The sequence below is a fragment of the Urocitellus parryii genome, chromosome 2 (assembly GCF_045843805.1).
Source record: "Urocitellus parryii isolate mUroPar1 chromosome 2, mUroPar1.hap1, whole genome shotgun sequence".
In the NCBI taxonomy this organism is placed as follows: Eukaryota; Metazoa; Chordata; class Mammalia; order Rodentia; family Sciuridae; genus Urocitellus; species Urocitellus parryii.
In genome coordinates this window covers 218997889-219253011 of record NC_135532.1, presented here as the reverse complement: position 1 = coordinate 219253011, position 255123 = coordinate 218997889, and the positions used below count along the sequence as shown (strand labels likewise).

The 255123-nt window shown below is 46.9% G+C and overlaps 2 protein-coding genes across 9 annotated transcripts; one reads left to right on the top strand and one right to left on the bottom strand.

Annotated features, from left to right (window-relative positions):
• The first annotated feature begins 11771 nt into the window (after positions 1-11771).
• On the top strand, positions 11772-204310 carry Hlcs (holocarboxylase synthetase). Of its 8 annotated transcripts, none has more exons than XM_077795399.1 (12): positions 11772-11818; positions 38939-39070; positions 46797-46978; positions 50624-50786; positions 51863-52830; positions 57690-57872; positions 86110-86381; positions 191481-191548; positions 192887-193047; positions 196730-196844; positions 199207-199420; positions 200895-204310. In XM_077795399.1, the coding sequence occupies exons 4-12, from the start codon at positions 50735-50737 to the stop codon at positions 201064-201066; spliced, it is 2205 nt and encodes a 734-aa protein (XP_077651525.1). In that variant the 5' UTR covers positions 11772-11818; positions 38939-39070; positions 46797-46978; positions 50624-50734; the 3' UTR covers positions 201067-204310. The 8 variants fall into 8 exon arrangements, with proteins under 8 accessions (XP_077651525.1, XP_077651529.1, XP_077651526.1 ...); XM_077795400.1 differs by lacking the exon at positions 11772-11818 and adding an exon at positions 21543-21697; XM_077795398.1 differs by lacking the exon at positions 11772-11818 and adding an exon at positions 21828-22003.
• A 1719-nt stretch (positions 204311-206029) lies between these two features.
• On the bottom strand, positions 206030-252928 carry Sim2 (SIM bHLH transcription factor 2). Its single transcript, XM_077795395.1, has 11 exons — positions 252119-252928; positions 243233-243315; positions 240274-240363; positions 232391-232499; positions 229239-229324; positions 226709-226908; positions 222357-222463; positions 212274-212421; positions 210749-210917; positions 209674-210082; positions 206030-207781 (listed from the first exon to the last, which is right to left on the bottom strand). The coding sequence occupies exons 1-11, from the start codon at positions 252291-252293 to the stop codon at positions 207339-207341; spliced, it is 2019 nt and encodes a 672-aa protein (XP_077651521.1). The 5' UTR covers positions 252294-252928; the 3' UTR covers positions 206030-207338.
• Between the last annotated feature and the right edge of the window lie 2195 nt (positions 252929-255123).

Here is a 255123-nt window from a genome sequence, read left to right as displayed (position 1 = left end):
CGGGAAGCCGGGAGAGGGAGGGCAAGGCTAACGTTTCCTCTGGGCGCACCCCCTCCGGGACTGGGGATGATAGGCGCTTGCCGGGCTGGGGGTTCCCTCCAGGTACGAGAAGAGAAGGGTCCCTGCTTCGCCTTTCAGGGGTCCCCAGAGACCCTCGGGTTCTGACCCGCGAGCATCTAGCCCCTAGATTTCCGGAGAATCTCAGTTCCACCCTTTGAAGGCGGCGGCGGGGTTGGGGGACAGCTGTAGAACCTGGGGACCCGCGTGAACCTGCCCTGTCCTCAGTGCTGAATCGTGGATGTCTAGGACGCCCAGACGTGGGTGCTCGAACCTGCGGCCAAGGGAGGGCGCGCCACGCTCCCAGGTGACCGAGAGCCGCAGAGGAGACCCCGCAAGATGAGGATGTCCCATCAGAGCAGCCTTCCTAACGTTGGGAGCCTTGGAAAATAAAGTGGCTTTCCTATGGGACTTGTTGGGGAGGTCGGTGGGATTTTTCTCCGGTGAGCCCCGGGCTGGGCCCACAGGTGCCTCCGCGTGCGGACACATCGCCAGCTCGGGACCCCAGGGAGCGAACCTGGGGACATTCCCAGGGGCGCGCGCGCGCCGCAGTGACAGCCACCGCGGCCCGCGCAGGGTGAAGGTTGGAGGACCGCTCCGCGAAGTGCCTTGCCACTCCACACTGTCGGCGCGGGAGAGCGCGAGCGCGGGACTCCCGGGTTCCTTGCTGCACCGGGAACCGCTCTGCAGTGCGCCCGCGAGGTTGCGTGGGAGAACTGGAACCTAGTTGGCATAATTTAAATTTATGGATTAAAAAAGTCTCCTTAAGGGATTAAAATGTTTCCACATTTTTTCTTTAAGATTTCGACAATGATGATCCTAAAGGCAAACAGTAATGGGGGGGGGGTGTTGACGAGTAATTTCATACAAATGATTAAAAAGACCTCGAAGGGTAGAAGAAGGCAAAGAACCTTAAGCCACATTGCACTGAAGCGGCTGTTTTAACCGGACAGCTAGGTCTTGCAGGCAGCTGGGGATAGGGTAAACAGCTTTCTGAGAAAGTTTGATAACATTTTGTGTGTCTTACAAATGTCCACCTATGTCCAATGTCAATACTAAAATTGTATTTTGAAATAGGAATGAGATGGATCTAATCACAATGAAAAAATAGGGAGAATAGACAAATTTTCTCAGGAAGAGTTCCAAATAATTTCTGTAGATAATCTGTTCTCAAGGATGTAGAATGTAACTACAGAAGTCATAATTAAAATCTAAAATTATGTTTTAATGAAAAAAATAAATTTACTGTAAGATAAAATGAGTTTTTTAGAAAGTTTTACTGCAGGTAGAGGAATTAAAATACAATAAAAGGCAGCTGGGGGTGGGGGTTAGCTGGGTGGTAGAGTGCTTGCCCTGGGTTGCATTTCTAGCACCACAAAGCAAACAAGAAATGAATAAAATACAGTAATAGAAAGAAAAGGTTGTTGAGATGGTTGACTTTGTATCACCAAATAGAATTACTGTTTTGAATCCATGGCACATCTTTAGAATAGAGGAATGATTTGGGGGAAGGGATAGACATGTTAAGAAACTTCATTAAGCCCCTGATTTATAAGCTGGGAAACAGGCAGAACTTGCAGTGAATCTCTGCCTGGGCAGTGATGAGGAAATAATTAAATGGAGATTCTATCTCTTGCTGAACTGTCTTTAATTGAAAATCCTTTTTCATATGCTGACTTTCAGTGGCAGTTTAGAAACAAAGAATAGAGAGTTAACCCTGAGGGTTTCCGGTGGCCTAGGAGGAGGATACCAAAAGTCAAAACATCTAAGAGGGCAGAATATTTTTACATAAACAGTGTTGAAGACAAGCAGGGAAATGAGAATTTCCTTTCCTTCTGTTTAGTGAGGCTGTATTTCCTGTTATCCGCTCCAAGGAGTGTTGTGTGGCTCTGGAAAGGGGTTTGGAAGCTACAAGATGTTATTATTGCTCTTGATGTTGTTACTTTCTAAAAGATTTTGTGGTGCTGGGGATTTAAACCAGGGCCTAATGTGTGTGAGGCAAATATTCTACCATTGAACTATATCACTGGCCCAAGATTCTTTAAGAATATAAAAAAAGTATGTTCCATGGGCAAAAGAGGTACGTTTGTTTTGATGTTTAATTTTTATTTACATATTTTCATTTCTGAAAATTGTGAAAAAAATATAGTTTAAAATTTACTATCCTAACCAATATGAGTGTACAGTTCAGTGGCACTGGACACATTCACATTGTACAACCAACAGTAACCTCCATCCCTCGCACGCTTCATCTAAAACCCAAACTCCTAAACAACGCCTTGGCATCTCCCCTTCCCACCAAGCCCCACAGCCACCTTTCTTTCTGTGTCTCTGCTTCAGTTGACTCTGGGTCTAAGTGCATCGCTCATGTAGGTGGAATCACGTGTGTTTTTCTTTTTGTGGCTAACTTATTTCACCTAGCATGCTGTTCTTGAAATCCATCCACACTGCAACATGTTAGAATTCTTTTCCTTTTTAAGGCTGAGTACTATGCGATTGTAGGTGCATCATGAAATCTACATTTTGTTTACCCAGTTCTCTGTAGATGGACACTTGGATGACTTCGCCTTTTGGAGACTGAGTAATCCTGCTATAGGTACACAAAAGGTGGTACCTGTCCTCATCCATCATAAAAATCACAGCCAATGGTCCTTCAAAAAGACACCTATCAAGAGAAAAGCATAGCAGATTTATTTAATCAGAGTTTTATATGACACAGGAGGCTTCCGAAACAATGACCTGAGGACCCAAGGAGATGGGCCAGTCTTTATGCTTAGGCTGGATGAAGTGTGGACAGCTGCATAGAAGGGCAACTGGTCTAGACTGAGGGGGAACCCAGCAAGGCCTGTCTGTTCAGATTCTTTGTGACTGCTCTGGCCAGCTTCCTTCCTCCCACGTATGGGGCAGTGTCCCTCTGGAAGGAGGGTCTTGGGACCTACCATCAGACGAGGTAGGCAGAGAATGTCTTTATGGCCAGCTCTTTGAGGAATGGAGGGGAGCAGGAGGAAGGAGGGCAGAAGGTCAGAGAAACACTTTGTCCCCCAGGCTGCCTCTGGACCTCCCTGTCTCTTTTAGGTCAAAGTACTCAGTGTGCCAAAGTGCCATGGTTGGGGGTACCGTTGACTGAGCCCCAGCACTGCTCTGAACAGTATTTATACAATTACCTGCTTTCAGTTCTTGTGAGTATATACTCAGAAGTAGTATTGTTGAATGAAATATATTTGGTTTTAAATTTTTATGTTAAGGCTTGAGTTGGCTTTTGAAAAAAAATAGCATGAAATTCATATTCACGTTGCAAAGGGAAACTGTGAAGGTTTCTATTCCATCTTTTCCCTTTGAGTACAGATGTCCTAGCTCACCAGATGACTGGAAGCTGGAACCATCTTCAGATACTCTGAGTTAAAGTCAGGACCATAGCCCTGGCTGCCGGACCCTCCTCATGTCCCCTCCACTCTGTCCTTTACCTCTCCAATCTCACCTCGCACTCTGCCTGCCTCCCCTTGAGTCCCTGGGCCAGGAGCACCAGGCACACTTGGCGTGGGGCCTCTGCCTGAAGCCCTCCAGACACTCCAGTCTTATCTCCTCATCTTCTTTGTCTTTACTCAAATGCCCTCTGGGGATGACACCTTCCATGTTCCATGACATGCGTTAAAGCATCTTCACCTCTACACACACGTGCCCACGCACGCACACACACACACACACACACACACACTCCTCAGCATGCCTTGCCTTCCTTTCCTGCTTTTTTTCTTCATCTTATTTATTTTTGGTACCAGGAATTGGACTCAGCTTAACCACTGAGCCACAGCCACAGCTCTTTTTTATATTTCGAGAGAGGGCCTCCCTAAGTTGCTTAGGGCTTTGCTATGTGTTTGAGGCTGGCTTTGAATTCAAGAACCCCCTGCCTCAGCTTCCTGAGCCGCTAGGTTTACAGGTGTGCGCCATCACGCCTCCCTCTTCATCAAATTTAACAAACTGTATTTTCCACATCTGAAACTATCACATTTAACGTACTCTTTCTTACCTGATCACTTATATTTTATACCTTTATTTATTTATTTATTTTAAGTGGTGCTCAGGATTGAACTCAGTGCCTAGCACATGCTAGGTGAATGCTCTACCGCTGAGCCACAACCCCCGCCCATTTCATTTATTTTCTGTCTCTCCCAGTAAGATGTCAACTCCACAAGGTCAGAGCTTTGTCTGCTTCCTTTGTGGCTATGTCCTGAGCTGGAACTGCCTCTGACATATAGTGTGTGTTAGAGAGGGTATAGATGTGACCATAGCTTCAGAATAAAATGAAGAAGTATTTTGCAGTTGTCCAATTTAATGATACACTGTCAGCTAACAACCAATGTGAGAGAGTATGGAAAGCAGAAAGTTTTACCCCAGGTGGCACTTGGTTAGTAACATCTCACATCAGGATGTTCTGAAGGCACATGGGATGGCATTCCACCTGCAGTGAGTTGAACAGTGGCCTCCAAAAGATATGCCCAAGTCCTAGCCATTGGAACCTGTGAATGTGACTTTATCCAGAAAAAGGGCCTTTGCAGATGCAGTTCATTTAGGGATCTCAAGAGGAGAGCATTCTGGATTTAGGGTGTGTTATGGTTTGAAAGTTTTGTCCCCTCCAAAATCCACATGGAAATTTCATTGCCAGTGAAATGGTATTGGAGGTGGGTCCTGTAGGAAGTAGGTAGGCCATGAAGGCTCCACTCTCATAGTGGGTTTAATGCCTTCCTGGAGTGGGTGACTTGTCCTTTTCTCTTCCATTTTTCTGACTTATGGGGAATAGTGTTCCTTTCCCTGGAGAATGAAGCAAAAACCCTCCCTCTTGGAAGTGGAGAGTAGGCCCTTACCAGATGCCAAACCTGTCTCAGGCTCCCCAGACACTAGAACTAGGCAGCCTCAGGTCTTCTGTTACAGAAGCACAAAGTGGATGAAGACAGGGTGGATCCTAAATCCAGTGACAAGTGTCCACGTAAGAGAAAGGCCACAGGAGATGCAAAACACAGAGACACGTGGAGAAGAGGCAATGGGAAGACAGAGGCAGAGGCTGGAGTGAGCCCGGGAGCCTGGAGGATCGCCAGAGACCACCAGAAGCTAGGAGCAGCTGGTGCTGATTCTCCCTATCTTCAGAAGATAGCACCCTGCAGATGCCTTGATTTTGGACTTCAAATTTCCTGAACTGTGAGAGATTAGAGTTCTGTTGATTTAAGTCACCAATTTTTTTCTAATTTGTAATAGCAGCCATAGGACACCAAAACAGCACCCACAGTTGTGTCTAAGATGGTTCCCGAGTTTATCACTACAATGAGATCACTCTTCTGATTGGGCCTACAGGAAAATGGAAGAAACTCCTATTAGTAACCTAGTGTCTGATCATATACAGTGTTGTGTGAAAGAAAAATGGACCAAGTGATATCAGAAAAACCAGAAATCATAGCCAGAGGAGATCTCCTCCAACCCCATGGTCAGGAGATCTTGAATTTTGTTCTTAGTTCATTTTATTTTATAGATCAGATAATGGGAGACAGTGAATAACTTGCCTATTGCACCAATAATAGCTATTCTAATAACAATAACTTTAACATTTACGGAACATTTATTTATTGTGTGCCAGGGACTGTGGTTTAGGGATATTAATTCACTCAGTCCTCACAATAAACAGAAAGAAGGGAGACAGTAGTATTACCCATGTATTACAGGCAAGAAAATCTATTTGAAAAGTTAAATCTTTATTTCAAGGTTACCCAGAAAAATCAGGGTGGGCAATAAACCCAGGCAGGATTACTCCAGAGTCTGGGACTGAGCAAGTATGTGCCATAGACTTCCCTTCCAGCTGGGCCTTGGGGTGCATTCCTATAATTCTAGCAACTCAGGAAGCTAAGGCAGGAGAATCACAAGTTCAAAGCCAGCCTCAGCAATTTAAGGAGGCTCTAAGTAACCCTGACTCAAAATAAAAATAAAAAGGGCTGGGGATGTAGCTCAGTGGTTAAGCACCCCTGGGTTCAATCCCCAGTACCAAAACAAACACACAAACAAACAAAAATCCTTCACTCCCTCTGTTTTCCTGTTAAAGAGTTGATCTCATGTCATAGTCATGCTGGCTTTCAAGGAGCGCCCATGTGAAAGGTGAGTTGGAGATGGCTGACCAACATGTTGGAGCTGGCCACTGGTTGCCCCTCTGGAGATTGCACGTTCATAGTTAAAAAGCCAAACCTGGGCTGGGGTTGTAACTCAGTGGTAGAGCACACACCTTGCATGAGTGAGGCGCTGGGTTCAATCCTCAGCACCACATAGAAATAAATAAAGGCATTGTGTCTATCTACAACTAAATATTAAAAAAAAAAAAAAGCCAAACCTATGGTAGTTTCTGGGCTGCCTCCTTGTTCTTATCATTGGGAACAGGTAATGAGCAAGACCTCTATCCCATTCTGATCCTCCCTAAATGAAAACTAAGGCTCTGGGCCATGCTGAAATTCAAGTTCTAATAATTCAACTCTGATAAGTTGAATTCAGATTCTCTGTTTCCTCTGCCTTCCTGGGGTTTTTTAGGATTGAAAGGGAAAATAAGTCAATGTACAGTTGATCCTCCCTCTGTATCTTCAGGTTCCATACCTGCAGATTCAACCAAAGTCAGGTGGAAGATATTTGAAAGAAATTATGCCTGGACTGAACATGTACAGACTTTTTTCTTGCCATTATTTCCTACACAATTCAGTACAACAACTATTTACATAACACTTACATTGTGTTAGATGGTACAAGTAATCTAAAGATGATTTAAAGTAGATTGGGCATAGTCATGTGTTTTATGGAAATGTATATCATTTTTACTGTGTGTGTGTGTGTGTGTGTGTGTGTGTGTGTGTGTGTGTGTGTGTAGTGCTAGGGATGGAACCCAGGACCTCACACATGCTAAGCATACACTCTACCACCAAGCTACACCCCCAACCCAGTACCAGACCATGTTCTATGAGTGATTTGAGTGTCTGTGGACTTGGGTATCAAAGAGGAGTGGGGTGAGGGGCCGGTCCTGGAATCAATCCCTCGTGGATGCAGAGGGACGACTATATACATATTTTAAAAGCCCTTGAGACGCACAGAGCACATGAGGAGGAAAAAGCAGTGATGCCTTAGGCCTCTGTGGCTCCTAGAAAGGTACAGAGATTTTTTTTCTAAACTTTGAAATAAAGGCTAGTCAACTTGCGCAGCCCACTGCCCATTCCCTATTGGAGAATTCTAGCCCATGGCCTTATGCCACTCTGAGCTGTAACAGTCTAGGATTTCCACAATCACTTGCTAGTCAATATGTCCAACTTGCCCCCATTACAGAAACCTGTTTTCTCCACGTTCTCCTTCTTCATTTTTTAGTTTCATTTTACTGGTAGATTATGTGCTTATAAAAAGCAATGCAGGGCTGGGGATGTGGCTCAAGCGGTAGCGCGCTCGCCTGGCATGCGTGCGGCCCAGGTTCGATCCTCAGCACCACATACCAACAAAGATGTTGTGTCCGCCGAGAACTAAAAAATAAATATTAAATATTCTCTCTCTCTCTCTCCTCTCTCACTCTCTCTTTAAAAAAAAAAAAAAAAAGCAATGCAGTGAAAAGTTCCCTTTTCTCCCCTGCTTCCACGCACCCCATTCCTCAAAGTATCCCTATTCTTAAAAGCTTCAGGTGGGCTGGGGTGTGGCTCAGTGAAGAGTACTTGCCTAGCACGGTGTGAGGCCCTGGGTTTGATCCTCAACACCACGTAAAAATAAAAAAATAAAACAAAGCTATTGTGTCCATCTACAACTAAAAATAAAAAAATTTAAAAAGCTTCATGTGACACTTTAAATTATTAATTAAAACATATTAATATTTTAATTATTAATTAAAATATTAATACATTTGCTTGTGTAAATACAAGCAAATGTATTAATATTTTGTTATCAGCCTTCTTGCCTACTTTTTTAAATCCGCCCCCCCCCCCCAGTGCTGGGGACTGAACCCAGTGTCTTAGGAGAAGAGCTTGACCACTGGGCTCCACTCCCAGCCCAGCCTCCATCCCTTTTACACCAAGGGGGGCCTGTCATAGTCCACACAATTTCACACAGCTTCCTTATTTTCTTCTTGTTCCCCCTCCTTTTTAAGAGCTGTAGTGTTCTAGTGCATGTAGCACCACCATTTATTTACTGTCCCTACCTGAAATCCAGGTAGTTTCCAGTTTTCTGTGTTACAAACTAGGCCTCACTGAATCACCTTAAATGTACATGCACCATCCAGGTAGTTTCCAGTTTTCTGTGTTACAAACTAGGCCTCACTGAATCACCTTAAATGTACATGGCACATGGGTTGCTGTCTATGTGGGCGTGTTCCTAGAAGGGGTGCCTAAGTTTTTTGCCACTTGGCTAGGTCCCCCATGCTTTGGTACCATCTACAGACCTAGGCCTTCTTCTCAGGGACCTGTCACATTCCCTGGGTCCCTTGGAGAGATTTACTTCACAGCAGTTAAAGTAACTGGTGTATCGTATGCATAACTCACACTACACAGTGAACACAACTTTATCTTTTATATTCTCTTTAAAATTCATCCCGTAGAGCTAGACACGAAGGTGCACACCTGTGATCCCAGTAGCTGAGGAGGCTGAAGCAGGAGGATCGCAAGTTCAAAGCCAGCCTTAGTAACTTAGTGAGACCCTGTCTCAAAATCAAATATTGAAAAAGAGCTAGGGTGTGGCTCAGTGGTTAAGTGCCCCTGGGTTCAATCCCAAGTACCCACCCCCCAAAAAAAATCCAGTTAAAAGTATCTTCATTTGCACAGAGGAAAACTACTACCCTGTGTTAGCCTCCCAGGGCTTCTGTAACAAAGTACCAGAAACTGGGGGGGGGGGGGGCACAACAGATCTTAATTGTTTCTCAGATCTGGAGGCCAGAAGTTTGAAATCTCAGTGTTGGTGGGGGCATCCTCCTTCTGAAGCCTGGAGGGAATCAACCTCGCATCTTCCTAGGCTTGGTGGCCTTCCAGCTCTGCATCATCGGGTGGCTTTCTCCATCTGTCTCCATCCTCACACAACTAGCTTCTCATAAAAACACCAGTCTATTGGATCAGCACGACCTCGTCTTAATTAACTGCATCCCCAGTGACCCTCTTTCTAAATAAGGCCACACTTTCTGAGGTGCTCAAGGTTAGGATTTTTACATCTCTTTTTCAGGGACACACAATTCAACTCCTCAGAGACCCAAAACTTTCCTGCTGGCTTTAGGGAGGGGACAACTTCAGGATCACTTCTAGAAATTAGTCCCTGCAGTCACAGATATTTATCAGTCCTCCAGGGCCTTCCCAAGGGCAGCTAGGTCAGGGTTTGGGGCTGCCTGCCTGCAGGAAGGGGTGAGGTCCAGGGTTTCCACTAGCTCTCTTGCTGATCTCCTTAGAGCCCAGATGTTTCGCTCCCACCAGGGGAGGGGTGGAGGGAGTGGAGGAGGCTGGGAAGCTCTGAGCTTCCGGGGCCTGCTATTGCTGTCCTTTCTTCTCCTGAGTATTTTTGAAATTTCTCTGGAGATTTTTACCCTGATCTCCTTATTCCAGTGAATGCCACTCAATTTAGGGAAGTAACTTATAACTTCTTTAGCTCATAGAAACCTAGCATCCTTCCCTCTGTGTCCTAAGCAGACCTTTTGGACATAACCCTAAATGATCCAATGTCAGCTTCCCTTCTCCTCCCCCATCTGATCCACCTCTGCTTCAAGGACTCCTACAAGGAGCACAGGCTGATCAGAAGGCTGCAGCACACTCCTAGCTCCTGGTCTTGCTACCAGAGCAGCTGTCAGCCCAACTCATGCTTGGATTTCCTAGGTGATGTCACATGCTCATCCACAGGGTCCCCCAATTGCAAAGACATACACTATCAAGCTCTCCAAGTGGCCTTCTGCTCTCTGGATTTTTCCTGGGGAATGGAGAGACCAGGAGATGAAACCCCAGAGCAAGAAGAGGGTTCTCTCCAAAGAAATCTCACCCCAATCCTCTCCTCACTCTAACCCCCTCATAGTTCCTGACTCTGGCTGAGGAGCTGAGGACTGGCGAGTGGGGACTTCTCTGGCATTCCTTTTGCATCTGCTAGGCACCTTATCATTACCCATACTTCACAGGAGGTTCCTGTTCTAGCATTCTCTTCCGTGGTGCCAGGATACTGAACTGAAGTACAACAGCAGAGTGGTTATGCATGAAATGACTTCCTCTGCCTTTCAAAGAAGGTGAGTCCTCAAAATTGAAAGGTCTTTTAAATTCAAGAAAAAAATAAACTTTGTTAAAAATAGTTTGGGATTTATAGAAAACTTACAAGGGAGTTTCCATAAACCAGTTTCCCATTATTTACACGTATTGCACAGTATCTGTTATACTTAAGAGTCCAATACTGGTATCTTACATTATTGATACATATTTTGTATTATTGGCATATACCTCATTCAGATTTTCTCATTTTTCTTTCAGCGTCCTTTTTCTCTTCCAGAATCCATGTAGGACACCACCGTACATTTGACCATGAGGCCTCCTTAGGCTCTTTTTGATTTTAACAGTTCTTCAGATTCTTCTTGTTTTCCATGACCTGGACAGTTCTTAGGTAGTTGGGCTATTTTATAGAATGTTCTTCTATTGGGATATGTCTGATGTATTTCTCACAATTAGAGCAGGTTGTGATTTTTAAGAAGCATGGTATAATAAAAAATACATTTGGTCATTGACCCCAGTTCCTTGCACAGAGCTCCTTAAGCCCTTGGAATTTCCTGAGTGACAAGAGTGCCTGCTTTGCTATCATAAGGCGCACCTTTCAATTATACCTGGGTTTATGCTATTAAGGTGATACTGCTGGGTTCCTGGATGGATTCAGGATGGAGGCTGGTGACCACAGAATAAGGACGTTTAGTTCAGTCGTAAATGGCCAATATTTAATAAAAAGTGCCTAAGTAATAAAACCCCAATTAAAAAAAAAAAAACCCTTAAACAACAGGGTTGAGACCTTCCTAACTTGTGAACATACTGAATTACCAGGAAGATGAAACTCCCAGAGAGAATACGGAAATTCCAAGGGACTTCCCCCATATTTGCCCTAAGCATCTCTGCCATTTGGCTGTTCCCGAATTGTATCTTAATAATCTGGTAATTCCAATTAACGAACTCTCATGAGTTCTGAACCTGGGGTATAGGGATCCTGGGAATCCCCGGAATCCAGTGGGCAGGCAGAAATGCGAGTAGCCTGAGCACCCCCCTAACGGCTAACGTCTGATGCGGGGCCCTTAACCTGGGGGTCCCGCTAACCCTGGGGCTGGAGTCAGCCTTGAATTGCTGGACACCCAGTGGAAGTCGGAGGATTGGGGAATCGATGGCTGGTGTTGGAAACGACATCTCAGTGTTTGGTGTCACGAAGGAGACACTATCAGGGCGGAAGCCCAAGGAGCCGAGGGCCCCCTCTTTGCTGAGATGCGACACCAGGCTGCAGGAGGGAGGGATGCAAGGAGTGTGAAAAGGGGCAGCGAGGGAGAGAGGACGCTGAAATTCCAAGGGACTTGCCCCATATTTGCCCTGAGAGGTCGAGGCCGAGCTGTCCGTGTCCCCTAGAGCAAGGGCCTGCAGCAAGGGCTGGAGGTGGGTAGCGCAGCACGGCGCTGAGCGGCCTTCCCGCTGGCTGACGCCGCTGGACGCTAGAGGGCGCAGCGCGGAGGGAGTCGCCCGCGACCACCAGGGGAGGAAACGGCACCACCTCGCGCGCAGAAGTAGGTGGGCGCGTCGCGAGACCGGGCGGGTGTGGGGCATCGCCGCGGGGCTGGGCCCGAGCGGGGCTCGGGTGGCCCAGCAAGGCTGCCGCAGTAGGCGGACCGCGCCCTCAGTCAGTCAGGGCCGCAGTACTGCAGGGAGGACGGCCGGGTGACCACGCCACTCGCCTGGAAGGGGCGGGGCTTCCGGTAGAACTGCAGCAGGAACCTCAAGGCTCGCGGCTGCGGGTCGCTGCTCGCGCTCCTCCCCACCGTCCCCCCTTTGCTGCGCCGGCTGGTCAGTGCGCACGCGCGGCGCGGCCCCAGGGCTTTCTTTCCAGGGCCCCGCCCTCTGTGATAACGTGGAAAAAACCGAAACTGTAGCGAAAAGGAAAAAAAAAAAGACAAACTGCGAAAAGATTTTTGCAACATATATCACAGATAAAGTGTTAATATTCCCAGTATGTAAATGACAGAGATCCAAAATCCAATTTAAAAGTAGTCAAAAAGACATGAACGGACCATCTGTACAAAAATGCCATAAAGTTGGGTGTTAAATGAAAAGATGAACAGTTCCTCTCCTGAGGAGAGAAATTGCACAGTACCCTGAAATATCACTTCTAATATATTCAATTTTCAAAAAGGCAGAAGTAGCAAGAGGCTGTGGGGAGGCAGGCTCTCTCATGCATTGCTGCTGGGAATGCAAGATGGCAAACTCGGGCAGCACGGGAATTTGGCAACGTCTGCCATCTAAGCATTTACCATTCGCCCATTTACCTTGAGAGTTTGCCCTGAAGGAACACCTACACCAGTGATCGTGTATATATATATGTACAAGGTTATTCATTGCAGCATCATTTGCAGTGATAAAATCTTGGGAACAATCTCAATGCTAAAACACGGGGGAAATTGATTCATTAAACTCCAGTGCATCCACACAATGCAGTACTATGCGGTTGTGAAAGAGAGGGAGATTTCTTAAAAGGATATGGAGCGATTTCTAGATATACTGATAAGTTTTAAAAAGCTAAATACAAGAATACTATATTGTGTTATTTTTAAAAAATGCTTTTTTAGTTGTAGATAGACATAATATCTTTATTTTATTTGTGTATTTTTTTTTATGTGGTCCAGTGCCTCACACATGCTAGGCAAGCGCTCTATCACTGAGCCATAACCCCGGCTCTATATTGTATTATTTTTTTGTGTAAAAAAGGGGGAATTAGTAAAATATTCAACTATCATTTTATTTTATTTTTTAAAAAAAGGAAAAGTAAGCCAGGAAAAATTGATCAGATTACTGGGTTGGTGGAAATGTGGTGGAAGTTTAGGAGGAAATGATGTTTCTCCAAAAATGCTTTTTTTGGGGGTAGTTTTGACTTTTAGAAATGTGAATATTTCAATACTTTAAAAATAAAGTTAAATCAACAAAGATGAGGGGGGAAACCCTTAAAATTGAACACAAACATAAATGAAATAATCTACATAGTAAATGAACCACAGAAAAGTAAATCCAAATAACTCTGAAGAGCTCTCTTTGGCTGTAAACCTTCTGTGTGTAAACAGGCTAACACAAATACAAAGCAGTTTTGAATTTCACTTAGTTGGTAGTGACATGGTGTAGCAATTCTGAAAGTATTTTTTTTCCTGAGTTGTAGGTTTAAGCAAATCAGTAAATATATTGTTGGGAGCCAGGATTCTCACTGTGGGAAAAAAGGTAAACTCATATGGAGTGAGGGAAGGCAAGGAAGAGTTTTGTGGATTGGAATGAGAGGCTTTTTGTTTTAAGAATCCATTTCTTAGATAGGTCCCTCAAAGAGCCTGGGAACAGGCCACTTGAATAGCAATGAGCATTCCTCGTGCCCAGTCTTGGTTTCTAAATGCTACTGTCCATTAAAAGAAGCAGAGGTCCCTGGAGAGATGGCTCAGTCAGGGAGAGTGAAAGATGAGCCAGGAATAGCTTGTGCCAAAAAACAAGGAGATGCTCAAAGAATGATGGAGATAGATCAGAGGGACACAAGGGCTTCCAGTTGCCAAACCTGGAACGACTGGAACATCAAAATGATAAGTGACAATAGTGAATGATCACAATGAATAAAAAAAAAAAAATCCATGAGTCCAGAGTAATACTAAGAAGCAAATAAACTTACAAACAAATAAATATAGGTAGTAGGGACAGCTATTCTTTACAGTAGAATAAATGCTGCCAACAAGCAAATGCTAAAGGAACAGTAGTTAGAAAAGTTGTCATATTGCAAATATCATGGTAATCACGGATTCAGGTGGCAATAGATAACGGACACTAAGCCTGATGGATGAAAAATCTTACTGGGGAATAAAATATTACAATCTCAAAGTATCACTCCACAAATTATGTATTACTTACAAAGGCAAAAAAGGAAACTTTATAGTGAATAAATCTAGTAGGTACCACCTGGACCATGTCATCAAGGTCAGCATCACCAGTAAGGGATGAACTGACATCATGCCAAGAATGCATCACCTGCCTTAGATTATGAGAAGGCATCAGGTAAACTCATATTGAGGGACCAGCCATCAAATACTGGCTCTGACTTAATGTCAAGGTCATGAAAGACTAGACAACTAATGATATTTGTGTCCTTGAACTGGAAAAAATATTGCTAGGAAGGGTGTATAAGTCTAATATCTGCTGCTATAACAGAAAACTATAGACTGGGAAATATATAAAAAAAGAGTTTTTAGCCAGGCGGGTGGTGCACTCCTGTAATCCCAGTGACTCCAGAAGCTAAGGCAGGAGGATCACAAGTTCAAGGCCAGCCCGGGCAACCTGGTGTGACCCTGTCTCAAAACAAAAAATGAAAATGGTTGGGGATGTAGCTCAGTGGTAAAGCACCCAGGATTCAATCCCTGATGAGAGAGAGAGAGAGAGAGAGAGACAGAGAGAGAGAGAGAGAGAGAGAGAGAGAGAGAGAATTATATAGCTAATTTTTCTGGGAAGTCCTGTCTGGTCTGGTAAGGGCCTTTGTGCTCTGTAAGAACATGTTAGAGGGCAACACCTGGTGAGAAGGAGGGAGAGTCTGCCTTATAGCAACCAAACCACTCCCAAGAGAATGGCCTTAATCCATTCCTGAAGGTGGAGCCCTCTTGACCTAAACATTAGGTCCCACCTCCCATTAGGTTCCACCTCCTTGCACTGCAGGATTGGGAATTAAGGTTCCAACAAAAGGACTTTTGGGGACACATTCAAACCATATTGGATATTACTGGGGAAATATTTGTAGTTGGCAAAATGTGAATATGGGCTGTATGGTAGATGTTAGCATTGGATCAGTGTAAAATTTCTGACTTCAATCATTGCAATGTGGTTAAGTAAGAGAAATGTTCTTGTTCTTACCCTGGAGTACTTAGATGTGAAGGGCCATGATTTCTGCAGCTTAATCTCAAATGATTCTGGAAACAAACAACAACAACAACAAAAATCTGTGTCATACCTTGTACCCCAGAGTGGATATGCCACAATTTTCTCTCTACATTCTCTGTTATTCAACATTTAAAAGTTTCCAATTAAAAAAAAATCACTCTTATAAACAGCATTGCTATGAATAGCTTTACAAACATAATTTCTTTCTTTTGTTATCATTTTTTTGGGTAAATCCCAGAATGACAAATAGCAAATCAAAGTGTGTTGAATATTTTTATGGTCTTTAGTTTTATGGTGTCTGGCTGATTTAAATTAAAGGTCCTAATCATGGGTGGTGAGGGCAGAGCTACAAATAGTAGCGGATTCTGAAGGCAGCTGCTGGAGCTTTGTGTGGAGGGTTCTTGTGTTACTAGGAAGATACCACATGCATCAGACTTTTCAGATTAGCAACACCCCTGCCATTGTCCTTGGACCCAGGAGTCCTCAGCAAGTCACCTGGACCTCATCTTAGAGTTTGGGTAATAGGGTGTTACTAATGAGCAGGCTTACGGCCAGCCTCCCAGAGATTTCCCTAAGAACCACAATGTGCAGTTTGTGTGCAAGGACCTCATAATTCTCTCGGGCTGTTGAGAAGAGTGAAAATCAGCATAAGTCTACAATCTAGAAGAAAAGGGATTTGACCTAAAATATACTGAGTTGAAAAGAAATACAAATCACTAGTTATGGTGTTGCAGGGACAAACGAGGCAGGGCACCGAAGATAGCAGGAAACAGTTTTATTTGGCTGTAGCCAGGTTCAGAGGGCACAGCTTTTGCTGTAATCAATCAGTCCCCCTGAACCCTGAGTTCAGGGAGTTTCAGAATCTTATACCCCGTGTGTAAGGGGCTCAGAAGTTCACAGTCTGCAGAAGTTCACATAAAAGCAGCTTTTTCTTTCACTGTTTTGGGCACGTTAACCCTTCAAGGACAACACCTGAGAAGGGGAGAGCTTCTTTTTCCCTTTCTTTCCTCCCCCTGCCAGCTGTTACCATGGAGCCCAATTGTAACTTATCTTAAAAATGTAGACATCTCTGTGAAGCCCAGCTCAAGGCCAGAGGCCTCGTTTGCACATTTCTTCAAAGTACTATACTGGATACGTTTGTGAAAACTAGTAAGGGGGTGTCCAGCACCTGGAGTGCTGGTATCTTCCCTGCCAGTGGCCAAGTAAACAGGGCAACATGAAAATAAGAAGTTTATCTACATTGGACTCTTTTTCAGAGACTCTTTTGCTGACAGTCCTAAAATCAGCCATGGTGAAGAGGGCTTTTCTGAGAGAAAGGGGGTGCCACTTCAATGGGAGTGTAAATTGGTGTAGCTACTTTGGGAAAACAGTTTAGCATTATCTTTTAATACTAAACATTAGCTTGGCCAGCGTTTGACAGTCTTTCCTCTTGTAGGTATGCAACTAGAGAAATGCTTGCTTTTGGCTCCAGGGGACAATTAAATGGATGTCCAGAGCAGCACTGTTTGTCAAAGCAAACTGGGAATGACAAGTATGAAGTCGACATAAAATATGATATAGCAGTGAAAGTGAATCAACTGCAGTTATGCACAACCGTGTGTGTGAATCGTAGAAACATCAAGGGGAAAGAATGCAAGGCTTGGAAGTTACTTATTTGGATAATATTATTTTTATAAGGCAAAAATCCCCGCATCCTTGACAACATTTACTGGATACATTCATTTGCATTTAAGAGTTATTTTTTTAAAAAAATATTTTTATTTTTATTTTTATTTTTTTAATTTTTATTGTTGGTTGTTCAAAACATTACATTGTTCTTGACATATCATATTTCACACTTTGATTCAAGTGGGTTATGAACTCCCATTTTTACCCCGTATACAGATTGCAGAATCACATTGGTTACACATCCACTGTTTTACATATTGCTATACTAGTGTCTGTTGTATTCTGCTGCCTTTCCTATCCTCTACTATCCCCCCTCCCCTCCCCTCCCCTCCCCTCTTCTCTCTCTACCCCATCTACTGTAATTCATTTCTCCCCCTTGTTTTTTTTTTTTCTGCTTTCCCCTCACTTCCTCTTGTGTGTAATTTTGTATAACCCTGAGGGTCTCCTTCCATTTCCATGCAATTTCCTTTCTCTCTCCCTTTCCCTCCCACCTCTCATCCCTGTTTAATGTTAATCTTCTTCTCATGCTCTTCCTCCCTACTCTGTTCTTAGTTACTCTCCTTATATCAAAGAAGACATTTGGCATTTGTTTTTTAGGGATTGGCTAGCTTCACTTAGCGTAATCTGCTCTAATGCCATCCATTTCCCTGCAAATTCCATGATTTTGTCATTTTTTAATGCAGAGTAATACTCCATTGTGTATAAATGCCACATTTTTTTTATCCATTCGTCTATTGAAGGGCATCTAGGTTGGTTCCACAGTCTAGCTATTGTGAATTGTGCTGCTATGAACATCGATGTAGCAGTGTCCCTGTAGTATGCTCTTTTTAGGTCTTTAGGGAATAGACCAAGAAGGGGAATAGCTGGGTCAAATGGTGGTTCCATTCCCAGCTTTCCAAGAAATCTCCATACTGCTTTCCAAATTGGCCGCACCAATTTGCAGTCCCACCAGCAATGTACAAGTGTACCCTTTTCCCCACATCCTCGCCAGCACTTGTTGTTGTTTGACTTCATAATGGCTGCCAATCTTACTGGAGTGAGATAGTATCTTAGGGTGGTTTTGATTTGCATTTCTCTGACTGCTAGCGATGGTGAGCATTTTTTCATGTACTTGTTGACTGATTTTATGTCCTCCTCTGAGAAGTGTCTGTTCAGGTCCTTGGCCCATTTGTTGATTGGGTTATTTGTTTTCTTATTGTTTAATTTTTTGAGTTCTTTTTATACTCTGGATATTAGGGCTCTATCTGAAGTGTGAGGAATAAAAAAATATTTTTAGTTGTAGACAGACACAATGCCTTTATTTTATTCATTTATTTATTTATGTGGTGCTGAGGATTGAACCAGTACCTCTCCTGTGCTAGGTAGGCACTCTACCACTGAGCTACAACCCCAGCCTCTTAAGAGTTATTTTTTTAAGTGTTTATTTTTTTTAGTTGTAGTTGGCCGCAATATATTTATTTTTATGTGGTGCAGAGGATCGAACTCAGGGCCTCGCACATGCTAGGTGAGCACTCTACCATTGAGCCACAATCCCAACCCTATTTTTTTTAAATATATTTTTTTAGTTGTATGTGGACACAATACGTTTATTTTATTCACTTATTTTTTTGTGATTTTTTTGTGGCTGAGGATCCAACTCAGTGCCTCACACGTGCTAGGCAAGCGCTCTGCCACTGAGCTACAACCCCAGCCCAAGCGTTATTTTTTTAAAGCAAGAGGATGATAAATGTAAAATCCCAGTCAGAGGACTGTGATAAAAAATAAGTAGAGAGCCACTGGTAATAGTCTTAAATTGGGGTAGGTATATGGTATTCATTTTTGTTTTCAGACTTTGTACCCTATCATCTAGGTTAGTGAAGTTCTATAGGATGTATTAAATAGTATATTACATTAAAAAAAAAAAAACATTGGTAACCCCATTTCTCCAAGGCATCTACTGTTTGTGTAAATTGCATTAGTAAATAATGTAGAGAAAATCAGAAAAATCATGAAATTATAGGATTATAAGAGGCCTTCAAGCAGCTGGGGTTTTGGCTCAGTGGTAAAGCACTTGCCTATCGAATATGAGGCACTCAGTTCAATTGTCAGTACTGCATATAAATAAAATAAAGGTCCATCAACAACTAAAAAAAATTTTTTTTAAAAGAGGCCTTCAAGATGGTCATCTAGTCTGAAATGTAACCATTTAAAATTATAAATACTAGTACATATTTATAGTTCAAGAAATGGGAGAGGACTTTTTAAAATTTTGTTCTTTTTAGATATACATGACAGTAGGATGTATTTTGACATATTATACAGACACAGAGTACATCTTATTCTGATTAGAATCCCAGTCTTGTGGTTGTACATAATGTGGAATTTCACTTGGTGGTGTAGTAATATATGAACATAGGAAAGTTATGTCTGATTCATTCTACTGTCTTTTCTATTTCCATTCCCACCTTCCTTTCATTCCCTTTGGCTAATCCACTGAACTGCTATTCTTCCCTCTCCCCCTTACTCTGGGTTAGCAACTGCATATCAGAGAGAACATTTGGCCTTTGGTTTGTTGGGACTGGCTTATTTCACTTAGCATGTTAAGTCTCCTGCTCCATCCATTTATTGGCAAAAGTCATTCCTTTTACTGCTAAGTAACATTCCATTGTGTAGATAAACTATATTTTCTTTATCCATTGTCTGTTGAAGGGCACCAGGTGGCTCCATAGTTTAGCTTTTGTGAATTGAGCTGCTATAAACATTGCTGTGGCTGCATCACTGTAGTATGATGATTTTTAGTCCTTTGGGGATAACTGGGTCAGCTGGTGGTTCCATTCTAAGTTTTCTGAGGACTCTCCATACTGCTTTCCATAGTGGTTGCACCAATTTGCAGTGCCACCAGCAATGTATGAGTGTACCCCTTTCCCCACATCCTCGCCAACATCTATTGTTAACTTTTACTCGTGATAATTGCCATTCTGACTGGACTGAATATCAGTGTAGTTTTAATTTGCATTTCTCTAATTGCTAGAGGATGTTGAACATTTTTTCGTATATTTGTTGACCGATTGTATTTCTTTTTCTGTAAAGAGCCTGTTCAGTTCCTTTGTCATTTATTGATTGGTTATTTTTTCTTTTTTGGTGTTAAGTTTTTTGAGTTCTTTATATATCCTGGAGATTAATGCTCTATCTGATGTGCTGATGGCAAAGATTTTATCCCATTCTTTAGCTCTCTCGTCATGCTCTTGATTGTTTCCTTTGCTGTGAAGAAGCTTTTTAATTTGATACCATGAGAGAGGACTTTTTACAAGAAATCAATGGAAAAATTCATGAAAGAAAAAATTGAGAGGTTTGACTTAATTAAAATTTAAAGTGGTATATCTAATCATCGTGACTAAAATTTTAAAAAAGCTAATGATAAACCACGATAAAAGTATGCCACATATATGGCAATATAAAGATATTTTTAATATAGAAAGAACCTGTGCAAATCAAAATGAAAAAATGCTAATATCAAAATCCATATTAATTCATAGAAGAAATGCACATAACCAGAAAAACAATTTAAAAAAAAACCCAGTTCTTCCAGTAATTCAAAAAGAAGAAAACCTGATCTTTTAAAGAGAGATCCCAGGGGCTGGGGATCTAGTTCACAGGTAGACCACTTGCCTAATATGCACAAAGCTCTGAGTTCAAACTTTCCAATGGCAGAGGGTGGGCAGGGGGAGAGCTAGAGAAAGAAAAAGTGGGTGTGTTCCATTTTTCATTAACTAAAGAAGAAAAGACTTTAAAACATGTGCTAAAATAAACCATCAGTCTTCTATTAGGAGGTGAAATTATATATGCATTCAAGGTAAGAGATTTGACCATGTTGGTTAAACGGTCTTAGCAAGTTTCATACTCTTTAACCCAGTAATCTCATTCGTAGGAACATAGGGATATATCCTAAACAGTGACCAGAAAGGTAGCCAAAAGGTTTTGTACAGGTCTTTCACTTCGGGATGAGAGCAAGCCCTTGAGGCCTGGGCATGGTCCAGCACCTGAGGAATGGACCATCCATGGGACACTCAAACATGGGATGTTTTGTAACCATCAAAATCATGTAATTGAGGACACTGATTCTGATCACCCCGAGTTTCTTTCAGCTTTCCTGTTTACCAGGGACCTCAGTGGTGACAGAATGTCTCATGGAGATTTTCTTGAGGACATGGGGTCATGTGTCGACCCTCCATAAACGCTTTCCTGAGGGTCAGACATGATTCCTTTCCCAACTTCTTTCTTTCTTCCTCCTTTGGGGGAATTTTCTAAGCCACATCAGGAGTCAGTCTGTGTCCCACCACAGAAGAAAGAATTCTCCCTAGAATTCCTGGAACCCAAGGGGACACTCAAGTCCTCAAGTGAAATCTCTGTGCTGAAAGTGAAGGGTTGAGTTCTGGGGTGGGAATCAAGACCCCATCCTTAGGGGCAGAAGGAGATGTGACAGAGTAAGAGTTATGCTTCCGCCTAAGGAAGGCAGAGTAAACTGGGGAAAGAATCCCCCGGGCCCTAATCCCGGCCCCCTCTGGGCACCTTCAGCAGACGTGCTCTCCGGAGAGCCCGCTGGCCGTCTGTGCCCTCACTTGCTCGCTCGTTCATTCAAAGCCTCCTGCCAAACGCTTTGTGTGCTGGGAAGCAGACCCAGCTCCTGCCGGGAAGGGTGCCAGTGCCCGGGGACCGCGGAGCCACTGGTGCAAACACGGAATTTCAAAGTGGGGAGGCGGGGCAGGGGTCGTGGACGCGGCCCCGCTAGCCCAGGCCAGGCCTGCCTGGGGAGGAGGTATTTTGACTTTTAAGGCCAGCCTGAAGGACAGGTAAGTGAGGGCAGCGGGTGGCGCACGCCGGAGGAGCCAGAAGTCCTGGCCCTCGTGGCCCTGGTGGCCACCGCACTGCCCAGCCGGGCTGGGGCGTGGTCAGGGTTTAGGGCTGCGCCGAGGGGGATCCCGATCCGGCCCTTTCCCACGGTCCGTGCCGCCTCCGCGCCTCCGCTGCCACCTGCGCTGTCCTTGCGCTCGCCCCCTCCGCGTGCGTTTCGGCACCGCTGCGCTGTGGACCAGAGCCGGCCGAAGCGGGCCGCCGACCCCACGAGGAACAGCGGCCCCCGGGGCTGGGCCCTGCAGGTGCGTGCAGCGCCGGCCATTCCCAGGAACCCGTGGTGGCAGGCGCCGGGGCGGGGGCGCCCACGGGGACACGCAGGTTAGTGGGCTCTGCAGGAACCCGCCGGCTCGCCAGGCTCGGGTGTCCTGCCTTTGATCTTGCTGTGTATCGCCCTAGGGACAGTTATTTATAGACAGGGATAGTTTCTTGGCCGCAGGGCTCTTGTGACTTTGCTGGTTTCTATTAGAGATGCTGTTTGGGGGCTGGATGCCGGCATCGTCCAGGCTGAAATCGTGAGGAAAGGGCTGCCTAACGCAAGTTCCAATTCAGCTGCATCATCCTCTGTTGGCTTCGGGAGCGGGCTGCTTTTTGTAAGGGCCCTTTCCCAAGGTCTGTCCAGGCTCACAGGCCTCCTCCGCTGCCAACTGCTGTTTTATAAACAGGTGACAGCCCTGTGGGGATTGCTTTTTCCTACTGATATTTTATTATAAGCCACTTCCAATGAGTTTGGGCTAAAAAGTGGAGTTTGCATAAACTCTTTTAAGCATCTCAAGTTGACATGGAAAGCAAGGGACATCAAGGGAGGGGCATGCAGATTCCCTGAACCTATAGAGGAGACTCCATACTGGATGCCTCTGTAGAAAGATAAATTCAGTGAATTTATGTTCTGATGGCAGGGGAATGTGGAGGGATTATCGGTGCTCCTGTCCTCCCATCAGTCTTTCCACCAAACGTGTCCTTCCAGCCCCATGACCTGTCCAGTATGAAAGGTTTATAATAGGTACCATTTCCCCCTTTTAAAGCAGTGATTGGCTCTCCCTAAGTATGGAAGTCTCAAAGAAAATGTTCAGGCTGGCTGAGGGAAAAAAGAAAATTCAGTGATTATGTGACTCATCCATTCCTTCTCACCACTCTCTCAGCCACAGGTGAGGATGCATCTGCACTAGGTGTCTCACAGTATCTATTAATCTTCATCTGTGCTTTGCCTGGTGACACACACACTCCCAGGGGCCTTGAGGGCTTTATTTTAGGCCTTGACCCTCAATCCTTACACTTTCCCCCTTATCCCCTCCCCAGCAAGTCTTTGAGGTCAGAATGCTCCATCAAGACCCCACACAGTGGTTACCAAGCTGCAGTTTGTATCAGAAACCTCTGCCCTTCCTCCTACAGTCTGAGGCCCTACTCTTAAGTTCATGTGATCACAAAAGCAGCATGTCAGTACTTGAAGCCAGCTTCAGTTCACCTCTCACTGATTTGAAAGATAAAATGATGCAACCTGCAGAAGTTCAAATGGTAGGCACTGTGATTGACCTCAGGAGGACAATTTTCAGGCAGGCAGGCTTTTCCATGCCTGAGACAGGTATGCAACTTCTGGGAATGAGACCTCCACCTGCTTTGTGTAGACTATCAGAGCCTGAGTTTCCTGCTCTGTTCAAAAGAGGTACAGTACTAATATGTTTACAAAAAACATTTATGAGGAACAACTGAAGACAGCTTGCCCTCCTGTTCCCTTCCAGTGACTGACTGACTGGGTTGTTATACTCAGCCCTGTGAACCTGTCTCATTAGCAGCCCCAATTCCCGTATTAGAGGGACACATGCCAAAGTCTCAGGGCTACCAAATGTGTTCATGTATATGTTGGTGGGTCAGAAGCAAACTCTAAATTCAGGATGCCTAACCATGGCCTCTATTGCTTCACTGTACAAATTGCAGCTCACACAGGCTGAGTCTCGGGCTGCCTGGAAGGCTAATGCTTTCTTTCATATTGCTTATAAATGTTTTAGTCAATTTCCACATTCATTCATTTGTCCTCCTAAATCTGCTCCTCCCAAACCCTTTAAAGTGAAATTTATTCAAGAAATGGGACAGGATCCTTAGGAAGACAACGATGCACTGGGAGCAGGGTCACAATCTGCCGTTCAAACTCTCATCTATTGAGGTGGCTTAGACTTTGGAAGGTGCTGAGGACTTGGGAGAGGGTCAGAGGTAGCACTGTGGACCATCTGGATGCATATGGTATTAATCACCCACCTGGAGGTCCTGTCTGATGGCTGGCAGGTAGTGACAACCCTCTTCTGCCAGGGGCTGATTTTTACTTGTCTGGGATATAGAGGACCCTCCTCTCTGCTGAATGAAGATAAGTTGCTTTCAATGGAGAAAACTTTCTGAGCACTTTGCTCTCTAATGGCCAACTGAGTAAAAGAGAGACCTGTTCTACCTCAATGAACCATTGGCGATATGAGCCAGTTTATTCCAACAGCCTGTACGGAGCACCTACTTTGTGTAGGCACAGTGCTAAATATCAGAATGTGAAGGCACTAAGAGGCCACCTCAAATCACACTTTTGGAAATTGAATCATGCTGCAAGTGTATTAGAAAACCCAGGATATTCCTTGGAGCTTGACAATCCAGTTGTGGCCCTCCTTTTTTTTTTTTTTTTTTTTTTTCTTTTTTTCCCATAGTTGAGAAACTGGGACCCAGAGGGATGAAACGTTTAGGTCAGGACCACATGACCATTTAGGAACAAAGAGAAAAAAAAGGAGTGCTAATGAAATTAAGTGCAAGGTCATTCTCTTATTTTTTATACTTTTTTTATTTTAAAATAACTTTAGGCTTAAAATAGTGTTGCAAAAATAGTACAGAGAGTTCCTTATACCCTTCACTCAGATTCCTCCAATGTTAACATCTTATGCAACCATAGATTTATTAAGAAGAACACATGAACATTGGGGCAATACTTAACTAAACTGCTGACTTAAGATTTCACCAGTTTCCCTGCTAATATTCTTTTTTTTTCTGGTCCAGTATGCAATCAGGACACCTTTACTTTTTAACTTTGAATTTTGCTCTACTTGAAGTTCCTTTAAAACGGTGATGCATCACGGACATTCAGCTACTGCACAGAAAGTGCATCCCACATCTTTTCTGACTTGCAGGGTGCAGGGCATTTTCAGGGTATTATCTTCCCTGGCATTTTATACATCCCACCTGCAGCTTTTTGGTGTGTGCAAGTTAGGCACCGTCACAGTCATCCATCTGATCTGGATTCAAATGACTATCCTCAGGGCTGGCAGGGTGCACCTGAACTTTTTGCCACTCTTGGATCTTGAGTCCTATTTCTTTTCTTTTTGGTACCAGGGATTGAGCCTAGGGGCATTCAATCACTGAGCCACATCCCTTGTCCTTTTTTATTTTTTTAAATTTTATTAGAGACAAGGTCTCACTAAGCTGCTGAGGGCCTCACTAAATTGCTGAGGCTGGCTTTGAACTTGCGATCCTCCTACCTTAGCCTCCCGAGCTGCTGGGATTACAGGCATGTGCCACCATGATAGCCCTGCTTTGAGTCCTGTTTCTATTTATTATTATTGTGTATACTCATTCTCTGCTCTCAGTTGTTTTGTTTATTCAGTGAAGGACTTTGGAGCCAGAAAAACCCAAATTCAAACCTCAGCCTCCCTACCAAGTTATGGGACCTTGAGCAGGTTACTCAACTGCTTTTAAAATTCAGTGTCCTCCTCTACAAGATGGGGACAATAATAGCTACCTTGCATGGCATATTAGTCTGTTTTATGTTCTTATAACAAAATAACCAGAGGTTGAATAATTAGTATAAAGAAAAGAGGTTTATTAAGCTCACATTTTTGGAGGCTAAAAGTCCAAGGTTGGGCAACTTGTTTGGCCCCAGATGAGGGCAACTGTGGCTGTATCACATGGCAGGCAGGAAAAGCAGGAGAAGCAGGAAGGAAAGCAGCTGTGTGCAGAAGCGGGCAGGCTCATGTATTAACCTAATTTTATAAGAACCCACTCTTAGGAGAACTGACCTGGGCTCTGTGAGAGCTACATTAATGCCCTTTGAGCAGCATAATGACCTAACCACCTTCTCCTAAGCCCTACCTCTTAAAGGTGCCACCACCGCATAGTACCACCACATTAGGACCAAGCCTCTCTGGGGGCAGAGCACATCCGATTCATAGCACAAGGTTACAGAGGGCGGATGTCCACAGTGATTAGCACAGGGCCTCGTGAGAGGAATGGGAGCCGGTGGATGAAGGGGAGGCCGGGCTATTTGGGTACAGTGGAATGTCCTGTATGCCAGGCAAGAGCCCCTAAAGGTCCCCGTCGGAGGGACAGGCACTGCAGTATAAAAAAAAAGAGGATCCCTTGAGAAAGGGACCAGTGGGATCAGAGCTGCACTTTCCAGAGTCAAACTAGAGTGTGCTGAAGAGCAGTGCGGATCAGTCCGGAGGCCTCCGTGCTGGTTCCCATGGGAACAGGCACTGGAGAGGGGTCCCGTCAGCTGCTGCAGAAGATGTGGGGCAAGGGAAGGTCCTGGCTCCAGAACAACTAAGTTCTGGGTCCCTGTGATGGTCCCCTGGTCATGAACAGAGATGACAATACAGAATAAAGAGGTCATCTGTGGGAGAAAAAGGCTCTTGGTTTGTTCCTGCTGCCGTGGAGATACCACTCTCAGTCTGTCTCTCTGACTTCCTTGAACTGGAACATGAGTGACTCTGCCCACGAGTAAAGCAGCTCTCCATCACTGTGACAAAGGAGGGAAGGTGTATTTGGGCTCATGGTTTCAAAGGCTTCAGTCCATGGTCAGCTGGCTTTGTTGTCTGGGCCTGTGGTGAGGTCGAACCCCACGGGGAAGGGTGTGGTGAAGCAAAGCTGCTGTCTCACGTAGGTCGAGAAGCAGAGGCACAAGCATGACCTTCATGGCACACCCCCAAGGCCCTGTGTTCTCCAACTCAGCCGGCCTCCTGCAGATTCACCACCTGGCCGTGGCCCGGGACGCGCCAGTGCCCTCACGGCTCAGTCATCTCCCAGAGGCCCATCTCTGAACACTCCTTCACTGAGGACCAAGCTTTCAATACATGAGCTTTCGGGGAACATTTCAGATCCAAGCCATAACACTCCAACCTCTGGCCCTATCCATGTTCTCTTTCTTGGGGATCCTCTGAGTTTCAGCAGCACCCCTGGGCCCTCAGTGTGCTCTGGCCCCTCCCAGGCTCCTCTGCCACATTCATCACCCCGCACATCTCCATGTGGACACCCAACTAAGGCCCAGCTCCTGTAGGCTGTTTGCTGTCCCCTGGGCTGCACACTGCCCCATGCCTGGTGTTTCAGCACCGTCATCATCCTGAGGCCAGTCCTCTATACGAAACCCCTTTGTTTAAATATCTGAGTTTCTGTTGACTGGTGGAAACACCATGGCCAGGAAAGCCAGGGCTCAGAAAGGGGAGGGAAGTAAATGGAAAAGGCTGGTCTTTAAGCCCTGGGGGCGGAAGCCCGATGCTGGGGTTTAAGGAGGGGAGCTCTGCCAACCCCACGACCCAGTTCTCATGGGGTTTAGTTTGTAGTGGCTGTGAGACTGAGCACTCTCTGTTTTCAGCCATCTGGGCTTACTGTTTTTGAAGCGCTTATTCATCCTAGACTCCTCCCCCTTTTTGTTTTTTTGACTTTGTCTCATGTATTCTAGATATTTGTGCTTTCTTGGTTACTTGTGTTACAAATACCTATTCTCATTGCAGGGCTTGCCTTTCTTTCTTTCTTTCTTTTTTTTTTTAATGTATCTTTCAGTAAGTGGAGTTCTTAGTTTTTAATTTTTTTGGTTTTAGTTGTAGTTGGACACAATACCATTATTTTATGTTTATGTGGTGCTGAGAATTGAAGTCAGCACCCCGCACGTGCTAGGCGAGCACTCCACTGCTGAGCCACAGCCCCAGCGAGGTTCTTAGACTTAAACGTAGCATCCTTTTCCTTTATAATTAATGTTCTTGGCACCTTGATTGACTTATCTTCTCTATTTTGAGGTCAGAAAGATATTCTGTATTCTGAAAACTTTATAGATTTGCTTTCCATATAGAGATTTCTTTAAATTATAAGATTTTTTTAAAAAAGTAAGGGGCATGAATTCAACTAAAGTTAAGGAGCAAAGCAGACTGGAGATGTGGCTCAGTGATAGAGTGTTTGCCCAACACGCACGAGTCCCAGGTTTGATCCCAGCATTGAAAAAAATAATAAGCAAAATAAAAAAGCAAACCAAAACCAATTCCTGTACTCTCTTCACTCTCTTCCCCATCTGTTTCTTTTTTAAAAACTTTTCTTCCTTCTAAAGTGCTTTTAAAAGATAGTGATTTTAACTATCTTTCAAGATTTATGATTTATTTCTAAAAACATCTTTTTTTGGGTTCCCAACATGAAAATACTTTGGCCAGGCATACAGCTCTAGGCTGCTATTCCCCTGGGTCTTTAAAACATGTTTTGCTGTCTTCTGACAGCTGACTTTGGAAATGGTCTGTTTTCTTCCTCAGGTTGCTTTGGAGACCACCCCTTTCCTGGATTGCCTTCAGTTCCTCTTTACTGTGTCTGGGTCTTTTTGGCGGGGCAGGGGGTATTGGGGCTCAAAGGCAGGGGCACTTGGCCACTGAGCCACATCCCCAGCCCGATTTTGTATTTTATTTAGAGATAGGGTCTTCCTGAGTTGCTTAGCACCTCACTTTTGCTGAGGCTGGCTTTGGACTTGTGATCCTCCTGCCTCAGCCTCCCGAGCCCCTGGGATTACAGGCGTGTACACTGCACCCAGCCTGTGTTTGGGTTTTGACTTGTACTTATTTTCATTTTGTTACTGGAGATTGAGCCCAGGGGAACTCTACGTTTTTATTTTTTAATAAATTTTTTAGTTCTCGATAGACACAATGCCTTTATTTATTTTTATGTGGTGCTGAGGATTGAATCCAGTGCCTCACACATGCTAGGTGAGCGCCCTACCCTTGAGCCGCAACCCCAGCCCCCATTTTTTAAAATTTTTGAGACAGGGTCTCCTCTTCCAGTTGCCCAGGTTGGCCTTGAATTTGTGAGGCTCCTGCCTCAGTCTCCTGAGTTGCTGGGAGTCACCATGCCACTTGTCCTTATTATTTTGGTATCTGGGGTTATTGTGAAATTAAATCACACATCTGACTTGAAAGTGAGAACGGCACTGTAGGAGGGAGGTAGGTCTTGTAGGCATCCCCTTGTTCTTGGTCCCTGCCTGCAGTGTGACAAAGCCCGCCCTCTCCCACAGGAGCCTGGTGACCAGCAGGGAAGCAGAAGCCTTGTGGGGTGGGTAAACAGGGAACAGAAGTCCCGATGCCCAGGAGGGGAGGGGAAGGTGGCCCCATGGTTATGAGACTTCAAAAGGCTATTTGAAAGGGGTCACAGTGTTTGCTAAGAAAACATTAGGCTCTTTATTTTGTAGAGAATTCTTTTTCCACCTAGTACTGTCTTAAGTGGAAGGCTGGCTTTCTTTTCCCTCCTTGGTGGACACACCGTTCACATGTAGGTTGGAATATTCATGGATTACAACTGTTCACTTCCATTAGAAGAGATCCTTGAGGGAGATGTGCAGACCCGAGTCATACACTTTCTTTTTAGGTATTTCAATTGCCTGATTATACAATTCTTATAAATCTAGCAGATTTGATTTCTCAGTATGGCAAAACTACCATTCTCTTAGATGTTTCAATACTGTTTATCAATTTAGTATGACTTCAGTTTAAAAGTCCCCATTTCAAATTAAGAGTTAAAAGGCTATTCCTACAAGAGCGGCATTTTCTATCACATTTCAAGTGTATATAATAGCAGATATGCATAGATGCCTTATTAATCCATAAGTGTAAGTTTATGGTTTTATTTCTTCAAGCCTTTTAAAAAGTCTTGTTGGATTAGAAGGTGAAAGCTCTTTAAGAAAACACTATTTTCCCTGGTAACTGAGATAATTTACCATCAGAGATTTTACAATTTTTTCCTGAGTCTTTAATGAGACAAACCTACTGCTTCTCTGTAATCTTGAGTGTGATCACTTAGTCCCTTCTCTGGATTCAAGTCATAACATTATAGTGGTCCTTTGTTTTCTAAAGGGAATTCATTCTAAGACCCCTAGGAATGCCTGATACTGCAGATTTTTCTCCCATACATACATAACTATGATAAAATTTAACTTATAAATTTATAAGGCACAGCAGGAGATTCATAACAGTAATTTAACAGATTATAACAATTTTCTGTAATCAGATTGCTAGCATCACTACTCCTGTACTTTGGAGTAATAAGGGTCACCTGAACACAAGCATGGTGACACTTCAACAGCTGATCTAATAATTGAGATGGCAAAGTGTCTAATGGGCAGGTAGCATATACAGTGTGAATTACACTGAACAAAAGGATGATTTTATTCATCCTTTTGGGATGGAGCTGGATGCATGAGATTTCATCATGCTACCCAGAATAATGTACAATCTTAAAGTTAGGAATTGCTTATTATCTAGAATTTTCCATTTAATAGTTTTGGTTTGCAGCTGGCTGTGGGTAACTGAAACTGGGAAATGTGAAGGCTGGGATGTGCATAGCTGCTGTACTTCTGCTTGTTCACAGAAGCCTGCAGCTCCCACAAAGGCTGAAGAGTTCTCAGATGGATTTAATTTTTATATCATTGGACCTAATGAAATCTTGTACCATGTCATATTTTTAGGACCATCTAACTTTTAAGGAGCCTTAAAACCAGATCTGATTAAAATTTTGGCTATTTCCTGCATTTCTCTCTGCTTGGAATCACAGCTTTATGGGGTCTTTGTATTGATGTCCTGGTGGGTCAGAAACTCCCTTCTAAGAGACGTATTTGCAATTTACCAATGTCCATTAATACAATAAATCATCAGTATTACAAACATAACCAAATAGTAAGACTTGACAGTAACATCTTTTAGCCTACATTCTCTCAGAATATCTGAACTTTTGTGAGGATCATCATGGACTCATGGCTCTTCATACATATTTGAATTTGATACTGAATTGGCCTAATTTCTGTAGGGGAGCACTTTGGGGTTGTTTCCTGAATGCTTTGGCCCCATTTTTATTTGAACCTTTGCTGCTTTCCTTCACATAATATCCTTCCTTGTTTATTTCTAAACACGGAAATCATCATCCCCTTCTTCAAGAATCTCTAGTTCCTTTATATATATATACACACACACACAGACAGACACTATATATATATATATATATATATTTTAGTTGTTGATGGACCTTTATTTTATTTGTTTATATGCAATCTGAGAATAGAACCCAGTGTGTCACACATGCAAGGTAAGCGCTCCACCACTAAGCCACAACCCCAGTCCATATAATTCCTTTTTAAAGAAAACACTTAATTTTTAGTTGTAGGTGGACACAATAGCTTTATTTATTCTTATGTAGTGCTGAGGATCTAACCCAGTGCCTCACGCATGCTAGGCCAGCACTCTAACCCTCAGTCACAACTCCAGCCCCTGTAGTTCCTTTTAATGGGAAAAACTAGAGATATCCCAGGATCTGAGCACCAGGGTGCACTTTGGAGTAATGTTGCTCTGAGGCCATCTCAATGGACAGAGCTAGAAAAGAGAATTATTTATTTGATACTAGAGATTGAACCCAGGAGTACTTTACCACTGAATCACATCTCCAGTCCTTTTTGAGACAGGATCTCACTAAGTTGCTTAGGGCCTTGCTAAACTTTTTTTTTTTTTTTTTTTTTGGTACCAGGGATTGAACTCAGGGGCACTTGGCTACACAGCCACATCCCCAGCCCTATTTTGTATTTTATTTAAAGACAGGGTCTCACTTAGTTGCTTAGCGCCTCACAGTTGCTGAGGCTGGTTTTGAACTTGCGATCCTCCTGTCTCAGCCTCCAACGCCGCCACTGGGATTACAGGCGTGTGCTACTGCATCTGGCGGGATCAATATTTTTTGCCTACCTTCTTTGGTACACAGAAAATATTTCAGTGAGGAACATAGTAATTCATCTCTTGTTCAGTGTGGCTTTTCAAATATTCATGTGATGGACAGTCTGGTTCTACTGTCCACTTTGCTTTCATCTCGAGGGTCCTGGAATTCTAATAGCTGGTATCTTTAAGTCCTTAGAAGGTGTAGCTCTGTCTACAATATCCTAAGTTTCACCTTAAACCATCCTGTTCATCTATTTTCACTTAACATAGTTATAAGATTCACGTATTTGTGATCTTTATCCAAACATGCCAATTCCGCCTCCTACCATATAATTTCTTATATCTTTACACTACTGGTAAATATGCTTTTACTCAATCCTGTTTTGGTCTTAAAACTTTTAAATTTTACTTAATTTTTTTCTGAACAAATGTTACACATACTGTAACACTTAAGATCCTATAAGATCATCTTTTAAAAACAGGTGACATTCCCTTATCAATTAAATATCATGTTACATATTGTTCTATCAAGACTTAAAGTGAATAAATTCAAATGATTCTCCCAGTTAGCATTACCTTGAGGTTGCACCAGGAGATGTCTTTTCTTTAACTAAAGGGAAATCAAGAAGGTAATCACTATTTTGGATTTCTCTATGATTAAGAAAGAATAGCACACTAAAGATAGGATCTTAAGGTTTTATGTGAAAGCATCTTTTTATTTTTAATGTTCTCATCAGTGCATTATAGTTATACAAAATGGGGTGAAATTATCTTTTTTAATTCACATCTTGCTTTCTCTTTTACTATTATCATTGTGTTACCTAGAAACAACTCTAGTGTAGAACTCAAGAGTTCTTTGGATAAATATCAAACTTCTAAGAGCAATAAACAACATTAGAAAAGTAGCCAAAATGTAATAAAATACAATTAATCAATACACTTCTTAGCTTCATTATATAATTATAATGGATCATTTATGAAAGTTTAAGGGGCGTTTAATAAAAATTTTTCCTATTTGGAAAAATACTCAAATTTCAAAGAAAGACTCTTCATGTTGTATAGCTTTTTTTTGGCCAACAAAAGCCTCATGATTTCAGTTTACTTACTTAGTTAAATTATTTTGTTTTGGAGGACGCTTTTTCAAAGAGATGGTTATTCTGATCCCCTGTGATCTCTGAATATCATTTTAAGCTGTTTTGAGCACTCCATCATGGTGATGGAAGCAATGGATTCTTTCATCTACAGACAGACTGTAACTGCTAAGAATGAAATATTCAGTTACCGATATTGAAATTTCAGCATCTACCCAGCACTTCCTACTGGACTGGGATTTTAATTTCTCAACTCTGGCCATTTGTTGAGAGTACTGAGTACTTTGCAAGCTCAGAGGGGTACTGATTAATGTCTCCTGGGGAGGAACTGGCATCTCCTGGGGGGGGGGGACACAGCTGGAAAGCTCCCTCTGGTGGTGACATCCTTTTGGCTGGCACTTTGCCTTATACTCAATTATTATTTCTAGGGCATGCCTTCCTGAGGGCCGACTAGCTCTTCCCAGGAAAGCCAGTCATTCTGGTGGGTTACTGAGGTGTGCTTCCATGACACTTGTATTCTGACAAACCATAAAGGCTTGCTTTTAAACTCCTAGTCTGTAGTCTTCTACAACAGTTTGGAAATGTCCAGATAGGGTATAATGGAGGTGGATTTAACAGTGTTTCTCAAACTTATTGTGTTTGTGTCACCTGGGGATTTTGTTAAAATGCAGATGTTGATTTTCGGTCTAGTGAGGCCTAGGATCCTGCATTTCTAGTGAGCTCCCAGGTGGTGCTGATGCTGCTGGTCTAAGGGCTGCACTTTGAGTCCCAAGGGCCTGTAGGATGAGGATCAGGTACATCCACTCCAGGTCTTAGTTTTGCACCTTTCCCTTCTCCTTTGAAGATGATGAAGCTAAACTGTACCTTGACCCTCTGAAACATCAACCAAAGTCATTGTAGGTAGGGATCCTGAACAGAGGAGCTTGCTGTGTGATCGTTTAACCTCTCTTACTGTCCTGCTATATCTTCCTTCCTCTATTGCTTCCCTAGGCGTGAGTAATATCAGTGCTCTTCAAGCCTTGTACAGTGGTGCATGCCTGCAATCCCAGCAACTTGGGAGACTGAGGCAGAAGGATGTCAAGTTTGAGATCTGCCTCAGCAACTTAGCAAGATCATCTCAAAAAATATAAAGGGCTGGGGGGTGTTTTTCATTGGTAAAGTGACCCAAGTGCTATTTCTAGTACAAAAAAAATAAAGAAAGAAGAAAAAATTAGTGCTCTTCAAATCACATGTTAGAAAGGGGGCTCACCTACTTCTTAATCATGTTGAACCATGATAGTCCCCATTCCTTATAACCTAGAATTGATATATAGGATTGACTCCAAAATGTTATTTTCCCATGTTCTGAGACCATGACATCTCGAAACATCTGCAGGTAGAGCTGGACAGCTTCCATAAGTCTGTGGGAAGCTGAGGTTGCAAGACCCTTAAAGTACTTGGAAAGACTGGGGATGTTGGTGACATTCAGGAGTAGATAACCTATCCATCTCTAGGAGGGTGAGGAGGTGCCTCTTTCCCACTGTAATCCAGCAAACTTTAAGGAAGCTTCTGAAAGTGAAACATTTAGGGTTTATAAGTCTGGTAAACCCCTTTTTACCAATAATTTCTGACTTACAGCCTGGTTATCATGAAGGGGCTGAGTCTCTCCTTGAGGTACTCATTCATTTCCTTCTCCAGTGATGACCCATAGGGAGGTGCAGGATATGCTTCAGTCCTCTGCTCATCACTCTGACTTCTATTTCTGGTCCACAGCAATGCTTATTTTGTTTTTGAGCCCAGCTATTTCTTTCTGGACTCTGTTTTTAAACCTATTATTGCTATGTGCAATGGAGAGAACTACTACATCATGTGACCAGAAGTCTGGGGTTCTGAGAGTGGGTATTCTACACTGCTGTGTTAAAGTAGATGGACAAATGGTCAGGGTACTTTAAAAACCCACCCTTAGTTAAGTAAAGATTTAGGAGTGGGTGGACATAATTGTTTTCACTGCATTATGCCACCTTCTGAGGGCCAAGATAGCAAACAACTCAAGATCTTTGCTGTACTTCAAAAGAGTTCCAGGATACTGGTGACAGACTGCCTTTGAGGAAGTGAGGTTCCACAGGAGATACCTGTCAGTAATAGTAATAATTATGATTCCTCGTGGGACAAGAACACTGTGAATCATAAGTGATATTTCCTCTTTCTGCTGGTCATACATTGGTGACCCACATGTGGCAAGAGCACCTTGTACAGCCTTTTTGGTGCTGACTGGTCTTCAACTTCTGTTCTCTGCCTTTATTTTAAAAAGAGAAAATTATTACATTATGTCAGTTCGTGTAATCTACCCCATATCCCTTTTTGCATGCATGAAGGATTAACATCATCTAATAAAAACTGCCTCACTCATTTCCCTAGCTGGATTGGGTGGAGGTTGTGTTAGCTCTTTGATTCCTGGTATGGTACCGATTAGCAAATTTTGGCTATTTGTGAGCAATATGTGTTGAGCACCTTCCTTATCTATCTCCACCCCTAAGGGAGACTGGCCTTTGCTTCATAGCATCCACTGGGAATATAACAACCCCCCAACCATCCTAGCTGTCACACTCCCCCTCCCCAGAACACCTCCCTTTTCTATTACTCCAACCTCCAGGGCCTCTACCTGGCCCTTCCATTGCGTTGTCCCTCCACCGACGGTATGGCCTCCACCACCTCCTGGATCCCTCCACGGGTGCAGCTTCAGCCTCCCAGAAGCCTGTCATCCCACCTCGTTGGAGCAGCCTCCTTTCCACCCCACCTTCTGCTCTGGCCAGCCCTCCCCAATTCCCAGACCCCTTCCGGCTGCAGTTTCTTTACCCCAACACCCTCCGGGTCCTGACCCCCCCGACCCCTGCACACCTCCCACGTGGGGGCTTCTCCCTGCATCACTGCACTCAGGGACCCGCCCCAGAGGCCTCCGCGGCCTCGCTCGCCCCGCGCGGTGTCCCTTCCCGGTGCCCGCGCTCCCCCGCCCGCGCAGCCTGTCTGCGGCGCGCCTCTTCCGGCCGGCCGGCGGGGCGGAGCGCGGCGGGCGAGCCTCCGGGGCCGCGGGCGCCGGCCATGCTCATCACGCTGTGCTACCTGTACCTGTGGGCGCGCTGGGGGCGCCGGCCGGCCGCGCTCGTGCGCACCACGGTGCGGCGGCTGCGCGCCTCGCGCTGCTCCTTCACCTTCTGCGGCGCGGCGGCGCGGCCCGGCGGCGCGCGCGTGTGCCTGAGCCGCGGCGGCCGCGTCTTCTGCGTCGGCGAGAGCCAGGTGGGCGGGCGGGGGGCGCGAGGCGGGGCCGGAAGCGCCGTCGGCTGCGCGCGAGCCCCCGCCGAGCCTGGCGGGGCGGGGCGGGGCGGGGCGGGGCGGGGCGCGCGGGCCCGGGACCCCGACCTCCCGCAGTGCCGCGCGCGGAAGCCGTCCCGCGGTGGGCGGCCTCTGGGGGACCTGAGCGCGGCAGGAGGCTCGTCCCTGCCGGGGGCCGGACGTGTCCTGTGCGCTCTGCATCTTCTCGGCAGCCCGCTCTGCATCTTCAGCGCTTCGCTCGGTCTTTGTTTCCGGGCCCGGTACTTGGGATGGTGGCCACTGTCCAGCTGGCCCAGTCACCTACAGTGGCGTGGGCCTGCCGTGTCCTCGCTGTAAAAAACGCGCCCTTGCTGTGACAAGGGACAGTGGTTCTTTCCAGGCAGCTGTTTTGGGAAGTGGACTTCACAGTGCATTTCTAAGCAAACGGCCATGGGCATCGCGGTACCGCTTTCACTAAAGCTGAGAAGAGTTTTGCTTTTAGTTTTTGCTTTTTCCTCTTCCGTCTGGAAAGTTGGCTCACTTTCAGCATTAAAATGAGATTTAAAAAAATTATTTAAACGTAGGTGAAATCACAACACCCATGAGAGAATCAAAATCGTGTCTCAGTGTTGAACATTCTGTTGTGCCTGTGCTTAGGTGTGGAATGAAATTGTACCGGTAGCGAATAAAGGACACCTTAAGTTAAAAAATATAGTGTACACACTGAACGGGTTCTCTCAGTTCTTCCTAGGAATGTACACAACGAGTACCACCCAAGTACCACCTGGACCCAAGGGGGGAAGTTCATTCATTACATCCAGTGGCCACCTTAGGAAACCGGGTTGAGAAAAATAAAATGAAGAATAATTACAGAGTGGATTTTACGACTGCAGCAGCTTCTAGACTTGATTTATTAAAAATATATTCTTTACAGTTTAGCTTAGAGTAAAATTTTCAACATACACCAAATTTAGGATGTAAATGTTTTAATTTTTTAGGCAGTTTTACTTTGGAACATTTTCATGATGTTATTGGGCCTCTGTTAACTAAACTAATTTTTCTGCTCTTGCCTACCCCTTGAGCCCCAGGCGGGAGTGATCTGATGCTTTCAGGGATTCTGTAACATGCTGTGCGTTTTACACTGTTAGTTTTGCTGAGATATGGCTCCTCTGTTGGGGATTGGAGCCTTTTTGTGGCTGGTGGTGGTGATGGTGATAAGGCTTCCTCCAGAAGCCTTGGATTTTCCTCCCCCCTCCCCATATGTGTCTTGTTTTTGGTAGGCTAAAAGAACCTTTTAAAAAGTTTTTTTTTTTTTTAAATGCTTCCTAAAGAACAGCGGATTAATTTAAAAAGGCATTAGCCCACCAAAAACAAGGCACCAAAATCCAGAGATTCTCAAGTCCCTTATATAAAGGGATGTGGTATTTGCATACTATGCAAAAAATCTTCCTTATATTCAATTTAATTAATTAATTTACTTTTTGGTGGTATTGGGGATTGAACCCAGGACCTTATGCATGCTAGGCAAGTACTCTACCCCTGAGCACATTCTCGGCCCCCAAATCAATATATATATAATACCTAATATAGTGTAAGTGGTTGTTACTATATTCTTGTTATTACCTAAACTGCATTGTTTAGCTAATAATGACCAAAAAAAGGTCTGTTCTTGTTTAGTACAGATTTAATTATTTTTAATTTTTTTCTTTTTTTTTTTTTTTTTGTTTTGAATCCAGGATGTAGAACCTGATAAGGAGGGCCCAGTGGGACCATATCTGATCTGCTGACCAATGTTGACTATAATCTCCTTTTAAGAAAGCTAAATTAGGGCTGGGGATGTAGCTCAGTGGTAGAGCACTTGCCTTACACACATGAGGCACTGGGTTTGGACCTTAGCATCACATAAAAATAAATAAATAAAGATCGTGTCCATCTACAACTAAAAAGATAATTTTATTTTTTTAAAAAGCTAAATTAAAATCACTCTTGAATTTACATTTTCTCTAAAATATGTTTGAGGGGCTGGGGATGTGACTCAATTGGTAACACGGTAGCGCGTTCCCCTGGCATGGGTGTGGCCCGGGTTGGATCCTCAGCACCACATACAAACAAAGATGTTGTTTCTGCCGAAAACTAAAATGTAAATAAAATATTAAAAAATAAATAAATAAAATGTTTGATGGCTTTTTTGCATATGGTAAGGGTCTTCCCCAGAAATATCCTAACTTATCTCTGTATTTGTTTTATTTTATTTTTTGCAATGCTGGGTTTCAATCTCAGGGCCTCATGCCTGTTAGGCAAGTGCTGTACCACTGAGCTACACCCTCAGCCCTGGGTTTGACTGTTTTGTAAGTTTCAGAAAGTTTATGCACTTCCCAGGTCTCAGGGGAAAGAACAGTTTACTTCAGTAGGAGTAATGCAAGGACAAAGGACAGCTGCCTTGTGCTGCCAGGCCTGGTGCCCGTGGGAATGAAGGACCAGGTCTTAAGGCTGCAGTAGCCAGGCAGGCTCTTCCAGACCTCCTCATTCTTAAATGTGCCTCAAATGTGATTTGGAAAACTATGTGCTAATCTGTAAGCAATGGTGGTCAGAATTAATTGTGTGAAAACAAATATCCAGAGACTTTAAAGCTGTCAAGAGTCTCAGAGGGCTTTGGGGCTGTTTGAACAGTCACGGTTAAACAAGAAGCACAGGGTTAATGTCTGCAGAAGAGCATCAGATAACCTTAGGTAGATCTTACCTGGAATTGCAGAAGGGCGGGTATGTCAGGCATGCTGAGATAAGTGGCAGTTGTGGTTTGAAGTGACACTGAATCCTCTGTTTCTCTTCCTCTGTGCAGTCCATTGATGACTTGAACAAATGGGCCCTGTTTCTTGTCTCTCCCTTTATACTTGAAGCAGAACACATAGCATTTGTGACAGAGAGCATTTGGGTACAAGGTGACAGTTTACAGAGACCATCTTCTGAAACAGTGAGTACTATGTTTTTTTTTTTTTTTCTTGTGTGTCATTTAGTTCTATATGTGTCTTAATCCTAACCAAGTTTGTTTTTTTTATGAGTGATCTTCCCTAGCTTTTGTAGGTGACTTGCTCTCTTTTTGGATATTTTGGATTGTATCAAATGTATTGGTGTAATTTCTTTCACCTCTTTATTCTTATTTTTTTAATGTGACTATTAGAAAATTTCAAACCATGTGTATGACTTTTTTTGTGGCTTACATTCTGTTCAGCATTGCTCCATTCTCTCTTCCTGGCCAGTTGGTTTCTCCCTACATCTTCTCACTCCTGCAGACAGCCTGAATGGCTGGGTTACATCTGTAGACATCCCACCCTGAGGATTCTGAAAATATGTCAAACTCAAACAAGTCACATGTCCAAACTTGTTTATGTTCTGTTTTAAAAAAAAAGTCCCCAATTAACACCCGAATGTACTCTTCCTCTTACCTGCTCCTAACTTTCACTGAGTTCCAAGTTCCACTGATGTCACTCCCCAGAGGTCACGGCTTTGCACCTTCATTACAGCTGCTCCTGAGTTCACTGTCATCTTCAGTGTCTTCTCTTTACGCTGTGAAGATGTCTTCCTCTCCTTGGGTTTCCTCTCGATGGCCAGAGTCACCGTCCCAGACACACTTCCAGCTGGGACCCTCTTGCGGAAGCTCTGGGTGCTGGTCTGCTTCCCCTGTGTCTCTGATGAGTCACTCTTGTCTTTCTGCCTTCACCCACATGCAAGGCAGGCACTCTACCACTGAGCTACCATGGGCAGGTTGTCCAGCAGGCATTCTGCTGACGACTGCTGTGTTGTTGGATTCTTGTCCTAAACATTGTCCTTAAGACACTGTATTGGGATGAGAGGAAAGGAAAGAGAATGGGGAGTAAGAAAAGAAATAATTCGCTAGAACTCAAGATTGACCAAAAGATGAGCTGCCTGAGGGAACTGGAGATAGTAAATGAGGGAAGGAGACTAGCTGAGACTCAGAAGACTGGGAGGATTTGACAAGTGACCCAACGGCAGGCCAGTGTGTGCTCTCTCTGGACCGTCCATAAAGTCTTGTTTAGCATTACATATACTTATGGTAATAATGATGCCATTTATTGAGCCCCTGATAGGTATTTTGCATACATGAGCTCTAATGCTTACACCTCTGCAAAGTATTATTGTTGTCATTTTAAAGATAAGAAAATGAGGTTGTAAGATTTAAAGACGTGTCTAAAGCCACCAACTGCTCAGGGTAGACTAAGTTTTAGCCAATGTTCATGCCCTTCTAGTAGCTAGAGGACCAAATGGATGGTTTTGAAGCGATGTGGGGCATTGAGGTTCGAGAGTAGCGAAGCTTTTGTTGACCCAAAGACAGTCAAGCAGGACCCACAGTTGTTTTCCTGCATTAGGCAGAAAGAGATCAGTGGTTGAAGTAAAGTGTTTTGGTGAGCTAAGGTATAATTTTTGGTGTGCAGAAAAGACTATGAACTTTTTTAGAGAATGATTTCCAACTTAAATAACAAATGATCAATTAGATAGATTTGAATTAAATTGCTGATATTTGACTTTTTTTTTTTTTTTTAAACTTTGGAAGAGTCCACGTTTCTCTCTCGCTCGCTCTCTCTTTTTGATACCAAGGATTGAACTCAGGAGTGCTTAACCACAGCCACATCCCTAGCCCTTTTAATTTTTTATTAGAGACAGGATAGGATCTCACTAGGTTGCTTAGGGCTTTGCTAAATTGCTGAGGCTGGCTTTGAACTTGTGGTCCTCCTGCCTTAGCCTCCCCAGTTACTGGGATTATAGGCAGGATGTGTGCTACCTAGCCCAGCTAGTCCATGTCTCATGATAACCTGTTCTTTGAGCTTTTAAATCCAGCTTATAATTTTTATAAGTTCAGCAAAAATTTTGTCATCACTTTTTAAAAAAAGAAATATCTTTATTTTTGTGTGATGCTGAGGATCGAACCCAGTGTCTCACACATGCAAGACAGGCGCTCTACCACTGAGCTACAGCCCCAGCCCTTGTCATCACTTTTAAAGGGATTTTTGAATAATATTTATTCTCTTTACAGACTCAAGTGTTTTGAAGTATTTTTAAACTCTACTGCAGAGAATTTGCTTGATTATAATCCTGTGAAGAATGTGACCTCCTACTTGGTTTATGTGTGGTCCTCATCCACTCATGAATTTGAAGTAATATAAATTCCCTTGAACCCATCCCTTAATATAGAAGCTGGAATATGTACCTGTGTGGGTCCTGCATGGAGTCCACCTACCTGCTCCCTCCCGTGGCTTCACCTTCCCTTCCCTCAGCTTCTTTTTAGATATGTAAGTTTTCTGGATGAGTAAACACCACCTTTCTGAACACTTACTTAACTCTTATGTGTTATTAAGTGTATAAATATGGTAAGTTTTTCTAATATATTTTAATATATTAGAAAAATAATATAATATATTTTAATATTACTTATCAATCTTACTAGATTTTAATTTAAAACCAAAGCTAGGATTTCCAATATATTATAATTACATATAATATCAAATATGGACAGATTCTTCTTAACACAAAAATATATATAACTGCTGTTATTTTTTGTTTGTTTGTTTTTGATTTTGGTGCTGGGGATTGAACCTAGGGCCTTGAGCATGCTGAGCACATGCTGTACCATTGAGCTATGCCCCCCAGCCCCTAACTGCTATATTTTAATTTTTTAATTTTTAATTACTTATGGGGTAAAGTGACATGCAATATCTTAAGAAACAAAGTTACCATATTATGTGGGGTTCAGGCTAAGGTGTTATAACAAAGAAATCCAAAACTATAGTGGCTCAAGCAAACTAGAAGTTAATTTCTCTCTTGAAGTGGTTCTGCTCTGAATGTTGATCCAAGGGCTGGGTTTCGTTTGCCTTGTTGCTCTGCTGTCCTGGTGATTGATAGACAGCTTCTTGAGGTGGAGGCTGGCTCCTGCCCTCTCCTGCTACTCCACAAGTGTCTGCAGAATAGGGGAAGAGAGAAAGTGGAAGACAACCAACTTCCTCTTTGAAATTGTTATCCAGAAATTTCTCATGCCACTTCTGTTCCCACCAGATTGCCTAGAACTTAGTCATAGGGTGCCCTTGGGCACTTAGCTGCAGGGGAGGATAGCAAATGCATTCCCTCAGGGACACACACAGGTCTGTTACCACCAGGCAGGGAGAAGGGAAGACTAGGTGTTGGGACGTAGTTAGCATCTCTGCCCAGTTATCATCTCCCTTCACCTACTTTCTGAGTTGGTTCCCTGACTCTTAACTTTCTGGGGTGAAAGACGTCTGTGCACTGAGGCAGACTGCCGCTTTTCAGTTCACTTGTTTTACTTATGGCTGGAGAGTTTGGTGGGTCTTGCACGAAGGTGCTAGAGACACCTACAGCCTTTCTTTTGACAACCCTGGCTGTGGTGTGGAGCTTCCTTTTATAAGCTGGGCTTAATAACTTGAAGAAGGGTTGACCTCGTAGCTCACTGTCTTCTCATCAAGCCTGCAGCTCCTATTCAGGTTGATTGCTCGATGGGATTTTGCCTTTTGGGGGGCTCTTATGAACCTATGCATGTATATTTCACACAATTCTGAACTCATTTGACTTTCACAGGGTCCTAAGATATTAAATAGAAAATAGGAAGAATATACCTAAGAAATATAACTAAGAAAAGCTTTTGAATCTGATGGGATCTTACTTCTCTCACATTTATGATGATATCTTTTTAAATTCTGCATATCTCAAATGGTTTTGATTTGCAGTCCTTCTATAGACCTCCAGCCAAAGAATTCAGCTTTAAAAATGTAGCATTCACGTATTCATATTTTCACTTATTTGTTCATTAACAAATCTAGTTATTTTGCCAGGTGCAGTAATAAATACCAAAGGTGATGGCAGATTCAGCTCCATTCTCAATTATGTTAGCAGTCCCCTTTTGTAAGAATTGATGACACAGAGTACTTACACAAACCTTTTTATTTTTAATATATATTTTTTAAATTTTAGGTAGACACAATATCTTCATTTTATCTTTATGTGGTGCTGAGTATTGAACCCAGTGCCTCATGCATGCTAGGCGAACACTCTACCACTGAGCCATGACCCCAGCCCACTTACACACAACTTTTGTTTCAACATATTCCCTTGGGTCATGTGTCCAGCCGAGGCCTCATCCATTAGTTCAAGATTTATTGAATACCTCCTATATATCAGATGGTGTGCCTGGGCTGGAGGTCCATGTCATATAGAAATGACATAGATGCATTCAGAGATGACATCCCTGTCCTTAAGGAGCTCCTGGTGTGGGAGGGCAGAGAGCCCAGCAAAGGGACAGGTGCTTGGAGCTGTGGAAGGCAGACACAGGGAGTGTCTGGAGGCTATTTTGGTGAGGGGAGGTCAGGAAGGACTTCCCAGGGGGAAATGGTAGCTGAGTTTCAGGGGGAAGTCAGGTTGTAGGTGAAGAAGGGAAGGGCTTTCTAGATGGAGCAGCACCTGGGCCCAGGGCTCAGTAGGGTTGGAATCTGTTGATCTGAGATTGGGAGTTGCCCAAGGGGGGGCCAGGGGCAAAAGGTAGGGCTGGAGTGTTATGTGGGAAAGTACCTTGATGCACTGATAGCTTCCAAGGACAGGGCCAGGTAGGCTCTCCCTGCCACCACCCAATAAGAGAGGCTGCAGACTAAGTTCAGATGCTCCAACCATAGTTTACTAAGAAAATTCAAAACATGCAGCAAGAAACAGAGAGGGCTAGGGCTGTGGCTCCGTGGGTAGAGTTCTTGCCTAGCATGTGTGAGGCACTGGTTCCATCCTCAGCACCACATAAATATATATAAATAAAATAAAGGTATTGTGTTCATTTACAACTAAAAAAAATTTAAAAAAGAAAAGAAACAGAGGAGAGATCTTGGGTCAGTTAACACTTTGCATTGGATGCCTCTGGGTGGAAGGAACACATACTCGAAGCCTGGGCTGGGGGATCTTCACGGGTCCTGCTGTCCTCCTGCTGCGTCACCATTTCTTGCCAACTGTGTTGTCACCAGGACCAGAGGTTATGTTAAAGAAGGGGCTCAGCAGATTGACAGTGTCTGTAGGTGACATCTGTAGAGACTTGGGCATGTGTGCCTGTAGTAGCTGTGGCTTACCAGTGATCTGCTGAGAACTGTGTTTTCTATGTTTTTTTTTTTTTAAATATATATTTTTAGTTGTAGATGGACACAATACCTTTATTTTATATATTTATTTTTATGTGATGCTGAGGATTGAAACCAGGCCTTGCACATGTGAGGCAAGGCAAGTGTTCTACCACTGAGCTACAACCTCAGCCCCCTTTCTGTGTTTTTAGGCAGAATGTGCATGGGCTGAGATGGTTGGCCCACGTAAGAATGACGTGAAGGCCAATTTGGAAGTGGCACAATTTGTGTCTTCCTAATATTTCAGAATTACACCTGGTCCTTCCATGCCTACAAGTAATACTCCCTTTTGTCCTGTCCTTTTTATCTATGTCCAACACACATACATTTCCACTGATTTTGTGTGTCTTTAGCAGGTCATGCAAGTTTCTGACAATGTCCTAATGGATGCTACAAGTTTCACTCACCTATTTGTTTTACTAGTTTTCTGGGGCAGAATTGAATATTCTTAAATGATAGGGTGAATACACATAATTCACATATCAAAAAGGTCATATATGTATTAATTAGGAATTTGGGTCCTATCCTAGGTTCAGTAGGCTAAAACCATTTTTTAAAAAGCGTAATGATCATATTTGTATTTTAGAAGGATCACAATTTAGGCAGGTTAGAGAATGGAGCAAACCTATAACAGTTGTCCCCATGGGAAACATAATGGCCTGGAAGAGGGACTGGTGAGATGGAGAGAGATGCACCAGCTGTTGAGGACTCGATGGCTTGTGGGTGGATGGTGGGTCGTTTGTCGAGACTGGAAGTGCAGCAGGAAGGACTGCTAGAGTGGTTGTTGTAGGGAATGCAGTTTGCACTTTGTATTGGTCAGCTTTGCTGCCATAACCCATAGCCTTAGGATCCCAGTCTCTCCTGACAGAAGCCCTCGTTTCTTAGCCATGTTACACCCAGGCTCGGCAGGTTCACTGCTGGGTGTTTCCAGAGGTGACTTTGTTGTGGGCTCTGCTATTCGTCTTTCTCGTGCAGGGATCCAGGCTGAGGGAGCATGTCGTTTAGGGACATGCCATTCTCACACAGAGGCAAATACTGAGAGCCGGCAGAAACTTGGTGTAGTAGATGGAAGATGGCTGCCAATTCTTTCCTTCTGTATCCCCCTTCCCCGAATCTGGACTGACTTCAGTTTCCTTTGTCCCATGAGATATGGCAGAAGTGATGTTTCTGGGACTTTCCAGGCTAGATCATTAAGAATCTTCAGCTTCTCCCTGAATTCTTAGAATAGTCTGTCATGGAACCCAGCTCCCATGCCATGAGGAAGCTCAAGCTGCCCTGTGGCTAGACCCATATCCAGAAGAAACAAGGTCCTCAGAGGACAGCGCTGGCTGAGCTTCACCTGACAGGAGGCCCCGACTGGCCAGCTCTGCAGGAGCCGTCCTGGAGGTGATCATTTGTACCCAGTTGAGCCACCCTACCTGATGCCACGTGGAGCAGGGTTGAGCTGTCCCTGCCTGATCCTGTCCCAGTTGAGACTCATGAGCAATATAAATGATTCATTTTAAGCCACTAAATTTTGGGCTGGTTTGTTACCCAGCAACAGATAACCAGACCACTTGGGATCTCTCTTAAAACTTGGATCTTCCTCAGCTCCCACCAGTGGGATGGGGATGTGAAGGGGGGAGAGCCTCACTGAATGCTAACACAGCACACCTGGATGGTGGGCCTCTAGGGCCTGTAGGACCAGAGAACACACTACCGAAAGGTGTGTGACCACAAGGGTATTTCTATGATTTTTGTATTAACTCTCAGTTCTTGAGAAAATCAGAAGAGCCAGACCAGCCTTTTCCTTGAGTGCCTGGTCAGTCCTGGCTTTGCAGTTCCACTTTCACATTCCCCCTGGGTCAGTTCATCGTTTCAGCTCTTGCTTGCTGTGGAGCGTGATAACCCTTTTGCTGGTACTTGATTTTCTAGTACCTTTTTCTTAAAAGCTCCATAGGGTGTATTTTTTTTTTTAACTCAATGAAACTGGAAATGAATTTTGGTAGCACTCTTATCCCTTTGCCAAACCTGAGAGCCTGAGACAGCCTCCTCCTTGGTGTCATGACTTCAAGTCCTTCGCCTCCCTCTGTCCTGCCCTCCTTTCCTCTAATCAATCACTAGAACTTTTGGCCAAATAACATGCATTTAAAATGATTCTTAAGTGGAGAAATAACAGAGAAGTTAGCAGCATCCCTTATCTGGCTCTGAGCAGTGCAGTGAATTTTCTGTTCCTGCAGCAGCTGGACTTCAGCTGGCCAACTGCAGCTGGGAAGGGCCACACCTGCTGATTTAACCTCTGTCTTCCTGGGCATCTTGGACAGGAGTTTTGAGTTGAGTGGAGCAGGTGCTCAGGTGTGCAGTCATATGTTGTAACGTCAAGTCCAGGGCTCTGGTCGTGGAACAGATTTCTGCATGCTCCTTGTAAGAGGAAACCCCTTGATTTAGGGGCAGCCAGGGCTTCCTTAGCTTTGATCTTTGGGAGTAAGCTTCTGCTTGACGACTTCTTTCTTTCTCTACCCCTTTGTCTCTGTCTCATAGAGCAAATTTGAAGTGTCCTGTTTGCTTTTAACCGCTGGAAAGCAGACCCCCCCACCACCCCCCGGACGAAGTATCAGTGACAGTGCGGCTTCACTTTGATCAGAGCACCCAGCGCTACCTGAAGGAGTTCGCATGGTCTGTGGCTCAGGGACTGCGTTCCTAGAGACAGGAAGCGCACTTAGGTGAGGTCACAGTTGCAGGTTGAGAAACTTGATCAGGGATGTGTGTGGATGTTGCTCTTTGGCCTCTTTCTGCCCTTCCTTCCTTTGTTTGTCTCAGCATCTCTCCTCCTTCTGAGGTGTGTGAGAATTTAATCCTTGGCTCCTGCCTCAGCAGGGTGCTGACTCAGTGTTTGAATCACTGACTCTGGCTGGCTTCCTGTTGGCTCACGCTCCCGTGCTCCCTCTCCATAGCTGTGGCTATAAGAGCTTCCCCCCCTCACATATTCCCCATTCAGCCTCTTCTGAAAAGCCTGCCCTGGCCAGGCGACAGCTTGTCTTCCCTTCCTCCTCAATCCAAGTCCTTTCCCTACTCCCACAGCTGGAGATCAACGCAGACTTTTTTCCAAGTAGCAAACTCCAACTCTCACCCTGCATCTAGGATGTCAGTTTTGAAAACGTAGATTCTGCCCAAAGGCTGGTGGCCAGCCTGGCCCCGCTCCCCAATCCTACCAGCTGCACTGGCTCTGGGTCAGGAGGTGGCAGGAGAGGGGATAAGGTGCAGGGAAGATATGAATACAGCTGAAAAAAAAAATCCTGGGTTTCTTTCTCCAAGTAATTTAGACCATTATTAGGTTGTGCATCAGGGCCTACATTTATTATTTCTTATCTTAAGCCAGTGTTTCCCAACCTCCCCCCCATTATTGTTCCTCTAAGGAGAAAAATTAAATTTCACTTCTAAAGAGAGAGACAAAGGACCAAGGAACAAGATTTTGTGGGGCAGGGTTGAGCTTTGGTAGTGCCCTGAACCACTGCAGTAGCTAAGATTTTTTCCACTCCTTCTCCCAAGAACCAGCTTTTGTCCACTGACAAACTTGCTCATGTTTTGGAATAAGAGAACCTCCTTTTGAACCAGGCATCTCACCGGATGGTTTATTCCATTTGGTTCTCCCAGTAACCTTCCCAGGTCAGTTCTTCTCACCTCCATCACACAGACAGGCGGTCGAAGCTCAGAGGAGTTGAGTGACTTGCTCAGGCCACCTGACTAACATTAACCAGAGGAGCCAGGATTCAAGTCTGGGTGTGGAAACGAGTGCACTGCCTTGACTCTTGTCTTTAGATGTAATTTATACACTGTGAAGTCCTCCCTTCTAAAGGATACATACAGTTCATTTAGTTCAGTAGTTTTGGGTATACTCACAAGGTTGTGCAACTATCACCAATATCTAATTTCAGAACATTTTCATTACCACCCCTCCGCCCAAAAAATCATGTGCCCATCAGCAGTCAGTCCCTGCCCCTGCAACCACTCACCTGCTTTCTAACTATAGATTTGCCTGTTTAAATGTTCTGTGTAAGCAGACTCCTATGTGACCTCTAGTTACGGGCTTCTTGGCGTGGTATACTCCAGGTGCTTTCCTGCTGTCGAGGTGTGAGGGCTTCATTCTTTCCATGGCTGCCTGATACTCCATAGCATGTTTTGTGCATTTGGTTTATCTCTTCACCTGTGGAAGGACCTTTGGATTGCTTCTGCTTTTGCTATTAGAGATAATGTAGCTGAGAACATCTATGCACAAGTGTTTTTGTCTGGGCATGTTTTTTAATCTCTTAGATATACACTTGGGGGGTGGAATGGCTGGATCTTGTAGTCACTCTGCATCTAACCTTTTCAGGAACTCACACCCTTCCCAAGTGCTGCACCACTTGACATTTCCACTAGCAGTGGGTCAGAGTTCCCGCTTCTCATCCTCGGCACTTCTTATGGTTTATGTGATTTTTTCTTATATTCACACTGGTGGTTTGAAGGTGATATCTCATTGTGGTTTTGGTTTGCATTTCCTTAATGACACTGGAGCATCTTTTCATGTGCTTATTGGCATTTGTGTACTTGCTTTGGAGAAATGTCAGTTGAAGTCCTTTGCCATTTTAAAATGAGATTGTCTTTTTATTGTTGGGTTGTAGGAATTCTTAGGCGACTCACAAATATTTTTTCCTATTTTTGTATGTTTTTCACTTTTTTGATAATGTCCTTTGAAGGACAAAAATGATTGAAGTTCATTTAATTTTTTTATTTTGTTGCTTGGACTTTGGGGGTCATATCAAATAAACCATTGTCTGTCAAAGGTTCTGATGATTCCTGCATGTTTTTTTTTTCCTGAGAATTTTGTAGTTTTAGCTCCTAAATTGAGGTCTTTGATCTGGTTTATTAGTTTTCCATCCATGGTGTGAGATAGGCCCATCTTCGTTCCTCTACAGTTGGATATCCTGTTGTACCAGCAGCTTTGTTACTTCTTTTCCCACGGAATCATCTTGGTGCCCTTGTCTAAAATCAGCTGTCACCCGTAGGTGATTTTATTTCTGTGCTCTCAGTTCTGTCCCGCGGCTCTCTGCGCCTTTCCTCATGCCAGCTGGGCCTCGACTTTTGGAGCCCAAGTTTCCTGGGTAGTAGGTCCTCTCAGGGCAGACGGGGCTTGACTTGTGGGAGTCCCTCTCATTTCTGGAGGTTGGAATTTATCCTAGCGCTTGGTCTGGCATTATCTGGACAGTCCTTCAGTACTTTTAAGGTGATATTTTATTCATTTAATCCAGCATTTTTTTCTAGTTTTCATTAGGAGTTCTGAAATCATAGCCCACTCACCTTAAAAAATCGAACTCACAATGATCCGTCTCTGGTTATGAATTTGGGGCAGTATATCCCTGACAAGATGATTTTGGAGAGTAGGGGATCGTTCATGGCATCTTAGAAGTAGACTAGGATGCTCACTAGGGCCTTTGGAGCCAGGTGATCACTAACAGAAGCAGCCAGCGTTCATTGACTGAGCACTTCCCTCAGCCCCAAGCTTGGAGGCCTTGTGTATGCTGGTTAATCTCAGGAACACTAGAAGCCTATGAGATGGTAGGTATTGATGTTGTTTTACAAAGGAGGGGGGTGGGAAGTGCTGAGGCTTGTCTCCGGGCAGGTGGGCGGGGTTTGACTCAGGGCCGGCCCCTCCCTCCAACAGGCGCCCTCTTCACTGGAAACCCTCAGAGAGATTGTAGGTATTCCATGGCCCAGTGCCAGATTCTTTTGGAAACACTTGTGTTGGGAATGTGAACTGTCTGTGGAGGGCCTGATGGTCATTCCCATGTGTATATGCTGCAGGAATCATGGGGTGGCCTATTGAACAATCCTGATTGTTGAGCGTCAACTCCCGAGTCTAAAGTAGGTAGGGAGCCTTGGTCAGGAACTGGAGGTTCTGGCATGTTCCCAGGTAGGTGTATTGCACTTGGCCTTGGGCCACACTTGGAGAAGAGCCGGTCGACAGGTTGCATGTTAAACCGCTGGGTGCTGTGGACTGGCTGTTATCACCTATGCCCAGTCACTAAAGGACAGTTTTTTCATACTCTGGGGAATGGTCCTTCCCCTTCAGTTCCCGAAAGCAGCTGAGACCTCAGTTACTTTTAAAGGAGAAAGCTATATTCATGTTTTGTAAGCACTGTTGTCTGGTAGAAATGAGAATATTTGCAAAACGTTGATGTTAATAAAATGCAATGTCCAGTAATTTGCTAAACCTGACTGTAATTTAGTGGTGAGGAGCCTAAAGGGAAGAATGTGGTGTCTGGTCATTTTAGAAATGAAAAAGCTCAACTTCTCTTTTCCATCCTCCCGCCTCACCTGCTTCCTCCCAGATCGTGAAGTGGTCTGACTGCTGCTTGCCGTTAGCCTGCAGACCTGGGGATCCCTACCAGCTAATTGCTGAAGCAAGTGTGGACAACTTCAGCAAGCTGGGAGTGGCGTTCATGGAAGACAGACTCCAGATGGATAATGGACTGGTGCCCCAAAAGATCGTCTGTACGTAACTTTAGGAAATGTTTCCATCCTGTGCGGAACGTCCTAGGTTGTCAGCTTATAGACTCTGGGGTGCTGCTGTTGGTGTAACTTAGCGCAGTGCTTGGTTTCAGTTTGATTCAGAAAACTGATTTGATTTAACGAGGAAAGTATATGATTCACACAAGTGTTGAGGTTTTTTGGGGTCAGGGAGATGTGTCTTTAGTGCTTAATTAAAAACCAGGGTTTTTCATAATTGCAATGTCTGTGACATAGCATCCATATTGGATGACTTAGAGTGTTTATTTTACATAACATAACACAATATAATGGTTCTCGCCTATAGTTCTGACTGAAAGGGAATAATAGCCAGTTGTACCATGAAGGTCTAAATCTAAAGGCTTTTTATTTAAATATGCATTTCACAGTTTTGGACAGGTAGCACATGACCTGCTTTCCTTAGGCTTGTGTGTGTGCTTGCTGTCTGTGACGCTTTCATTTGTTTCAGGGGGAAGTAAGTGCCATTTATTGGCTCTGGGAATCTGATTTACCATGCACACATGCCTAATATTGTGTCCCATGTGCAGAAAGCACTCAATGCCTGTTTTTTGGATCAGTTATTGTAAGCTTATGTTGCACTGGATAGACCATTTCGCCGATCCTCTGAAGTGTCCTGTGCATGACTCCTCCTGGGGCATGCTTGGGTAGGGCCCATGAATGTGTCCTTTTTATTCCTCAGTTTCAGTGTCAGGTAGGAGAATCACAGCCTAGCCTAGCTGAATCTCTAATAGGCAAAATCTCCCCTCTTAATCTCACCTTCTTCACCAGTCAAGAAGATGATCTGGGGTTCTGATTTGAGTAGGAAGGATGTGGAAATCAGGAATTTCCCTGGGGGTCTTCCGGAGCACCCTTCCAGCTGGTGGCAGTGATTGTGTGGCTCCCAGGGATGCCCAGAGTTGAGGTGGGGATGTGAGTGGGAGCTGTGCAGGTGGCTCTGCTGGACTGTGGGTGGCAGAATGTGGAGAGCTGGTGAGGCTCTTTTGCCAGCTGCATGACAAAGAAGTGCTGATGAGCCCTCTGTGATCTTTCCTGTACTCCAGCTGTGCACTTGCAAGACTCTGCTCTGAAGGAACTCAAGGATCAGGCTGCACACAAGCAAGCCCAAGTCCTACAGCCAAACCCTGAGCCCTCCCTGGAGACCGAGCCTGCGAGGGACTTTATGGAACACCCTGGCAAGGATGACCCAAAGGCTCTTCCAGAAGGTTCTTCTCTTCTAGAAGGTTCTTCCAAGCCGAGGAGGGGCAGTGCCTCTGGGAGTGAGCCTCCTGGGGACAGTGAGCAGGGAGCGGGCCCCCTGGAGCATTTTCACCTCCACCTGTCTAGTTGCCACGAATGCTTAGAACTTGAGAATAGCACCATTGAGTCGGTCAAGTTTGCATCTGCAGAGAACATTCCAGACCTTCCCTATGATCATGGCTGCAGTTTGGAGGGTGTTGCCGATGAGATCTGCCCTAAAGAAGAAGGGAGGAGAGTCAACATCACGGGAAAGGCGCCCAACATCCTTCTGTACGTAGGCCCCGACTCCCAGGAGGCCCTCGGGCGGCTCCAGCAGGTGCGGGCCATCCTGGCTGACTGTGTGGACACCGACAGCTATGTTCTGTACCACCTGCAGGAGGAAAGTGTGCTCAGGGACCCATGGCCAGACAACTGTCTGTTGTTGGTCATTGCCACCAGGGAGCCCATCCCTGAAGACCTGTACCAGAAGTTCCTAGCCTATCTTTCTCAGGGAGGGAAGGTACTGGGCCTGTCTTCATCCTTCACGTTTGATGGCTTGCAGGTGACAAGCAAGGGTGTGCTGCAGAAGACAGTCCAGAGCCTGGTTTTCTCCAAGGCTGACCAGAGCGAGGTGAAGCTCAGCGTTCTGAGCAGTGGCTGTGTTTATGAGGAGGGCCCCGGGAAGCAGCTCAGCCCTGGGAAGCTCCAGGGCCACCTGGACAATGAGGACAAGGACAGGATGATCATGCAAGTGCCTTTTGGAACCTGCGGAGGGGAAGCCATTCTTTGCCAGGTACTGAGTTGGTGTGATGCTGTTGGGTGTCTTTGGGAAGGAGAATGCTCTTGAAGGCTGTATGGGTATAGGTCTCAATGCCGTGTGCCGTGGTGCTGGGGACAGAGGCCAGGGCCTCACGTGAGCTGGGCAAGTGCTCCTTGGCTGAGCCTGCCTGGCCCACTGGGCACTTTTGACTCCAGCTGAGAGTTGTTCTGAGGTGAGGGGAAGTTTAGTTTGGTCCAGGGCTTTTGTGAAAACCCTGATGAGCCACACGTTGTGAAGGAGGCAGGAGGCAGGAGGGCTGCTGGCTAAGCAAGCGTTAGCCCGGAAGTTCTTTCTTGTTCCCATCTTTACTGGTTGCAGTCTTTCTAAAACACATTAGTCTAAAACACATTGCCTTCAAGTACACTCTGGGTAATATCAGGAGCCTTTATTTAATGTGGGAAGCTGGAAGACTCAGGGGTGGTGATTCCAGACATCAGTGACTGATCCTCTTGTTAAAATATTGCAGTCAGTCGTGGAGGGAGTTAGGGTTAGAAACACCCTCCAATCCTCAGTTCCTTTCTGTCACTCTTAAAACTAAGCGTTGAGGAAAACTTCCTAGTAAGAGAATGTGGAGCCGGGCCTGGTGGCGCATGCCCAGAGGCTCAGGAAGCTGAGGCAGGAGGATCACAAGTTCAAAGTTAGCTTCAGCAACTTAGTGAGGCCCTAAGCAACTCCCTGAGACCCTGTCTCAAAATAATATATAAAAAGGGCTGGGGATGTCACTCAGTGGTGCCACTGGGTTTAATCCCCACTACCAATCAATCAATCAATAAATAAATAAGGTGGAAGTTGCGTAGATTTATAATGGCATACTCATACAGAGGTAAGAAGAAAACGGAAGAAGGACAAGAGAAATGCAGATTTCCTTCCCAAGCTTAGGGAGTCCTTGGACTCTTCTGCGGTTTCCCCTTTGGCTTTTTGTTGTTGGGGGCAAAGTCACAGACGAGATCAGCATCATTCATCATCTACTGCAAATCCTGCACACTGAGTGCACAAGTTTCTAGAGGAATGCTCCCTCCTCAAGGCACCAGGATCTAATGAGCTGAGGAGATGAAGGTGTTTTGCCCAGAAGGCTCCCAATGGTGGCCGTCCTGGATTTGGTTTTATTTATTGGGTTTGAGAATCATTCATTTCCTCTGTTTCGTTTTCCTTTTGTAGGTCTTGTCTCTTTCCTGTCCCTCTGGAAGCTCCAATCCCCTGAGTTTTCTGAGCCGGTGCCCTTCCGGTGGATCAAGTTGGTTTCTGTGCTATCCTAGAGCCCGCCCATCTGTTCTGATGAGAACTCGGACAGAGATGCTTAAGATTAAGAAATCTGGACATTGGTCCAGACGAATGTGTGCAATCTAAATAGGTTTCCTGTAGGGCTGCAAGCCACCTGGGTTGGTTTTTGGAGTTCTAATAAATGTACCTCTTATCTTCTCTGCAAATATGGTCACTATAGTAACTGTGCATTCTCAAAAAATCCACCTAAACACCCGACTTCCGAGAGCCATATTTCAGTTCTGAAGAGCGAATTTTACTGCCTCTGCGTGCAGATTTGTAGTAGGAAATCGATTCGGCACTGTTGCGATCCACTTCTTCTAGTTACACGGCCAATCTCTTGGCTGCACCATTTAAATTGACCCCATCGCTGTCGTAAAACTTGATACTGCAGTGCGTAGCCCGAGGACAAAAGGCAACATGATGCCGCTCCACACATCAGATTCTGAGGATTAGGATGCCATTTTTGATTTTAGATGACTTCCAGTCTTCTGTGTGACACGGTCGTGTTTCTTCCTCAGGCTGTGTTGCTGTGACCCCTCGGCGGGATCAACCAGTAAATGTTATAGTCTGGTCAGTTTCTTTTCACTGTTCAGTTCCATCGTCTTCATCTCTGAGATTAATGTGGTGATGAGGAGGAGAAGTACTGCCGGCGACACACAGCTGTGCCGGCTGAGGCACCCCAGCAGGCAGGCTGCCTGTTAGATGCCCGCTCGCTTTCAGTGATGCAGGAAAAAAGGACACATTTGGATGCTCCGGGTGCTGACCAAGTTTGCAGGGAAAATCTAAGGCCTGGATTAAAGCTGTTATTTGATTATCAAATGTATCAAGAGTTTGGCATGAAGTTGTTCAGATAAAGCTCAAAAATGGATCTAGAAAGGTTTTGTTTTGGTACCAGGGATTGAACCCAGGGATTCTTAACCACTGAGCCACATCCCCAGCCCTTTTTAAAAAGGTATTTTATTTAGAAACAGGGTCTTGCTCAGTTGCTTAGGGCCTTGCTAAATTGCTGAGGCGGACTTTGAACTTGTGATCCTCCTGCCTCAGCACCGAGCTGCTGGGGTTACAGGCGTGGGCCACTGTGCCCAGCTAAGATTTTTGTGTTTTCTTATTGAGCTTTAACTCAGGGCAGGATTGGTTCTGCTTTTATAGCAGAGTTCCCAACCATGGCCCCATCAACATTTGGGGCCTAATAACTCTTTGTGGGGAGGGATGGTCCTTGTGCATGTTAGGATGGTTGGCAGGATCCCTCGGCTCTGCCTGCTAGAGGCCTTTAACCCCATTTGTAGCCGGAGATGTTCTAACTTTCAGTCCAGTTAAAAAGCCTGAAGTTTAGAAGCTGAGTTATGGAGATGGGCCTGTCTCTGTGGTAGTAGTTTTATAAGCAGAGGGTGAGACTGAGGTTTGACACCGTGGAGAACCAGTTACACACCTGACACATACCCATGGTGCTGTTCTGTCCCTTATTAACAGCACAGAGCCAGATGCAGCCTCTTTTCTCATGGCACCTAAACCTTTTCCTGTGGTGCTAGGGATTGAACCCAGGACCTGGTGCATGCCAGGAGGTGTCCTACCACTGATCTACACCCCGGTCCAGCATCTAGCATTTTTTTGTTTCTTTTTAAATTTTATTTTTGGTACCAGGGATTGAACCCAGGAGTGCTTACCACTGAGCTACAACTTCAGCCCTTTTTATTTATTGAGACAGGGTCTTTAACTCAGGGTAGGATTGGTTCTGCTTTTATAGCAGAGTACCCAACCATGGCCCCCCATCAGCACATTGCTTAGGGCCTTGCTAAGTTGCTGAGGCTGGCCTCGAACTTGTGATCCTCCTTCCTCAGCCTCCAGAGTTGCTGAGATGACAGGCATGTGCCACACTGTACCAGGCCCAGCACCTAAAATCTTGAAACCGTAAGATAGTGAGTAGAAGTGTTTTCCCCATTCAGTGGCTTGTCTCCTGGAACTCAGAGGCCTAATGGTGGCTCAGTGGATGGAGTCCCCCTCGGTGTCCTTCTCGTGTGAGGATGAGTTCAGCACATTTCACTGCCCCAGCTTCTAGAATATTCTGTGTATTCACCCCATCCAGTGGATTCATGTGTGTTCACTCAGTGCCTCCCTCTCTCCCTGAGCTCTGGCGGGAACAGAACTGGGCTTGTTTTATTTCTCCTTCATTTTAACTCCTGGCATGTTAACCCCCAGGATGGCCACCTGCCCACTTGAAGGAAGTGTGTCCACTGTGGTGCGGCTTGTCCACCAGCCTGGCTATGTCCACTTGAGAGCAGAGGCCCATCTTGGGGCAAGGAGACAGTACACAGATCCCACCCATGCTTCCGCTTTCTGCCTCCTCCCTGCCCAGGGCTGTCTGGAGGACAGGCGGGACCCTGCTGCCCACGGACAGGCGTGCTCAGTCTGTGGGGAAGCCCCAGCCACTGATGCCTGACTGGAGCGTGGGGACCATGTTGGACAGTGTTCCGCAGACCTTTTCAGATGTGGCATCTGGACCATTGTAGACAATATATTGGGACAGAGTCTTTGGCCTGGTCAGAGCTCAGGTGGGAATCGAGAGTTGTGCAGGTACCCGAAGGCTGGAACCTTGCTTTTTATTTTCCTAATCTTCAGGTCAGAAGGTCTCCATACAGTGGACAAAAACCAAGTAAAGCAAACTAGTTCTGGTCACTTTGCTGGTATCCTGGAAGCTCTAGGCTTTAAAACACAACTAAAATCTGATCTCAGGGGAGCTGGAAGTTCCAGTGTGCGAGACAGAGGCTGGTGGTAGAGCTGATTTGATTTTCACTGAACAGCAGGTCTGGGTAAGCACGTGAGGCTCTGAGTCTTAGAATTGCACCGGTCGAGGAGGGCAGTGGGGGAGGTCCCCTGTGTTTCAGTTCCTACAGATGCTCCCCATGCTGTCCTCCAGGGGTTGCTTCCCAGTTTGGACTGACGGACGGGGTGGAAGTTCTCAGCTTGGCCCTCTGCCTCCCTGTGTGAGCTCAGTAGCACCTCATTTAGGCTCTCAGCACAAGGTTACTGCAGGTGACTTAGGCTTACAGCCAACTTAAAGTGACTTGCCCAAGGTCACACAGCTGGTGATAAAAATCAACCTGTAAAGAGTTTGATAACCCCTCAGGGTTGACTCTACCCAAGGTCTCAGCCTGGTAGCAACAAGTGCAAGAGGCCCTCCAGGGCCCGGTGTGGTAGCACACACCTGTGATCTCAGCAACTCAGGAGGCTGAGGCAGGAGGATCACAAGTTCATGGCCAGCCTGGGCAACTCAGGATGTTAACCCCCAGGATGGCCACCAAAATAAAAATTGAAGATGCCTGGGGAAGTAGCTCCGTGGTGGAGCACCCCTGGGTTCAGTCCCTAGTAACACCACCACCACCACCAACAACAACAATGAAAGGGTCCTTTTGAATATTTTTGTTTTTATTGCCATTACTTTTCAGATATTCAGGTCCCAAGTTTATATTGCTGTTGGTGAGGAGAGGGATTCACACTTTTAGAAAACCCGTTGAAGAAGCTCTCTGAGACTGTAAGTGCCTTGATTTAACAAGTGTTGTCTTTTTGTCCAGGTGCACTTAGAACTACCTCCCAGCTCCTTCACGGTGCAGACCCAAGAAGACTTCGATCTGCTGAAATCCAGCAACATGAGAAGATACGAAGTCCTCCAGGAGATCCTCTTGGCCCTGGGTGTCAGCTGTGACCTGCGAGAAGCTCCTGCCTTAACGCCCCTGTACCTGCTGTTGGCTTCGGAGGTAAGCACCTCATACTCCGCTCTGTGGCTGTTCCCATTGGCTTTGGTGTTGATTTTTATCATGATTTTCCATTTCTGCGTTGACTTTGAGTTTAGGAACCCTCTTACTGATGTGCGGGTGTCTCTGACTTGTTTTGGTGTGCGTAGGTCAGGGAGGTGGAGAAGACTGGAATTCAGGAGGTGTCAGGTCTGTAAGTTATGACCCTTTTTAGGGGGAGGATCCCTGTTGTGTGTGTCGAGAGTGAACAGTGCCCCTCCACATCTGTGGGCTCTGCGTCTGAGGGTGTAGCCAGCCAACTGCAAAAGATAGTGGAGACATTAATTGTCTCTACTGAGCACGTGCAGGCTTCTCTCCTGTCCTCACTCCCTAGACAACACAGTGTGATACTACTCACACAGCACTCACGTTGTGGGAGGTGTGCAGGTCATCTGGAGATAATTTAGGGGATTCAGAGGATGTGTGTAGGTTAACTGCAAATGCTCTGCCCTTTGCTATGAGGGACCTGGGCACCTGTGGACCTCAGTGTGCATTGGAAGGCAGTGCTGGACCCAGTCCCCCATGGATCCCGAGGGATGGCTGCATTTGGGAACCATAATTGTTAGGGATCAAAACGAGTTATTTTGTTCCGCGTATCTTTGGATGAGGAAGTCCCAGCTTCCCTGTGTTGTGCAGACGTCTGCCATCTTGTGGCAGAAGTGCTCTGGATCTCCATCCCTGTCACTTGTGTCTAGAAGGAAAATGCCCTGAGCTGGGGATGTGTTTGGGGATTCTCTGGCCTCGGGTCTGCATTTGCTCCCTGTTGTTGAAACCGGGTTTCGGGCAGGCCACCAAATTCTACAGGTGTGTGTTCCTGCTAATCCCCTCACGTGGCCCTGCCTGTCAGTTTCTTATTCCTAGTGACAATCTGATTATCTTAGGGGTGTCTCTCCATGGTCTCCCCTTAACAGGGGGATCTGAGTTTAGTGATGTGACCATATAGCTTCAGAAAATACCCTGCTGCCCAGGTGACGTACACACCGGGTTCACCTGCCCTCCCTTGAGAGGAACAAAACATATCCTTCGCCCCAACAGAGGGGCTAGAGAGGGCACTGTCTTCCTGACCGCTCGGGTCCTTGGCAAGCTGAGTTTACAGAGGGATGCCATCTGCTCCTTGGAGAAGACAGATGTCAAACCCGAGAGCTGCCTCGCAGGATTCCCTGAGGACAGAGTGAAATAATATCTGTGTGAATTATTATTAAATAACAGCTTATTATAATAATAAAATATCATAATAACAATTTATTTTAATAAAATATAATTATGTACTATATGATTGTATATAATATACATTACCTATGATAGAAAGAATTATTATTTAAATAACAATGTAATAATGATTATTATAGGTCTTTGGGAGGTTGAATGAGTTAAAGTTTAGAATGTGCTTGACCAGTGCCTGGCACCTAGTCTAGAAAAACCAAAGGTAATGTGTTTAATTTTAAAAATTAATAGTACAGCAATGAGGGCTGGGGTTGTGGCTCAGTGGAGGAGCGCTTGTCTGCATATGTGAGGCCCTGGGTTCAGTTCTCAGCACTGCATATAAATAAATAAGGGTCCATTGACAACTAAAATAATATTTTTTAAAATGCAGCAATGGATTGTTTCTTGTTTAAGAAACATGCTCTTGCTGTGTTTTCCTCACCCAGCTCCTGACAGCTTGCCCTGCTCCTGATGCATGCTCTGGGGAGTTATGATGGGGCTTTTGTTTGTACCTTCATCTCAGGAACTCAGAATTCCCTGTCTTTCATCTGTTTCATGCATTCAGATTCATTCGTACAGAAACACCACAATAAAGCCATCTGCGGCATTTCAGGTCCTGTAGACAAGCCCCTTGGAGGAGGGGCGGGGCCCTGTGGGTGAGGACTGGGGGTCCTGGGGGAGTGTGACGTCACGGTCTGAAGCTTTTCCCTCCTTTCCTGAGCTGGACTGGACTGGGAGGGAGTGCCTGTCTGCTCCAGGGCTCCCCCCACGTGGACCAGACTGGCCCTTCGTAGTGCTGCCTCACCTTTCCTGGGAGCTCTGACCATGGTGGACTCGGGACTGGGACCCTGGGACTCTTGGACTGAGAACAGAGAGGAAAGAGTGGCCTGTGAGCAGACTTTTGGAACACTGGTCTTTTCTGGTATATTCTTTTTTTTTTTTTAAGTTGTATGTGGACACAATACCTTTATTTTATTTTTATGTGGTGCTGAGGATTAAACCCGGTGCCCCACGCATGCTAGGCAAGTTCTATCTTTGAGCCACAACCTCAGCCCATTCTGGTATATTCTTTAGGGTGGGCATAACGGAAATACCCAAGCTAAAACTTTGTGTTATGCGTCTACTTACCTTAAAACATATTTTTGTCCTTCCAGTTATTTAAACTGTCTGGGGCAGCAGGTGTGGGAGAAAGTTTTCCCCTATTATTGATCAATTGGGGGAATATTAATTCACCCTTCATAAACTAGGCGAGGCTGGTTAAAGCAAGCGTTTGCTCTGTGGACACACAAATGCTCCCTACCAGCCCCACCTTACATACCAGCCTCAGAAATGTTGGGTCCTGTTTGGTCTTCTTGGGTGTCTCTGCTGTGGACTGCTTTTTCCTATTTGCTCATTTCTGGCTGTACTGTGTGTGTGTGTGTGTGTGTGTGTGTGTATACGCATGTCTGCACACACTTGTACATATTTTTATTTTTGCTGTACTGGGATTGAACCCAGGGCCTCATGCATGCTAGGCAAGTGCTCTTCCCTTGAACTAAGCCCCGAGACTATATCCATTCCTTAATATTTATCAACTCCTCTTAAAAGACCTTGAATCTACTAAGAAGGACATTGTCAGAAGGTTAATATTATTATTTTCCAATGAATTTGAAAATAGATAAACTGAGATGGCCTTTCTGGAGGTGGCCAGATGGTTGCTCTTGCTGTGGTTGTCCTGATGTCACTGAGGCTGAGACAGACACATCTGAGTACCTAGTCATCGTGCTGCTGGATTCATATTTACAGACACAGACCCAAGAGTTGGGAATACAAGTGGGTTGTCCTTTAGCTTTCTTTACTGTGGCCTTAATAGATCACATTGACGCCTGTGAGATTACGTTACATAAAAGGACCTTGGCACTGCCAACTGCTGGAATCACCTGTCCTAGAACTTGGATGTCTCAGGGTTTTATTTCCTACTTCCTGGAAAATACTCTGCTGCTGTAAGCCAAGCTTCCACCACAAGGTGTCGCTGCTGAGCTAGGCTGCCTGCATATGGGCCCCTAGAACCACAAAGTAGTTCTTGAGAAATTTGTTTTTTTTCTCTCTTTATCAATGTCACCTAGTATAATTTAGAAGTTTTGCATTATTTTGGTGGTACTTTCTTTTAGGCCTGTAGAAATTATTTAAGTGTCATAGCTCATAATGACTTTGAGTTAGCATTTACCGTATACTAGGTCCTATTATAGTAAAGAATATGAAAACAAAATGCATGCCTGAGTTACTTGAATAGTTTTACTGATCCCCAGCCAGTTGATACAGTTTGGTGCCCTAACCCTGCTCTTGATAGCGAGTGGCACAGAAGATCTATGAAGCCCCTGTGTGCTTCTATGTTACTGTGATTCAATGGAGAAGAATGGGAGAGTTCCACACAGGAGAAGCCCACCTGGCGGACATTGACCCACGTGATAGGGGTGTGTTCTGAGGCTCCACGACACCCAGACCCCACAGCAAGTGTGAGACTCCTACTGGAACATCCCGCCACGTAGCGTAGGCAAGGCTGTGCCGGGTGCGCCTCTGGGTGGCCAGCTGGGCTTCCCCTCTGACCAGAACCCCTCTTGTAACTCAGCCTCCCAGGGGCAGGGTCAAAATCTGGGCTTCAGCAGAGTTCTAGTATGTTAAACCATGAAGCCCACACCTCTGTCCACAGAATCAAGACTGGAAGGAAATGTAGTACACTCATGTCTGTCTGTCTGTCTCTGTATTTCCCTGTCTACGTGTGTGTGTGTGTGTGTGTGTCCATGTATATATGTGTGGAGTAAATTCTGATGGTGGGCTTGTGAGTGATTTTAATAGTCTTTTAAACTTTCTATTTTCCAAATTAGTACAATGGATGGATATTACTTTTTATAATGAGCAAACCAGTTATTAAAAACTAAAAAAACAAATTAGTGTATGTCATTGAACTTGGGAGTTGCCCCATATATGGATAAAACTTGAACGTTAAAAGGTCAAGTGTCTTGCGTAGATATTGATACTTAGTGGATATTTGGCATCTGTTTAGTTATTTAAAAGGCTCAGCTTTGCTAGTAAATCACTCGACTCTGGTAAGTGGTGTGACCGATCAGGAGCTCTCTAGTTGGCGTGCGGTGCCTCGGGGAAGGTGCTTCTGGTGTTAGCTCCCAGTTTCAGTGCTAGCCCTGCTTGGCTGTCCCGTTTCTTGGGAGGGCTCTCTGGACGTGACATGCTGCCTGCGGCTTTCTTTCTGCAGGACTGGGAGACTGAGGCTGTGCTGCTTGATGTGGGTGTTGTGAAGTGACCTTGCGTGGCGGCCTCCATGCGGGTGGGGACTTTGCTGTGAGGAAGCGTGGTCGTGTTTATGGGAAACACTGATTTTGTAGAAAAAACCCACAATTCTTTGATGTGTCATAGGATGATTTTAATAGATTTATTTTGTATAAAATTTGATTTTATAGATAATACAATTCTTCCCCATTTTAGAATCTAGCTGTCTTTTTTCTGGTCTCTGGTTCCATTTCCAATTAATCTCTGCCAGAGTCAGGACAAAGGGGAAGAGGTCCTTCTACCCACAGGGTTCCTATGGCAAGGCCAAGCGACGGGGACCTGTGGGACCCTGAACCCTTGCATGGGGACAGAGCCAGACCCCCCCCTCCACTCCTGCAGCGTCACCGGCCAGTCCCTTTCCCTCTCCCATTGAGGCTGGAGGATGCAGCAGAGGGTGGGGAGAAGGTGGGCGGCTGCGGCTGTGGCTCGGGGCCGTTTGCAGAGCTCCCTGAGCTTCCTGCTCAGCAACTGGGGAGCACAGATTTTTTTCCCCCTAAAATGGAAACTCTTGGAATTTCTTTTGGGCACTCATGGTGGCTAGGAACATAGGTGACCTGAGAAATGGAAGCCAGCCGGGGTCCTGTGAAGGGGTGTCCTGTTACTTCACCCTTGGGATCAAGATGTAACCGTAACAAGAAGTGACAGCTGAGTTTGTTATGGAAGTAACTGGGCAAAATCACCGTGGTGTGTATGTGTGTTGTTTTGGTGGTGTGGGATTGTGGAAGGGATAACACGTGCTTAGGAACAAAAATGAGTTTCATTTTAACTCAACCCCAAATTATTTACTCTGAAACTTCCTCCCTTTAAAAAACAGGTATTGTTGGCAAGAATATTTTGATATTTATCAATATAAAAAAACTTGAGAAACTCCTACTAGAGCCCCTTCTACCCAAAGAGTTCCTTTTTTAAAAAAAAACAAAATTATCTTTTATTGTCAGGGCTTAGGTGTCCAACGTGTGTTTTGATTTACTCGTCTGTAGTGAAGTGGCAATGACTTGGCTAATGGTGTCTTTGGGAAGAAGCTCAGACTAAGTCACATCACGCAGTCCTCACCCCTCCCCGTCTAATAGACCACTTTATTCAGCAGACATTTGAGTGCCTACCGAGTGTAAGCCCCTTGCCGTGGGGGCTTCTGTGAGAGCATATTTCTGATCTTCGCAGCACGCTCTGGAGCGACACAGGCACCCAGGCTCAGTATCAGTAACCCTGACTGGTGGGTGAGGCCGAGCAGAGCTCTTCAGCCTTAGGAGTCGGGGTTTTGTTTATTTGTTTAATATTTGGCCGTGCTGGGGATCGAGCCCAGGTCCTTGCCCGTGTCAGGCAAAAGCTCTGCCACCGAGCTTCACCCTCAGCCCAGAGACTGGGTTTCAACACAGAAGAGCGTGGTGTAGTTTTCTAATGAATTAATTAGAATTCCCCTTTCAAACGAAGAACCAAAAACTTTGCCTGCAACTTTGACTTGTAGCATTTGGCCTGGAATCCTGCCTCTGCTGCCTTTAGCCCTCGTTCTGAACCTGGCCGGCACAGAGGTGGCCAGCACTGCTCTGCAGTGCGGCTGATATGCTCCTTTTTTGGAGACACAAATAGGAGAGAAAAGCCAGAATCCCAGGTGCAGCCTGAATCGCTGCAGCCGCGGCTGCGGGGTGGCCGGGGGTGGCCGGCTGTTTTACTGTACCGCAGCCGAGGCAGCTGGAGGATTAAGGCAAACATTCTAGAGCTTTTATAGCCAGGAGTGTTTTTAAGGGTCTTTCATGTACCTCTCTCCTTTCTTCCTTCGCTCTTCACTGAAACTAGACATTTTCTGTTCCTTTTGACGGGCTTCCTGTTGTCACACGTAGTGCCTGGGGCAAAAGGCCTGATGCCACTTGGTGTCAAAAGGCAGAAGAAATCGTAGGTGGCATGTTCCCCTTAGTTCATTCTCAGAAGTCTGCTTTTGTGAGAAGGCTTTCCGGCTCCTGGGTGACCTCTTTGCTGGGATCTAGTTTCCACTGCCATGTCTCTAGCCTCCTGCGGAGTCCTTACTCCAGGGTAAAAATCGAGAGCGCAAATTGGGGCGACAGAGAAACACACTTGGTTGTTTTCCACTTTTCCTGAGTTCTGGGGTGATTTGGCTTTCTCTGGGTTGTGATTTTGCTGTGGGGTCTGGGAAGGGAAGGTGGGCTCTGGGCTGGAGGGGCATGCTGCCTAGCCGTTACCTTCTCCGGATGGCACCATGTCAACGAAGGGCGGCTTTCTTTCCTCAGACTATTTATATCCACCATTTATACAGTCACAAACTCGTGGATGGGAAACAGGCTCTTTCGGAATAAAAAATTCTCCAAGACCAAATGCTTTTTGTCTTCTCCACCAGCTCCTAATCGCTGCCATGTGTGAGCGGGTATGGATTATGGCCCTACCTCCCGGGAAGTCGATTGAAGCTGTCTTTAGGAAATCTTGGAGCATTCTTAACAGCAGATTTTTGTCTCCCAGGTCTAAAAAACACATCCCAGGGAACAAGTCCACACTGGCACCAGGTTAGAGGGCACGGTCAAAGGTCCTGCGATCAGGTGCAGAAGCAAGGTTGGGTTAGAGGGGGAGGGTGCGCAGTCCCATGCGTGGCATCGGAATGGCCCTTGGAGGAGGCTGTCCCCGACCGCAGAGCCTGCGTGTCAGTTCAGGAATGCTGGGGTCTGAGACCCGAGTGCTGTTTGATAAATGTTCTCCTTCAGCTCTTGGGGTGTGAATCGGAGTTTCCAGTCATGCTAATAGTTTGAGAATGTTCCTCCAAGTATGGTGCTGACCGTCTGGGAAAGCGCTGGCGGGTTTTGGGGGGTTCAGACCTGACAGGCAGTTTGTGGGTGGAACGGTGTTGAATCCGGCCTTGCTCCTGCCTGAGTGGGAGGGTGCAGGCAGCCTCTCCATCTCAGGGTGCTGGAGTACCTCTGTCCTGGCCGCAGCTCAGCGGGGACACCAGGGCATGCAAGTACATTTCTCTGGCTTCTTTAGGAAAGCAGGACACACAGCCAAGGTTAGTTCGTCCATCTGTCCGTCTGTCCATTGGGCTCTTTCTCCTGCAGATAGAAGAGTGCTCATTTCTTCTCAGCTGTCTTCTCCATGGTCAGTTTGCTGCCTTGGCCCCACGGCCACCTGTGAGCAGGTGCGCGTGTCTTTCCAGGCACCGCAGGGCTGAGCTGGGCCGCACGCAGTGTCTAGGACTGCGTGTTTTAGCACCAGTCCGTGCACTCCTGTTACTTGGGGCATGAGCATTTTTGTTTCTTAAAATGTTTTTGGTCTTTGTTGTAAAAATATCTGTGGAAGAAATGCTGGAGTCAGCAAATACATTTATCGAAACATGTTGCACACAATGAATAGGTACAATTTTTGCAAATCAAAATAGATTTATTTTAGAAAGGAGAAATGTTGGAGTTGATCATAATTTCAGTTCTTAGTGGGAGACAGTATTCCTCATAAAAAGTTGTACAGTTTAAACTCCAAATCTTGTTTTTTTTTTTTTAAAGTTTATTCTATTTTTTTATGTGGTGCTAAGGATCGAACCCAATGCCTCCCACACATGCTAGGCAAGTGCTCTACGCCTGAGCCGTAACCCCAGCCCTAAATTCCGTTTCATCAACTGAGGAACATGATTTTAAATAAGTACAACTTAGCCTTTAGAATATTTGTTTTATTTGATTCTTGTTAGTGGTGTTTCATCTTTTTCAATTTTAAGCATGTATGTTAGTGGATGGATGTGTAGAAATACACACATATGTACATTTATTTAAACTCACATTTATTTAAATAAATATGTATTTAACCCCATAGTCCACTTTAATCAAAGCTGCAGGAGAAAATAAGATCACTGAACTAGAACCTGACCTTGTGGTTGCAGTCTTTTCCCCGTTGATCCTGGGGATGCCAAGGCCTGGGCTGGAACGTCTGGACATTTCTGCTGAGGGGAGATTCACCGTGGAAGGTGTGTGGCTACATGATTCGGGCTAAGGGTGAAGAGAGGGCTTGCTTTAGCCCTGGACAGTTTTGCTTCCAGACTGAAATTCAGATTCGGAGGTGGGAAGGCACTATCCGTTAGCAGTCCGCAAGGATACCTGCGTCCTCCGACTGTTGGGGTCACAGACCACAGTCTTTCCCGAGGACTGAGCTGCAGAAACTTGTGCTTTAAAGCCAATTTGCCTTCTGCATGCAAGGATCTGCTTTTCAGAGCCTTAGAAAAGCATCTGGCAAGTGATTTTCTTCTCTTTGAACAAAAGTGAATCCTACACACAGCTGTTACTGGAGAGCAGTTGAGTGATGGCATTCATTAGTTTCCCTTCCCGTTTTTAAAAGCTGATACATAAAAATATAAAAATCAAACACATTTGTGGGGTACAATATGACGCTTTGATACACATGTACTTGGTGTAGTGTTTAAATCCATTACCCCTTCCCATTTTAAATCTCTGTTAATAAAGATGTTTATCTTTTAAAAGAATCATCAAGCAGTGGTTTCATAAATTTAAAAAAGATGGCCAATTTTTGGAGAGTCGGGCCCATCCAGACCCTGGCTCTCTGGAATGCCCAGGTTATTACCCGGCGGTATCACTTTCCACTGGTGGCCCTGATACACTGACGGTTTGTTTTTCTGCAGCTTTTTGGTCCATAAAAATGCAATGGAGGTCAAAAGTCTGTAATTTCAAATTCTCCCATTTGGGTGTATTTTCCTTCCGTGATGTTGGGTTGGGTGTGGTATCTCAGATTGGCTAAATGAGCTCGTCAGAGGAGATGGCCTTTTAAAGGCCGGTAAAGGCCGGTCACCAAAGTCTCATTGCAAAACAGTTTTGTCAGGAGGCAGGAGGACAAGACAGCCTTTCTGATCCTTTCCAGGCTTTGCGGTGTTCGCGCTGGTCTTGGCAAAGCTGTCAGACTACAAAATAATTTGATAAAGCAATTAGACTGAAAAACAAATTTTAAAAAGACTTTTTACGAGGTTCACATCAGTGTATCCTTTACTAAGAATTTGTGATGATTGCCATGTTCATTATTATACTGGGACAACTTAGAATTGTCGATAGGTGCAGCTTCACAGTTGAGTACAATGAAAGAGTATTTCACTTTCTGCTTACTTTTATTTACTTCAGGCTCTTTCTCGGATTAACTTTACTTTCAGTTTGAGAATCATGATTGCAGCGTGTAGGAGCCGCACATTTACAGAAGCTGCATTTTCCAAGTGTGTGTGCTGTGTTGTCTGTTTAAAATCTCGCTCTCCATGTGGCCCTTGGGTTTCCCTGTCAGCTCACATATTCTCTTGCTCCATAGTGCAATTAAACCATAAGATACTGTCTTTGATGCAACTTTATATTTGTCACAAAGTAATTTAAATGTTGCTTTATGTAATGTGTGTGGAGTGGGATCCACCTGTCTCATCCTGCCAGGTGAGTGCTCTGCCCCTCTCTCCATTCCAGCCCTTGCTGGTTGCTGTCCTGGGGAACCTTAGAGCACCGTGTCTGTGTCGGAGTCTGGCAGGATGGACCGCAGGCCCAACAGGAAGCCATGGACCGTCCCTTTCTGCTTCTCCAGTTTTTTGTTAGAATATACCAGCCCTGTCTCAGACATGGCTCAGAACGCAGTGACGCCTGGTGACAACTGCATTGTGTGTCTGCGTGTGTACTTGTGGCCAGTTAGTACATTTGTTTTGGTTAATTCTCATATTTAAGGAAAGCTTTTTTTCTTTTGAAGTAGTTGTTGAACTGTGAAGATAAGCAAAAGAAAACATTTTGCAGAAAATTTCAGATATACAGAAGTCAGTGGAGGAACCCGGTGAGCTCCCGCGTCCCCCTCAGTCCCCTCTGCCGTTACCGACATTTGGCCAGTCTTATTTCCTTCATTCCTGCCGCTCCTTCTGCTGAACTGTTTTGAACCAAATCCCAGATATTGTATTTCTCATCTGTGAAAATTTAAGTATGTGTCTCTAAAAGGTAAAAACTTTTTAATATTTTATCTTCTTTCTTGATCACAAGACCTGTCACCCCTCAGGTAAAGCAGTTCCTTCCCATGATCAGATCTAGTTGGACTTTCTGTTTCCAGGTGGCCTATGTGAAGACGGGCCCTTTGTAAAACACACGGAGGAGGAAGAAACTAAGATGAGCCATGGTGATTTTTAGGGGGAAGGGATCTGGGAAGCTGATTTCTGCATCTCTTTGAATGCAATATTTAGCCCCTTTTCATAAGGCCATTCTGAAAACAGCAGCAGTTGTGGTAACATGCAGAACAGCCCTGCAGGCTGAAGTGCGTGGACTTTGTTCTGGGCCTTTCAGAGCTAGGCAGGAGCTTCTCACCCTTCCTTTTCTGCATGCTAAGTCGGGGTTTCCTTAGAGGGACGGTATTGATTTTTGCTCGTATGCTTTCGGTTCGGGTTGACGTTTAGCCTTTGACCCAGCCACTTTCTTACAATAAACAGTTTGTTGATGAGAGCAGCTGCCCAGCAGATTGTTTCCAGATTGTTCTCTCGTGGCTGAGGACGGAGTGCACCTTACCAAGAAGTCGGGCGGCTTGAAGCTGACGGCTTCCACTTCTTGTGCTGCCTGCCTTTGAAGCCAGCTGTCAGCCTGTGATCATTCTTCTATTTATATCGGGAGAGATGGTGTGAATCTGGGCCACTAGAAATCAGGCCTCACAATCCTGAGCGTTCTCTTATTCTCTGAATGGCAGCAACATTTTCTAGAAGTTTCTGCCATAAGGAGCGTTTCCTTATATTCCAGTAAGAACTCCCAGCGTTCAGCATGTTTGGTGCTGTGTAGATAAGCATCAGAGGCTGCTTTATTTTATACAGGACTCTGCACTCCTGAAATATTTAAGGTTTTCTACACAATTAAGAATGACAGTACAGTCCAAGTGATATCTGCCTGTGGCTTGAGCCTTTATAATAGATCCTCTTCTCTTTCTTCCCTAGAGAGTGTGTGTGTGTGTGTGTGTGTGTGTGTGTGTGTGTGTGGTGGGGGTGGTGCTGGGGTGGGAACCACACACACGCCAAGCACTCTGCCCACTGCCCCTTTTCCACTTCTGACAGCGAGGACATCATTTTTACTTTGAGTGTAAGAGGCAGGTCATCTAATGACGTGGTAACTTACATGGCCCAAAGGCACACCTTAGTTTGGGGTTTTGTGCTTCCCTCCTGACCCCCAGCTGTTTCCTAGAATGGCCTGCTTGCTCTAGCGACCTTCGTTAAGAAGGGAAGGTCGGAGCCTTTGGCATCAGAGCCAACACTTTTTAGGGAACTGGCCACCAGGGGCTGCTGTCAGCATGGCGAGGCTGAGCTCACCTCCCTCGAGGCAAGTTTACTTTCTCTACAACCAGTAAATTTTGTTAAGCTACCAACCCTGGTTTCAGAACTCAGGTCTCACTACACAGCCTGCAGTCACCGAGCCCACTTAGGGCCCAGTCCTTGCAGCCAGCTATTACGTAGAACCTGGCCAGGATTCAAGACTGAAGATTAAGACCTGTGTGTTTTTCATTCAGTGCCAGTAAGCTGTTATTAACACACTGATCCCACGTAGACCGAAAAGCTTCATGAGACGCACTGGTTTTTGTACTTGGAAAAGTACGTCTTGCGTTTGGACCATTTCAGACCCGGGCTCCAGAGGGACGGCTCTGTGCAGATGGAATTCTGTGGTTTTGGGGAAGGGATCTTGTCCCCGTGTGGCCTCAGCAGCCCTGCCCCAGCACAGACAGCACTAGGGCTCCTGAGTCCAGCTTGAACGTGAACCTCCCCAAGGTGTCCTGCTTTGCTGTCCTGATTTTTTCACAGAGACTGCTCCTTTGATGATTCCAGAGTCAGCAACCCACTTTGGAGCTGGCTGGGGGTCTTGAGGTTCTGAAGTCAGTCCCTTCATTTTTGTTCCAGTTTTTTATTAAAAAAAATTAAGAAACAGAAAAAGGTAAAGGGACAGAATGCAAACCCCCCATAGCCTTCACTGGGATTTTCTACTGGGTGATACTTTGCCATATTTTTCTGATAGAGATGGTTTTTATGTTTTGTTTTAAAAGGTGGATGCATACGTTACTGCTTTTAAGTAAAAGCGCAGAACTTACCAGGAGTTATTTACAAGGGCTGGACGCCTTGATGTTTTTCTTCCTGGGTGCCTCGTGGGAAGGGTACCAGCAGCTTCCTTTTGCCTGGGTGGGTTTGTTTTGAAGCTGTGAAGGAAACCGGAGGCCCTTGGTGTGTAAGGGTTTCCTGTGACTCAACCTCAGGAGGGGCATGTCCATCCTCAGGTGAATCAGCAGAGATAAAGTCTATGTGTGTGAAGTTCTTACAACAGTAGATATTTTAATAGTCTTAAATCATAGAACAGTAAAAAAACTTATGACCAGATGCTCTGAGGATGAAGGTTTGCTCTTTTATGCCCCCAAAACGGATTCTGTCCCCTGTCTAGGGAAATTCCGAAGACCATGTAACATATATATTTTTTCTTTAAATTTCTTAAACCAGGTATTATGACTTGTGGTCAAAAATTATTTAAATACTGTGCAAATGCTGTTATATTATTTGCAGATATCTGTTCCACTAACTGTAATGCGAGACCTTTGAAGACTAGGACCGTGTGCTGTTGATCTTTGTGTGGTGTTTCCAGGTTGTTGCTTATTGCGAGTGTTTAGCAAGCGCATGTGTGAGACTCACAAAGCACTTGGGGGTTTCCTGCTAACGTATTGTGGGACACCCTCTTGGCTTCCAAGCCCACAACTGACCCACCTCTGGACAGGCCTGGAGGGACAGCCCGCCCTGCCTGGGATGGCCGCCTGGCCCAGTCGCTCTGTCACCCTGTATTCAGATGGAGCAGAGCATTTGCAGCAGCTGTGTGGGAGAGTTCGCCAGAGTTGGCTACGGATGTGTTGGGGAAAACCGGCAAGACGGAGCCAGGAAGAAGCTGGGAGCGTGTTACCTGTTACTAAAGATGCGTCCAGTCATCTTTATGTCCGGTACTGCCCGTCAGCGAGCTGCCCCTTCCTGTCCAGAGTGCATGGTGTCTCAGACCACGTCCTCTTAAAACTGAAGAGGTTCTTGCGTGTAGAGCTGCCTGCTGTTTGCTCACGTTGGACTCCTGCTCTCCCCTCCAGGCCCTGCATGGGTTGTTCCCTGGATTCTCTGAATTTTCCAGAGTGTGACAGGGACAGCCAGCTGAAGAAACGAACCTCTGCTAAGACAGCCTGGAGGAGGACGGGCTCGCCCTTCTCCCGGCCACTCCTTCCTAGCTACTTCTCTCCTTTCAGGTGACATCTATTTTAATACTGGAATCCTGGAAACAATATTAACATTTTAGTGGAGAATCAAACAATGGAGACAAGACTTGAAGCTCCATTTTGATAGAAAGGGGTGTTCTAGTTTTCTCTTTTTAAAAATGAAGAAACTGTTTGGGTATGGTAGCACGTGTCTGTAATCCCAGTAACTTGGGAGGCTGAGGCAGGAGGATTACAACTTAGAAGCCAGCCTCAGCAATTTTTTTTTTTTAAATATTTATTTATTTTTAGTTCTTGGCGGACACAACATCTTTGTTGGTATGTGGTGCTGAGGATCGAACCCGGGCCGCACGCATGCCAGGCGAGCGCGCTACCGCTTGAGCCACATCCCCAGCCCAGCCTCAGCAATTTAACAAGGTCCTAAGCAATTTAATGAGAACATGTCTCAGAATAAAATATAAAAAGGGTTAGAGATTGGCTCAGAGGCTATACACCCCTGGGTTCAATCCCCAGTATCCCACCCCTCCCCATAAAAAAAAAAAAAAAAAAAAAGATGACGATGATGAGGTCCGCAGTGCCTTGCAGGTCTCACTGCTGGCTGGTGGTGGCGCTGTTGGCCTGGTCCCATGCCCTGTCTCACAAGCAGTGCTCCAGAGGAGTCCAGCCCAGTCGACCAGTGACAGGCACACAGCAGACAGTAGTAGCAGGGCCTGGGACACACTCAGGTTTGAGAAGAGATGAAGTGTCTTAGTTTTTTATTGCTCGAACAAAATACCTGAGACCAGATAATTTATTTATTTTTAAATTTTCATGTTTTCATACTACAGGTTGAACATGGCGGGGTGGGGGGCTTTACCAACTGAGATACATCCCCAGCCCTTTTTATTTTTTTTATTTTGAGACAGGGTCTCACTAAGTTGCTGAGGCTGGCCTTGAACTTTCAACCTTCCTGCCTTTGCCTTCAGAGTCTCTGGGATTCCGGGTGTGCATCATTGCACCTGGTAGACTGGATAACTTTTTTGTTTAATTTTTTTGGTACTGGGGATTGAACACGGGTGCTTCACCATTGTGCTACATCCCCACCATATTATTATTTTGAGACAGGTTCTCACTAAGTTGCTTAGGGCCTTGCTAGGTTGCAGAGGCTGGCCTTGAACTTGTGATTTTCTTGTGGTTTTCCTGCCTCACCCTCTCTCTGGGATTATAGACCCACTGGACCACTGCACCTGGAAGACAGTCAATTTATAAAGGAAAATATGACTTAAAGTCGGAACCAAGAAGTTCAGCCGGAGGCTGGAAAGTTCAGGACTGGGCAGTAGCATCACCAGTGAGGGTGGTGGGGTGGCCGTGCTCCCTCAGCTCATGGCGGAAAGCAGAAGAGCAAGCAGGTGATGGTAGAAGAGCTGGAGCACAAGGGTGGGCTTGCTTTATGACAGCTGCCCTTATGGTAGCTAATGCAGACTCACAGAGTGATCGAGACTCGTCCCTGGAGAGAGGCTTTGAGCCCTGCACAGGGGTTCCACCCATGTGACTCAAAGGTCTCCCACGAGGTCCCATCGGGCAGCACTGCTGCACAGAGGAATTGAGATCCCAGCCTGTGAACTTGTAGGGGACACACTCAGACCGTGGCAGGAAGTGCTCACAGTCACTTTCAAGTGCATGTTGCCAGGCTGGTCCACTCTCGGCCAGTGGGCAGGCATTTCCCACCAGCACCCTGGGTGCAGTGTTCTTGGCTTTGCACCCCCACTCTCCCCGCTCTGTCAGAAGCCTGTTTGTGTTGGACTCAGACAAATGGCTGGCATAGGCAGGCTTAATGAGGGCCCTGGAGACGTCTGCGGATGTGGTGCCCCCACCGAGCCCCAGGTGGAAGTGTGCACCTCCTGTCCTAGTAGCACGGTGGAGCCTCGCAAAGCGGCCCTTTGTCTCCGCGCCCTCCGTGGCTTCCTCTTTGGTCTCCACAGTTGCAGAAGAGATCTCGCCTCTGACATGAGCCCACTTGGCCCAGAGGAGGTGTGAGGCCTGTAAAACGGCCTCGTTAGAAACGACTTATTCATTCCCCCCTTTACTGTTCCCCTCAAGCCCTTTGTGGTCTTCGCTAGTTGGCACGTAACAGAAAAATGCAGTAAATCCAGGGCCTTTCAGCCACCGAGCCTGAGCTATCACTTTACGTGATAAAAGGAAGATGGCTTAGCAGACATTTATTGAATGCCCACATGGACCGGGCGTTGGTGGGATCTGGAAATGACCAGGCCCGGTTCAGCCGTTGAGCAATTCCTAGGATTCGGATCGTGGGACCCTCCGTGGGAGATCCTTCAGAGCCGCAGAATTGCCATGGTAGATTTGGTCTAGGCACTGGGGAAAGATCTGGATGTGCGGAAGCTCATCCAGCACCCCGGGGCCAGCCAGTGCGAGGGTTAAGTGGTTAACCAGGGGTCCACACCGCCAGCCCTGAGCAATGTGGTGTTCCCTCCTGGAGGGTGTTGGCCACGACAGTCTACCCTGCTCTCTGTGCTGTTGGCTCTTCTCTGGGTGCCCTTCCTCTTAGTTCTGGTTGATTCTATTACTGGGATGCACTGGCTGGACTGATGGACAGAGTCCAGATCCGTGTCCCTACCTCTCCTCCTCCTGGCTAGCAGCTCCTGTTAGTGGCTCTGTCGTCCCCGCTGCTGGCCCTGGTGCCTCTCCGCCCCTCGTGCTTTGCTCCTTCGCAGGCAGTCCTTTGTTGAACTCTTCTCAAAGTGCCATCTCTTCTGCCAAAACCGGATTGTGGGGAGGTCAGCCATAACTCACTCACGTGGTAAAATGTGAAAATGTCCTCTTGGATCTTTGTCTAAGTAGCTGCAGTTAGTGGGTGGTGGATCCAAGCTTCAAATTCCCTCCACCCCACTGCCCAGCTCCCTCCACCCCACTGCCCAGCTCCAAGCCCTACCCATGTTTATCACTGCCTCATGCTTGCAGACCATGTGAGTGTATGTTTCTTTGTGATGCCATCAGCATTTTGGTGGCAGTAGATAGGCATTTCCTCTGTTGCTTTGTGTTGGGTCCCGTGGGTCTCCTGGCTGAGGCTTGTGGGAGAAGAATTAGGGCAAGGATTTAGGGGCCGGCAGATTTTATTTCATGGGTTCAAATTCCAGCGCCGTGACTTAACTGCCTGTGTGGTTTGGGCATGCCGTTAATGCTGCCTGAGGCTCCATTCGTCACCTGTGGGTGGTGCCAGTAATGCAGCGGTGTGGCTTGGGGAGGAGTGGGGACCCAGGTCCAGGGTGCCCAGCACAGTGCTCGGCAGGGAGCAAGTGTGCAACAGGTGTGGCATTCATACTGTTGGCAAGAGAGGCTGCTGGTCGCTTCTCGGTCCGGGTGGAAAGTCATTCTGGAAGAGACTTTTGTTCTGAGAAGTCCCTGAGTGGCTAAGGTGCCGGCTGGCCCAGGAGTGGCAGGTGACCTCACCGAGATCAGGGAGCTTCTTGGGAATAAAGGAATCGAGGCCTCCTCCCCCTTTTTCTCTCCTGATCCAGTATCTGTAAAGTAAGACTGCCACGTCAGCCATCTCTAGGGGTACAGTTCAGTGGTGTGAATCCCATTCACAGAGTTGTTCAGCCACCTATACTGTTTCCCAAACTTTTTTTTTATCACCCCAAATCGAAACTCTCCATTAATCAATTACTTCCTATTTCTCTTCCAACTTCCAGTTCTTGATAACTTCTGTTCTGCTTTCTGCCTCTATGAATTTGTCTATTCTAGGTATTTCATAGGAGTGGAATCAGTTATTTGTCTTTTGGTGACTGACTTATGTTACTTAGCATAATATTTTCAGGGTGCGTCCATGTTGTAATATGTATCAAAACTTCATTCTTTTTAAATTTATTTATTTATTTATTAAAGATGGGGGGGGGAGAGAGAGAGAGAGAGAGAGAGAGAGAGAGAGAGAGAGAGAGAGAATTTTTTAATATTTATTTTCTAGTTTTCGGTGAACACAACATCTTTGTTTGTATGTGGTGCTGGGGATTGAACCAGGGCCGCACACATGCCAGGCGAGTGCGCTACCGCTTGAGCCACATCCCCAGCCCTTCATTTTTTTTTTTTAAGCTGGATAATATTAAATTAAATATTATATCTCATGCCTGCCCCGCCCCCTTTGCATCTTGTTTATCCAGTCATCCGTTGATGGACACAGTTCATTTCCTCCTTGGCTGGTGGACGCTGCTTCTCTGAGCAGCGGCATACAGTATCTGAGTCCCTGCTTGAGCTCTTTTGGGTGACTGGGTGGAGCATAACTGCTGGGTCATATGTGAATTCTCTGTTTAAGTTTTTAAGAAAAAATTATAGGCCCTTTCTGTTTCGAGGGTCCGTGTTGCTAGACTCACTCTGATGAACTAGCATGTACCTAACTAGAAAAGTGTCATCACGGGCCCCAGGGGAGAATTTGCTGGATCGGGGCCAGATGAGTGGCCTCCACCAGATACCTGTGGAGGAAGGGCAGACGGTGCAGCTGGCCAGCTGGGGGACATGCAGGTCCAGTTGGAGAGTGTGTCCCACTTGGCCCCAGCCAGTGACTGCCATGTGGGAAGAGTTGCTGTGTCTTCAGGAGAGGCAGAAGAGGCGCTGTGAAATAGCCTCATTCTAAATGTTAGCCCTGGTTCGAAATGGGTGGACCAAACAAACCACATCTCCAGGTTCATCTTGGCTCCTGGGTGTCTCTTGTCGATGGTGGCCCTGAAGTCTGTGAGGGGACAGATTTCAGCACAGTGTCACTGAGGTCAGAAGCCCCTCTGGGCCCATCCACTGTGGCATGATGGTACTTGGGGTCAACAGATGAGCACTTGAGGAGTAGGAGCCCAGCCTTGGGAACCCAGGCTGGGAAGCCACCGTCCAACCAGGAGTCTGGCCAGCCAGGCAAGGGCAGCAGACCACAGAGGGGCTGGTGTGGCTGGGACAGGAGCGCCTGGCTTGGGGCAGTCAGGCCAGGAGGTGCACCTGTGGCCTTTATCCCACGACCTGCCTGATACCTGTTTGGCTGGATCCTGGTGCTGGGAATCACAGTCCACCTGAGAGCTGCCCAGTGAGCGAGCACCCCTGCCTTTAAGGAGGCCAGGACCCGGAGCAGGACTGCTGTATCCACAGTGCCATCTTCTGATGATGAAGTCACCTGTGCCGTGTGCCTTCATCCCTGAGTGTGACAGTGCCTGTGAATATTTTGTGTGTAAGATACACTGGTAAGAGCTGGGTTGTTTCTTTACGTTGACTAGTCTAGAAAACCAACAGAACTTGCTGTTGACTCCAGCTGCCCGTTTACATGGAGTCCCTGCAGGTCAGCAGGAGGGAGTCTGCAGCCTCCACTCTGAGCGCCTGGTGTGGCACCCCTCCTGACGCCGCCTTCCCTTGTACCCTCTGCTCTTCCCTCTCCGTTCATTTCTGTCGTGCTCCCTGATTGGGCTGGGGGCAGGGCTGAAGGGAGCTTTGGTGCACAGTGACAGGCAGTAGGACTTCCCACACTGCCCTGTCTCCTGCGCTCCCCACCCTCCTCACCATGGTTAGGTTACCTCTCTGTCTTTTCCTGGGGTTGCCATAGAAACGCCTTTTGTTTTCCTGAATTTGGGATGTGCTGGATTCTAGGAAGGGGCAACACAAAATCTGCTTTCCCGTTCCTGGGAAGTTCTTCCTCTCCCTTCTCCCAGTTCACCAGGCTCCTGTGGCACGAGGACACATCGGGATCCTGTGACCACGCATGAGCTTGCCTGCCTCCTGTTAGGTCAGGGGTTCCTCAGGGCAGGGTCACACTAAAGTCTTGTTGAATAAAGGAAAACCCAGTTTATCTTCTTACAAGCATAGATCTAGTTGCAGGGTGAAAGTAGAAGAAATTGAATTTAAAGGTCAACTTTTTTTGAAGATCTGAGGCATGTGATGAAGAAAGATCTACGTTAAGATCAAGCCTTCTTTTCAAGAACCATGTTAGGAAGATGGGATGAGTGCTTTATAACACTTTTAAAAGAAGGAAGTGGTTGGGGAGGAAATGTTGAGGTTTTGTGTTTCCTCAAAGATAAGTTGAGTAACAGTTTTTAACATACCACCTTTTGGGATCTCTGCTATTCATAATCTTTGTCATCCTTTACCAAAAAATGAGTTGTACAGTGTCTTACTTGTACCATCCACTTTTATTTATTTATTTAAATATGTATTTTTTTTTTTAGTTGTAGTTGGACACAATACCTTTATTTACTTATTTTTATGTGGTGCTGAGGATCGAACCCATCGCACATGCTAGGTGAGCGCTCTACCACTGAGCCACAACCCCAACCCCATGTACCATCCACTTTAAAAAAAAAAATTTTTTTTTTTTTTTTAGTTGTAGATGGACACAATGTCTTTATTTTTTTAAATTTATCTTTCTGTGGTGTTGAGAGCCACAGCCGAAGGGGCCCCAGCAAACTTCCAGCTGCCAGCTGATGATTGGCTCACAGCGGCCCCAGCAAACTTCTAGCTGCCAGCTGATTGGCTCCTCTGCGGTGATGCTCACTGGGCTGTTTCCCTGCCCTTTCAGACCCCGGAGCTGCTCATTGGGGGACTTTTTTTGGCTCTGCCCATGCCACCCAGCCAATCGGCCTCAAGAGTAGGAGGGGTGGGGGAGGTGGAGAGGCTTGTGGGAAGCTGGTGGTGGCAGTTGGGCTCTGAGGGTTTTTCCTGAGGAGCTGTGTGGTATGGTGTGTGTGTTCTAAAAATAAAGTTCGTTTCTTTTGACAAGTGGCTCCTGAATTGTGCCTAGCCAGACTGCAGCACTGTGGTACTGAGGATGGAACCTGGGGCCTCACGCGTGTGAGTTAAGTGCTCTACCACTGTTACAACCCCAGCCTGTGTACCATCCATTTTTTAAAAAAATTTATAACAATTTTATTTTTATACCAAATTATTAATTTCTTCAAATAGTGTAATTTAAAATATTTTCTTTCTGGGGCACCAAGGATTGAACCCAGGGGCGTTTAACCATTTAACCAGACCGACAGCCCTTTAAAATTTTCTTTTTATTTAGAGACAGGGTCTTGCTGAATTGCTTAGGGCCTTACTAAGTTGCCAAGGCTGGGTTTGAACTTGTGATCCTCCTGCCTCAGCCTCTTGAGCTGCTGGGATGACAAGTGTGCGCCCTGCATCTGGCCTCCGTAGTGAAACATTGAACAATTAGGCCGTGCAGAATGCATGTATCAATGTCACATTACACACGTACACTGTGTAGATGAGTGGGAACATGTAAGGGGCAGAACCCAAGTGGGCCTGTCATCTAATGCCAGTGTTTCTATCTGTGTGGCTTTTCCTTGACTTTCATTTAGTTGTTTTCCCTCATTATTTTTTTCCTGATTTTTAAAATTAGAGCTTGATAGTTTTACATAGTAGTTGGCTTCTTCCCAACAAACTCATACGTGCCTGGAGTCAATGTTGGTTCACGATCCTCCCCTTTTCCTCTCTTCTTCCTGCTCTCCCTACCCTCTCCTGTTCTCCTTCCTCTACTCTACTAGACTTCCTTTCACTTATCTATTAATTTTTATTTGATTGATTTTTTATGATATCCTATCCTCTCCCCTTTTCTGTTATTTTACTCTGGCTTCTACATAGGAGAGAAAACATTTGGCCTTTGAGTTTCTGAGGTTGGCTTTTTTCACTTAGCACGATAGCCTCCATTTCCTTCGTTTACTAGCAAATGCCGTAATTTTTCATGGCTGTGTAGAACTCCATTGTATGTATATACACCACAATTTCTTAATCCTTTCATCTACTGACAGGCATCTGGGTTGATTCCATAATTTAGCTACTGTGAATTGTGCTGCTATAAACATTGATGTGACTGTGTCTCTGTAGTATGCTGATTTTAGATTTCTTAGAAAATACCCAGGAGTGTGAGAGCTGGGTCGTATGGTGGTTCCATCCCTGGTTTTTTGAGGACTTTCCATTCTGCTTTCCAGAGTGCCTGTACTAGTCTGCAGTCCCATCAATAAGCTGCCAGCGTATCTTTTCCCCTGCAACCTCTCCAGCATTTATTGTTTTCTGTATTCTTGACCATTGCCATTCTCATTAGAGTGAGATGGAATCTTAGTGTAGCTTTTTGAAAGTTACCCTGATATTTTGACCCTTATTTTATTCCTATGCAGTGCTGAGAATCGAACCCAGTGCCTCACACATGCTAAGCAAGTGCTCTACCACTGAGCCACAGCTCTTGCCCCCTTAGTGTAGTTTCAATTTGCATTTCCCTGACTGCTAGAGAAGTTGAACATTTTAAAAATGTATTTGTTGGCCATTTGTGTTTCTTCTTTTGAGAAGTTTCTTTGAGTTTCTTTGCTCACTTATTGATTGGGTTATTTATTTTTGTGGTATTTAGTTTCTGACTTCTTTGTGTCTTCTGGATACATATCCAGCCCCCTACTGGAAGAGTAGCTGGCCAAGATCTCCCATTGGAGGCTTTCTTCACATTCTTGTTTCCTTTGCTGTGCAGAAGCTTCTTAGTTTGGTGGCATCCTGTTTTTTGATTCTTGGTTTTTTTTTTTTTTTTTTTTTTTGACGCTTTAGGGGTCTTGTTAAGGAAGTCAGTGCCAGCACCTATGATGGAGTGTTGGCCCACCTTTCCTTCCAGCAGTTGTGAGGTTTCTGGTCTATTTCCTAAGTCTCATTTTGATTTGAGTTTTGTGAAGGGTGAGATTGGGGGGGGGGGTCTAGTTTCATTTTTTTACATAAAACGATCCAGTTTTCCCAATACCATTTATTTAAAAGGCTGCCTTTTCTTTAAGATATATTTTTGGCACCCGTCAAATAGCAAATGGCTGTAGGTATGTGGATTTGCCTCTGTGCTATTTATTTTTTTATTTCTAGGGATTGAACCCAGGGGAGTTTAACCACTGAGCCACATCCCCAGCCCTTTTTATTTATTTATTTCTTATTTTGAGACAGGTTCTCACTAAGTTGCTTAGGGCCTTGCTAAGTTGCTGAGGCTGGCTTTGAACTTGCCATCTCCTGCCTCAGCCTCCTGAATTACTGGGATTGCTGAATTACTGAATTACTGCTTTGCTTTTCTTGCTTAGTATTGCTTTTTATTCTTCCAGATGAATTTAAAAAATTTTTCCCCTAATTTTGTGAAGAATGTCATTGGTATTTTGAAGGGGATTGCAATGAATCTGTACATTGCTTTTTTTTTAGTATGGCCATTTTGACAATATTGCTTCTGATTTATTAATTTATTTTTGCAGTGCTGGGGATCAAACGCAGGGCCTCCCATACCGCGACACACGTGCTGTACCACTGAGCCACACCTCCAGTCCCAACAAGGTTTACTGAGCACTCAGATACCAAGCGACGCAGTGTACGCTGATGATACTGACCCCTACTGGGCAAGGCGGGTCAATATCATCAGCGTAAAATGGGATGTTTTTCCATCATCCAAGTCTGATCTTTTTCAATTTCCTTCTTCAGTGTTCTATAATTTTCATTACAGAGCTCGTTTCCTCCTTGGTCAGGTTAGTTCCCAGGTATGTGATTGTTCTGAGGCTATTGTGAATGGGATGGCTTTCCTGATTCCCTCCTCCTCTGAATCACTGTTGGCATGTAGGACGCTGTTTACTTATGGGTTTGGATCTTGTATCCTGCTACTTCGCTAAGCTCACTTGTAAGCTCTGGAAGTCTTCTGGGGAGGATTTGGTATTGGGGTATAGGATCATATCATAGAACAGAGAGAGTTCGACTTTTCCTGTTTGTTCTTCTTTGGTTTCCTTTTCTCACCTGGTTGTTCCGGCTAATTTTTTGAGGGCTTTATTTAATAGGAGTGAGGAGGGTGGACGGCTTTGCCTTGTTCCTCATTTTACAGGAAGTGCTTTTAGTTTTTCTCCATTTGTTATGATGTTGGCTTTGGCTTTGGGTTTGCTGTAAATGTCCTTGACGGTGCACCATCCACTCCTAATGTGAGAGGGGAGAGAAGGTTCCTTAGAGAGGAGAGGTTGACTGAGACACTGGGTGACAAGGGTTTGCACATCAAGGGCGTCTGGTCTGGGCCCTTGCTGCCCCTCTTTGTCAGCTGTCCCCAATTAGTGCTGCATTCCTCAGTGTCTTCAGGATACTTGGTTTAAGGAGGCTGCTATTAAAATGTAGCTTCCTCAGGAAGATGTTATTCTGCAACACTTGAACAATCAGTGGACTTTATAGGACCTGGACATTTTGTGTTTGCCTTTTCATTAGATTAGGATTTTTTTCAGGGCAGGGTCACCTCTTTTTTTTTTTTTTTCCTTCTTCTGGTAGAACCAGGGATCAAACCCAGGGCCTTACACATGCTAAGTAAGCACTTTACCTCTGAGCTACACCCAGTTCTTTTGGAGATGGGGCTTGGCTGACTTGCCCTGGCTGGCCTCAAACTTTTGACCCTCTTGGCTCAGCCTCCAGAATAGCTGGATCACAGGTGTGCACCGCCTTGCCCAGCAGGGGTCAGTATCATCAGCGTACACTGCGTCGCTTGGTATCTGAGTGCTCAGTAAACCTTGTTGGGACTGGAGGTGTGGCTCAGTGGTACAGCACGTGTGTCGCGGTATGGGAGGCCCTGCGTTTGATCCCCAGCACTGCAAAAATAAATTAATAAATCTTAAAAATGACAATTTTTTGAATAGATTAAAAAAAAAGAGTTGGGTCATTTCACGTACTCACATTCCATGAGAGTAGACATGTATTTTCTCCTGTTTCCTTGAAAGTGTTTAAGAATGAGACACCCATAAAAGGCTTGCGTGCCGTGTCTATGATGATTCATTTTCTGATTTATCGCTCTGGTTGCCTAGCAACTTACAATGTTATGACCGAAGCAGGATTAATCTAATTATTTACAATGGGCCAAATGTGTCTGAGATAGAAAGCCTTTATAGGTTAAGGTTGGTTATTCTTTGTTTCTTGGCAAAGGAGCTCCAATACACAACAGATTCTATAATAAATATTGTGAATGTAATGTGACTTAGGCGAGTAACTGAGCGGATAAGACCACAAATGGCTGGAACAGCTCTGGAGTGACAGGGCAGTGCGATGGGGCAGCGAGCTGTGTGTGCCCCATCTTAGCCGCAGGCAGAATAGTGTTTACACCCCCACGGAGGCACTTGTGTGCACTGTCTCTGGAGGCACATGTTCATGTTCTGGACCTCAGTGAATGTCATCTCATGGGTGTTATTATTTTTGGTGTTGCACAGTCTTTTTTGAGGTTTGCTTTTTTAAAAAAACCTCTATTTAGGTATGATTCACATTTAAGAGAACGTACCATTTCTGTGTACTGCTTGATAAATGTGGAGAGTTCGTTTTAATATTCTGACTGCAAGTCCTCTTCCTGACATATATATTGCCAATAATTTTCCCTAGTTAGTTGCATGTCTTTTTGATTTTCTTGATTTTACGTCTTCTTTTTCTCTCTGCTATGGTGCTGGAGCGGAACCCAGGGCCTGCACATGCTGGGCAAGGCCTGGGCTAGGGTTGGAGTGTACAGAGGAGCTGCCCCCAGCCCCTTGACGCTATCTCTGGGAAGCACAGTATCACTGATCTTACTCTCCTTGGAGGTCTAGAGTATCATTTTTTCCCTTTTATGGTTCGTGCTGCTTCTGCTGTGGATTCTCCTTGCAGCAGAGCCCTGTCTCCAGTGACTGTTTCACCTACACCCTTGGCTCGGCCTTTGTGCCTCACCCTCTGGCTGTGCGGCTGCGTGAGGCGGGACAGAAGCCCCTGGTGTGGGCTGGGGATGTGGCTCAAGCGGTAGTGCGCTTGCCTGGCATGCGTGCGGCCCGGGTTCGATCCTCAGCATCGCATACAAACAAAGATGTTGTGTCTGCCGAAAACTAAAAAATAAATATTAAAAAGTTCTAAGAAAAAAAAAAAAAGAAGCTCCTGGTGCGAGGCTCCCTGGCCTTGGATGGCCCTGTGCTTCCAGCTGCTGCCGTGTCCCCCCACTACATTGTTTTCTCCCTGCTCGGACCCCCACCCCCTGCTTCCTCTTCTTCTCGCTTGGCTGATGCTCTTGCTTCCTCCTATGGAGAGAATGAGTAGGTGGCTAATATGTTTTAGCTGGACCCACTGTTTTCCCAGTAGCTGTTATGGATTGGATATGAGGTGCCCCCCAAAGCCATGTGGGAGCCGATGCAGGAATGTACAGAGGTGAAGTGATCAGATTGTGAGAGCTGTAACCTGATGAACCCACTCGCTGGCTTAACAATCTGAAAGGACTCCTGTACTGGGTGGAAGGAACCTTAGGCAGGTGGGGTGTGGCTGCTGGAAGAAGGTCCCCTGTGGTGTGCCTTTGGGTTGATTTTTTTGTCCTTGGGCTTTGCCTGTTTCACTGCTTTCTGGGAGCCATGAGTGGAGCAGCTGTCCTCCGCTGCCCTTCTGCCTTGATTTTCTGCCTCACCTCCATCCCAGATCGAGGGAGCTGGCCAGTCCTGGACGGAACCTCGGAAACTGGGAGCCAGAATAAATTTTTCCTCTCTAAGATGCCCTGGTCAGGTATTTTGATCACAGTGATGAAAAGCTCACTAAGCCAGTAGCTCGTGTTCATGTCACCACTCTGAGAGCTCCTTTTAGTTATGTCCATCCTCAAACACGGAGAGAGGGAGAAATGGTGAGACAGGTACGCCACGCGCCCTTCACCTGTCTCAGCAGTGACTCACACTGGCCTCACTGGCTTCTTCTGTTTGGCAGTCAGTCATCGATATTACGACATACACACATTTAAAAAAAATGAAGGGTGTCTTCTTTTGCCACAGTAGTACCCTTGTCACACCTGTTAAACGGACAGGAGTGAATTCTGTCCATATTCAGGACCCCAGATCATCTCACGGAGCCTTTTCCAGCTAGTTGGTTGGAACCAGAATCCATCAGGAACCACTCCTTGCATTTCCTCCTGTCTTTCCTGTCCCTTCTGATCTAGATGGGACGCCCCCTGTGCTTCTGCACCACACGGCCTTTCCCTCCTGACATGGTTGGAGAGTCCAGCCAGCTGACCTGTACTATCTCACTTCCTGGGTTTCTTCTGATGGCTTCCTTTTGAAATCATTTCTGCGGTTCCCTCTCTCTTCTGTGTTTCTGGCAAATAGGAAATAAGTTTTAAACATTGATTAACGGGGGCTGGCAATCCTGGATTTGATCCCAGCACCGAAGGGGGGAACATCAGTTGAATTTGTTTAAATTAAATTTCATCTTCAAAGCTGCTTCTCGATGACCATGTGGAATTTGGGGCACACTCTTGATGTTAATGGGAAGGTTGCTTTTTTTTCCTTTTGAAATACCTGGTATTGGCGAGAGGATGCCATAAGAGCCTGCATCTGTTTCGTGCCAGCCTCTAGGGATGAAGACTCCCCTGAAGCCCCAGTTCCTGATGACCTCTGAGGTTTGGAGTAGAGTGGGGGAGCCTCCTCCCAGCTCCATTATGATTTCGGACATAGAATAGAGAGCCCTGTGTCTGGGTTAGATGGTGTCTTTTCTGGGTCCTGGCTTCCTCCCTCTCTTTGGATTTGTACCTGGTCCCCTTATTTTCTCTGTGTGGAAATTTGTTTCTTACCTGTTGGTGGCCAGTGCTCCTCTGGTTCACAAGAGGAAGCAGCGGTCCTCCAGGGCCTGAGATTGGTGGTCTCGTGTCTTAGTGCTTTGCATTCTGTGACTTCCTCTCCCTAGGGGTTTGTTTGTTTGCTTCCAAACAGGATAATGAATTTCCTGTGGGGCAAAAGATACACGTATTTTATAGATGCACAGAAGACTAGGGAGTTACTTGTGAATGCTAGGCGTGAAAGTGACTTCTGAAGTGTAACAGGTTGGGAAGTATGCTGACCTGATTTCCTTGGATCCTGGTTTCTGAAATTTATTTTTATGATATAATCATACTTAGTATCTTAGTCTATTTTCTGTTGCTATAACTGAATACCCAAGACTGAGTAATTTATAAGGAAAAGAAATTGATTTCTTACAGTTCTGGAAGCTGGGAAGTCTTTTTGAGGGGCCACATCTAGGGGCCTTTGCACTGGTGGGAGTACTCTGCAGTTAGAGGCCGTGCAGGGCTTCACATGGTGAGGGGACTTGCAAAAGGTGGCTATACTGCTTTTATAACAAACCCACTCCCGTGGTAACTAAACCTCTCCCTCAATAACTCACCTATTAATGGATTAATCCATTCATGAGGGCAGAGCTCCCATGACCCAGTCACCTCCCAAAGGTCTCACCTCCAAATGCCATTAATATATGAATTTGGGTATTAAATTTCCAATATATGAATTCTGGGGGATGAAAATTCAAACACAGCACTTAATGTATATTTTTATCATATGGTATAGTAGTTTAGATGTACAGAATATGTTAACCTAGTTCTTATTGGTCATGAATCAGGAAGTACTTATATTACCCAAATGGCATTTTTAGGAAAAACTCCATCATCTTATGAAATACCAAATTACAACATTTTCATTCCTTTTTTTTTTTTTTAATGACACAGGAAATCCGGGATCCGATTATGCAGTGGCTTGGGAGACATGTTGATCCTGAAGGAGTAATAAAATCCAGCAAGCTGTCCCTCAAATTTGTTTCATCTTACACATCTGAAATAGGAATCACTCCCTCTTCGCTACCTGTGATCACCGAGGCAGAGGTCTTCTCGTCAGAGCATTTTAACTTAGAGATCTATCGACAAAATCTGCAGACCAAGCAGCTTGGAAAAGTAATTCTGTTTGCTGAAGTGACCCCCACCACCATGAACCTCCTGGATGGGTGAGTCCTGCCCGGGCGCCCTGGCACCCGCTCCGGGGAAGCCTCTTGTGTTGATGGTTTTCTGTGACCCCAGCAAAGGAGCGGGGGGTGTGGTTGCACATGAGACATTTGAACAAACCTGTTAGCAAGGTAGATGTTCCTGTCTGAGGAGAGCTAAATGTAGGAATAGGAGTTTAATAAAATTGCTGGATCAGAGTTCTGTGTTTTATGGAGTAGGGGGAGGGTGGGGGAGGTTGTGATCTGTGCCTTGTGTCTTGCTTCCTTTAATCAAGACTTTCAGAATGTCCTTGGAGAAAAGAACATTATTGAAAAACAAAGCATTTAACAGGTGGCGTTATTACTCAGGTTACCATTTAACTTCTGTGCGGTTATAATCAGTGTCGAACATTTAATTTAGGATTTTTTCAGGAGCATTAGGATAGCAAATTTGAGTGACACCTAAGCTGGGTTAAATCGAAATAATTTGGAGCTTTGTATTTTGAAAATGGCTCTGGTCTGTTCTCATCCAGTGCATTTTTCAAGCACTCCGTAATCCCACTTGGATGTTTGAAGTTTACTTTATTGCAAGGTTTTCTTTTTATTTCTTCTGTCCTGTGGACTTTGATTCAAGATTAAAACATGGAAATCAGCTAAAAGGACTTTTTAAAAAACTCCCCACTGGCCAGTGTTCATTAACACTATTTTAGTTTAACAGTTGGGCTGTAGGGAGGGAATAAGAAAAGTATCTTCCCCCAGTGCACGAACAAAATTCAAGGACTGTAAGTTTCCCAGAACAACTGGGTTCACAGTTTCTGGGCCTTCACCGGGGGCCTGCATGATTAGACAGATATGTAATCAACATAGGGAAATATTTTCGCCTTTGTTCTGAACAGTAATTTCTGGAATGTAATGGCATGCCAGCAGAAGTGCCGTTTTTTCTGTGTGGAAAGGATGTGGGAGGATTGGCAGGCGGGTGCAGCAGGCAGGGCGGTGTGAGCCATGTGAAGTTCTTGTTGGCTAGTTAATTTGTGTTATAAAACTATCTTTTCCGTGTCCCTGGTCCCCCCGCTGTGCCCACATGCCACTTTCCCACTGCGGAAGGAAGAACCGTGTTCCCTCGGATGAACACACCCTGGGAGAATTCTCTGCTGCTCAATGAAGGCCATTCTCTCCAGAGGGGCCGCCCGTGACAATTAGGTTTCTAAATAAAAAAGCATGCGTATTGCTAAGCAAAAGATTTTGGGAGATGAAGTTCAGAAAGAAAACTATGGAGGTCGAGCTTCTTTACCTGCTGTCCACACTGTGTTTTAGGAAAAGACGTGAATACAGCCACGTGAATACAGCTCTCAGTAAGTTCTTTTCGGTATTGAACTTTAAAAAAACATTCTGCCCAGTACCCCTCCCGGGGCCTGAATTAGATGTGTTCCATGATTGCATAATTATGTCAAAATGGATCCTACTGTCATGTATAACTAAAGAGAACCAATAAAAAAAATTCTGCCCCAACAACATGGGTTTGTAAGAGTGTGTGACGGACATGAAGCTGCATAGTTGAGCTTTTCAGTACTAAAATGGAACTTTCCGAGGGATTATGAGTTTTCATCTTTACAAAAGAGGAAAGTCTTTTAGCTTTGCCCAGGGCATTTGGGAATCTGTTTTTCTTCTTGTCTGGTCTCTGCAGAGTATGGAGAGTGAAATGGCTTTGATTCTTAGCTTTTAGTCCCTCTGCTTGCCGCAGGGCAGATGCTAAGTAGTTGTTACCGGCCTTAGCTCTTATAGCTGTCCTTCACCCACTGTCCATGTGGGCTTCTTCCTGACGTCCCCGGGGAAAGTTACTCACAGACGCCTGTGAAGTCTGCGAGCTGGTAAGAGGTTCCTGGGGGCCTGCAACTGTGTTAGGAGCAGCTATCTGAGGAGGTCCCCCGGGCACCCAAAGGACCTGGAATTGTCCACTACAGGACCATGAGAGAAATAAATGAAATAGTCCTGTGCCAAGAAGGCAACGCTGGTGCTGTGTTCAGTCGCACTAGAGGAGACGACAGCGCATGGCTGGAGTGTGTCGGAAGCTGTTGCTTCTGCATTTGCTTTTATGTGCCTCCCGTCTGTCGGCTGATCTCAGACATGTTCATTGGATAGAGTCAAAGGCCACTGTCACAGCAGTGCACAGATACAATGCTGGGTAGCAGAATTTGCTGCACGTGGAATTGTTACTGCTTCTGAATGTTTATAAAAATGGGTGGTGCTTTTTGTATCATATGGGACATTTTCATGGGTCAAGAAGATGGCGGGAAGAATTTTCAAAACTGTAGACTGGGTTCCTTCAGTGCTTATTTCTGTACATGTATCACTTCTGTGACTGTTGAACAGCTTTTTCCCAAAAGGCTAGAAATTAAGTTAAGTGAAATTAGATATATGTCTTTTTTAAAAAAAATATTTTTTAGTTGTCAATGAACCTTTATTTTATTTATTTATATGTGGTGCTGAGAATCGAACCCAGTGCCTTACACATGCTAGGCAAGCGCTTTACCACTGAGTCAGAACCCCAGCCCTAGACATATGCCTTTATTATAAAGTTCTTAAAATCTTTTTTCTTTTTTGACCCTCCCTCCACCTCAGAACATGTATTAGCTAAAATTCTGAGTTCTCTTCCGGGAAGAAGGAATGAATACATAGTGGGAACCACCAATAATCTATCTCTGTTATAGTCCCAGATAGCCATGTGTCTCTTCTTCTTCCTCCTCCACAGAAACCTCCGGGAAGACACTTCCTCTTGGTCAGATTCAGGATATAGATATATAGCCTCTCCTCTCAGCTGGGTGTGGCTTACCGAGGCGTGGCACTCTGTTAGTTAAAGAGGCGAGCTTAGCGCGGAGTTGTAGCTCAGTGGTCTGGCACTTGGCTGGCTGCAGGAGGTCCTGAGTTCAACCTCCAGCACCACAAGCAACATCAGCAACAACTCAGACAAACTCCGTGCCCCAACACACCCAAGGACCATGCTGCCATGGTGGAAATAGGGCCCACTGGTCTCCAGGGCCTCCTGCACTGAGGCCCTACTGTGGCCTGCCCTCCAGAACAGCTCTCTTATCTGCTGTCCTTTGGGGTGGTGGCCTTGTCTTCTGCGGGGGTCATCCCTGTGCTACATCTGAAATGGATGCTAGAGAGGATGGGCTTCTGACAGCCACTTCCTGGGAGGGTTGGGGTCTGGGAATCCTTCTGAGCACTGAAGAATCACCATTCTGTAGACCCGCCTCCTGGGTCTGGGGAGATGTGTCTTCAGGGCTTCTGCAGGTCTCTAGCTGGTTTGCTTCTCACTGGTTCCATGTAAGTAGCCATCAAAGTTGTTGTCAGCAGACAGGTTTTCAGCTGAGTAACTCAGGTTTCTTAAAGGCCTCCGCACTCTGCTCTCCCCTCCTCTCCCTATTTAATGGCAGCTTCCTTGGGCTTGGGCGAGAGGCCAGCTCTGAATCGCATCCTGGGCACAGGCTCCTGGGCTCTCTGTGCTGAAGTATCAGTCCTCCCTCCTGCTGGATCGTAGTAGAGATGTGGAGGCTCCAACATAGATTGCAGGTTGCAGACAGAGATCTCCTTCCCCGTCAAACCCACAGTTTTTTTTCCACATTCTTGAGACTGGTTAAATCTAGTTGGAAGTCATTTCTCTTTTCAAACTTTACAGTGTCAGAAGATTTTTCAGAGCTATTTCTTGCAGTAACCCTACTGCTAACAGACTCCTGGTCTACCTCCTGAGATGCAGAGGCCAGGGCTTACTCAGAAGCTTCGCTGATGCATGACAGCAGTGCCCAATGGTAAACCTGCTCAGCCTGCCCAGACACCCCTGCCCAGCTCCTTCATGTCAGGCTGCATTTTTAGGCCTGTTCCGTGGCATGCACAAGGTCCAGGACTTGGGGCATCCTGTTCAGGTACCATCTTCTAGGAGTAGGTACCTGTCAGTTAGGATTAGGTTCAGCTGTATGAGACAGAGATCCTAAAATAAAAGTGGCTTCAACATGAAGTTTGTTTCTCTCCTGTAAATGAGGTAGGCTGAGATGGGCAGCCCAGGGGTATGAGTTGATCCATGACACCAGGGACCCCATGAGTCACTCTGCGCCCCCAGTGCGTGGTCCAGGATGGTGTCCCACCACTGACATTCTCACTGCAGCCAGTGAGTGGGAGGACAGAAGGCTGGGTGCCCATCCTTTATGGACTCTCCCAGAAACTCTACATGACCTTTTCGCTCATATGCCAGGACCTAGTCATCTGACCTACGTAATGGTTAATTTGAATTGTCAATTTGATTGGATCAAGAGATGCTGATGATTAAGAGGCTTGACGGTGTGTCTAGGAATGATTGTCGTGTGGGATAGTGAACTAAAGTGGAGACCCTCCCTAAGCATGGGTAGCACTGGCCAATAGGATGATGGCTTGGATGGAATAAATGGTGGAAGAACAAGGAAGCAGCTGCAGGTGCAACTCGATTCTTCTTGAACAGGTTCTTTTTAAAAAAAATTTTTTTTTGTTCTCAATGGACTTTTATTTTAATTGTTTATATGTGGTGCTGAGAATCGAACCCCGTGCCTCCCACATACTAGGCAAGTGCTCTACCACTGAGCCCCAACCCTAGCCCCTTGAATGGGTGCTTGATTGCTGCTGTGATCCTCTTGATACTTCACTCTCCCAAAGGGAACTCCACCAGTGATTCTCCAGGGAGTTTTCCAGAAGCCTTCGGTCTTGTGCTAGGGTAGCACTGTTGATCCTTCTTGTTCTGGGGCTTCTGCCTCTTGGACTTTGCAGCTCTGGTTCCTCCAGCTCTCCAGCCTGCAGACGGCCACTGTGGACTGTCCAGCTTTTGGTTGGGCGAACTGATCTGATAAATACCCTTCTTATAATTATACTTCCTGTTGATTCTGTTCCTCTAGGGAACCCTAATACAACATACTTATAAAAAAGACCAGGAAACAAATGTAGTCTGTGTAGGAGATGTCCATGAGTCCAGCTAACTTCAGCCTTCTACGGCCAAAGAGGAGTGAGGAGGGCACCACGGGACAGGTAGAAGTCTTTGTCAGAGGCATGTACTTTGAGTTCTAAGAGGAGGAGGTGGAGGCCTGGAACATCTGCAGGGTCTTCAGATGCACCATCATAGGTGAAGATAATTATTTGATGTGTAATACCAGCTTTGTTTCACTGCTTACTTAGGTCATTAGAGGCATCTTTCTTACATTATCATAAATCCAGGAGCATTTGGAAATTTCTTATCTGACAAATATTTGGTGAACATCACATTTTCTTCTTTGATTACAAATCCAGCTCAACGACTGTGGTGCTGCAGTAGACGTTGCCGATTTGCATTTGTTCCCTGGGTATAATGGCAGACTCATCTTGAGGCACTGAGCCACAGCCACCAACACCTCTGCCTCTACCCCCTAAACTTGGGACCATGTTGGTGATTCAGGGGAGGGAGTGGCAGGGAGAAATTCAGAAGTTGCTCGCTGATAAATAAATCCAGGCCATCAGAGGGTCTGTGGCTCCCCCGTCCAGAAGTAAAAGACAAAACCCAGGCTAGTGAGTGCTGTTCCCCCAGCGGCCTGCAGTGGCCGTGCTCCCCAGCTCCCGGGCTTAGAAGGGACCATTTTATGCTTTATCCCTGCCCCCAGCCATCTTCCCTGGCGTATCTTCCTGGCCACGAAACGCTTCTCCCACTCTGTGGTCAGGGCAAAATCTTAGGGACCCCATGCTCTGTGGGTTGCTAGCTTTGTTTGACTTGAGAGACTTTTATTTTTCTTCCTGTACTGTTTCCTGGTAGACTTCTCCGGGTCCAGTTAGCTCAGCTGGTTGGATACAGTCTCAAGGGCCTGGGCTCAGAACTGTCTGGGCAAGTGAGCTGCCCTGTGTTCCCCGGTCCCATCCTGCAAATGTCAGCGCTTGGTGGTGGGGGGGTCTAGGTGGGGGAGGGGGGTGTAGGGAAGTCCTCTGCAAATTCACCGCCACAGTTAGAAGGGCAGCGCCCCACGCTCACTCTGCCTACTGTGGGGGCCACCTGGCGTAGTCTGTGGTGGGTGATGATGGACCCTCTGCCATGGAGACAGCACAAGCCAGACCGTGGAGCATTCGAATGAGGGGTAACTGAGTCATTGTTGTTTTTGGAATCGTCTTTTACTTGACTTGTGGGATCTTTTTTGAGTGACTTACATCACGTCTCTGTCAGATAGCGAGACAGCTTGCATGAGAAGCCAAGTGTGTGACAAGCCAGGTGTATGCAGACTGACTTCTATTAATGTCCTCTGCAAACCTGGGCATGGTACATGCACTGGCCAGGGGTTGGCTATTTTTGTTTGTTAAAAATAGTTTAGATTTTCTTCTCAAGTTTTTGTCATCCTTCAAGACCCTTGGTTGTCCAGGCTTTGGCCTGCCTTCAGCTCTGCCGAGCGTAGCCAGGCACTGTCCAGGCGCTGGAGAGGTTAGGGTGGATTAGGTGTCGTCCTCGCCTTGTGAGACATTTGCAGTGGCACATCCTGGTGCATGGCACAGTTCCTTGGGTTGTGTACCCCATTCTTTGTCTGGAAGTGGGCACAGTGGGCACCTGCGGGGAGAGTGGCAGACGGGCCAGGCAGTCCTTGTGTGGTTCCTGTGTGTTGGCCGTTACTCCTGACAGCCTAAGGCTCACAGTCTATTGGAAAAGGCTGGAACCGAGATTTATCTTTAGCCCCTGACCTTGGCTGTGTCCCCTCCCTGGGCCTTGCGGTCCTTAGCTGGGAGGTCAGGGACATGGAACAGTAGATGGTTTCCATGCACCTGCAACTCGACACCTCTGACCCTGAGTTGCCATCACCAGCTTGCTATCTGCAGTGACCTCCGGTGCTCTCAGAGGACTGAAAAAGTTTGGGGCTCCGCCTGTGTTAGTTGAGGAAATATCATACGGGAGGCAGTTGACAAAGAGCAAAGAGAAAGGAGAGGAAAACAGTGGGATGGCCTGGCACAGTTTTCTGAGGAGGAACCTCCCTGGGGAGAATGGCTGCCATCAGAAGAAGTTTGAGTTCAGAGTTCAGGCCAGCCCTGCTCTTGAGCCCCGTGCTAGTGCATCTACTCTGTCCCGAGCGAGCATCTCCCCGTTCTCTGACTCTGCTCCATGAACTCCCTCCACTCCACACCCTCCTCCCCTGGAGTCCGAGCCTGAGAGGACAGAAATTGTGCTGGAACTAATTTAATGGCTGAGTGACCTCACAGTAGAGAAACAGCCGGATCCTAATAGGGGTCTTTGTCTACATTTCCACCCTGGCTGGTAGCATGCCAGTCAAGAGTCAGGCCCGAGACACAGGTGGAAGCGATTAGAGCTGTCATAAAGTTTGAAAAATTGATTCTGGAGGCGAAGTGAATAGATTGGACTTGACAGTGTTGTCCTAAAGATACTAAGGGAAAATTCTGTAGTTTAATTTGAAATCCCTTGATTATTCATTAGCTTTCCAGATGGCTTTTGTTGATGTTTTACATATTAATGCCTGTATTGTTTTATCGGGGTACTCTTAATGTGCACACAGGTAACGAGAAAAGAGTAAATACCTTGGTAAGTGTCCCAAATTAATGGGGTATTAGTGTAATTGTGAAATAAAGGTTTTTTAAGAAGTTGATTGCTTTGGAATAATTAGCATGAGTTTTTTTTATGGGCCAATTTAATACTTTAAAAGTGAAAAATGATCGGAGAGTTTTCCTTTATTTTAATGTTTACTTCTAAATTAAAGCTAGAATGTAATTCCAGCCTTTGACTTTGGAAGCGGTCATGACTGAAGGGTTATTCTGGTAAGTTCGCCATCAAATTTATTTTGTTGTTCCAATTCAACACCTGAATAAGTTAACCTTTCACATGCCAGACCCCCGAAGCTGAGTTATTTGGTGGTCTATTGTAGGTTATAGATGCCTACACATTCATTTTTAGTGTTCTAAAACAGCTTAATTTTACATTTGCAACTGAGTTTTTAAAGTGGGGCAAAGCTTCTTAGCTGTTCACCACCTGTGAAAGTTACAGTGGGTTCTATTTAGATGACATTTTCATCAGAACCGAGCCTTGGGGTTTCTCTCCAAACATCAACGTCTTAGTTCCTATTGCTGGAGTAAAGTGTCATCTACCAAGCAACTGATAACAGAGGTGATTCCTCACAGTTCTGGGGCTGAGTTGGAGATCAGGGTCCTGGTGCAGACCCTCTTCCGGGTCCACAGACTATGACTTCTGGGAGTTGTGGAAAGGAGGTGAGAGTGCTCTTTGGAGTCCCTTTTATAAGGGCATAATGCCCTTATGAGGGCTTCTCCCTCATGACCTGACCTCTTCCCCAGGGCCTCACCTTCTTGTGCCATTGTGCCGGGGGCAGGGATGGCACATCTGAATGGGAGTGGCGTACATTCAGCCCACTTCAGTGGACCACAGTTTAACTAAAGGACATCCTGAGACAGCCCAGGCTGTATTGTACAGAGAAGTGCAAGTAAGTGTGGCCAAGAGGGCAGTGGGCATGGTCTCCTGCAGGTGAGGCAAGCCGCCCAGCTGTGGCAGGACTCAGCATGCTCGAACACAGTTGAAATCTGCTGTGGTGATGCTGTGATCGCAGCGACTCTAGAGCCTGAGTCAGGAGGATTGCAAGGTTGAGGCCTGCCTCACCAACTTAGCAAGACCCCGTCTCAAAATAGAATAAAAGGACTGAGGGTGTGGCTCAGTGGCAAAGGGCTTACCTTACTTAGCATGTACAAGGCCATAGGTTTGACCCCCAGTGTCACAAAATGAAACAAACAAAATACAGCTGAAGTTCTTTCAAATCTGCACACCATCTTTAGAATGTTCTTAGTGGTGGCAGTCTTGATCTGTTGAGAGAATTTTTTAGACCATCAGGAAAAATAGTAGATGGTAAGTAATGTGGCAGGCTATCCATTGTGGGAAGTGCTTGTAGGAGCTGGTCCTTGCCCACGGCTCACTCATGCACATTATGTAGGATAGAATATTTTGGCTTGCCTCCTGGCTTGGATCTTGGGATGGGTCCTGCTGCCCTGGGTTGGGATCCCAATTCCACTGTGTACTAAAGCAGTAACCCTGGAGGAGTTGGTAACCTTTCACACCTGTTTCTTTTTCTTTGTTTCTTTTTTTTTTTGGTGCCGGGGATTGAACTCAGGGGCACTCAACCCTAAGCCACATCCCCAGCCCTATTTTATATTTTATTTGGAGACAGGGTTTCACTGAGTTGCTTAGCACCTCACTATTGATGAGGCTGGCTTTGAACTCAACAATCCTCCTGTCTTAGTCTTCTGAGCCGCTGGGTCATACCTGTTTCTTTATCTGTCTAATGTAGTTGGAAATAGTTTGCTGTTTTTTTTTCTCTTAAGTTTACTAAATTAATTTCTCTTGAGCACCAGTTGTATGCAGGACCCTGGGCTAAGGCTTTTGGGCCCAGTGGGGAATAGAACTGATCGGGTCTCCCCAACTCCACTCAAGGAGCCTCACTGGGTGGGTGAGGACAGTTGAAATATATCTGCCAAGCTCTTGGTGCACAGTTCAGGGTTACTGAGCTCCCGGCCTTTCAACCTTGTGCGATTCCATTTTGCCCTTTGACCTTCAGCCGTGGTGCTCTGGATGTTCATGAAACAAATGAGTGGGGTCTGCTCCCAGGGTTAGGATAGGCATTTTCTTGGGATGGAGTTTCCATTGCTGGTTACTATTCTGCCAAAAAGGTGTTCTCTTAGTCTAGTTTTCTCTGAAAGATGAGGAAACAGTCAGTTGTTCATGCTTGGATCTCCCTTAAGATGTGTGGAACACGTCCTCTTTTTCATTACAGTCTCTTGGCTTCAGCCTTAACCCATCACTTTCTCAGGTTAGTCACAGCAGACTCAAAGAGCCTGCCTCCCAGCCATTGGGACGTTTGCGGATTCCCTTGGAGGTGCCTGGGCATTACCTGCGTCATCCAGAGACTCCAGGCCTCCTGTGCCCACAGAAATGCAGGTGGAGATTGCTGTGTTTTCTGGACTCTCTTTAAAAACATTTCAGATATTTATGATGCTGCAGAATTGCTTGGTCATATGCTAGAGACTCATTTTGTCAGATGCCACTGTTACATTTAAACAAGTAGTCAACGACCACCGAAGATCCTAAAGCTGGGCTTGAGATTAGAACACGCAGTGGGCAAAGATGGCCGCAGGGACTTTGCTCCACTTTTCTTTGCTGTACTTCAGTTCATTTTACAGCAAAAGCCAGAGTGTTGATGGTGGTCTAGGTCCCAGGTCTGAGGGCTGGGAATGCCCCCCTCTGGTCCACAAGGTGCAGAGGAGTTGGTCCACAGCCTCGGGCCCATGGACTTGACTTTGGTGTATCCAGACTGAGCTGTGAGACATCTGGCTCCCACTGGGAGAGGCAGCCTGGGAGTGTCCTTGGCTCCCAGCCCCCAGCTAGCTCCGTGATGTCTCATCTTCTGATGGACACACCATAGCAAAGCCCTCTCATAGTGTGCCACATGCTGAGAAGTCCAAGGGCAGCATCATGTGAGGCCCTTTGCACAGTCGGTGGCACAGAGTGGGTGGTCAGCGAGCTTTGCTTGATCTGCTGTTAGCGGGTGAACTCAGGCGGGTGCTTTCTCTGCACGGAGACTGCTGATGGCCACGTACTTGGAAACTGTAAAAGTGAAGCTGGAGACTGGGTTCCAAGGGTCTGAGGCAGTAAGAAATAGATGATAAGGAAAAAGCCCGGGCTGGGGTTGTGGCTCAGTGGCAGAGCGCTTGCCTAGCACTTGCGAGGCGCTGGGTTTGATCCTCAGCACCACGTAAAAATAACGAAATAAAGATATTGTGTCCATCTACAACTAAAAAAATTTAAAAGAAAAAAGTAGCATTTTTCAAAAGATGGTCTGTGAGTTAACATTAGTTTCTAAGTTGGAACTTTCTAGATAGCCTTAGAATTTGGTGTTTGTAATGGTTCAGGTATGACAGATGAGCACCTATGCCCATGTGCTGTGGAGATAGAGGCTGAGCTCTGGCTTGGCAAATATGTTGTCGTAAAACTGTAAACTTGTTTAAAAAACTGTGAAAATGTGTGTTGGATAATCAAGCCAATGTTTTTCCTCCTGCTTAACTAAGCCTCCTCTCCCACTTCCGTCCCTCCCCTGACTTTGCTTTTTGACTTATTTAGAACATTTGTTTTTCTTCCGAATAAAACACTTACCTGCTTTGGAGGTGAGGAGAGTGATTTGCTCTCACCTGCCTGTGACTCTGAAATATCTCTGTTCTGCTTTGTGCTCTGGAGAGAAGCAGGTTCTGTTTTGCAGGAAGGGCGCCCGTCACCTGGAGACCCCGGACGCCACATTCCTTCTGCATTGCACACAGAGTCATTCATCATTTTCACTTTTTGTTTGGCTCTCCCACAAGAGCATTCAAATTAGTGCGCAGGAGAATGATGAGGTCATTGCCTGGCGAGAGGATTTCTTAGGCTGTGGGGAGGGTGGGACAGAAGGGGGAGGTTTGCCGCAAGGTCTGCACCTACCCCTTTCCTTGCCTTTGGTTACAGAGGTCACCTGGATGCTAATGTAGTTTTCACAGTTTAAAATTGGATAATACACATGTATAGAGTTCACCTAAAATGAAACTGTGCTGTAGGTAGCAGTGTTAACAATCTGGAAACCTTAGACCGCAACTTAATCTCGTGTCATTTCAACATACCAGCTGTGTGATGTTGAGTGAATCACCCAACCTCTCTGGGTTCATTTGCTCATCTGGAAGATGAAGGTTGTATTAGGTCTGTGACTTACCTTAAAAAAAATAAAATAAAACACCTTTTCAAACAAAGGAGCATATAGGACCCCAGAGTACAGATAGGCATAGGGAACTTGCTCAGAGGCCAGGTGCCTTAAGGTTTGGGTCTCAAGAGCACTGGACAAGAAGGTGTTCAAGGTCCTTCTGGCGGGGACACCCAGGCCCCGCTGCCCTGAGGGACATGGTTTTATTTTAATGATTGGCTGCTGACTGCTGATTGCATGTTATGCTCCGCCTTCTCCCCAGCAGGATTCGAGGCATGGGGATCAGATTTGATGAGTTATGAGTTCTAGCTGCCTCCTGAAGGTGCTGCCCACGCCAGGAGGAAGGGCCCTGCTTCTCTGGCTGCAGATGCCTGTGAAAGCCACCTGCACGCATGTCATTCATGACGCTTTGTCTGGAGCCCAACTTCCTGGAGTAACAGTAGTGACGAAGGAGTGACTGTAGTCCCCCTCTGGAACCCAGGGACATCTGAGTGGGTCCCACGTCCCCATTCAACTAAGTGTCCATCATGGGTGATTGTCCAGGTGGTATTCAATTATCTCCATTGGAGTTGTGATTTTGGAGAAGAAAAATCTGTTGGAGTCACTTCAGGTCCAAACACCCAGACTGCAGGGCGGGGTGACCTGCCTCCTGCTCTCAGAACCCTGGTGCTCTGGAAGGTTCCAGGAGTGGGCTGGTGGACCAGGTCCTGGCTGACCTTTAGATCTTGGAGTTTCACGGAAGCTTGCTTGGCTCCAAGAGTATAGGGTGCGCCTGGACTCAGGGTGGCTGGCGGCGTGTGCTGTGACGTTGGTGCGTGGTTTGTGGTGGGGGATCTAGAGGCTCTGGCTGTCCCCTGTCTCCCTGGAGTTTCCATTGGTGACCTTTTCTAAACTCATTTTCGGTATCCTTCCTACTTTTGAAAGTGATCTGTGGCACCTTCTCTTTTCTAAATGTAAGCAAAATGAGGTGTAATGTTGGTTTTTTGGCACTTGGTGACATCCACAAAGGTACTACGAGAAACTCAGAGGTGGCCGACAGGGGGAGCTTCTTGGGGAGGTACTTGAGAAGCCTCCTCTGGGGGCCTTTGTTTGAGTTTACCCACCCCCTTCTCTTCCTTTCTTTTTGATGCAAAGTATAAGCGGCTTCCAACCTTTGAAAGCAAGGTCCTCAGTCCTGTGAGGAATGAGGAGGAGAAGCAGCATTAAAAGATTTGTCTTAGAGCCTTAGTTCTTTTTTTTTTTCTTTTTTGAAACATTTTTTAGGTGAAGATGGACACAATACCTTTATTTATTTATCTTTGTGTGGTGCTGAGGATGGAAGCCAGGGCCTCCCACGTGCTAGGCCAGTGCTCTACACTGAGCCTCAACCCCAGCACCCCCAGCCTTTCAATATTATCTTACCTCCGAGAGGTGCTTTGCTGAAGTCCTCAGTTGCCCGTCTCCTCCAGCCTTCCACCAGCTCCTCACAGACCTCCAGTGTCTACTAGAGAAGATGTCCCCTGACCTACGGCCCCCAACTTCAGATGGTTTGATTTAGGATCTTCTGACTTGACAGTGGGTTTGTCAGGATCTAAATCCATTGTAAGTTGGTGAGCCTCCGTGATCTTGTTTCAAAAGGAAAATCAGTTTAATCTAATTCTTGGTAATTCTCTTAATTTTTAAAAATGAGGTGTGATGGTAGAAGGAGCTACCGTGGGAGTGCCGAGTTAAAGTTCCAGCTCTGGAGTTTACTTTGGGGCAGTTTGCTTATTTTTTCTTCTGGACCATTACGTGTAATCGGGACGTGAGTACCTGTATCCATGTCTGTGATTTGGATCCAATACATTAAATATGTATGAAAGTGCCAGTACAGTTCCTGACCTTTAATAGGTGCTTGCTAGTAGTAGTTGCCTTATTTCCTTGAATTTCTTCTGAGATAAGACGTCTCTGGTCAGTGCTATTTCCTTTGAAAGTATGAAACTTCATGTTTCTTTTGGCTTCTGTCTGGTTGGCAGTAACTTTCAAAGATCAGCCAGAGTGAATGTAATTATATCATTCTCCTGTTCTCGAGTTCTGTGAACTTGAAACTAGAACAACAATAATTATCTAATCTGAAAAGTAGAGAAAAAGATTTAAAAAATAAACAGAGCCTCAGGGACCTGTGGGTGATACCAGAGTGTCTAATATATGTGTGGTTGGAGTTCCAGAAGGAAAAGAGTGACAGAAAGCAATGACGGCCAGATGTTCCCCCAGTCTGGAGAAAGACATGAACGTACAGGTTCAAGAAGTTCTGCAAACGAAGCAGGATAAATACAACAAAAATACTCCTAGGAACGTCATGTTCAAACTGCTGCAGGCCACAGCTAAAAAGAAAACACAAAAGCAATCTGAGGAAAACAGAACTTCACATACAGAGGAATAATGATATAATGGTTTGAATTTCTCACGAGAAATTTTAGAGGCCAGAAGACAGTGGAACAATATTCTTAAAGGGATTAAAGAAAATAAACTTGTCCACCCAGAATTGTATTCCTAATGAGCTGTGCTTCCACTATGAAGGCAGATGCATTTTTTTTTTTTTTTTGTCTTTTAGATAAAAGGCATTAAGGCAGTTTGTCACAGAGTGGGTTTGCTGGAAAGACATACTGAGGCCAATTCCAAAGGGTGACAGGGACATGTCAGAGGGAAGGTCGAGTTTTTAGGAAGGAAAGACATCTGGAGGAGTATAGATAAATTTGAAGTCCTTGTTTCTACCTAACTTCTTTAGTGTGTGTGTGTGTGTGTGTGTGTGTGTGTGTGTGTGTGTGATTCCATTTTCGGAAGCTCTGGAACAGACAAATCTGGAGGCGGGGCTGGGAGCCAGCCGGAAGGGCCATGATATCTCTGTGTGATATCAGTGTTTCTTATTTTAGGGCCAAGAGGTGGCTCCATGGTAGAGCGCTTGCCTGGCATGTGTAGGGCCCTGGGTTCCATCTCTATACTGAAAAAACAAGAACAAAACAAACAAGAAAACCAGTTTCTTATTTTGATAGAGACTTTGATAACATGGGTGTTCACATATGTCCAAGTCCAGTAGGTCTTGGGACATCATTTCAGGTCAATTTTACAGGAAAACTGAGACACTGAACTCCAGTTCATAGTGTGCAGACTGAGTTATTAAGGGGAGTGTCTGCAGGTTATATTGAGATGCATAAAGCAGTGAGGTGGGTGAGTGGAGGGGTGGAAACCATCAGTGGTGGAATTAAGGTGTGGGGGGGCAGTTGGCCAAGACCCAACCTTGCTGGAATGGGTCAATATTTTTATAATTAGCACATCGTTGCGGAAGTTCTTAAGTAGTCCTGGTAGCATGTTTAAAATGAAATTTACAGAAATGAATCTTGGTAAACTTTTTTGACCGTCCTCATTGTGGACGCAGGTAAAGGCGCCTTGGGAGGAGGAGGAGATGGGGTCCCTCTTGCGCACTTTTCTTCCCTCGTCTTTTCCTTAAGCATGTACATTTTTCTCTCTTTCTGTGGACAAAATAGCTGAGATTATGTGTGGAGTATAAAGGCGAAGCTGAAGTGTGACTTCTGGTAACTCGCTGGATTATTTACTTCTTAGGTATTGGGGACCCTAAGTACTAAAATTTAAAACAAAAACTGCAGTCTGTATTCACGTTCTCTGAAATCCCAGAGGTCTCATTTCTCTTTATTTATGCCCCTAGTGAAAATATTTTAAAAATCTAAATTTGTATGCACATAAAGTTTTCATTTCTCACACCTCATATCGCGCAGCCTCCTGTCAGGGCCTTTACAAGTGTGTGCGGAATATGAGGCTCCCTGCCGGGCACACGGCCGGTCCCTGGGTCGCCATAAAATATTCCACCTCGTGTTAAAAAGAGAGCATGTAATTAGCAGTGTTCTCATTGTTGAAAATATTCTCATTAATGCATATTCTGATGTAATTTTACTGCATAATTGCTCAGAAGAGGCTCTCCAAGGCTCTGGGGGCGTGGGGGCCCAGGCTGGGGGTAGGTGGCAGACCCTCCTTAACTCTCCTGCCCGCTTCCCTTGAACTGGTGTGCCAGGCCTGGGAGGGTTGGGACAGTTTCTCCTCGACGTCGTCGTCGTCGCAGTATCTCTAGCTCAGGAGGTGACTGGGAATCCTCCCTGTGAACTGGTCCTCCAGCTCTTTTCCTCATGTGACGTTGTTGGCTGCCCTTTGAGATGGTGCCACCGTGTCCTTTCAGGTCAGCTGGGCCATTTTGTAAAAGTGGCCTCTGGAGGGAGGCCCAGAGGTGAAAATCCTCCTGTTTCCAAATTTAGCAAATTCACCAATAACTGGTGGAAGGAGAATGTCGAGGTGCCCTGTTCCTGCACGACCTGGTGTCCACTAGGTAGCCATGATGGCCACTAGTTAGCTGTGACTTCCCGCTGTGACAGGGGAAGATATTTAAGGAGCGGGAAATCACCTGGGGACTGAGGAAGGGACACAGGAGCTAGCAGCCAGAAGCCAGGAGAGTAACTGTTGCTGAGACTGTGACTGTGCCTCGGCCGTCTCTGGCTCCTCGGCATCTCGCTGTGGTCGTGAGGAGCTCAAAGTGTGGAGAGGGAGACAGTCCCGGGAGGTGGGGGGCCCATGTCACACAGATCCTCCAAGGGACAGCTGGGTGTGGGTGCAGCCCGGCGATGGCCAGAGGCAGTACAGGGGTACAGGGCCAGAAACAAAAGCAGCCGGTCTCTCCCAGCAGCCCTTCAGCACTGGTTTCTGTGTCTCCTAAATGGAAAACACTCATGCCTACTGTGCAATTGACTTTAAAATCATGTCAAACACCTTTTCAGATTTCTTTGCAGTTTGAGGGTCTGGGAAGCAGGGTTCACAAGTTTTCTTGTAGAGATAGAGTTCTCCAGGTCCCGTCCCCAGTCTACTCCCGAAGATTCCAAAGCTGCCACCTGGGCTTCCCCAGAGGTCACAGTTCCCCGTTGTTCCTAAAATAGGTGGGAGACCTCTTCTTGCTTTCTGTGTGAGGGGGTTGGATTTGATCCCTCAGGTCATGCCCAGTTTCTGGGGTTTAACCCAGATGTTATAAACACCAGATTAAGGACACTAATCAACTTTAAATGAAGGATTAACAAAATTAGGACATGGTCTTTCAACAAAATTTCTGATTGGGTGGATGATTTAATGGGACTGAGTCTGGTGAAGAGGAGAACTATCAAAGGTAGAATTTCTTTTCTCTGAATATCGTGGAACTTCTTCAGCATGTTTTTTGTTCTCACAGTGCTCTTCTAAAGTCACGGGACGGTGTGAAAACACAGATGCACTGTTCTTGGCTGTCCTTGGAAAGAAACAAGGTTTGTGAGCGAAGGTCTGTTTTCTGGCAGATCATGAGATAGCTAAAAGGAATGTGTCTAAAATTAAACATCTTCTAATGAATTAATTCAGGTCACTTAAAAAAAAAAAGTTGTCGTTTTCCCAATGGAGGATCTGAGACTTGAATCCAGGAGCTGGAGCGCAGACGCAGCCCATGCGGTGTGCACTGTGGGGACCTGCAGGTTTGGAGAGAGGGAGGGCTGCTGCTTGTCTCAGGACTCCCTTGGCCCTCATCCGCCTCCTAGCCAAGCGCAGTGCTGTATCCCGGACTAGAGTGGGTGGGCTCCCTGTGTGAAGGCACTCTGCTGGCCATGCCGTCGTAGCCTGTCAGGGACAAAGTTCTTTGCTTGTGCCCGCCAGTTATTTTGACCCCTTTCCAGAGCACGAGTGGCAGGCAGACAGCCTCTCTTGCTATCCTTTCCTTTTTTTTTTTTCCATTGGAATTTTAATTTTGGTCATCGTTTTCTTTACATTTTGTGGAAGTATTTATTAGGATTACATTAAGATCAAAATAGGAGCTTAGGCTCTGTGTTTCAGAGCACTCTCCTAGCATGCATGAGACACTAGGTATGATCCTCAGCACCACATAAAAATAAAATAAAGGTGTTGTGTTCACCTACAACCAAAAAAATAAACATTAAAAAAATAGGAGCTTAATAAAAAATTTAGAGGAAAAATGGAATCAGCACTCAAAATCATTAAAATCCTACAGATTGTTATCAGCTTTGAATTCTAAAGTCATTCATATGTGAATGTATATTCCTTTCATAAAATCAAAAATTACCACTGGGGTTAAAGTGCACAATCCTGTCTATCTCCTTTACCCCCACCCTCCCCCGCCTCAGTCCTACCTGTGATCACTGTTGGGAGATGGATGTCTTTCCATCTAGTTTTCTGTAAAAGCTGTATGCGCCTGTGTCTTTCTGTACTGGGATAAAACACTAGGTTGCTGTAGCAAGGGACCCAACAACAATTTGTCCTTAAAAAGAGAATGGCATTTCGTTCTGCTTCACCTGACAGTCCAGATAAGCAGTCTTGGTTGTCAGGCTGTTGTGCTCCGTGCAGTCCTTTGGGGACCCAGGCTAACAGTGGTTCTGCGGTCCTTAATGTGTGGCTTCCTAGGTCAGTCTGCTCATGCTATCCTGGCCAGCAGGGAGGACAGTGACTAGAAACAGAGGCCCCAAGACTTCCTTAGACAGGTGAGACTGGAGTGTCACCCTGGACCTGCAAGCACCTGGCCCACCCAGTCTGGCTGGAGGAGGAGGGTGCGGAGACACGTGTCCTGGGGACCTGTCCATCTCCCACATGTCACTCTAGTGCATATCCCACCATGGTGAGAGCACGCTGCTCTTGTCCAGCTCTTCCTTCCTAATGGCTGGTCAGCTCATCTCTACCAATTTGCCCTTAGAAGCAACACTGCCACGCCCTCTGTGGCAGGGCTCACCCTGTGCACCTGTGGTGCTCCTGTCCTGTGGGGACAGGTCACCAGGTTGTGTCTTCAGTGTGGACAGCCCTTGTCCAACTGCCTCCCCAGCTGAGTGAATCCACCAGTTACACCTGGACACTCGGGCTTTGGGACAGCCTCTTCCTCAGCAAGCAAGGGTCTGTGGACTGATTTTTTTACGTTTTAATTGAGACAATAAGGCAGGGTAACTATTCCCCTATTCCCCACTCCCTCCAAAACGGAAAATGAGCACTAGTATAATAGCCTTTCTCTAAAAGACAAATTATTGTTGGGTCCCTTGCTACAGAGAAATTTTTTATTATTGAATAGATTCATTGGATTTTTTTTAAAAAAAACTACTTAAGCTCTCGGCTTTGTTTTACAGCCTGCATTTACTATTAATTTATATCTACTTAGTTCCCCAATTTAGTGTCAATTTAAAATCTGTGGTGAAGAGGATGGTTAAAGACGACACTGAATTATTTAAAGGAAATGAAAGTACCTTTTGATTTAGAACTAACGGCCTCGGAGCAAGATTGCTCTTGAGGAATTTAAGGTAGAAAGAATGTGATCCTTTGCCACGGATTTGCTCAGTCAGGAAAATCGTCCTCTAAATTAGGGAGGCTCCACCCTTCAGGCCAGAGGGGAGACTCCTGCTGATGCTGCGGCTCTTCTATTGGAGCTTGCAGAGATCTGGCGTCCTGTAGACCCTTTCTTCAGTGCATTGTGTGAAGGGTGATCACAGCCAACACAGCTATTTCTGCAGTTACAAGACAGTGTCATGTTATGTGTGCATGGTTTGATATGTTTCTTTCCTAGTGTGTATCCTCTTTTTAGCTCTGAATCCCATGTTTGAAAAAATAATTCCTCCAAGTCTCAGGTTATCAATGTAATTTTTAGCATTTTTGCCCTTCCCCCAGCCCCTATCCAGAAATGCATTATTACTTTGCCCTACCAACCAAACTAATTTCGTCCAGATTGAAAGGTTATAAAATTTATACAATTCAGACTCACAAAAGTAAGACAGCACATGTGAATTCAGGAAGCTGTTAGTTACGAAGCTCTTTTCCCTTCTGGAAGGAAAGTAGTTTTAAGCTTCATTGAATGGATCTATGAAAAAGGTTGAGTATTATTTTACAATAATTTTAGACTTTCATGACTGGAAATTAAATACAGCAGTTTTAAAGGTATATTTTACTTGAACTTTTACAAGCTCAGGCCATGTTTTTATTAAAAAATCGGACTCAGCACCTTATACGGAGTACAATACCAGATGTCAGACATAAGAGGGATGGCTGGGGCCACCTGCTTACTGTGTATTAAAAACTTGTGTGGTAGCTGATGTCATATAAAGTGTGTATGATAGGGAATAATTTTGAGTTATTAGACCATATCAGAATAGTAAGGGTCACTGGCATGGAATGTTCAGGGTTTCTATTGCATTTTACTATTTGTTTGGAAAAACCAGAGCCGGAATGATGACCTTCTGCTTAGAAGAGAGAGAGAAAAAAAGCAACAAAAAATGAGCCCAAAGACTGAAGAGGTTCTGTGAGTGCATTTAGGGAGGGTGGGAGCTGGGAACGAGTCAGCATTTAGTCCTGTGAGGGGTGAGCCATGCAAGCTATAGAGCTTTATTCTAGTTGCTAAACTTCTGTTCTTTCTATCTTGTTTTCTCACATCATCCATCTGTTTCTCTTTCCTGTTCCCCTCCCCTTTCTCCCATCCATAGGAGTGAACCCTGGGTTTCAGAGTCTAGCCAGCATGGTAGACCAGGAGTCTGCAGGCTTGCTCTGGAGCGGGGTCTGTAAGCTGGGGCACAAGCTAGAGTGCATGTGTGGGGAGCCGCGCACTTGTCAGACTTTCAGCCTACGTATGGACTTTTTCCTGAAATCTGTCTGCCTGAGCAAATGCCCAGGGTCGGGGCATCAGCTGACTTTATTCTCCACCTGCTACCATGCCCCTTCCTGAGTGCCCTTTCCCACCCGTTCACGATCTTGTTCGTCTAGTTCTTGTCTGAGATGGAGCAGCCTCCAGAGAGCAGACAAAGGGATGGTGTGACCCTTAGTGTGGAAAGGCAAGCCATGCTGGGTGGCAGCTCCTCTGGCTCTCAGGTAGTTTTCAATTCTTTTGATGAAATTGAAGGCAGATCTAACTAAGCTTTCATCCGACAGATCATTAAAAGAGACGTTTTGATGATAGGTAAGGTGTGATTTTTGGCAAACATGTTGGAAGGAGTTTAAAGAAACGAGTGACATTTCTGTAGTAAAATGCCTTCTGTTGTATTTAGGTTGTGCACACGGTTCTCAGTGTTTACGTCTATTAAAATGCAAAGTGGGAATAGAGTTGATGTTGACGGATGTCTGTCTCATTCTAGCAACAGGTAATATTCATCCTTGGCTGCAATTTATAAAGTCCCATTCTTCTTCTTAAGAACATATTTCCAATGGATTTCAAGTTTTGTAATGTTTTTATTAACCTTGGAAATATTTATATTTCAAGCAAATCTCTACTATGAATAGTCAATCCACAATAAGAATATTTAACACTTAGAACTTACTGGCACAGGAAATAAAACAACTTAAAATGTCAAGATTTTTACACACATTTAGAATAACGTAGACAAGTAAAAAGAGGGAGGTTAAGACTTTCAAGCAGAGTTAAGATGGAATTGTGGGGTGAAGTGGAATTTTCTTGAAGGAGAAAAAGAGAAAGTAAATTTCTGACCAAAGAAGGAGTTTGTTTATGAACTTTAAAAGTACATGGTGATGGGCTGGGGTTACAGCTCAGTTGGTAGAGTGTTTGCCTCGCATGCACAAAGCCTGGGTTCAATCCCCAGCACCATAAACAAACAAACAAACAAATAAATGTAGATGGTGAGGGCTGGGGTTGTGGCTCAGTGGTAGAGCACTTGCCTAGCACATGCAAGGCCCTGGGTTTGATCCTCAGCACCACACAAAAATAAATAAAGGTATTGTGTCCAACTACAACTAAAAAAAATAATAATAAATATTAAAAAAAGTAGATGGTGGGTTAGGGTTGTGGCTCAGTGGTAGAGTGCATGTGTGAGGCACTGGGTTCAATTCTCAGCACCACATATAAATTAACTTAAAAAAAATAAAAGGTCCACTGACAACTAAAAAATATTTTTTAAAAAGTAGATAGTGAGTAGTGCATTTCCATGGTACTTCTTTCTCTTCCTTTGAATACAATTAAAAGAACAATGTAGGGTCTTGATTTTTCAAATAACGTAACACCAAGAAAACAAATAACCCAATCAATAAATGGGCAAAGGAACTTCACAGAAGAAGAAATACAGTTGATCAACAAATATATGAAAAAATGTTTCATATCTATAGCAATTAGAGAAATGCTAATCAAAACTACTCTAAGATTTTATCTCACTCCAGTCAGAATGGCAATTATCAAGAATGTAAGCAACAATAAATGTTGGTGAGGATGTGAGAAAAAAGGCACACTCATACATTGCTGGTGGGACTGCAAATTGGTGCAACCACTATGGAAAGCAGTATGGAGGTTCCTCAGAAAATTGGGAATGGAACCACCATTTGACCCAGCAATGCTACTCTTGATTTATACCTAAAGGACTTAAAATCAGCATATTACAGTGACACAGCCACAACAATGTTTATAATAGCACCACTCACAATAGCTAAACTATGGAATCAACCTGGGTGGCCTTCAACAGATGAATGGATAAAGAAAATGTGGTGTATATATACAATTAATATTACTCATCCTAAAGAAGAATGAAATGGTGGCATTTGCAGGTAAATGGATGGAGCTGGAGACTATCATGCTAAGTGAAATAAATCAATCCCAAAAACCAAAGGCTGAATGTTTTCTCTGATACGTGGATGCTAATTCACAATAAGGGGCAGGGGCTAGGGAAGAATAGCGTTACTTTGGATTAGGTAGAAGGGAGTGAAGGGACGGGAGGGGATATGGGGGTAGGAAGGAGAGTAGAATGAATCAGACATTATCACCCTATGTGCATATATGACTAACTGGCCAGTGTGATTCTACATCATGTACAGCCAGAAGAATGAGAAATTATACTTCATGTATGTGTGACATGTCAAAATGCATTCTACTGTCAGGTGTAACTAATTAGAACAAATGAAATCAGTAAAAAAAAAAGAACAATGTAATAATTTAAAATGTTTATATCTACCCTACCCACCAGAAATTCTATTCTATGCAACCATTTTTAGATTGGAAAAAAAATGTACCTGTCAATTAAAACTATGAAAGGCTTCCCTAGTTTTCCACAGTTCTTCTAGGAGGTCTGCAAGCCAAAGATTTGAAGACCACTGCTGTGGGGCACATGGGGTCTGTGGCATTTCTCAGCCCTCTTGTAGGGGTTGAGAGGGACTGTTGGGTCTTTAGTAACACACCTTTCCCATGAAGAAATGATGTAAAGAGAATATTGAATAATCTTAGGTTGCTTTATGATAATTTTCAGGTTTCATAACTATAGCGATGAGAATCAATCTGTATGATATTTGGTGACAGTAGAGTGAGCTCTTTAAATGCATAGCTGATCATGCCCTTCCTATCTCAAAGACTCATAGGCCTTGCCAGGTGCTGTGATGCTTGCATGCCTATAATCCCAGAGACTCAGGAGGCTGAGGCAGGAAGATTGTAAGTTTGAGGCCAGTCTCAGCAACTTAGGCCCTAAGTAACTTAACGAGACCCCTGTTTCAAAACAAAAAAATAGAAAGGGCTGGCAATGTGACAGTGAAAAAATGCCCCTGGGTTCAATCCCCAGCACAAAACAAAACAACCCTCAGGCCTTATCTTTCCTAGTCTACACAGTCTCAACCCTTTAGTGTGTCAGGAAGACTGACCAGCACCTGGACCTGACATTTCTTTCTAACCTTGAATCTGTGGTGACCCTTAATCTTTTTGTTTGAATTTTATTTACCACCCATTTCCTGAAACTGAGTCTTCAAATATGTTGCTCCCCCACCAAATTGCCAGCCCCCTTCCCTCTGATTCATTCCCACTGGACAGCTGTTGGTCATGTCTGCTCTGGAGACCTTGATCTAGGTGCATCTCCTTCCTGAGAGCTTTACGACGCTCCTCCTGTGCTGCTTCTCTGGGCCTCACGTCCTGCGCTTGCTTGCTCTTTCGTGATTCCTAAGGATGGTGCACCAGAAGGCAGCGCTAGTGCTGTACTTGTCCTGCGTTGGGCCTGGGAGAATCCTCTGTGCTCGTATAATGTGCCCTGAAGGTACATTTTTGGCTGATGGGACTTGAGTTGGTGGCGATTAGAATGACCAGCGTGTCAGTGGGGTGTGGCGTGGCCTGGTGGAAGCGCTCATGGTCAGACGTGTGAGTGTGCACGGAGAGTTCTTCTGTCCACTTCTGCTCTGTATCAGGTGAGGTTTGTGCTTGGGAGCTTGGTCTTTAGTGTGTCCATCTTAGGAGGTGGTGGGACCTGAAGGGGTGGGCTCTCATAGAGCTTGTGGCTGGCTCTTCCTCTGAACCCCCCTGGCGCCATCTTGCCACGTGGTCTTTCCTTTCCATGCTCCTTCTGAGCTGAGCAGAAGCTAGCAACCTGCCCTCGAGCCCTCCAGAACTAGGAGCCAAATAAACCCCCTTTTAAACTAAAGTGCCCAGCTTCACGTATGATCAACTAATACCCTTCCAAGGCTAAAAGCTGGGACGCCGGTCCCCGCCTGGCTCCCTGGCCACCTGTGAGCCGGCACGGTCGCCCAGGCCCTGGCTGGTCAGAGGCTGCAGGACAGACAAGCAGACCACCTCATGGAGGGCGAGAGGACAGATGCTGAGCCCTTCAGAACTGGTAGGTCAGAATGTGACATTGGAAAGGTGGTTTTTAAAGAATCTTAGTAAATTTTGTGAGGGAAAATATCTGTTAATAAGCACATGAAAAGACATTATTAAGTGTTGTGAGGACGTGGAGAAATTGAAACTCTTCATGTCTACCGTTGGGACAAATAGAAAACAGTGCAGTCACTTTGGAAAACAGTCCAGTGGTGCTTCAGATGGTTAAGCATAAAGTTAGCCATGTAATCTAGCAGTTCTACTCCTAGATGTCTACCCAAGAGAACAGAAGACAGATGTCCACATAAAAAACTTGAACATAGATATTTATAGCATAAGTGATCACAGCAGCCCCAAATGTCCCATCAGTGGATGAATGGCTACATGAGATGTGGTCTGTCCTCCAGTGGAATATTATTCAACCATAAAAATGACAAAGGTACTGACACATGCCAGGTTAGGGATGAACCTTAAAAACATTATGCTAAGTGAAAGAAGCCACACACAAAAGGTCACATGTTGTATGATTCCATTTATATAAAATGCCCAGAATAGACTAATTTAATGAGATAGGAAGTAAATTAGTGGTTGCCATGGAATTAGTTGGGGAGCTAATGTGAGAGAAATTTCTTTTTGGGGGTGACAAATCCATTTTGGATTAGATGGTGTTGGAGGTTATATGATTTGGTGAATATACTAAGACCACTGAATCTTGCACTATAAAAGTGAGATCATGATACTTTAATTATATCTGAATCAAAGTGTCATTTAAAGATGGCAGGTGGCAGAGACATTCTGAAGCTTGTGTCAGGAGTGGGGAGGCACCCTTTAAGAAATGTTTCTTGAAACAGCTCGAGGAATTTCGTGGAGTCGTGGTTCAGGTGAATGGTCTGGACAGAGTGGGGGGTGCCTGGTGCAGGGAGAGGCGGCCTCCATTTGGGATGTGGAACAGTGCCTCACTGCAGGGAGGTGTCTGTGCTCCTTGAGGATGGAGAGACTCTCATTCCTCTGTCATATTCTGCTCCCAGCCCTGAGCTCAGAGCCTGGTCACATTCCATAAATGTCTGTTGAAATAAAATGGAGTAATTTTTCTGTCAACATAGCCACCATTGGGAGAGGTGAAAAATTGAGAAAATGAACAGAATGTGTTTAACTTATTTTCACACTCATTTTATTGAAGCTCTCTGTAAAAATAAACCCAGGTAGACAGTAATTGATTGAGTGATAATTTCTAAGTAGCAAAGTGTTAAAGTAGATAAGTGCCTCCTACTGTGGAGAAATTGCCTGGTCCAAGCCTGAACTGCTGAGGTGTTTATTTTTACACTGGGAAGCATTTATCACCCTCAACGTGTTTCCAGCCATCTGCCACACCACATGGGCCACCTCCAAACTGGACACGGTTTACAAAGTGCAGCAGTCCCCGTACCAGGTAAATTTCTAAGAGATATAACGTTTCCCTTTTTATTTGTTGCTTTTTCTTCAGGCTCTCCTCCTTCTAAAATAAAACTACAGTTGTGATTTGGCTTAGTTTATTTGACTTACACAAAATTAATATATAGTATTTCTCCCAATCAAAGATTAAAATTTGAATACCTCCATATAAAATTTGGACTTGGTCCTTATTAATAAAGCAGCAGCTTTCCCTGCTTGTGGGTCTGACTAGTCGTCCCCCACTTCATTAATTCAAGCTCTGCTTTAAGTGGCCAGTTTGGGGAATTAGCATGGCTTCCTGAAAGGTGTGGCCACATGGGCGTGGCTTCCCAGAAGGCGTGGATTTCCCAGAGGGCGTGGCTTCCTGAGGGCGTGGCTTCCCGGGGGCGTGGCTTCAGAGACCCATCCTCCTGTCTTGAGTCCTGTACTTACTAGCTGGATGACTTTGAGGAGATTGTATGACTTCTCCTTATTTCCTCATTAAAAACAGCACCAGGAACAACAAGGTCTATATGGAGAGAATAAGGATGAAACCAAATACAGTAACAGAGCAATTACTCTGACCCCTCTCCCTGGCAGATAACACGTCATGGAATTTGGGTGGGTGCTCACGCTCTGTCCAGGTGATTCTGACACGGAATCTGTCCTATAGTAGGCTCCTGGAGCAGGCGTCCTGGAGGGAAACATTGTAGGGCAGGGCCCAGGGCCAGCCCTGTCCTCAGGTAGCCGCCAGCCTCCAGAGAGTAACTGAGGGTTGCTAGATGCCTTCTTTCCCTGTCCTGTCTCTGGGCCTGAACACTGGCTTGAGCAGAGTGGCTGCTGGAGGGCGTCTCCCAGTTGTGCTTGGAAAAGGTAGTCTGGGGATGCCCAGCTGGACACCACTTCCATTTCTTGTTTGAAATCTTTACAGTGTCGGCCAGTTTGGATTAAACTCAGAAGGCCAAAGGCTAATCTCTGCCCTTGGATGCTCTTTAGCCAGAAGACCAACCCTGCCAAAGGCAGTTGATAAGATGGGTTGTTCCACCGAGAAGCCACTGCTCTATGCAGCAAGATCCCAGCTGGGCTGAGACACAGTTGAGAAAAGATGAAGAGCCTCATCTCCTGCTTCTTGGCATTCAGCAAAGGAAGACTGTAGTTGTATGTGCTGCTTCCTTTGTGGACCCGTGGGCGTCTCTGGGCTTGGCGGAGGGAGGCAGAGCTGTGGGTGCGGGACAGATGCCAGATGGTAGGTCCTCCAGCTCAGAAACCTGCAAAAGGCCAGGGAGTTTCCGGGAAAGCCAAGTCAAATAAGGGAGGGTGCCCGGACAAAAGAGTAGAGTTCTAGCCAAACAGTGGTGACTCCAGCCCATCAGGAGAGGGGTAATCTCTACATGACAAAACAAGGGAGAAGCTGCCTGGCAGGTGACAGCCTGCTGCAGGTACTCGGCACCAGGGAGAGGAAGACATGGAGCAGGTCTGAGCACAGGCCTGCTCTGGAGATGGGTGTCATCAACCTTGTGTGCTGGGCTTCCCTTTGTGCAAGGCTGTCACCCTGCACATCTGCATGGCCTGCTGTCTCCCTGGAGGTCTTTCTCAGTGTCCCCAGGACAGGGCAGGCTCCCTGCAACCTGAGGACAGCAGCACTGCCTAACCTCAGGCACCCTTGTCCGCCTTTCTTCATGACCTCCTCCGTCCTTGACAAGTCGTGCTGTTTACTGTCCTCCCTAAAGCTAACTGCAGCCCTGCTCACTGCTGTGCACTGGAGCTTGCACGAGGCAGGACTCAGACTCAGCAAATATTTGCTGAGTGGATGCATTGAGAAACACTGTCACTGCTGTTTTGACCACCCCACCCCCCCAATCCCGTTTCCAACCTTTATTTTGCCAGTACCTCTTAGAAACAAGCTTTAATGGTTAGGGAGAGACCCTGAGATTGTATTTCAAGTAATGCTTAGCCAGTCGCTACTTTTGAAATTATCTGTGGGGGAGATATAATAAAAAGAAGTCCAGATGGATTAAGATATAAATATAGGATTGTGGGTAAGAGTAGTTCAGTGATAGAGCCACTTGTCTACCATGCAAACACCCTGAGTTAATCCCGTGCACCACCAACGAGCAAAAACAAGCAAAACCAAAACCAAAATCTGCCCCCCAACAAAAATCAAACCCAAAAAACTAAATATGAGAACATGAAAGAGGAGAGAAGACAATAAAGTAGATTTTAGGCAGGCTGTTATTGAAATAAAGCTTCTTTTTTTTTTTTTCTTAAAGAGAGAGTGAGAGAGGGGAGAGAGAGAGAGAGAGAGAGAGAGAATTTTTAATATTTATTTTTTAGTTCTCGGTGGACACAACATCTTTGTTGGTATGTGGTGCTGAGGATCGAACCTGGGCCGCGCGCACGCCAGGTGAGCGCGCTACCGCTTGAGCCACATCCCCAGCCCGAAATAAAGCTTCTTAAGTGTAAGAGAAATGAAAGAGATTTTTACAAAAACTTCTAATGACTTTAAATATGAAAAAGTTTTGAATTTAGTACAGTAGTCCTCCCTTATTGGTGTAAGATTTGTTCCAAGACCCCCAGTTGATGCCTAAAATTGTGTATAGTGCTGGATCCTATAAATACTATGTTTTTCCTATGCATACATACCTGTCATAAAATTTAACTTACACATTTTAAGCACAAAAGAGGTAAATAGCAATAATTAAAAATATAACAATCATACTGATATACTGTAATAAAAGTTATGTAAATGTGGTCTTTTAAAATATTTTTGCACTAAAGATCTTAGCAACCTTAATATTCTGGGTTTTTTTTCCTATTATGTAAAGAACTTTCATCTTTTCATTTAAAGGAGGAATTTCATAGCTTCTCTTTGGCCTATCCAAATCGTCAGCATTGCTGCTCTTACCCTTTGATACATTAAGTAGAATCAGGGTTATTTGAACACAGTGCTGCTGATACTGTCACAGTTGATTTGACAATGAGATGACTGCTAAGTGACTAAACAGGTAGGTAGTATATACAGTGTGGATACTCTAGACAAGGAATAATTCACATCCTGGGTGGAATAAGGCACAACAGTGAGAGATTTCATCATGCTACTCAGAGCAGCTTGTAATTTAAAGCTTATGGATTATTTCTGAAAGTTTCCATTAATATTTTCTGACCACAGTTGACTCTGGGTAACTGAAATCTAAGAAAGTGAAACCTTAGATGAGAGGTAACTATTGTAATAAATTAAAAAAAAAAACAAAAACAAAAACGTACATGACCCCAAACCAAGTGATTGCAGCTAAGAACTGGATTTTCATGGAGAAATCACTGTTTGGATTAGGGGAGCTTGGATGGAGCAGTTGGAACTCAGGCCTCTGAGATGCCAACTTAGGAGTGAGAACTCTGAGAAGAAGCCTCAGAGGGCCCTGGAAGTTTGGGGTGGATGAGCAGAGGAGCATCACTGTGGCACTGCAGCTCAACAATGACTGTGGCCTTGCTGTGACTAGCTGGTACAGCTGATCATGTGCTAGACTCTGTTGGGTAGTATACAAATAAAAGAGTAAATAGCATGAATCCTTACACGCTTCCTCTGTTCAGGGAGAGTGCTGAGAGAGGTGTGGTCCCCACATGAACTCTTGCCTTCTGATGTTTGGGGACAGAACTGAACAGACAGGTTAACAAAGGAGCTGGGATTTGGTTAGTGCTGTCGTGCTTGCCCAGCATGTACGAGGCCCTGGGCTCCACCAGAAGAAAAGAAAGTTAAAGTGCAGGAGAGAAGTGGTTTTGAAAGTCTGTGACTTTTCTCCTTTGAGAATTTCACTGAAGCAGTAGATTAGGCCAGGAATACCTGGTGGTGCTCAGGTGTGCCAGGGCAGCCCTAAAGAGCAGATGCGCAAAACGGAGTCGAGTGTTTGGCACATGCTCGTATTAGCCAGGACTTAAAGAAGTGTCGTGTGACCTGTTTTCAGTAAAGGCATTTCTTGAAACCAAATGAAACATACAAATGGCAATAGACAAGGGTGAGCCTTTCAAAAGTACGTGGCTTATATATACAGAAACCCTTGCCAACGGGACTGTGTCTTGCTTGGCGCGCTTTCCTGGACATGGATCCTACACGCATGAGTGTCAGTTAACACGGCCCATGCAAAGTGAGCACGGCTTGTGTTCATAAATTAATAAGCCCAAGCTAACCCAAGCGTGGCACTACCGGGAAGGGGAGTGTGGTGTGTGTTTCTGGGCTAGTAGATCCTAGTGCCTTTGTGGGGGTTTTCTGACCTGGCGTCCCGCGGCCAGTTCACAGCTGGCTCGTAACCAGGGGCGAGGGAACGTGATCCGTGATGTGGTTTTCTCTTAACTAGGTGATTATTGGAGGTGGGTGCTTGTTGGGCACTTGGGGTTTTTCCTTCCTTCTGCTTTTCTCTCCCTGCTGTGGGGGCTGGGTTCTGTGGCCTGGTGCAGTTCTTCTGGAGTGGTGGCGTTTCAGGGCCCTTCCAGTGTGCTGCCTGCGAATGGCCGAGTCAGAGATGTGCTGCTGGCGTGGCCTGTGCCCTCTCTGCCCTCCGACCCCTAGAAGCCAAGGTTTTTATTTGAAATCTGAGACGTGTTCTACTTTTGAAAGTCTCACCTTTGTCTATTGCCATTTATATGTCCTTTAAAACCAGAGCTGCCACACCCTCCAGCCCAGCCAGCCGTTGAGCACGCAGGCCTCCCACCAAGCCGCCCTCTGCTCTCCCCCACGTCCTCTCTGTGAGCAGGCTGAGTGGGCTTCAGCCACATCAGCCCCAGGCACTTTAGAAACAGTTTTCTTGAGATGTGATTCACCTGACGTACAACTCGGGAATTGAAAGTGCGCACACGTCATTTCAGAGGTTTTAGGAGGTTCTCACTTGTGCAGGAATCACAATCAACTTGATTCTCATCACCCCTGTGCCCATCAGCAGTCACTCCTGTCCTCTGCCTCCCTCCCCAGCCGGGCACCCCCACTTGGGTTCCATTTCTGCCGCTTGCCTGCTCTGCATAGCTCTCACAGCGGAACCGTACCGCACGTACCTTTCACATCGGGCTTCTTCCACTTCATAGAATTTTTTCCCAGCTCATCCATGCTGCAAGACATATTCATTCCTCCTTTGTAATAAATACTTTGTGCTGCTGTCTTTAACCTTTTGAGATGATGTTCATAGGTTATATAACCTATTGGTACACATAATTTGTAAAAATCAATATAGTGTCCTACACATAATAAAATAGATAAAGGAGAAAGTACTTTATTGAAGTAAAATAACACGCATCTTTTCATGTGCTCCTACCCGACTGTTCAGGAAGGTGGACTGAATTAGAGGCCCGTATTGTGGGTCCAAAGCTCAAGAATGTGGTGGCCAGGAGGACACAGATGTGTTTGCATCAGGTGGCACGGGCACCCTGGGTGCTGTTACCTTAGATGACATGATTTTGTACAGTGTCAACAATTCCTTGCCCTATGTGTGGGCTTTATCTGTCTTCCTTTGATTTTCATGGTGGTAAAGTTCTTGGAATATTCAGGGTTTAATAAAGCTGTACAAAAAGTACTTTTTGTTTACATGCAAAAATAAAATCAGGTTCTCAAAGTCAGATATTTACAAATAGATGTTTCGTCTTACACGAGCGTCCAATGGAACGGTAAGTATTCGTTACACTGAGTGGGAGAGTTTCAAGACAACAAGAGTCCTTGGTCCTTCTGTGCACTAAATTCTACTTATTATAACCAGATCAGGTTCTGCAGTGTCCCCCAGGGGGCAGTCCCGCACCCAAGGAAGATCCCCCCCCTTGATCAGTGCACACTCTTTACTTCAGCTGCCCCACCCCTCGGGCTGCTCACATTATTGATCATACTCCTGCAAACAGAGGGAAACCAGGGCCTTCTTCACAGCGCTCTTAGGAAGTTGCTTCTTTGGCAGAGCTCTGGGAACCACCACCTCCCACTGCTGCTTTCCCTGCAGTTCCATGCTATGAATGCAGCCTCCGGCCCTCCCCGTCTGGTACCCAGGACCTGCCTGCCCCTGGGTGAACCAGCGAGCATTGTGCCCTGGTGGAGTCATGGGGCCTGTGAGGCAGTGGCTCTTCCACTTCTGCGGTTGTGTGCTCCTAAAGTAATTTTGAAAATCCATAAATATGCTTATACAGGTTTAAGCCAACTTTTGAGCATTTTCTTCAACAGTTTAAATAATTGTAAAGGATGTAGTTTTCAAGATAGGACAGATATTAACAGATAGAGTTTGTCCTGGATGGAACTGGGACCCCTGTCTTAAATTGTTCTAAAAGAGATGTTTTAGCCATACCTATTTAATGCCTGTTGTCATGCATTAAAGGTTTTCAGAAACTTAATATATATATATTAATATATATATATTAATATATATATATAGTTGATATTTATTTATTTATGTATTTATTTATTTATATGTGGTGCTGAGAATCGAACTCAGTGCCTCACACATATCAGGCAAGTGCGCTACTGCTGAGCTACAGCCCCAGCCCAGAAACTCTTTTATTTTATTTTTTTTGGGTGGTGCTGGGGACTGAACCCAGGCTTTATGCACGGGAGGCAAATACTCTAACAATTGAGCTATATCCCCAGGTACCAGAAACTCCTTTTTAATAGTGAAATTTTTACATTGTAATTTTTTTCTCCTTGACTTCATATTTCTTGTCTCCTTTCTTATAAAGTGCATTACTAACTGATCTTGTCCCTGGGAGGTCTTGTATGACCCTCTCTCTGACAATTCCCTACAACATAAGCTGATGTTCATTCCATCAGATGGAAGCAATTGATTTCTTTTAAAAATAGCATTGCCACTCAATTCTTTGAAATGTATACCAGTTATATGCCAAAAATTATGCTGCTTTCTCATCAACACCTACTTTTGCTGGGTTGTTGGTTGTAACTCAGGTCAGATCTTCCCTCCATTTTGTTGATATTAAGAACTGGGATCCACAAACTGTGAAATATGATGTATGAGGAACTATGTAATGTTTTGAACGACCAACAATAAAAAAAAAAAAAGAATCTGTATAGAATAATAATTATTATAGAGAGGTACATGCTTGTTTTTCCATTTATACTAAACAAATATACTTTAATGACCACTGTGACTTTGCCTCTGTATGCAACTTAAGAGTTCTCATCTAAAACTCAGAAATAATTGAAAAGTATTACCAATATTTACTTATATATCTTTAAGAATATTTTAAAAAGCTTTGTTCAGAACTTATAAAGAACATTTTATCTCCTTTCAAAAAAAAAAAAAAAAAAGAACTGGGATCCACCTAATTGGTGGGAGAACTTGCTACTGGCTCCAAGAGTTGTTCTGTTAACACCTGAAGAATTCTTAAGAGACTTTACCATGACTTATCAAATTGTTGGAATTCTACCTGTTAATGCTGTATGTAAGGATACTTAGTTTAATCTGATGTACTTTAAAGTAGTTGAGAAAAATAATGGAACCCTGTGGTGTACACCTGTAATCTCAGCTACTCAGGTTTGCAGGTTTGAGGACAGCCTTAGCAACTTAATGAGGCCCTAGGCAACTTAGTGAGACCCTGCCTCAAAATAAAGATGAAAAGGGCTGGGGATATGGTTCAGTGGTACTCCCTGCATTCAATCCCCAGTAGTGTGCACACATGCACACGTGCACACATGCGTGCACACACACATGGTAGTTGAGAAAGTTGAAATCAATTTTAATACATTGTTGTCAATGCAATGTACTCCTTAAACAAAATCTTACTTTATTCTGTGTTTTAAGTATACTTTCATAAGAGACTTGGAGCTGCAGACTTGGTTCTCCCATTTCATAGAAAGTGTCTGCCACGGGACTAGTCGGCAGGGGCGGCCCTCACGGGCGCTCTGGCTGGCTGCGCAGACTTTGTGCTGGAAAGTCTGCCCTTGTTTCTGATTCCGGTCAGCTTGTTGGTGGGCATGTCCCAGTGGCAATGTCTCACTTCTTCACTGAAATTCCGAGAAGAGCAAGGGAGGCGTGGAGTTGTCCTGGATGGAACTGGGACCCCTGTCTTAAATTGTTCTCCAGGCTTCTCACAGGAGTTCTCAACTTTCAGATGGCTTGCATATCGCTCTAACAACTGGTACAGAGAAGCCAAGTCACAAGTCACAAGTAGGTGCTTAGAAAAAATGGAATTATTCTTGGAGGTGAGACCAGACAGGACTTTCTTCTGGATTTTCATAAAAAGAATTCTAGGAGAATAATGTCCTCTCAGTAAGAACAGTAAATCACAGGGTGGCACTGTGGTGTATAACCTGTCCACCTAGGAAAATCTCTACAATCTATTTAGGAGTCATAATACAGAAGTAGTGAAGTAGTGAATTTAGCTCTACTTCCTTGAATTTTTAATTTTCAAATATATATTTCTGAAATGTGCAGAGCTCTTAACATAACTGCTGCAATATCTTGTTTTTCTCCACAACTTGTGTGTGTGCATGTGGATGTGTGCACGTGTGCATGTGTGTGCATGTTCTACATCTGTGTGGGTATGTTTGTGTGTGTGTGTGTGTGTGTGTGTGTGTGTGTGAGAGAGAGAGAGAGAGAGAGAGAGAGAGAGAGAGAGAGAGAGAGAGAGCGCTCTAGAAAGTTTTTGCTGAGAGAAAACCCAACCAGTTTTGAAGTGTTTGCTTCCTGGCCACCTAGTCACTCCGTGGCCAGAGGATCTAGGCCCCTCAGCCCTGCCCACACCCAGGTGGGCAAAATGGAGCATCCTGGGTGGGTGCTTCTCTCCCATCCTGTTCTTTCCTTGGCTGGCTTGTGGAATCCAGTTGCCCCTGGCCCGGCACCTCTAATTGGAAGTTGAAAGTAGAAGGAACACAGAAGATGCACTGTGAACGTTTGCAGGCAAGAATTCACCAGGACTTTCGTGCTTATTGACCGGTGTCACCCTGCTGTCCTCTTGACTTATTACTTGTCCCCCAACCTTGGAACTTGAAGAGGCAACCACAATGTACTTCCCCCAGGGCATCTCTGCCTCCATCCTGCCTCGAGGAAAGGAGCTTAGAGGATGGTGAAAGGGTTGAAGACTCAAGGAGCTGAGGTCAAGTGTGTGTGTGTGTCCCCTCTCTTGCTCAGCACGTGGTTTAGACTCTGTGGCTGTGCAGAATTGGGACTGACCTTTGGCAGGGGCTTCTTGAGATGCCCTGCAAGCCTGTGGAGGGGAAGGTGCAGCTTAGAAGGCGTGCGCCTACTCTGTGAGCCTGCTAAAGCCAGAGAGGCGCTTTCCCAGGACAGTCACCTCCCCAGCATGCCTGGGGCTCACTTCCTGCCCCTTTCTTTGCACTGGTAGAGAACATACAGGTATTGGAAACGTCAACAGTGGTGTGAAGGCTCAAATCTAAGGCTGACTCGCTTTTCATGTATATAGGGACAAACCAGGTAGTCCTCTGACAGCCACAGGAAAGCTGCTGCCGCACAGAGGTTTTCTGAAATATTTCTCGTATTCTCATCTCACTCTGCTTTCTCCCTTCACTTCTTTCTTGTTCTAGGGAGGGAGGAGTCGGGCCCAAAAAGAAGAAAGTGAAAGGGTCAAAGCCAAGTGGGAGAGCTGAGCATATGCCCAGGGAGGCCAACAGATGAAGCCCAGTAGCTTAGAGAGGATGCTTGCCTCCGAGCTGAGGACATTTTGCACTGGCGTGAGCTCCCACACTTCAAATTTTGTGTTGGAAACGAATAAGAGTTTGTATAAGTCGAGGTTGTTGGTTACAAATAGCAGACATTGACGTCAGGGTAACAAGTAGAAAAGAGATGTATGGGAAGAGTGGCGTTTGGGGAGCTCCCGTTAAGGGAAAGTCAGGGCACCAGGCTGGGGAAGAAAGTTGGAAGCCAGAGATGAGCCCAGCCAGAAGTCAACAGCCCAGGAAGGGTCTGGGGAGATGCTGGATGCGCAGTCCCGCCCCTGGTCACCTCAGCCCCTGAAGACAGTGGGGGTTCTAGACTGTTCTGGACATCTTCACCACACTGGATGGGGTTCAGCCTCTGTGGCCTCCTTTCCTACCCAAGGGAGGGAGGAGCAGGGTCTGGCAAAACACCATCGTACTCATTCATTGCTGCTGGGCCCCCAAGGGCCTGATTTTGCTTAAAGACTGGATAACATGAAACAAATACAGTGGGTTTCCTTTTTCTACCTTTGACATAAGCAAGAGATACATGCACTTGTATTTGTGTATTAGCTCTTTATAAACATACACAAGTCAGCTTGTGGGCACAGCGTTTTTTGATGAATTGATTGCACACAAAAAGGTCTTTTCCAATACATTCCTAGAAACCTGTGGTTCTCTAAGTGGGCTCTCTCCCCCACAATGGGCAGGTAACAAACTACTTTAGTTCAGTATTTTCTGGGTCATTGTTAAAATAACATAGCTTAAATGGAATTTATTCACTGTGCTGTTATATCAATATATTCTTTATTATTTTAGGATAGGGTTTCCGTGTATAACAAGAATGTTGTTATTGTCTTCAGAGGGGATTTTATTATTACCATTCTAGAATGGACCTTTTATTCCTTCGCCATCTCCATTTTCTCCTTCATTAACTAAGAAGCAAATTAGACTTGCATTTAGCCTAGTCTGCCAAGGGTTATTTTTAGAAGCCTTCTCACCACTCTCTGTTTTCTTTCCTTAACTCTTGTTTTCCCCTCAGTCACTGCGGCCCAAGTCGGTGCCATCCTGATGGTAATTCAGTGTGTGAAACCCGTTGTTTATTTGGTCTCAGGACAGGAGAGTTTCTTTTAAGCTGAACAATCCAAGGCACAGTGATAGGTGAAAGGTGTTGATAGGTTTGTGTCGATAATGGTAATAGTCTGTGCATTAAGCTACACTGTGAAGGAGGAATACGGGGAGCATAAGAAAGAGGTGGAATCTTCAGGGCGCAAAAAGTTTTACAGTTAAAAAAATTGGTCAAAGAAGAAATCTGGAGGCCAGTAAAAATGTTGTTAGTAACAAAAAAATGTTGTTATTAACAAAAATGGAATTGATACCTAGTTTTTTGTTTTTTTTTTTTTTTGCATGCCAAACTAGTGACGATTAAAAAATTATCTGTGCAAAGGTGTGGGGGAAAGAGAACTCTCATTCACTGTTGGTGCAGATTCAGCACAACCCCTCTGGAGTATCTTGCATGTCTCATCCCTTAAAATGTGCAAACAGTTTGACCTGACAGTTCCGTTCACAGGAGTTTAACCCGAGGAAGGTGAAATAGGCACAGGGATCCATTAGTGTGGAAGTGTGTGCTCCACTGTCTACACAGAAACACACTCTCTCCAGTGGCAGGAGGTTAAATTGTACGTCCACTTTATTAACTATTGTACAGCTGTTAAAAACCATAAAACAGACCAAAAATAGTAATTACACTATGACCCAATTTTTGTTTTAAAAAATAAAAAGGTTGTGCACCCATTGAAAAAAAAGATGAGAAAAATATGCCAGGGTCTGGAAAGACATTTCTCTTTGAGAGGTGGAACAATGGGAAAGTATAATTTCACTCCAGAGTTTTGACCAATATATTATTTGGTTTTACAGTCTACCACGTGAAACATCATAAGTAAAAGTTACTTTTGAGAATTTTCTACTAAAGTGACCTTAGATAGTTGCTTAGCTGATATGTCATTTTAACAAGTTAAGACCAAATGCCAGGAAGATAATATTTATATCCTCCGCTGGAGCTTCCTGTGACTTGCCGTCAGCTCCGTGAATTCCTCTTAGGTGATTCATAGGAAGGGGTCTGTGCTGGGGCTCAGAGTATCCAGGTTCTAGTGGGCTGCTGGGACTACCAGTTCCTACTTACTGATTGCTCTTTATACCAGATGCTATGCTAAACACTTGATTGAAAAGAGGAAATTATACTTTCCACGCTTTTATTTAGATGTTAAAAATATTCCCTGCGTCTGGGCCATTTGTATCTTCTAAACCCCAGCTGATTTTGCACATTGCTGGGATTTCTGTCGGAAGCTTTAGACCAAGGTGGTGATTTGATTGCAAAAAAGAACAATACAGTCCCCTTCTCTCAGGGCCGTGTGGTGTTCCAAACATCACTGTTTACCAAAGGGAGGCTTTAAACTGAGCTCAAGCTGGAGGGCCCAAACAGCAAACCAAGTGAATTAGTTAGATTTCTGTGTTTTTGAAAGGGCTACAAAAATTGGGAGAGCTGTTCTTGGAATGGCCTTTTGAAAATCCCCTTGCATGCTGGAAGAAGGATGAGCGGGTGGGTCTAAATCTGGCATTGTTGGACAATCAAGCAGGGACGGGTGTATTGACAGGAATGTTGCCGCGGAACCACATGGAGCTGAGCTGTTTGCTCTCAGGTTTAGCGGCTGTTTAGACAAGCAGCACTCTTTATTCTTGCTCAAACCTGAGGGAGCTGAGCCTCAAGGTTGAAAAGTAGAAAGGGGACATAAGAAAATATAAAGTTCTTTCTCCACTTGGGTTTCTCCCCGCTGGCCATATTGACTCTGCCTTGGGATTTGCTTTGTTCCTGAGGCTGTTTCTTCCCGTCCGCTGCCCGGAGGCTGCTGCTTTTACAATTTACTTATCTTCAGTTATCTACTCCTTTTGTTTCACCAAAATAAAAGCAAGTAATAATACCAGCAGCAGCACAAAAATGGGGTACACTGTCCCCAGAAACTCACAGGAGAACCATCCTGCCTGGTTGGGAACAAGGGCCCAGGGTCCTGAGTGTCGTGGTGGGTCCTGAAGGTCTTCGAGGAGGGCAGAGGAGCCCACTGTTAGGAGGCGCTTGATGTTTTTCCCCTTTGGAAGCCAGCACTATTCAGTGCCTACCACGCGTGAACTTCAGGGGCTCTACAAGGCGGCAGTGTCCCCCTTTTAGACATGGGGAAACCGGCTTTGAGGTCACTCTGCTAGAAGGTGTAGAATTTGAATCTATGTAAAGATAGTAATTTAGTGGTCAGGGCTGCCAAAAACAGTGGCCATGACTCTGAGTTCATGGGAAAGTTCACGGTTACTGCTCCTTCTCTTCCTGCTACTTGAGACCTTGCCCCCGAATAGGCCTCCTCCCAGCCCCCTCCTGGCCCTCTGGCTCCCCAGCCCTGCGCTATCCTCAGGGGCCAATTGCTGAACAGCACAGAGTCTCAAGTCTTTGGAACACCAGCCTGGAGTTTTCTAGGAACGTGGCCTTGTGTTATCTCTGACATGAATGAGCTTTTCATGCCAAGGGACCGTTTCAGTTTTCGCCCACTTTGCCACTGTATTACAGTTTGTGAAATGTCATCATTTCTCGGATTGTTTTTCAGTGTGCTGGGGATGGGACCCAGGCCCTCACAAGTGCTAGGCAAGTGCTGTACCGTGGAGCTGTCCCCAACCCACAATTTCCTAATGAAGGTGGTGAGACTGTTTAAAGTGGAAACACACCCGCTCCTGGCAGTGTTTTGTGGATGGCCAAGTACCCCGTTGAGTTTATGTCACAGAGAAGATGATGCCAGCCCCCATTCATTCTGAATTAGAAGAAAGCCCACCTCTGGGTACCACGGGAGTCGAGTGGCAGCTTGAGTGTGGGAGGGGAGGGAGAAAAATGCTTCTTCATGGAGCCAGAAGAAGTACTTACTGCCGTGAACAGAAAGTTTGCTGCCATTTAAGAAAAAAATCACAACCAAAACAGACAAAAGTTGTTATTAAGCCCATTTCCTGTGTTAAATTTGTGTGTGTGTGTGTGTGTGTGTGTGTGTGTGTGTGTGTGTGGTTGTAGAAAATAGAAGCATAAAAAATCAAGTCCATCTAAGCTTGAAAAGAACCCTGCAGTGGTGGATTTGCACATCGGCCTTAATTGGCCCAATTGACCTTCTCTGCTGTATTTACAATTGCCTTAAAATTGTAAGCAGATGTTTGAAACCCCGTCTTTAATAGGTCTCCCACATCTGTTTCACCAGCGCTGCTGCCCACCAAAGCAGCCGTAATTAGGGAGCACCTAGCTCATACATCTTTCCTTATGGGCCCAATCGATTGGATTTCTCCCTGCGGTATTAAAGTCGACCCTCGTTCTTGCTTTTATTTGAATACATTTTGCATTATGTTTTCTTACACAGAAAGAAAGTCTGCCAGCCCGGTACAAAAAAAAAAAAAAAAAAAATAGAAAAAGAAAGTCACAGCCTGACAGTTATTCTCCATAATGAACTTCTAAAATTGTGTCTGTAGTCACTGGCAATCGGTGAAACTCGCTTGCTGCACAAATGCAGACCTGGAAAACCTGTAGATGCGGCTGTTCGTCCCTGCTGCTTGTGTTTAACCAGAGGTTTCCTGCAAACCTTTCTCCAGGAAAAGTATGAAAGTCCTAAAAGGTGGGGGAAGCTTTGTCTCCTTATTTATTAGTTTTTAAGTTAGTGGATTTCATTTCTCACGGGAATTTTATATTTCAGTGTAAAGAAAAGTGAACAGAAAGTACAGAGTTCCCATGGACTCCCCCACCCCTGTTAAGCCCCAGGTTTCCTGTTACTAACATCTGTGGTCAGTGTGGTACATTTGTCATAGCTGATGAGCCTGAATTGATCAATTATTAGTGCTGGCTTTCATTTGCACAGGGTTTACTCCTTGTGTTGTGCATTCTGTGGCTTTTTCCAATACACCATTATAGAATCTTATGAAATAATCTGACTGCCCCCCAGAATTCCTTGTGATCTGCCTTTGGGAGTGCACATTATTGACTGAAATTCTGTTTGGTACTAGAGATTGAACCCACGGTTGCTGAACCACTGAGTCACATCCCCAGCCATTTTTAATATTTTATTTAGAGACAGAGTCTTGCTGAGTTGTTTAGGAACTTGTGATCCTCCTGCCTCAGCCTCTCTAGTTGCTGGGATTACAGGCATGCACCACCATGCCCGGCTTGACTAAAATTCTTTTTTTTTTTTTTTTTTAAAGAGAGAGAGAGAGAGAGAGAGAGAGAATTTTAATATTTATTTTTTAGTTATTGGCGGACACAACATATCTTTGTTTTTTTTGTATGTGGTGCTGAGGATCGAACCCGGGCTGCACACATGCCAGGCGAGCGCGCTACTGCTTGAGCCACATCCCCAACCCGTTGACTAAAATTCTTATATGAGGATTTGTTTATTTAAAAAACAGTTCTTGGGCTGGGAGTGTAGCTCAGCAGTAGAATGCTGGCTTTGATCCCCAGCACTGCAAAACAAATAAACAACAACAACAACAAAAACAGATATGATGATCCAAAGAAATAGTCCTTTTGGTATTTTATTTATCTGTGTTTATTTTATGGTGCTGGATTGAACCCAGGGCCTTGTGCACAGTAGGCAAGTGCTCTGTCACTGAGCTGCACTCCCACCTATTTTAGAAGTGAATGTAGAATGTTTCAGAGACCTTTGTTTTTTTACATGCTATTTTTTTGTTTTTCTTTCCAATTTTTTTTAAAAAAGGTTTTTTAGTTGTAATTGGACATAATACCTTTTATTTTATTTATTTATATTTATGTGGTGCTGAGTATCAAACCCAGCACCTTGCATGTGCTAGGCGAGTGTTCTACCGCTGAGCCACAACCCTAACCCCCCACTCCTCAAAATTTTTATTGTAGTAAAATACACATATCATAAAGTTTACCATCTTAAACATTTTCAAGTGTGCAGTCACGTGGTGTTAAATATATTCCTAAGGTGCAGCTATCACCTCTATCCATCTATGGTATTTTTCATCTTTTATGCCCATTAAATAATAGTAATTCTTTTAGGCCTGGGCAATTACCATTCTGGTTTTTGTTTCTATGAATTTGTCTACTTGAGATACCTCATATAAATAGAATCACATGCTATTTTTAAAATAAAATTGCACATATTTAATGAATTTTAGTCAGGTTGATATGGTATGATATATGCCCCAAATTAGAAAATTCTATAAATTATTATCATTTATTTCAGTTGTTTATGAATACTTTTTTTTAAGATTTATTAGTATTTTGGGGAGTGGTACTTTTTGAACTCAGGGGCACCCAACCAATGAACTACATACACCTCCAGCCATATTTTGTATTTTATTTAGAGACAGGTCTCACTGAGTTGCTTAGCGCCTTGAGGCTGCTGAGGCTGGCTTTGAACTTGTGATCCTCCTGCCTCAGCCTCCCAAGCTGCCAGGATTACAGGCGTGTGCCATTGCGCCTAAGAATTGATTTGTAAAAAATTAACATATTTTCTGGGATGACTTGTATGAGGCAAGATGTATTTAGTTGAAAGAGGTTGGGTACCAGTGGTTTCATTCAGCTCTGAATCCTGAGGTGTGTCTTTTACCTGAAGAGTCCCTTTGTACACCTGAGTGCCAAATCTAGAAGGAAAGAAATGTGGCATTTACCCCATTGCAAACATGGGGAAAACCCGGCTCAGCAGAGAGCAGAGAAGTCATTGGTGGGAGAGGGTGCTGCAGCTGGCCTGTGTCCTCTCCTGACAGCTGGTATTTGGGGCTGGAGGGCCGGGTGGTGGACTGCCTTGGGTTCAAGGCACCCCAGCCCCCCCACAGTTCCCTCTGCCACAGCCCCTGTGCTGACTGCCATCACCCCTTGGGTGCTCTATATGAATGGTCTTGTATTTTATACAAGTGGAAACCTGCACCGAGAGCTTTTGAGTCCGGCTTGTTCTTGGCCCATGTTTGCTGTGTGTTCTTCTCATTGCTGTAGGAGTCTCCACTGGGGAATATTCCAGCATTGTTCATCTGTTCTGCTGTTGCTGGGCATTTGGCTCATTTCTGAGTGGGGCTATCGGGAGTTGTGCTGTTATGGATGATCTGGTTCTTTTCAGTCTGAGCCTTTCTGTTGAGCATGTACTGAGGAGTGGGGTTGCTGGGCTGAGGGACACACAGGTCCCTGTCAGCCTTGGCAGATCCTTGCTACAGTTTTCCAGCTGCCATGGGTAAGAGCTCAGGTCACCATGTGACTTTCACCATGTGACCCTAGCATTCTTTTGCTTGATGATCCCTCGTTATCAACCATAGGCATTTCTAAAGTCCCCTGCCTAACCTGCCATTGGAGCACAGAGCCGGGCCCCCTAAGGGACACAGCTCCCATGTTCCGTTGCTTGCTGAGGGTCAACCTCGGTGCCTAGAACTTTCCATACGTTAGTCCACAAGAGTCAGAAGTTGCATTATCCCCATTTTACAGATGAGAAGACTGCAGTTAAGATGTGTGATTTTGTCCAGGGTCCTATGCCTCCAAGGACTGAGCCCAAATTCCAGCCTGGGTGGTGGCCACTATATCATGCAGCCCAAGCCTTTGCTGAATTCATGCTCTGGGCAAATCCTCTTGTCTTCCAGAGAAGCTGCATTTAACGGCAGCTGGGTAGCACGGTGCAGGCCGTCGTCACCACGTTCTTGGCATGGACTGTTCCCATGGCAGTGGCCAACGGCACACTGACCGCTTGGGCTGTTTCTCATCAGGTTTTATGAGCTCTGGATCTTCACACATGTTGTAAATTATTCCTCACATTCAGGCCGTGTTTATTTTTTGTTTGTTTTGCTGTCAGGCAGGACATCAAAGGCCACCAGAAGACCCCTGGTTGACACATATGATCCATTAAAACTTAAGCATAATCCAGTTCAGTGGAGATATTTTTGGCAAATTAAAAAACACCTTTACTTTATTGCAGCATATTTGAAAATAACTAAATGCCTTTTATACGTAAACCCTTGTCATTTAAAAATTTTATTTAATGTCTTTTTTTGGAGATATAGTCACATAGTTTGAAATTCACCTACCCCAGTTTATCTTCACATTGAAGATCAATGTGAAAAATCAAAATCCTAATGGACTTTTTCTCTAAAGAAGATTATAGATTTAATTGTACTATATTCCTTTTCATCATTTGGGAGCATTATTTTATAACCTTTCCCTGTCTTTATCACAGTGACATGATACCGCTTAGTTTTGATTTTAAAATGTGGGAGACCTTTATTATTTCTGTGTTGTAGAATTTCTGCATAAGCAATTAAAAAATACTTTATGAGTCTTTTTCTGTGAGGTTTTTTTGAGTCCTCATCAATTGTTGTAGAGGCAGTACTTTTTCAACCGTAGACTTAATTTTTTAAAAAATCCACTCTCTTTCATTAGAGATAGGCTATTTTAATATTTGGGGACAGTAAATTTTTCCTTAAGCCAAATATAAATGTTAGGTAATGTGGCTATCTCAGCTCCATGCCTATGTAAAAATCAACAATAAAATTCCTACCAGGATAAGTAAACTTATAAAATGTTAGAAGTTGTTCAAACAAAGCCATGCGTGCACTTCCTGTTTACAAGCTATTTAAGACGGTCCTTAACTTCTCTTAGGAGCATGGAGTCTCATGGAAGATCAGACACCTTTCATTTTTAGGTTCTTCTCCCCACCTTGGAAAGCACTTCCAGGGTGGTGCTAACAGATTACCAAAGACCATTTATACGAAGTAACCCTTGGCATCCAGTGACGTAGACAGTAAGTGCCAACTTGTCCTCCGGGTCAGCAGCAGGATCTGTGATCGTCTTGTTGTGTACTTGGGTCGTACAGACACTTAAGGTCACTGCAGGTCCACATTTGGGGTTGAGGCTCTTCTATCTGAAGACATTTTGCAAACATCAGTGACTCACCAGCGAGGCTTCTCCGGTGAGTGCCTGTCGTCTCAGGAACCTGTCACTGTTTGGATTCTCTTCTTTGAAGTTCCGTCCCATCGTGTTCCTCTGGCCCCCTCTCAGGACCCTGCTGCCCTCTGTACCCACCCCGTCTTCTTCCCTGGGCTGCTGCTTCTCTCTTCCATCTTCTTTCAGTCACACTTCACGGTCAAACCAAGTGTGCTGTCTCATATACAGAGAAAAGCAAATCCTCCCAAAGAGTGAGTGGTGAGAAGGTGTGAGCCCACCGCCGCCCCCGGAAGTCAAAAGGCGGCCAGCAGTTTCAGGTGCCTTTTAAAATCCAGCTGTCCGCCTGTGACCAGATCCAGTACTTACAGGGAGGCATTGAGAAAGTGTCACTTTTGATGCGATGGACATGCTGTTTGTCCACCTCTCGATCCTTTCAGTGTGTATTTGCACAGCGGTTTCATACACGGAGCATCACCTGTGTTCAATCCCATTAAATCTAATCACGGACGCCAAAGGGTTAAGTTGGACTAGTGATGACGGGCAGGTGGTCCCTATAACTGAAGTGACGTTCTTTTGCTGTTTAGAAATGGGAATAGTGAGCAGGGTGTGGTTGCACAGGCCTGTAATCCCAGCTGGTCAGGAGGTTGAGGCAGGAGGGTCACAAGTTTAAGGTCAGCCTGGGCAACTTAGTGAGACCATCTCAAAATAAAAAATAGAGAACTGGGAACATAGCTTCATGATAACATGCCCCTGGGTACGATCCCCAGTACAGGGGGGAGAGGGGAGAAAAAAGAAATGAGAATAGCGTTATTTGTGTATCTGATGTAGGTTTCATGGGGCTGCTATAACAAATGACCACTAACTGGGTGGCTTAGGGTCAGAAAACTGTTCTCTCTCCGTTCCAGAGGCCACGAGTGTGAACCAGGTGTGGCAGGCCGTGCCCTCCCAGGAGGCTCTGAGGTCCACTCTCTGTCCTCAGCTTCTGTGCTCCCGGCCCTCCTGGGCTGGGGGCTGCTTCGCTGCAGCCTCTGCCTCAGTCCTCACGTGGCCTCTGGTCTGTCTGTCTCCCCTCCCCTCTCTCTCTCTCTCTCTCTCTCTCTCTCTCTCTCTTATACTTGTATTTGTTGAGAGCTCATTTTTTTTGTCTTTTTTTAACTTTTAAATTTGTTCTGATTAGTTATCCATGATACCAGAAAGCATTTTGATTCTTTGTGCACAAATGGAGCACAGCTTTTCCTTTCCCTGGTTGTACAAGATGCAGAGTCGCACCACATGTGCAGTCATATATGTACCTAGGGTAATGATGTCCATCTCATTTCACCATCGTTCCTGTCCCCTTGTCCCCTCCCCTTCTCTCCCTCCCCTTGCCCCATCACAGTTCCCCCATTCTTCCCATGAACACCCCCCCCCATTATGGATCAGCATCCAGTTACCAGAGAAAACATTCAGCCTTTGTTTTTTGGGGATTGGCTTACTTCACTTAGCATGATATTCTCCAACTCCAACCATTTACCTGCAAATGCCATAATTTTATTCTCTTTTAATGCTGAGTAATATTCCATTGTGGAATTTTATATATTACACCACAGTCTCTATATCCATTCATCTGTTGAAGGGCCTCTTGGTTGCTTCCACAGTTTAGCTCGTGTGAATTAAGCTGCTATGAACATTGATGTGGCTCTGTCCCTGTAACTTAACACCAAAAAAATAAATAACTCAGTCAATGGGCTGAGGAACTGAACAGACACTTCACAGAAGAAGTTGTACAATCGATCAACAAATATATGAAAAAATGTTCAACTTCTCTAGTAATTAGAGAAATGCAAATCAAAACTACTCTAAGACGTCATCTCCAGTCAGAATGGCAATTATCAAGAAGATAAGCAACAATAAATGTTGGTGAGGGTGTGGGGAAAAGGCACACTCCTACATTGTTTTTGGGACTGCACATTGGTGCAACCACTGTAGAAAGCAGGATGAAGATTCCTTAGAAAACTTGGAATGGAACCATCATTTGACCCAGCCGTCCCAACTCCTCTGTCTGTTCCTAAAGGACTTAAAATCCTCTTCTCTTGTCAGGACCTATGTCTTTAGATTAGAGTCCACCCTGGCCATCCAGGATTACATCTGCAAAGACCCTTCTTCCAACTAAGAAGACACTCTCAGGGCTGGGTGTTAGGACAGGGACACATTTGAATGTGTGTATGAGGCAGGGAGGTGGGGAGGGAGCGAGACCTTCCCATGCTCTGCAGAAGGAACACACACTCGTTACCAAGAAGGCGCAGTGGCAGCCGTGATGGCCTGTCAAAGGCTGGTTACCTGGAGGGTGCAGCTGGTCCCGCGCTGGGCTCAGGGTGGGCGCAGGGCCTTCCTCCGCTGCTTTGCGGTCAAACTGCTGCCAGATTGTACAGGTCACCAGAATCAGGCCGGATGGCCTCAGAGCACTTCCTGAGCATTCTCTGCCTCTACAATTGGCCCAGATTCCCGAGTTACTGAAGGAAGGGAAAGGGAAACACCGACTGTGTAAGTGAGGGCTGCTCAGATTTTGGCTTTGCTTCAGGCACATCTTTCTTTTGTTCTTAGGGTCTGTCCTGTGGTCCTGCCCCCGGGTTGGAACCCCGTGGTGGGCTGCGTGGCAGGTCGGGGTTTTAGCCGGGCTGGGCTGTCCTGGGCCCACCCGGGCCAGAGTGGCCTCATTATCTGGCATGATGCAGTGCTCACGGCCACAGCCAGCTCGCACAGTTCTCCAGAAAAACCAGCTCTCCCAGAGCGTAAGAACGACCGCCGGCTTCTTCACATGGACGGCTGTGCATCGGTGGGTGCTTACATGTGTACGGTCCAGTCTTCCTGGGAAAGAGCCTTTTTAAAAACAAACAAACAAACAAAAAACCCTGGTATCATTATAGTCCTACTGACAATTTGCTGAGCTGGATAGTAAAGAGTTGTGACAGTAGCACCTCCTAGTTAAGTTAAATATTAATTCCCTCTAAGTCAATAATGTTTTTTTTTGTAGGAGTTTGTAATTCAACCGGTTTCTCCCTCCGTCCCTTCCTTCCTTCCTTCCTTTTTGGACTTTTTCTTGGCATGATCATGACCTAGATGCAATTTTTTATGTTATATTTTTAAATATCTAAAATTAAAAGACAGCAACTGCTTGGGGGGGCATTTCAAGTTGTCTTTTAGTTGAGGTTTCCAATTAACAGGGTCCTCAGATTATAAGACTGTGTAAATAGTGCATACTTATGATGCTCAGAGCTTCCTAAACCTTTTCTGAAGGAATCTCCGGTGCTGTTGTGTTTGTGTGCTTCATCGTCATTCAGGGCACAAGTCTGTCCTGCTGCGACTATGTGAGAAGCTCAGGTTAGACCTTGACACCTGCTGCCTTTTAACACTGGCAGCGGGTCTCCCTGCTCTGTGTGCAGGGTGAGTGCCCCGGGCTGGTCTCGGGCAGCACAGGTCTTGCCCCTGTTTGGCGGGAGGAGAAGCAGATCAACTTGCCTGGATAGAGGGCTCCCAGCAGGGAGCGTTGGCCCTTCTGGTATAAAGTACAGAAGCGGGCCGTGTCCCAGAACCGTCTTGCAGTAGCGGGCAGGAGCAGAGGCATCAACCTGGCGTTGTTTTTGGAGATTCTCTCATGAATCCCAGCGAACCATAATGAGGATGAGGATTCCAACAGTGCCCTTGTGGGAGGAATAGCGGAGAGGCCATGGCAGATGTGAAGGACATGTTGAGTTCCATATTGTGCCAGGTGTTTGCAGGTGGCTGTGAAGCAGAGGTCACTGTAACCAGGTTGGATTAAAAAGCTTGTGGCTCTGCAGAAGCCCACAGAGGCCCTCAGAGAGAGGGTGCCCCCTCTGATGTAACTGAAGGGACGGTGCCCCGGCCAAGACCCTCTTGGTATTGGTGACTGGTTGCTTACAGGTGTGGCATTTTCCCAGGGGCTAATGAGACCTGTTCACCCACCAGCACAGCTGATCCAGGGTAAGGAGAGCACCCACTCCCATGCCACCTGATCCATCCCTGGATTGGGACAGATGCCAGGTCTGTAAACTCGTGGATCAGGGAGCCTGGGCATGGCTAGTCAGGGGTGGCCAGGCCAGGAACCCCGGGGTGCTCCCTGCATCCAGGGTGACTGTCTGAACTATATTTGGATTTATGGGCCAGGGAGGGGCAGAGTAACAAAAATACCGCTTCCAACTGTAATCTGCAGAAATTGTGATTTCATATTCCAGTTTTGACACATGCTCTGGATTTAATCTTACTGCTCATAAAACACATTTTAGCTGTCATTTGGTTTTAATCAAATTTTTAACCTGAAAGGTGATAATTATGATTACTGCTTTTGCGGCCTGATTTCTGTGGGATTTGAATAAGATTATTCATTGTTGGAAAGCTTCTTGGCTCCATAAACTCTTGACATAATGTGAAATTAAAATCTTTGTCACCATATTTAGGAAAGACGAGTTGCTTTACTGATAATCTAAGTCAGACGCCCTGGAATCCCCACTGGCTTTAAATCTTGGAAGCAGTTGCCTGCCCTGCTGGGAATGGCGCTCATCATCAGCGGGGCCTGTCTGGCCAGGACTCTGGGTCTGGGTGACCCGGTCTGATGACCTTCATCTGGGCTTTTGCAGAAGGTGTATGGGGTGTGGGGCTCAGCCTCATTGCTGGCCCCACACATTCCTGACTGGTAATTGCTTTTTCCTCAGAAGTTGTTCTTGTTTCTCAGACTAAAAAATCATTTTTTGAACTCAGAATATGAAGCCTAAAAATTATCTTCTGGTAGAAGCTCTTCATACACGTCCTCCGTCTACTGGAGCACCCAGAGCCACCTAACACTGTGGCGCTGGGTCTCTGGTGCTGGTTTCTCCGTGGTGAGTCCCTCTGGTGACTGCCACGTTGGCCTGGGTGTGGCTTTGTCACTTTCATTTGGTCACTTCTGGGCTTGGTCTCTGTTGCTGGCTCACACCCATGCTCGCTCACACTCATGCTTGCTCACACTCCCACCCACTGGGGATTCACCTGCACCTGTAACATCGGCACCAAGTAGGAGGTGAGCAGTAGAATGAGGGCCGGGTGCTGCCCATCCAGCAGCTCTGAGTGCTGCAGGGCCCCTCACCCCGTCCAGCAGCTCTGAGTGCTGCAGGGCCCCTCACCCCGTCCAGCAGCTCTGAGTGCTGCAGGGCCCCTCACCCCGTCCAGCAGCTCTGAGTGCTGCGCCAACGTGTCCAGGAGGATCTCAAGGCTCAGGCCCTGTCCTGAGCTGCGAAGTTTGGATCCCTGGAGGTATGTTCAGGCTCCAGGTTTTCCCGTGGTGGTCTCGGCGTGGGATTCTCTGGGTCCTGTCCCTCCGGCTCACTGTGGAACCTTCCTCTTTGTCCTGCCTGACTGAAGCTCCCGAGCTGGCTGCCCTGCTCCTCTTCTCATGTCTCCCCTTCCTCTTCCTGATCACTGGCATCTCTGGTGGAATCAGTGTCTGAATCAAGTGTTTCCATGGGTGTTGGTTCAGACAGTTGTCACAAAGGCTCTTTGTTGTGGGGGCCTGAGCTCCCTCTGTCTCATGGTAATCCCTTTGTTCTTCTAGAATCTGAGAAGTAAGAAGCTACCTTACCCCCGTCAGTCAGCCAAGCAGCAGAAGTGGAAGTTGGAGATTCACAGTTAGAGAGTGGCTGTGACCCTCAGTCCCCTGAGATCCATGCTACAGTAGGAGCTACCATTTGAGGAAATTTATTTTTATTATCTACCTTCAAGGACACATCTTGCTGACTCTTAAGCTAGCATGATATTCACTTGTTAAATGAGAGCAAGTGATTTCAAGATCATATTTCAGAGAACACTGTGAATAAGAAGGGTAGGTCGGCAGGTCAGCTTAGGCGGTCTGGGGCTGACCTGGGCCTGGGCTCTTGCTGGCATGTGCAGATCTCGCTGTGGCCATAGCAGTCCTTGTCCTCACTGTAGGTGGGGCTGGGGAGCTCTAGCCAATACGTGCTTTCCTTTCACGTCTCTCTCACCCTCTTCAGACCATTAACTGATGCACATTAGAGAGAAGTGTTGCCTCAAGCAATTAAATCCCCGAATATCATAATGTTTTCATTTTCAGACAGAATTGCTGGTTTGACATAAGAACTTTATATCTGGAGACTTGTAACTCCTTGTCCTGCCTTCAGCTACCCTCAGAGATCTCTGTTTCTCCCACTTGCCTTAAGAAATTTCTGTCGTATGTGAAGGAACTGTTTGGGTGATGTGTCTTGTGTTCCTTGAGTTCTTGAGGAAGCCAGTGTGGGTAAGGTAACTCCGAGTCTCTTGTCCGATTTCATGTCAGGAGCATCATGAGGAAAAAGGACGGGCACCCCTGGTTGAGCACGTGTCATCTCTGTCCTTCTTGAGACCCTGTGAAAATGACCCTAAAGACTGAACACCTACCACAGCGAAGGAACTAGGTGACAGTTATCAGCACACAAAGTTAAACCAGTTCTTAGAAGACAAGCAGACAGAAGAGGCAGCTGAGGGAGTGCCCAAGTCCACGGGAAGCCTGACCCAGGAGGGCCTCGTGCCCAGAGGCCCAGAGGCCTCCAGACTCTGAAGGGGGAGCGTCCATCTTGGGGGCTCAGGATTCGGGGAGGGATCAGTTGCCCGCAAGCTGTCCACACCCTTTCTCCTTTGCCCACACTGCAGACTGACAGGGGTCCCCCCTGGGCAGGACACTCCAGGACTCCCACCTGGAAGGAAACAGAACGACTCCCAGGTGATACCAGGGCACTCCTGTGGGGCTGTGCCTCCGGGAAGAGCCTCCTGGTCCTGGAACCTAGGCGTCCCCCGTGTCCACCGCTGTGGCAGTGAAGCCCACTCTGACAGGCCCTGGTGCTCCCTGAGATACAGCCTGCAGCTCCTCTGTAGGGAAGGGTGGATTCGACGGGAAGCAGGAGACCTGTGGTCAAGCTCGTGAACAGACCAGGCGCTGACTGCCCGGGGCACCTCAGGGCTCCATGCACCTCGTGGCTAACTGGAGGCTGATGTGAGTCTGCCTGGTGTTTTGCCAGGGCTGCAGGACAGCGCACCAGAGACCAGTGGCTGCAACAACATGTTCTTGCGTTTCCAGAAGCTGGATGACCCAGATGCAGGGGTGGGCGAGTGGGTTCCTCTGGGGCTAAGAGGGAGATCTGTTCCAGGCCCCTCTCCAGGGCTTGTAGAGACTGGATACCAATCATATTGGACGAGGGCCCCCCTAGAGGACATCACTTAACTTAATTACCCACGTAAAGATTCTGTCTCCAAATATGGCCCTGGCTTGAGGTGCTGGGTTAGGACTTCAGCGTGGATTTTGGGGGACACAGTTCAGGTCATAACACTTGCATGTGCAGTTGGGTTGTACCACAGGAGAGGGATCCCAGAACTTAGATACATGGAAGTTTATATAGAGAGTGACTGACACCTCTGCTCCTCCTTCTTGCTAAGGGGACAACAGAAGGGTCAGAGAGAGAGCGCTTTATTCTGGGTTTTAAGCAAGCCCTCCTGGGAGGGAGAGGGAAGGGGGCCCCAGGGGAAATGAGGGACAGGCCTCTAGGTGTTACGTCCTTGGACTGTACACATATGGCTGCAGGGAGAGACAGCGCAGTCTCTGGAGCAGTGGAACACCTCTTGCTCCTGGGGATGTCTCTGTCCACTCATCCTCTCCCCACGCTGGCTGCGCTCTTTGCTCTGAGTGCTCAGGCTGCACAGAGCACTCAGTCCCCCGTGCTCCTGGGGGACTGTCTTCCACTACCTGTCCATCTTTTTTATTGTCTCAAGTTTGAATACGGATGGAAAACAGGATTACAAGGCTCAGCATTAAAATCTGAAAGAGGCCAAGAAGAACAGGAAAGCTGACACCTGAGGAAGAAGAGCTAATTCAGTGAACTGCGTAGAATTTTAAAACTGCTAATTACCGCTGAGGAGTGACAGATTATATTGTTGTATTGTATGCATGAACAAATTTAATTCACCAACAAGAATTGTAGAACAACACCTCTCGTTATGGAATGAATCTAAAGTTAATACTCATTCACCCTAAAACAAGAATAGGATGATATTAAGGAGTAGGAGCTGGGGTGCAAGTCAGTGGTAGAGCACTTGGCTGGCTTGCATGGAGTCCTGGGTTTGATTCCCAGGAGAGAGCGAGAGAGAGCGAGAGAGAGTGAGAGAGAGCAATAGAGAGCGAGATAGATAGTTAGATAGATATGGGGTGCATTGGAAATGCAGAATGATTGTCAAAATTAAGAAATCAATGAAGAAGCTAGAGTAAAGACAAAGCCAAAGAAATGTTCTAGATAAGGACTAGAAATATAAAAAGGTAGGGATTATGATATAGAAACATATGGGGAAAACAAGAGAAAGTAAGTCCTAATGGTCTGGCTGCCCATCCAGTGCCGTGACCACTTCCACACATGGCCACTTAAACTCAGAGTGGTAAAATCACACTAGCCTCAGTGGACTGCTCAGTAGCCACGTGTGGCTGGGGCTACAGGACTGGACGGTTCAGGTCTGTGGACAGCTTCCATCATTGTGACTTCTGTAGGATGGCTTTAGCAACCAGTAAGAGAATCTACAGGAAGGGTGGGAGGAGTTTCAGATGAATAATAATCCATGAAGAAATGAGTCCTTGCGCTGAAGGGCCAGGCAGGTGACTTTTACAAATTTGTGCTGGACACACACTGATGCTCCAGGGATGAGGGCATGTGCGGCTTGCATCTGCATCTCTCCGTCCCCCGCCTCGCCTCTGCCTCTCTGACTGCACATTCTCCTTCTTGCTCTTTTTTTTTTTGGGGGGGGAGGGGGGACTAAGGATTGAACCCAGGGGCACTTACCACCTAACCAGCATCCCCAGCCCTGTTTTATATTTATTTAGAGACAGGGTCTCACGGAGTTGCTTAGGGCCTCACCAAATGACTGAGGTTAGCTTTGAAATCGTGATCCTCCTGCCTAAGCTTCCCAGGCTGCTGGGATTACAGGTGTGCGCCCCCATGCCCAGCTTTCTTCCTTGGTCTTTTATGAGAATGTGTGTCATGGGATTTAGGGCTACCCAGGTGGCCCAGGGTGATATCATCTCCAGATCCTTAATTACAATTGGCACATACGGTCACATTCACAGGTGCCAGGGGCTGGGAAGTGGACCTTTTTGTGGCCAACGTGACTGCTATTAGTGACTATTGGAATAGATAAGAGGATCTTTTGAATTTTGATACTAGAAACATTCTCCATTGAATGGCACAATGAGCATATAGAGAAGAAAATGTAATCCTAATGTTCTAGGGTCACAAGAAATATATGTGTAGGGCTAGAGTTATGGCTCAGCAGTAGATCACTCTCCTAGCACGTGCAAGGCCTTAGCACCACATGAAAATAAAATAAAGATATGGTATCCATCTACAACTAAAAAGTATATATATTAAAAAAAGAAATATTTATGTGGTTACTAAGACCTTATGGCAGATTAATAGTTCCTAATTATTCATACAGCGATTAACATATGCTGTACCTGTGCCGTGTATATTTCATGGTCATGGATATGAGCCTACTCACTGCTGTGCTGTCCATGTGTCGTGACATGAAAGTTGGCATGTCAACTTTGGAATGAATTCATAAACAAAGCACAAAGGACACATCAGCTGCTCCTGGACAGAGAGCCTGTGTGGCATTACACTGGACAGTGACAGAGTGTCACAGGTGAGACGGACATGGATGAGGAAACGTGAAAGGAAAAGCAGAGCGTGAATTGCTTCCCTCGCAAACTGGGCAACAGGACACTCGCCCAGTAGGTGGAACAACGAGGCGTCTTCCGTCTGTTGCTGGCCTTTTGTAGGACTTCAGTAGAACTGGCAGCAGGTGCCTGGGTGAGGGGAGGAGAGATGGCGGAGGGTGAACTAAACCCTCGAAGCAGGAAGCCAAAAGACAATGTCCAACGTCCCCAAACCATGAAAACCAGTGAGGAGCTGTTGGAACCAGTTAAATAAAGCCAGCTGCATTTTCAAGAACACGTTTCCTGTGTGGGAGCCGAGCTGGATCCCAGGGGACTTCTTAACCACACATTTTCCTTGATTAGCAGCGTAGTCTGACCGTCTCCCGTTTGTCTTCCAAGGGAGGTTCAAATTTTTAAATATATATTTTATGTAACTGCTCTCTGTGGTGCTGTTTTTATTCCATTTTCTTTCCCAGCCAGTGAGATCAAAGTAGTGATCCTGAAAATTATGCTTTTGGTGGACTTAAGTAAAAAGGATTTATGCAATCAAATTTACAGATTGTTTTTTTATTGATCACAACTTTTATGCTAGAGATCAATTTTAATCTACTTGGCATCTTTAATTGCTTATCCACTTAAAAAATTAACTCTGGTAGATGGAAGAGCCTCTTTTAATGTGAATTGTTTTAGCTGTTGGTGAAAATATTATATCACGTTACCTATTAATGTGAAGCACTGCTGAATAGCCATACCCTTTTGGGGAGAAGGAAGAAAAGCACCATCTTAAGCCGAGGTGTTGGTCCTGCCTGCTCTAGGGAAGGGTACCCATTCGTCCATTCATTCATTCCACAGAACTCTGAAGGTACAAGCGTGGATATTCTTTCAAGAAATCCAGTCCTATTAGGGGAACCCCACCCCCTTGTCCCTGTGTCCTATTCTGGTGTCTTGGTTTATTCAGTTCCTTCTGATCCTGTTGAACTAGACCTCCACCTGCAGTTACAAAAAAACTGAACACCCTTTCTCTGATCCTCAGAACATGGAGCAAAAATAGGAAAAATACTGACACTCCCAAGTTTGAGGGTAAATGAAGAAGAATTTCTTTAACATAAGGCAATGCACCAGAGATCACCAGGAGAGCCTCAGTGAGCATGCCCACCTGGGAAGCCAAACCTGCTGCCTCAGGAGAACCCAGTGTCCTTCTGCCTGGGCAATTCTGTGCTTCTCTCTCTGAGCTGGGCGGCCATTCTGACTGACCAGTTGCGTACGCCCATTCAAGTCTCTTTACTCTCAGAACAGGCTTCACGTGTGAGCGTCCCACGGATGCTGCCAGGCTCCTCCGGCTTCCCGACCTGCCAGCACGCAGCTGCCTTCTCTTGGACCTCTCGGTCACCGTGATCTGCCGTCCTCTCTCTGTGACCCTTCCTCCCGCTTGTCTAGTTGTCATATGTAACTCTCTTGGAATCCTGGATCTAATTCCTCTTTTCCTTATTTTCTTTTATTTTGCCTTTATGTTTGCTCAGGGTTGAATTTATACTTGCAAAGACAACCCAAGACCCGCCGTTGCTGCCATTCCCTTGTCTCTCCTTGGAATCTGTGTTCCATTTTCACGGTGCAGATGCTGACTGGGAGCAGAGGAGTCGAGTGGAATCCTGGCTCCGCTGCTGACTATAGACTCAGGCAGGCCTCCTCACGGGGGACATGGGAGAGACATTTTAGACAACATTGCCCAGTTCATTCATGGTATTATGAAACAGTGCAAAGAGTGGGTTACCACTGGATATAGCCATTCTAGAAAATGCCACAGATAGAGTGTCACTGTTTGACCCGTACAAATGGGAGACAAGAGTAGGCACATCGTGAGCCTAGCAGTCAGGGCCCAACTCTGGGTCTTTGGAGAATCTCAGCGTCTGGAGTTGCAGGCATGAGAATGGACAGGGAAGGACTGGAGGGCCCCCAGGGCCACACACTGGCAAAAAGCAGTTAAACCAGGACCAACACAAGATGGTTGTGTATTTCAAATATTATTGACTCAAAACCCGAAACTCATCAGGCAGTCAGGAGTCCCGATGTGATGTGCGCAGGGTAATAGGCCCACTTCCCATAGTTTCCCACCGTCGTGACTCATACATTCCAGTCTTAGCCACAGATTACAGTTGTTGAGGTTCCTTCATTTTTCTTAATTGAAAAAAATTGCTTCCTCCTGGTACCAGGTGGAAAAGCTCCTCTGCTTCCAGGTGGCTCTCTTCCTGGTTATTGGTGAGGATGCCTCTCCCTGGACCGTCCCCACTCCTGCTCCCTGTCTCCCAGAAGTGCCTGGAGGAGCGCAGGGTTGCTACACTCTCCCCCCTGCTTCCTCTGCAGCGTCCTTTATCCCCACAGCGGCTCTGGTGCCTGCCTGTGGCGTGTTCTCCAGCGGCCACGTCCTCAGGGTTGTGCGCAGTGCTGCAGATGTCACGTAGGGATGGTCAGGAGCCACCACTTGTGTTCACAGTTTTGTTAGTTCTGCCTGCAGAACAGTAGGATCTTGGGATGGGAGTGATTGGGGACTCCACAGTGAATCCCTAGCAAGACTGGAGGATCCAAACCTGCCTCTTGCATTTTAATTGAGACAAGAAGGCCAACAAATTGGGAAGATGAATGTAGCGAATCTTTTAAAAGTCGCATAGGACAACATGTATACACATAGATGCACACTGGAACCAAACCGATCTCAAGAATTAGTTGAAACAAAGTCTATAATTGATTTTTAATACAAAACTGAAAGAAGACTTGCCCTGATAACTGACTTCTTGGACTGTACTAACGCAATGCTTCTCTCCCTATCTGTGCTGTCAGGAAACACAGGTTTAGCGTCTGTTAGTAAGACTCTAATACCCTGATAGTTTCCCTTTTGTTTCTGTTGAGAGTTGGTGATATTTTAGTAGGGCAGTAGTCTCCCCCTTATATGTGAGGGACACATTCCAAGATCCCCGGTGGATGTCTGAAACTTAGGATTGTACCAAGTTGAACACATATTATGTTTTTTCCTATACATTTGTTTGATAATAAACTTTCACCTTTTTACTTAAAGGAAACATTTTTCACCTTCTCTTTGGGAGATCTGAAATGCCAGTGTCACTACTATTGTGTTTTAGGGACATTAATAAGTAAAAAATGGTTGCTTGAATGCAGGTACTGCCTTATTGATGCAGTTGATCTCATAACCAAGGGAACCACTGAGGGAGTGATGAGCAGGCAGCATATACCAGGTGGATACTCTGGGTGAAGGGATGAGTCACACCCAGTGGGACAGAGTAGAACAGCTCTAGATTTCGTCATGCTACTCCAAATGGCATGCAACTGAACACTTATGATTTGTTTATTTCTGAAAATTTTCAGTTAATGTTTTTGGATCACAGTTGGCTACAGATAATGAAAAACGACATAAAACAAAACTACAAGTAAGGAGTGCAGTGTCATGATTCTATTCACTGTCCTCCATTCTCTTGTTGTTCCAACAAGCACGGGGTCAATGCTCTGTTTGGTTTCTCTTGATATCATAGGGTTAAAGGTGCAGAGAACCTCTGAGGACAACAAAGTGGTTATGTCCTCCAAGGACAGGAGGGAGGAAAGGGCTAAATAGGCCTGGTCTGTGTAGCTCCAATGCAAAAATGTATTTATCTAGGTAATGCAAACACAAAACCCAGTTGAATCTAATTTGCATGCTTGATCCTGACTCTGTACAGTGGGTGGTGGTAAACCTGCCAAGTGCACCTACCAAGCACACCCCTGGCCCTGACAGACTTCCACCTCTGTCCCTCCCACACAGAAGTGGAGCAAGGCAAAGACTGAAGACCAGCACACACTTCCTGTGCATTCTGAACTGGAAGATGGCTGTTGTTAGTTACATGGTAGACCGTGTAATGCATGCACAGGTTACAAGGGAGGAGTGGATGGGAGGGCTCAGGAGCCTTCTTGTGTCCTTGAGTGTTAACAAAGTCAGTTCGTATGGAAATGACCCCTTCGTGGAGACACTCATAATGATTGCACTCATTGTTCCTTGTTTCAGAGGAGTGGGAGGGGGCAGGGGACGCAGCTTCGTGGTAGAGCACTTGCCTACCAATGTGCAAGCTCCTGGGTTTCATCCCACACTGACAAAAAATAAAAAGTAAAAATTGACAGGGGGTGTCCCAGACACACATAAAGAGGAAAGAAGATGGTGTTTGAGGTGAACCGCAAGCAACTCTGCACTGACACATGAATGTCACCTCCCAGACCACCCATTGATTTAGTAAATATTTACCTATTTTCCCCAGCCTCTGCCAGGCCTTGTGTGTCATTATCCAAGTGCGCAGGAAGGGTAGCTTTGGTTGTCCATAACGTGGCTTATGACTGTTCCCTGTTCCCTCAGTTCTCGCACAGTGGGGACCCATACTGTGACCAGTGGGGTCTTAGATGAGGTAACAAAGCTAGTCATGGTCAGTAATTGTTGTATGTGGCAGTGCCTTTAAAAGGTGTACCTGTGTGAGCACGTGTGCACGCCCCCACACAGGTACATTCACAGGTCCTAGCATCAGGTCAGGAAAACCTGTCCCTAATCTGCAGAGCAGGTAATTGAGTGGCACATTTAAATTCTGCTTTGGTAAAACTTACATGCCTGTGACCATTTTGCTGTGGGATCCTCTTAGTGACTTCACTTCCTAATTGGTAAAAGAGACACACACGAGGGTCACACCCCAAAATAATTACTGAGAGATCTGTCCTTACCCAAGTTGGGGAAGCCCCTCCCCCAAACCTCCTGATTTGCTCTTTGCTGTAGTGGAAATTTAAAATCAAGATTTCTGTGCTTCTCTAACCTAGATGTTCACGTTGTCGCCCCCTGGGCACCTTGCTAGCATCTTACATGACACAGCATTTGTTTAAAGAACAAAACCCCTTAAGGACTTGGTCTGAATGGTTGGTCCCTTTCCTTGGTCTCCCCGTATCTGTCCCTTCCTGGCCACCCAGAGCACCACCGTGGGGACCTGGGGCCTGGCACTGCGTGACCCTGTTCAGCACGCCTTCCTGCTTGCTTCCCGTGCCTTGTTTCCAGGGTCCCCACTTTCCTGTGCCCTGCCCCTTCCCAAGCCCCACCCCTGGTGGTCGAGGACCTGTTCCTTGTAGAAGGGCGGGGTTCCAGGTGGCGGTCATCTTGACTGTTCACCCAGCCCTGCTTGTGGTGAGACCCCAACCTGAGTCTCTCATTTAGCTGCTCTGTGAAGGCACCTAATCTGGTTTAGGTGGGGGAGCTCAGCTCTCTGCCCTAGCACCTAGCAGCCGTCTTTACTTCAAGCATAAGACACCACTGCCTTTTGGGGTCTGAGCTTCTGAGCCATGCTTCTTTCTCTTAGATACACAGCAGTGTATTTTCTATTGCGCTTTTCTTTATGGAAAAGTGGAGAGAGCCTGGATCTTGGAGTCGGGCACCCTCAGTTCTTTTTTCTCTGTGCTGGATGCTGGCTGAGTGACTTAACAGCCACCTTGCCCTCTCACGGGTTTCCTCTGTCACACAAAGATGCCACCTACCCAGAGGGTTGTGAAGATTAGCAGTAACCTAAAGGAGATGTCACATGAGGAGTGGTCCATGGATGTTAGCATCATAATGACTGGTCTGTGGTGGTTTTGATTAGATCACAAAGGAACGTGAAAGTCAGAAGGAGTATTTAGTTTTTCAGTACAATGTTTGGTTCACACAAGAGAACTCGTGCGGGGTATTCAGGAATTAGATTTTGTATGATCCCATGTGCATGTGTGCACTGTGACACGTGGGAACCAAGTGGCCCGAGTCAAGCCTCCGTCAGTCCCCTCCTGCTCCCAACCCAGAGGGGGCCCTCTGCTGAGCCTGGTGTCCAGCGCAGAGGGTGAGCTTTTGCAGAACCTCCCTGTCTTGGGACCCTTCTCAGCTCCTGCCAGCTCCCCCGTGTCTCGTGTGCATTTCTTAAGGCCATGAGCTTTGTCTGCACCGTTGCCAGGGACTCCAACCTCACCATCCAGATGCCGCTTCTGTCACCGTGGGGCACACCACCCTCACCCGCGGTCCAGACGTGGCTGCAGACTTTCCTGCAGGAATTCCGCAGTAGATGCCTGGAGAAACGCTCGTCCCCACCGCATCTTGATAAATGGCCAAATTATCTCTTAATTGAGTACAAGCAAAATACAATGAGGGAAAAGGAGAAGTGTTCAGCACTGCTGCGTCTTCAAGGGAAATTAAGTGCTCTTTCATGTCTGATTTTTAGAGTGGGTTTAATGACACCATTGTGCGGCTGATGCCGTGGAGACGCACATCCTCCGAGCGCAGGCAGAACAAGGGCCTTTAAATGAGCCAGTGGAAAGGGCCTTCCCTTGACACTTCGTGTGGTGTTTCTTGTGTGATTACAACCTAATGTAAAAATATTTTGGCTGCAGTTGTCACAAGTGACAACGCCGGTCCCTCTCTTCCCCATGTGTCCAGACAAAAGCGGGTTCTTTAAGACCTGCACTTTTAATGAACCGTCTGATTTTAGACACTCAGAATCTAATAGTGTGCCTTTTGGTGAAGTTGTTGAGAATTTTAATGCATTTTAGTTCTCATTCATCACGGCCTGGGTGCTCCTTGCGGGAGGGTCTTTAGAAATGGGATTAACTTCTAGAGGAATGCATTAGCAGGCCCCAGGAGCAGGCGGCGTGCTAAGGAGCCTGATAGATTGCTCCGGCCCTCCAATCCTTTCGGCCACCCCTCCCCGACTTCTTTCCCTTTATTGACAGCTTCTCATTGAACGGCTAGGAGCATTAGTGTATTTAGGAGTTAGATGTTTTGTATGATCCTAGGCTGATCTCATATTCCCTTTCTGAAATTAATTCGACACTGCTTTACATGTTAATCCGCAAAGGATTGATTTGGAGAAGGTCAGAGCGGTGCAGCCTCAGAAAATGGAAGAAAAGCTCCACTTAGAACAGCTCATTTCAGTTCCCAGACCTAAGCCCACTGCCGTTCATTGTGACCCTCAGCCGGCTGTAGGCGGCTTGGCCGGCTCGCAGAATACATCAAACAGCGGGGTTTGATGTGGGCTGTAGCATCGTTGGACTAATTAAGTTTAGCTTGGTTAACCAATTGCAGTTTGCAAATTGAACAATTGCACTTTGAAAGCTTCGGACACAATAGAACACAGAATCTTCTTTTTAGGCATAAACATTCCCAATAATGGAGTAGTACTTTTTGAAAGAAGCTTATGCCAAATCCACACAGTGTGGATGTCTCTGACTTAGAGTTCGTTTCACTGGTAACAAAACTCCGGTCTCCTTTATTCAAGGAATTGCATGGTGTCAAAGGCAGGACCCTGCGCGCTGGGTAGCCGAGCGGACTGGGTGGAAGAGTAGGCTGAGGGAGAGGAGTGCCCGTGGGCGCAGGGGAGGTGCCTTTGGAGAACCAGGAGATTTAAACTCTTTGAGGAAAATTTATATGTTGGGCCAGAGTCAAAGTGTTGCTAGAGAACTAGCCTCAGCTGGTGCAGGGGATAAGTCGTGATCTAGAAGATTGAAACACCCTAAACCCGAAAGTCACACTAAGGGGAGTGCGGGGCCATTTGGTGACAGTCTCGATTTCATAAGGGATAGCAGAGAAACCAGTTAAGTCCAGCCTGAGCAAAGATGCACACGGAAAGACCAGAGCAATCCCAAATTTGAGTAAAAAGGGGAAAAAGTCCATGTTTGTGATCTACTTTTATTATACCTTGGAGGATTCCATGTGAGCGGGATTTAAATAAGGTGGCCTGCAGTGCTGAGATCCGGTGCTCTCTGTGGGATCTTTCCTCTCACCTGACCTTTATCCCGTGCACTCGCTTTGCTCTGAGAAGTTCCTCGACAGCCCGGTGCCTCGGGGCCAAGGATGCTCTGAATGGTTGCCAGGAAAGAGCACAGCCGGCTCTGGTTTTTGCACTGGAAATCTCCCTGGGATCTGAGCAGTGGTTCCGCGGACTCCTCTGATCCTCTGCTGAAGTAATTAGTATCATCCCCAGCTTTCCTGAAAAGGCTCCTGGGCCTGGGAAAGGAGCTGCTGACCCCCAGCTTCTCTGGTAATTGGACACTGAGCTCAAGACAGGGAGGGCTTGTTGGGCTCCTAGCAGCTGTGGGCTACTGGCGTGGAATCCCTCACTGAGGGACCACAGGACCCAGCGCCGTGATGCTGTCATGCGTCCTGGTGCCTTGCCGTGTGCACGGGCACCGTCTGCAGGGAGAGGGTCTTTGGGAAGATTTCTTGCTGCTTTTATTTGTGGGTGTGGCTAATGATACAAAGAGGCCCCTTGTTGCTTTCTCACCTTCTTTTCCCCTTGGGATGTTGTCTCTTAGTGCTACTGGGGTAGCTGCCCGTCATCTGCATGAAATCACCCGTATCTGAAACGAGGGACGTGACCAGTTGCTTCTGGAACCCTGCATTCTAGCGAGTAGAAAAGCAGACTATTTGTGATGAAAAGAAAAGGTGCTGTGCACCTGGGTTTGATCAGAGTTGGCTTCCGCCTGTCCCAACCCTGTGCTGTGCTTCTGTACTTCCTAGAATAGGTATTTCAGGGCACACTGTGGTTTGAGAGTATCCTCCAAAAGTTCATGTGTTGGAACCGTGATTCCTCAATGTGGCAGTGTTGGGAGGTGGGGCCTAGTGGGTCATGGGGTGGAGCCCTCATGCATGGCTTAATTCCTGGGAATGTGGTAGCTGTCATAGGAATTGGGCCCTCTTTTCTCTCATCTGCACATGTCCACTTACCCTTTCATTTTCCATCATGAGTAGTTGCATAAGGCCCTTCAGATATGGCTGCACAATCTTGGACTTCCTAGCCTCTGGAGTAGAGACCCAAAATAAACCTCTTTTCTTTATACTTTACCCAGTCTCCAGCATTTTGTTATAGCAACAGTAAATGGACTATGAAAGCTCATGATCTATATCTATTAGCATATTTGGCTGACCTTGTGGACTCACATACACCCCAGTACCTTCATGGAGCCTTGGCTTTATCTCTAGTGAGAGGGAATGAAATGATATAATAGAAGACTGATTTGTCTGTGGCCTCAGGGTAACATTCAATAACTCAGAACTTCATGCAAAGTAGCAAAAATGTAAACTACTACAATAGTAATGACTAGATATAACAGATGACATCACTGAGCTCTTCCTAGCTACGGTGCCATGTGCTTGATATCCTCACTCAGGTTGTTCTTCACAGCAACCTGATGACAGATACTTTTATTGACCCCTTTTTACAGATTTGAAAACTGGACCAGGAGGCTCTGGGTGGCTGTGTGACCTCTGGCATTGTAGGTGGTGGGCGTCAGGTTGATAGCCTGGCTCTGGCACACAGTGGAGCCCCCTGAGTCAGGGGAAAGCACTTGCCAAGAAGTTGCATGCTGTTCCTGTGACCAATAGGACAGGAGGATGGTGGCCTTCCGTGCCTGTCAGGTGGTTCCTGAGGTTTCCCAGGTGCCCGATGCCTTTTTTTGGTCCTGAGTCAGAGGCATCAAGGAAACCGTAAGAATCTCATGTGTGCACTGGGGTCTCCTGTTGTCCACCCTTGGCCTGCGTGATGAGCTCTGAGCTAGAAGGAGCAGCTGCTTTTCTCCCTCACACAGACACAGGCATCCCTGAGGTCGACCACTGCCGGGCCCTGAGGTCTCGGGTCGGGTTTTCAGAGCACTGGGTGGATGCGTTCTGCTCCACTCAGACCCTGCTGTTCCTCGGCCGTCCACAGGGGCAGGCTTTCAGGGCTTTTGTGCTGGGTTCTTAGCTGTGCCGCTTGGTTTCCCAGCCATGATGCGAGAGGCGTGCAAGTCTCAGAGGGGTTGGTGCTGCTCCTTTGTGCGTGTGTGTTTCTGCTTGAAACCTGTGTCTTAGTCCACACGGCGATGTGGTTACTTCTCACAGGGGAGAATTAGGAGGAACTTCAGAAGAGACCAAATATTTGTATTTAACTGGGTTAGAAAAGCTTCATTGATCCCTGGCTCCTCCTCGCCACACCGGCACCATTCCCATGCCTGTCCTTGCCCATCAGGGCCGCAGAAAGCCAGGCGTTTGGGACAGCAGCCTCAGTCGAATCTGGGAAGGACCGGAAATGGGAATCCCAGCTCCCTGTCCCACTGAATCAGTCCATGGGTTGAGCCAGCAAACCCCTGAGTGATGTGTGTGGCTGCTGAAGTTTAGAAGCACCAAGGTGCGCTGATGTAGGAGGCCCCTCTCCTTACATGTCCCTCCCTCCCTCTACCCTGCTCCTCCCAGGGCTGCCTTTGACTTCCTGGACTGACGGCCAGAAGGAGCTAAGAAGGTCAGCTTCTCTTTCTCCTGTCATTAATGTGCTGCAGAGATCTGCCACACAAAATGTCAGACTCCCTGTTAAATTTGAGATTCAGATAAACCAAGATGACCTTGGAGTACATCCCATGCAGGATTTGGGACATGCCCCTGGACTCGTGGTGAGGTTACATCATGATAAACCCATTGTAAGTTAGAATGTCCTAAGATGGACGTGGATCTGATAGGCCTCACCTCTGGAGCATCGTGGCCGCAACACGGCACACCGTACAGTAGGAGTGTTCACCCTCGTGATTGTGTGGCTGACTGGGGACGGCACTGTCACCGTTGTATCCTTGAAAACTCCGGAGTGGGGCTGTTGCATGTCTTAAATTCACATTTGTGTTTGTCAGCTTTCCATCATGGTGACAAAATACCTGAGATCGTCAGCTTATAAGGAGGCAAGGTTGGTTTTGCCCTCTTGTCTTTGAGCCTGGAGTGAGGCGGCATGTTGTGGCAGGAGTGTGGCAGCAGGTTGTGGCAGGAGTGTGGCAGAGGAAGCTGGGAAGCAACAGAGAGATGGGAAGGGCCAGGGTCCCAATGTCCCTTTCAAGGACACTCCCCCCAGTAGCCTAACTCCCTCCCGGTAGGCCCCACCTCATGAGGCTCTCCCCCCTCCCAGTAGTGCCTCGGGAGAGCGAGCTCCAACACACGCACAGGCCCGTGGGGCGTTTAGGAGCATTTACCTGAGCATTCCCGATTTTATCTGTGAAATCTGGCAGCCCTGATTGGGAGAAAATGGTAACTCCACCTTGGGAGGAGAAAGTGGTCGAGTGCAAGGTACACAGGTGGCTCTCGAGAGGGTACCTTGGAGTCATCTGTTCAGCTCCCTTTGTCCTGGCAGGTGGGTACCTTGAACGGGCTGGGGCTGAGGCTTTGAAAGAGATGCCAGGGTGTGGGGGGTGTCTTTCTTGTGGCCTAGGTCCTGTGGGGGGGGGGTGGAGGGGGAGGGGAGAGCTCCACCTCCTGCCCGGGACTCCAAGGACCACCAAGTGAACGGGCCCCGCTCTGGGAATACCCATGCTGCCCCAGCATCCTGGGCGCGTTTTCCACCAGGTGGCTTTAGGAGAGGGAGCTGGCAGAGTCGAAATTTTGGAAGAGAAAAATGTCTCCCCGTGAGTGTTTTCCTTTCCCTGGGGTTTGGTTCGGGCTGTTATGTCAGATCTGACTGTTGGAGTGGTCTCCTTGATGAGGACCACGGAGCTCTTCACCTCATTAGGTGGAGGTGCAGGTGTTTCTGGACCGGCTTGGGACCTAATATTTCTTACTGTTAGGCACTTCCAGATGATGGAGTTTGACTCAAATGCCCCAAAGCCATGAAGCACAGATTTAAAGTCCCAACATGTGCCATGACTCCCTGCTTTTCATGTCACTTAATAAGTTGTACCTACATATTCTAAGGGAAATTATGAGCTGCTTATTCATTACGCATTTTTCCAGCTTGTAATTGTGTTGGCATAAGGTGTTGGCATCATTTGAAAGAAATAGGCATATTACTTGATCATTGTAAATCTCCCAGTGCTTTTAACTGAAAATGGCATTTGAACCATTTTCTTAATATTTGCTTTCTTACCTTATCCCCATTCGGGAAATAGGCAGCCCGGGTAGAACTCTTGCAGGGCTCATTTAAAGAGCTCAGCCTTTCGAGGTTGGGTCTTCTTGCTGTTGGCACACTGACCCAAAAAGCTTAAATAGGAGTGTCTTTGGACCTCAGGCAGGAATAAGAATATTACAGGAAATTATGTGGTGGAAGAAATGGAAGTTAGAATATTAAAATCCTAGTTGTTTGGCGATGTGTTTGCGTTGCTTAGTATCACGGGCAGGTTGTACTGAAGAATGCCAACTAAATTTGTAATATGGTCAAGTGACATTCTTCATTGCACCAGAATTACCCATGTAGTTTACATACTTGCAGATACGTACAGTGTAATATTGCCAGAAACAGAAATCTAAGACTGCTTGTGTATGAATTTTTTTTTCCTCTTTGAGAGAAAGAAAAGTCAGAGATGAAAAATGGGATCTTTCTCTTCCTTCGTCTTTCCTGTGTGTTGGCGTGTTGTCTCTGGCTGGGTCCATCACACGGGACTTCTTACTTTCAATGTTAAACTCACTAAATGGGGTGAGTAGTGTCTGGTTTGTAAGGAAATGACTTCCTTAGAAAATTGAAGAAACAATTGAACTTCACAAGAGCTCTATGTGGGGGCTTGTAAAGCCTCACATAAAAATGTTTAGACTTCGGAGACATAATTTGCCAGATTTCAGTGTTGGCTTAGGCAGCCTAATTTTACAAGTAACAGTCAATCAAAATCAAAGAATAAATCGTCATAATGTAAGTGACATAAGGAAAACATGGAACTTACAACTAGTTAACTTGTGTTAGAATACTTACCCCTAATGCCATAGAAGGCAGATATTTTCTTACCTCCCCATGAAATTCACTGGGAATGTATTACTTCCTGATTTGATAAGACCTGGGAAGGCTGGAGAGCGGAGATGTCCCTGACAGTGGATTCCCTGACTGCGCTGTAGCTTTCACCTTGACCTGACTGTGCACGCACCTGGACCTTCTGGCTCTGCAGAACAGCTTTCCACGTGCTCCTGACCCTGGCTTGTGGCTCCTGCAAGTTCCTTTTTAAGCAGAATGGTCACAGGAGGGTGGAAGGAGCTGTCCAGATTCCAGCTGTCCTCACCAGTCCCAGAACAATAAGAATCACAGATGTCAAGAGAAGGAAGGGCCTGGGTGAGCCTTTGCCCACCTTGCTTCTGTAGATTAGCCTCTTGTGTCCCAAGTTTTCATTCTGGGAATATTTCAACAAAATTGACATAAATAATTAAACTACATTGGGAATCACAATCTAGAGCTCATATATATAATTATTATATCACTTTATTCTTGGGTGATTATGTATTGTATAGTTTTATATTATTCAATTATATTACATATTAGATACCGTATTTAAGTTCTTATGGGTGGTCCACATCTGGAACTGGAGGACATAGGTTAAGAAGACAGGTCCGGGGAGGCACAGTGTCTCCCTCCCATTGCTCAGCTGGTCAGCTGCAGCAGGCCCCAGCTCCTGGCCCTGCACCCTGTCTGCCATCTCACAGAGTCCCCAGGCGTCACCTCCCATAGCAGGCAGGGTCTCTGAAAGCAGGCAGCTGGAAGGCTGAGGGATGAATAATGACTGAAAACCCACACGTGGGTGTCGTAAGTGGGGCAGGGTTCTCTGTGAAATTATCTGGCCTTGGAACCGCATTCCTCCAAGGAGCACTGCTCTCGTGCTTAGTTCTGTGAGAGGCATCTGTGCTGAGGACCCTAGGCCAGGCTCCCTGTCCAGCACTCCAGGTGGTTTGCTCATTAGCGTTAGGCGGCCTAGCAAGGCACAGGTGGGGCCCTCCTGGCAGCTCAGGCCTCCTCACAGACCAGCCTGCTGAAGGTAGAGCTTTCTGCCCCCCACCCCACTTCCCCTCGCCTGCCCTGCACTGGGTTATGCATTTTGAAGAGCAGTTTGCAAACACGAGTAGGTAGATGCCTACTGTTGGTGTCCTGCAGGCAAGCAGCTCACTACAGGTTGGGCAGCCCTGACCTGAAAATCTGGAACACACCATGCTCTGACACGACGCCCAGACAGTTTTGGATTTCAGGTTTGGGACTTAGAGATGCTCAAGCGGTAAAGTCCATACAAATATTTCAGTCTGAAAAACTCCCAAACCTGACACCTCTGGTCCCAGGCATTTCAGATAAGGGGTACTCAACCTGCACTCATGTGAACCGTGACAGACTAGAATGGTCTCAGTGTGAAGAACTGGCAGCTGTGCCGTTGACGGGGTCAGCGTGTAGAGTCCATGCCCACCCAGGGACTAGGCGTGTGTCAGTTGAGAAATTCGAAAACTGGCAGACCGAGTGAACGGCATCCCAGGAGGATGTGCTGAAGTCCTGGTCACATCACCTGCTCTGTGAAGGGTCTCACCTAAGGGCTGAGGCCAGGCTTTCCTAAGTGGAGGCTGGTCTGCGGCCTGACCACCCGGGTCGGTCAGCTTGACTCTTCATTCCCATCACGGCCCAGTGTGACTGCATTGTTGTAAACCTTTAACCAAATGATGACTTTCAAAATTCACATCCGTATTGCTCATCTGTGGCCGCATTCGGAACCATCTCAACACTTAAAGGCTTCAAGCTGTGATTTTGTTAACTGGTGGCTTTTCTACGTGAGGAATTTGCACTAGGTTCGGCTGGGTTTTCTTCTCCATGTGGTGTTGGCTGAGGACACTGGTGACACTCATTGGTGGATGGCTGATCATTCTCACAGGTGTCACTTTGTCAGGAGGGCTGGCAGGCTGTGCCCAGGTGGCCCTGTCGACCTGAGAGCTCCACTCACCTCTCTGTATGGTGGCCTCAGGACACACTGATGTTTTCCATGGTTCAGGACTCTTTAGTCTGCTACCAAACCTTTAAATGTTGTTTAAACATTCGTTTTTATTGTGTGTGTATATCTGTATATCTGTGCACATATACATAAATATGAACACTATATATAGTACATATATATCGCTTATATTTAAGGTACATAATTTATGTACATAAAGGTATACATACCTAAGGTGCATATGTTGTGTACCTGATACAGTGTGAAGTGATTACTGTAGTCAAACAAATTAGTTTATGAGAAGTTGACAGGAATCTTATTGAGGGATAAGACTAAGAGTACTCATAGGCTGGGGTTGTAGATCAGCGGTAGAGCACTTGCCTAGCATGTATGAGGCCCTGGGTTCGATTCTCAGCACCACATAAGAATAAATAAATAAAGTCCATCAATAACTAATAAAAATATTTTTAAAAAAGAACAATCACAAAAATAAAGTACATAAGTTCTTCAAGAGAGTAAGTCCCTGACTTAGTCTCTCCTTATGATTGTGGGGAGTTTCCTTTGGGGTGTAGCTCTCCTTGTTGATTCCTGGAAATCAGGTGGATGGTTGGTTAGATGTTGGCTACTGCCAGGTTCCTGGGCTGTGAAACTTTCTCCTGAGAAGCTCATGAAGGTCAGTTTCTAGATGGCTGTCACATTTGAGCCAAATTTGATGCAAAGGTGGCCTAATCCTGTGCCGATATTTTGAAGAGGTTTCAGATCCGTGATTGGAAGGTGACAAAACCAGGTGAGGACCTGGGACAAGCCATGCTGTTGTTACCTAAGTCTGGGGAGAGGTGAATAGCTCTGCAGGTATCATTTGCTTTGTCTAGTAGGGTTTAAAGTTTAAAATCATATTTTATAAAATGAATTGTCATTTTTCAAATTGTATTGACTTAATTAGGGGTGTGTGATTTAAAGGGATTTTATGTTGACTGTATTCAGATTCTGGAATTCTCCCATGCCCTAGGGCCTAGCCCCCATGCGAGCTGATGGGATGGGAAGAGGTGGAGATGGAGAAAGGCAGGTGTCAGCAGACTCCCACTGGGGCAAATAGGGGGATTAACCCCTTCTACCTCTCACTCTCTTCTCTTCTTGGCTCCTGGGCTTTGCTTGCTGTTGGCATCCACACATTTCATCCATAAATTTTGTACCTGCGTTTGGCCCCCTCGAAATCATGAACAATTTGAAAGCAATGACCACATTTGGTTGATCTTTGTATTCCCTGAGCTCCTGTAGAATACCATATAGTAAGGCCTAGTGAATATTGAATAAGTAAATGGACACTTGCTTTAGTTAAAAACAATTTTTAAAAAATGACATTGGCTGCTTGAAGAGGCCAAATCAGGTTGTATTATAGAGCATCCTACATTGTGGATATGACTGACTGTTTTTGTGGTGACATTTTGGTTCCTCTGGGTCCTAGATTCCTTGTATACTGGAATTTAGTCCCCAAAGCTTGGTGTGAGTCAGTTAAGCCTTTTGGGCAAGAAAGCTTCCCAGGTGATGCTCGTATTTCATATGGTGCCACATCACCATTCTCGTGGTGCAAAGCGTGACCTCGGGGAAGGTGATGCCTGCTGTGCTGTCCTTGGCGAGAGTCTTTTTCCAGTAAGCGAGCTATACGGTGTTCCTTGGCACCAGACAGCATGGTTCAGTAAGCTCAGGGGTCCTTGCCTGCATTAGCTACTCCCCAGGGTTTGCAAAATGATGATTTTCCTTATTCCTTCCGCATTGTTTGCTGGTGTTCTGTAGAGTCATTTTTAGAGTATGCTGTTGCTGATGTGGTTGCTTCAGAAGCCACAGATAACCTATTCTCCTTCGCTCCCTTCTGTGCCTTCCTTACGCTCAAGCACAAGATGTCCCAGGCACTTTTTTTTTGCATTTACATTTTTCCAGGGAACTCTGGTTCCCTTTAGTGAAAAATGATATTTGGAAACCAGGATCTGACAACTTCTGTTTCTGAGAATGACAGACCAGACCTTCCTGGACAAGTCTCCTCCTTCTCCCACTTGGGGGCTGGGGTTGTAACTCAGTGGTAGTGCACTTGCCTGGCATGTGTGAGGCACTGGGTTCAATTCAGCACCACGTTGTATAAATAAAATAAAGGTCCATCAACAACTAGGAAAACACTTTTTAAAAAGAACAAATGTTGAAGAGAAAAATAACACTGGAGAACAGTAATCCAGTCGATGTCTGAATTATTCCCTGGAACCACAGAGACCAGGGCAGAAGGAGGGATGAAGGAGGACGATTTTCGTCTTGGAATTCTGTGTCTGGAACAAGTGTCCTTCAAGAATGGGAGGGAAGAAGGACTTTTTAGGTAAAAGAAAATCAAGAGGCTGCATCACCAGCAGACTTGCACTGTAAGAAGTGCTAAGGGAACTTTTCAAGCAGAAGAGAAGTGATACCCGAGGAGAACTCAGATCCTTAGAAGAAAATGACAAACATCAGAAAGGTAAACATTTGGGTATATATTAAATACGGGGTTTTTGCTTTATGTTTTCCCCCATTAACTTCTCTTTTAACCATATAACTACTTAAAGCACTGTCTTGTGAGGCTCATGATGTCAGTAGATGTGCTGCACATGACAACTGCAACAGAAGGGCCTCAGGTGGTGTAGACCTCCGTGGGGCATGAGATCTCCATTGTACAGTGGTACAGTGTAGACTGCGATGGGCTCTCAACAAATTACAGCCTGTTTTGTGATCCCTGGTGCAGACACTTAAAATGTGAAGAAATATGGCTAAAAAGTCCATAAAAAGTCCATAAAAGAATTGAAATGGATAGTCACAAAATTTTTTGAAGAAGCAGGAAATGAAAACTGAGAAACACATTTTGATTTTGGGGTTTTTTTGACCCATTAAGTGAGTAAAAGGAGCTAGTTTTTAAAATTTAAGTTGTAACAAGATGATTAAGGATTCTTGAGCCTTTTAAGGTTGGGTTTTTTGAAGAGCATTGCTTTAAATTCTTTTTTTTTTTTTTTTTGGTTGTAGATGGACACAATATCTATGCCTCACACATGTTAGGTAAGTGCTCTACCACTGAGTCACAACCCCAGCCCAAAGAGCATTATAACATGGGAAAATGCTCTCAATGTTGTAAGTGGAAAAAAAAAAAAAGGCTACATCACCAAGGTAATTTGACAGTAGTTATTTTTTAATATGATATATTCATGTATCCATGCACCATAGAAAATAAGTTATAGGAAATATACCAAAATACTAAGTGTGTGATCATGCAATGTGCAGCTGATGGGTCATGTCCTCCTGCTGCCCACCTTGAGCCACAGGCTCCCAGCAGAGCCACACCCAGCACCTGACCCACAGACACTAGGAGATAACCTGAGCGAGTTGCCAGCCAAGCTTTGGATTTGTTTGTTACACGGCAGTGGACAGTGCTCACACCCTCTTGAGCAACTTAGGGTCTCCAGTCCTTGGGGAGCTGTGCCAGTTTCTCTCTAGCATCCTTTAATACCTTTTTTCATCCGGGCTCCCAGTGCCTCTTCCGGCCCATTTCTTTGACTCTGTGTCCTGCTTCTGGCCAGCAACTGCTGCATCTCTGTGTTAACATGATCGACTCTTGCTGTCATTTCACCTGTTTTCTTTGGAGATCTTGTTTGCTCCTTTCTATACTCATGGAGAGATGTGGCTTCATTGCAATCCAGATGTCAGAGTGGAGGCTCGCAACCTGCTTTTGTAACTTTGTCACATCTCAAGGACAGTGTCACACATGGAGCCACACGGGGTCCACTGCAGTGAAGTGGCCTCTGACCATGTGTATTTCTCCATCTCCTGGCCCACACCCTACCTGTGACCACCCACCACGTGCCAGCTTGATGAGACGATGTGGGATGTGCTTCAAACCAGAGGCCACCAGACAGAGTGGAAGGACCCTGCCTGCTGTTCTCCTCTCAGCTGAGCTTCCCTGTGTGGCCAGAACGGTCTGTCCACCCAGTTTCTGTACCTGAAAGGCTGGGACAACGAAGACCACTATTTCCTTTGCTTAAATACATCTTGAGGGAAAGAATTTTTCTATTAAAAGTAGAAAATGAACATTTAACATTTTGAGTGAAATGATTGTCCAGTTTGCGAAGTACACTAGGAGCAGATGCTCCCACACCTCAAGAATTACTGGGAAAATAGCACATCCCACCCCCTGAAAATGCTTGGCAATTGAAAATTAGTTTTCCCTCAGTTGCCTCTTCATTGTCTTAGTTCCTGCCTCATAAGGTGGACATTCAGTGATGGACGCCTCCATACTGTCCCCAGTCTGTCAGTCTGTTCACACCATTCCTGGCTACATTAAGTGTCCCCAGTGCAGGGAATTAAGTCACGGTAAAAGTATACTCTGGATTTTACCAAGAGGTCACGGAGAATCCCTCTTCCCTTGGCAGTCGGCAGCGCTCTGATTACACTTCATTTATCTACTTGGGAGGACTCGGAGGACCAGCTGGGCCCCTGTCTGCACTCATCAGGAGTTAATTTCTGAGTGAGGTGCTGTGGTCATGAACAAGTGCAGAAGGTACCCCGGTGGTCCTGCCAGACAAGAGGGGCCCTTAATTAGCAGCCACGTTCAATCAGGCTGCTTAACCTGCCACGAGCTGGGGAGGTCATGTCCTGCCTCCAGCCTGTAAACAGAGCCCGGAGCTGGGCCTGAATGCTGGGGGCCCAGAAGGCAGAAGGGACCTAAAGGCAGGGGGGACAGCCTGGGCCGAGTCTGGTGCCACTCCAGGGGAGCCTGGGCGGAGCTTTCATTTTAACAAAATACTGAGAAATTTGTTGTTGTTGTTTAAAATGTGGAAGCATCTTTTCTTCTCGCCAGCCTCATGTCTCCCAAGCTGGAGATCACGCTGGCCTTTTTTGCTATTAAAAGTGTCCTACGCTGTCCTGTTGTGTGATGGTGGAGGGCTAGCTGTGGGGACGTGGCATGGTGTGGTGGAGGTCAGAGCCCCTTGCTAGCCCACGGCCTGCTCCGCCCCGCCCCGCCCCACTGGGTTCATCTGTAAAGTGAGGATGGCGGGGCTTGCCCTTCCCCCTCCAGAGCCCTAAGGAAGGTCACAGGAGAGGCAGCGTGTCCACTGTCGAACACAGCCATTAAGGTCAGCGGTGGCACCAGGCAGGGGAGCTTTTCATTGCTCGTCATGTGGCCGGTCTGTTTGATGGCTGTGGTCACAGAGAGCACCGGATCCGCAGTGTTCTTGGTGGACATGGTGTCCTTTCTGAGAAAGGCTGTCCATACACAGCACGTCGAGCAGCCAATGAGCAGAGGCCCCCTCCTCCGTTCTGATGTGTGACGCTAGTGTACTTCGAGGACACGGAGGACAGAGGGATGGGTGTGGTCGGAGACAGCTGGGAGGACTGTCAGCTCTGAGCGGCCTCTTGAGTAGTCATGAGCCACCGCGGGCACGTAGGACGGGCGAGCTGCAGGTGGGCTGTTGCTCTGTCAGCCACCGGCCAGTGCGTGGTGGTAATTTTGTGACGGCCCCCTGTAGCCACCTCTAGGTGAGCGCGGCTTCTGTCCCTGACCCCTGCTCTGAGGATCTCGATCTCCTGAGCACCAGCGGCTCAAGCTTCTTTCTGGTGATTAGAGAATCCGCAAGACAAAATTGGAAGCTGCCCCAGAGGTCCTTGTCGGCAATGCACGGTGTCACCTGTGGGTTTTAAATGAGGACCTGCTGGGAGCCCGAGCGGAGCCCTGAGACCAGAGGAATGAAGGGACCCTGGGAAGGCTGCCGCGCCTCAGCCGTGGGGAGAGCTGAGTGCAGCCGGGGGTGAGTGGGGGAGAAAGGCGAAGTTTCCTAAAGGGGACTGTAAATTTTAAGCTTCCTTCTTTACTCCCTGGCAGATTGGGGAGTGCTGTGTCTTGGTGTAATGAAGCATTATGTTGGTACGGCGGAGAGGAAGCGGCCCTCCCCCTGGAACCCGTCTCATTGAACCTCATGGTCTGCTGAGGTGGGCGCTGGGGATGGCGGCGGTGCCTGTGTGTGCAGGCCTTGTTCCTGACGGGGAGGTTGAGACCAAATTGCCCATTACATTGCCTGATTCTACCTGATGGTTTCCTGAAATGGATATTTGATAGCAAATCCATCCCTCGATGGAAGGATTTTTTTCTTCTTCTTAACTGTGCAGATTTTTTTTTTTAACCATATGGGGTTTTTTCTTTCTATTTTTGCTTCGGAAACATGGAAATGATTCATGTAGAGAAAGAAGAATTGAAATTGAGGAATAAATCAGTCGCGGGATAGTTCTTGCAGCCAAAACCTGTCAGAGCCAGGAGCTCTGTCAGGGAATGCCAGAGGCCCCGCCGCATCCAGGAACCTCACCGTGGGCCTGGAACCTTGGCAATGAACTTACGGACACAAGGGCGTCCTGTGCGAGTGTTTCTGGAGTCCAGATTTAATGCTGCACGTTACGCCCCGTTCTGAAAGGGAGAAATCACTGCTTGTGTAATGAAATCCTCCCATATTGAGATAAAGATGTTGATGCTTTCAGGAAGATGCCTTGGAGAGGGAAGCTGTGGACACTCTGCCCTGTTCCCTGCTGGTACTACCCCTGGACTGAGCTCTTCTTCCGGTCAAGAAGGCTACCTTGTTGATGTAGGAAGGTGTCACTTCCTCATCCAGCTCAGCCATACCTTGGGCTCTCTGTGCCTAAATAGTGTGTTCCAACCAATATGCAGGCTCCCTTCAGCCAGGTGTCTCCGTGATGAGTCTTACACAGTCTTCACTTCTGGCTAAAGGGGAGGGTTAGGAACTAGACTCCAGTTCCCCAGGGTTCTTTAGCAGAGCAGTAATTTTCAGCTCAATCATGCTTACCCATGTCTGCACCTCTGTCTTTGGCCTCCACAATGAGAATTAGCAGTCTCACTTTGGAATTGTTACCATATTAATATTTGATTTTTGAAGCGTTCCCTGAAATGCCTGCTGCGTGACGTTGCCACTCCCACTCTGCTGTGGGTTCCAGTCCTGTGAACTACGTGGGGATCCTGCCTTTATTATGGAACTGCATTTCACTGGATCCCTTTGGGAGCGAAAAGGCAACCTGAATTCTGTTGTGAATCCATTCTACTGCAGGAACTCTGGTGCTCCTGAAGGTTAATACGATGCAAAGAATAGTGGCAAGGGCTTAATGTCTGCATCCAGAGAGTGGGAACTTAAGTCCTGGCTACGTCACTCATAGTTGGGATGCTCAATGGCTTCTCCAGGTCTCAAGTTCTTCGTCTGGAAAATGGCAAAACAATTTGAAAAGGAACTTTTCAATTTAGAAATTAATATATTTTCTAAATGAATAAATAGCATGTAGTGAAAAGTACAATGAAAACTTATAAAAGCAAATATTAATTGTCTAAGTAGATAATGTATATTGCAGAAAGAATATTGCATGATTCCCAATCCTGTTTTTTTTGTTTTGTTTTTGGTTTTGGTTTTTTGGTACTAGGAATTGAACTCAGCAATACTCAACCACTGAGCCACATCCCCAGCCCCTTTTTAAAATTTTAGTTTGAGACAGGGTCTCACTAAGTTGCTTAGGGCTTCCCTAAGTTGCTGAGGCTAGCTTTGAACTTGTGATGCCTGTGCCTCAACCTCTTGAGCCATTGGGATTACAGGTATGTGCCACCACACCTGGCCCTGTTTTGTTTGGGGGAGGGACACACAGCCTCCCCTTCTAGTCAGCTGGTGTTGCTGGATGCCCAGCCTAGACATGAAGCACACTGTTTCCAGGCCTGGCCCACAAGACATCCCCACTTGGTGATCTTTAGGGTCATGTAGGAAAATGATGGCCTCACAAGATGGAAGATGCCTGTGGCTCTGAGTGACCACTTGGAAGAGGCCATGTGATAAGCTGGACTTGAACCACTGCAGTTAGAGTGGTTTCAGCTCATGTTAGCCTGACCTGATTATGCGGTTTCAGGAAATCACATTTTTGCTACTGTAAGCATATAAAATAATTGTACTTTATACACTTTGCAATATATATTATAAATCTTTATAACTTTTTTCTAATAATTTTTAGTTGTAGATAGACACAATACCTTTATTTTATTTATTTATTTGTATGTGGTGCTGAGGCTTGAACCCAGGGCCTCATGCATGCAAGGCAAGTGCTCTACCACTTAGCCACAACCTCAGCCCCTAATATATTATTTTTAATAATGTTATTGTATTTTTTATACTTGTATTTTATTTATTTTTTATGTGGAGCTAAGGATGGAACCTAGTGCCTCACACATGCTGGGCAAGTGCTTTACCACTGAGTTACAACTCCAGCCCCAATATAATATATTGTCAAAGGCCATTTGTATCATATTACATATGATAACAGTTGCTAAAAGAGTAAACAGAAGTGAAATCAACCTATTTTCAAGTTTTTACAAATAAGATATAATTGCTTGCAATGAAGCAAATACACACGAGTTTTGCTAAATTTTTGTGCACCCCTTAACTAAGAAGGAAAGTTAATAGACTTGGTCAGAGTCTGCCGCAGTCTTGTCTGGGCACAGAATCACGAGCCACCACACAGCTTTGTAGGTTCAAACAGCAATTCTTTATTCCCGAACTCACACCGGCCTCCACACAGGTTCAGGGGCAATCTAAAATCTGCCGGCACAATTCACCTACTCCACGAGGCTTTTTTCCAAATCCCATTTGAATCTCACGAGAACTCAATGGGAACAAGCAGCAGGAACACCCTAATCCCAGCAGCAATAATCTTCAACCTCCAACTTCCCTAAAACCCCTATTGTCTTAAACCGGGAACGCCCTAAACCCAAATTATCTTAAACCCGGATACTTCCTAAAACCTGCAGGATACACCCTAATCCTGGATCCGCCCTGGTCTTTGAGCAGGGTCACCTTTCTCAAACACACATGCAAGGTCACAGCAAATTTCCAAGGCAAGTCCATTTAACATGGGGTACGCTGGCAAGGAAATATCGATGCGTCATTCCTACTTGGCAATGGCCCTCAGCAAGAGTCCATGCTAGAAAACCATGTAATAGTAAAAAAATAAAAACAAAAACAAAACCATGGTAATAGTAAAAATGGTCAGCTTCCATTGACGAGGCACTCACCACGGGCCACACACACTGTTGTTGGATCTATGAGATGCACAGGCCCTGAAACTAGAGGGCACACGCAGCTCTAGGTCACATACTTGTTCTTTCTAATTGTTTTCATACCTGTTAAAAGTTGAACTGAGACAATCTCCCCACCCCCTTTTCCTGGTCATCATACGGTTTCCGCATTGTTAGCATAGAATGTAGCACAGAATGAGCTGGGAGATAATTATGCGTGAGAACCTGATTTCTGAGATGTCACAGGGCAGGCAACCTGTAGCATTAATTTCTAACGGACTGTTGCAGGTTGAAAATGACATTTGTTTCTGCTGTGAATTGGGGGTGTTTAGGCTGGCATAAATAACAAGGTTAATTATTCAGGGGGCATTTGTGGCATACCAGTGATCTACTGGCCTGCTCTTGAATTTCTTTTTCTTTTTTTCTGTCCACATTTTTGATTGGTGCATTATTATAGTATAATGATGGGAATGTTGTTATACACAGTGTTAACAATATGATTTGGCCAATATCATTCCCCAACACTTCCCCTCTCCCTCCTCTCCTCCCAACCCAATTCCTTTCCTCTACTGATCTCCCTTTAATTTCCATTAGATTTCCTCCCCTTCCCCCAACACCTGTCTTTTCCTTTTTCCTTTCTAGCTTCTACAACCCTTGACCTTCCAGTTTGGCTTATTTCACTTACCATAATGGTCTCTAGTTCCACCCATTTTCCTGCAGACTGTTCTTGAATTTCTCATGTAAATCTGCCCAGATAGTTTCCTGCACTTCATGCTCTCTACAGGGGGCATCTCAGCACTAGATCCACAGTGCCATTTCCACTGAGGCAGAGGCTGCCCTTGGTGACTTGGCCACATCAAGCAGCCACAAAGTTTTATAGGGAATCCTCTTTCACTTTGCCATCTTCTCTCTTTCTTTCAACAGCACTCTCCATCCCCCAAAACTAGGTGGTTGGAATCCACATCTCAAGGTAAAGAAATTGTAGTCCACACAACTTCCTGTCCTGCGTGGGCAGTGCCGTACCTGGGCTGGTGTTTGAGGGGGTTGGAGTTAGCTTGTTTTCAGGTAACAGTGAAGCATAGTAATGTTCAATGCCTGTTTTCTGCTTGAGGGGAGGTGACCCTTCTGAAGATGGAGGTGGTAGCAGTCACTAGCACACAGACTGGGGACCCCACAGCCAGTTGACCGGGTTCAAGTCCCAGCTCTGCCACTTACATAGGTCTCTTTTTCCGTGTCTGGAAAGTGGATATAATTCTACCTTCCTGCCTGTCTCCTCACCAGTACAGTGGGTAATACTACCTCTCAAGACTAATGAGCCGCTTTGTGTGAAGCGCTGAGAAGGTGCTGGTGGGAAGGTGCCCTCGGTTGCCCCTTGGGTTGTTGGTTCTGCGGGTACATCTGTTCCAGACCTAAGTTCACCTTTATCATATCAGAGAACTTGGTGACAGAGCCTCTTCTTATGGCTGACGCTGCTGACCTCTGCCTGGTTCACCAAGCAGGGTCTTGTCCTGCAGGCCCTCACTGTGGTCCTGTGTGATGGTGGGGACCCGTGGGCTCATGGGGGCTCAGGATGACCTGCGCAGTGTGTCACGTGCTTTCTGCAGCTGATGTTAGCACAGTTCACAGCACAGAGATGAATCCCACAAGACCCACACAAAATTGGTGACAGGAAGTGGTTGGATTTTCCTCATGAGGACTGTCTCCGTATTTACATTTTTACCTGTTTGTTGTTCATAAAACATCCTGTGACTTTGGGCTAGTTTCTGAATTTCGGTTTTCCAAATTGAAGAAAGGAGGCTTAGAAGACTGGAGTGACTTCCTAAGCCTCTGGACTGAATTTGGGACTCTGATTTGTAGGGTCCAGTTCTCTGATGCTTGGAGCAGATGTAGCTGCATTGGACCACACTGGCACAGCCAGCCACGGGAGCCCGGCTGCTCGCATATTAGAGTGCTGGTGGGCTATGCTGGGTCAGCACAAAGCAGACCAGACACACTGTGGTCATTTAAGTGGGCACGCTCAGGCCATGGCCCCTCCCTCCCCTGTCTCTCAGTCCATGTCCTTTGGAGTATCCCATCATGCCCTGCCTTACAATCCAGCACTAAGCTAATCACTTCCAAATTTACATCTCCGATCTCTCCCTTAACCTCAGATTTGCATATGTATTTGCAGGCTAGAGACATAAATAAACTAAAATTCAATGTAGACATCTAATTTTTACATCCAGGAGGCATCTTAAGAATAACTTAACCCAGCAGTCCAGAGAGTGTGTGTTGCTGTAACAATAGAGACATGGATCTGTGGGACAGAACAGAGTGGTTAGAAATGGACTCACATTTGTATGACCAATTGATTTTTGGTAAAAGGGATCATCTTGTTCAACAGGGAAAGGATAGCCATTTTAGGAAGTTGCTCTCACAACTGGACAACTGTATAGGAATAAATTCTCAACCTTTATTTGATAACTTATAAAAAATCAACTTGAGGATGGGGTTGTGGCTCAGAGGTAGAACACTCACCTAGCATGTGTGAGGCACTGGATTCGATCCTCAGCACCACATAAAAATAAAATAAAGATATCATGTCTACCTGTAACTAAAAACTATTTTAAAAAATCAACTTGAAATAATTTATAAATATAGACATAGGAGCTAAAACTATTAAACTTCTAGAAGAAAACATAGAAGGAAATACTTGTGACATTGCAATTGGGATTTTTCCCCCTTTTGGTACCAGAGATTAAACCACTAAACCACATCCCTTTTTAAATTTTATTTTGAAACAGGGTGTTGCAACTTAGCAAGTTGCTGAGGCTGGCTTTGAACTTGCAATCCGCCTGCCTCAGCCTCAAGCCACTGGGATTGCAGGCATGCACTACCATGCCCAGCTTGGAGTAGGGATTCTTAAGCAAGACACAAAAAGTATGAACTATAATTGGAAAAAAAATATTCAAATGGATCTTATTTAACTCAAAAGAAATTTTCTTCTTTATAAGACAATTAAAAGACAAAAAGGCAAGTCACAGCTGGAAGAAAGTATTTGCAAAACATCTGACAAAGGACTTATGGCTAGAATATGTAAAGAAAGAACCTTATAATTCAATATTAAGAAGAGAACCCAAGGGACTGAGGTTGTGGCTCAGTGGTAGAGCACTTGCCTTGCATGCGTGAGGCCATGGGTTCAATCCTCAGCACCATGTACAAATAAATAAATTTTAAAAAATTAAAGAATATTGTGTCCATCTAAAGCTAAAAAAATATTTTAAAAAAAGAAGAGAACCCAATTTTTTTAAAAGATGAAAGATTTGACAAGAGACTTCACTCAAAAAATACATGAATGCCTAAAACACATGAGAACATTCTCAGTTATCACTAGTCCTCAGGGAAATGCAAGACATTAGTACATGTGCATTAGTAGAGGTAAACAAAGATCTGATGATGGCCAATACCGGCAAAGATGTGGAAAAACTGGAACTCTGATACATTTCTCCTAGGGTTGTACAGTGACACAGCCACTTTTAAAAAATTATTTTTTAGAAGTATTGGACACAATACCTTTATTTTATTTATTTTTATGTGGTGCTGAGGATCAAACCCAGGGCCTCGCACATGCTAGACAAGTGCTGTACTGCTGAGCCACAACCCCAGCCTCCCGGATATGGCCACTTTTGAAAATAGTCTGGCATTCATTTGGGTCAATCCCTAGAAGAGGCATTGCTAGATCGCAGACCAAGTAGAATTGATAGCTAGCTAGCTAAGTAGATAAATCCATCTCCAAGATGAATGAAAACCTATGTCCACACAAACACTGCTCATGGCAGGTCACCCCAAACTGGAAACATCCTTCAGTTGGGGCACAGAGAAACGAATTGCTGGGATGCTCGGTGATGGAAAGGAACAAAACCCAAATTCATGGGACAGCCTGAGTAAAGCTCAGAAGTATTCTGAGTGAACACCTGTGTCCTTAGCTGCCTGGAAGCGCTACGTGACTTTTCTGCTCCTTCTTGCATATCTATGCACATGCACATGTGTCTGCACACTGCTGTCCTGAGATGTCAAGCACACGCTCCTGCCTTGGGGCCTTAGTGCTTGCTGTCCCCCCTGCCTATGTCATTTGTCCCTCAGACATCTTTCTTACCCTTCCTTCCTTGGTCTCTTTTCGGATGTCAGCCTGAGAGACGCTGACGTGCAGTCGCTCCCACTTGACCATTTCTGACCCACTTACCTAGTAAACCAGGCTTGCACTTGCATGTTGGTGGAGTGTCTGCCTCCCGCCTCCTGCCAGAAGGTAAACCTGCTTTGCTGACCACTGTCACAGTCTCTTCAACAGTGTTGCATAGTGCTCAACAAGTGATCATTAGGTAACTGTGCAAATGCCCCAAATCAGGCATGCAGGCCGTGGGGACAGGATGCGACTTCACACTGCGTGTGTCCATTGAGGTGACGGCTGTGGCAGCTTCCCTGCTTTCTCACTGACTGGCTCAGATGATCTGTTCGAATGTGCACCACAAGTAAGTGCATCACTGAAATATGTTCAGGGGATCCGCCAGGAAATTCTTTGGAATGTTTCTGCAGAGATACTAAAATAGAGTTTTTTGCACACAGAATTTCTCAAATGACGTGCAGCAGGCTAATTGTTCATCAGTCCCCCCCCCCACTTATAAAAACACAAATAGACGGCAAAGCTAGAAGAATAATCTTGATAACATTTGTAAAATGTAGGATTTAAATGCTGTTGAAGCTTCTGTGGACATGGGAACCCATACTGTTATCTGACATCCTTGCTCTGCTGTGTTGAAGATTTATTTGTTTGTTTTAAAGCCAGATTGGAAGTTTTTAGACACACCACAAAATACTTTCTTTGAATGCCACAGGGTAAATTATGTAAGGCCAATGTCAAAGGGACTAGTAGTAGAAGGGCCCCTTTATGGGATGACCTTGTAGACTTGGATCTGGTGACTTTTTTAATTTTTTTTTTTTAATTTCCTTGTAGAAGTCCTGTTCCTGAATTCTTCCTCTGGAAGTTACTGTTTAGCCTGGACCTAACACATCTTCCAGTGGAAGAATCATAGGGGACACTCAGGTAGCTTTCCTTCCTTCCTTTCTTAGTGGCCCCGATGAGTCTGAGGGACTCTGGGAGATTGGCAGGATGGTGTGTGAGGGTTACTGCCGGTTTGGTACAGTCTTCAGTGCCCTGGGTTAGCTAGGCCCTGCAGCTCTTGTAGGCTTTGCCAATACGTCTAATCCCGGTGGCTGTAAAAGTTTTAGATAGCGGAAGGAAACATGCTCTGGGGAATCAAGAAATTTAATAAAAATCAATCATCGGGTATGATGGCACATGCCTGTAATCCCAGTGACTTGGGAAGCCGAGGCAGGAGGATTGCAAGTCTGAGGTCAGCCCCAGCAACTTAGGCAAGACCGTCTCTCAAAATAAAAAGCATCGGGGATATGGCTCAGTAGTAAAGTGCTCCTAGATTGAATCAGTACCAAAAATAAATAAATAAATTAAAAGGCAATTTGATAAAATCAGGAAGTTGATCATCAGACTAATGGATCATTTGGAGAACTGACCTAGTGCCAGTGACATTAATCAAATGTCTTTTCTGCATCTGTTGAGAAGATCATGTTGTTTTCCTCATTTAGCCTTCTCATATGATGTATTACATTGACACGTTTTTCTGATGTTAAACCATCCTTGCATTTCTAGGATAAACAACTTGTGATTATAGTGTGTCATATGTAAGATATCCCTTTGGGGACTGGGTGCACTGCCACATGCCTGTCCTCCCAGCTACCCAGGAGGCTGAAGGAGGAGAATCACAAGTTCTAGGCCACTCTGTGAAACTAAGTGGGACCTTGTGTCCAAAAAAAAAAAAAAAAAAAAAGATGCACCCCTGCATTCAGTTAGCTATCATTTTCTTTGTGCTTTTCCCATTTACATGTATAAATGTCTATTTTTTATTTTCTTGCTAACTCTCTGGTTTTAGAACTGAGATTATAGTAGAATCATGAAATGAGTCTGGCAGTTCCCTCCTTTCCTAATTTGCATTACATACTGGAATGTTTTCAGAGTTACGGGTTGCAGCTGTTTCCAACCCCACTTGTGCTTGCTTAAGCCAACAAAACGTTTTTTAAAACCTTGTCCTTAATTAAATTTTTACATTAAAAAGATAATTTTCTAGTTTCATTATTTTTCCTTTTTCCAGGGAGGAAACTAAATTAAATGTCCAGTTAATTTTTAATGACTTTATTCGCTCATTTGTTTGATATTTATTTAGATTTATGGGGCATTTGCTGTGCACAGGGCACTATCCCAGGCACTGAGGGAGGAATGAATGTCAGGAGCCCTGCCCTCGGGGCTTCTGGAGAGAAAGGGGACTTGTCCACAGCTGGTGATACCCCTGAGACTCAAGTCTGATTCTATGAAAGGAAAGTGCTGACCACTTGGGACCTTCAGAAATCAATCCCTCAGGGAATCGTCATTTTGCCTGTTTGTTGAACTGTAAATGAGTCATTACCACCATTTTCTAATGTCAGTTAGAAATATACATAAGCAATCACTCATTAGACGTGTAGAAAGTGCCTGTGGCAGGCGCGGCATGGTGTGTGTCACAGAACTGTGAAGTCCGTTTCAGTGGCGTCTTACTCTGTTTCCTGTTGCTGTGATATAGCACTTGAGACCTGGCCATGTATAAAGAACAGAAGTTTATTTGGCTTGTGGCTCTGGAGATGGGGGGTCCGAGAGCATGGCGCTGGCATCTGCTCGACTTCTGGTGAGCCATCTTGTTGCTCTGGTGGAGGGCATTGTGTGGCCACACAGCAAGCGTGCCAGCTCAGGTCTCTCTTCCTCTGCCATCTGGGGCCCACCCTCATAGCCTCGTCTAATCCTGAAGTTAGTCACAAGTCTTAAACCCTCTCTAGCGGGACTTGTCCCCTAACGGACCTCGCGTGGTCCTGACTTGTGGCTCCAGGTACCAGCATACAGCAGTGGCTGGCAGATGAGCATCCTCACCCAGGCCTCTCCTTCCACTGAAGACTGCTGCTTGGAGCCTCGGGACTGTCTGATAGGTGTCTCGCATCTGCTGCATCCAAACCCAGCCCTGGACGCCATCCTCCGGCCTGCTCAGCTGTTGCCTCCCCTTCTAGTAAATGGCTGTCTCCTCCCCCCAGTCCTGGGCCCGTCCCTGTCTCCATCTGTCTCTCAGGAACCTAGTCCATCATCAAGTCCCGTGGGTTCCACTTTTAAAACATGCAGAATGCCCCCACTCCTCCAGCAGCCGCTCCCCACACCACGCAGCCCCCTAACCCGCTGCCTCTCACCTGCAGCCCTACATGGCCTCCTGGCTGGTCCCATCACGTCCACTGTCTCCCATGCTGTTTTCACATGGCAGCCAAGTGAACCCCTTTAAAAACGTTGCTGAGTTCTGTCACCCCTTTGCTTTAGAATGGCTCAACTTGCTGCTGCTGCTCTTCCTACCCCTGCCCCCTGTTGTCATGGGTTTTTTTTCTGTGTTGCTCTGGCTTGTCTCAAACTTCTGGGCTCAGGTGGGTCTTCTGCCTTAGCCTGCCAAGTGCTGGGACTGCAGGCTCGTGTCTCTGTGCCCAGCTCAGTGTTGCTTCCTATTTCATTCAACATGAAATCCAGAGTCTTTACCATGGTCTTCAAACCCCCAAGTCTGCCCTGGAATCCACCCAACCCACATGGGTATATCCAGCCCCTTACCCTGCATTGTGCTTCAGCCACCTTGACACCTTGCCGTTCATCCCCACACCCACCAAGGGCCTTTGGCCTTGCTGTTCCCAGGGCCTGGAATATTCCTCTGTCAAATATCTTCACAGCGGGCTTTCCCGCGTCTTCTGCTCTCTGAGCAAATATCTTATCAGAGCCGCCTTCCCTGACCATTCCAACCATCCCTTGTCTCTCTGTCACCCTACTCTGCTTTTTCTGGCCTCCCTGCATGTACCTGTTCACCTGCCCCCAGCACGTACCCAGAATAGCACACCTGCCTGCATTCACTGCAAAACCCAGCCTAGAAAGGCCTGGCGCCTGGCACCTGTGCTCCAGGGAACTTAAAGAGACGTTGGAGCAACGTCCTTTGGGCATCTGACCCCAGAGAGTCCCTTCACACACAGCTGGCCCTTAGCTGATGGCCCAGCAGGTCCAAAGCACCTTCGTGGAGAAGCCTAAAAGTGCTCTTCCACAGGGCGCGAGGTTTCCAAGCAGCCGTACGTGTAAGTGCTGACTCAGGGACTCCTCGTAGTGACACCGTGAAGGACACAGTCTTCAAGTGAGATGCTTTCAACAACAGAGGTCGAGACAGGGATCCTAGGTCTCTCTGCTGGAAAGTGCAGGAGAAGAGGCAGGGCCTGTACCTAGCGCACTCATGGCTCTGGCTGTGCTCCGCTGCTCTAGGGTCTCCTTTGTCACCACCCTTGCATAACCTCAGCGTCGTGTTTGTTTTCTTCTGAAATTCACGTTGGACCTGCAGCTTGTTTGCCCAGCTTCTCTGTTTCTCAGGGTAGGAGTGCCTGCTCCCTGTGTCTTCCTGAGCCTGCTGACAGACCCTTGTCTCTGGATGCTCTTAGAGCTGGTGTGAGAAGGGGAAAGGTAACTGCCCAAGGAAATGCCCAGAAATGAAGGGAACAATAGACGAGTCGCTTTAACACAAACTAGAGATCTCAACAATGTCGACCTCTTACTTGTCTACATAAAGGCAGCGTTTCTCCCTCTGCTCTTTCAGTCAGTGATACAAGTACATGGAGGACTCAAGTCCAGGCTCACACCTCTCAGTTCCAGATGATCATGGATGCAGTCACCACGTGACTCCTTACAGAGAGAGAAGGAAAGGAAACCAACAGATGGAGGACTGGCCTGGTTCAGGTCTGGATAGCATTTTTGGAACCCTGGCCTCCCCATTCTAAGTCCCTCTGGAAACCCTGTGTCTCTGGTGTGCCTGGGCGAATAGAGTCGACAGCCCTCAGTCCCCACACCTTGCCTCATCTCACTGACCACATTCCTGGCCGCTGGTCCAGGAGGCACCTGGCATCCTAAGAGCCCTATGGCTGCAGGAGTGGGTCAGGCTATTGGTGTCATTGCTTGGGAGAAATTGTTTGTCTTGGGAACTGGGCTTACATCTCACAGCTGTGTGACCCTGGCAGGTAACTGAAGTTCTCAAAGTGTTTGCCTTATCCACAAATGGGGATTGTGATAGTCCCCATCTTGGAGCCCTGTCCCAAGGATCGGATGAAACCACGGCAGACCCCACACAGGGCTGGCAGAATAAAATCAGCCGTGGTGATCTTCCTCCTTTTCCTTCTCCTCCTACTTAGGTTGAGTCACACAAAAGCACCATCTTTGCAAGACCCAAACCGTCAAATGTCAGTGATTTACTACCTGCTCCTTCTGCTCTGGCCACTGCTGCAGTGAATGATTGATAAGCAGATGGCAGCAGCTGTCCCTCGTCACACAGGTGCCAAAGTGAGCTCAGGCTCCTGCATGTGACAGGAGAAAAGGCTGCTTGTCCCTCAGGCTTAGCCCAGGGTCCTGCAGAGTGCAGTGGGTTGGTGGAAAGGGGGCTGAGGGGACTGGTCCTGAGACTGTCTCTCATTGTTACTCAATGTCCCCAGCATGCTTCCAGGTAGCCCGTCTGCCCGTGGGTTTTAAGGCACACCTGCTCCCTCTCTGGACGCACACACTATGCCATACCAAAGCTGCTGTCATGCCATACCAAAGCTGTGGTTTATTTCTTTGCTTTTCCTGTGGTCCACAGTGTGTGAAGCGGGCTGTGTCCACCCCTGCCACCCTTTCTTCTCAGCTGGTAGAGAGACATCCCGTTGTAACCTGGTTTTCTTCTCTTTTTCTTTCCCTTTGTGAAGAATGCTTTGAGTGGCAGGGTTTCCGAAGCCATGGACACATGGAGCTTGTGTCTAGGAACACGCTCCTTGCAACAGCCACTGTCCTTGGCCTGAGGCACCCACTCACGTGGCTGGCGAGGGCCAGCCGCCTCCCAGGGTGCACAGTGCTGCGGCTAAGCCCCGCCGGCCTGTCGGCCATCCTCCCCATCACTCTCTATTTCTCTCACATGGCAAAACCCACCTAGAGTAGGTTACATTTAATGGGGTGAGAAAAATCCACACGGTAAGAGAGAAGTCGCAGGTGAGGTCAAACTGCTTCCTCCCAGGAGGGAGAGCGATTTTCTCCTCTCTGGCTCCCATACCAAGGAGTCATACAAAAGAGCTCTTTTCATGTTTGATGTATTGCTTTTAAAAAACAAATCTTTCATGTTTTTTTCATTTTTGGTTCATACCTCTTGGCCAGCCCAGCAGGAATCTGGCAGTCAGTCGGGCTGCTTCTCGCAAACGCTCAAAGCCGCCTCCCTGGGTCCTGCTGCTCTGAGGACTCCATGTGTGGGCAGAAGGTCCTCAGCTGTCAGGCTGGGTCTCTTCCTCCCCGCTGGTGTGTGCCGTGGGCCCTGCACTTGTTGACACTGGTCGCACATGTGGAGAGGCCTTTGCTTCTTGGCATTTACTTGAATTATCTATGATCAAGGGCACAGTGGGGTGTGTGTCGATTTTGTTTTGGACAAGCCTGTACGTTGCTATCTTTTTCATTTCTATTACAATCCATGCATGCCCTAGAAGATCTTTGATTAGGCCTGTTTAGCACACTGTAAATACAAGCAAGCTTAAACTGAGGCACAGCTCCATATATTATTTCATTCATTTTATTGGCAAAGCACACTGTTCAACACCTGAATTGCTTTAAAAAGAATCACAAAGCCACACCAGTGCCAGGTCAATAGAGACAGGCAACCATGGTGAATGTACTGGCTTAAGAAAATTCTGCTGATCTCATAATTTTTTTGAAATGGGGAGAACACCAAGAATCTGTCTCTTGCAGCCAGGCAGGAATCACATGCCCTGCAGACTGATGGAAGCCCTGCCCTTGGGAATGGCTGTGCAGCTGGGTCTCCTGACCTGCCTCCCAGCAGGACAGCCCCTGTTTGACTGAGTCACGACAGAGCAGACTGGAGCTCTTGCTGCCTTCCGCATCTTTCTTGGTGGATAAGCAGAAACATGAGACCTGGGGAGGTGGCATGAGCCCCTTCATAATCCTTCACATTCATGAGCCACTAAATTAGCCAGCAAACAAACACAAATGATTTTTAATAATAATACCCACCATGGAGAAGGTTTTAATGAAACAGGCATTTGTAAACCTCATTCAAACCCTGGTAAGAGTACAAATCAGAACCACCTTTTAAAAGAGCAGTTTGGTAGGAGGTATCAGGAGTCAGGATAAATTCAAATCCTTGACCCAATAATCCCACTTCTAGTAACCTACCCATAGGAAATAATCAGATATATGGAAAAACCCACACTCACAAAGATTTATAGTTAAGTTCATTATATACAGTCACTCAGTGGACTATTGTCCATCAACAGAAAGATAATAAGATAATAGAAATGCTCAGCTCAATTAAAGTAAAAAGCAGGTTGAACTTGTGGTTAATAGATTAAACTCTTAAAGCATGCTTTGGAAAAAAATAACCGAAAATATCCACAGTGATAGTGGTCGTGTGAGAGTGAGCGGTTAAATCTTTGCCGCCTTCCAGACTGTCTGTGGTCACTCTCATAATTTTAGTCATGAATAAGTGAAATGTCCTACGTGGTTCTGGCCGTGGTGAAGGAAAACATTAACTTAGTCCTCACTAATTTAGAATGCATGATTGCATCAACACAGGTTGGGTTGAAATTTCCTAGTTTATAGATGCAAACAAAATCACAGGCATGGATCAAGCCAGAACTCATACTTTGGTGTAATTTTAGCCAATTAAATGTATTTGAAAGGAGTAGGACTGCATTCAAACAGCTTTTTCAGACCCTGGTGTTCTGGCTGGCTTCAAGCTGTGGGTGGCGCTGGTGAGTGAGGTGGTGTGCCCTGGGTAAGAAGCAGACCAGGCCACCGCAGGGCTCCTGGGCCCCCCTGACTGGGGGCTCTTCATTGCCTTTTTCGAATAGGATAATCAAGGAGCTCGGTGGCTGGGGGGAGGGGTTCTATCAGGCCTGGTAGAGCTTTCCTAATCAAAGAATATGTTTCTGACCCCCCCCCACCCCCACATACAGGGTACCCTATGAAAACAAAATCTAACTACTGGCAACTAGAGAGCCCTGACACGGGACGGCCCCCCAAGTCTGTAGGAAGTATGAGTTATTCATCCTACCCAAAGAAGTTATTCATCCTCACCCAAAGTTCCTTTGAGTTTTTACAACTTCAGGATCCTTTTAATAACACACTCATTCTCTATAATAATCTCCAACTGTAACGAAGCCCACGAGCCCTCCTCCTAGGCCCTGCCCACGGCCTCCTCTCTCCCAGGGTACAGACCTGGTCTATAGCAGGAACTTTAATCTTCCTCTTTGCATTTTAATGCTTATCGTAAAAGGCGTTATGAGAAGTTCCAGGCAGTTTCATTTTGTGAAAGCACACCCAGCAATCCTGATTCCTTAGGATGTTAAGCTCCGTTTACTGTTCTTGGCTTCATGAGGGTCATTTAGTGGGCCAGTGTGGAGCAGGAGGTCTGGTGGTGTGTCCACTGAGGTCCCCTCCATGGGCAGAGGGTCACTGTGCACACCCAGCCCAGCTGCCTCAGCCCGGGCACTGTGGGTGGGAGGGGGTGTGCCCTATCAGTTCTGCCAGCTGCGTGGGTTCCTTAGGGACCTTCCACAGGACACCTCACCAAGCACCTGGCATGGGGCCAAGAGGACCTGGCACAGTATAGCTTCAGGAAGGTAAAATGCCATCTCTAGGAAGTGCCCCTTTTATGGAGCAGTGGCACAAAAGCTTGTGAATCTTGCAGATGGCAATGGTGTAAGCCTACGATCAAACTCGAGCCAGCTGGGGGGAGGAGAAACAGGCAGCCCTGTGTCCCCAGGGAGTCCTGGAAGCCCTTCTGCTGGATGGGCCCCTAGTAGGGGACTTTTGTGGCCTGGCCATCAGCACAGGTAACTGGGCGTCATTTTAGCCAGGGACAGTAACAACCAGGATCTACACAGCACTCGATGGCTTTATCAGGTGTCTGCACAGGGCTTCCGTGCTTCTCAGTCTTCCTCAGAGCCGTTGGTAGAAAGGGGAGAGGAGATCCCTCTTCCCTGAGAGACCTCTCTCAGGCAGGAACACCTAGGACAGGGGGAGGTGGGCCCCGTATAAAATGGTCTTATCTGGGAGGTCTAAGCTGCTGCCTCCCTTTGAGGAGTTGCCACCAGGGAACCTTCTATCCTGCCCATTTCTGGGGACAAGAACCAGCTTTGGCCAAGTGCCCACGGTGTGCCCCATACCCTGCTGGGGGCTCCATTGCAGGGAACCCACTTAGTCTCTCGAGATCCTACCTGTAAGGAGATCAGTGCTCAGCATGGGCAGGTGACTGCCACGTGTGCCCCCAGTAGAGTGCCCTGGGTCTTCTGTGACCCTGGCTGTGGCGAGGGATCCCTGAACCGTAGGAGGAAGGGAGTGCCTGCTGAACTGCCCGGCACTCCCCAGAAGATGGCCCCTCCCTGCCAGCGTCCTGGTGCCTCTTCTGGGGCCCTGGGGGCCTTTCTTAGGAGAAACCTCCACAACCCCCAACACCATGTGGCAGAAGTTACAATGGAGGCCGCAGTGCCTAGACACGCCAGCACACGCATGCACACGCGTACACACCCACAGACACATCACTGCGAAACACCTGAGAAACCCTTTTGCGGGTTGCTCGGTACTTCTTGGCTCCAGCAAGTTCCAGCTTTGCCCCATGAAGATGACATTATCAGCCACAAAGGGAGCCTGACACCCACATCTCTGGTGCAGCTCAGGGTGTGCTCTTGACCACCCACTGTCTGCCCCAGGACCCTGACACCTCTATGTCCCCCTACATCTTAAGTAGCCCGGGTGACCTCGTGTCATTCATTATTCCTCCTGTCCACGCCATTGCTCCCTGGTTTGATTACTTACTGACAATGCAACTTTGCTTATGATTTCTCTGGATTCTCCTGTAAAGCCAATATAGCATTTTAATAAATAGAAATCCCGTAGATAAATATTTGCTTTTAAAACCCCACCCCACTCCCTGTCATCATTTCAGATGGTTCAGGATGCCTTTTCCCCTCATTTTTTAAGGAAAAATGAAACAAAGAAAATGCACAGAGAGATTTATGCATTTGATTGGGGGAGGGGGAAATTAAACTTCCCATAATAGTTTTTAAATTAAATTTCATACTGGTCCAAATCCTTTCCTTCTCCACCCCTTCCTCTGATATTCCCTCACTCATTAAAGCATAGGATTTTGATGGTATTCACAGGGAAGCTGATTTACTGGAATAAAGAAGTTCTTTAAGTTTTAAATTTTGGAACGTTCCCAGTGTGTCTGAACCCGGCTTTCAAATTTTACTGGCATTTTGTTGGCAGAACAGCCTCTGGAGCCTTCCTTATTTGAGCGTGTTTCCTAACACCTTTGGCGGTATGGTTCTGTGTTTTTTAGATTTAGAAAAAGAAAAAAAAAAGTTTAAATAGAAAAGCATATACAAACATACACAGAAGACTGATTCTAAGACGTCAAGCAAAATAAAAAAGACAGTATGTGCGCTTAGAAATGCACACGTGGGAAGCAGGTTCTCTTTGAAGGGCAAGGACAGAGAGGATGAAGACAGAGACCTGGAGGGTGGCCGCAGGAAGCCCCAGGGGAAAGGATGTCCCTCTCCGCACCCCTTCCCCTCTCCTGGCAGGAGGGTCCCTGCTGGAGCAGAGCGGGGGAGAGCCCCTTCCATGCACTAAGCCAGGTCAGTACCTCCAGCCACCAGGCCCCAGGTGGACACTGCTCCAACTCAGAGAAGGAAAGCCGACAGAAGAGAGGGGAGGCCGAGGGGACTCTAGGCAGAGTGGCTCCAGAGAAGGCCTCGGAAGAAAGCTCTGCTACCTGGGCCTGAACGGACAAGGGGGAAAGAGACCCTCCCAGAGACCCAAAGTGGGGAGGGGCAGGGAGGCCCCACCGAGTCCTCGAGCTAGCATGCTCGGATGGGGAACCTGCGAGAAGTCCAGCCCTCCCGATTTGCAGCCGATGTGACAGCTGGGGGGACGGGAAGCAGGCAGCCCTGTGTCCCCAGGGAGTCCTGGAAGCCCTTCTGCTGGATGGGCCCCTAGTAGGGGCCTTTTCTGGCCTGGCCATCAGCACAGGTAACTGGGCGTCATTTTAGCCAGGGACAGGAACAGCCAGGATCTACACAGCACTCGATGGCTTTATCAGGTGTCTGCACAGGGCTTCTGTGCTTCTCAGTCTTCCTCAGAGCCGTTGGTAGAAAGGGGAGAGGAGAAAGCACAGTGCATCCATAATGAAACAGAACCGGAAACGGAAGGGCTCAGAACAGGGGTGGGGGGCTGTCAAACACCCTGCCTGCGCTGGAGCCATCCAGGAGCCAACTCGGTGGGCCTGGCCCCCCAGGCACAGAAATGGGAGAGATGAGTAAAAGTGGAATTGGCAGGGAGAAGTGGAAAGTAACCATCTGAAGGAAATCTGTTGTAGCCCTGGATTCCGAAGCAGCTTAGTTCGTGGGGGCCATAAACCCAGGATGTCATGGAGCAGGTCCTGCATTGAGAAGGAGGCTCCTGTGTCCCGCGGAGGGAGGGGGAGGCTGGTCACAGAGCTGTGTGTTGATTGCTCTCTCCTGCCCAAGGGAGGCCCTGGAGAGAGGTAGAGGCCAGGAGGGAGGAAGGAAGGGTGACTAGCTGGGCAGCAGGGTGGTGGAGAAGCAGGGCAGGGGATTCCCTTGGTCACCACCCCGAAGGGCCCTGGGAAGGGTGGGACAAAGGGCCCCGTGAGGGCCGAGCAGGAGGGTGCGCTTGCCCTTCTAGAGGGAGGAAGTCAGTGCCTTCCAGTGGCCTTGTCCCCCAGAGGCTTGGCAGGCCCCTTGGCTCTGGAGGTAAGGAAACGTCTTATTACATTATTTTACATAAATTTGGTGAGGAAAACTGGCACGTTTGAAACAGATTGCCCACAAAGCACGGAAATGTCTACTCAGACACATAAGGCAGTGAATGAAGGTGGCCATTAATCTGATAGTACTCAACTTTTGAAAATTTAAGATGACTCCGTTTCAGTTCTTAAAAAAAAAAAAAAAAAAGCAAGGATCCCCTTTCAAGTTTGGGAGTTTCCAGAACTTTCCAGAAAAAAATTGTTAACTTCCCAAGACTGTTACACAAATGCATTTCAAGAGACTGTTAGTATTTCTATCTTTGGATTTTGTTTTGATAACAGCAAGAGACTCTTCATCGGTAAAATGACCCTGACAACCAGTGGAGCTGTTGGGGTGTTTGACTGAGAATGTTATTCAAGCCGAGGGCTCAGGGACTGACTGTTGCCTGGTAACAGATACTGTTGAGTCATACACCGTCCAAAACCTTGAAGTACTTTCCAAAGAGCCAGAGAGCCCACTCTGTACCCATAGCTAAGATACCCCTTCCCAGTGGCTCATTAATTCCTCTCTTTGCAAGACTTTGGAGAAATCTTAACCTGAGTGGAAAAATGGTGCTGTGTTGGTGGTTACTTGCTGTTGGAAGCCTGTCATATTGAGGTAGCAGTCAGAAGGTGTGTGTGCGAGTGTGTGTGGGGTGTGTGTGCACGTGAACTATAAATAGAAAATCATTTAATGAGAAAACCCTAAAAAAAATCCCACTAAGAACATGGCAAGGACACCACTGTCCCCACTTCTGTATAACATTTTACTAAAAGTATTGGCCCACCCAGATGGACAATGAAGTAGTTAAGTAATCGGAAAAGAAATAAAACTAACTTCATTTCCAGATAAAAGGATAGTTTACATGGGAAATCTTAGAGAACTGGTGATTCTCTAACTTAAGCAATAAAGGAATTCTAAGAGAGCAGGATATAAAATTAACGATATGTAAAAAACAAGTCTTTGTGTGCACAAAACAACTAGTTAAGGGTGTTATTATATGCATTTACAATAGCAACAAATAAGATAGTATACCTAAGAACAAACTTAAGAAATATGTAAAATCTACATGAGATGATTTTAAATGTCTGAAAGATGCAAAAATGTATTTGAACAAATGTAAGACATTGCTCAACTTAACAAAGATGTTAGTTCTCTCAGGTTAATTTCTAAATTTAATGCATTTGTTAAAAAAAAAAAAGCCTCAAACTTTTCCTCAGTGCAGCTGAAATTCACCTGGAAAAGGAAATATACAGAATGGCCAGAGAATTCAGGAAAAAAAAGAGACACAATGGACACTGGCCTTGCCTCTGTAGTTAAAAATGCAGCACAGGAACATGAATGGTGGACAGACCAGCAGAAAGAGACCCCTGGGGTGCAGAGTAGAAGGTGTACTGACCACAGAATTCTTGGTGGTGCTCCTGGGACAGTGTGACACGTGTCGGGGGTGGGGTTGGGGGAATCAGACCCGAATTGTACCTACTCAAAAATAAACTCCAAATGGGTCAGGAATCTTAAAAACAAAACTCTTTAAGTACTGGAATCAAGGGGATGCATTCCTGTCTAGCCCGGGTGAAGGAAATGGCTCTCCAGCCATGATAGAAAAATAGGCTACAATAAAAGAAAAGATTGACATATTTGACTCCAGAGAGGTTTAAAAAAAAAATTAAAAAAAAAAAACACTTTTGTGTGACACAAAACACCATAAGCAAAATCAAAAGTTTAATAAACGTTTAAGTTATAAACGTGAGGAGAGACTATTTGCAATACGTAACATAATATTTCCTAATACACAAGGAACTCTTTAAGTAGACAAAAGACACAAACAGGTAACTCACTGTGAAGAAGGAAGGAGGAGGAACGCAAGGGAGAAGGAAGGAAGCTCCCTGCCTTGTCTAGCACCCAGATTTCTTTTAAATTCCATTGTCTGCTGAAGGAGCCACAGCCCCGTGGAGCAGCGCTGACTCCAGGGCTGGGACTGAGAATGTTCAAGATGAGGCTGGAACTTCTTGCCCTGAAGGTAGGGCAATGTGGAGAAATGACAAGGACATATTCCTAGAGCCCATTGAAAGGAACGTCTGCTGGCCAGGCTAAGTGACGACAGGAATGGATTCTCCCTATTGAATAAGAATCCATAAGCTCATTTTGATATAAATAAATTAAAAGATAATTAAGCAAGGGCAAAAGAAAAAGTTTTTTACAGTAGAACTTTAACAAATTGGTAAAAAAAAAAAAAGAACAGAAATTTGCCATTTGATGCCCATCAAATAAATAATTGATCCAAGCAAGAATCATCCATAGAGGCCAAGATTAGTGGGTCTTCTTTTATGGGAAGCATCATCATCTTCTGTTTATTGATACAGAGGACAAACAGTGAGGAAACTTGGCACCTTGCCAGTAATGAGGGTCAAGGTAACATGACTTTTTATTCATTTATTATAATTCTGGGGATGGGACCCAGGGCCTCAGGCCTACTAGGCCAGCCTCTCTCCCTGAGCTGAGCCCCCAGTCCAGCATCACCAGGGTTAAAAGCCAGCATGGCATGTCTCCTTAGACCTGTCCTAGAAGGGTCCAGCACTGCCCCTCTGCATTTCTGCTGAAATTACAGACCTGAGTCTTATCACGAGGAGCTTCAGATCATCTAAACAGAGGGTATCTTATGAAATAACCATCCTACTCTTCAAAAATTGTCTCGATCCTGAAAGACAAGACTAAATAACTGGACCAGGGTAAAGTATGTTAAGGAGGTGTGACAACTAAATGCAGGAATGACCCTGGATTAGATCCTAGGCCAGAAAAAAGGACTGTATTCTGCTCTAAAGAGCATTACCAGGAGAATGGAAATTTCTGGCTTCAATGGGAGAAAGAAATTTGAATACATACTATAGATTAGGTTGGGAGTTGGCAAACCATGGCGCTTGGCCATTATCTGGCCTGTTCCCAGTTTTTGTGCTACTTGAGAACTACAAGTGTTTTAACATTTTTAGAAGATTGGGAAAACATGAAAAGAAATAGACTTTATATGACATTCTGGAAAAGGCAAAACTCTAGAGATGGTAAAAAGATCAGTGATTGCCAAGGGCTCAGAGAGAGGAAGGAATGAGTGAGTGGAACACAGAGGGTTTTATGGCAGTGAAACTTAACATCATGCATGGATCAAAACACGTAACACGGACAACGCAAGAGTAAACCCTGCTGTAAAGCGTGATTTAGTTAATAATGTTCTCAGTGTTGACTCAGAAATTATAACTCAAGTATGACACCAATGTGAGGTGTTAATGACAGGGAAGCTTTCAGGGGCTGGCGGGGGGTGGGGGCTGTGAGAAACTCTGTACTTTCTGCAGTTTTTTTGTAAATCTAAGTCTGCTCAAGAAAACAGAGAATTAGTTGTTTAAAAAAAAAAAAAGAATAGTATGTGGTGCCCCATGAACACTACACGACATTCAGATTTCTAAGACTCCACAAATAAGTTTTGTTGAAACAGAGGCATTGCTGGTTTTGCACTTGGACAATGGGATCGAGTTGTTGCAACCCAAACCATGTGACCTGCAAAGTCTAAAATATTTACTATCTGATCTTTACATAAAAAGTGTGCTAGCCCCTGGATTAGATCATAGTATTATATCCATGCTAAGTTTCTAATTTTGACAATTATGCTGTGGTTCTCTAACATGGTACCCTGGATTTTTAGGAAAGATACATTGAAGTACATTATAGGGATAAAGAATCATATGGCCATGAATTATTCTCAAGTGGTCCCGAAAAGAATTATGGATAGGCAGGCAAATAGAGAGGGCATAAATGAGAAAAAGTTAAAATTTGGAAAATGTTAGATATTGGGTTAAGGCTATATAAGAATTCTTTGTATTATTCTTGCAACTTTTTTATAAGTCTAAGATTTTAAAGTAAAAAATCAAACCAATCAAATAAAAAATAGCAGGGCCTTTCAACAGATCAGATTGGAATCCTGATCTCCACCTCTGCAGTCTCATAGAAGGGGTTTTGTCTGTCTGAGACCATGTTCCCGTCTATGAAGGGAAGTCCTGTTCAGCTTTGTGAGGCTTAGGTGAGATAATGTACATGAAGCTGTACTTGTAGTGCAAAAAATATCAGCAGTGATCCTAGATGACCAGTTGACATCCCATGCCTGCAGGAAAATGGTTCCAGGATATCTGCTTGCCACAAGTCAAGGCGAGTAAGGTCCATCTTCTGAAACAGCTGCAGCATTTCCCAGTAGAGGACCTTTTTTGGGTAGATGACTCATGTTAACGTTTGTGAACGCTCTTCACTGGGAGCTGGTCCACCCTGAGTTGAAGATGACAGGTGTATTTATGAGCTCTGAGCAGCCTGAGAGATGGATGGGTTGAGAATGTCCTGTGGTCTGAAGACTTCTGGGGGAGGAGACAGGACATGGTCTGAGTCCAGTGTGCTGGGGTACAGTTAAGGCTCACCATCAGAGGTGAAACCTAGGATGAGCATGGTCATGGAGATGTGGCCAAGAGATAGCTGGTAGCTGTGGGCACCATGAGTAGTTCAAGCTTCCTTGCCTATGTGTGAATTCAGCAATGGCACTAGTCAAAGGTGGAAGGCCAGTGGTCCCAGACATCTGGTATTAATGGTGAAGTGTCAGAGTAAGAAACAATGATTTGTGTCCATCTTGTTGAATAATACAGGCCAACATTAATAAGTGCTTGACTTATTGGAAGGGTGCCTTATTCTGGATCCAAAGAACTCGTTCCTTTGAACAGTGGAATGGGTTAGCAGGAGTGTGGATGCTGTTATGACGTTGGAGATGAGGAAGATGAACCAAAACACACACACACACAAGCTGTGAATGGTTGGAATGCTAGGAGATATGAAAATCAAACAGGCCCTGAGGTGGGTGGGGGCTGACCCACAAGCGTCCTTTAGTGGAAGTGCAGGTGGAGCCCCAGATTGGGGAGCACACAGGTAGGAGTGTGATGACGTCATTCTCAGACAGTCCAGATTCCCAACAGTCATCCTGTTGGACACCAACAGAGGAAAGGGGGTCTGAGCTTAGGCATACTAAAAAGGAGGGTTGGTGGGGGGCTGTGTGGCTTTCAAGGCATAGCAGAAGAGTCATTAACAGACTGTCGCGACCAGAGTCTCGCTGACCCCTATTATTCCTAGGCGACAACCTAAACAAAGTCCACAGAGAAGCTTGTTCCACCAGCGGCTCAGAGCTTTACTAAGTGGGTTCAGCGCCCCTAGAATTGGAAATGAAGATTTGGGTCCCAGTTGCTAGTAGTGTGGGTGTGTGGGTCCGAGACATCAGGAGGTGGCTAGACAAGAGAGGCACCATCTTAGAATTTTTGAAGAGACCTAAAACACTTTCCCCCTCCCCTTCTCACATACCCTCTGCATCCCCAGGAGGAAGAGGTCACAGGAGGCCTTCTCGTCTCCTGGCAGGGAGAAGAGCTAAGGTGTGCCTGTCAAAGACACTTTGTGTATTCCGTTATATTTAACCAGAACTGCACAGAGTTTCTGTCTGTAGGTGATGGCGGGGATTTAGATGGAGATCATATCAGCACTGGAGTTTCAGCCCAGGTCTCTGATCCGGAATTTCCGCTCTACCTCCGTGTTTCCAGAGTTCCTTGGGAACCTTTCATTGGCTGTCAGGATAGCCCCAGTGTCTCTGGGCAGCACATGTTCCCCAGGACCAGCAACTTGCCCATGCACACAGCCTCCAGGTCAGCAGTACAGTCAGTCAGAACAGGGCCAGGTCCACACCAGGCCACGTCCCCACCCTGCACAGCCTCCAGCGGCCACTCCTCATTATAGGTGGGTGCCGCGGTCTGGCTGTGCACCAATCATGAGCCACTCAAGCAGGAACAAACTTTATTTCTGAACTCCCACAGCATTCCACGTACACTCCCCGGGAACTCTCCTGAACGCCACCCACACGGCTCCTCCAGGAACACACCACACACCAACCGGAACTTCCTCCCCCGGGCTACGCACACACTCACTCTCAGAACCCCGGAGAACTCAACGGGAACTCCAAAGTAGCGGGCGCCCGCAGGAGGCAGCAAGAGCCATCCTATCACCAGACAGTAAAGGTCTAATATGCAATTGAATACACAACCTGTTTCAATCCAACATCATCTTAATGGCTGGCCTCTCAACCAAACTTCTGGTAAAATGCCAGGGGCCATTCCGACTGGCTGTGGCTCTCAGCAGGTGGGGGTGTGTTTATAGCCAAAACCACTGTTCATTTTCGTCCAAAAAACAACACAGTGCACTCTTGCCTAGAAAGCAATTAAAAATAATAATAATCAATTGTACAGTTCAAGTGAAAACTTTTAAAAATAAAATATCTTGATATTTGTATTTTTAGCTTTTAAAAAAAAGTACTGCACAAATAGAATGATTGGTCTTCACAATGTAAAACACTTAAGACTATTTTGATGGGGGTCTAGGGCTGTAGCTCAGTTAGAGTGCTCGCCTCGCATGTGTAAGGCCCTGGGTTCAATCCTCAGCACCACATACAAATAAATAAATAAGTAAAATGAAGACACTGTGTCCATCTACAACTAAAAAAAATATTTTTAAAAAAGACTAGTTTTGAATTGGGGGTTGGCACTCTTTCCTTCACGCCGCACATGTGCCCATGGGGCTGTGATGGGTGAGGATTCATCTGCTAACAAACTGTTTTAAAAACCAAAGTAAGTCATGAGCCCTTGGACTGCCAGGGTCCCCTTGCCTCCCCTCTTCTGGCCCACTGGTGGAAGACCTGGGGGCAGCCTGGGAATGTATGTCTCTCTGCATGCCGAGAACCAAGGCAGAACCAAGACCAGGTGCAAACGTGGGGGAGGAACAACACAGAAAGCTCAGCTCACTCCAGGTGCCCTCAGGCTGAGGGGCCCAGGGACCGGATGGAGACTCCAGGGACCGCCTGGGAGGGGGATCCCCTGGAGGGTGGTGGGGTTCCTTCCTCCAGAGAAAGCTTCTCAACATCTCTTTAGGAAAGAGGCTGTCCCCGCACCAGGGCACCCCATACCTGGGCCTTGGCGTGCTGCCCTCCCATGGGGAATGAGTGCAGGACAGGCCTGGCCCCGTGTTTCCTGGGGGCTGCTGGGCGACTCTGGAGCCTGGGAGAGCCTCCTGTGCCCTGTTCTCACATGATCTTTCCAGAGAGGAGGGGGCACCTCACCAGCAAGTGAACTGGTCGGTGAGGCTTACCCTACGTAAAAGTTAAGTTTAAATAAATATTTTTATAAATAGCCTCTTTCCTGATAGTAAAATAGCTGCAGTCCAAATGTTGAAATATTGGTAATTCCAGAAAAAGTGTAAAAAAAAAAAAAAAGGAAATAAAAGTCTCTTGGAATCTAACCACCCTGAGATTACATAAAGAAGAGATTTAAAGCATCATATAATTCTACCTCTATCCTCTGGAGATAACCACTGTTAATATATTCCCTGTATTCGTCTATAAAGACATACTTTATATAAAGGGAATCATATTATGCTACCAGTTTTTAAGACTTTAAAAAATAAAGCTTATGGATATAGCGATAATTTCGATAACCTTCATCTAGAATATCATTTTAATAGCTCCAAAATAAAAATTTTCTAGTCCTCAGGAAATTATCTTGTAAGACATGTCTTTGTGTTTTTTTTAAAGGAGAAAAATTCTAGAGTATATACTTAAAAGAGAAGAGGGACTTACCTGGGTGACTTATTTTCCGCTTTTTGCTTTTTATTTTTTTAAATAATTCCTTAAGAAAACCACTTAATGTTTAATGTGGTGTTCCTTACAGTTTTTAAAAGTGTATTTTCGAACATCAGTGGCATCGTGATGTGTTGGGATTTTGCACCCTGAGTGAACCACCTGCTATAGTCCAGTGGCATTTGCCCACGTCACTGAGGGCTGCAGGGTACTGTATCATGTGGGACCCAGGTGCTTTTTCATCCCTCTATGGTGGACCATTTAGCTTGTTCTTGAGTTTTCAAAATGTATCAGTAATGCCACCACGAATAGTTCCACGTCTGAATTATTTTGTTTTCCCATCTGAATACTCCTTAGGAGCCAGTTCTAGAGGTGTAGTCACTGAGTCAGAGAATGTAAAGATTTGTAGGCTGCCATTCATACAGACAGACTGGTTTTGGGATTTCTGCTCACTGATTACCATCAAACAGGCTCTGACTTGTTAGCTGTGGAGTGCTGCAGATTAACCAACCATGGGTGATTGTCTGGGTTATTATTAAAGCAGATCTTTTGGTCTTAGTCCCTTAGAAATATTTATGAATAATTAATTAATGATATTATATATAAACTTAAAAACCATGCTTTTTAATCCCCCCCAAATTAAAAATAATTCTTAAATTAAAAGGTAATCTGGGGCTGGGGTTGTGGCTCAGTGGTAGAGCACTCACCTAGCACGTGCTGGGTTCGATTCTCAGCACCACATAAACATAAGTAAACAAAATATAGGTACTGTGTCCAACTACAATTAAAAAATAAAATAAAGGAAATCTATCATATTAGAGACAGTTTTTAAGAAAGAAAAAAGTCATCCTAATATAACCACCATTACCATTTTACCAGCTCTCTCCCTCCCTTTTCTAGGAATTTTACATAGAAGGAATAAAGTATAAATCTTGCTCTTTGTAACATTGTATTGCAGGTTTGGCGTCCATGCTGCTCTACAGTCTTCCTGTCATTTGTAACAAGTACAAATTGTTCCATCAGCTGAGATACCATCATTCAGTCACCCATTCCCCCAGTGAACCCTTACGTCATTTCCAGATTTTTCCTTTCCCAGCGCTGTGGTGAATGTGGACTCTTCCTTAGGCTTAGAGCCTCCAAGTGGATGGGATAGGTCTGAATTTAAACTTTTGTTCATTCAGAGTTTTTCCTAATTCTTCCTGGCCTTCTGGATGGCTCTTAAGTATGATGACTCTTAAACATCCTAATGACCAGGTGGAAATCAGGTCTTTCCTTTGGCAGAGCCCCCCGGGGCCACCGAGACTCACTCAGTGCCCAGGGGGCCCTGGAAGGTCCAGATGCAGAACTCGAGTATGTAGACGGGTCTTTCCTTGGGTGCCCCTTTGGTACAAAGGTGAATGCACACAGTCACCACTCACAGGAACCTTCGCCAGCCAGGAAAGAAAATACACCAAGGCCAGGAGGTCATCGTTATGTAACCTTGACCTTTTTTTTTTTTCCCTCCTTTTGTAAAGGTATAAACTACGAAGGATGGAAGTGCATTTATGGTTTCTTTTTTCTGCTAAAGCAAACTGCGGCAGCTTTGTTTTCAGAAATGCAAAATTGACAAAGTTCATAAATGCTTCTTTGTTGACTGCGAGCCTTGTGGTTTGGCCCCCAGAGTTATCTCAGATAGCACAAATAAATCTGGCGGCCTCCAGTTGTCTCAAACTAAGCATTAGCTCCTTCCCCGGTTGTCTCCCTCCTTGCAGAATTTCCTCTGGGCCTTCAGCACACAGGCTCAGTCCTCTCATTAATATGCCCTGTTAACTGCTGCCAAACCTCTAGCAGTTGAGTGCATGTGTTCCCTTAATCATTCCTCTTTGTTCTGGAAGCTTGTGTTTGGTTTCTGAACCACCCTGTTTCCCTTCACCCCCTTCCACCATCACCATCACTAGTGCTAGCATTTGACCGTCTCCTGTCTGTTTATTTAAAGAACATCCTAGATTGCCTGCAATCCAGAGAGCCTCTGCAATCTGCTCACAAGGTGCTAAATAGCCCCCAGCCCAAGCCCTGGGCCTCAGGAACCCAGACGAAGGGTCGCTGGGACCCTCTAGAAAGCAGAGGTTCCTGGAAGACAATGTTAACTCCCCACACAGTCAAAGACTCCTTCTCAGGACTTTCTGGCAGTCCAGCACGAGAAAAGGACGCTTTATTCTTGGAGCCCAGAAGTGCATAGGCACACCCCATCTCAATGGGTTATTCACAGTGTCCAAGAGAAATACTTGTGGGGCTGTGTTCCATGTGAGATGGAAGTGGGACAGGCCCCTGGATGGCTTGCCCAGAGTGCCCAGTGCCCGCCCCAGCAGCACAGGGAAGCACAACTGTCCCACCAGACAAGCCTTGCCCCGGGTGACCTGGGATCTCCTTAACAAGTGAAGGGTCCTCAGGGCCCCTCTGAGCTCCACCAGCAGGTGGGCTCTGTGAGTCCTTGGGTCAGGGGAACACTGTTGCTTTGCTCTACTTTTAAGTATTTTTCTTCTTTTCCCAAGTTCAGACATTTGGGAAGTTCCATGCAATTTCTTTAACCTGTAGGACAGGAAGGAGAGCTGCGGAGGGCAGGGGCTTTCTTTAGAGCCCCTCTCTCCTCACAGGGGTACTGTGGAGCCCTGGAGATTGATCACTGGAAACTTTATGTTAACACAAAATACTAGCTCTCCCTCCTCCAGGCCCTGCCGCTCTCCTACCTCAGAAGAAAATACTGCAGAGTGTCCCTCCCAGCTGCACTGCAAACGGGCAGACTTGAATTTTGCTGGGAGCTCTCTGTGCTCAGTACCAGATGGGCAACTACATGGAAGACAGAGGAAGGGTCCAACACATAGTTAAAATATGAAGAGCATAGTTTGGAGGAAATTCTCAGAGTGAGGGGTTTTGTGTGTTTTTGTCTTTTCTGGAAAAAAAAAAAAAAAAAAAGCTAATGTTGACTCCTTAGGTGGAGATGCGGTGCACTTTCCTCCCGATCCCCCAAAGGGAAGTTTGTATTCTTTTAAATGAAACTATTTTAAAAGCAGGACTAAAGCCTAAAATGATCCAGGTTCTCCCAGGTTCTCAGAAGGTGTAGATTTATTTACTATAGTTAAAGCATAATTAGTTCTCAGGGGATGGTGTATCTTTTAAACGTCTTTATTGCCACCATATTGGTTTTCTGAATAATCAGAAACTTCTGTTGTGATTGTGTACTGGTGTTTGAACAGAAGAAACTCACCGTAAGTAGAAACAAATGTCAGCAATTGCTAGTTGTCACTTGAGCAGAGTGCATGCACCAGAGGGGGAAGAAAGAACTTGGTGGAATATTCCTAAGACGGATCATCTGACCCAGTCTTGAGGACACCAACAGGTGCCTCTGTCCCTCCTCTGTGCTCGGTGCCCTCGGGCGTTTCTTCAGCTCTGGTGGGCATTCTCACTGCAGAGGCCGTGAAGGAGGGCAGAGCCCTTCCAGCTGTGCGACTCCACTTCCTTGGCCACACGCACACTGTGAACACAAGCCCTGTCCCCTCCCGTCGGAGCTGTGCTCCTCCTGCACGATTCCCTGTTCCAGCTGACCAGTTTTTCCCACCGTTTGCAGGTTGATGTTTGAGATGCCACAGGAAATGGGCTTAATTGCCATTGCAGTCCGGCAAACCCAGGGCAAAGGTCAGTCATCTTTTGTTGTTTTTCTTTGCTAAAATCTATGATTCTCTTGGCCAGAGAGCCCACTGATCTTGTGTGCTGATCACTGAGACAACTGGAGTTGGAGTCTTTCCCATTTTCACAGCCCTCTGAAATGGGGCCAGCGGGAAGGAAACTGTGTTGGGAAGCATTAGCCTCAGCAGAATCAAAATACTCTCTCAAACGGCCGTGTAGGTTGGTCACTCGACATTTGCTTCTGATGGCCTTAACAACCACAGGCCTACCTTTTGTAAATTCTTCTCTCTGATGTGTTCTGGTCTTTGCATTTGTAAATCATAACTGTGTTAGATTTATTTTCCTGAAGGTCCTCCCGAGAGTCCTTCTGTGTCTCTAAGTATCATGTGGAAGGGCTTCTCGCTTGTGGATTCCCACCCTAGCCAGCACTGGAGTTTTCATGAGGTGGACACTAGATCAATGATCTTTTGCAAAGTGACCACAGAAGCAGGGTGCTGCTTGGGCCTCTTCCACCCGCTGGTCTTGGAACAAGAGCCTGGATCCTCCAGAGCCCATGTGCGGTCTGCCCCAGGTTCCTTGCCCAGTGTCTGCAAGAGACACCAGCAGGTTGGCCCTGCCCCTCCTGATCCCCAGCCAGGCTCTCAGAGGCTCATGTAGCTTTTTCAGAAGAAGCAGAGAAATAAAAATCTGTTATTTTGCACTTATTCCTCTTGAACATAGCTCAATAAGAAAAAAAATGATTCAAACTATGGGACTCAGTATGGTGGATTTTTAAAGACATTCTAAAAGAACTTTGATTAATATACTTCTCATTCTGATCATTTTACTTTCCTAAATTAAATTTTAAGAAAAGTAACAACTCAGAGAGTTAATGTTAGGGGGTCATTTTTTAAAAACTACTTTCTTGAGATAACCAGCATGTGGTATACAGTCCCCCCACTTGAAGCAAACTGCTGTGGTGTTTAGTCATGTTCACTGGATTGTGTAGACAACCCCATAACAGGATCACTTTGAAAAAGTGGCTTGCAGAACTTCTCCTCTATCAGTGTAGATTGCTCCAGTTTCCCAGCATGTCTGTCTTCACCCTGTGACGGGCAGTGAGAATGAGGCAGGCCGATGTTCAGACACTGTAAGATTCAGTCATCAGAGCATAAATGATATGCCACGGGGACAGAGCATGATGCTAATTAAGGGAAACCCTTTCAGCAACACAGCTTCAAGTTTTACAGTGCCCCTCTGATTATTGAGTTCACCCCAGAATATGCAGGCAGGTACTAAGGGGGGCACTCTCCCACCTCAGAGCGTCCATTTGGTGAAGCACTAGATTCCCAATGGTCTGTGTTCCAGGGCGGGGACCGAATGCCTGGCTGAGCCCCGTGGGCTGTGCCCTTTCTACTGTGCTGGTCTCCATCCCCCTGAGGTCTCAGCTGGGACAGAGGATTCCGTTTGTGCAGCACCTGATGTCCCTCGCCGTTGTGGAGGCAGTGCGGTCCATTCCCGAGTATCAGGTACGTGTAGTTCAGCTCCCTCTTACCTTCTTATGGAGCCTGCAGAGCTCGGCCTGTTTGGTTTGTGGCATATGTTTGCAGAATTGGCAGCTGGACTTGAACCTCCACCTGCCCTTTGCTGGCTGCAGAGTGGTGTTTTACGAGCACCACCAGGTGTCTCTGCTGGCCCCGTCAGAGTGCCTGTGTCCCCAGAATGCTCTGTCCTTCCTGTTTGTCAGCTTTCTTGCTTTCCTTTTTTCTTTCTGATGGAGTACTGGATGGGAGCTATTTTTCTGTGTTTTCTGTTAAAAAGTCTTATTTTATGGACTAAAAAAACCCCCTTCTCGTTTCCTACCTGCGTTTACCATTGTCTCTGCTCAGCAGAGCTACCCTTTGTCTACGGTTGACTGAGTTCAGCATCCAGGGTTGTCAGTCACTGTATTTCCCAAAGTAAGGACAGAGGTACCTGTGTCATTGTGACTGAGGGATGCTTTGGTGGCAGTTATTAAAAAGACAAGGAAAAGAGGATGATGATAACTGGAGCCTTTCCTTCCCTGCCTCCCCGCATGCTCCCCAAATGTTCCTGCAAGGATTTCACATGGATATGGAAAGGAGGTCCTCCCACTCCCTCCCACCTGCAGTTCTCATGATCGTGTGGGTTCCTGGAGCAACATGTTAGGAGCAGGACTCTCAGAGAAGCTGAGGTCCTCCACTGGTATTTAAAGAAAAGTCCTCTCCATCGCCTCTCACCTGCCATCCCTGTGGCCACGACTTCATGTGCACATGCGTCTCTGCTGTCCCCTGGGTGTAGATAATTCCAAAGTCTGTGTTCCCCACATTATGCTGACGTATGCTTATTACCAGACGCTCAGTGTCCCTACTGTCTGTTGAGTTGGGGGCTCCTCAGACAGTCAGAGACCTTCAGGAGCCAGGTCTGCAGCACCTGAGCTGCACACTCCTCAGAGGAAGCTTCAGAATCCAAAGCTCCACCATGGGAGGAAGTATTGTCAACCGAGCAACAGGTAATGAGGCTTAGGAAAGTAAGTTAAATACTGAGACTAGAATCTTAAATGAATCTGTTCACCTTTCTCAGGGCTTTGACCTTGTAGCCTCACTGGTTAACCTAGCAGCATTCTTTGAGCTCCTTCTGTATACAGGGCTGTTCCAAGTTCTGGGGGCAGCAGGCTGTGGGGAGGGAGAAGGCTTGCCCTCCGTGGTGCACCTTAAGAAACTTCTCCTACCAAGGTTCCCGGCCTGTTTCCACAGTCATCGCCTCAGCACCCCTGTGTGTGTGGCTTGGATTCTGAATTGGATTTATTTTTAATATAGCCTCATTGGCCTACATAGAGCCACTATTCGATGGTTGAAATGGCCCCAGCTATGTAGAGTTCACTTTTCTTGTGACCTTCACCAGGGCTTCAGCTGGCCCCTAGTTAGATGTCACATCAGCGTGGAAACCAAGACCAGACCCAGGCACATCACTGCAGGGCCCACCTCCTTCCAGAGCTTCTGTGGGAAGCCTGCTCCGGCTCCCTCTGCTCCTTCTCTCTGTGACGTCTGCCTGGGCTCTTGCCCATCCCTCCCCCCATCCCTGCTCCTCCGTCTCCTCTGCATCTTGAGCTTCTGCTCATCCTTTAAGACCCAGCTCAGGGAGGTGCCTTCCCCGAGTGTCTCAGCGGTCACTCCTTCCACAGCTTGAGAGCACCTTGAGTGTCTGAAACACTTCTATGACATTGCTTTGAAGCAGAGTCATGTGGGCTCTTGTTCTGTCTCCCACGAAGTTCCAGCTCTTTGAAGGCAGGATTCCTCCACCTTGGGTCCCCCCAGTACCGAGCACACTGCTTTAGCCGCGGGAGGATCACAGCAGCTGTTTGAATAAATGATTGGGAAAAGAAAAACTGAGAATGTGGCCTGTCTCTTCGTCTAGGGATAGACGTTCTTGTTTGCCCTCATGAGAACCCAGAATTTCTTAAGCTGCCTCATTCCCGAACAAAATCGGAAAACATGAAGCCTAGCCAGAGCTGGTGCTCAGGGCCAGCTCAGAAAAGCTGCCGCCCACCAGGCAGAGGAGCCATGTCTGAGCTATGGGAACTCTTTCGTCCTCCTGTGGAGGCAGAGGCTTGACCGTGCCACTGTGGGGACACAGGTGGCAGGAAGAGAAGAGAAAGAATCCCTTGGAGAATTGGGAGAGTGACAAAGGCTCAAGTCTCCAGCTCACAGGTTTTCTAGAGGAGCCTCTCAACCTTAGGCCTGTTGATAATTTGCTGACATATTTGTCCTCGGGCAGTGCTGGCCTGAGGGGACATGCAGCAGCAGCCCCGCCTCGCCCACCAGATGCCAGTGCACGGTCTCAAGCTGTGACAACCAGGATGCCAGATGCCTCCCCACATTGAGAACCCTGACTCGAGGCAGAAAAGAGACATAAAGGTCCTTGTCATTGAAAGGTCCCGTGGTGAGCACCCCACGTCCTATTGGTGCTTGGGTTGCTCCTGCACTTCTGCTCTCAGCCCAGGCTGCTGTGCTAGGACTGCAGAGCCTCTAGAGCAGGGGAGGTAAGGAGCCTGTCGGAAAGGAGGGCTTCACAGGAGCAGCAGGCCCCACGACGCAGTGTTGGAGCCCAGGCCTGGCTGTCGGGGAGGCCTGGTCTGAACCCCAGCTCTGCACTTCCAAGTGCTGGAACCTCGGACAGCCACATCATCTCTTCCATACAGACGAGACTAGTCCCAGCAGGCGAGTTTCGAGCTGAGAAGGGGCTTGGTGCTGTGCCTGGGACACAGTACAGGATGATGAGCCCCTCGGGACCTGGAGACCACCAGCTGCTCTCTGGTCTCTGGCTTCATAGTGCCCAGTGTCTCTTTCCCAGCTTCAGGTCCCCAGAGGACCCTCCTTTACCCCACATGGCCAGATCTAGCTGCCAGCCTCAGGTCTGAGCCTGGTGGCTATGACGTCCACACGGTCTAGTCCCGTCTCTGCTCATATGGGAGGTGAAGGCCCGGGTGGGCTCGCTCAAAGCAGTATCTCCTCTTGGTCCACTCTACCGTGACCAGGGCACAAACAGATCCCCAAGATGGAGTGGCAACGGACCACATGACAAGTCCACTTCTGTTGTCCAAGTTGACTGTTGGCAGATCTTCAGGGTTTTCTCTAATAACTCAGTAAAACAAGTCCCTCCTCTGGGTCTTCATAGCATTCTGCTCAAGACACTTCTACAGTGTCTCAACAATGTGGCCTGAATCAACATTCATGATGCTGGTAATTCAGGGGCATGTTGTTTCTTGAGCACCATCTTCTGAAGGGAGTGAACCCTGAGAGTGCCTTCTCTTCCTGCCCCCTGCACCTAGCACGAGATAGGCACACCTCGCTGGAGGCTCTTGATACTGAGGTGATTGATGAACTTGACTCACAGGAGGCATCTTCAGAAAGTGTCTTTGATGATGAAAAGCAGTGATGGGGTGAAGGGGAGAGTTCTGGGGTTTATGCTAAGTATGTTCTCTAGGTCTGTCACCTTCTGGCCCCAAGAGCTGCTTTAATATTGAATTGTCCCCAAGAAGTGATTAGTTGTCTGAAAACGGAGAAGGGCCCAGGCGAGGCCCCTGATGCAGTAGTTTCAGGAGCATTCTGCTCATCTTCTTTCAGCTCAATGACTCCATCTGATCCCTCTGTGTCCTGTGATTGCTTCATTAATGTGCAGATTTTCCTTTAGGATATCAACTTACGAGTGAAGTGGCCCAACGATATTTATTACAGTGACCTTATGAAGATCGGAGGAGTTCTGGTTAACTCAACCCTTATGGGAGAAACATTCTACATACTTATTGGTAAGTTTTTAAAGCCTTTCCATTTGCAGTTTTTATATTAATAAAACAACAAAAATTAAAACAGCTCATTCATGCCTACAATGGGAAGAGCAGATTGTCAAATGGGATAACTTTTCTGGGTCTTCTAGAGCATGGTAATGTGCAGAGAGGACCAAGGTGGTCGAGAGCACTTCCAGGGCTTAGAACTTCCTGTCTAAGGCCATGGAAACCACCAGATGGTATCACATCAAACAGGTGTGGTCTTATCCCTCACACACTCCAGCTTATCATTGAATTTGAAATGAAAATAAACAATATACCATTATGTAATAAGAAGGTTAATTTCTAAGAGTTCTCCTGCTGACCTTACATTCTTTTTTTTGGGGGGGGGGGGTACCAGGGATTGAACTCAGGGGCACTCGACCACTGAGCCACATCCCCAGCTGTATTTCGTATTTTATTTAGAGCAACTTCCTAAGTTGCTGAGGCTGGCTTTGAACTCGTGATCCTCCTGCCTCAGCCTCTCAAGCTGCTGGGATTACAGGTTTGTGCCACAGAGCCTTGACCTTTCCAGCCATGAAAGAGCTGCCTTCTTTTTAACCTTTCAAAGCAGTTGCAGGCTGGTCAAGGTGGGGTCCGGAATCCCCATTTCACCTCTGCATATTCAGATCAGGCAAGAAGAATGATTCAGAGTCATTTCCAGAAGTTCTTAGGTCCCTGTTCATCTAACTGCCAACATGCCCCTGATGCCCAGTAGAATTTAATTGGTGTTCAGAAATCAGTAATGGACAGAAAACATGTGACCATGTGTTGAAGTGCCAGCCAAAGAACACAAGGCTTATGTTTCCAGCTCTGCTACCAACTGGCGGTATTATTCTGGGCAAGCTACTTCATAGCTTACAGCTCCGTTGCCTATCTTTAAATGAATTATTGAGGTAGATGCAAAAAATTTCCAAGTGGTGTTCACAGATATCAAAGAGGCCTGGGGATGGCTTTGGAATTGAAGAAATTAATTTAGTTTTGGAGCTAAAGAATTTTGTCTACAAGGGGGAATGAATCCGTAGCTTTTACTAAATTCTTAAGGCCACTAGAGGCAAGGGGCAATCTTCAACCAGGGAAAGATTCAGAGTTGTCAGCAGGGTGTTCTTTGGTCCTTGGCAGGACAGAGCCTGAGTTGACAGTAGTTAATGTCACTAATCTCCCTAGGACTTTCAAGTTTTTGAATGCAGGGGAGATTTTCAGCATTGGATCGCTCTCAGTTTAATGCTCAGCTTTCAATAGGTGCTTCAGATATGTTGCTGGATGAGTGGACAAAGGCACAGCTGCAGATCCTGCCCATTACCATAAATACTGGTTTTTTTTTTTTCCCCAGTGCAGTTTACATTGCTTTGTGTTTTAATAACTGAAATATGCTTTTAAGAATCAGAGGCTAGCCCATCCGTCCCTTTACATTAATAAAGGCCAAACATTTCCTGAAGAGTCCTATCACTATAGGTGTGTCATTGCACCTGAAGCAAATGTTGTGGGGACTTTTTTCTTAGAGGCACTGATCCTGTGATGGCCTTGGCCTAGCTCTTGCAGTCCTGTTTTCTTATTGAAAACCTCTTAGGTTGATTCAGGGACCTGCTGCAGGCTGAGGTTGGGCTCCTCTGAAGTCACCACCCCTCCCCCAGAGGACAGGAGCAGTAAGCACAGAGGAGCGCATTCAAACACCACACCTCGGAACTTGCTCCTTTCCAACAGCAGAGCCTCAGCCCCGGGAGCTTCCGAGGATAGAATATTAGTTGTGTTCTAGGGATGTCTCGTGGCAAAGATTTGACATCTGTGAATCCAGAGTTTACGCCTTAAGCCCTGAATAAAATTCTCTCTCTTCAAGCATGTATTCTCTCTATTCAAGTAGGAAAATAAATGGATACTTCATTTTGGGCTGGATACAGAGCACAATTCCTAGTTAGACCACACGAGAGTCGTTATTTCAGAAATAACACTAAGTTCTGCTGCAATAATAGCTTCTGCTTAATTAAATTCAGTAAGATGTGAGTTTTTCCCCCAACTTCTTCTTTCTAGTGAAGTTGAGATGGTCCTCACTTACATAGGAAGGATAAAAAGGAGATGGTCTCAGAGATATATCAGTCTCTAAGTAGCCAGAGACCGTAGATATGAAATGACAATAAGGAAGTGAAACAATTTTTGTGGGGCTGGGATGCAGCTCCGTGGTAGGGCATTTGCCTGACGTGGGACAAGGCCCTGGGGTGGATCCCCAGCACTGCAGTAACAACCACAAAACAATCACTAACTTTTTCCAGGTGGTGGAGAGGAATGTGTGATGCTATCAAGATGTTGAACTGCTCATTTTATCAATTATTTGTTTATTTTTGCCCAGGCTGTGGATTCAATGTAACCAACAGTAATCCTACCATCTGCATCAATGATCTTGTCACAGAATACAATAAGCAACACAATGCAGCCCTGAAGCCCCTGCGAGCGGATTACCTCATCGCCAGGGCGGTGACAGTGCTGGAGACACTGATCCACACGTTCCAGGACAAAGGGCCCAATGGTGTTCTTCCCCTTTATTACAAATACTGGATACACAGGTCAGTGCTCATTTGTCTCCATTCTTTTAAAATTCCTTGGTTAAAATAGTGTCTTAAAACAAGGCCCTGGATCCTGGTCTGAGTAATTAGTTTTCACTTTCATGATGGAGAATCCCAGTGGGCACCACCACTGTGACCAAGTTTCAGCGTTGCCAGGAGTGGGAACACGGGCACCTCGTACCTCCCGGTAGGATGTGAGGGGAGGACACAATGTTGAAAATGTTTAAAATCAGTTTAGAATGTTCTAGAACAGTGGTTCTCAAAGTGAGATCTCCAGGAAACAGGGGCAGCCTCATCTGGCAACTTGTTAGAAAGGCAAATTCGCAGCCAGGACCTACTAAATCCTGGCTGCACACTATGTGCGGATGGATGCTCCAGGGACTCTCCTACAGCTAACCTTTGAGAAAACCTCTGAGGTGTAATGACCAGCCTCCACCCTTGGGAAGGCAGTGTCTTCAAACTGGCAAACAAAGAGAAAGCCGAGACTTGCTGGAGATTAAAGAAGACTGAAGAGGCGTGATAGGTAAACGTGTTGTGTTTAGAGGATAGCCATTGAACACGGGGAAATCTGAACAAAGACTAGCTACACATATATGAGATAGCATGTATCTAATATGTACAATGTACATTAGATATCACTAGTATATCAAGACCGGATTTCTCGAGGGTGACAGTGATGTTATATGGTTTTATAGGAGATTGTTCTTCTTCGCAGGAGATATATGTTAAAGTATTTAAGCATGAAGTATCATGATGCCTGAAACTTATTTTCAATGATGCAGAAAAAATAAATGTGTTTGTGTGTGTGAGAAGAGAGAAAGCAAATACAGAAAATGTTATTATTTGGTATGAATATAAATGAAGGGAGATGAGGTTTGTTGGACTATTCTTTCAACTTTTTTATAGGTTTGGAATTCCTCAAAATAAAAATTTGAGGGGCTACAGATGAAACTCAGTGGTAAAGAGCTTACCCAGCATATAAGGTCCCCAGCACCATTAAAAATAAATTAGTAAATAAATAAATAAGTAAATAAAAATTTTAATGATACAAAATTAAAATTAAGGTATGAGGGAATTCTCCATTCTGAAAACAGTTAACAAGGATGTAATGAGCAGGTACATCTGGAAAATATTCAAAGAAAGCAAGATCAGAATTAATTTCTCTTGTTATCGATGTTGTTCAGCTTTATTCTGTAAGACCAATCTTTTATTTTGACTCAGCCTTCCTGTCCCAAGTCTCAACCCAACAACCCAGAGAAGTGGCACTGTTGCCTTTGAGGGGTGGAGGGGGTGAGGGAGTCAGCAGGGTGATCAGAATTGGGAGTGTCTGTGGCTTAAGAGAGTCCCACCCACCAACCACCCTGTCGTTTGAGTAGTGGTTAACAGTCACCTGGGACCCCACCTTTGCATAATGGGATAAACACTCAGCCAGCCTCCGTTTCACTCCCAGTGACCTGCTGTGCTTCCTTTTCAGTGGTCAACAAGTCCGCCTGGGAAGTGCCGAGGGGCCGAAGGTGTCCATAGTGGGCCTGGATGACTCCGGGTTCCTGCAGGTTCATCAGGAGGGCGGTGAGGTGGTGACTGTGCACCCGGACGGCAACTCCTTCGACATGCTGCGGAACCTCATCCTGCCCAAGCGGCGGTAGAGCAGGAGCCGGTGGCGCGTGTCTGCAGACGGCAGGGGCCTGGCAGAGCCACACAGGTGCTCTGCGGGTGTCGCTGGCGCCTTTCCTCACCAGGGGAGCTGGAAGACTGATGTAGAGTTCTAGGTGGATTTTTTTTCTCCCTCCAAGTCATTTCATAATTCATTATTTTTTTTTTCTATATTTCTGGGCTTTTCTGGTTATTTTGTGGTTGTTATTTTATCAGGTATTTGACGGTGCTTCTAGACAGAGGGTTGACAGGTGGAAGATTCAGTGTAGGTAAAGCCCCTCGACAGGTGTGAAATCACTCTCCCCCTTTGGGCTTGAATTTGCGTTTATTGGGGGGGGAAATGTTATGTGGAAACAGCAAAGGACTAAGTCAGATGCTCTCCCAGGAGAGGAGACCTTTACCACCAGGCTATTAAGAAGCAAATCAAGGGCTAGGGCTGGGGCTCAGGTGTGGAGCACCTAGCACTTAGGAAGACGCTAGGTTTGATTCTCAGCACCACATAGGAATAAATAAATAAAAAAAGGTATTGTGTCCATCTGTAACACACACACACACACACACACACACACACACACACATATACACATATATATACTGTAGATTTTTAAAAAAAGGCAAATCAAAACATGGCATCCCAGGCCAGCAGAGGGTTAGAGGTATCTGATCACTGTTCCTGAGCATCCAGGGAGAGATTTTCCCACCAGAACAGACAGTGGCACTTAATTATTTTACATTTGTGTTTGTGAAGAAAAGAGGAGGCAGGCTTCCAAGAGTTGCTCTCCGCTGTGGTGGCCCCAGAACCATGTCTGCAGGCTTAGACAGGCATCCAGCTGGCGTGGTCGCAGTGACTTGTAGAGGACATCAGTCAAGTACTTCGATATTATTTTATGTGCTCTCCTTCCCAAGTTCAAGTTTACTGCATATTCTGAAGAGATTTGATCAAGTTCAAGATCTTTTAAGCATCGGTGGGGCACTGCTTAGAGGCAGGAGTTGATGCTTGGGCTCTAACAGCTGGAGATGAAGGTTCAGTCTCACACTCAGGGAGGATTTTTGAAGCTTTTAAACCAATTTCAGGCTCATTTCAAAATGTGTAGCATTCCTACAAGACTCAGTACACAGAGGATCCAATCCATGGCATTGCGTTTGTAAGGTGTTTTGTCCCCCCCCCCCCGCCTCCTTATGTTGCCAAGAGAGAAAATGATGTTGATACTGAGTGCCATCAGTTCAGAGAGAGAGAGAGAGAGAGAGAGAGAGGGAGTGTGTGTGTGTGTGTGTGTGTGTGTGTGTGTGTGTGTCTCCATGTGTGCGTGTGTGTGTGTATGTGTGTGTGGCTTTAAAAGAAAACATTCAAAATCCAAGTGCTAAAAGTCTCCATGGAAGAACAAAGGGAAGGAAGCCTTTGTACCTTGGCCATTTCCAGATGTACCCACACTTTTTCCACACAACTCCTATCTCTGTTGAGCGTATGAATCACACCCATTACTTTCAGCCTTAAAGAGCCAATTTTTTGTCCCCTCTTCTCTCTTCCTGCCAGTCCCAATTGAAGTTAGTGGAAAGAAAACTTGATGGAGCCCTCAGCTTTGAACAAAATCCCCTCATTGTAAACTAGCACCGTCTTTATCCAGGTCTTACACAGTCAGGCTAATTCCAGAAACTTGCGGTTTTCAGTATAAAAATCTGTCTACCTTTAGTCAGACACAGACAGCCCCATAGGAGGAAAAAAATAACATGTTTCATTAAGTACACCAATCCAATATGTGTCTTTTGGAAATGTAACTTTTTTTAAAATAGAACTTCAAAAGTAATTTTTGCAAATAAGGCTCCGATTAGAATTATTTTTCTTTAAAAAAAAAAATCACTTTCTCTTAAATGCCCAGGTCTTCTTTTGGAATTAGTGATGAGTTAAAATAAAAGTCACACCACCCCAAAATTGGAAAATGGACTCACCCTTGAGAGGGAGTCTGCAGAATATCATCAAGGACAAAGATCTCCAGCTAACGTTGCAAGTTTCATTTCTTAAACTTTGTAATATAAGGCCAGTCATCCCTCAGAGCTGGCGTTTTGAATTTTGAATTTCTTTGGGGAATTATTTAATGAAAAACATGCTATGTTTTGTTTTAAGCTGAAGGCCTATTCTGGACAGTTCTGCTTTGGGAAAAAAAAATGTTATCATTTAATTTCCTTTCTGTAAATTAAAACTAATGAAGTGTGGCCATGTCAAAGCAGCCGGAGATGTTGTGGGCGCACTGCTTGGCCTCAGTAGTTGAGCTTTTTAAGGGTACTCTTGCTCGTCAGGACATCGAGTTGTCTTGAGGGAGACAAAATAGACATGAAGCAGATGCTGTGTTTTCCATAAACCTGGTTTTGCCTCACACAAACCAAAGACTTGGAATTTCTGCCGTATGCAGAGAATGAAGACCTAAGGTAGAGCTGGGGAAGTCTTCCAGAGGCTACCCACACTCTACAACTGGGGGATTTCTGTGCCCAGCAATCTGGCATCTCAAGGAGCTTTAAAGTCTTCATGGAAACTTTGTGTTTCCTCATAACATTTAATTCGTAGCCACTAAACTGTAGATCACTAGATTGTCCCCCAGTTTCATTGAGTGTCTCCCAGGTTTTGTTAAAAGGCGAGGTATCCCCCCTTCTGGACTGGTGAGGAAATGCTCCAGAACAGGACACAGCGGGAAGGGGCTTTCATATGGCCCCCTGAAGCAAGGTGAGCATCCTGCAGGGACGTAGAGGAAGGAGGAAGGATTTGGGTCTGGTGGATCATGCCATAGAACATCGGCATGACCTGACACGGGAGCAAATAGCCTGCCTATCCAGCCTCGGTGAGGGGTGGATGCACAGGTCTGTGAAAGCCAAGGGACTGCAGCCTCTGGTGGCCCCTGACCCCCAAATATACTGTGTGATGGCCTCTCACTCTAGTGTCTGGGAGCGGCCAGCCTCACATAGTGCAAAGGGGATTCCAGAGGGGGCCAAGAGGCCAGGGGGCTTCCCTTCTCTCCATCTGTTGGCTCTCACAGACAGGAGTGGCAGAATCCTTATTTCCAGGTCATTACTATGCATCTTTAAAATAAAAGGAAATGTAAACCTTTGCTTTTTTTTTTTTTAGCTTTTCAAAGAATCATCTGTGAAAAGAATCACTTTAAACCAATGCCTATAAAAAGCGAGTCTACCAAAATAAACTTTATGTACTTTCTCTATGTTTTGAGTTTGTTCGTATTTCTACTACACATTTAATTTTTTAAAATAGGCACTTGTTTTAGTTACAGTATTTTTTGTTTTTATTTAAAGACTTTTTTACAAAATAAATTAAATGTTTTACGTAATAAGGAATATGGATGTATTTCTAAATATTAAGAAGCTTGATGTGTTTTTGTTTTTATGTATTTTTGACAAAAGAACAATCTTGTTATTCCAAAGAAAAAAATTAGCAAAGGTTAAAAGAAAAAAAAAACAACAAAGCTTTAGTGGCGATGAGAAAGAAATCTAACAACTTCTAGATTCTGTTCTTTTAGGGCTTTTCTTTTGTAAAAACTGTTCAATTTTTGTCAAAAGCTTTCCCCCCAAGATTTTAATCTTACATAGCATATACCTAAGCTCAGGAACACATTGACCCATGCATTTTAAATAACCAACAGACTATGATTCACCAAAATTTTAAGCTACTGTAATTTTATGGCATTTATTTGAAAATGTTCTTTGGCTTCCATCTTATCAGAAGTAGCCCCCACAGTCTACTCCAATGTACAGTTCCAATAAATTACAACCTGGGTGAATTTTATGTATGGACTATTGGAAATCCCGCCTTAGGTGGGAGAGAGGGGGGCACGGCTGACAGGACTTTTAAAGGGATGAAAGGGTGGGGGTGGGGGCAATAGGGGCTCTTACAGATTTCCTCTGGGCCCTTCAGACCCGCTCACATCCCTGCAGAGGTATGAATGGAATGGCTTTTCTAGAAAAGGGCTTCCAAGAATATAAAGGAATTCCTTTCCCTGGGAGGCCCCTTGGAGGGCCAAGCCAGTCCTGAATTGGGCTTATGTCTCAAATCCATTTGATCTGGTATTTTTGTCAACATGGTACATGTTAGGGCCCAGTACGATTTTTCTTCTCTTTTTTGTCAAAGGGAGGCATATTTATTAAAATGCTTCCTCTTCCCCTGCTAGAGCCTCACAGAAGTCGGGGAACCGCGCCGGCTTCAGTGTGCAGACTCTTGAAGATGGAGGGAACAATATTAGGTTGCCGTGGTAACTGCTTGCCAACTTTGCATTGAGCCCCGGGGCCGTCTTGAAAGGGGCTTTGAGAGGAATCCTCCTTCCCGTTCTAGGCTGTGAAAATTCTGATATTTGTTCAGATGAGGAATTTTCCACGAGCACACTTTTTATCTTTAAGTACACACTCTTGGTTAAGTCTATTGACACTGTCATTTGTAAATCTATAACAGGGCCATTTTCCTCAGTGGTAACCTTTGCTATTAACCTGCTCCAGAAGGCTTCCTGATTTGTGTGTACTAAATAGAGCCCCAAAGGCTAATAACCAGGTAGATGTTAAAACATTTTGTGGTACTTTATTGAAAAATGTTGGTGATGTCTCCCATTAATCAAACCTACACCTTGCAAGAATCATGGTTTAATTATGAGACTTGCGACCATAAAAAAGAATACCCTTGGTTTCTTTTATGTGTGTACACACTCCATCAGAGCGGCTAGTGAGGTGTAGCTCAGTGCAGGAGAGAGGTGTGTGTACCCATCTGTGATCCAGTCGCCTTGTGCATGACACATGTTCCTAAGTTTGCAAAATTTAACCTGCATACTATAAAGCCAACTGATACCCTGAAGAGATTACATAGGGTCCTTGCTGACGCAGGGTTGGCAAAAGATCAGTTCACGTTGTGAGAACACTTTATGCATTCTCATTTTGATTCTAGAAGGATGAGTTAAAAGCATGTGAAAACCTCTTTCTATTCAGAAAGGTGGAAGAATTTCCTAAATAAGCTTTGAAAAAGCAGCAAAGGGATACAGTTGTTTCTAGTGCAGAGCAAATTGAAAGGTGGTAGCTCAATGCATCTATTCCCTCAGATCCAATGGTGATATCTTTAAGGAAAAAAAATCATAAGAGTGAAACCAAAAGTATTGGAAGTTTATTTTGAAAACACTGCTGGTGCATTATAAAAGGGTCTCTGTTCACCTGTTACACACATGACACATTCATATGAAGCGCTCTTGCTATGTATAAAATGCAGAAAATGCTTAAAATGTGTCCATCATTTTCATTACACCCTTGAAGCAAGTTTGTCTTCTACAAGGTGCAGTCCATGACAGTTTTCCATATTGCACATGCAATTTAACTAACTTCATTAGCACTACTTGTAGCAAACACGAGCCTAGTGAATTATAGATCTGTGTGGGACAGAGGGACTTTGCTGTGGAATTAAGCTTGACAAGGTCATTCTCATAAAATATCTGGCTATATATTCTTTTTTGCATTTAATGCCTATTCAATATATTCTGAAGGTGCTATTCCTGGTGTTACCAAGAGTCCATAAGGAAAGGGAAGGGGGAGTAAGAGCTTGACCATGTTCTTGGGAAGCACACCCATGGCCACACACCCCCTTGGTCTTGGCTTGTTTTGTATTGAAGAAGGAACTAAAAAAAAAAAAAAAAAATTTTTTTTTTTAAATCATGAATGACTTTTAAAGACAGTGGAGTTGTTGTCTATTCATGGGACTTACAATGATCACATTCTTCCTGTACCTAAGAATCAAAAAGGGCTCGGAAATCGGTAGGCTTCCTCTTTACTGCAGGCTAGCTGCCAGGGCGAGGTCGCCCTCCTTAAAGTGTATTTATGGAGTTGCGATGCCTTCAAGCCCCAGTTTTTGAGCATCAGAGACGGGGCTCGATGCCTTACGCTGGATTTCAAGGTGAGGAAACCGAGACCCCGGCGCCGGTAGCTTGAGGTCACACGTCGGAGGCCGCGACCTTGGGCTCTGTCTGAAGATGGGCCCCTGGAGAAGAAGGATGGGCGGCCGTGTCCGACCTCAGGCTGCGCCGGGTCCTCTCCACGGGGGTACATGGCAGCTCCGGTCACGCCTCAAGGTCGGCTGCGTTCTATTAAAATAGTTGTCTCTGTATAAATTAATTTATTGGTGCCGACACAGCTCGCCCCTCTCCTCCGCTGGACTTTGTGAGCGAGGAACCAGAGAAGGCCTGGCCTATGGCTTCTCCCTGCGGCCGCCCTGCCTGGGCGGAGCGGGCCCGGCGGGTCACCTGCCGTTGGTGATGATGACCGAGGCGCCCAGGTAGTGCGGCCGGGGCGCGCCGGGCGGCGAGGCGGCGCCGGGGCCTGCGTGTCGGGGCCGCAGCGCGCCGGCCGCCGCCTCGGGGGCTCCGGGGCCGCAGACGAGGCCGGGCGCGGCGGGCGCGGCGCCCCCCAGCGGCCCGCGCCGGGCCAGCACGCGGTGGTAGTTGAGCAGCACGAAGGGCAGCTGCGCGGGCGCGCCCGGGGGCTCGGGGGCCGGCGGCGCGCAGCACTCGGGCGCCGCGCGGGCCAGCGCCAGCCGCGTCCCGTCGCGGGCGGCCTGGCGGGCGGCCTTGGCCGGGCCCAGCGCGGGCTCCTCCCGGTAGTGGCCGCAGCTCGGGAAGCTCGGCGGCGGCGGCGGCGGCGGGGGCGCGGTGTCCTCGCCGAACCTGCGCGCGGCGGCGGGCGCTGCGGGGACAGGCGATACGTTAGATGCTGGCATCCAGGGAGGGAAGGGCCTGCCCCAAGCAACGCCACCCCTCGGCCACCCGCGCCCAACCCTCGGGCTGCCACCGTCCTTCTTGAGTGCATTCCAGGCCCGCATTGTGCAACCACAAGGGACAATTGCAAATGACCTGCGAGCTGTGTTAAAAAACAGGTGGGATTCGTGTGGACTCATGTACCTAATGCAACATACCAGGGTACGTGGATGGTGACCAAAATTAAAAACTGTTTATTCTTTGGTGGGGAAGAGGGTACTTTCTTGAACAGCACTGGCCGCTTTTCCATGTTGGCCTTGCCGGCTAATGCCACCTTATTGAACAACAGGGTCTAGAGGCTACCAAGGACCCTCCAGTCTACCCTGGTTTTTGCTTATCCCTGGAGAGGCGCTGTTATGATCCTGCTGAGAGGATCATAATTAAACCAGCCTTCTCAATTACATGCCTGACATCAATTAGCAATCTGGGCTTTTTACTTTATGAGGATCTTTGTCTTCCTTTAATACCCAAATGATTAGGAAGTTGAACACAAATTGCCTCAAATTAACATCTTTGGTGTCCCCCCTCCCACCAAGCTTATGATATGCAGGTAGTTATTAACCTCCTTCACTTTTAAAATATCAATAAAAATCAAATTCTGTGTATCATATCAATACTGAACCCCAAAGAAAAAATAATTATTTTTAAGTCCATCTCAAGGGAGTAATATTGTCAGCTATTGTCAAAACCCTTCACTTTGTTTTTCTTGGCTTTGTGAAGGACCCAGTGACCAGGGGGTACTGGGAATACAAATCTGAGGAATATCTGGCCCAGGCCCAAGACAGGGTGGCAGGCCCTGATGGCCGATGTGGTCCTTTTTAAATTGTCTACTTTTGAAAAACATTTCCTCATGATCATCAAGAAGGTTAGATTTCTCCCATGAAATCTCAGGTTTGTATGAAATCTATCACCCTCCTGGGCACATCATCTACATTTACCACTATCCTAGTAACCGCCGCAGGACATTCACACCATCTTGGTCTGTAGTCTGAGCCTCAGTCAGGTCTGGGTGGATCAGGTATACATCTCCTGCAGCTAACCCTCAGTCCCCAGCTTCCACCCTCTTCTTGGGGTTGGTCCAGTAAGTCAAAGGAGTTGGCCGGTGTGTGTCCTGAGCAACTGGTGGCACTCCACTAAGGACTGCTTACCTGCCACCAGGGGGAGAAGGCTAAGAAAGCCACTCTGATCTTTGTTGTGGTTTGAACTGGCAAGTCAAGGCAGACACATCACATGGCTTATGATCCCATCTGACTGATGAAGAGACTGAGGCCTGGAGAGTTTGTTATTGGTTCTAGATCTGGTGAGTGGCACTTTTGTCCCTGAGCCCATGGGTTACCACTACTCCTTTGCTGCACTTTGAAAGCAGCATGAGAAGGAAATTGGAACCCTCTCTGTCTCTCAAGATCATTTTGGGGTAAAGTGAAAAGTAATCGTGTAAAACAACAGACCTATTGATCCCCAGCCCAGCAAAACAAGAATAAGTAATAAATAAATAACTGGACCTAGGGGTTCTCAAAACCTGGGAGGGGGTTTGGAAATCACAGGCCTCCCTGTGGAGTGGAGGATGCCGAATTTATATGGAGTCTGAATGCTCAGATCCCTGTCCCCTTTATAGTGCCACTGGTGTGCACGAGGCACAGGTGACTTTCTCTCTTGTGAAGCACAGGAGAGCAGGGAAGCTGTACTTAGGAGCAGAGAAGGGCAAGGTTTACCCAAACCCTGAGGACTCCGTTTCTGTCTGCCCCCACCACCACCTACCGCCACAGCCCCCAGCCGTTCCCAGTCCTCCCCGCAGTGTCCCCTCCTGCCAACAGGACCCACCTTCGTAGTTTGGCACGAGGCTGTGCCGGGCAGCGTTGGTGGGCGGTTCGGAAAGGTTCTTAGCTGGAGACGGGTTGCTAGGCACTAGAGGGTTGGCATAATGCCACTGGCACTCGCCGCTGGCTGGCAGCGTGCTCAGGAGAAAGCGTGCCACCTCACACGGGGATCCCTGGGGCTGCCCGAACTTGGCTGGCAACATTGGCTTTTTACCACTGAAGACATGCGAGTCCAGAGGGAAGTGTCCGTAATGGTAGGAGAAGGGCAGGCTGTAGGATGGCGGGTACAGAAGGTCACTGCCTTCTGAATGGAGCTGCTGTTCTGGGGGAGCCGGGGCATTGATGGGGGGACTGGCTCTCCAGCTTCCCAGCTGGCCACATTCCAGTTTGTCCATTTGGAAGGAGTTGTATTGCTGCATGGAAAGAAGACGGATGGAGGCCAGCCGAGGGGCTGTGGGTAAGCCATGTCCCTGCCCCATGCCAAGGTGGGCCTTCCCCAGCGACCCACCCCCTGGATGGAAAGAGACCCCCATCCCAAACTAAAAACATACCAAATGCACATGGATGCTTGTTATATCTGACAGAACACCGAGTGCTTTAAAAGGGGGAGGGGAGAGAGCACACTTGTAACCCAGCTGCTTGGGAGGCTGAAGCAGAAGGATCACAAGTTTGAGGCCAGCCTCAGAGACTTAGTGAGACCCTGTCTCAATATAAAAAGGGCCGGAGATGCAGCTCAGGGGTATAGTGCCCCTGAGTTCCATCCTAAAACTAAAAAAATAAAAAAGGGGTTTAATTTTTTTAAAAAAATTATGAAAACATGACACATGTGATGTGCTTCTAACCCCTATTTACATGGAGTCTCACAGGCTCATGTGCCCTCCCAATGGTCTTCTAGTTCCTATTCTTGACAAGTCCACCTGGATGTCAGCTGTCCCCAGGTTATGTCACCACCCTATGGGCAGGACAGCCTTGGGGACCCGCTCCATTCTGTAGAGATATCCAGCTACGTGTTCAGAGGGCCGTCACTCCTTAGCATACCCAGGGTGTCCCAAGCCCCATCCCGTACCGCGGTGGGTTACCTGTGGGGGGTAAGGGTATGTCCTCAGCTTTGTCTTCATCTTTGTGTTTTTGGGTTTAGCTAATTTCCTAGTTTCTTGTGAGGTAGACAAGGTGGTCCTCCAGGAGTCCTGGGACTTAGAGGTGGAGACCTGGTCCAGTGACAGCTGCAGTTCCTTGTATTCGACGTCCCTGGAAAGCAAGAGCAGGCCTGTCATGAGGAGGAGCGGTGGAGGAAGAGCGGCTTCCCTGGCTCTGTCCCCTGAGCGAGTGCCTTCTCCAAATTCCTCGGATCCTCTCACTGAACTTGGGTGTGGGTGGCATTTGAGGACAGGACAGCTCAATCTTGTGATAAAAGCTGCCTAAAGCCCCAAGAGGGTGACCCAGGAATGCTGGCAAGATTAGTGCTATTTGGCAGGAATCGAGGGGGCTCAGAACAGCCCTCTCCAATCCCATACAGCCCAAACACGATTCCTGGGGACATCGTGGGCCACTAAGGCTGTCAAGGCAAAAGGGAGGGCCAAAGTGCCACTAATCACATCATCTCATCCCTGGTGCACATCTGTGACCCGGCTGATTCCCATTGAGCACCCGGGAAGCGGGAGTGAGGGGCCCTGTAAGGGCCGGGAGCCTGGAGTTGGCCTTGTCGGTTTTCACACCGGGGCTCCTGACAGCATCAGCACCCTGTTCCTGGAAGGAGAGGCGGCCCCCCAAGTCCAGCCAACACCTCGGTGCTCGAGAATAATAACCAGGCCGAATCATTTCTCCCTTACAGTTTTGCCGGGACCACTGTGCAGCTAACACACAGAGACCCAGCGGTCGCTCTGCGCAGAACCTGGAACCTAACTCCTCATTGCCTTTTTTCCCCTTCCATTTTGGGGATCAAACCCAGGGCTTTGTGCAGGTTAGGCAAGTGCTCTGCACCCCCGGCCCCACCACTGCGTTTAGAACACAAATGAGGACTCTTTTCCGGGGTGCCGGGGGACCATGAGGGCATCGAGTACAGGACTAAGCCTGGGGTCAAGGTGGCTTAATACACAATAGCTTTGGTGGGCAGAGTGACTCATGTTCAGTTGCTTCCAATGGCCTTAAATGTATTTGCAACTGAACTTGACCTTCGGGGGTTTTCAGTATTCTCTGTCATTTGCCACAGGCTATATGGATAGATGATGGGAAATGAGACTCTGTCTCAAATCGTAGAAGCATTCAAGATGATCCAGGTCTGTGGACATGGACTATGTGAGCTTGTATTCCTGATCCAGATGTGCACTTCTTTGTACCCTGTTCAAGGTGGGGGCTTCCCCCAACCCCCCACCTGGGCTCTGTGCTGGGATCTGAGGCCCCCCCCCCAGCACTCACTCCTCTCTGCTGAGCGTGGGAAAATCTGGACCCTCCCCCAAAACTGGACTCTTATTTTGTTCAAATAAAAACAAAACAGGAGACAAATGAAGAGTTTTGGAAAGAGACGGAGCGTTAGGTGACACTTTGGGAGCGATGCAATGAGTGACAGGAGGAGGAGCAAGGGGAGGAACAATAGGGCTGACTTACGTGAGGACATAATTGACACTCACGATGCAGTGGGGCCGGGAGGAGCGGCTGTTGTGCACAACGGTGGCGTAGCTCTGCACCCACACCCAGCCGCCCAGCTTGGACAGCAGCCGGTAGTACTTGGTGGTGACCTGGCCCTTCACCAGCACTGCAAGCACAGGGTGACATGAGTCCACGGGCCCCGCTCTGGGATGCCACCCCACCAAGGGGCCCAGGATCCCTCTGAACTTGATGGCACGCTTACACACGCACTCACACCCAGATGCTGCCTGCAACCTCAAGGAGTCCACTAAGACCCCCGAGTGAACAGCACTGCTCCACTGCAGGGAACAGCCCCCCGGCAACTCGGTACCTGGCAGGGCAGAAACATCCATCCGCTTTTTTAGAATCCAACATGTCACAGTTATGTCTTAATGCCCCCAATCTTTAATGGCAGAGGGGGTGAATGATGTAGTGATTTAAACAAAATAAAGTAACTGCAGGGCACTGGGCTAGGAGTCAAATGTTGCTGATACCCAGACACTGTGTATTCACAGCAAAATCGCTTGCTACTCTGTTGCCATTAAAATTTTCTTGGGGCCAATTCATTTCCTGTGTTGCTCGGGTAGCAAAGTCCTCTGCTTGGTGACATAGTTCCTGAAAATTGGGCCTGTGGGCCCATCTTCTATGCATGGGTGCAAACCTCAGTGCTGAGCAGCTCACCCAAAGCCTCAGTGGACCCACAAACTGTGACTCTCCCTTACAGCTCTCAAGGAGGCCCATGGAGGAGGCCTGGAGGGGGAGGCAAGCGCCAGAAGCTGTGTGTGGGGAATGGAAAGAGTAAAGCTCCGCCCCAGCTGTCCACCCCCAGCTCCAGAACATTCCTGTTTCTCAAGGTAGGCCTAGCACCAGGCCCCCAACTAGCAGCCGCCTGAGCAGAGATCTGGGGAAGAGACCAAAGGGGCTAAGTCTGTGACTGCACTGGCTATCAGCACCACCTCACAAATTCAGCTGTGGTATTGCACCAACAAGACAAAGCCCCCCTTTCGTCCCCACCCAAACATTCCCCAGGCTCTCCCTGCCATTTGTGCCTTCTTTCCACTTTAACACCCACATCAAAATATTTTGGTGCAGAAGGAAAAAATGCTACAAATATGATAGTCAAGGAGTTATTAACCTTAATATATAAAGAGTTACTACCAATTGATAACACTCAGACCCCGAAAGCAATACAAGGGAAAGACATTAACAAACAATTCACCAAAGAAGAAACACAAATGGGCAAAGTAATGAACATGTGTTCAACTCACTGAACTGACTCATAGAGAGCCCATCCATCAAATCAGCAGAGTGTAGGACTCCCTCTGTCCCAAGTGTCCAGAAGAGGCAAGTCCACAGAGACAGAGGGCAGATTTGCAGATGCCAGGGGCTGAAGGGGGAGGGGGATGGGGAAAGAACGGTAATAGGACGGGGCTGCTTCTGGAGACCTTGAAAATATTCCAGAATTAGAAAAAAGTTATGGCAGCACAGCACTCACCAAAAACCACGGAAACGGTTAAAAAGGTGAGTTTATCTAAAGGAGAAAAAAAAAAAAAGAAGAAGAAATAGCAACAGGCAATGTGGCTAATCTCTGGAGAAGGTGTTCCTGCGCTGATGGAAGGGAGTCGGCCTGATCCTTTGGGAAAGCAATGTAGTGGCTCATCCCCTTCCATGTTTCTACTTCCAAGAATTGATCCAATGGAAATAAATTATGAGCAATGGAAACACAGACTAATGTACAAAGAGATTCGATTTGCTTAAAACGGAAGAAGAAAGTTCTGGGGAGATTTACCTGCCCAACAATGAGGGAAAGGGTAAATAAGTTATGGAGTACTACGCAGACACTGAAACAGTGATTCATAAGAATTTGTGGTACGGTGGGAAATGCAGATGACATAGTGTTAAGACGAGATTCAGGAGTGCACAGAGCAGAACCCTGATCATGAAAGATCACATGCGTTTGCACACGCACCAATGGTGTTCTTGGACCAGCTACTGACCCTCTTGTGACTCAGTTTCCTCGTTTATAAATGAAGGATAACCCTAGCCCTACGTCATATGGTTGTTGGGAGGATGAGGCCCTGTGTGAAGATTTCTGCCGTGGCGGACACGGATGACGGGCTCAGTACCTGCTCACTTGTCTCTGACTGGTAAAACCACAGGTAATTTGCATTTTCCTCATTTCAGCTTTTCTTCATTTGCTAGATTTTCAACAAGAAGGAGGTGTGAGTTTTAGAAATACAGGGCCACATCTGTCAGGGCCACATCCTAAGGACACACGGGACAGTCCTGCTGTGTAACAGCCATCCCATCCCCTTGGAGAGGCAGCTCCCTCTGGGACGGTGTAGAGACCTACTCTTTCTGTCCAGAATCAACACGGCAGGGGCAAAATCAGCGCTGACGAGTGTAGACAGAGGCAGGATTGAGAGAAGCTTTGTAGCGCTTCTCCTCTGGGGGCTTGCTTTTTAAGCAATAATAACCCCAAATGAACTAACAAAAATCCCCAAGGTTTCTACGTCCAGCTCTTTCCAAACGCCTTGCCTTGTTTACTCCATTACCACAAACTGTGGCTGAGGACACATGGGACTGTGGGAGGAAGAATCAGTGGCCTCCAGAAGGTTCTCTTAGCCATCTCTGGGGGTGAGCCAACTTGTTGATGGCTCCCATATAACCAAGAGATGCCATCTAAGCAAACTGGAGTCCCAGACTCTTCTTTCTTTAACAGAAATGCTTGCTGGTCTCCTGGACTTTAAAATCTATGCCTAAACCGGTCGCAGTGGTGCACACCTGTAACCCCTGTGGCTCAGGAGGCTGAAGCAGGAGGATCGCGAATTCAAAGCCAGCCTCAGTAACTTAGGGAGGCCCGAAGCAACTTAGTGAGACCCTGTCTCTAAATAAAATACAAAAAAGGGCTGGGGATGTGGCTCAGTGAGTAAGTGCCTCTGGGTTCAATCTTCAGTACAAAAAAAAAAAAAAAAAAAATCCATGCGTAGCAGTGCCTGTAAAGCACCATGGGAATACGACCTGAGCTTTTCTTTTTTCTGATCTTATACTTTACTTCCTCTTATTTCTTACAACACTCCAAAAAACTATTCGTAACTATGTCAAGCTGGATAAAATGAAGCCAGTTTATCCCGCATATTTTAAGAATCAAATTACAGAAATTGCTGAGACCTTATTATCTCGGACCTTCCCCAACTATCATTTTTGTCTAATTCCTGACTCTGCTATGATCAGGCTAGATACAGAGACCAAACAACCAGATACTTGGTTTTTTGATTTTCGGTTTTTTTCTTTTTTTTGCTTCCCTATGACCCATGGCAATAGTCAACATATCAATCCAAATCGAAATCTTAGACACTTAGTCACAACATTCCTTGGTCTGCATCAATTCTCCCTCCAGTCTGTCATCCTTGATTAGCTGTCTGAAATGATCCCAGGCTACAGAACTATAAAGTAAATCCCTTCTTGTGGTGGTGGTGGATGAGGTGTCCCTTCAACCATGAGTCCCGAGGGCAGAAGCCCGCGCTGCACCCCTCTGTGTGTGGCATCTCCAACACCACCATCGGCCACGTCCTGGATTCTGCGTGATCCATGCTTAGATGAAAGCCCCTAGTCCTGTTTTTTCCCCCACTCATGCTGGAATAGAAATTCTAGTTCCATAAATATACTGTCCAGAGAAACAGGCAGCCTTCCTGGTCCTTCTAGAATTCCTTCCGCAGGTCTGGGCATACTTCTATTCTGTTTTAGATTTTTTTTCTTTTACTCCTCTTTACCTCCCAGTATCAGGGATTGGACCCAGGAGTGTTCTACAACTGAGCTATATGCTTGGCCCTTTCTATATTTTTAATTTGAGACAAGGTATTGATAAGTTGCCCGTGAATTTACGATCCTCCTGCCTTAGTCTCCCAAGGAGCTGGGATTGCAGGCTGCACCACCTCACCAACTTTTATATATATATATATATATATATATATATATATATATATATGTGTGTGTGTGTGTGTGTGTGTGTGTGTGTGTGTGTTGTAGAGGGACATGATGACTTTTACTTATTTATTTATTTTTATGTGGTGCTGAGGATCGAACCCACTGCCTCACGTGTGCTAGGCAAGTGCTCTGCCACTGAGCCACCACCCCAGCCCGCCATCTCCGTTTTACATTTTAAGGGTAGAAAAGGATGCTGCAATGCCTGTCCTGGATTTCATGGGCAGTGTCTCCCCCGAAAGAGATAGATATCAGATCCTAATCCTCACAACCAGGGATGTTTGAAAGAGTCTTTGCAGATGTGAGCAAGTGACAGATCTCAAGACAAGGTCCGTGGGCCCCACTTCCAACAGCAGGTGTCCCTATAAGACACACAGAGGAGACACCATGTGAAGATGAGGCCAACTAGAGTGATGTGGCCCCAACCAAGGGACACATGAGGCCACCCACAACTGAGGAAGAGGGAAGGCCCTCCCCTGGAGCCTCTGGAGGGAGCTTGGCTCTGCGGTTCTTTGACTTCAGACTTCTAGCCTCCAGAACGGAGAGGCAATACCTTCCTGTGGTTTCAGGCTACCCAGTTTGTGGTAATTTGTTACAGCAGCTGCAGGAAACGAATCCCTTTCCCTGCTGGGAAAAAATGGTACAAGCAGTCCCTGTGCCCCCCATGGTCCTCCTCTAGAGATTATGTAGTTGGTGATGAAACCCATCTTTTGGGACTGGGTCTCCATTTCCCAGTACAATCTCCCCCACCCCCAACACTACACCTGCTAGTTGGAGGGTAGAGGGACCAGGAAGAAGACATGCCAACCCAGGGGAGAGAGGAGTCTCCTAGGGAAGAGCAAGAAGGCCCTTGACACAAGCAGCCTCTTGATCTCGCCCTTCTCCGTTTTCAGAACCATGGGTTTCATAAACCTGTGCTCTGTATAAGTCACCCCACCTGTGGTATTTGGTTGTTTTTTTTTTTTTTAAGAGAGAAAGATTTATTTTTATTTTTATTTTTTTTAGTTTTCGGAGGACACAACATCTTTGTTTGTATGTGGGGCTGAGGATGGAACCCGCGAGCGCGCTGCCGCTTGAGCCACATCCCCAGCCCAGACTCTGCCACTTTCTATTGCCCTATACTGACTTGCCCACTCCTGCTACGTGCCTGGCCCCTAAGCATCTGAGCTTATGACTACCGTGTGCCCTTCAGGGAGTGTTCTCCCCGGCTCTATGCTAGTTACTCTAATGTCCTATAATTTTGTCATAACAGTTCTGCTTAAAATCTTGTAAACTGCACATTCAGGCCCCAAAGCCTTTCTGGGACATGGCCTGCGTTCTCTTCTGTCATTTCGGCTTGGCCCACTCTGGATAGGGGCCCACCCAAAGAGGTGAAATTCTCAGTCCTGTGGAAGGTCTTGATTCTTCTGAACCATGGACACAGAAGCCCACCAGGTGTCCCTTGACACCTATCATCAGGTGCGCAGACACCGAGCCCTCCCCACCAGCCTGTCAGGGTGTCTGGGGGAGTGTGGCCTCTCTAGTCTGAAGCCAGATGACTGCATCGTGCCTGGGGTTCACAGGAGTGAGGTGGGGTGGGTGGGAAGGCCACCGTCTCTCCTGTGAGGTCCCGTCTTCACTTGTGGTCATGGAAGGTTCTGAGGTGGACCTGGCACAGCCTCACTTGGAGACCTTCCCTGGGACACCAGCCCACTTGCCACTGCGGCCCACAGAAGCCCCCCTGGGCTGCAGTGCCACTCACACTGACCCCAGAGGCCTCCCGACAGCAGTGCCAGGCTCTGCTTTTGCTCACACTTGCCTTTCTGGAAGGCTGTGAGTTATTTTTCTTGGGGGACCGCGATTCTGCAGACCCCATGGGCTCCCACTCCCAGTAAAGATCATCTTTAAAAAAATTGTGAAAACCAGCTGACTATGACCCTCGTGTCCAGTCAGGCCTCCGCAGGGCCTTGGCCCTGTCTCCAGAGAGCCTGGCTTGTGCAGAGTGTAGTCTTAGAAACCTCACAGCGACCCACTCTGGTCCCGCAGGGGGGCTGCTGCTTGCTCCGTCCCTGTGCTCAGGGACCTCACCAACTGGTAGGAAGGAGCCTCTGTGCCTCTCACTGCAAAGTCCTAAGGAGCCCAGGTGGGTGGGATCGTGGCCAACGGTACCTGCAGCCATCTTCGGAGGATGGAGGGGGAGCAGTAGAGGCTGCCAATGTCCCTGTGTTCCTAAGAGAGCCAGCAGGCCAGCTCTAGCTGATCAGAGCAAAGGACTCAAGTGCCGGGTCGGCAGCAGCCGTGATGCAGCTCTGGGTGGAGCGTGGGAGGGCAGGAGGCTAGAATAGCAGGCCAGCCTGGGGGCCTCCTCTCGGGCCAGGTCCCTGAGCCCTAGCACCGTGTGACAAGACTGAAAAATCACATTGCAAAGTCACGCCTTCAGCCTTCTCAGGCTTCTCACGTGCTCTCCAAGCCGCCCGGCCAGCTGGACTGAGGCAGCCCGGCCCACGACGTGGGTGAGAAGCAGGAGGGATCGGGTCCCCTGCCATGAGGTTCCCTGTGGAAGGCCTCACCCTACTACCTCAGAGCGTGACTGTGCTGGGGGACAGGCCCTCAACGAGGTGATTACAGAGGCCTGGGGTCACATCATTCATGTGACTGGCGTCTTTGCAGGAGAGGAGATGAGGTCCACAGACGCACACGGGGACGTCCATGTGAGGGCACAGGGCCAGACGCTACTTACAAGCCAAGGAGAGGGGCCCAGAAGGAACCAACCCTGCCGACACCCTGATCCTGGACTTCCCGTCTAAGAATTGTGGAAAAATAAGTGTCTGTCACTTAGGCCACCTCGTCGGCAAGTTTTGTCATGGCCACCCTCGCAATCTCGCCCGGTCCCCAGGAGGAGGTGAAGGGAAGAAAGGACTTGGGTCCCTGGGTGGGCTCTATGGGGCCAGCAGCTGGACACATGGCCCCAGGAGGAGAGGTGGCAGCCGCTGGCACCCAGCTGGAGTGCAGAGAACTGGCCTGTGTGGGGGCTCCCTCAGCCCTCAAGCAGGAGCTGGACGGGAGGACGTTGCAGCTGGCCAACAGGGTCCCAGGCAAGGAAGGCAGAGAGGTGACGGTGCCCCTGAGAGAGGTGTGGCCCCACCAAACAGAGAGAGGTCGAGAGCCAGGGCTGGCAGGAGAGGGGAACTGGTGCAGGGCCGGTGCCTGGACTGCGTCACACAGCCCCAGATGGTGGTCAGGGGACGTGGGAGCTGAGGAGGGGCTGGGGGAGGCTGACCTGGGCAACAGCCAGTGGCCACTCCCGCTGCCTGCCCGCTCTCCCTCCTCAGGCCCTGCCCTGAGATCAGTCCTCAGGCAGTGACTGTCAGGGGCTGGAGTCTAACTACCTCGGCTCCCTCTCCCTGTGGGCTCCATAACTCTGGGGCAGGGGCCATCCAGGCTCCAGAGTCCCGGGGACTGAGCATGAGCCGCCGTGCAGTAGCCCATAGAGGCAGACTCTTCCTCCCTGCTCATTTCCCTCTCCCCACCATGTTTCAGTTCAACTAAACAACTGCCCCTGAACTCCAAGCTCAGGGTCTGTAACTGGAGTTTAAGGAAACATAACAGGTGCATCTGGACCCAGGGATGGAGAGCTGGGACCAGGAGGCCTGGCGCTGGCCTTTCTGCCCCAGTTCTGGGCCTGGGGAAGAAAGGGGGGCCTCTGGGACCACACACTGAGGAGGTCTTGAAGTTGCCAAAGTGTCACATCATGAAGTCCCAACCCCACCACCCCGGCTGCTGGCGATGGGTCCTTATTTTATCTGATGAGTCTGGCCTGGGAGAGGAGGGGGTTAGGGCTGGGATCTGGAATGACCCCCAGAGTCTCTTGGTGACGGCCTGGTTCCCACCACAGCAAGGTTCAGAGGCGGGGCTTTAGGCAGTGAGTGGATCCCAGGGACCCTGACCTCATCAGTGGATCAGCCCATGGACCAGTCCATTGATGGGTGAATGGAGCCGATGGAGGAGGCGCTCACTGGGGAGGGGTTTGCCTGACCCCGGCCCTTCCTCTCTTTCTTCCCCTGCAGCTTCCTAGCTCCCCTGAGGGGACGGCTTTCCTTGGCTGCGCCTTTCCCCCATGACATTTCTGCCTTCAGGCCAGCTGCCTGTGGCTGCATCCTCTGACCCGATGAGCCAGAATGAATCTCTCCTCCTCTAAAAGTCCTTGTCAGGTATTTTGGTCACAGTGACAGACACGGAGGGTAAACTGCCAGGTCGGGGTCATGGCTGCCCGAGGGCCGGTGCTACCCAGGCACAGGGCCTGTCTCGACGTGGAAGCGAGGCGTGAGTTCGGGGTCAGCTCCCGGCACTCTGCTGGGTGAACGCCCGGACTCCTTGGTGCCAGCCCCTCTATGCACCAGGACACCCTGGCAGAGGGGAGGCTGGGCAGTCACCGGGGCTCACGGTGGATCCCACCATGCTCGCCCTCCCCGAGCCCGAAGAGGGTTGCTGTCCCCTGGTCTCTCCGAGAGCTGCTCAGCCCCAGCCACCGTCAGAGCCCTGGAACGGTCACCATCATGGCCACGATGGCCTTTTCTGATTTTCTTTGATTTGCCCACTCTGGCCCTGGCCAGGGTCACATGACTAGCGTCACTGGGACCTTCATGATTTTTCCAAAGCACAAATCCTCTTACCTTCTCTCAGGGAAAGGGGTTCCATCTCCAGCACCACAAATAAAATAAAAATTTAAAAAGTGAGGACTTTCAACGCCACCGGTTCTCTCTCCCCAGGCTCGGAGGCCTCATGGGCAGCGTCCAGCCACACTCTGAGCAGCTCTCTCCCGTGCAGCTCCATGCTGCAGCAGAAGCTCCCAGCACGCTCCTCCCCAGGAGCCCGTGGGATGGCTGCCCCCTTGGCAGAACCACTTCCAGCTCCTCAGGGGTGAGGCTCTCCTACGGACTCCATCCAGATGCTAAGCTGTTGCTTCCCTACCCTCCTTGGTCTCAGGAGTAACAGGGATGCTCATGAGATTGTGATTTGGAAGAAAGAAAGAAAGGAAGGTACGAATGAAGGAAGGAAGGAAGGAAGGATGGTTCACAACTCGGAGTCTTCATGTGCACACGGGAGCAAGGAGTCTGTCCAGCTGAAAGTCCTGATTGCCACAGTCTCTGTCTGTGGTGACGCGGGGAGGAGAAATCAGCAGCCACACCCTAGTGATGCCATGTTCTACGCTGCACAATGTGGCTGCAGACTTAGCTGCCCCGGGACCTGGCGCCCACCTCCGACCAAATACCAGCACTTGTCCTCTAACATCTCTTAGTTAACCCAGCAAAGAGAGAACAGAGGACGAGCCCTCTGGGTCCCTCTGCAGGAGACTGAGCTCCTCTGACCATCTGTATGTACCCACTAAACAGCAGCAGGAGGAGGAGGTGTTCCACTCCATCCAAATTATTCTTTGCTGCATTTGGACTCTTGGAGTGTCACTTTGATAGTGATACTTCGGTGACTGGAGCATCCCCTCTGAAACATGCAGATATCCCCAAATCACCTCCATTGGCCGATCAAACACTGTTCTGTTCACTCACTCCAAGCTGATTTCTATCATGGAACATGTAGTCCTTCCCTGAGCATCGCCAGCAGGGTCCGGGTTCAGCAACTGGACTCTGCTTAGGTTTGACTCCTAGATCTGCCACCTCTCTGATGAGTGACCATAGGCAAGTGGCTCTACCTCACTGGACCTCAGCATCCTCAACAGTAGAAGGAGAAGCATGCACACGAGACTCCCCCTCACTGGGTTAGTAATCTGCTTAATCCCTTAAACCAGTCCCTGACCACAGTTAAGTGCTCAGGGGTCAGTTCTTCTCTGGTTATTGCCATTATTCATAGCTGGTGTGCAGACTTCATAGAGAAGCTGGATTCCAAGTCCACGATCTGGAATCCAGGCAATTCCCCAACACCCTGCACCTGCCGGCTTCATGAGCAGGTTCTGGAGAGGATGCTCAAGAACTGGCACCTGTGAGGAAGCCCCTCTGAGGCTTCAGGCTCCTCTGGACCCTGTGCCAGGCAAGGGATGCCCCCTCCCCGGCCAGCTGCCTCCCAGGCCCAGGTGGTACTACTCACGGAGGTGGTGCGCGTAGCGGAGGTGGAATGCGTCGCAACCGTGCACATGATGGTACAGCGTCTTCTCAATCAGGTCCTGTGGCTCGTAGCCTGTCAGCTCGGTCACCCTGGGGGAGGACGGCAGCTCTGTGAGTCACTCTGCTCTGCAGATTGCCTTTCATTTAAACTAATATTGGTTTTGCCAACTAATCAAGTGCTAAAAGGCTCAGGGGGGAAATGTTGATTTTGGAAACTGAGAGTGATCTTTTTTACAAGAAGCAAATCTTTGAAGTCTCGCCCAGTGCAGGATGTAGCACTATTTGTGAGCAGGAATGTTCTGAAACCCCTGGCTCAAAGTGTGTTTGGGATGGCTTAGGACTGCGGGCTTTTTCAGGGGTGAGCTTATCTGAGGGTACATGGGAGTGAACTTTGATACCGACATGGGGAGAAAGAGGCTATGATGAGAGCAATCCTCTGTTTCATGCAGAGATCACGTTTTGCATTTTGTGGACGGGCACTTGGGTTGCTTAAATCTCCACTCCATGCTGGACACTCCTAATGGACACAGTTGATCTCTGGGACCCTGCAGTTGGGTGATTCCTACTAATGGGAATTATGGAAAATTGCAGATGTTTAAGCCTCGTATCACTAGAGGATTATCTCAGACCGCCCAGGAGCAGTGGAACATCTGAGGATATTGTGACTAGAGGGCAGACCCGAAGCTCTCCATAGAAATGGGAGCCTCTATCCAGTGCCTGTGGGACTCCACCCCTCTTTATTCCGTCAAGCCCTGGGCAGATTAATTTCCCATTCCAGCTCTTTGAAGAACAGTAGCTGTCAGCATCCAAGACCACCTCCGCACTGACGGCCTGGGGTGGCTCTGTCTGTAGGTGAAACTGCGTGTGGCAACGGTTGGGTTCCCCAGCTGCAGCCCCCGAGCTGGGAGCTGTGCCTTTAGAGGGGGTGGCCCTAGCCAGTGTTGCGGTGACAGATATGCAGAGACAGATGAAAGAGGAGGACAGGAAGAGATTCCAAAGGCCGTGAGACTATGGTGAGAATCAGTCCTGGGGGCAGCAGTGAGGAGGGAGCACCCAGGAAGGCCAGGGCACCCGGGAGGGCCTGGGCTAGGGACCTACTAGCCAGGGTATGAAATATGTAAAATATGAGCTGCAAATTAAACTGGGCAATGACCTCACGACCATTCTCGAGCCCGCTTCCCCTTCTGCTGAGCTCTGCTGGGGCTTTGGGTGGTAAATCTCTGGAAGCCTCTGGGTTCCCAGGAGGGGCTCCCAATTTGTTGTGCACATCCCCAAGGTGTTCCTACAAGGTGGGAAAGGAACGGGGCTTGAGGCAGAGAAAGGAGACTTTATTGCCTCCAGTCTGATCATTCAGGGTTCAAGGGACTTGTCTAAGGGCCACCTAGAACTTCAAGCCCCATCGGAGTCAAACTCCACGTGGCAGGAAATTGAGATGTCTGGCTTCCCCCAGAAAGAAAAACAGACATCTCCACAGCGCGGGATGAAAGAGGCTTCTGAGCCTCCTCGACGTCAAATTATAGAACAAGGGCCCTGAACGTGTAAATGAATCAGAAACACATGTATTGAGTTTCTCATCAAAGTACATACTGGCTTTAAAAATTACAGGGAAGGGGAAGGGCTTGGCAAGATGCCCTCCTGGTTTTTTCCAAACCTCTAGTGTCTGAAGACCTGTCACAAGGATCTGCCAAACCCCAAACATCGCTGGGTTCACCCATCCTTAGCAAAAGCTCCAGCTACAGTTTCAAAATGAAGTGCCACAAACCCCTAGGTACCAAATGTCAGGTTATGCTGAGTTCAGTTTTGCCTGGGACCATCCTGGGTAGCATGCCAGAGGGCCCCCTGAAGCCTACCACCCTTGCTCCTGTGACTTGGAGCCACTGGGCCTCTGGCCAAGCCCTTGCTGTGGCTCCTGGGGTTTGGACCAGAAGCTGATGCCTCCACCCAGCCTGGCCACTGCTGTCCCCCCAGTCCTGGGCCAGCCCAAGCCACTATGCCCTGGCCCAGAGGCCTTTCAAAAACCATAGGAATTGCAACCAAAGCAAGACCACAGTGACCATGAGGGATTCTCCAGTGCTCTTTGGCCACTGAAGCCCTCCTCCATGAAGGAGTTTAGAAAAGCCTTAGGCTTCACTAGAAGCTTCCTGATACTTAGCAGGAAGTATTGCAGGGCTTAGGTGGGGACAGGAAGTCTCCTTTGAGTTTTTTTTTTTCTGGGCGGGGGAGAGGGGTACTGGGGATTGAACTCAGGGGCACTCGACACATCCCCAGCCCAATTTTTTGTGTTTTATTTAGAGACAAGGTCTCATGGAGTTGCTTAGCACCTCACTAAATTGCTGAGGCTGGTTTTGAACTCACGATCCTCTTGCCTCTGCCTCCAGAGCCACTGGGATTAGAGGTGTGCACCACTGCACCCAGCCTTTGAGATCTTTACCCTTTTTCTCTGGTTTCTCCAGGGGTGCAGCCCTTACAGGGAGGTTCACAGGCCCTCACTGGTACCCCACAGGCCGTATCTGAGGAACTCGTCAGGAAGCAGCCTGTCTTCCAGCTAACCACCTGCACCCTTTGCTGGAAGACCCTCTGCATTTCACAGTGGTGTGGGCTGAACAACTTGAAAAGACTCCACATCTTCCCTCTGGGACACCCCTTCTTTCCTCTTCTAGAGAATTCACTGGATCTCAGGGTGGTTTTTGTTTGTTTGTTTGTTTGTTTTTAATTGTCTGAGAAATATTAGGAGGCAAAACAAGGGAGAAAGTAGTTGGATCCTCCTGAGTTCCCTCGGTAATGACCTTGGACAGCCAATTTCCAGCCTGCTTTCAGAAGTGATTCCTAAATTGGGAAAGAAGTCTCCCATCACTGCATGGCCCACTGCAGGAGGCAGCTGGCCTGGCCTCCTCCCCACAGGGGCTCCTTCTGCAGGGCAGGAAGAGAGCATTTGTCACCCTTGGGCCACCCTCAAAGGTGTCATCAGCTCCCCCAAAGAGTCCTAGTTGCCCTTGGCTTGCAGTTTCTGTGACAATAATGGTGACTCTCTCACACCACCTCTTGCTGCTCCTCTGTCTTGGATGGTTCTGAGATACAATCATGGTAAGCTCAAGTCATTTCTGTCTCTACCTCCTGCCCCTACCTAGCTGTGTCTTTTAAAAGTAAAAAAGTAAGAATAACAAGTAGTAGCCAGGCACAGTAGTGCACACCTGTGATCACAACTACTCAGACAGCTGAAGCAGGAGGATTTCTTGAACTTCTGGTTCAAGGTCAGCCTGAACAACATAGAAAGACCCTGTTTCAACAACAACAAAAAAAAAAAAATGGGGGGAATATAACCAGTAAATCCTAGCTTCAGGACACACAGGAACCAAAATGGATATATCCCCTCTCCTAGAAATCTCAGCCGCATATGCCAAGTTAAAAGAAGGATCTGACAGCTCATTCCTGCCTGCACAGTCCAGGAATCTATGGGATGAAAAACAAGGTGGCCTTGCAGGCAACTGAGGCTCTGGGTTTGCAGCTGAGGCTCTGAGTTTTCTGTTTCTCATCTCTCATCTATTTTCATCCTTCTCTAGTCTTGTGGTAGCCAGTGCATGGACAGGTCTCTCATTTTGCAGATAAGAAAATGGAAGAGGCCCCACAAGCCAAAGCCTCAAGACCATACATGAGCAAGAACATCTCATTATCCCCCACAAAAATACAGTTATTACTTGCAAAAATAAATTTCAGTTAAAAAAATAATAAAAAGTACAAAGACTTTGAGGCCAGCAGCCTGCCCTGGGAGAGACCTGTGGCCGCTCTAGCACAGCCTCCAGAGACAAGAATTGGTGTGCCTCTGCCTCACTCACGCTCCCTTTCCCCAGCCCAGACACAGGCCGGGCACTGGCTGAGCTCTGGTCAAGTGTTCCCCCAGGGAAGGCGACCTCTCTGCTCCCAGCCTCCAATCTGCCATGGCTGTGGGGGATCTGAGGGCTTCTCACCCTGCTCAGTGTGGAAACCCATGGGTTTTAAAATCCTACCGGCTTGGCGGAGAGACGAGACATAATTCTGATGTTGTGGGCCTTCAGAAAAGGATAACTTGTGCCCACAACACATATTCCCATTCCAAACTCCGCTGAAATGATTCAAATATAACTTAATTCATTAAAATAAGTCCCAGAGTCCAAAGCTGAATTAATTCTTTCCATTCATGACTAGATTTCACTAAATCCCTTTCTAATCCACATTCTTAGTAGGACTTATTCCTTGTTATAGTTTGGCTTAACATCGCGGAGCTCTCTGGGGCCAATTTCTATCATCGGTATCTTCCAGAATGTCACAGCAGTGCTGTTGGCAGGTGCCACAACTCACCTGGAATCCAGGAATATCAGCTTCAGATCGAGGCTGGCCCTGAACATGAACATGTTACTGTGCAGCTTGATCTCTGTGATGGCACTGGGAGGCAGCGACTGGCCCACCGCCACCAACCCCACGATCTGGTAACAGGAGTCGTATAGAGACATGTCCAGCATGTACTGCCTGATCTTCAAGTAGCCGCTGCAGTGGATGACCTGGGGGAGCAGAGGGCAGGTCAGCTGGCCGTGGCACCCACTCCTCCTGACTCCTTTCATGGAACGTCCCCAACCCAGGTTCTACCGAGTATGTGGCCAATATGCTGACAGATGCCTTTCTTAGCAGACAGTGTCACAGTAAAATATAAGGGCTGTCTTATTCTGTCAACCATGAGTAAGGAATGTCACAAATTAGGACTCTCTGACATAGGATGAGTTTATATATAAGGAACCCACTGAGAGTCGTACTTAGAGAACACAGCAAGACCTTCTTAGAAGACAGCCATTTGTTTCACGAATGCTCGCTTCAGTAATTAAAATGCTTCCCACCTTCCTTTGGGACTGAATTTGACCTCTGCATCACCTGACATGCTCCTACACTCCAGTAAATTAAGAATCCTTTCAATAGATTTTTTTTAAATCTTCATTTTTATGTCTTTTAATTTCATGTATTTTAATTCAAGATCTTAATAATCAACAAGTCAGAGTGGCTATCTAGAAGCCTTCCAGTTAGAGCCAAAGTCCATGTAGGCAAGAACGCACCAAGTTCAAACAGGAACCTCTGTACCACCTGGAGCCTGATGAGTAGAAGCCTTTATGCCAGTTAAAGTCAGTAACAGGCTGGGGCATAGCTCTGCAGGGTATAGCTTGCCTGGCCTGCACGAGACTCTGGGATCCAGGATGGCAAAAACATATTAAGTCAGTAAAATCGTGCTGGAATCACAATCATCGTAACTGCAGTGGTACAGACTAACATCCTTAGCCTTCAAGTTCTCTGTTCAAAAACCCTTTCTCCAGGATCCCTCAAGGTATTCATCGTCTGTAGAGCTGGAAGAAATCTCCAAATCCTTATAGTCTATTCTCCCATTTTACTGAGCAGGGAAGTGAGGACAAGATAGACAGGTGATGTTCTGCTGCAGATTAGACAGCTGGACCGTCAATAAGCAGCAGAAACAAGTCAAGAGCCAAGTCTCCTGAAGAATGTCTCCGGGAGAGGCCGGGCTGGTGGCTGCCCATCCTGGCCCAATGCAGCTTAGAGCCTGGGACAATTAAAAACCAAGGGAGCAGGGGTTGGGGGAGCAGCTCAGTGGTAGAGCTCTTGTCTCTCGGTGGCAGGCCCTGGGCTCCATCCCTAGTAGGGCAAAAATAAAATAAAACAGATCAAATGAGGGGGTCGAGGCCCAAGGGAAGAGCTCAGAGTGGGGTGGCCGAGGAGGGCCAAGGGGAAGGGTCAGCCTGGAATGGGGAAGGCACTGGGAGGAGCTGGGGGGAAGGAAGACCCTGGGATGGGAGGGGCTGGGAGGGGCTGGGAGGGGCTGGGAGGGGTGTTCCAGAAAGAGAGGACAAAGGCACAGGTGCCTCTTCTTCTCCCCACCCTCCTCCCTCCTCTTCAAAGGAACAAATGTTTTTAGAAAAGCTTCCTAGCTGTCTCCAACTGCAGAGTGACTGATGGCTGTGACCTCTCAGGGAGGACAGCAGAGACGATCCTGGAGGCAGTGGGGAGCTCAGAGAGAGGACCGAGGGTAACAGGCTCCTGGGCACAGCAGACTTCCTTAACCCACCTCAGCTACCTCTGACATTGTGAAACGACACTGCCAGCCAGCCCTGCAGGTCACCTGCTCCTAGGCGCTGGAATTAGCCAGAACAAGCGACCTGTCTGGAAGACGGATGAGGCCAAGGAGGAGCAGGGGCTGGGCATGGAGGTCCCGGCTCCACAAGGCTCACCATCCCTCTCCCTCTCTGCTCCCTTCCTTGAGTACACGAGGAGGACAGCCACCCTCCTGTCCAAGGGCTGGGGTGACTGAATTCACCAGACGTGGTACCTCAGAGCAAAGCCCTACTTGGCACCTAAGAATGGACCCTGTTATCACTGTCAAGCTCATGATCACCAGCCCTGGATGATGGAACATTCCAGGGTAAGAGTGACATCTCTGTGCTCTGAGTACTCACTATGGCCTGGGACCTTGCCCAGGAATCCTCAACAAATGTGGATCCTCAACAGGGGCAGCTGCTACTGTGGGACTGTCCAGCATGCAAAGTGGAACTTGTGGGCACCAGGGCAAAAGTCTAACCTGAGCCACAGCCACTTCTGGTCTCATGGGACGAAAGCCAGCCAGGCTGGACTATCCCTCTAAAGCACCAGCCCTTACGTCCCTTACGTGGGCCCCAGAAGCAGCCATGAGCCAGTCACTGGAGACTTCTGCCCTGGTGGGGATGACACGTTCGGTTCCGAGGCTTCCCTTCTGCAGACATCCTTGAGTATGAGGCGGAATACCAAGTACCCAGTGCAGAGCACGGCCAGCTCTCCGTCCCCCCAGGGCCCTTCATACCTTGTATCCACTGCACGTCAGGCCCGCGTTTCTTTTTGCCAGGACGCACTTCATTCGGAGGAAGAAGGACCTCTCTATCTCGTACTCTGAAAGCAGGAGCGAGGTTCCATGGGCCACGGTCCCACCTGCTTCCCATCTGCCCCACACAGCATCATGAAATTCCCAGGGCCACAGTCAGAGGCCTGCTCCTCTGTGCCCCGACCCTGACCCTGAGACCTTGCTAAGGTCTGGGTGAGGAGGGGAGAGACTGGCCCTGTCCTGGTGTGGCTTCCACAGGCCCCAAAAGAGAGCAGCTCAAATCTCAGCCACAGCCTGGAGGCCAGCCTGGAGTCAAGGGCTGGGCCTGGCAGAGCTCCACCGGCCACCGTCACCTCCTAGAGGCCACAGAGTGGCTTGGCATCGGGAGAACTTCCTAGCAGTCTTGGGGTGGGTGCCTGAGATACCATGAAGGCCCAGAAGAGTCTGACTCCCCTCAGGTAGCAGATGCTAAGTGTCAGTCACAGCGCAGGCTCTTTCCCTGGCAGAGGGGCGGCCACGCATACCTCCTGCCAGCTGCACTGTGGGCGCTGGGTGCCGAAAACCACGGTGGCCAGAGCAAAGCTTTAGCCCTCATTTCTGGCCCTGGAAGGAGCAGCTTTGTCTCCACCTCCCCAGGGAACCCCTCACAGCTTAGCTAAGCCAGACCTTCCTTTCCTTTCTTTGAAAGGCCCTGTGCATAGATCTCTGTTCTCACTCTTGCAAACATACAGGAGTCCTCCTCCGCTTTAAAGGACACCAGCCCTCGGAGACAGCAATAGAGAAAGGCCACACCTCCCAGTGAGGGGCTGTCACTCCACTCTAAATAGACATTTGTTGGACGTTAATAAGTTTAGCTATTTATTTATTTTGTAAATAAATACAAGGCCCTCACACATGCTAGGCCAGTCTCTAGCACTGTGCTACATTGCTAACCCTTTTCCATTTTGAAACAGGGTTTCCCTAAGTTGCTGAGGCTGCCCTTAAACTTGTGATCCTCCTGCCTCAGCCTCCTGAGAGGCTGAGATTACAGGCATGCACCATTGTGCCTGGTGATAAATTTATCATTAAAAAAGGATTGGGCCGGGCATGGAGGCGCATACCTGTAATCCCAGCGGTTTTGGAGGCTGAGGCAGGAGAATTGTGAGTTCAAAGCCAGCCTCAGCCACTGTGATACATTAAGCAACTCAGTGAGACCCTGTCTCTAAATAAAATACAAAATGGGGCTGAGATGTGGCTCAGTGGTCGAGTGCCCCTGAGTTCAATCTCCAGTACCAAAAAATAAATAAATAAATAAATAAAAGGCTGGAGTGGAGCAAGGTCCTCCAGTGTCCCTGAGGGCACTGCCTCATGGAAGTCTGGGAATCGACTCAGAGGCCTCCTTGGTTCCCCCAGCTGGACAGGCTATGTGCTTTACCCACAGTCCTCCTGTCTGAACCAGACAGATGTCACTGAGGTGTGGAAGCTCACGTCTCAAAAGAACCACCTGGTCCTACTCATCTGGGGGGAGGGCGCACCTCTCACACATTTCACCATAAAACAATGGGGTTCCATCCAGGCAGAAAATCTGTGAGTGAGAAGAGCACCGTGTGCACCCCTGGGCTGGCGCTGCAGGGAGTCAGCACGGGACCCTAGGCCCCCAGCTTGTTGCCTCTCCTCTAGGCCCGCCCTCCACCTCAGCCTGGAACCCCACAGAAACGGGAGTAGACGGGCCTCACTGTCCCCCCAGCTGCACTTACTTCCATTCCTTCAACACTCTTCCAGAGGCTAAAACACAGGAAGGGGAACATGAAACCCAGGGCAGTAGCACAAGGCCACTCACTGCCAGGCAGGGGGAACCCTGTGCCGTGTTTTAAGCCACAACATGGTGTTCTGAGGAATTCTCTAGGACTCCTGCTGTCTGTGTCCAGCTTTGAAAACACGCCACAGTGGAAGAATTAGTCACTGTTGTTGGGAATGACTCTCGGCATCATTTTTTCATGTTGATTTAGACGCCATCCCATCCCAACAACTATCACAGGCTGTAGTTAGAGTCGGGGCCCGTCTTGTCTCAGAAGCTGGCACACCAGACTCTCTCCTTGGAAAGGAACAGAGAGATCAACTGCTGCTGGACAACTGAGCATGCGCTTCTGTGGTCCCTCCTCCGAGCCTGAGGGTAATCTTCCCCAGGAGGGAGCAATAAGAATGAAAGCCATATTTCTCCTCCATGGCTAAATGTCCTCACCACTTTGAAGTCTTTTATTTGCATTTTGTTCCACTGGGGAATTGGGGCCCCATTGGGTACTATAGTCTGAGGCATAAGTGAGACCCATTAGCCTGCTGGCCTCTTTGAGCTGTCCACGAAGTTAAGAGGCCAGGGTCCCGGGAAAACTTCTGTGTCTTCCCAGCATTTGTTATAATTTTTTGATGCCCAGGGCTTCTTAACTGATTTGTGCTATGGCAAAAAAAAAAAAAAAAAAACAAAACTCAGACCCCTGCTCAGAGTAACACTTTTAAATGCATAAAATAAAATGCATATAGTTACAAAACAAACCAACTATGTAGGAAAGTAGTTATCCCAGTATTTAAACACATAGTGGCACACCCTGAACATGGATGTAAGTGTGCTATTTTATCACTACATTACATAACAAGGTTCAGTGGTGGGTCTCATGACTTCCAGAATTTTGCAGTAGCCACGAGCATAAATGATATGTTGAAATGTCCACCATGGCTACAAGGTAACATGAAAATAGCAAAGCCACTGTCCTCCTGCTCTCAGGATGGTTTACAGTCTGTGGTCCTAGCAAAGGAACGGCTGTCCCCCAGGGGAATTTCAGGTGTAGTTTCCCCCAGGCAGTTTCACAGCCCCCTGGGCTGTATCCTCAGAAGCTGCAGCCCAGGTCTAGACCCGTGAGGCTGCAACCTGCAATTCTAAATCACGAGCACCTTCGACCCCAGCAGCACTGAATAGTCTTTGGCAGTAATAGGGGCTGGTTTAAATAATCTGGTTTAAAAGACAGAGGCCAAAATGCACCTCCCACTTGATGGGGCCAAGTGTTGCCCTGGTAACCCCTAGACCTTGGCAGGTGTGGTAAGCCAAGCCCTGGGTCAGAGTTAAGAACGTGGCCTTGTTTACTTTCACCTGGAGGAACTACCTTGGAGCAGGTGATGGTGAAGAGGCGGGTGGGCGGTGAGGACAGCTGTCATCTCGTCGTGGTCGGATGGATGGATGTACTCATAAATACTGTTGCCCGTGAGCTCCACCTGCAGGGGTGGGAGGGACAGAAATGTCACCATCTCTCCAGGGTTGGCACCAGGGGAAAGTGCAGGGTGTGCCACATGCTCACACCCTGCTGGGGTCAGGACTGGAGTCTGCCCACCACCCACACCTGCGTCAAACGTGGCACCTTTGCCTCCCCACAGCCCAGCTCTGAACTGCCTTCCATGCCTGAGAAGCCAGAGGGCCGGGCCTGAGCTCAGAGCCCGGGAGGCCCGAGCAGGAAGGAACACCCTGGAGGGGCCTTGGAGGGGCCTTGGAGGGGCCTGGGCAGCGTCCTTCAGACAGAGACAGCTCAAAATGGACTCCAACTCTCTGGGCTCTGTCCTGCACCCCCACTCACATGCTGCCTGCCTGAGACAGCCACTACGGCCCTACTGGGCTCCCTCCCAGAGCCGCGTCCACTCCACCTCTCAGAGCTGACCAAGGGACCACGGGAGGCTCTACTCTGACAAAGCCCCTTTCTTCAGCAGCTCTGAACCGTGTGCCTCAGGCACTGCCAGGCCTCTCTCACATTGCCAGAAATGTGTCTCTGGCCTTCCTGGTCCAAGATGACTGTGCAAATTCTACAGCTCTGGCCCAAGGGTGCGGCTGTGTCTCTGTGTGTGACCTGCAGGAGGGATTGGGGCCACTCCAGCCAGCCACATGACGTGGTGGTTATTTCCTGGGGTTGCTACCTCAACACCAGGGTAACGCCTCCTTCCAGACACGCCCCACAGGGGGGCCCCACGGCAGCCCTCCAGCCACGTCTGTGTCGGCCTGGACCTGGCTCTGCAGGAATGGGTGGTTCCAGAAAAACCCTGCTACTGGGATATTTGCACAGAGGGCCCTGGGGGTCCAGTTCCTGGCTGCGAGCACCTTTAGAATGTTCTCCCAAGCACGGATGCCACTCAGTGATATGCTATTGAGTCCTGGAGACCTGTACCCCTTCACAGATGGGCAAAGGCACAGAAAGTTCCAGAAACAGCCACCAGGGCAGCCTTCTGAGCTCTGGGGCGCAGTCCTGTTTTCAAGGCTCCTAGTAGTAGAGTTGGGAGTGACAGATAAGGACAGTTGTCAGTGTATCCCAGTATTGTTTGGAGGAGCATCAGGAAGAATGACGGTAATTTCAACGCAGCCAGTGGGAACCCCAAAGCCCAGCTGAAATAGTGCCCTTGGGAGGCAAAGGAGCTTGAGTGGGTCGGAAGAACCTTCACAGCCCTGCCCAAGGGAGGGGTGACCCTAGGGAGCACAAGGAGGCTGTGGCCGTCCTGTGTCTGGCCAGGCACATTTGGAGACTACCTGCTGTCCGTCAGAGGGCCATCTACAGAGGGGCAGCCCTGCAGGTGCCATGTGCCATGTCCCACAGCAGCATAAGGCCAGCCAAGTGGCTCAGTGAGAAGTTCTCCCGGGAGCCTCTGCCTCAGCTCTTCACTTGGAACCAAAGGGCCCTGGAGAGGTGAAGTAATGTATCCCACCCTCCCAGCCAATTCTCCTAATCTGTCAAGATGTGGCAAACTGCCTTCTTTATTCAGAAGAGATTGTTTCTGGTCTGCTAAGTAATTTCATCCCCTCAGAAGGCCTGCATGGCTCCACTCTCGGCATTGTTCCTGGAGCATCTCCTTCGAATATGAGGCAAGCAGAGCACAGAGAGAATCCTGTTACAGACATCCCCCTGTCACCTCCTCACAGCCACCTCCCGAATCTGGGCCTCTGCGATCGACCTCAATGGAGATTGGCCCATGTGAAAAACGTTTACGTCACTTTGTTGGGAAAAGAGAGAGAGAGAGAGAGAGAGAGAGAGAGAGAGAGGAACCTTCTTCTTTCAAGTCATTCCTGTTACCCCTTAAAAAGTTTTAAATAAACCAGCAACATTTAAGCCAGCCACATGAGACAGAGCAGTCTCCTTTATCCTGACGGCAGCTATGGGGCACATTACAGAGTGCTATCAAAATGGGGAGTTTCGAGCTAAACACTAAAGGAGCTGGGTTTTTAAAATCATTATTTCAATGGCTTATTATAAATGTGTTTATTTATATATTTATTCTGGGGGCTGGAGGCTGAACCCAGGACCTCAAGCATGCTAGACAAGCACTGTGCCATTGAGGTCCAGCTTATTTTAAAATAATTATAATAATAATAATGTTTTAGTATTGGCCTGTAATGGATACCCTTATCCATGTTTTAAGGGAAAAAAAATGATCATTCTGGTTTTCCTGAAATTCTTTTTGAGAGAAAAAATAGTACTTTGCAGGGCTGGGTTGTAGCTCAGTGGCAGAGCACATGCCTAGCAAGTGTGAGGCCCTGGGATCGATCCTCAGCACCACATAGAAGTAAATACATAAAGATATTCTATCCATTTACAACAAAAATTTAAAAAAATAGTACTTTACTAACGTCTCTGTTGAGAAACACCTTCAGGGACTTGCAGGAAAACTTGTATCTCTACTGATTAGGGGTGGGATTTGTGTTTTAATCCCCAAATCTTTTCATCTATTTCCAAAGTTCCTGTTCTCATCAGAGATTGGAGAACCAGGAGGGTCAAGAGGCAGGGAAGGAGGGCTTGATTTTCTGAGTTCTTGGGTCCATTATAAAATGGACAGGAAAACACTAAGACTGTCTAGGAAGTAAAACAGCCTTCAAATAAAGGAAATGTTTTTACAGAACAAATTCTGGAATGATAAAACAGTGCTGACCTTAACTCAAAATTATGGTTGACATGTGTTTCCTGTATTTATTTATCTATTCATGCTTTTCAATGCCGGAAGAAATGTGACTACCTTGCAGGAAAAAAAAAAAAAAATGTGTGTGTGTGTGTTTGTGTGTGTGTGTGTGTGTGTGTCTGTCTGTCTGTCTGTCTGTCTGTCCAGAGAAGGAGAGAGAGTTGTTGCCATAAAACTCCCTGGACTCGTACATCAGACTTATTAAAACAGAACTTCGATGTGATCCCTTATTATTTGTAGAACCCTGCTAACTACAAAATGAATGACTTTTCTACTAAGAGCTTTTTTATGTTTTGCTGAATAGCTTTTCCTCCTGCCAAGAAAACTGCCTATGATAAATACAACACTAAAAGGGTATATTCTGTGGGGAAGGGCAGAGTCACTCGGCACTGGGGAAATGCACATTACTCTGTTTTGGGTGTTTTGCTGAGTATGGTAAATTGAGCATTTAAAAATAAGATGGTTTGGGTTTCAGGGTTCAAGTTATGTCAACAAACATAAAACATCGTCCTTTCTCTTTATTTCAAAAGTGAAAGAATTTGGTCTTGTGCCTCTAACCTACACGGTTGCTGTTTGTATGATTGTGTTTCTGGTATCAATCTCAAATATTACATTTTTCTTTATGTGTCTCATAAACAGCTATTTTATATGAAAATGTATACTAGTAACCTCAATGTTATATAACATGGAACTTTGGTAAGGAAATCTGAACCACAAGGATATTTAAAACTATATATAGCAGCTATACAGGGATTGTTTTTGCTTAAATATAAGTAAAATAATTACAATAATAAGAACAAAAAAGGAATCAAATCCGTTGGCAAATATTCAGTGAATGTTATGGATAAGAGTGCTTCCCGGCACTACTTTTTCCAACATATTAAAATATGTCTGTATGTTTTTGTGCCTGCAAACCTGACAGAATCCCCAGGTTGGATGCATCTGTTTTCTAATGCTCGGCCTCTGGACTAGGTGGACAAACTAACTGTACTTTCTGCTTATCTCTGCCGTTTTTAATACCACAGTTTAACAACAATGACCTCTTGTTTACTAGCTTAAGATTTTTTTTAAAAATACACTCTGTTATAAGACGTAGATTTTTTTAAAATTCCAATACTGGTATTAAAAAAGTTTAATGAATCCTTTTTAAGCCTGGTGCAGCGGCATATGCCTACAATCCCAGCTACTTGAGAGAATGAGGTAAGTTCGAGGGCAGACTGAGCAACTAAGCAAGACTTGCCTCAAAATAAAATAAACATGGTCTGGGGGTATAGCTTAGTGGTAGAGCACTTGCCTAGTATGGAAGAGACTCTGGTTCCATCTCCAGCATTTAAAAGGAGAAAAAAAAAAGGCTTTGGGTTTGAAGAATATAAAGAATCATTTTTACATCCTCAAATGTATAATTCAGGTATTTAGATAGTACAGATCAAAAGCAGGACAAAACAGAACAATTCCCTTCTGCTGTGAATTTTCACACGATTATGGCAGAACTGATGGGGGAAGGTATGTTCCTGTGACCCTCTACCAAGGAGTGTAACCTTGACTTAACATGAACCTCACTTAATGAGATAATGTCACGGAGAGTAATTGAAAGTTCTAGGAACACAGACGAGCACCATGTAAATATAAGCTATTATTACAATTGCTATTCACCAGAAAACCTTTTAAAGCATTACTCTGTCTACTGGGTAAAATTTTACTAATATTTTTGTGTACAAGCTGGGGATTGAACCCAGGGCCTGGCGCACGGTAGGCAAGAACTCTACTACTGAGTTCTATCCCCAGTCCGTAAGCCTATTTTATTAAGGTTTTTGGTTTGTTATCTTTGTCCAATTCTTTGCTAATAATGAAAATAACCTAAAGGGTGCAAAACATTTTTTAAAAGAGTAGTTGGGTATTTGACATCCTATTCAATACTTTATTTTACTGTTTAAGTAAAGAAGACAGAAAAAAATACACATTGCAATTCTACCTAGATTTCCTTCTGTGGAGTTAATCATGAACAGAAGGCAGATCTAAGAGAAAAGTTTGTTGTTGCTTATTTAAACAGTTCACTGTGGAACACTCCCCAGCCACTGACCAGGGGCTCACACTGGCATTAAAGTGTTTTTGTAGCTGCAGACGGAGGCTAACACAACTCCACCGAGAAATCAGAAAAAAATCAGTTGCCCTACATGATCAACTTGACTTATCTTTTTTACAATTGTCCTTTCATAGGCAACAAAGAAACTAAAGGAATCTCTACAATTTGCTTAGAAAATGGTCATACCTGGACTTTCTTCCCTTTTAAAACAACGATACAAAGTTGTATTTTTGCATATGATGAAAAGGAAACATCATACTTTTATGCTGCCTCCATTTCCTCATGTGGAGTTAATCTTGACAGAAGGCTTAGTCATTACCTTTCCAATGTGTTGGTCATTCTTAATTATTGTGTTCATAATCAACAGAATCTTTTTCCCACATAAAAAGAGTCTGTGTGGAGTGCAAGGTAGGCTGGTAGGCTGAGCTGCCTGAGTGACAGATTGCTTAAGTTGTGCTCAGTACCTAAAGATGTGCCCACATATTCCAAGTGACCGAGATGCCCACCAAAGGACTCTAGTTGCAAACTGTGTTTAATGAAAGTGAGGCTGTCTGGCTTTTGTATAGCTCCCTATACTTCACAAATCACACAAAATAGTTATTCTGATCTGTTTCCCAATATGATCTGAAAGAGAGACAGAGCAGGCATTACCATATTACTTAAAATATAACCCCAGGACATTAAATTCCTGGATAGTTGAATTTGTTTCCCATTTTGTTTTGACTACTAGGGTTCTCAGATATAAATTTAATACTGAAAAAATAGTGGTCAAATTGATTTCTGTGATCATATGCAGAAATACAACTTTGTATCCTTGTTTTAAAAGGGGGGAAGAGCCAGTACTACCATTTTCTAAGAAAGTTGTAGATTCCTTTAGCTTCTTTGTTCCCTGTAGAGAAGACAATTGTAAAAAAAATAAGTCAAGTTGATCATGCAGGGCAACTGTTTTTTTTCTGATTCCTCGATGAGGTTGTGTTAGCCTCCGTCTGCAGCTACAAAAACACTTTAATGCCAGTGTGAGCCCCTGATCAAAAATTTTTTGACAAATCATCTTAAAAGTATATGAAATGTTTTATCTTATTTGTGACAATATTGTAAGACTATCAAAAGTAAATTATAATTTTAAAAGGTAAATAATCCACAGATTAGGTCAGAAGTAGAAACCAGTCTAGGTGCAAGTAAATAATTCTGATTAATTCTAAAAACTGTAAAGTAATAAATTTCTTTTTTCTTTCCTTTCCATTTATTTGTGGAGGATTGGGGTTGAGGGGTGGGCAGAACTTATTCAGCTAAGCACATTCTCTACCACTAAGCTGCTACAACCTCCAATCCCATAGAAATAGTAAATCTAATCTTCTCAAAACATTTCTCAGTCTGTACACATATTTATCCCTCGGTTCACATAGATGCAAGAGTCAAGCTTTGGAGGTTGGGGTTGTATGCTTGCCTAGTATATGTGAGGCACTGGGTTCAATCCTCAGCACCACGTAAAAATAAAATAAAAATACTGTGCCACCTATAACTAAAAAATAAACATTAAAAAAAAGAATCAAGCTTTGATAAACTATTTGGGATAGCAGGTCCCATAAGAGAAGAGAGAGTAAGAAACAACCTTCTAAACAATTTTAATATGCAATTTCCTTTAACAGACTTTGCATAGGAAACACATAAGCCCATTCGGATGTGGAGAAGGATGTGCATACATTGGAAGAGATGGCTGTAAAATAATGACAAGTTTTTTTTTTGTTTTTTTTTTAATGTACTGGCAGAAAAAGAAAAGGAATACACCAAACTCAGGTTCCCAAATTTGGTAATTTTGTTTTTCAATGAGAAAAACTCAAGTAACATTAATAGGCATGTTCCATTTGGGCTTAACTGTGGGAGGCGGATGGACAGAACAGGTCACTCACACGCCTTTCGGGAGCCCTTGTTCTGTCTCTGTCATTCATTGTAGTATGTCCTCACTTGTGATGAAAAGTCACGCTGAGAGCTCACAATATAAAGGAACGTTTAGTCCTGGCATGTATAAAAAAATGTGACTTTTATCTCTCTGCTCCACGCTTGTTAAATCAGAGATGTGAAAGGGAAACCCAGTCTGCTTCTCCCTGTCCGGGCCATCCACAGGCCCAGACAGCAGCCGGACCCTCCACCCAACCCTCATCTGGCTGGGGGTCCACAAGCTGAGGTCATCTCTTCCTTCTAAGGGAGGAACCCCTTTTTCAGAAGATGGTTTCACTTTTCCAGAAAAATGGGTAATATTTAAATGTTCTAAAGAAACCAGGACCTTGCAGTGCAAAACAGTAGTAAACTGAATTTTATGAGTTTCTATCACAAGCATATAAAATGCTTTACTGAAACAACCACTGAACTGGAAAAACTCAGGAAAAATGACCTTGAATTCCATGTGAACACTCATAAATCTACCCCTTCCCTTTCTGTCTCCCCAAAGCACATGCCGCATAAAATCCATGTTCTACAGCAGCTTCCTCTCACCTCACAGCAATGCACAATACCATGTGCAGCTCAGCATGTGTGGACTGACTGGAGGTCCCCTGGGGAAGCTCTTTTCTGTGCCAACTAACATCACTAGTTGAGCAGATAGGGCAGGGCATACATAGGACAGACTCAGAACAGGGCTGGCCACGGTGAAGACATACTGGTCACAAGCCCCAAAGGAAAAAGAAAGGAAAAAGGTAAAAATGCAAAGAAGAAGAAGAAGAAGAGGAGGAGGAGGAAGAAGAAGAAGAAGAAAACTGCATGGGCATCCAATTAAGAGAAATTTGGGGTTGGGGGTAGAGCTCAGTGGTAGAGCTTGTTCGATCCCCAGCACTGGGTGGGGGTGGGGGTATTTTGCAGTTATGAATAATGTTCATACACAAATGCAGACTCATTTTCAGGCTAGGCAAAGCTGTCACAATCTGCTACCATTTAATCGAATATTTTGATTGTACATAAAATTAGGTCGGCCATACCTACCTGGGACAAACCTAAATGTACAGAAGCCGTCTCGGATATATACATGATTTTGCCATCAGATGCTACCACAAAAACAAATCCATCCAAAGTCTGAAAGAGAAAACGTATCAGGGTAAGAGATGTTAGTTCTACACCAGCATTAAATCTAGAAATTTTGCTGTCACTGGGCTGGAGGTGAAGTGGGAGGAAGGCATAAAGCTCAGTGGTGAAGTGTTCACCAGCATCCATGAGCCCAGAACTGGGGGGAAAAAAATCAACGCATATTTGTTAAATTCAAAAAAGAAGCCAGGGCCATGAGGACCACAGGTGACAACACTCAAGGTTTATTTCCCAAGCCAGGCTCTGAAATGCTTTTAAAGCACTTTAAAAACAACCTTACATCCACATCACAAAAATCATGTGAAACATTTGAGAATTCCTATCATGCTCAGTTTAAATGTAGTAGCTTTATTGTTTGGAGTTATTTTAGCACTTAGCACAAATCCGGAGTTCTATGGTACTTAGGGGAACATCCACTACTATATAGACCATTTAAGTCATAATTGGCAGTCATTTATACCACTAGGACATACTCTTTATTTGCCACAATATTCTAGTTACCCATAAGTACCATTTGAATAATAAATTCCGACCACTGCCGCTCCCCAGAAAATAAAATACCCGATTATTTTACCAGACAAAGTCTATAGAATTAACTATTTCAACTTTGTAAGAGATTGAATAACTTTTGCCAAATTCAAGGAGAAAAAGTATCTTCCAAAAAAATTAAAACTACCCAAATGAAATTCTGATTTTTACCTAAGCCCTCTAAGATAAAACTATAAGAGATAATTAAGACAAATAAAAAGTAATGATTATTTTTCTGTGTCAAAGACTAAATTTTTGAAAAAGGAAACTGTACTTTATTTACTCATTCATATTTTAGATCCAGAACCAAAGAAAAGCAATAAAGTTTGTGAAAGACCCATACAATCCGCAGTGCAACTCCCATAAAAAAATATTCCAAATTAATTTCTGGCCACAAATTCTATTTTTACAGCATGTAATTGAAACCAGATTACCTTTGGGTTTTCTCCCCCCCCCTTGGAGGTGGGCTATAAAGAATGTAGCAGGAATGAAACTTGAAAGATATCCTTATATTCTGCTGTCTCAAATACCGTTTGCTGCAAAAATTCTTTGCTAACTAAATTATCACTACCTTTCCCTGTGCTAGGTTGAGACCAGCAACTTGATTATGTCTTACTTTCAGGTTTCTAACTCAGCTACAACACATTTTCCTAACAGAATCTGGGACATTTCAGAAATATAAACTATAAAGCAATTTCTAAAGTTACAGACACTTTGGTGTATTTTGCATAGTTGCTAAACTCTAAAACCATTAGAGATACATTTAACAAAACAGATCTCTTGCAACATCTAGGAAAACAAATAAAAGTGAAGAAATTATCATAATTAAATTCTAAAAGTTGCCAGCAGTAGCTTAAAAAATAATATTCTTAATGGAAAACATGGAGTGTGCTTTCCTAGCTTCAATTACCTAATTCACTTACATGTATAATAACTGCTAAGACAGCCATCCACACACTACTCAGGAATTAATTAAATGTAAGACCTCTGGAAGTGTTGACTTTGCCCACCAGACTTTCTCTGAAGTTCCCCTGCAAGCACTTAGTTGTCCCTGATATTAGTGTCACTTATAATGTGGACAGTATGAAACACGGAAAACATCCAGCGCAAAGCTGGAAGGGCGGGCAGCGGGCGAGAGGGCGTGTGGGCCAGGCTCCCAGAGAGCGTTACCTGGCCGGCTGCTATGCCACCGCAGTTCTCTCTAGTTGTGAAAGTTCCGGGTTTCAAATATTCCCCCATTCCCTTCTCCCTAGCACATGTATTTTCAGAAACAAATCATTCCCAGGCATTTGGGGCAAAAGTTTTGAAAAGATCTGGTTTTTCAAAATGCAGATCTCAGTGGCCGACTTGCAGATCTAAGTCACAACGCCCTGCAGCCAACATCCTACCCTCCCCTCCTCCACTTTTAATGGAAATACAAAATAGAGGAAATGCAAAATAGGTCTGGGTAAGCATTCTTCTATGGGGGGCGGGGGTGGTGGTGGTGAATGAATCAGGCCGCTGATGAGGCTCTGTAAAGGAAATTGCTGTCCTCTGCTAGCGCCAGATGCTGACTTGGAAGTGGACGCTGGTGCCCAGGTTACCCATCCCAAATTCACCGCCGGGGTGCCTATCAGCGCTTCTATACTGCAGGGATAGAAAGCTGAGGTCCTGGCAGCGTAGCAGTCTGGGACCATAAGGCCGGGGACTGGAAGCGCAAAACGCCTGACCCCAAACCAAGCGTCCAAGATGGGTGGTGATACCAGATGCTAAAGTAACCTTTTGAAAAGAAACCTGGTCTGTAATAAACTCTGCATAAGTGCCAACTGTTGCTGCTTCATTATTGATGCTGTCCTTTCATTTACGCATTCCTGCGAGCGCGCGCGCGCGCGCACACACACACACACACACACACACACACACACACACACTTGCTAAACGCTGCCACATTGTGGCTCAATGCTTCCTGATCGGTGCTTCTCTGGCTCCAGAGCCTGGCCCGGTGTCTGGGACGAACCGAAGTAAGGTTGAAACGATTTAACCACGTTCAGGGGCGCCTTTCCGCCTAGGTCTGGGTGAGCTAGAAATTCCTGGGGCGCTGGGAGGGAGAGGGATGCAGGCTGGGGCTGGGGCTGAGGCTGTACCCGACAAGCTAAGCATCCACGCTTGGATTTTGACCCTCCCGGGCGGGAGCCACCCCCGCCCCTGGGACTTCTTCAGCTTGGGGGCGGCCTGTGGATTTGTGCCGCGCACCTCGAGACTCGGGTGGCAGGGTCGGAAGGGAGCCCCCGCCCGGGTATCTGCCCGGGCGACTGGCGGTGGCGGCGCTCCTCCCCCGGCGCGGTGGTTCTACCTGCAGCAAGTGCGATCCCAGCTCCTTGGCGACACTGTCCAGGGGCCCGGTGCGACTCGGCTGTCCCCATGCATCTCCTAAACCTGGACAAGGAAATGAAACAACCAGTAAACGGCCGCGTTCAGCAAGAGGCGGTGGCGCCACGCAGAGCGCTCAGAGCCTGCGCTCCCTGAGCTCCACGAGGTTGGAGCGTGCCCCTGCTTCTCCTCTGCCCAGCATGCTGCAGCTTGTGCCCTCGCAGCCGCCCCTTTGTCCTTGGTTTAAAAGAAAAAGACCTGAGGAGGAATTCCCTTCGAGGGCTCCAGCAGAGTGCCCCTGCGCTCACTGAGCCAAGCAGGCGGACGGCTCCCGCGGGTCGCCCACGTGCTCAAGGCTCTGAAATTGCCGTTTTATTTGAAATGCCACAAAGTAATCTAATCTGCTTTGAAATTGGCCATCCTCGTAGCCGAACGGGGATATCGATTTGACCTGTAAATATTCCCCTAAGGACCTTCTCTTCCTCCCTTCCCAGGTGTCGCCCGCAATTCTGCTTTTTCCCAAAGACAGAGAGCCTCAGATGGAAAGGCCCCGCCGTCCAGGGGCAGCTTTTCCCACATTAAAAAAAAAAAAAAGAAAAGAAAAGAAAAAGAAAAGTTCCCTCCCCTCCACGTTATCCCACAGTCTTCTCGGCTCTCACTGGCTTCCCGGAAGAGCTGTCCCCCTTCCAAACTCAGAGCTTCGTGCCCAGGAAGGTTTACCTGGGGGTTTCCGGGGAACACGCTCCATATCCGCCAGCGGCGGGCGCGGGTCGGACCCAGAGCCGGGAGAGCCCAGGGTAGGCTCGAAGGTAAAGGAGAGGGGGCGGTTCTCGCACAATCCGGAGCCCCCCAGTCCCTGTGCTTTTTAACCGCCTCATCCCCAGAACCTCCTGCTCTTCCCCACCACCTCCCCGACGGCCACCAGTGGTGCAGAAAATGCGTCAGGGGAATGGGGGCCCTGCGCATCCGAGTCCTCTTTCCCTGCGCGCTCGGGCCAGCCGCTGTGACTGGGAGACTCCAGGCTTGCCTCTACCAACTCCAGACGAAGCCAGAAAGCTCCCGAGGAGGCGGCGTAAGGAGGGATAGAAGAACCTTTAAATTACCCCAGAATCCTTCCGTTATGGGGACCCTCGGCCTCCGCACCAGGAGACAGAGGCCGGTGACCGCCATCTCCACTTGCGCCCTAGCCTCCTTAACCTCCCTCTTAGAGAATACGCCCTGGAGCTTTCTCCCTACTCCGGGAGCTCCCATTTCGGATCCGACCCCTTCAGGGTTTACACGTCCTCCCGGAAACCGTGGGCCGGACCCAGATCGCGCCCTTGAGTGCGGGACTCTAGGTCAGGAGTCGGCTGAACTAGGCGAGAAGCGCTGGGCTGAAAACCTGGTCAGCTGCGGTGAATCCAGTGTGGTTCCCTAGGCGGCAAGTCCTCTCTAAACCGGGAGCCTGGCATGAATTCCCGGAGAGTCGCTGCCCTGGCACCGTGGGTGTCCTCTCTGACCCTGTGGGAGTCCAGGGCATCTTGGCTTCTGGAGGCCTCCACCCAGGAGGCTGAAAACGCAGGACTGTGGCTTTGTAGATCCTTCTTGGAAACAGTTCGGCAACTAGAAAAGGGATGACCTTTCATTTCTCCTCCTGGACTCTTAAGAATCAGAGTTTATCCGGGTCTAATAAGGAAGTGGTCAACTTCCACTTATCCTGACATTCCCCCTCCCCAAATATAACACGCTGGCAGCTTTTTATTCTTGGCCCCTAAGCCACCACTGGGTGAGCGTAGGTAGCTCTCTAACCCCAGGAGACTGCTCCCACCCCAAGCATCCTGATCCTACCAGGACACCACTTGCCCTCACTCTCAGGCTTTTCCTGCCCCACACCAGACAGGAAGCCTGGTAGGGGCAATAGAAAGAACCAAGATTTAAAACCAGTGGGACGTGGATGAAGAAAGAATTTAATAAGAACCTAGGAAATCCGATTTCCAAAAAACGAACAAATGTGCCTTGTAACTGTCCTCCTCTCCCCTGGCTCAGAGTCCGTCCCGGTCCCTGGAGCTGAAGCAGCCTTGGCCCCAACACAGTGCCCAAGGTGAGCAGGGCCTCCTGGCCTTTCGCTTCTTGCAGGGTCAGTGGTCCAAAGACTTGGAGTAAACTTTTGGTCTGTGGGAATGGCCTCCAGACCTGGCTCCACTGGCACAAATGTTTCAAAGCCTGCTGAAGGTTCTGGCTCTCCATGAAGCATGTGCTTACTAGTTATAGATTTTTCACATTATTCAAATATTCAGATATCTGAGAGATCTTATTCTCCTATATCACTATAATTTTTCTGCAAGTTCCCATGCCTCTATTGTGCTGATGGAGATTTCGACTGCCCTTTAGGATCCTGGCTGGAGATAGCTAGGCATCACCAAATGGTTCCCCCAAGCACTCCTCACCTAGGGACCACCTCACTCTAAGGCAGTGGCTCTGCCAGCTCTTCCATTAGGAACCGCTGTGGTGAGTTCTTTTTTCCCTCAGCCCATAAAAATATACTTTGGGCTGAAGCAGAGACTGAATAAAGTAAGGTTTGTAATAAAAAGCATCCTCTTGGTAATAGAAAGCCATATACACTCCTGAAAAAGTGAAGCTTTAGGAATGTGGCCCTTACCTGGACCCAGGAAAGGGATTGGTTTATTTATTTGAAAAGTGGGGGTGGGGTAGAGTTGAAGTCTGGGCTAAGCTCCTTCAGGGTTAGAAGTTGGTGAGCTATTGGTAGTATGGACTGCTTTCAGAGCTGAGACCTGTTGTTTCTCAGCCCCCAGGTTGGATTTCCCCAATCCTGCCTGCCTCCACAGGACAAGCTGGGGACCTCTGGCCACTGGCATTTAAGGATGGCCAGGCTATAGGGAGCCCACAGGGAGAAACTGGGGCTGCTAGGTCAGGGCAAAAGGGAATCAAGCCCACATGCCCCACTTCTGCCAGTTAGCCTTTAGGTACCTCCTTTCCTGCTTGCTCCCGGGGTTTATGGGTACAGGGTCTGTTTCCACCTGCTGCCTGTCCTCTGGTTTAACCCCCACAGACTTGCTGTCTACAGAAGCTACCTAAATATGGTTCCTCTTCTCTGATTAGTCAGCAAACAGCTTATGAGCAACTGTCCTGTGGGGCTTCAGTCAGGCTCTGGGGGTATCTCTGGATGCAGGTCACAGACCATAAACATGGGGCTACAAAAAGAATATGATTTGGAGAGAAAGGGAGATTGCTTTCCCGCTGTGAGGTTTTCATCTGCTTTGCTCAGATGAGAGGACATCCTCCTTCCTCTGGACTAGCCAGAAGGATGCCTGTGGGTCTGGATGCAGAGAGTTAGGGCCTGGATTTAGGTAAGAACACTAGAGTCAGACCACCATTCTCTCACCTCCCTACGGGACAACCTTGGATATCTAAAAAAGCAGTGACAGGAAGACTTCCCCAGGACTCCTGTGAAAATTGAATGGGGCTAAGAACAGGGAGGCGGCTGTCCCTGCCTCCAACCTCCACAGGAACATTGGATAAGGGTATAAAAATCTAGGACAGTTGAGGAAGTCCCAGCGTCTCACCTCCTGGGACTCGCCTTCTGTGGTTTAAGAAGCCAACTTGGCCAGGCCGCAGGGTCTGATCTCCAGTCAAAGCCCCGACCTCTAACCTTTATTTCTTGCCTCTAAAATAGCATTGTTTGGGGATTCACTGAGCCTGGCTAGAGCGAGGCCTCACTGTTTGTGGCTACTGCCATCGCCTTTGTCTAGCCCACTCCTTTGCTGCCTCAGCCTCCCCTCCTCCAATTACCACTTCCCTGGGGGGAGGGGTGTGAGGGTGTGTCTCTGGGGGAGCAGCGACCTCTTGCCCTTGGAGGGCCAGATCTGAGGATGCAAGGTCACACATTCTCATAGCAAACCACTCCAAAGTCTAGTAGGGTGTGTGGGGGCGGGAGTAAGAAACGGCTTGATCCTCTTGCTCCTCCATCCAAGCACAGGCTGCGGAGGCCAAGTCTCAGCCGGTCACCCCAACAGCGTTTCCAACCGAAGTCCCTGCGCAGCGGCGGGCTCTGGTAGCTCCCTTCCAGGGCTAAGGGGTCTCGTCAGTTTGTGCTGGGAGGAGTTTGGGGCTGGGTACAGCCTTGCTGATCCAGTAGAACCCAGAGTTTGCACCTCTCTGGACACCGCGATCCGTGTACATTATCAGGGGTCGCGGGCTTCTCCAGCGCACAGGAAGGAGTTCTCAGTCCTGGAATCTTTCTGTTCTCTTCGGGGTCCCTGGAAAATTCGCCCGGCGAGCGACCCCGGCTCACATCAACCAGGGATCGGGTGTGAAGGGGGTGGTGGGTAAGAGACGCTCCCCAAGAAAGTCTCCTTGCGGCCGACGGGGCAAAGGAGGGGAGACGGCTTCCAGCCTGGCGGGCCAGCTGCGAACGAGCGCTGTGCGTGTCCCGAAGACCCCGCCGCCCCAGGACGGGATACGTAGGTCCTGAAAGTGCGAGATGGAGTCTCAGCGGCCGCTGGTACCGAGCCGCGCGCCGCACCCAGAGCCGCCCCGCGCTCCAGGGTCGGGGTCGGGGTCCGGGGCTTTGGAGCGCAGGGGCTGGATCTGCAGCCCGCGCGCTCGGTTACTCTCTCCAGGGCCTGCGCCGCGCGCGGCCCTGCCGACGGGGAGCTTTGCCTCCCGAGCCCTAGGCCTGGCCCGCTTCAAACTGAGAGGAGGGAGGGTTGTGAAATCTTCGTCACTCCGAAAACGAGTCCATTAAAAAGGACCTACGTGATTTCGGGCTGCGGTACAGGAAGATCTATAATGCCATGTTGGCATAGGGTGACTTTTTCCTCACCAAACCCTCCGAATCAAATAGTTTAAATCCAAGGAAATAATCCCACAGTCCGTGGGCTTCCTCCCGGCGGAGCTCAGGTGTACGGGTGGGGGGTTAGCACGCTGCCTGCAACTGAATTCAACCCAGTCACCGGGACAATTCAGGCCTTAATCCCTTCCCCCCTCCACACACCCTGGTTCTGGGTCTTCAGCTTCCCACTTCATTCCTGAGCCAGACCGGAGGCTAGTCCCTCGTCCTAGCTAGCCGTCGGGTGTGCAAGGTCTGGGAGGAAATGCCACCCTTTCCTCTTCCCTTGTCCTAATCGGGACTCCTCCAGGGAAATCGAATCGCCCAAGTTGGCCCTCTGACCCACGGAAACTACCCTACGTCCTGGCGAATGTGTTCACAGTGCAGTCACGGCCAGGAAGCACCCACAGGTCTCTTGCCTGGGTACATCTGCGGTTTCCAAGAAGCCTCCTCTCCGGAACCCAGGGTCACAAGACTGTGAGGGGCGCAGGCGACCCTTTGCACTCCATATCTGCTGCAACCCTAGGTTTATCTGCTTTCCAACTACTCGCTAAAACTCACCCAGTGTTCAGTTTCCAGCCCGAATTCCAAAGCCGACCTTGCTCTCTCCTGCCCTTGCCCACCCTATCTACCTCCCACATCTTAGTTCCATGTTGAAGGGGAGAAAAGGTAGCCACCCAGAAAGCAGCAGATATTTAGTCTCAGGGCAGTGATTTCCTCCACGACTGCCATTTAAGCCTAGCCTGGTCAGGAAACACCTGGAGTCTACAGCGACTGGTAACCAGAGTGGACTGCCACCTATGACAAGGTTCCACTGTGCACCTATATGGGTGTGGAGTCGGTAATGGGCCGCTTTACAAAGACACCGAGGCCTACCAGGGCAGGATGACAGAGCCTTCTGGGACCCAAATGTAAAAATTGAAAGACTTCCCCAAGCCTGAGAATTGGCCTGCCAGCAGGTGTCTGCCTGGGTTTCTGGTGCCTCCCTCTGCCCTGGTGTGGGACCTCTGAGTTCCTCTTCCTGTTGGCCTCTTCAGTGCAGAGCAGGAGGATATACAGCAACCGGCTGCCATTGCAGTTACTGTCCTACTCCCCCCCTGCTGCAGGGCCTTTGGGGAGGCCAGTTTCCTCTCTGGCCTCAATTTCCCCAGATATGAAGGGTTCCTGATGATCCCACCGGCCCTTAAGACTGTGCCATTCATTTTCTGCATCCCAAAGTACTAAATTGGTCTCAAAGGTTTTCTTTACCCAGGGATCCCACCTGCTTCAGGCAAATGGGTCCACTCTGTATCTTTTATTTTCAGCCAATAGCTGTAAGCCATCTCAGAGCTCTGGTTGATATCCAGACTTGCTCTGGCTCTAAGACCTCCGTGGGGTCATTGTCCTGACCCCAGCAACTCAGCAGGGCCCTGGCAACCTTGGTGCTTCAAGAACCCAGGTTAAATCAATGAAGGTGGTGGTGGGGGGGAGCGGATTCAAAGCCGCTGAGGGCAAGGGAGTTATTTTGCATGGTAGAGTTCTTCCTAAACGCAACTTCTCTTTGCCCTATGCCCTGAGCTTCCCAACTCCTTAGGCCCGGACTGGACTTGAGGGGAGTAGGCATTGCAGCCCAAAGCTTCAGGTCCCAGACATGAGCAGTGGGACAGTGCTTGAGACGGCATGGCTCCCCTTCCTGACTTCAAGAAGTGTAGTAGGAAGGGATTAGGCCACTGCCCCCTTCCCCAAGTTGTGCACTATGATACAGGATCATCTACAAAATCTAGAGCCAACCTCCAGGATCAAAACCCAGGAGATGCAGGTGGCCCCTGGAGTAGGCAGCTCCTGAGCACAGCACTGGCAGCAGTTGCTCAAGGCATCAACCCCAGCAACACCACGCCACCCCACAACAAGGGGCAAAGTCTTCAGTCATTCTGGACCCAAAGGCCTGATGATGTGCTTCCCTGGTTACATACACCCCACAGATATTTAAATGTCTGCTGTGGCAGCACATCTGCCACTTTTCAACATTTTAGCAAACTTCCCTGGAAATCCCTAAAACAACGAAGAGCTTAAAATAAGCCCTTTTCCCCAGACCGCTTTCATTAGCTAACTTCTGGTTTATTAGAAATCTTTGGCAACAAACAACTCTTCAGATAATTTATTCTCCCCCGCCCCAAAAGAAAGGTGGGAAGAGAGAGGACAGAGGATAGAAGCCCTTTACCCTGTCTGCTTTGTAGCAAGCGGATTAGACGCATCCCAGCAAACCAGCTAACACTACTCCCGGGTGGAAAGGAGACTCGACCCTTATAAACCTAATTCGCTTCTAATGTCCACCGAAACTTCAGCTGGAAAGGAATCATTTCTACTTCTGTAGCCAAGGACTCATCGCTGGGCCGACTAGTAGGAAACACCGCGGTGAACAACTCCCAGCAAAGGAAGGGGCTGGGGAAGAGGTTCTCCGCGGATCGGACTAGGAAACGCAGGAACGTGCGCTAGGCCCCAGCCCAGCAGGTTCAGCGCTTCCGCGCACAGCAGGAAAGCGCCCTTCGACCGCGGACCGCGCGGCCAGGCTGGGAGGCTCCCGAGAGGCCCAGCCACCGCTTCCGGCAGCTCAGCTCCCTGGGGCTCCAGGCTGCTCCGGCGCTTGCTCCGGACCCGGACAGCCGCAGGACTGCAGGCCGCAATTGCCGACAAGGCCCGCTGCGCTCCACCAGGAAGACCGTGGAAAACGCAGCTGCAGACCCAGAAACCATCGCAAATACCACGTTTGGAGGCGCCGAGCGCAAAAGCTTACCGGGTCGAGTGCCGGGCCGCGGATGATATTAATGGAGGCGCCCTGTGGCCGAAGGACACCTGTCGCCTGTACTGCAGCGACCCTCCAGTGCCCTGCAGCTGAAGTGGTCTCTTTACCACGAAGTCCTCTGGTGTGGCTCCAGGGCCTGGAAATCCTGGGGCGCCCATCAGAACCCTGAACAGTGCCCTTCCCGGCAGTGTCGGGGTCCCTTGGGGGTGAGATCCCGGACCTGCTGTTTGGAGGTCTGGCAGGGTGGCCACAGTCCCTGGCGGAGGCTGACGTGTGCGTGCTGGGAAAGCTCATCCAGCAGGCCACCATTTCTTACGATCTCTGCCTGATGGTGAGTCCGCCAGTAGTGTATTTTCAATCCTAAAAGAACTGCTAAGCTCTGCCCTGCCTGCCATTTTCGAAATAATTACCTTTCTCTTCGCGGGTGTTTCAGCTCACCAACCCGCGATCTCTCCTACCCGAACCTCCGATCCCCAGAGGACTGGGAGGGCAGCACCCAGGACTGACTCCCACGAGCGCTCGGTGGCTGTGGCCTCACCGAGCACCCTGCTTGCTTGCTCTCCCTTCTCCAGAAAGAGAAGGAGGGATGAAGGCCCGAAAAAGAAACGGGAGCTGAAGAAAGAAGGAAGGAAGGAGGGAAAAGAGGTAGGTAAATAAGAAGGAAAGGAGTAAAGGAACAGAGAAAAAATAAGAAAACAAACCCACACCAAACCAGAGCAGAAGGGGGTGGGGGAGAGAAAGAGAAAGGGAAGGAGGAGGAGGAGGAAGAGGAGAAGAAGGAGAAAGAGAAGGAGAGGAAAGAGACGGAAGAAAAAGAAGACGAAGAAGAATTTTTTTTAAATGGAAAGGAGGAGGAGAAAGAAGAGAGGAAAAGAAAACAAAACTAAAATGGATTCACAAAGAAGAAAGAAAAGAAAGGATAGGAGGGAGGAAGGAAAGGAGGAGCAGAGCGGGAAGAAGGAAGGGAGAGAGCGTAAAACCTGCACGGACCAGCATGCCAAAGCCAACTGGGGACCGCCGGTCCCTGGAACAATCCTTGGTTTGCCGCTGCCTGAGCCAAGAGATGGTTTGGTCGCCTGGGCCGTGGTGGCCCTGGCCCCTCTCCCTGAGTCTGCGTCCCAGCTGAAGTCCCCGGCTGGGCCCTCCCAAGACACCCGAGTACTGGCTGGGAGACCTCGATGGCCCCTCTGGGCCGGCTCCTGCCAGGGCCAAGGCCGCCTAACTCCCCGGAGTTCCCGGCCGCCCACCTGCGGCCTCACCTTCAGGGAAGACCGCGCGCATCTTCAGGTAGCTCGTGGTGAGTCGTATGATGGACGCTTTGTCCAGCTGCGAAGTGATAGCCGATGGCAGCGGGAGCAGCTTGGCCAGCTCATAAAACTCGCCATTTTCCTTCTCCCTCCTGGTTTTGGCCGCATTCTTGGACTTCTCCTTCATCGCGCCTCGGCTCTGGGCATATTAGACCTGGCCGCGCTCCAGGCCCGCGGAGTCCCGCTCAGGCTGCGGCAGCTGGGACCGGGAAAGGAGACCCGGGGGCCAGGTGAATCCCGGGTGCCGGCCACGGACAGGTGCGCGGGACCTGCCTGGGCACCGAGGAACTTCTCCGCAGTTGCCAGCCCAGAGCTCAGCGCAAACCAGCTGCGCCGCCCCGCGCTCCGGCTGCGGCTGGAGCTGGACTGTTCCGCGGCGACCCGAGCCCTGCTTCCTGTTCACTCTTCTAGCCTCCTGTCTCCCCGGCCTCAGCTTTTCTTAGGGTTTAAGGGTCCAGCGAAGAGGCGGTGGTGCAGTTTAGTCCTTAACCGGGTGTTGGCATTCGCTGCCGCGAGGCCCCTCCGATCTGGAGGGCGGCAGGGGCGGCGGCGGCTGCGGAGCCATGGAGCGGACCCGAGCCGAGGGGAGCTAGACCGAGAGGGCCGGGCCGGACCCAGGCCTGGGCGCGCTCTCCTGCCCTCTCTGGTTGCTCCCTGTGCCTGAAGACCCCGCGCCGGAGTCCGCGATCTGTTGGGAGGCGCAGCTGCTCCGCAGTCCACGTGCGACCGAGCACCGTTTGTTTATGGCGGACCCGCCTTCGGGCGGAGCACTGGGCCGCCGGGGCCGGGACGGGGGGGGGCAGGCAGGGGGAGGGACCGCGGCGGGGGCGGGGGCGGCGATTCTCGCCTCCGACCCCGCCGCGGCCCTGGAGTCACGGGCGCGCCTCCGCGTCTCTACCTCCAGGGACTGTCCCGAGAAAGACGGGCGCGCTCCCGGGCTCGGGGAGATCGCGGTGAGTGAACGCTGCGCGGCGCGGAGACCGGCTCTGGAGAGCGAGTCGCGGGACGTGGGCGTTAGGATGGGCTGCGGGGTGGGGCGAAGGAGCAAGGAGGGAGGGGTGCCGAGGCCTCTTCTGTGGTTACCCGGCTGGTCACCGGCGGGCGCGGCCAAGAGGAGGCGGCGCGACCCGGCGGCCAAGTGCCCTGTGGGGAGGATCGAGGCCTCCAAGTCCGCGCTGGTCCCACGCCCTCCTCCTCAGTTCCGCGTGTGGAAAGGGGGTGCCCAGAGGGAAGATTCCCCTCCCGACACGCTCCGAAGTCACTCTTCTGCCCTTTCTCTCCTGGAAACTCCGGAGCGAAAGGAGATTGACACTTTTCTGATGGGAACGGGAGACCGCCGGGGCGCGCGAGCCAGAGGGAGGGAAGGGTCCGGGGAGCCCAGCCCAGCTGCCAGGCCTCTCCGGGGCGCCCGCGGGAACGGGGCCCAACTGCCCTGCCTCCAGCAGCCCAGAGCAGTCTCGCAGCCTGATCCAAGGCAGCCTAAATTTCGGGGAATCGCTTTTGTGCGGACGTTTCATGGAGAGTGTCACCGAGCTAGGGCCACTGGGGGGACGTTCGTGGGACCCGTGGTGGTCGGCAGAAGGCAGTTGGAGAAGGGAGGCGCTGCTGAAGACGCGGGCACAGGGGACACACGCTCTCCCGCAGGGCCACACTAGACCTAAAGAGTCACATCCCGCCTCTCCTCTCCAACTCCTCCTTCGGCTCCTGGGCCCTCCGCACCCCCCGCCACTGCCATCTCCGAAACCCGGGTCCTTCCTGGAGTCTGAACGCCCCAGGACGGTTCTGTTGCCAGCTTCCCTGCTTCACCGGGTCAGGGACAGGCCAGAGGGCAGTTCCTACTGGGTGTCTGGGCCCTGAGGGAGCTCTTGGCACTGTGCTAAAAGCGGTAGAATTATGGGGCCGGGAGGCCCCCGACCTCAGGGTGGGCACCGTTAGGAGGTGGGACAGGGATAGGGGGATAGGTAGGTGCCGCCGCTCTACCTCCGGCCGGGAGGAGTCTGCCGCTCTCACGTTCCTCTCCAGCTTCCGGCTACCGTGCCTGCAGTAGACGCTCTGACCTTTTCCCGGACCCCTTTGAAGGTCCGAAGTTTGGAGGCGTTGGAGGAGATGTGGGTTCCCTCCCTGGGCTTCATAGCACAAACCTGGTCTGGGCATCAGCCTGCCCAGTCCTGCTAAACCCACTGTGGCCAATGTTCTTAGGAATGGTGCTGGGAAACCGCGAAGCTGCACGAGCCAGGAGCGCAGTGGAACCCGCACTTTCCTTTGGGGTTTCGGATCTAGGCACGCTGTCCAGTTTTCAGCGGTGCGAGTGGAGAGTTGGGGCCGAGCGTCAGCGGCGCGGGTCCGCAGGTGCCCAAAACAGGCGTGCGCGGCCCACTTCCGAGACCAGAATCCCGCGCGGCGCGGCGCTGTTGACTGCCTGGGGCCTCGCAGAGAAGGGGCTCCAAGAGCAGGGCTGCGGACCGGTCCCGCCAGAGCTTCTTGCAGGCCTCCCTCCCAAGCGCACTCTAGCACTTCCCAGGCTTCAGGAGGATTTTACGCTTCTCTCACCCCCACGATTTCCAACCCTCAATTATGGACTCGGGAGAATTCCTCCCGGGCTTGAAGGGGATTACCTAGATGGCAGAAACATGGCTAAGTGGAAGTGGGAGAAACCCGACTAGTAACAAGAACGGAAACTTTGCTCAAACCAAATTTCCCAGATTTTACCGAAAGCGCACTTGAGCTCTCCAGACCGGGTTTTTACAGTGGCAGCCGCTGTTTAGGCACCTTCAAGACAGGATCAAATCGCCTCCTTTGAGTGACAGCAAAATGGGGCATTAGAAGCCTCTAAGATATCAGGGTGTGGGATGCTTCCAGGCCCAAAGTGGGCCTCAGCAGATGCCCAGCAGGCACAAACATTCTTTCAGGGCACACATACACACACAACTGGCTATGGGCCTAGAGTCCCCCGACAG

Bases quoted from the DNA above. Each gene is read 5' to 3' on its own strand.
- Hlcs (XM_077795399.1), top strand. From the start codon at position 50,735: ATGGAAGACAGACTCCAGATGGATAATGGACTGGTGCCCCAAAAGATC. The intron at 86,382-191,480 runs GTGAGTCCTGCC...CACCGTTTGCAG, and splicing joins ACCATGAACCTCCTGGATGG to GTTGATGTTTGAGATGCCAC. The intron at 199,421-200,894 runs GTCAGTGCTCAT...CTTCCTTTTCAG, and splicing joins TACAAATACTGGATACACAG to TGGTCAACAAGTCCGCCTGG.
- Sim2 (XM_077795395.1), bottom strand. From the start codon at position 252,293: ATGAAGGAGAAGTCCAAGAATGCGGCCAAAACCAGGAGGGAGAAGGAA. The intron at 243,316-252,118 runs GTGAGGCCGCAG...TTCCTTGTCCAG, and splicing joins GCGCGCGGTCTTCCCTGAAG to GTTTAGGAGATGCATGGGGA. The intron at 232,500-240,273 runs GTAGGTATGGCC...CCACCCCTGCAG, and splicing joins TACATTTAGGTTTGTCCCAG to GTGGAGCTCACGGGCAACAG.